The sequence below is a fragment of the Eucyclogobius newberryi genome, unplaced genomic scaffold, assembly GCF_026437365.1.
Source record: "Eucyclogobius newberryi isolate DKJ021-1_F unplaced genomic scaffold, fEucNew1.0.hap1 SCAF_5, whole genome shotgun sequence".
Classification (NCBI taxonomy): Eukaryota; Metazoa; Chordata; class Actinopteri; order Gobiiformes; family Gobiidae; genus Eucyclogobius; species Eucyclogobius newberryi.
Window position 1 is genome coordinate 27,472,221 of NW_027316167.1, and position 288,358 is coordinate 27,760,578.

The following is a 288,358-nucleotide window of genomic DNA, read 5'->3' on the forward strand; positions in this document are numbered from 1 at the left end:
TGTACTGAGCTACAACAACAACGATGTGAACTTCACAGATTTATTTAGTATGAAATGTATGAAGAGCTTTGTGGAGGATATTGAAAAAGCACATGTACACTCTATATTTTATTGTTCTATACTTACATAGAACAATAAAATACAGAAGTCATACATTATAAAAGTCACACACTACAGTAGTGCAAGCAGATATGTAATGGTTGTTGAATCATTCTGATGTATAATTTACATAATTTAAATTTATTCCAATTTAAAAAAAAAAATATTTGTAGAATCACACATTCCCATGAAGATCAATGTCAAAAATTAACTTTGAATCTATGATCTTGTACAAGCAATGTCCCACCAAACATCGCCTTGTTCGCAGCTCGAGGCTTCTTTGGAGCATGGCATTGCGTGTGAAAGCATCAGCCCGGCCCAAGCCACTCAGCACTCTGGCCCCATGTAATTTGGGCATAGGTTCCCTGACCACCAGTCTGCAAGCTCAAGATTAAAATAAAATCACAAAAGATAAACATTGCTTCCACAATTGATATGGCTTTGGCCTTCCGAGCACACTGGGACAACAGGGCTTCCTGTGGAGAGGGGGGTGGTTTCCTGTGTGGAGCAGGGTCGAGGGACGGCCAGCATACAGGAGAGAGAGAACAAGAAGGCAGCGAGGCACGAACCCTCTCTTTAGAGCCTCAGCGCGGGAGGGGGAATGTTTATTGATTTTAGTCACACACATATTGTAAAGAGAAACTTTGTCACAAGCATTTAGCACGCTATGGGAATGTTAGTGGAGCAAATGAGTGATTAGTTCAGTCGAAACGGTTCGATAATTAATAACAGAAGTAACGCAATCCATACTTAGCAGGAAACACGATGAAGTGTGAATGTTTTTTATTACTTAGTTGCAGAAAATTTCAGAGGCAATTAGCTTCCCTGACCTATGACATGTCCATTGTTAGAAATTATGACTTTGAAAGTGAACTGACTTCAACTGCTTAAGATTGGCCACCTGGCAGCGCATGCAGACTTCCTGTGAAGTGGATGTTGACTAATGACAATGCTTTGTTGAACGCATTCTCATTTTTACAACTGGGATAGAGTAACATTTTCATTCAGCACTGGGCCTACCCAAAAGTGACTTTGATTATATGACATTTCTGCAATTATTTGATGCACAACAATTCTAATGGTAAATCATATTTTGAGTTTGAGTACTTTGGCAAATGTACAAGAAATAAACAGTAATAACATGTTTAGACTTGACTGGTCTCATACATATGTAAGAAACACACATGGATAGACCTAAAAGCTGCTGGCTTTTAAAAAGAAAGCATATTGTGAATGATAGGTGACACATTTGGGTTCATTTTATGAAAGCTAAAGGGGAGTTGGGTAATATGTCTAACCGCTGTGTCACATTTCCTTTTCTAGCGGCTGCACCATATTTTGACATTGTCACGAGACTCTCATGAGTAGACAGATTGTAGTTTGAATGTTTGTTTTTGTATAGATGTGCTGAGCGGGTGTTATTGTTTTGTCTACTGCGTGTATAGCATATTACTATAATAATTCTGGACTATTTGTTAGAACATTCTGAAAAGATGAACATAATGCACGCCATTTTGATTTATGACTAATGTATAATTGAATGGGGATGCTGCATCAATGGTGTGAAGAGTCTTTTAACTAATAATATTGTAACAAGCATATCATGTAAAATTTCTTATCTCTTTTTTTTGTTTTTACAACGTAAAACTACTATTGCTTCTGAATGTCCCTTGCTTGTTGTCCAGCAGTGCCTTTACTGACATCACTTTCCTTTTTCTCCCACATGCTTTTGTTTTGCTTTTTGGATTTTATTTGTCAATGAGATGAATGTGTTTTTCACATTGAATACACATATTAGGGCTACCTGAAGACAAATCTCTTGCATACTCAAATATCTTGTCTAGAATGTTTGAAAAGTATAAGCTGCTTATTTTATTGGCACTTAAGGTAGCATGTTTTCCTCAGTAACATATTATATTTAATAATGCCACAAAATAATTGCATTGTCAAGCAATGTATCAGGTCTACATTTATTTGGGTCTTTTCATACACACATCTCACACAATATACCAACTAGCTTAAGCAAACTTAACATAATTACTTAAAAATACAAAAGAAAATCATGGCAAAATCACATTCTGGGATACAAATATAGCTTTAGTGTATATTTATCTTGTGTATGCATTGTATATATAAAACAAAATGACTTAATCCTTCCATAACCAATGAAAATACAAGTAGCAATCAAAAAGCTTTGCCTGGCCAGTAATAAACTCTTTTTCAGGGAAGATAGAGACCTCGATAAGAGAACTGCTCTCGCTCGCACAGACGTGTGAGAGGGTTTCAGCATCCACATGTAGCTAGATACAGTAGGTTTACACAAACCAATCCTTCAAATCTATAGCCTACATTACATGTAGTGCCTAGTTCTTACTATAGTCTGAATTTGGCTATTGCTCAACTGCTGTTAGGTATAACCTACATTCCAACACATATAAAATGCATGGTCCAAAAAGATTGATGCTATTCTTCTGCTCGCAATGTGGCTCGGAGGTGGCAGCGTTTATGTTTCATTGTCAGCCCATATTCTGGGGTCATGTCCAGTATCTGACCCGGAACCTTGTGGAAGTGAAATCTCTGAATGAGGATTGCCAAGAAAAGGTATACTTCATTTCTTGCTATGACCTCGCCAATGCAGCGCCTTTTCCCCAGACCAAAAGCCACCACTTTTTCCCCATCCACCTTGTTGATTTCTGTGCCTTCACTGTTCAGGAAACGCTCTGGGGTAAATGTAGAGGGCTCTTTCCAGAGGTTCCTGAAAACAGGTATGACAGAATAATAATATAATATTATTATCATATGAAATTAATCGTACAAGTATGTAAATCAAAATGATTGGACTTACGGATCATGGTTAATCTGCCACTGGTTGATAAACACACACGTGTCTTTGGGAATAAAGTATCCATTAAGAGATGTGTTCTTAGAGGTGCTGAAACAAAAGGAATAATGTCTTAATATCTTATTGGGTTAGTTAACAAACAGTGATACATCATTTGTTCTGCACAGTCTTGTCATCATGAGCTGTGTAACTTCCAGTACATTCGAGAGATAAACTTACCAGTGTGGGATAGTGAAGGGAAGGAATGACGAGTGCCGAAACACCTCCAGAATGAAAGCTTCGAGATAAGGTAAGTTGGGTTTATCTGACAAGCGTGGAAGTCTGTCCTGTGCCACTTTATCCTCTGAAATAGTTTCAAATATACATTCAATTACAATTACAATGTTTTGTCTACAAAATAGATGTGACGTTTACACTACACGGTGTCATCTAGTACATTTTGTACTACCACACATTACCCATAGTATTTCAATGAAGTAGTTTTAATTAAAGTAATTAATCATAAAATATGACCCTCTGATACTTACGCATTTCTCTATGAAGTTTGTCTTGTATTTCTGGATAAGCAACCATATACATCACAGACCAAGACAAACAAGTCGAGACTGTATCAAAACCTACAGTGTAGAACAGTGATTTAGCCATGTATACTGGATACATATATATATATATATATATATATATATATATATATATATATATATATATATATATATATATATATATATATATATATACACACAGTATATCTCAGTATATAACTTACCAGCTCCAAACAGGTCATTGACGATGCTTACAATCTTGTCATCAGACATCTGAATGTTTGAGTTCTCATCTAACTTCCGGTCCTCACAGTGATCGATGAGGGAGTCTGTGATGTCTCGAATGTTGTCCTGAAAGAATCAGTACCGGTTATTTCAGAACGGAAAAATTACAAAAGTTGTACATATCTTTGTACTTAAGCACACTAAATCGGTGTGTCTTATGAAATGTGCTGTATAACTTATTGTTATGTGTATAAAAGGAGATTACCTTATCATAGGTTGCATAGTGTTCGTTGACAATCTTTTTAATAAAATGTGTGAATCTGTCATTGATGGTCACAAATTTCTTCATTGTTGCACTTGGAATATACTGAAGGATCGGGATGAAGTCTGCAGGATTCCCACTGCCAACAACCTGGCCAAACTCATCACTGAGATTCACTAAGCTGAGCAGCTCCTGGTCGTTGTGATCATAGCGCCGACCGAAGCACATTCCACAGATGACGTTGGCTACTGACACCACAATGTGGCGAAAAGGATCAAAACTTCCATCCGTCTTCATGACAGATTGGAGCTGCTTGATTAGGTACCGTCCTTCTTTGCAGACATGCTCCTCCAACATGCAGGAGTACTCTGGAGTTGTGCCCTCTAGGGTGGAGAAGGAGCGCAGGGCACTGTAGGCCAACTTTCTGCGAGCTCGCCACACACCAGTTTGGTCCGTGCTGAAGGCCAGACTCTTGCCCTCACTGATGAAGCGAAAACTATACAGATCGGGTCTTCCAGCAAAAGTATCACCTTGTTTGATAAGTGCCTGTCGAACTGTCTCAATACCACTCAGCACAACCACAGGGCGCATCCCAATCTGGATCTGAAAGACATCTCCAAAGCGCTTGCTCATTTCAGTGAGGCTAAGGTCAGGTCTGCTGCCCAGTTCCAGCAGATTACCAATTATTGGTAGCGGTTTGGGACCAGGCAAACGCTGGAGCCCCTCAGGAATTTCATTTTGAAAATACTGTAGGATCAGAAAGACCACGCAGACAGTTGCTATGCCCACAAGACCCTGAGAGACAGACACAGCTCCAATGAGTGGCAGTATCATTAGTGACATGATGACAGCCGGCTGCTCTTCAACCTGAGAAATAAAGCGGAGAAGCATGAGAGTAAGGAAGACTAAGAAGTGAATGTTAAGAAAGAAATTGACAAGGTAGAAACATTCGAGCTGTGGAAGTTACTTTTTGTTCATTATTTATCACTTTACAATCACAAAAAAACATTGAACAAGAAAACTGCAACTGTTGGTATTATTGCACAGTGCATGAAAATATCCTCAATAACTCTGAAGGAACTTCCATAACTTGCAACTTTACATTATTTGCTGACTTTTAAAAAAATATATAATTCATGACTGCACATATCAATGCCATGCATGCTGAATAACCATTTACTCTTACCTTAGGATTAGGCAATAGGAATAGTGCGTTTTCTCTTCAAGTAGTTCGTTCAAAACAATATTGATTATGAGGGCAATAGGCAGACTTTACTCTCTTCATATCCCTGAAACAGACAATGGACTCAGGCTTTATAGTGCGCTTCACAGCTTCATTGGCTGCGGTTGATGACGTAACCCTGTACTCCGTCTCTCTCACTCCCTCTCTCTCATGAATGAAGTTCGGTGTGGACACCGGAGGGCGTGTGCGTGCCTCCGTGTACGTGCCTCCGTGTGTGTGATGTTGCGTGCAGGTCAGAGATTTGTGATTGCAGATTGAATACAAAGGAGCAAAGGTGTTCAGTTGCCATTGTTTCAGTAAACACTTATGGTGTTTACAATTATATGCGATTTTAAGATTTACCACCTAAAAACTTGATCAACTTTATCATTGTGCAACATTTAAAGATAGAGTGCAAGCAATCTGTGCGTGTAACTTTATTCACACTTGTGTTCATATGCAGCCTAATTTGTAGGCTTCATTGGCTCCATTGAATTAAGGGGTTTACTGTCGAAACTTAGGGAAAACGGTCGTTGAAACGTGGCTCAATTAATTATTTGAGTTATCAGCCTAATTGGACTGCGTGGGAAGCTGAAGGCAGTGGCGTGCTTGAGCTGATGCTCACAGACTCGGGAAATACTGACTAACCAATGTATCAGTGAAAGTTCACATTTGTGACAATTTCTGGTGAAAAATGCCATTGCGTGCTTGTACCTGTGAGCTCTGCGCTGCAGTTAAACATTGACCAGTTGCGTGAGAGCGAAGTGATCGGACTCACACCTCCCCTTGAAGAGGATGCTGGGGAGAAGGCGGAGGCTCGAGGAGGGGGGAATGGGCAGGGCTGGGGGGCAGATGAGTTCAGTATCGGCTGCCACTTGTTATGAGCCACTTATGAGCCATTAGCGCGCGCGGTTGACTCCATAGTTATTTATGGCTTGCATTTTCCATTGTTTAGCCTATAACCACGGGTGAAATACAGCGCCAAAAGCCCCATTAAGTAGGCCGATTATTTTACATTGCTGTTGCCTACTCATTTGTTAATTAGGCTACTTTAGCCTGTATAAATTAACGGTGTTACAGCTTGATGAACAATGGCAGAAACTGCTACTCATTCACCTTATATAAGCTGGAGGCTAAATTGGGCAGTATTTGGCTTTTTTTAGACCACTTCATCAGAGCAAAACGTGTAATCTAAAGCGGATCATATGGATAATGTTTGGCCCTCTTGGCTTTGTCCTGCATTTGTCGGTGAATGTGCGTCCTATACCACCTCTCGGTGCCGCTCTCGGTGCGCTCCCCGGGGTTGTGCCGTGCGCTGCTCTGCTACAGGTTGCGTGAGAAGCGGAGCTCCCTTTCAGAGGGGAGGGCCCTGGTCTTCTGGACAATCCTAAATCTGCTTGGTCAAGTCACGCGAAGGCAACTGCTTCTGGAAAAGACATAAGGGTCTTAAACTTTTAGAACAAAAGCGCAAGACGCGCGACTGTTTTTCTAGCTTGGGCACGAAGGAGCACACTTTTGCGCTCTATAGTTAAATGCGCGGATCTTGGGGCTTTGGAGTCATGCAATCTGCCACTCAGGTTCTATTCAGTCATGCAACACGGCGGCTCCAGGACACACGCATGTGAGAGCACACCAAACCACACGTTTTCACTCAAGTTGATTATTATTAGCCTAAAATTGCCTATTTTAAGTAGCAGTAATAATATATTTTAGAGAAGAAAAAAAAAGATTTTATTCCAATCTGATTTTGTTTTTTTTATCTTCTAGACATTAGCTCATATGACTGAGCCATGTCACAGTCAAAGATGATTAATTTTGCCTGGGATATTGCAGATTTTAGATTTTCCTATTTTGCTTTGTCTTTATGGCCTCTCGCATTCAGTTTTGATGATCCCTTTTGTCCATGTCCTTTTTCTGGATGTCCTATTGCTTCATTCACATATGTTGCATTTCATTTATTTTCTCGGAGATTTTGTCTTTAGAGTGAACTAGAAGTGGCCTGAGTTTTATGTGTGGCTTTTCTACTATGTTTATGTTGTGTTTTTTCCTCGCTTTAAACAACAACAACAACAATAATAATATTATTGTAAAAACAACATATTTTGATCATACTTTTAATGAGACAATAATATGAAAAATGTAATAATGTATTGTACGATGAATTTTTGCAACAAACCTAGAAATTTTATACCCGCTTGCTGGGTTTCAGATGACATCACAACATTATATAGGCCAGTGATATTTAATACAGATGAGGTGCAGCTAAAATTAATAATACTGTTAAAATGTTTGATATAATAAGTTAGTGAGTCTAGAAATCTTCTGAAAAGACTTTTCCCCTCAGATATTTCATGGCAATTTACAACGTGATCAATAGGGGATTCTGGTTCTTGCCTCATGACGTCACCACATTTTAGAATCTGAAAACAACTATTTTAATTATATTATATGCAACTTACATAGTGATATCGCTGTTAGACCCATTTTAAGTTCACAGATAACAATTTATTTGCACATTTAGAGGTTACGGGTGGGTTTGTCGACCGCATCACCAACTGGTCGAATCAGTCAGGCAAATCTGACAAATCTGAGTTGATATTTTTTTTTTTTTTTTTTTTTTTTATAAAACATGCTAAATTACTTTTTTCCAATCTGTTATGGCTTAACGACCTCACTAAAGACATAGAGTCACTCCAGTATTGTTTGAATAAAAATATACTGTAATAGACATTGAGCTGATATTTTCCAGAAATTTTGACATTGTTTGTCTTATATATCAAAAACTATAAAAAGTTATTTAAGTGTGTGGTAGTTAGGCATTCACCTCAGTGAATCTTTACAAATAGTATGAATAATATTACTACTAATTTGATTAAGCTTTTTTATATAATAATATAATATTAAACTCCTTTAAGTTCAGTCTAATGCAAGTTTAGAGTTTTAAATGTTTTTTAGCAGAGCCCAAGCCAAGGATCCCAAAAAATGACATTGACTTTACAATTTACAGTTTACAACAGTCCAAAATATTTTGAAATAAATTGCTCACGTATATAGAGTTCCCGTTGATTTAACTTCAAAAGTATATCAACTATGACGAATATAAAATATGTGTTTTAGAAAGGACCTGTTTAGTCCGGACTCTCAATATATGAGTACACAGTGGCTTGCAGAAGTATTCATACCTTTGGAACTTTTCCAGATTTGTCACATCATGACCACAAAACTATTTTTTGTGTGTGAAAGAGCAACACAGAAAGACAGACAATTCAAACTCTTTCCCCCGAGTGCAACCAGTTGCTGTCAGAAGTTGCCTGATGATTGCTGAAAGAGTGAATGTTGACCTAATGATTAAACAGTCCACTATGTGTAATCTAATCTCAGTATAAATGCAGCTCTTCTGTGAAGACCACAAAAGTTTGTTACGAGAATGTTGGGGAGCAAACAACATCATGAAGTCCATAAATACATCAGACAAGTCAGGAAGAAAGTTGTGGAGATGTTTAGACCAGGGTTAGGTTTCCCCAGATTTCCCAAGCTTTGAACATATCACAGAGCACTGTTTAATCCATCATCCGGAAATGAAAAGAGAGATCCACAGCTCAGGTCCACAGGACAATTATCATGCACTACACAAATCTGTCTCTTATGGAAGAGTGGCAAGAAGAAGCCATTGTCTAGTTTGCAAGAAGCCACGTGGGGGACACAGCAAACATTTGTAAGATGTTCTGGTCTGATCAGACGCCTCAACTCATAAAAGCAAAATGCTGTGTGTGGTGGAAAACTAACAGGAGTCTGAACACACCATCCCCACTGTCAAACATGGAGGTGCAGAATCATGCTGTGAGGCTGCTTTTCTTCAGTAGGGACAGGGAAACTGCTCAGTGTGGATGGGAAGACGACTGGAGCCAAATACGGGGCAATCTTGAAAGAAAACCTGTTGGCGTCGTAAAAGTTGAGACTGAGGCGGAGGTACACCTTTAGCAGTACAACAACCCTAAAAATAAAGTTAGAGCTTCAAAAGAATGGTTTAAAACCAAACATATTCATGTGTTGGAATGGCCCAGTCGAAGTCCAGATCAAAATCCAACAGAGAATTTGTAGTAAATTCTGAAAACTGCGGTTCACAAATGCTCTCCATCAAATCTGACTGAGCTTGAGTTGTTTTGCAAAGAAGAATAGGCAAACATGTCGGTCTGTAGGTGAGCAAAGCTGGTAGAGACAAACCAGTCTCAGTTTTACTTTTTCTTTTTTTAAATCTGGAAATCATGTATAATTATCCTTTAGCGCCACAATTGTCTGTCATTTTGTGTTGCTCCTTCCCAAAATATTTGAATGAAATGTATTTAAATGTGTGATTATGGCGTGACAAAATGTGGAAAAAGGTATGAATACTTCTGCAATCCACTGTGTACTTATATATTGAGTGTCAGGACTAAACAGGTCCTTTCTATAACACATATTTTATATGTGTCTTAGTTGATATACTTTTGAAGTTAAATCAAAGGGAACTCTATATACATGAGAAATGTATTTGAAAATATTTTGAACTATGAATACTTTTTGCAAGCTGCTGTATATTTAGATGTTTGGATGTGTTGATTATAGAATCCTTTAAACATTTTCTGTGCTTTTAAATGTAAACTCTTTTTGATTTGTTCTTAAATGTTTCTCATTTGTGTTCTTATTTGTCTAAATGTTTCTATTATTTGTTCGCTGTTAGGTCTTTCCCTTTGCCCCAGGTCACCCTTGTAAAAGAAAATGGGTTCTTACCTGGGTAAATAAAGGTTAATACAATAAAAATGTACCAAGGATGTACTTGTGGGTACTTGGTCACCTCGGAGAGCTTCAAATTTCCCTCAATGCCCTGCAACTTAAATTTTTCCATGAACCTAAAACAGTGAATTGCATTTTGTTTAAAAAAACATAAAAACTAAATTGTTCACTGATTTAGAAAACCCTAATGCAGGTAACAGATGAATGCATTTTCTATTTGGGACACTGCAGTCGCTCACTCATGAGCTTGTTCCCTTCCACCTGACGTTAGGACACTTGGCTTCTCTGCTTTGAAGGAGTCCACTCCAAAGAAGTGCTGCAAAGTGGTCTTTGGACGAAAGGTTCTGGGAATTGAGAAACACCCAATGACTTGTCCATTAACTTAAAACATATGTTTTTGATCATTGGCTGTGGAGCAACAAATTAATTTACCTTAATTAAGAATAAATAAAGTTTTCTGATTCTTTTTAAAATTGGAAACAATATATTTCAGTGAAACTAGGTAAAATAACACATTAAGCCTGAGTTTTATTTTAAAATGATCTTAAACGCACTTTCAATTAGCAGCAATGGTCCCTGATCAGTTGTACATTTATTTTGGGGGTCCCGGCCTGAAAAGTTTTAGAAACCCTGTGTTAACATATGTTTACATGATTAGGAAGTATAGGGCAAGGTCATGTAGAGCAGATGTAAGAAGTAAAATTGGCTGTAAGTGTGCGTCAGTACGTCTTCATCACGCCACCTGAATGAGCGCACGCACTGCTGAGGGTTTGGCCTATAGATGTCGTGTGGTGGTGCATTTGCGGTGCATGTGAAGAGGCTTGGGTGGGTGGTTGGGTTGGTCGAGGGGCATTTGGATCACCTTCCCTTCCTGACCAGGCGTGAACACCAGATTAGTAACTGAGCTTATAGTTTTCCCTCCCAGGTCCACATAAGTCTCCTTGTCCTTTTGCAGTATTATGTGCTTGGCGACAATAACCATATTTGCATGCAGAAATATCTTGGCCATCCATCTTTATGTCACCTCTCCTCCTTTAGTGGGACACAAAGGTGCACAAAGGCAAGGACCACCTCATAAACCTGTGCTTGGCAGAAGATTGTGACCCCTGGAAACAAATTTTCACAGTTTTATAACTCAATTAAGAGTGCCAGCCTACATATCAATTTTGGTGTAAGCCAGGTTAAACTAAATGATAAGAAGGGCCCAAATATTTGCAAAGCTAAAAACTGCTTTGCTTCCTTGTCTCTCTGCACATTGCCAGCCTATTTTTTTATTATACTATATTTAAAAAAAACAGTAGTAAAATTAATTTGACTGGTTATTTTAAGGGACCATAAAGATAATTAAATGAAAAAAATAATAATTAGCCAGCTGTATTGACCTGTTTCTACAGGCTAATGCAACTGAGGAGAGGCACAATGGACCACCTATGGTCTCTCACTTGAGTGAATGAGTAAAGTGGGGTCATGACCCTAATTAAATGTCTGGCCACAAATGCATGCTGGCGCCATGGTGAAATGCTTTTTCGCTCATCTCATGCAAGATGCAGTGATCATATTAGGCTAACTGTCATATGAAATGGCCATATGTAATGATGACACTATACAAGTGCTTGTCTTGTCCCCCTTGCCTGCCATTATATCAATAGCAATTCAGCCACAGCAGACCGCCGTGCAATTAGTGAACACTGGATGTAGGCTAAATGAATAGCTATGCATAGCATGTAGCCTAGTAGCTGCGTGTTAGTTGGATCCATGCTCCACTTGCCACTGTGCTTACTCACTGTGAGGAAACTGACCCCAGTTGCTACTTTTTTGCTTTAGTAAAACATTTTAAAATACATTTTGGAAGACATTAATACTACACATATTTGGATGGAAAAAGCTAAGTTCATAATTTAGTTTATGGTAGGCAAATTATATATCCTCACCATGCATGGAGGGTTCCAGCACCCTGAGACTGTACACTAGCCGTAAAGAAGGAGGCTGGGGACTAGTGAGCGTAAGAGCCACTATCCAGGACGAAACGCTCAAGATCAATAAGTACATCAAGGACAAGGCTCCTACAGATGACGTGCTCAGTGTCTCAGACACTGGGGAACAGAGGATGATGAGGTGCTGGAGGGACCATCATGGGAGGATAAGCCCCTACACGGGATGTACCATCGGAACATAACTGAAGTGGCTGATATCATGAAATCCTACCAATGGTTAGAAAGAGCCGGTCTGAAGGACAGCACAGAGGCCCTGATCATGGCAGCACAGGAACAGGCCCTGAACACCAGATCAATAGAGGCCCAGATCTACCACACCAGATTAGACCCAAGGTGTAGGCTGTGCAAAGGGGGCCCGGAGACAATCCCACACATTACTGCAGGGTGCAAGATGCTGGCAGGGACAGCATACATGGAGCGCCATAACCAGGTGGCATAGTGCACAGAAACATCTGTGCAGAGTAGGTGCAGAGAGGTGGAGAACGGCCGAGCCAAGGTCCTCTGGGACTTCTGGATACAGACAGACCAAATAGTAATAGCGAACCAACCGGACATAGTGGTGGTGGACAAGGTGCAGAGGAAATATATATATATATTATATATATATATATATATATATATATATATATATATATATATATATATATATATATATATATATATATATATATATATATATATATATATATATATATATATATATATATATATATATATATTATATACTATATATATATACTATGGCTTATAGGCCAATTGAAAAATTCATTTTAAGTGTTTCTAGTTTAACTGAATAAACATGGCCCATACCAAGTCATGCATTATACAATGTCACCTCTGTCCTTTACACAAGAAGAATATGCACAACAGGCACACACACACACACACACACACACACACGCACGCACGCACGCACGCACGCACACACACACACACGCACGCACGCACGCACGCACACACACACACACACACACACACACACACACACATACACACACACACACACACACACACACACACACACACACACACACACATACACACACACACACACACACACACACACATGGGCCAGCGCAGTTCTATTCTTTTTGCAGTACAAACCAACCGCGGTGTGCCAGCCAATCATACACCGACAGAGCTTACCAGATTTGCTGCAAAGTGAGATCTTACTCTGCTACGATATAAGGTCATCTTTTATTTATTTATTTTTGTACTCTTTTTTTTTTTTTGTCTAACTTTTGTTTTGTTGTTGCAAACGTCTTCAAACGTGCAATAATTGTGCAAATCATTACCCTGCATTGTCAAATTTTCTAAAAAGCTTTTCCGTTTTAGAGGTCCATTGCTTTATTCCACGGAGAGGAGCAGCTGTGACATAGACAATCTACGGGTTAATCATTGTGCGTTGCGTGCAGACTGTGTTTGCTCGGACAGAGCCGAGGGTCGGAAGGTTATGTACAGCAAGAGCTCAGGAAGGTATAGAGCACCATCAAAACACATGTAGGAAGATTTTGTAGTTGATGTGATTATCCTTATTCTTGTCGATTAAAGGCATATTTTAATGTAACAATGTAATTAACAATATATGGAATGAAAATTCATTATGTGGGCTAAACGCAGCCTACCAGTCAAAACAGTAACCTGCAGGTAGAATTAAAATTATGGCAGAAAATAATGTGGGCAAAATGTTTTTTTTATGTGATTTCTTGCTTAATTGAGCCCATCGTTATAATGTATAGTGCAAAATTGAAGTAAAGTAAAGTAAAGTAAAGTAAATATATATATATATATATATATATATATATATATATATATATATATATATATATATATATATATATATATACTTTACCACTCAAATTGTTCTACACATAACTATAGTAGAAAAAGCTTCAGTTGTAGTCATCTGGACTCAGTTTGAAAAATTAGACGTTTCCACTCGTTTGAAGACGGTGAGGTGAAGGTTTTAAGCAGGGAGAAAAGATGGTTTGAAAGAGGAGTCAAGGAAGCTATTTTTGTTAAAAAAGAAAGACCTTCTTTAAACAGAAATGGAGGGCTAAGGTTTAATCTTCCTGTTATTTATAATGGTATACTGAACCCCTGGAAAGGTAGAGGACCAGGACAAGGACATTTAGATGCTAATCAGGTACTCAGGGTGGTTGAGCCAGGGTCTCACAAAGACAAAGATGATTCTAATAGCCCATTAAGATTCTGAATAGGCTAGCTCGGTAGATACAAGGGGGGAGTTTCTGTTGAAACAAACAACTCTTTCTACTTCAGGAAGGCTCCGCCCAATGGGTGGGTCTTACCACAGAACAGTATTAATATCGGAGTTCTCGATCTAAATTCTGTTATTGACAATGACTCTTGGATGAGAGTCGAAACGTCTATTTTTTCAAACTGAGTCCAGATGACTACAACTGAAGCTTTTTCTACTATGGAACACGCCTGGACGAATGAGGGATTACACCGACATACACATAACTATAATTATGGGGGGGAAAAGTTTTTCTTTTAAAGGATTTTTTGGTCCGCAGGCCTTTATTAGTTTGAAATGGGGATGAGACTGATGAAGAACATTGCAGCAAACTGTCGAGATTTGAACTTGCAACGATGATGGTTGCTCACATGTGCTATCCATGTGCTATCCATGTGCTATCCACTTTCTATCAGTTACCTTTACCAAAACCTATCAATGGCACCTCAATTATTTAACATGGCCTACTTTTCAAAATGTTCCTCTTTATAAAGGATATTTCCAATCCATGTGGCTAAGATAAATTCCTTTGCATGAGGCAGCTGTTGCAGGTACACGTGTAGCATTGAGGCTATGCCAAGCTTTATCTCCTTAATCAGTTCTCTTTGCTACTAGTTAATCATTTGTGCATGCCAGCACACAGACACATTGGATTATGCATAGGGAGAAGAAATGTAAAGATGATGACACGTTGCCTGATAGTGCTGACTATCTGCTCATGGACACTGGTGTACATCACACAATACTTTATACCTTAGGGAGTCGACTAACATTTAGAGAAAAGAGTGTGAACAGGAGTGGGCCATGCAGCAAAGGTTGATCAGAAAAAGTCGTAATCCAACAGCGTGTTAGACTGCAAATCCAAAAGAAGGAGATTAGAGTTGGTGACATGATATTGTAGAGAGAGAGAGACAGTGAGCTTCTGCACCTGCCACACTTACGCAGACGTTTCTGTGGATGCATGTAAAGGGCTCTTGCATTTGTGAGAATAACAGAGCCAAACCCAGTTGTCTGCTGCCAACAGGTGTAACCTGGCTTAAATAAATTTCAGTCCCTGCAGGGCAGCATGACTCTGCACCCACCTACAATATAGTCAGTGGTGCATAAACAGCACAGCAACTATTTGGATCTCTGTTTATAGAATCAACTTTTCTTGTGTGCCAGGCTCTGGAGACAGTTACAATTACCAATTAAGCTTTGATGATTGATATATAAATGAGCTGGGATGATTTGATATAGTTTGGAATGGAGAAAAACCCTGTTCACCCTGTATGGCCTTTAGTGCTGCACTCTGCAATTATCTCTGCCCTAAGTCATTTGATATATCAGCTGAGAAAATATTCAGATTTGATCTCAAGCCAGTTCCCTGCCTTCAAATGTAATTTATGACTAATCATAATTGTAGCAGTTGTACAATGAACCTACCCATCATACACAGGTGCGTGCAGCTACATTTTATGGCTTTACTGAATGTCTTTGATCTTTATATGCCTACTATTTGTCTGAGGGTCTGTAAATCAGATCAGGCGACGCCGGGCTGCTATGTGTTTGCAGAGAGAATGGAGCAGATGCTCATTGGGACGATTGGGCTCTGTACTCAGTTCAAAGTGTTTTTAATTTTGGTGAAGTACAATTACTTCACACAATTACAAGTGCACATTTAAAATTCTACTCAAAAAATTTCAATTACCCCAAAGATCCAGTATTTCTAATGACATACTTTCCATTAATGCAAGTATGCCTGGGGACATATCCACTTGAGTTTGAAACATGTAATTTACCGTAATTGAATGTAATGCAAACAATTACCAGAAGAGCCACAACACAGTTTTATTTTGTATATTTCAGCCCTTGGCGATGTTACAGAATGAACTAGTTGACACTCCCAGAAAGAGCTGAATGAAAGGGTTTTGTGAATGACATTACCTGCGTGACGATTCTTCCTCTCTGTCATTCACAAGCTTCATGCAGCATGACAAGACGAGCAGCTGAACTCAGCCGTCACATGTATATAAAGTCTGTGTACTTTTGTTTGTTCATTTATAAAGGCCTTTATATAAGTGTCTTTATAAACAAACAAACAAAAGCATATTTAAAAGAATATATTCAATCAAATGGAAGTGTGTGTACTATTCTGACACAAACTTAGATACAAAACTAGTTATGAACAAGGTAAATCTTAATACTATAAATTATTTATCAAGAATTGACAGAGAATCAAATGACTGAAATGGTAGTTCGGTTACTGTTGCTAAGATTCATTTTATCTTCTGTTTCTTGTTTTTTCTTCAAATATTTTCTAGAAATTTTGCTGCATGGGAGTTATAAACTGTTTGTAATATCCACTTAAAGTTATTTCATTTGTCTGCTTTAGTTTGTTTTAGTTGCAAGTGTAACTTTTCAATAGAGTTCTGATAGTGACTTATTCAGGTTGTGTTTGTAAGATGTTTATGATCACAGGGGAATTGAAAGGTTTTTGCTGAATAATGTATGCGGTCGAGATTAGCACTTTCAGCTCAATGCCAGGCCTAATGACAGCTTTAGTTTTATTAACATCCGCTCCTGACATCCATAATCCGTGTTGTTTTCATAACCTCAATAAACAGGACATTCTTGCTTCTGATCTGTTCAGAATGAACAAAACATATGTGAGTACCTGGAACTCTCTTGTATTCATCACGACAAAAACATGTAACCCATGTTTTTTTCTATCTATCTTAGATATAATATATTATTGATGAATAATGTTTTGAGATTGTCAAACTCTTCATTCTGTACTCTTTTCTTCCAAAGAGCATCTCCAAAGAGGATATTGTTCTAATGCAGCCAAAGCAATTCTTTCTATTATTATTTTGTATTATTTGACAAATATAATGTGTCAATTTTCTAGCAGGACTATGACTCCAACCCACAGGGAAATTGTGCGCTTACCTGATGATTAAACAGTTTGTAACATCAAAAAGTCAAGGTAAACTTATTTGTAGAGCACAATTCTCACACAAAGTAATAATAATATTAATAAATACAACTTATATAGTGCTTTTCTGAACACTCAAAGACGCTGCACATTGCATTGTTCATTCACGCCACACTTGGTGCTATAAGCTACTATTGTAGCCACAGCTACCCTGGGGTGCAAAAGCCTTCAACCACCACCAACCATTCACTCACACACTTGACTCTTACTGGGCAATGTGGGTGACATGTTTAAGAACACAATGACATTTCCTCTAGCCACCCCACTGTGTCACCTGGTGTTCCAGCCGACTCCCATTCAAGCACTAACCCGGCCCTGACCTGCTTTGGCATTGGCAAGCAGGTATGGCCACAATTCAAAGTGCTTTACAAAACAAGAAACGATGCATTAAAATCATAATACAAATTTAAATGTACTTTAAAAGAGAAAAGTGATGAAATAGTCCTTTCAGTCATATATCCAGCTAAACAGAACTTAGCCTAGATTTGAACATTGTCATCGTCTTACATCTTCAGGAAGAAATAGAAGTTAGCGGTCAATCACTCACGCAAACACCCTATTCATACAAGGTGGGCAAAGTGTCTTGCCTAATGACAGTTTCCACCAGAGTCATTGCTGCCCCTGTGGCGCCTGGTAGTAACAGCGGATCTCCCATCTAACTCTAACCAGGCCCGCTCTTAGCTTTAGAGGTCTGACAAGAGCAAGTACGGCCACAAAAACATCATCAAACTGAAATGCTGATCCCCATTTTTAGTCCTGACTCTGGGCAACAGCAGGAAGCCGGCTGCCCCGACAGGCCGACATATTATGCCAGAGATGTACGTGTGTTTGTGTACCCGCTGACTTTTGTGTAAACTTCTAGCTCATCCAATTTCTGTTCTTTTGCATCCTTTTTCTGGAGAAAGTTGCTCCCCCTTGTGTTTGCTTTGACATTCCACAAATCTTAAAATGTTGACTTTATTTTTGGTAAAAAATATTAAAACACATTTATAAATAAGATAAGATATAAGATAAGATATGCCTTTATTTGTCCACACATGGGGAAATGTCTGTGTTGCAACACAAGTAGATACAGAAGAAAGGAACAGATAACACTCTTAATAGAAAAAATAACTCCATTATAAACAAAACTCCGATGTACAGAACCTCTCATATTCTTAATAGGGAATAGAGAGAAGAAAAAAATAATAATAATTGAAAAATAAAAAGGAATAAAATAGAAATAGAAATAAAAATAAAAAGATAAAAAATAAGCTAACGCAGGACAAAATAATACTAATCATAGTGGTAAAGTAAACACTCTTATTTACAGCAGTTCTATGCGCATGAATATGACATTATTGCATCTGAGTATTGCACATGAGTGTGACATTATTGCGTAAAGTATGACAGTAATCATACATAAATGTTACAGTATTGCACATGGTTAAAGTCAGTATTGCACATGGTTAAAGTCAGTATTGCACATGGGTATGACAGTTGACAGCACATGTTCAGGGCTAACAGTGTTTGTTGTAGATAAATATTGAGATACATACAACCCTAATCATACAATGTATCGGACTTTCCAGAAAGGATAGGTGAGATATGTGTGCATCCAGATGTGTGTATAGTATGTATCAATTATGTGTGTAAAAAGACATCTTCTGGTGATCTTTGTGCTAGGTTTTGTCAGGACTACCGTAGCTGGAGGATTTCTTTAACCATTGTGCATGTTTTTTGTTGATGAAAACCCAAACAGAACTGAGAGGAAATGGAAACTCTGGACAGAAAGACCTGGTCTGACCCGGGAGTCAAACCTGCAACCTTCTTGCTGTGAGGCAAGAATGCTAGCCACTCTGACACCGTGCAGCATAACATTATCCTCTTGAGTAATAATAGATGTGTGTCTAACTTCAGCCGTTCTTATCTTTAGCAATAGTACATCAAGATATGTAATAGTAATGTGTATTGCTAAATGCATATTCTTTATTTTATCAAATTATTTTTCATTGTGGTCATTAAGTATCACTTGTTGATTAGACTGTTGATTAAACTTTAAACATTTCACACACATTTCTATATAAATTAACTTCTGGGAATTCATTGTGGGCAGTCACTAATACAGTAATAACAGATATATAATAATAATAATTTTACCTGCCCTTTTCTCCCTTCAAACAGAGGGTTGTGATCTGGAAACCAGGAAGCTGCTGATTTGCGTGCCATTGGTTGATTTAGTGGGTTGTTTGGAATGCTGTCACAGTTATCTTGCGGTGGTTAGGCATTACATTCTTTTTTTCTTATTTACTGAACTGTAGACACTAGAGAATAACTGACACCACAACTTTAGATGGTAATGAGTGAAGTTACAACACACTCTTACTTTGAACAGTAGATGCTGTCAAAAAGTAATTAAATGTTTGCACGTTGTGGTTATGATGAGGAAAGGCCTACTGTGAGAAAATCATTGGCAAATGTTAATTATTTTTGTTGTGTCATAGTTTAATTATTTGCTCAGTCATCATCATCACAGCAGGAATGGAGATATGGTGGAATACTGCATATTACAAAGTTACATAATACAGAGCTCAAAATATGCTCAGTTTAGCAACCCCTTTACTCGGTTATTTTATAGCTACAACAGCTATGCCTAAATTCTAAGACATTAGCACAAGATGGTGCTAGACAATTGAATAAGATATTAGCCATCATTATATAATTGTTCAAAGGTTGACTGCAGGTAAAACCACCTTTTCATTGGAGTTAGTAATGGCATTAGCATGAGTCACACAAACTCATTGTCCTATTCAGCTCAGCTCTGCCACAGTTTACTGGGATTTTCACTCATAATAATGCTAAAGTTCTGCTGCTAATCCACATGCCTATTTGTGTTACAGACAATATGTGTGCCTGTAAGCGTGAAAAAGGAGTTGTAAAAGCACTGCTGTCAGGGGCCGGGTCAGAAGGTCACTACAGGTCTGGAAGATAAAGCTTTTGTCCTCACGCAAGGCAACTCTGCGACCAGAGGCAAGAGTCCTGAGGCAGTCAAGAGATGAGGACCTGCTTGTCCGGTTTTTCACACCTAAGTCTCTGCTGTGTGCATGCGAGCTGCTCATGAAATGACAGAGGAAGCCAATGTGTACTAAGACTGAGTGCCTTAGGCCAAGGGAGTTTACACAGTGTGTTGATATTAATCTGTACTCTTACATTTCCATCCCAGTCTCACTCTCTGCGCCAATCAAATGAGACTGTTCTCAGACAAAAGCCAAAAACTAATCCGTGAAGTAGAATTGCATACATGCATGTAAACATAGTTTGTGATTGTCAGCAATAATAGAGGAAGGCTGCAGCTAACTGTAATTTACATAATCATTTTATCATATGTATATATGTAGTATATTGATAAGGTTTACAGACAGGTGTAGAGAGAGACATAATCAGACTGAGGATCATTACAGTGAGAGGGCCCCACAGGACACTGGATAACACACAAGCGCAACAGCCTGATCAAGGCATTGGCGACATATTTTGAAAGCACTTTTAGATTTATTACTCATCAGACAAAACTCCAATTCTCAGGCCTCTGAGCAGCTCCATTATGAGCCCAATGACAGAAGTCACACTACAATCGGAAAAGGGTGTGCCACAGACGAAGACTAGAAGAGGAACAGGCTTCAGGGAGTGAACCAGAAGGCTCCTAGAAGGCCGCCTCAGGCATGTAGTTTGAATTTAAGAATGAGTTAGCGTGTCAAGATAGCGTGTCTGCAGCAGACCACGCCTGCACCTGTCAGGTGCTCTGTGGCATGCTTGTGTTTCGTGCAGCCTCACATATATCTGTGCTGGAGCGGATCTATGTGTTGCACGCAGCTACATACCCCAACAATGAGGGACACCTGCAATTTACCTATGGATACATGGAAACAGCTAAATATTTATCATGTAGTGCAGCAGTGGGCCAGTCACATCCTGGAGGGGCAGTTTTACTGTGAAATATACTTTTACAGATCACACATTACAGTTACAGTAGAATTATAGTAGACATACTGTACGTTGCTAAATTCTTCCTTTTTAGTCTTCCTTATTTGTATCACAGAAATGTTCTACTCGAGTAAATTTGTACATAGGTCAAATTTAATACATAAATGTTAAATATAGTGGCAGTAAATGGTCAGATTTATATATCAAATGGTCACATTTATATAGCGTTTTCAGGTACTTGACGCTTTACGTGCAGTCAAGAGACAAATGCATTGAGAACCGCTTGTATGGTTGGATTGGCGCTGACAGTCTGGTTTGAAGTGGCAGCACTCTCGTGCAGGAGGATATTTATGGAGAGCAGCGTTGTGCCAGCACAGATTCCACTCATACTCGGAAACATCTGGCCAAATGTATCTCTTCTAGCTTTATTTTCATCTATAGATGACAGAGTACTGACTGACACTAGGTGAATGAATGGAAAACATTATCATATCAAATCAAATGCATGAAAAGAAAATTGTTTTCATTGTAAAATATTGACATTTGTTCATGTAATTTATACAAACAACAACAACAACGGGCTTTGGGTGCCCATACCATGTATTATGGTGACAGGCCCGGGGCTGGTAGTCATGCTGGTGCATTGGGTAAATATTTGTACAATTGGCTCAAAAAACCCGATTGAAAACAAAATACTGCAGTTATGTGAGGAGATTCTGTTTGCAACATAAAATGTTTTTTTGGTTTATAAGTGAATTTCTGGACTGGTATACTGGTGCCCACAGTATTGTTTTAACTTGTAACTGATTATTCTTATAGTAATGTTAAAGAGGGATTTGGCTCTGATGTCTGAGTACATGCTTATTCTAGGATGCACTTATAAAATGTGAAATTATAGTGACCATCATAAGAAGGCCTAATTACATGGCAGTTGATGGACTTTTTCATGTATGTTGCGCTTGCATTGTTTTCTCTGATCAGTTACCATGACGATATAGCAAGCAGAAATGTCACGCTAAGGGGTGGAGTTGTGAGAGACTGGTGAAGACAGCTGTCACGCGCACATAATTAGCCTATGTTGGCTGATTTATACAGCCCGACATGTGTGTCTTATACACGCAATCTCAGATATTAATTTTGTGGAAGGGTATACATTTTGACACATTTGGAAAATAGGTGTTATCTTTTGCAAAGCGAGACTCTTCCCACTGGATGGTACTGCAAGATCTGACAAGCCCCGCAAATGGCTTGCAGTTTATAATTATCATTCTGCCAGGCATTTGACCCATGACCCCTGATACTTACACTCTTGATAATGACACCTAGCCACGCTATAGTTCAACAGTCAAACACCAGGGTGAACATTTATTTCTCACATAAATGTTAGCATGGTTTACTCTAACTCACTTCCAGACTCAACATGTATGGACAGTCATGATTTACCAAGGTTACAACAATGGAGCTGGAACTTTGTCTTATTATTTATTATTTATTTTATTATTAATAAAAAACAAACAAATCTGAGGTGAAAATAACTGTGATTTAGTGCTACCTGCTGGTGAGAATACAGAAATGGCAGACTGTTGTAGTAAACATGTTTTTAACCATGTTGTAACAGTGTTTCTTCATCATTCTTCATCCAAAGCTATATTTTGATTGATTCTTGTATTTTTTGAGTAATCTTTATTATGCTTTTTGTTATGCATTTGAGGTACAAGTGCTCAGAAACTACCCCCTATCTCTGCCACCCCCCCAAAAAACTGCTTGTTACGTTGAAATGTTGCCTCTCAGAGAGCAATGGAAAAATGTCTATTGACCCGTTTTAAATCAATATTGCAGTTTACATTAAGCATTATAATGATTATATTAATAATAATAATGAATCCCATGTTTTCATTTAATCGTAAATACCTGTAAAAAAAACAAATACTTGCATAGTATAACGGAAATCACATATAATTTAATATCTGACACCTTCAAGTTAACTTCTCTGAACTATATTCAAAATACAAAAGAGGCTTCTGTCTTTGAGGAACAGTCCCGCTCATATAAACCTCAGAGAGAGATGATCTGCTGCAGGTCTGCTCACAGGTGCAGTGGGGCTCCCAGGCCTGGCCCACAGACCCTACTCTCTCTCACACACTCACACTCACACTCACACACACACACACACACACACACACACACACACTCTCACACACACACACACACACACACACACACACACACACACACACACAGGAAGAGATGTAGACGATAATGTGTGCCGTTTGAAGTGGTTCAGCTCACAGGCACAGCACAGAGACACAAAGGCAGAGGCAGCATCTTCCTCATCCATGGGCCCGCACGCACATTCCACCTCTCTATCCATGAAATATGAAAGAGGCCAGGGAAGTGCCTGCAGTCAGACAGTCTGTGGTCCACTTTGTAACAGGTAATCCTCTGTCCACTGCTCACAGTTATGGCATGGATGTGGCCAGGGCCTCTTCTAGTGTCCTTTTGTGAATGCAGTGGTTGAGAAAGCTGTAGGTCAGGAGTTTAGCGTTTCGTCGCCCTGTCCAGATCCCCACTCTAAAACGTCCTCTTCTCCGCTGGAGTGAGGGGGAGAGTCTAGCGTGAGACCTCGCCGCTCACCAAACACCTTCTCTTGCAGCTCGATGATGTCGTTACGGATGTCGGCCATCATGAGCAGGAGGAAGTCAAAGGAGCCTGGTGGACCCTGGGAAGCAAAGAAGCAAAGAAGTTATTATATATATATATATATATATATATATATATATATATATATATATATATTGTTGATATTGAAACAATTTGATCAATAAGGCATTTGGACTTACAGAGGGACCACTGGGACCTGGTGCTCCTCTTTCACCCTGCGGTCACAAAGAAGATAAAGCCGTCTATTTAAAAAAAATAAGACTACAGTAAAAGAGTACAGTCCCAGGATGACAGTGGCATAAGTAATTGGCTATAAATCAGTAACAACAATGTCAAACTCTGACCTTTATTCCATCTTTTCCTGGTGCTCCTGGGGGACCCTGCATTAAAAGATAACCGGGGAAAGAATTGGTGGATTATTCCAGAAATCATTACCTCACTCTTTTCAGAACTGATTGTTTAATAAATCTATGCAGTTGAGATAGTGACGTTAAGGAAATATGTCTTTACCACAGCTCCCCTTCGACCTCTCTTGATGTGCCTCAGGTCAGGTTCTGGACCCATGGGTCCTATGTCACCACGAGGGCCTTGTGGGCCCCTCTGTCCTGGCTCACCTATCCTCCCTGGTTCACCTGGGTGTCCTGGTCAGAACACAAGTACACAAGTTTACTAGATAAAAGCACACATTTTAACGCTATTATACTACCTGGCACTCCAGGGCCCCCTGGAGGTCCTGGAAGACCTGAAAGACATAAACCAGCAGAGGCTTTGCCTGATCTCCCTTGAGATCGCTTATCACTGCTGTTGGCTTGGCCAGACACCTAAACACAACAGTCAGCATCATTTAAATTGTCTTTGGCCAAAGTAAATATCACCATTTTGTATTAGAACTGTGTCTTATGTGAGACTATTCTATTAACATTTTTTTATTTGACAGAATACAAAAAAAATCTCTCAATAGAAGCCACAATACCTGGTTTGAGGCCTGTGTGCTGCCCAGTTTTGATTTGAGCTGCTGTAGACTGTTCTTCATGTTGACAAAGTCCTGGCAGGTGAAGGCACAGGCCCCAGCACTCATCAAAGTCTCTGACTTCCCCGAAGAACTCACTGTGAGACAAAGCACTCAGCTGGAAACTCACCTCTCAAAATAAAACGTGATAATGGCTCCACAGTGTTGATGTTGTCAGTCAGATAATGTGCTGAGTATGAGGGAGACTCACTGTGGTGTTCAGGGATGCAGGACTGTTGGTCTGGGGCCAGGATGAACCCTGTGTGACAGTGACAGGTGAAACTGCCAACTGTGTTCACACACTCATGCTCACACATGTTGCTGTCAAGATCCTCACACTCATTAACATCTGTATCAAAATGGACCAAAAAGTGGACAGTATTTCAGATTCATATGATCAAAACCAATATCCAAGAGCATCTAGTTCCTTCTAATTTGGTGGTGTCTTATGGTTTTCTGTCTTTGGGGGGAGGGGGTCAACATGAAACAAAGGATGGCACAGGCGAATGAAGGAGGAATGAGGATTTGTGGCCTCCGTCCCTATTTGAATAAATCCTTCAACAATAGTGAAGGAGAAACCCAATTCTCAAAGGGGCTGAGTAAGGTTTTTAAGCTAACCAATGCAGTATGGAGACTTGTGGTTGCGGTGTCTCTCTCGGTCAAATCGGTATCCAGGGTAACAGGTGCAAACAACTCTTCCAAAGTTATCTGTGCACTGCTGCTCACATGGAGAAGCAGCGCACACATCCACACCTGCAGACCAAAACACAGACACACAGACACACATTAGAGAGACGAGCATTGCCCTCTAGTGGCTCAAGTCTGTAATGGTCAAATGATCATAGCAATTAATGTCAGAAAATTGAGTTTCATTTAAAAAATAAACGAAATAATTCAAAGTTGTCTTACTTTCTGGTACACAGTGACCCATCACGAACCTGAATCCATCACAGCATTTTCTCCTATAAAAAGAAAATGTATTGATTTATGGCATTTATTACTCCATAAGTAATGGGTTTAACCTAAGCTTCATGTTTCTTATATCTAGAAAATTGGACAAAGCATTCAAATAGAACATTCTACCCGACAAGTGCAGCAAATTCCTCTTGATGTTAACTTGTAAAAGAAACACATTCTTGGACAGTGTCTTTTTGGCTACAACATTTTCAGAAATTGATCAATGATGTTTGGCAATGACACCGGTTCAACACATGTTACCAACTTGGAATAGCTAAAAAGAAAGTAACAGAAACGCGGCCGATTTCTCACACTCAGACGAATGCGAACACACTTGCTGAGAGCCAAAAGTGCTACTCATGGACGTGCTGTTACCGTGGGGACCAACAAGCTACCACAGTTAAGGCGCTTTTATTCTCCTCCAGCCCCTATTCTGTGTAACTCTAAATCCCTTTCCGTCTACTGGATGAAAAATAACTTATAAAACAGTGAGGCTGATGAGATCCAGATGAGAGGGGCTTTAATCTGCAGTGGAGAGTTTGAAGTGTTGAGAGGTGCTCAGAGATGTGACAAGTGCAATAGCCAGATCCATCAGCAATTCATCCGTCATTCAATTAACTGATCAATAATCTCTAGTCGACTAAAAATATACAGCGTGATTCAGTATATTGACCAAAAGGGCACTCTGAAAATTATGAGGATGCAAAAGCTATAGGTAAACAGCAAAAATCTGTATAATCCTAATATCTTGCAGAGTAGGAGGGTCTAAAGACAGGGGAGGGTCTGGGACACGCCTTAATTTGTTTAAATCCTGGAGCATTTGTTAATCTGTTTGACCAATGACTGCTTTTTGTTTGATTTTCTAACTTTTTGCAGAAAAAAAAATTAACAATTTTGGAAAGCCCTATGAGGCAATTGCTTTTGTGATTCTGGGCTGTACAAAAATAAAACATTCGATTGATGACATTGCTGATTAAAGGACTAAACTGACCAGTCAATCCATGGGTTTCAGAATAATGAAAAGTGAGAACTCCAATTAACAATGTAAGACTCCAAATATTATAGCTTTTGATTGGCCATAACAACAGAGAGCTAAAACCCACGAATATACAAAACCACAACATTGCTAAAGAGTTGTTGTTTCCAGTCATCATGAAACAGTGGAACACTAAAGGGACGGTCTTTAAGTCTTTAGCAAGCCACAAAGTTGTCTCAAAGAGTTTTATCTATTGACAAAGGAAAGGAAAACATTTATAGGCATTTGCATTCGTGATGTGGCTCACCATGTTGAACGCTGCTGCTGAAGGATGAAGCGCTTGAGTTGGGTCAAGTAAATTACTCAATTTTAGTGTATGTATGGACAAATAGGCTTTATTTTAGTCGAAAAATATATGAACTGTACATGTATTGGATATGCTGTAAACTCTGTAAATGTACTTACAATCAATGTACTTAATTCAAATCAATCAATATAATGTGTCTGTTTATATTTGTTTTTTTGGTTCTTCTCAAAGATGAATGAGCTTCCTGCTTTGAGTGGCATGATTTTATGGCTGAAACCGACTTGTTTGTGTCCTCACTTGATGGCACAGAATGGAATCTCAGTTTGAATTGTGATCATAGTACAACATATACTTAAAGGTACATTCACAGTTGTACCGTTTGGTCCTGGTCCAAATCGAGTCCAAGTTTAGAGCCTGTTTTAGTCTAGTTTAGAACACATTTTGACTTTGTCTTACTTGGAAGAGTTGTACCACTGTGCTGCCCGGTACACAGTGAGGGCTGAGTCTGTGGGTCAGACATGCAGCTGCAGACCCCCGGGGAGTATGTGATGGACAGAGCGATGGAGGCCGGACGTCTGAAGCGGCGCAGGGGGCAGTGCAGCGTTGACCCATGTGTTTGTGTTTGGTGAAAGTATTTCAGTCGACAAGCTACAGACTCTTCACGAGGTCCTCTGACAGTCGCTCTGCTGTCTCAAATGGTTCTTTCATCTTTATATTTTACATTTTGGAGTCTTAAGTTGCATATTGCACACAAAATACATTTCTATAGCTGTCAGTAAAATCGGTTCTGACATTGATTGTTAAAGAAGTCAAAGCATTCACTTTTAAACTATAACAAAAGTTATTGCTTGTTTATTGTAAACAGTTGTGGTATTGACTCCAAAAATACTTTGAGCACTCAAGCCTCAAATGCAAGACAACACAGGATTATTCAAAGAGGCACGAATCAACCAAAATACAAATCTGAGTATGATCAAAATGAGCAATAGATAATCTAACCAGCCTATGCCAAAACTGTCAAACTTTGTGTGGTTTGACCTTTCACAACCATTTTTAAGCTCTGTGTTTATATCAAACACATTAAATTGCTTACAATACTTTTCATATAGAGAGTGCAATCTTTGGGTAAAGTCTCAAGTCTGGTTTACATCCAGACCCTTGTCATTGTAATTCACTTACAACCTGTTGAAAGAAAACCTGCTTCTCCTCAAATGTATCAGTCCAATACAAAAGTAGACAATCAGGAGTGATCTCTGTGACGACAAGGGCATTAAGAGGCAGTACAGTCCACTTTTAAGCTAATATACTGGCATGACAATTTCCCATGTCAAAATAACAGTTTAAAGCTTCCTGCACACCGCTCTACTGCCCACTGGTGGTGCAGGCACAGTAAACCTAGATAAGGGTGCAGTAGTCAGACAATGATGCACTTTGTATTTTACTGATGGTCCCTCCTTGGACATGTGCAAGTTTAATTTGTTTAAATAATGTGTGCAGGTTTGTGATGCGTCTTGAGGACTCACTAAATTAAATTACAGTTTTTTTGGTGGTGCCTGGACAGAGCATCTCTGACCTTAGGAGGTACTGATTGAACTGCTTATATAAACTGTAAAATGTTATTATATTGTGTTTGCTTGCCTTATGTGGGTTTCTTGATAGTTTGATATGGAACTGGAATGGAACAAGGGAAATCATTGCAAATCAGAACATATTTATTTTTTATTACACTTATTCTAACCCCTCTCAAAGGATGTGCACCAGTTATGGATGTGACCTTTGTTTTGAGCACTGACCTGGACAGTATTCAAAACCATGTTGCAGTTTTACAGTTTTCATGAGTGAAACGTTTTACATTGCCAATTGCCTCTTAAAAAACGTTGTATTTGTATACGTATTTAGCTTTTTTATTTCATCACTATCACTGCCACACTTCACAATATTAAGAGCCATTGATCTCAGGTATTCAATTAAACATGCCAAAAAAATCATGTTGCATTCAATGCATATTGTTGTATAAAAAAATAGAATGTATTTAGTCCCACCACAGCTGCAGCACAAAGCCCTGGAGTCACTTACGATTGGGCTTTAGCAGGTGCTATTGGAGAATTCTTACTACCAACTACTGCTCTTTTAGATTAAGAAATTGTTTTTATTGTCTGAGCAGCCAAAAGTGGATGATCCTTACTAGGCTGGCTCTGGCAAAATGTTGTAAATTTACGGATTTCATAGGAATTAATGTGAATAAGCAAGGCATCCAGGCCCACAATTATAGTATTTAAGGAGACAGATGTGTTATTTTTGTGTCTCGGGTGTTGTCTCAAACATCCTCAAACTGATGAGTTCAAAGTCTTTGGGATCACAAACAAACCAATGATAGTTTAGTGACGCAATAAACATCGCATAGAATTTCAACAGAACCAAGTTAAACTGTGACTCTAAAGAGGAGGAGGAGGATGATTAGGACTGAAGTCACTGAGCGCTGACAACAATCATACACACTGCAAAACTGAGCAATGTTCTGAAAATGTCAAGAAGTTTCCCATGAATATTCAACCCCTTTTGCATCCCTAATCCAGACAGTCTCATTCATAACGTGATTGTTTCTTGTGCTTTAGGGTGCGTGATGACACAGTAAACATCCTGCCCAAGTAATTCCATAAACGTCCTTAAAACCTTTTAACTCTGATTACCTAGACCAATGGAACCTTGCAGTTATCATACTCTAATTCTAAATCATGTCTTGAAACAAAGTACACTGGCCTACAAGAGTGCTTTTATCCATTTTTTTTACACATAATTTCTTCACATAACATAATTTGTCAGCTAATTCACCTCCGACCTCACGTGCAGCGCCGCCGTCCGGATGGAAGCGTGTTGTGTGCCGCTCTGTTTGTGAGAAATGAGATCCCACTCTGACGGCGCAAGAAGGAGAGGCTAAAAGACGGGTCTGAAGTGTGCTGTCATCCACAAACCTTCCCTCTTGAGAACGGCACAGGAAGTAGAACTCAGTGGAGGTCAATGGCCCCTCGACACGCCGGGACCGCCGACCGCACCGAGTTGCCATTTTGACGGATCTGTCTCGCAATGTGGCTCGAAACAATGCTCAAATCATAACATGTTGCATTCATCAAGCTGGCTGCATTTAATCTATTTCCCTCAAGTTGTAAGCGGTTTTAAAAGTTGGCTTGTCAGGTTGCGTATGATGTGTTGAAGGATTACGCTGAAACTGATTAGCATGATGAGGCAGATACGATTACAGTGTATGTAACATAGTTTTGGATGCAGGCCATGTGCATTCAATTTGCTTTGGGGATCGGCGTTCATTTTCAATTTTGAGCATTCGCTTCCTAATTGTCGGTCGATGCGGGCTCTGGCGGGAAGTGTTTTTACAAGGTCCTCAGAAATGCATTTTTACTACTTTAGAAGCTCTTTTTACGCCCATTTGTCTCACAACCCTGGAATGAGCTTAACTTCAAAAACAATAGCACAAATCCCGGCTTTACAGTGCGCGGCGGACCACACTGTTTTTATGGCGTCGATGAAAGTGCGGCCTGCTAGTAAAAAGGTGTCACATGCATGTGGTGTTAGCATGTTGTTGGTTACACATATGTGGAGGTGCTAGCGTGCCAAGAGTAAGCACTGTCCATGTGTTTATTTGCTCTGCAGCCCACTTCCAGGACAGAGGCACCCGAGGGACACATCACACTGGTCCAAACACAGAAGCTTTGACTCGGAGACAGCTCGAGGTCTGGTCTACTATTATAAGCTGAGTTATACTATTATACTTCAGTGCTTCCACTCTTCAGATTCATCCAGACTACCAGACACACAGCTCCATTACAAAAGCATGTATTATACTTTATACTATCCTGATAGGTTCGGTTCTAATGTTGTTCCGAGGAGGCATTGCATTGGCACAGAATGACAGCCATGTTAATGTCGGTGAGTGAGAAGAGTACAGAAGCTTGTCTAATGTGTGTGTGTGTGTGTATATATGTATATTTTAAACTTACCCAAGAGACTGAATTATCAGAAGATAATGGTGATCTTAAAGGAGACATATACTGCTTGAGGTTGTGTTGAACTATAACATACCGCAGATCATTATTATACTTTTTTTTATTGTCAATTGCTCTAAAACGGCTTAGTAATAGTAATAGTAAATTACTTCCTGTTTAAAACTGCAGAACTGATCAGCTCCGCCTCACATATTTGCATTTTTGAAACGTAACAACATGAAATTTTAGAACCCTGCACGTGTCACTCAATTTTTTAATTGTTCTAATAACCATAGCTAATTACAGGGTTGTGGGAAGGAATAGGGGGAAGGTGAAAACAGGAATTTTCTGAGCACTTGAGCCTCAGTTTCAGGACAATACATGATTACTCAAACATGCACGAATCAATTAATATACATATTTGAGTACATTAATGCCAGGTAATAAATATGTATGCATAATATGTCCCCTTTAATAAATTAAATTAGACCAAACTTACTAGTTTAAGTGCAGGCTTTTTTTTAAAATGACATTATGACGAGATAATTGTACGTCTGTTATCTGACATATTTTATTTATATCGGGTTGCATTCATAAATAGATCAAATTGATTAAATATATTATATATATTACATAAAATAAATGAAAATGATTTAAAGCTGACGTACTTAACTTTTTTCTCATACATGAGTGAATTCCGTTTTGTCCCAGAAGGTTTTGTTAAAGCTGAACTTTGTGCCAAAAATCAGACCACCAACTTGGAGGAAATAGACTTGTACAATGCTTTGAATGCACATTGCCGCACTAGTACGCCTCAAATGCTGTTCCAAAAGTCATTCCGATTTAAATGCCTACTTCCTTCTTTGATGGTTTTAAAATCAGGTACTCCATCTTTAAAAAGTGCACATTTTTGTCCAGAAATAGTCAAAAAGTCAGACAAACAGAGTTAATAAACAATGTTTAAGACGACAAATATATCACTAGTATTTAAGTTCAGCCAAACTTTATTTAATGTAGCCTAATGTCTTCACGTCATATAATGGTGAATTGGTCCACGATGTGTACGTCTGCGATATCAGCCTTGATGTTAGTAATTACTCTTCTGGTAAATACATGTGGTCCATAAAGACCAAATCAAAATCAATTTAAAGAGCATTACCAAAAGCCCAAATATTCCTGTGGGTTGGCATGAGTGCATTATTCATTTTCACGCTCCGTGCCAGATATCTAAATGCAGTCCAGATGCTCTATCAGCAACGGCCGGTGCACATTTGCTTTTAGTCAAATGAACGCCACATTCTTTTAATAATAATGCCACACGTGCGTTTACAGTACAACCTACAGATCTGTTGTGTCCTCTTTAAACAACGTGTGGGAAATAGAATGTCATTTGATGCCACAAAATCAAGTGCTCCAAACAAACCAACTGCCAACACATCCAATCACCATTAAATGGCAATCAAACTGAATATCTTGTCACATAAACATCATCTTCTGATAGTGGTTTATTGTCTTTACAGCGCACCAGATGTTGATGCCTCTTCTTGGGCCACTTTGTTCAGCTTTTCAAACTGTGTCTTGAAGCTGGGACTTGTTCTGGTTCTGGTTTGGTTCACACACAGTTTAGTCAGGATTTTGTCCAGGTTCTGTTGGAGATTTAGTGGTCACTTCAGTCCTGTTTATTCTTGGATGGAACATCAGGGGTTATTTGTTACACATTTTAAAATGATTTGATGAGGTTGTGGTGTGAAAGGTTTGAGAGCCACAATTGCAAAAATATATCTTCACATCAATTATCTAATACATAGGTGACGAGTGGTTATGATGATAGATTAACAGACAATAGAAGAGCAGAGATAATCCCAAATCATAGGGATTAATAGTAAAGATATCAACAAGGGTTCTTTTTGATACACCATAGTGGGTCACTGTTGTGCCAGTAGCTGATAGAAACCATGACAGATTGGACTACCATTTGTTTTGTATTTATAGTTTGGAAACAACGTTAATATCTGTGTCCAAGTTTGACATTTTTTTAGGTTTATCATTTTACCAGATTTACCTGATCGTAAATCATGACATCGCGCTGGGGAATTCCATGACTGCAACAACTGGGCCCAAACTCCTTTTTATTTGACCAATAAACTTCCTGCCATTTTCAGCAAAGTTCTCTCAACAAACTGCTACCTGATTTGTATTTCATTTATATTTACTACAAGTATTTCCCAGTCAAATTAACAACATCAGTGAAAACCTGTCGCACGCACTTTAAGTCTCAATGAAAATAGCGGCGGTAAAAGGCTCAACAATAAACTCGAGCCTTTCTGTTTGTTATTTATAGCATTGTTCAGTGCATCGAGAAGACACAGGAGCCAGCGACATTGTCATCAGTCTGTCATCGATGCCTTCGTGATTTGTTTTCTCACTGACTATATAAAGCAGCTAATGCAGAGCAGACTCAGCTCACACACTACAAAACACAAACAGCACTGGGCCAGTCCAGAGGGGCCGCTCAGGTGCACACTAATCAGTAAAAGATGCTTCACAATGAGCACTTTTGAGGGAGATCCACTGCAATGCAACAAAGACGATTATTCCCTCATTAAACGCAGGAAACTTAACTCTTTAAACTCAGGAAGTGTGAGAAAACAAGTAGAAGCTCCCACAACATGAGCTCTGCATTCAAAATAATCAGAGAAAATGAAGAAGAGCCAAAGGGGGAAAGGAGAATGATCATTATGGGATGCCCCTGTGGACTCCAGCGCGCAGTGCAAACAACCTGATGCTGTTTGGCACTGATTTGGTGCCAAAGACGTCATGCATTTTGAACACGTGAGATCATAAACTGCTAGAGAAGGTGTGACCGGCGTGTCTGTGTATTACTGCTGATGCTGTAGTCGTTTAAATAAGTGTTGCACATAAATCAAAATGGGAAAGCATATAATGTTATCACAAGAATACAGTAGATGAAGCTTGTGTGCCTGACATACGGACACGAGGAATCGTAGCACCAAGTGAATGTGTCAAGATTTGTAACGATGGATGTAACACAGAGGTTTATTCACCATCAGCACTGGACACAGAGATATGAACAATTATCACATTGTGCTATTATTATCCATTACAGTCTGGGTAAGAATAAGCTCTGAAGACGGATGGTCGGATGTAGATAATCGATAACAAAATGTCAACAAGGTCAGAGGTGGAGTCGTTGGTACAGTAGTACAGTTTCCATCATTGACCGTGCTCTAACATTTAGAGTAAGTAACAAAAAACTGTTTATCCAGACTTTTTATGTTGGCCTATCTCTTATCATTGGTTATGTTCACATGCACACCAAAAGATGATTATACTTATACTATAGCCTTTGAGCCATTATTTCAATTACATGCAAATCACAAAATATGATGTACATATGCAGAGGGACCATGGTCAGACAAAAATCAGATGATTTAGCTGATTACATATAATTTAATCATATAACTAAAGAAATCTGAGAATAATCAGATTTTGAGTGCACATGTAACTGCTGCCAAACTCTAAATGTGCTTTTGTGATATGGTGCAAGATAAAACAATGAATAATAATGACTATGAAAACATAAAAAGCATGCATAACATATGGAGTTAGAATGAAACTAGACACAGGCTGAATGTAAACACAAAGAATGGACAAAATAGTGCAAAACTGTATGCTATTATTACACACCTACAGCACTAATTAAGATAAGATATGCCTTTATTGTCCACACATCGGGAAATGTCATTGTTGCAACACAGGTAGATACAGAAGAAAAAGACAGACAACTTATAGGAAGTTATGTGAACAAATAAAAAGCACTCTTAATAGAAGAACTCTTATAAACAAAACTATTTTAAACAAAAACTCCTAGAGTGTATAATTGCACACATTTGGAGGAATAAATGAAACAAGATATTCTTTCAGATTGGAATACTTGTAAATTATATCACAATAGGCAATATGGACAATGGACTTGTTTGGGGCTGAGTGAAAGTTATTTCTAAATTATCTGTTTTTTGTTATTCCACTTCTGTTCCTAATCTGTGTTTCTGTGCCTAATCTGTGTTGCAACACTGGAATTTCTCCATTGTGGGACAAATAAAGCTTATCATATCTTATCTGATCTGATCTTATTTTTACCATCACTCTTGGGCTGTATTCAACTGAGAGCCTGCTTCAAACGCAGCACTAACAGCCAGTGGAACTTCTCACCAGGATTACACATGATCTCACCCATGTCCACCTGCACCATCAATAAAGCCTAAAAGAATAAAACCCAGGTCCAGACAAAGCATAGCAACATGCTCCCATGCACAAATCCATCTGTGCGTTACTCATAAACACATGTGGTATCTGTTATGTGCTCCTGCTCAGTATCAAATCACCTCTTTAACCTCTATAGTTAAGCCCTCCCGCTGTTTGACATGAAGCGGTTTAGCACCTAGTGTCACTGTCTATTGTTGATCACTTTGACCGGGAAAACCCCAAGGACAAGCCTACCGGGCCTGCATATTGTATGAATGTAACAAGAAGCATATTTGCTCCAGGCACATGTAATAGAATGTACAAATATAGGATCGCATTATTTGCAGTGACAGCATGTTAAAATAGCTTGTATAATGAGTTGTTAAAAGATGACAGGCATTCAGAACACATGTATCGACTCAAGTGTAAGTGGTGTTGTTCATTTCACTTAGATGACTTATTGCATAGGGAAAAGGGGCGGGGTTTCAATGTAAATAAAGGTATTTTCACTGGATCTGTGATGCCTTTTCTATACAGGGTGTTGAGAACATATATTTAATAACTTCAATTTTACAGTTAGTTTACATACATGCTTTTTAAGGCATCAAGAATGGACAACATTTTAGTAATATATAATTAAGTAATAATAAAGTATATGGATTAACATAATTTGATATGAATTGTTGATATATATATTGAGACATTTTTTTTAATTTTATTTTCTGTTAGTTAGATGTTTGGCACGGTCCATATCATTTGCAATATCAATTAACTGAACATTTTGCATTGGTTTTGACTGCAAAAATATTCCTTTGTGAGTATGATTTTCACCAAATAAGATTATCAGATAAACAATATTAGAGTCTTTGTCTTTTTGTAGTGTTTTGTAGTGCATTTTTTTAAATAATTGTTGCTGTTTGTAATGTTTGAGGTAGAGAATATCCAACATCTGGCCATAGTTGTGTGCTTTTCTGACACGTGAAGAATACGTGGATGATATTTTGAGTGCTGATCTGGCACAAAGTGAATTTAAATCTGTATCAGAGATTTTAGAGGGATGTTCGTTTATTTATGGTTCATGAAGCCTTGTACTTTACATCCACTTGGTCTGACACAAATAAATAGCCAAATCTGTTACACTAACTCCAGCTACAGAGTCAGCAAAGCAATACATTCGTGTGATTGTTGTTGATTAGTTCAGTGTTGTGCTGTCATTATAACATGGTCTGGTAGAAAATCCAATCATCTAAAACTGTGGCATAGAAAGAAGCTTTTTTTTTTTTTTTTAATCCCCATTACAACATGATCAATCTTTAGCCCAATATATTTTGGCTCTATTTATCCGTGAGTCAGCTTGACTAAAACAAAAACCATGAATTGTTTTCCATGGACAGAATAAGTTTGGAGCAGGACACAAAAAATAAAAAACCTTGAAGAATATGGATGCTGCTCTGCCGCGCCAGGACGCACTGCAGCTCTATTGAACTTGGACCAAATCTGGACTACAACTTCCAGAGTCATCCCTCACTCGATTTTTCCTCAACTACCAGCGTTAGGAAGCTATTTCTGATTTTCCAGTCTATGGAAATACAATATTGAACTGAAGCCTAAAAGCTAGCGTTCAGAGTTCTGGGACAGTTTGATAACTTACTCCGTGCACTTCTCGTTAATACTTGAAGAATGTTGTGGCACATTCACTTTGCATATTGTTTGAATAGCCTATGACTTTTATTATTTGTGTAAAACTGTCAAATGTTTTATTTTTTTACTTATTTTTTACTTTTTTTTTTATCTGTTGTGGCAGGACATATCGAGCTGTTACTTTTTATATTTTAAATCAAACAACCAGCATGAAATATACATATTTCCTTCCATGGCTGAAGTTTTTTTTATGCTGCAAAAATAAACAAACTGTCAAACTTGAGATGTTTGAATATAAGCTAAATGTGTGCAATAATCATGAGTTTAGGCCAGAGAGATCTGTCCACTAAAACCACTGATCCAGTTCTGTCTTGCAGAAGGAGACTAGGAGGATTTTGGACTTATCTGGAGTCCTGCTGAGGAGGTTTCAAGAGGCAAAGTTCACACACATGACCCTGAGCTAATGAGCGTGTTATCCCCTCCGAGGCTCCTCCACCAGTTCATCAGTCATCCTGTCAATCAGTCAGTCAACACCAGGTCAGTTAAAACAGACAAACTCCAGCCACGCTCTTCTTTTCATTGATGTTTTTTGTCTAATGATCTATGATTGCTTTGGATCAGCGTTTTATGATGCAAACCATACCTACCAACTATTACTACTATTACCAAATATTAATCATCATTATTATTTTGTATCTGACACGTAATCAAAAAATTGTTGTGGTGCGTCATTAATCACAACTGTAGTATGAGTAATGCAACAAACTCAACTGACTCTATTCAAAACATGTACTTTGAGTAGCAGTGCAAAGGCAGCACATTTGTCTTTTTCTTAGCAATGTAATAGTTTTTTATCTCAGAATTCCTGGCCATTTTAAGTTTACACTTTATTGGCCCAGAGGGAAATCTGCCCACATTAAATCAGGACCCATCTTGAACCAGTGACCCTCTTGCTGCTCGCCACTCAGCCTATATACTTTTACTTTACTGTAATGTTCTTGCAATCCTTTTCAAGCCTCAGTTGACAACAAAACTCCCAAGTTGTACCTTTGCCTCAGCTGTCAAAGTATTCACACAGCACTGACAACATACAGAATATGTAACATTACACAGTAGCTGTGACCTGACCTCTGCCCCTGCTCACGCACTCTGTAGTGGTTCCACTGGACCCTGGTCTGGCTTGTGTCTGTTCTGAACAGTATACAACATGAAGAGAGGAGAAGGAAGTGGTGCCTTGAAGATAGAGTCCAGGCCTGTATCAGTCTCTGTAATGAGCACTTCAAATGTCTCTCGGTAACACACCAGGCAAAGTGGGTGGGGGAATGAGGCTAGTATGGAATCTAAAGCTCTTTGCATGTTTCCACTTTAGTTACAGTGGTCTGCAGCATCTACAAATGTTGTTCCCTGCAAAACAAAGATGTCAACCCAACATTGATGCAACACTGATGCTGGTCTGACCTTCAGAACCACAGGTATGCAGTTCTCCTGGCAGTTTGTCCAAGACCTTTGTGCTAATGGCACATGATGAGGTTTGATGGCAATAGTAAAGGCCAAAGTATAAAAAAAACTCAAGGCTGTTGAAATCCATTCAGATCACATAAACTACAACATCAGGCCAACAAACACCCACACTGTGGTTTTCTCAAGCAACATGCAAATCCCCAGAGCGCAAACTAACCTAGAAAGATTTACCTCAATGAGTCAAAGTGGCATCAGTACACACAGACATGTGGGAGTGTGTGGTTTAATTCACTAAGTACTGAGTCAATGGCATATGAATGCAGATTTCACAGAACTATTGTTATAGTAGTCATTAAAATACATATCCAAAGAAAAACATGTTTTAGATGATCCAGAGTTTAAAAAACAAAAGTTCAATAGAAAAATGTGTATCAGCCTTAAGACGTTTTGAGACAGTATGAGGTACAAATGGCAACCAGATGACTATGTGTGATGTCAGGCTTCACTTTCTTACACATGATAATGAACACCCACAATCATGAAAAACTGTACATTAGTATACGTCACTTTGAGATGAAACCGTCTCATGTGAATCCAACACAACAAGGTAGAGTACAGACCCAGGTTGTGCCCACGGTCATCACGACTCCACGTTTGAAGTGAAAAAACATGTCCTCGGTGAGTCAGGAAGGATGTGGTTCTGGTCCAGTCCACAACAATATGACTGCAGCATTAAACAGAATTTATCATCCCGAACAATATTCCCTGGGAAGATACGGCACCAGAAGGTTTGGCAGCGAAAGGAAAGAAGATATATTTATGTCATGAGTAAATAATGACAACAATAATGGTCCAGATACTGATTAAATGCGGAGATCATGTTGTACAGTGCTCACAAAGTGCACCAAAGCAAAAGTGAAAGACCCCCGCAAAGACACCAGAGAGACGGAAAAGGTGTCCAAGACAGACTCAACATTCTTTCTACCTCTAAGTGCTGACTGAGCATTTGTAGACACTGACTAAACCTTTTTTTACTCAATTCAAATGCACTAGATTTTCTTAAACTGCTTGTGAATTGTGTTCCTCAACAGAAATTCTGAGGAAATATGTATTTTCCTTCCATTTGTTACGTCAGTCTTTCATAGTCTGGTTCATTACGGATTCAATTCAATGGTCAAAGATCTCTAAAACTGTGTGATAGTGAGAGAGAGGACATAATCGAAAGGCTTCAGTAAATTAACAACTGATTATTATTATTTGTATAACAAATTGTAGTGAAACAAAGGACTTTGTGGTTTTTCATACGGATAGTGTTTTCAGCTCTGAATTACCGGTAATACAATTTGACTTTGAATATCGGCCTTGTTCTTGTATTTCACCTGGCATCGGCTCTAATCTGCTGTCTAACTGTGACGAAATTGTTCTTTTCATTGCACTTTTAACACTAGAATATTTATTTATTCACTGACAAAATTGAGTAATGACTTGAACTGTGGATCAGGACAGAACAACACATATTTCTAACTCTTTCAGGACCGTGTTTAAAGCGTCATTTCCCAACATCGTATCCAAAATACTCTCAATTCAAGGCTGTCAACTTTATCTAGTCATATGGTAAAAGTCAAATATCAATTGACTTCCAAAACACTTATAGACAATTCAGAAAACACGTCCCAAACCCATGCAAAACAAACAGAGATGTCTCACACATGGTTTCGGTAAGCAATCTCCGCAACAAAGATGGATGTTCGGTTTGATTTGAGATGAAACGCGACCTCTTGTGAAGACAGAAAGGGAACACAAGACTGAAAGAACAATGGGAGATTTAGTGACGCTGACCACGGTGGAAGCTATCAGACCTGCAGGCCTCCGTGCTTTGTTTGGACGGAGGTGGGCAACACCACAAAAACACTCCGAGCCAGCATTGCAGCCCAAACTATATTTTGGAAAGACATCGAGAGCAAGAGTGATTGGAATATAGAAGAACGTAGAGTAAGAAATGTGACGAGCTAATGATTATTGCACGACCCATCTGTGGTCTCTTCAAGCCACCATGTAAAATTACCCTAACCCAGTCAAGAAAGCACTAAAACTAACAGCTACCATTATTTAAACTGAGTAATTTGCGTGAATGTTTTTACAGCAACTAAGCCTGCGTTCTACGGGAAGGTGTGAAACTTTCCAAATGCTTAAACTGTCGTCTTCAATAAGAGCTGTATAAATGCAGTCTTTCCCTGATGATTTAAACACGGGGAGATGTGCCAAGTGCAGAAATCAGAGAGGAAAACGTGAAAATGATCGGAAAATTGCCACAGTCTGTCTGAATGCTGAGAAACTTTGTGATATTAAATCATTCGACAGTATCACTCTGGGTCGAAAAACAGTGGAGTTCAGCAAGATGTATGAGGTGCGTGTTATGTGTATAAAGGTGATTTATGTATAGTCAGAATAAAGAAAGTAGGTAGCGTAAGCTCTTGTCCTGAAATGGCATAAACCTCATCTCGGATCAGAGACAGAAAAGCCTGACTTGACACTGAACAGAACATCGACTGGACCAGACCTGAGTTTGACTCAAACCGCCAAGCAAAACCTTCAAGAGCAGTTTATACACATCGACATGATTGACTTTGGACTATTAGCAGCGTAGTACTGTAGTACTGTAGTACTGTACTCTAGGCCAGGCAAGTTTATTTTTAGAGCACAATTTGTACACAAGGCACAAATCTTATATCTTATAGTCCATTTGGAGAAAAAAGCATTGAGAGTCCAGCGACTGACAACACTAAGTATATGGTTTTGTTGTTTTTGGACTGTATGCTTTTACTCCTACTTGAGCAACATTTATTTTGAAGTAACTCTTACATTCTGTTATAATTTGAACGTTTGTGTTTCTTGCACTTGTAAGATATGATTTAATTTATCCAAATTTTCCTTTAAATCAAATCTAATATTACGTCCAGACAGTTACTCTTATTGAGAAAATACCTTTCTCTTACGGGAGTCATTACTTGGAGCACTGCAACTACAACTGTTCCTTGAGAACCGGTAATATTGTTTAGAAGTAACGTTACTCACAAAAAAAGGGCTTCACTTCCCGCCTCTCAATAACATGCTCAACAACAACCAAGCTGGGTAAAGATCTAGAATGAATAAACATAATTAGATTTTGAAATATCCTGTTCACCTTCCAAGCATAACCAAAAATAAATTATTATTATTCAACATAATTCTAAACGTGTCATGGATATACAACATAATTCAGTAGATACAACAAACATAATTATATACTTAAACGCTTTCAAATACTACAAATGCAGCTGTAATCCTGTAATTGATAGAGTGGTAAACCTCACGTTACTCCTTGCATTACTGTCACTTTCTAAATGTAAAAAAATATATAACTTCCTGTGCTTTGACCACTTCGGTTGGAATGCAGCTGCTTGAATCCACTTAAACAATTAAAAATATCCTCAGTCATTCGAACATCTTCTGCGGCTCCTCCCACTCGACACATAATGATATATCCACAGTTACGGAAATGAATACCCGGATGAGGTTTGGTGGTTACCCCCCCCCCCTCCTTTGGGCATCACAGACACTTGTCCACAATCCTTAGCAAAGCACCGTTCCAGGAAAGTGGGCAAGCTCAATAGAAAATGACTCCAAGAACAAGCGGAGGGTCCCCACAGATTTATGAGGGCTTAAAAATGCTTAGGAAATAGGTTTGGACAGAACGAGACAAAATGGCTCTCACCTAAAACAAGTGCTGTTCTTGCCTCCAGGTCCCACGCAGGGATATTCCACAGTCAGAATGTTATTTTCAGGACACTCCGTTCTGAGAATAAAACATAAAATAGGTTTAGCACAGCTTGTTGTACACCACCCACTGCTAATGTCGGCCTATTGAGAAAGATTCACTGGAAATGACTGGGGAAGATACAGGGTGCTATTGAATGAATAAGCATGAGGTGGTACTGCTGAGTTCAGTTCAGGAGAAAAGACTTGCGGTTAAAGAGTGCTTATTTAGTTATTAGTACATAATTAATGCAAATACTTTTAGAAAACCTTCATGTATTAAGAAAGTATCATCCTGAATGGCACTCACATGGGCTACAGGTTGTTTTCACTTAATTGCACAATTTGAAGTACTATTTTGGACTTTTTAAAGTAAAAATGACTTATTATAAGCATGCCTTGAACCTTAATAAAAGAGTATATAGACAAGTATTTTATGTACTTGCTCTACTCTAATTCTGAAGTAAATTGGCCCATTGCGGTCACGACTTTCCTCACCTCTTGAACTCGTCTCTCAGGGCACCTTAATAACATGTGTCATGTTTTGTCTGAGCACAAGTTAAAGTTTGGCTCCTTCCACCGCGACCAATTCCTACCATTTGGAACTGGCTCTTCCTTTTGCATTTCCTTGGAATCACATTAGATTAGACGCGCTGCTGCGGTTCATGTGGAGGTCCGCGCTCACACGCGTCACAGGGGATGCGCACCTTTAATGCGGTTAAAGCTTTTGGCAAACTGTGCTAATGTTAAGCGAGGGGCTTCATTACAGACTAAATTGCATTACAGAAAAACGCTTGCTATGCTTAAGACTATAGGGATTTGTGATCAGTAGTTTGTGAAAGCTTTTGGCCAAGTTTAAAAAGTGTTTACAAAGAGACCAAAACTTTATCGATATGACAAAAGTAGGTTCATTTGACTGGTATAAACACGCCACTGACAATGAACGGGCATCTGGACTAGCATTGAGAACTTACCTTGAGGTGTCCACTCCCAGAGTGGTCCTGATAGAACTGGCCTCTGATTCCCACAGAAACACCACGCACATAGCGCCGATAGGTAACAGAGTGGCCCCTGAGAGCTGAGCCATGTCCCCTCTGCTCCGGGACAAAAACGTGTCTGAGGTAAAAACGCCCTCACATTAGCACCAGGGAGCAGGGTCCATGTGTGACCCGCGGGTGAGAGATGCCGCGCTGTGGAAGCTTCCAGAGGTGACGCGTCCTGGAGCCGTGAGTGCGCGGCTCCTTGTGCGCGTTTACGCACCGAGAGGAGGAGAACTGCCCCGCGCGCACTGATCCCCCTGGGCTTTTATTCCCGCCTTTGAACACCAGGGAACGGCACAAGTCATGATGTCAGAACACTAAATATTGGCTACAGGCCAAACTTGTCATTTTGCGCAATTTAACCCATAAAGCTCTAAAAACCTGCATTTACTAAGCTGTTTGCTGGATATTAGAAGAAGTAAATCGTTTTAGACTGAAATATTTCACCTTTGTTATACTATTTATGTGTCATTTCCATTTGTTTGATAAAATAAACAGGCACACAAATGTATTTCTTGCCCTATAAATTATGCCATAATCAGCAATTGTGCAAAAATAACGTGTATGCCACAATGACTATGCCCTCAGCCTTATTGTGGCTGAAATGATGAGTTTTGCTTTAGTTTGTTGTTGCAGTGGTCAGCGGGGTCTGAGCAGCTTCAGGCTTTTTGTAGATTATCAAAACATTAAGAAGTGGAACCAAAATAAAGCCACTTTCGAGCAAATCTGTAGATCAGCATTATTCATCTTATCGCACCATGTTCCAGAGAGAAGAAGGGGTTTATATGCACTTCATCACAATGTACTTTATTAATTATTATCACAGTTTGTTTACCAGAGCTGTTGGCCACAGGCTTTGGATATATTCTCCAAACAACACTGTAAATGAAATGAGTGACGTCAGTACATAGAACATAGAAGGATCATTTAATTAAATCATGTATTATGACAAATACAAATAGTCTTTTCTGGTTGTAGTGAAAAACTCTTAGAATATAGAGTGTTGCATGATAATGAATTGCATAATGTAGTGTTCCTGATCTGTTTATCAAACACTATCCAAATCCAAAAGGACTGTGGAGTAAAGTACAATTTGAATCACATTACTCAATCTGACATTCCCTTCATCCAGAAAACTAAACTGTCTACAACGAATAAAAGAATAATTTGTCACACAACTTTCCATCCAATCTAACGTGACACCGTAATGAATTAATATTCTTACAATGCACTTTTTAAAGAGTCCAATATATTTCAGTGGAATTACTTATTTTTTGTTTCTTGGCCAATTCCTGTGGAGAAGAAAACCAAATTACTGTCTGTGACGGATATAAAGTCTCATCCATCTCCTCAAGTCTGCGCAATCAAATTTAAAAATGCAATTAATTACATTGTTTGACATATAGCATTTACGTGAAGGAGTTCAAGTTTTTTGTGTGTGTGTGTGATTTCTGGCGTTGCATGTTATTTCACATGACCGAGCCAATGATACGCACGCGGGTCGTTTCTGATGACTCTCAGACACGAGGGGCCACAACCGCCGGTCGCCTCCGTGGAAACCCAGACGCAGTGGTCAGCGACTGGTCAGACAATGTTAGGTTAAGCCCATACACTCTCTGAGGTCCTCGTCTACTCCGTTCCCCTTGGTACATGTGCTTCTTGGCCACGATTCAAAAGAAACAGCTGGTTTTATTCACCACAAATGAATCATGGATGAAATACACATTGCACTTACACAGGGCAACCGTGTCGAGCGCCTCAAATTAAACGGTACGGCCCCTCTTGGCTCTAGTCCCTGTAGAATCAAATAAATTTAGGAACAAATATAAAGCAACATTATTAAAGAACCACAGTAAAAAACGCAGCTGTTGAAATGGCTGTGTCTGCTTCATTACTGAGACCGCACATGCGATTGTTCCAACATCAAAAAATGTTTCCTTTCACCGTTTCCTTGGCTTGTTTTTGGGGTGTTTGTTGATGCCCGTACAAGCAGAAATGTGTTTTTCATTGAGTACCGGGGTTGACTGACCTATTGTGAAACTATAAAAGTGAAAACATTTGTGTGTGCAATTTCCCATGGGACAAGAAATGATTTTAACATTAATTTAGACATGGGTGTTCATCATCACAGGCAGAGCGTTTAACCCAGTGCTTTGCTTTATAGATTATTTATTTATGTACCATGTCGAGTCATCTGTGCATGTAATTGGTCGGTTAAATTAAACCGTACAGCAGTCAAGCTCGCCAAGCCAACAAAATCAGACTAATCAACATTAGAGCCAGAAATAACATGGTTTTTGTATTCGGCAAGTCCAGACGTCGCTGCTGAGATATTTTGGTAAATGAGTTAAACGTGCAACGGATTAGAACGATATAAGGACTTTACACCATTATGCTATTAGACCATTATCTTTACCACAGATTAAACGCAACTACATGCCAACGTCCAAGAAAACTAGCACATTTTCCTCACAGTAAAAGTGTACTTGTGCCTGGCTGGGTGGGTTTCCAGGGTGCTCCGCTTTCCCCAACCCTAAACCATGTACGCTTGGGCAATCCTCCAGTTGGTCATCCCAAGGGTCCCGAGGGTCCCGAGGCCATTGGCCACCATAGATGGATCGAATTGGACACGTTTCCTCGCGGGACAATTCAAATTTGTGGTTGATACTGATTTTTGCAGCACTCCCAAATACTGTATAAGGTTCTTGTAAATGAATACTTACCATCGCTAACACTAGCCAACATTCCACTTAATAATTAATTAAATATATTATGTATAAAACAGTAAAGGCAGCTGAGAAGCATACATTAAATTCAATTACTCAATTGAAAGACATTTTATGGATGTGTAATCCTATAACAGCACCAAAACAACTTCCATTTTAAAAGTGACTTAAGAATGTAAATAGTGCATGTAGAGTATGAAGTATGACCTCCTAGGAGTAGTGCACAAACATGATTTAATCTAGAGTGCAGCCACTGGGCCCAGCTTGATAATGTAATGACACTGAGACATATGAGGTGAACCCTGTTTCCATGTCTGCATTTGGATGTGCATAGCTGCACTTGTGTTTTTATTGTAGTGGAGTTGCTTGGAAACCTAACTTTGTGAAAAGCAACTGCTTTATGATCTTTTATTGTAATAAACACTTGCCGACTCAAGCCAAATCATACAAAGTCGATACATCAATGTCAAAACAGTTCTTTTGGAAGGGAAACTCCACTTGCACAACTCCAATAGTTTTGGTGTTGGTTTATGTTTAGCAGCCACTAGAGTTAATAAATTTACATTTTTCTGAACTTTGGACAATTGTTTTGACCATTTTCTTCCTTGCATCATTCCTAACATTGGTGTTTCTAATTCAAACGGCACTTGATTTTGGCAGAACCCATCTGCTTAAGCATCACATTATGTACATGCAGTCTTTGTTCCTTTAGTCAAATTGAAATGGAAGCTGAGGTCAAGTGTGTAGTACCTGTGTAGCACATGTGTAGTACCTGTGTAATACATGTGTAGTACCTGTGTAGTACATGTGTAGTACCTGTGTAGTACCTGTGTAGTACCTGTGTAGTACATGTGTAGTACATGTGTATCACCTGTGTAGCACCTGTGTAGTATCTGTGTAGTACCTGTGTAGTACATGTGTAGTACCTGTGTAGTACATGTGTAGTGACTGTGTAGTACATGTGTAGTACCTGTGTAGTACATGTGTAGTACATGTGTAGTACCTGTGTAGTGACTGTGTATAAATGTGTAGTACATGTGTAGTACCTGTGTAGTACTTGTGTAGTACCTGTGTAGTACCTGTGTAGTACCTGTGTAGTACATGTGTAGTGACTGTGTAGTACATGTGTAGTACATGTGTAGTACCTGTGTAGTACATGTGTAGTACATGTGTAGTACCTGTGTAGTACATGTGTAGTACCTGTGTAGTACATGTGTAGTACATGTGTAGTACCTGTGTAGTACATGTGTAGTACCTGTGTAGTACATGTGTAGTACATGTGTAGTACCTGTGTAGTGACTGTGTATAAATGTGTAGTACATGTGTAGTACCTGTGTAGTACTTGTGTAGTACCTGTGTAGTACCTGTGTAGTACCTGTGTAGTACATGTGTAGTACATGTGTAGTACCTGTGTAGTACATGTGTAGTACATGTGTAGTACCTGTGTAGTACATGTGTAGTACCTGTGTAGTACATGTGTAGTACATGTGTAGTACCTGTGTAGTACATGTGTAGTACATGTGTAGTACCTGTGTAGTACATGTGTAGTACCTGTACATGTGTAGTACCTGTGTAGTACATGTGTAGTACCTGTGTAGTACATGTGTAGTACCTGTGTAGTACATGTGTAGTACATGTGTAGTACATGTGTAGTACCTGTGTAGTACATGTGTAGTACCTGTGTAGTACATGTGTAGTACATGTGTAGTACCTGTGTAGTACATGTGTAGTACCTGTGTAGTACATGTGTAGTACATGTGTAGCACCTGTGTAGTATCTGTGTAGTATCTGTGTAGTACCTGTGTAGTACATGTGTAGTACCTGTGTAGTACCTGTGTAGTACATGTGTAGTGACTGTGTAGTACATGTGTAGTACCTGTGTAGTGACTGTGTAGTACTGTGTAGTACATGTGTAGTACATGTGTAGTACCTGTGTAGTACATGTGTAGTACCTGTGTAGTACCTGTGTAGTACATGTGTAGTACCTGTGTAGTACATGTGTAGTACATGTGTAGTACCTGTGTAGTGACTGTGTAGTACATGTGTAGTACATGTGTAGTACCTGTGTAGTAGATGTGTAGTGACTGTGTAGTACTGTGTAGTACCTGTGTAGTACATGTGTAGTACCTGTGTAGTACCTGTGTAGTACATGTGTAGTACATGTGTAGTACCTGTGTAGTACATGTGTAGTACCTGTGTAGTGACTGTGTAGTACATGTGTAGTACCTGTGTAATACATGTGTAGTACCTGTGTAGTACATGTGTAGTACATGTGTAGTACCTGTGTAGTACCTGTGTAGTACATGTGTAGTACATGTGTAGTACCTGTGTAGTACATGTGTAGTCCATCCATCCATCCATCTTCTGCCGCTTTATCCGGGGCCGGGTCGCGGGGGCAGCAGTCTGAGCAGGGACTCCCAGACCTCCTTCTCCCCAGACACTTCCTCTAACTCCTCCGGGGGGATCCATAGGCGTTCCCAGGCCAGCCGAGAGACATAGTCTCTCTAGCGTGTCCTGGGTCTTCCCCGGGGCCTCTTCCCGGTGGGACATGCCTGAAACACCTCCCGAGGGAGGCGCCCAGGAGGCATCCGGAACAGATGCCCGAGCCACCTCAGCTGGCTCCTCGCGACGTGGAGGAGCAGCGGCTCTACTCAGAGCTCCCCCCGTGTGGCCGAGCTCCTCACCCTATCTCTAAGGGAGCGCCCAGCCACACGGCGGAGGAAACTCATTTCGACCGCTTGTATCCGCGATCTTGTTCTTTCGGTCACTACCCAAAGCTCATGACCATAGGTGAGGGTAGGAACGTAGACCGACCGGTAAATAGAGAGCTTTGCCTTTCGGCTCAGCTCCCTCTTCACCACAACAGTCCGATGCAGCGACTGCATCACTGCAGCCGCTGCACCAATCCGCCTGTCGATCTCACGCTCCATCCTTCCCTCACTCGTGAACAAGACCCCGAGATACTTGAACTCCTCCACTTGGGGCAAGGACACCCCACCCACCTGGAGAGGGCAAGCCACCTTTTTCCGGTCGAGAACCATGGCCTCAGATTTGGAGGTGCTGATTCTCATCCCAGCCGCTTCACACTCGGCTGCAAACCGTCCCAGTGCATGTTGCAGGTCCGGGCTTGATGGAGCCATCAGGACAACATCGTCTGCAAACAGCAGAGATGAGATCCTGTGGTCCCCAAACCGGACACCCTCCGACCCCTGACTGCGCCTAGAAATTCTGTCCATAAAAATTATGAACAGAACCGGTGACAAAGGGCAGCCCTGGCGGAGTCCAACATGCACTGGGAACAGGTCTGACTTTCTGCCGGCAATGCGAACACAGCTCCTGCTCCGGTCATACAGGGACCGGACAGCCCTGAGCAAAGGGCCCCGGACCCCGTACTCCCGGAGCACCCCCCAAAGGACACCCCGAGGGACACGGTCGAAAGCCTTCTCCAGATCACAAAGCACATGTGGACTGGTTGGGCAAACTCCCATGAACCCTCGAGCACCCGATGGAGGGTATAGAGCTGGTCCAGTGTTCCACAATGTGTAGTACCTGTATAGTACATGTGTAGTACATGTGTAGTACCTGTGTAGTACATGTGTAGTACCTGTGTAGTATCTGTGTAGTACATGTGTAGTACCTGTGTAGTACATGTGTAGTACCTGTGTAGTACATGTGTAGTACATATGTAGTACCTGTGTAGTACATGTGTAGTACATGAGTAGTACCTGTGTAGTATCTGTGTAGTACATGTGTAGTACATGAGTAGTATCTGTGTAGTACATGTGTAGTACATGAGTAGTACCTGTGTAGTACATGAGTAGTACCTGTGTAGTACATGTGTAGTACATGAGTAGTACCTGTGTAGTATCTGTGTAGTATCTGTGTAGTATCTGTGTAGTACATGTGTAGTACCTGTGTAGTATCTGTGTAGTATCTGTGTCTTAAACTAATTCTATGCCTGTTGTAAAATTCAACATTTGCAGCCATGTTGGTATATGCTTAGTTTGTTTCTGATACTTGTTACACGTAGATAAACCAAAATGGACCTATTACGTTTGACCCTTTGTACATCTCAAAAACAAACACTTGGGTTAAAAAGTGACCACGCTGGATGCATGTGCCAACTAGATCTCTGTTGAGCTCTTTATGATGTTTGCGTTTGTCTCAATCTGCTGACAATTTGTCGCCGTCTTGCATTATTGTGGTGTTTCTCAACTCAAAGACAAGACATATTGATTACTAATACTATGAAATCTTATAAAGGAACTTAGCTCAACAGCAAAAGTAAACATTTCTGGAGAAATACCTTTTGGTTTTTAAATTGATGTGCACGGCAAGCTTGATCTGATGCCGATTTAGTTTTAATGTTATACAAATCAACTTTACCTTCGCAAAATCTTTGTTAATCTGAGTTATATTTTGCACAATAATGCTCCATAATCCAAAATGTTGACCAAGATCCTGACTCCAGCTCTGGGAAGGGTCCTGCTAAATTTGACTCACCCAAATCTGTGAAGTTTGAATCAAAGGCTAAAATTGACTATTCTTTTGTTCTAGTTTCTATGTTTGGTGCATGAACTTGCCATGACTGTTTTAATGTCTTGTCTAGTATCATTAAGGAGAAGCTATTTCACATCCCAGAAACACAGGCGCCCTCAAACATCAGCTGCTTCAAAACGTTTGCTTGCATGTCTCTGTGAAGCTGCCGTTGCTGCACCGTCCACTCAAGCAGTAATGTTGAGGCGTTAACAGTGTTCCAACAAGCAAAGGTGACTTGAAGGTCAAACCAGGTAAACAGAGCTTTTACAAGTTAGCCTTCACTGGCTCCTCTCACCTTGTAAGGTCTTCCCCGGGCCTAACGTAAGGTGTTGTGAGGACAGCACCTGAGCAAACAGATGCTGGTGGTCAGTGTATGACTATGACGGGGGCGCACGCTGCAGTAGCTCTGTGGAGCAGCCGGCCGCGGAGCCACCCACTGTGTGTGTGAGCTCGCGGATCGGTTTAATGGTGTGGAAATGTGGATACGTCTGGAATGCCACTTGACACGTCCCTGACCCCCTTAGACCAGGATTACAGCTCTGGGAGAAATAAGTCGCTTTATGCATCTGGTCAAAGCGCCTCATCTTCGGCTCTTCTGTGGTAGAAGATTCAAGTTTGTGAAGCAATTTAGATGGATGTGTTGGTGCAGTGAAATGAAAGGAATGGCCCGGTACAGAGGATAAAGTTTGACACTGATAACATAATAAATGCCTCTTTAAAATACCTGATGTTGTAGCTAGCATTGATTAAGGAGAAGATGACACAGTGGTATCTTTATTCATCTTTGGTCAAAACCACAAAATTGAATTAAACACACATCTATTGCATGGACCAAAACTGATGTCACCATAAAGTATCGGCCTGCGTTCACTGTACACTCAGGCTTCTCTCTTAATTACCACATTCTGATTGAGTGGAAGTCTTTTTCTTCTTGGAATGAACACACATCACATGAACCTGGTGATTTATGGTGACACACTGATCTAATTAGAGCTGTGCACTAAATCTCATACTGTAAGCTCTGGCTACTGTACGTGTGCGGTGAAGCTAATTTAATTTATTTAACAAGAGAAGTGTGTTTTCCTCTATTAACTAAAAGCAGAAGATTTTTTTGTTAAAATAATAATAATTTCATGGGAAATACTTTAGCTTTTGGGCACTGTGTTGCCTCCAAAATGGTTAAACGTTTAGCCTTAATAACAGAACAGAGGGCAATAAAAACAGTGGAGAAGGTGAGGAAAGTCATTAGCCAATTGTCAGTCCAGACCCAGCTTTTGTCACTTACTTTAGTTGCAAGCAGCTGTCTGAATGTACAAACCCCACAACATGACATAAGACCTAAAACAATTAAGAGATTTAGAAAATATTTGAAGACATAAAGTTAATTGAGAGGCCCCTTTTATCTCAGCATGCTGACTGTTCTGGAGAGGTATTTACGATTGGCGTTCAAATACAAAGCCATTTCCAGGTTACTGCTTTGCTTCATAAAAAGGGACATTTAACAAAACAAGCCACAGCAGGTGATGATGATGATGAAGAAGAAGAAGAAGAAGAAGAAGAAGAAGAAGAAGAAGAAGAAGAAGAAGAAGAAGAAGAAGAAGAAGAAGAAGAAGAAGAAGAAGAAGAAGAAGAAGAAGAAGAAGAAGAAGAAGAAGAAGAAGAAGAAGAAGAAGAAGAAGAAGAAGAAGATTATTCTAGATGTAATAGGTGCAATTCTAGATGTAATAGGTGCAATCTAAACCTAGAACAACTGCAAATATGTTTATAACAAGCCCAGTTTGCATGTCCTGCCCAGGCCTTATGCGTAATAGACTTGTTTAGGTGTAATGGCTAAGCAGGAGCAGATGGGGACAGTGTGGTAAAATACCTAAAATTATTCCCTGTAAATGATGCTTTTTGTATTTGCCATTTTAACTGTTTCTCGTAAAACGTGAGCGGTTCAACAGGTCATAGTTGCTGGATATACACAAGCCCCGTAACCAAGAAAATAGTGTCAATAACTAAATTTACTGGAACAAAGTCGCACTAGTTCAATCCAAACCATGTGAGGAGAGTCTGTCTAGAGCATGGTGGGCCTGAGGGCAAACACATTCAAATATGTATCTGGGGTTTAACTGTGTAATATAAACACAATTGTCTTTACGTTTTAGTTTCATATAATACATAAAGAACATATTGTGTGGCTCAGACATGCTATAAATTAATCTTTATTTTTATTGACCGTTTTAAGTTACTATTTGCGGTAGACGTCTATAAAACTGTGCAGTCGGTACAAAATGTCCAAATAAGAATTTTACCAAATTACACAGGGCAGAAGAAGTTGTGTTGGCCAAAATGTCTTTGTAAATTGCGTAAACGCTGGTTGTTAATTTTATTTTACTAATCATCTGGCAGTGAGGACTATGCAGTTGTGTGTGAGGAACATGTGTGGTCCGTGTCTTCAGCTTATGTTCTTAAAAGAGGCGAGAGACAGCTTCATCAGAGATAGAGGGGTTAATAGGATCTAGTTTGTGGTTACTTTGGAAATGCGCTCTGCTTGAGTTCTCCGGAACAATAAGTATCCAGCTTTGACTCACTGGGGCTTAAAACACTTGGGTAGAGCAGTTCTTGGGAATAGTAAAGGCATTACTGTGGTGTGGTAATGAATTTATAATGACTTTATTTTCCATGAAATAGCACGTGTGATAAATAAAACCTTGACTTTTTCTTCAGAAACTGTTAGTTGTGGAATGAGAATGTTAAATCTGTATCACCAATATCTTAGAAACATTTGACTTCACCCAGTGTTTCCCATCAATAGTGTAAAATTCTGCACCATAGTCTATAAAGAACCTGGACTATACAATGAGATCACAAAATCACACTTTGTTGGCCTTTGTATCATTATAAACATTGTATAGTTGCTATACTGGGACAAGAGAACTGCTTAAAATTACCTGTAAATATAGGAAATATTATTATCGTATTGATCCAATATAATAATAATATTTTATGAACGTCTTCACTGCTTCTTCTCTCTGTGTCCACTGCATGTGAGACACTCACTTTTGGAGCACTCCTGAACTTCAGAGGATTCAGTAAAGTTCAAGAGATATTTAAGAAGACCTTTAGAGCCTATAGACAGACACAACAATAGAAAACGCCTCATGTGTTTTTGCTCAATGCTGCTGAGCCCGTGTTTACACAGAGAGGGAAGCGACACACTGAGTCCAGCTGGTGTGGGACATGAGCCTGCAGACTATCACATAGCACCACTGCAGCTGCATCACCACTGCATCACACTGTGAGACACTCCAGTCCCTGTCTCACACATGTCTCCACCACTGCCTCTGAAGACACACAAGCTCTAATATGTGTAAACCTCCTCTAATCCTGTCAACATGGATTCACCAAGGGTTTGATCCAGACTAGACCTCTGACCGCTGTGAGGACTCAGGGCCCACAAAAGCCTGAACCTGTGAGCGTAACACTGTGCTGGACACGGAGGGCGAGACAGTCTGTCCACGTGTGATGGAGTGTTCATTAATCATGCTCAAAGCTAACGCTTAATAAAAGGAAAAAGATTACAGCCCCATTTCTCTGATCCTCCACTAGATCTGAGCGTGATCCAGATGTGAAGAACTGCACAATGTGCACGCTTTTACATTTGCACACATCTTATGTGCATTATAGATATGACTATAGCCTATATGGCCCGTCTATATTACTCTTTATTTGAAAGTTTAAAAAAGTATATTTGGGATTCACCAATTTGATTTTAAAATTATGCAGGACTTTTCTGTTTTTCTGAAAGTATGTGCCAGCTGATGTTTACTGTTAAGCCCATGTGCATAACCTCAGGGAGCCACTAGAGGGCGACAGTTGAGCAGACTTCATAGGAAAACGAGGGGCACATCCGGAAGTGAGTCAGAGGTGGATATCAAAGGTTTGACCAAGAAAGTTCAACACTGAAAAAACATTTTTTTTTTTAAAAATGCATATACCATAATCTAACTTTAGGCCTATGGTAGACTCCTACACAAGGCTTTCAGTTTCCCTTATTTATTTGATTTAAAAACTACATAATGGTGTGAATATCCCAGATTGGATTTACACAAATTACACAGTTTACAAAGTTAAAAATTACAAAGTTTACACACAGCTTGGTTTTCTACTCCGTAAACACAAGTAAACTTACTTTTGATATTAATTTTACAATCTTGTTACCAAACAAGTTGTATAGTTTAGTTTAGTTTTACTGCATTCTTATTTTCACCTTCCTTTATTGGTGATATTTGGGGACTTTTGTTAATTCAGAAGAATTTTGTTTGCGATGTTTTCATCACTCTGAAACCCACTGATAGATCCAGCCGTCCAGAGTGGAACTCCAGTAGCCACTGACAGGCAGTAAATGTCATGACGACTGAAGTAAACTAAATGGATAAGTGACAGTTCTTGCTCCCTGTGTGTGTGTGACATTGATGACTTCATGAGTGCATTTTTACTGCTTGAAAAGTGAAGGATGAGGTGGACATAGAGACCACGCAGCATTGCCTCTGCTGTTCTTTCTTCTCGTGGATAATACTCGTTGGTTGTTAGTCAGAAAGACAGACAGACAGACTGTGGATCGATAGCTCAGGATCCCAGAGGAGCACAAAACTAGGTCACTCGTGGACTCTGGATCTTTGCTGCTGACTGAATGCGACAGCAGAAATACATGATTTGTTTTATGAAGTCACTGCCAATCTTTTAATATGTTATTTTGAACACGTCCAAGCTCCAAAGTTCTATCAACATTTGTTCACCTTGATATTCTTCACTAAAAAGATTTGTATTAGCAAGAAATCATTTATCCGTTTTATCATGTGTATTATTAATAGTGTTAAGACTACTGGTATTGTTAATTTTATTTTGATGATGGCTTTGATTTTTGCTTTTCCCCCTAAGGAACAGACAAAAAAGAATTGTATTGAATTTAAAGGTGGTAAGAAGGTAACTTCTTAGCTTGTCCACAAGGAGATGTTATTGCATTGCCTGAAACAGTGGTTCTCAAACTTGTCTCACCACCTACAAATCTAAAACAGGACTATTCCAGGTCTAAACTATGGCTAAACCAGGTCTAAAATCGCACTACACAATTGCCACACTGGTTCAAAACAATGACCAATCGGAAAAGGGTCAAAAATGTGGATTAAACAGACTTTAAATTCAGTAAATATTTGACTTACAGAGGAATTGGCGCACCAGCTTGTGTGGTACAAGATGGTGCGCCAATTCCTCTGTGTGATACCGTGCCACTGCTGGAGAACAACTGGCCTAAAATGTTCCTCAGCATGGCATTTAACTTATCTATCTTGCATGTATTCAGTTATGTTTTAAATTGCTAAAAATACCTTGAAAAATACACATTGCTGTAGATAGATTCAGTTAATGTCATTACAGATCGTTCAGTCATTTTGCAGTAGCTTATAGTTGAGCCGACACATTTATCAGAGGCTTATCCAACGCTTTAAATACTTAGTGTCTGATGTGATTTTTAACCAAACTGTGCCAGTGCGTCAGTCATTTCTAGAGTTCTTTGGGGAAATGACTCTACATTTTCATGCGATATCGTAACATCCAAAACTTAATGGTGGTTTAGCTCTTTTCAATTAGAAGAGACTAAAATGAAATTATTTACTGTTCCTGTTCCTATCTACATACAACATTACCTGTCACAAAGTTTGATGTCTTCTATGTCAGCATTAATAAACTAAAGTGAAATATAGGGCTGCAACAATTAATCGATTCATTTTTTTTACAACAATAACAGGAATAAATAATGTCTGATTTCCATCAATAATGCACATTTTTTGTAATTCACTAGCAAGGACCACGACCCCAGATACGATGCAAGGTGTTTATTGGCAGGGGAGAAACATGAACAACACAAATGTACGAAGTTGATGCCGTTTTGGGTCTTCTTGCGATGAGGGCTGAAGGCTCCCGGGCCTCGATACCCCCAAAAGAAGCTTAACGAGGCAGTGCGGATTGGCAAAATGGAGGACGAGGAGGTAATGGTGTGTGTAGACCTGGAAAGTCATGGAGAACCAGTGCTCCACAATATAATGAGGCGGTCAACGACGCCTTAACTGGAGGCAGATGTGGCAGCGCCAATGTGGGAAAAGTTTGGTAGGAAATGTGGGGACCAGGCGTGGAACGACTAAGTAAAGGATGAACCAGATCCTGAGTCCTGCTGGGAAGTGCCACTTGACGACCAGTGCACAAGGTCTGGACGGATTGCAAAGGGGCTCGGAATAGATCGTGTTACCACAGTAGTCCTGCTGTTTTAGGGGAAGACTTAAGCGTTGGTTGGCGGTCCTTGATGCCGGGGTGAGGAGAACTATTGTGGACAAGACGGCCTCTGAGCAGGGGATCGCGCCTGAAGAGATGTCGATGCCACTCGGGTAGGCTTGAGTACTTGCAATGTGACTGGTAGTCGAAGGTGAATGGGAAGTAATTAGTTAATGTTAAAACGTGGTGAGGGTAGCACGAAGCCATGATGGAAGGAACGTTAACGGAGCTGGATGGTCTAGGAGGACTGAAGCACCTGAAGCGGAGCTTATGTGTGAAACGTGGTAGCTGAGGTTGGAGGAACTGGGGTCGATGTTCCACCTCGGTAGTAGATGTTCTGAATGTATTTGTTGATGATACAGGGTCATCGGACTGGACGGCCATGAACATGAATGGCCCGACAGGAAGGCAGCAATCCTTATAGCATTGGTCTTAAAGAACCCCCACACCGGCTGATAGAACGGTGTATCAAAGTGCAGCAGCAACTTGATGGACTGGATGAGAATGACGACACTTTGGAGTGATGAACCGAAGACGTTAGGGTCGGGAGGTGGGAGATACAGGGCTTGTCCCAAGGGAATGATCTGCGTGGTAAAGTTGGTATAACCAGCTGCTGTTTGGAGGACTCCAAAACATGGCGGACCAGCCTCCCGGTGCCCGAAGGGGGAAGAGGCGGCATCCCGGTGCCCGAAGGGGGAAGCGGCGGCATCCCGGTGCCCGATGGGGGACGAGGCGGCATGAGGGACGAGGCGGCATGAGGGAAGAGGCGGCATGAGGGACGAGGTGCCGAGGGGGGAAATAAAGTAGACCTGGCATCCCGGTGCCGAGGGGAGAAAGACAGTCGACCTGGCATCCTGGTGCCGAGGGGAGAAAGAAAGTAGACCTGGCATCCCGGTGCCGAGGGGGGAAAGAAAGTAGACCTGGCATCCCGGTGCCGAGGGGGGAAAGAAAGTAGACCTGGCATCCCGGTGCCGAGGAGAGAAGGGGGAAAAGAAAGTAGACCTGGCATCCCGGTGCCGAAGGGGGAAAGAAAGTAGACCTGGCATCCCGGTGCCGAAGGGGGAAAGAAAGTAGATCTGGCATCCCGGTGCCGAGGGGGAGGGGTTTGGAAATGGAGGGAATAGAAAGACCTGGCATCCCGGTGTCAGGGGGAGCATAAGAGAGGGCATGAGGTAGAGATGTTTAGTAAAAGGTATTGTTCATTGTTAGGGGGAAGGGCAAAAAGGAGATCTGGCATCCCGGTGCCTGAGGGGGAGATATTTAGTAAAGGTAGAGTTCATGGTTAGGGGGAGGACGAGGAGGAGATCTGGCATCCCGGTGCCTGGGGGAGAGAGCATGAAGGGGTAGAGAGCGAGCATGAAAGAGGGGGCATGAAGAAGAGACATACTTGTTCGGATTTGGTTTAATTTAGAAATAAATGAGAAAAAGTGAGGCCTAGTGATCCAGGAAGAGAAAATTGCAACCTTTGGCTGGATAAGAGCGGGGCCTGGCATGAACCCGGCGAGAGGGAGGGAGAAGGAGGAAGGGGGAGAAAGAGAGCGCGGGTGAGCAAGAGCGAGGGTACAGGACGGGAGGAAAAGGAATGAGGCTGGAACCTGGCGACGTAAAGCCAGAGGATAAAACGCTAGAACCTGGATACGTAAAGCCAGAGATGAAACGCTGGAATCTGGCGACGTAAAGCCAGAGGATAAAAACGCCGGAACCTGGCGACGCGGTGCCCGAGGATGAAATGCCGGAACATGGCAACGCGGTGCCCGAGGATGAAATGCCGGAACATGGCAACGCGGTGCCCGAGGATGAAATGCCGGAACGTTGCAACGCGGTGCCAGAGGATGAAATGCCGGAACGCCCGAGGATAAAGTGCCGGAACGTGGCAATGCGGTGCCCGAGGATAAAATGCCGGAACGTGGCAACGCAGTGCCCGAGGATTTAATGCCGTAACGTGGCAACGTGGTGCCTGAGGATACGCGGTGCCCGAGGATAAAATGCCGGAACGCCCGAGGATAAAATGACGGAACGCCCGAGGATAAAATGACGGAACGCCCAAGGATAAAATGCGGGAACGCCCAAGGATAAAATGCGGGAACGTGGCAATGCGGTGCCCGAGGATAAAATGCGGGAACGTGGCAACGCGGTGCCCGAGGATGGAAACGTTAGAACCTGGTAAAGACTGTAACCGAAACTATAAGCTGGCAACCTTGAGTCAGACCGAAACGCGGTAACGGGATGAAATGCTGGAACCTGGCAACGCAGAGCTTGAGGATAAAAACACTAGAACTTGGCAACGCAATGCTCGAGGATAAAATGCTGGAACCTGGCACGCCAAGCCAGAGGATAAAACGCAGGAACCTGGCGACGCAGTGCCAGAGGATAAAACGCAGGAACCTGGCGACGCAGTGCCAGAGGATAAAACGCAGGAACCTGGCGACGCAGTGCCAGAGGATAAAACGCAGGAACCTGGCGACGCAGTGCCAGAGGATAAAACGCAGGAACCTGGCGACGCAGTGCCAGAGGATAAAACGCAGGAACCTGGCGACGCAGTGCCAGAGGATAAAACGCAGGAACCTGGCAACGCAGTGCCAGAGGATAAAACGCAGGAACCTGGCGACGCAGTGCCAGAGGATAAAACGCAGGAACCTGGCGACGCAGTGCCAGAGGATAAAACGCTAGTGCCAGAGGATACAACGCAGGAACCTGGCGACGCACTGTTAGAGGATAAAACGCAGGAACCTGGCGACGCAGTGCCAGAGGATAAAACGCAGGAACCTGGCGACGCAGTGCCAGAGGATAAAACGCTAGTGCCAGAGGATACAACGCAGGAACCTGGCGACGCACTGCCAGAGGATACAACGCAGGAACCTGGCGACGCAGTGCCAGAGGATAAAACGCAGGAACCTGGCGACGCAGTGCCAGAGGATAAAACGCAGGAACCTGGCGACGCAGTGCCAGAGGATAAAACGCAGGAACCTGGCGACGCAGAGCCAGAGGATAAACCGCTAGTGCCGGAGGATACAACGCAGGAACCTGGCGACGCACTGCCAGAGGATACAACGCAGGAACCTGGCGACGCACTGCCAGAGGATAAAACGCAGGAACCTGGCGACGCAGTGTCAGAGGATAAACCGCAGGAACCTGGCGACGCAGTGTCAGAGGATAAACCGCAGGAACCTGGCGACGCAGTGTCAGAGGATAAACCGCAGGAACCTGGCGACGCAGTGCCAGAGGATAGAACGCAGGAACCTGGCGACGCAGTGCTAGAGGATAAACCGCTAGTGCCAGAGGATACAACGCAGGAACCTGGCGACGCACTGCCAGAGGATACAACGCAGGAACCTGGCGACGCAGTGTGGTGGCAAAAATCTCTAGATAAGACAAAGAAGCAAGTTGTCTCGTTTCAAAAGTAAACTGTTTAATCTTGTGGCTGAATCAGAAAGAAACTCGTGTGGACTCGGCCATTCTCATGGAAGGCCGAGTCCACGCGTCTGTCTCTTGCCTGCTCCCCAAAATGTGTATCTCCCAAGTCCTCCCGTCCCACCTCTGTCCCCTTCCTTAAATCACCGATGGTCACATGACCACACACACACAGAAGTTCCCGGTCACTGGTCTCTCAGGTACAAAGGAACCAAGGAGCAAATGGGACATCAAAGACAGTGGTTTCAGGAAGGAGACAGTACATAACATTTGCATTAATTCAATTCACATGTCTTGCCTAGTGTGAAACATAACGTGGGACTTCCTAGCCACTCCAGGGAGTCCGGACATGTAAATTCCCAGGCCAAAAGGGGTTGTCAGGCTGTTAGAACTAAATCTGATTAGAAATAGAATTGAAAGTTAAAAAGTAAAGGGCCAGATTATATTTTTTCCACAACAGCAGTGCTAGAGGATAAAAACGCAGAACCTGGCAACGCAGTGCTAGAGGATAAAACGCAGAACCTGGCAACGCAGTGCTAGAGGATAAAACGCAGAACCTGGCAACGCAGTGCTAGAGGATAAAACGCAGAACCTGGCGACGCAGTGCCGGAGGATAAACCGCAGGAACCTGGCAACGCAGTGCTAGAGGATAAAACGCAGAACCTGGCAACGCAGTGCTAGAGGATAAAAACGCAGAACCTGGCAACGCAGTGCCAGAGGATAAAACGCAGAACCTGGCAACGCAGTGCTAGAGGATAAAACGCAGAACCTGGCAACGCAGTGCCAGAGGATAAAACGCAGAACCTGCCGGAACGTGGTAACGCAATAAAACTATGCAACTTGGCGACACGGTGCCAGAAGATTAACGATGGGGAAGGAGAGGAGGGGGGAGAGATGGCAGGTAAGTTTTTTTTTTTTTTTTTAAATATACGTTTTCATTATTATTTTATAATAAACATACATACGTTGTATGTATTTATTTATTTATTGTTATTTTGAGCGATGCGGGAGGGGTGAATTAATTTCTTTAAAGAGGTGAGAGTCTGGCTCCAAGGCTTGAGTGATGGGCAGCTCGGTGTGGAAGGAAGGAGACAACGGAGGAGGAAGGAAACGACGGAGGAGGAAGGAGACGAGGGTGAGGATACTTTACCTGGAGGAGCCGCTCCTGCCCGCGAAAGTGGGCGGGGCAAAGCGCGCTCCGCAGTGGAACGAGAGTTAACGGGAATTGTGAGCGCAAAAGAAGTTTAAAACATCATGACTTGATGACGGTGCCGTGGTCTGGAGACCTGCCGCCGTCCACGCGGATGGTCAATGTAGAGAGAAATGACGAGCGCGTGCAGTGGGCGTTTAACGAGCGAGGCCGCGGGATGAGCGCTGGGATGACGCGGGCGCTGGAAAGACCGGAGCGCTGGGAGGAGGGCGCAGGACGCACGGTGATCTCAATACCGGACTAGCAGAAGTGATGCGAGGTGGGACGCCGGTCTGCTGACGGGAGCCTGGCCGTGAGCGAGAGCTGAGCCTGTGAGAACAGCTGATGGGACCGGACCGGTCCTAGTGGGACACCAGTGGAGGATGGCCCGGTGTGGCTCGCCTGTGCTGGGCCGATGCATTGAAAGGAACGATGTCGAGTTGATCCATAGAAAGGTCGGGAACGAGTGTGTTTTCGAGCGAGGCTCCCGCCTCCCGCCGTGTGATCTGGATGATTAAGTAGTGTATCCGCAGGAAGGGGCGTGGTCCTGCTCCCGAACTTAAGATAACAAACTTATCTCCATATATTCTCTATCATCCTGTTGATATTTCTTTTCTGTGTACAACTGAAATTATCATGAATTGACTAATTGACTACTAAAATAACCATTAGTGACAGCCTTAGCGACATCATGTATTCACAGTCGTTTATATCGCCGCCACAACACTCGATCACGTGGTGTCAGTTGAAAAATACTCCAAGCCACAGCATTAATATTGCAAAGCTGTAGACTGAAGATCTGGCAAACATTTCCGTTTGCTTATTTCATTCAGAAAGGCTAAATGGAGAAGCACTGCCCTCCATCTGAAATCAGACTCTGGGATGTTCTGAATGCACCTTTAAAGCCTGTGCTCATCCGGATGGGGTAATTTCCGCTTAAGCACTCCCATTGGCTGCTCCGGAGAGGCTCAGTAAGTTCTCAACAGCCGCACAAATGAACCGCTTCATAGACGAGCGGGGGCAAAAGCCTTGTGTACGAAGGAAACCGAGTTTGATAATAATTACGCTCGAACGGGGACTTCTTATAATAGGTGTAATTCACTGACTAGATCCGGAATCGTTCAAGTTCCAATGTGCACATTTCATATTCAGACATGTGCACGAATGTGTGCCCAGTCGATGACGTAAGAACACTACTACAGTTCTATTATGTAATTGTCTCGTCACCCACTGTGAACAGGAAGTCACTATGAAATGCTCAGTTAGGCTTGAACGTCTCAAAATCACAATATTCAAATGTGCGCTCTGACTCTCTCACGTGCTTTACTTTATTGTTAAGTTTCACGTTGAATAAAAACAAGATTGCGCTGTGTTTGGGACAGTGGTGTTTGGACAGGCCGTGCAGAACAGACAGAGATGGATTTGAATGAGACTTTTTGCCTCTAGCTGTGAGTTTTTGCATAGAAACATGACTGACAGCTGCCATGACGCCTCAGTGACATCCGAAGTGACGCTTTTCCATAACACATACTTTATTGGCCTCTTGCAGATTACAACCATTACGGCTTGATGTTCTTCTTCTTCAACCCATTGTATATTTTGAATAAAACTGAACTTTTCCATTCATAGCTTGTGCACAGATTTTCAACCAATGTTTACAACGTAGACATTTATGATAGCCTATAATTTAAAAACAAAAAGTCAGTGCTACCATACCCACTGATTATACAATTGAGATGACTTAAAAGTAGCATGCAACACAAAACCTCTTAAATTACAGTGGGAGAAAATATGAATAACCAGCTGATCCCAAAATAGACTAAAATGATAAACATTTACTCGACTGGGAACACAGTAACCCACGACGACTAGACATATAATAACACATCTCAATTTTACAAAGTATGTTGAACACTATTCGTACAAAATCAGAATTCTGATGCTATTGAATGTCTTTATAATGAATGCAGTAACTGGAGCTGTGTGCTGGTCCGATCTACCACACATCAGGCTGAATGATGTGCCAGCGAGCTGTCTCGATCTGCCCTCGGTTCAGCATCTCCCCCCAGTGAGCCTGCCCCTCCTCTGGACCACTGTTGCCGATGACGACGTGGCCCAGCACGCTGCTTTTGGTGTACAAACGACCCTGACAGAGAACAGAGACGAACATCTGTGTGATGGTAGTATGTTGAGATATGTCAGCTCACACTGAGCTTACCTGCATGATGATGAATTCAAACAGCACTGGCAGCTGAGTGACGTCTCCGGGAGGCAGGTCGAACAGAAATGGAGCGTTCCAGATCGGGTTGAGGCCTCCGGCTACTTTGGTTTCCTTTGTAGCAATCACTTTTCCATCCTGCCTCATGTTGATCACGACATAGTGGTCTGAGAGCAAACAAGCAAATGAAAACATGATTTATTCTCCATAACAAGCACTTTTCTCATTTTCAAAACCATTATCAACAAACTATCAATTACAGAGAGTGATATGGATATGAAAGAATCAGAGGAAATGACTGCGTCCTGATCAGTTACTAATACAATTATCTCAAATCCAATTAAAGACTGACAAATACAGGCTGATGTGTGGAGAGCTCTGACTTTCAACACTAAACAAGCTCATTGCAGTAATGTAACTGTTTACCTGGAGTCCCAGGGATACGTGTGAGCCTGGCCAGGTGTTCCGCTTTCCTCACCATCAATTTAATGCGTTGGGCCAGAGACTGGTACTGCAGCAAGATAAACACTTGGCCCAAGACTTTAGGCACACACACAGATGTCTTCCTGTGGACCAGCGTCTCCTGAGAGCTCACACTCTACAAGGCAACAAGAACAGACAAAGTGGTCAGTATCTTTGGATTCTTTACAGATTGGTCATTCCTAACTATCTATGGTAGTATAATACTGTATATCGTACATAATCCTTGTTCTGGTTTATTTTTACCACTGATTTAATCCGTAATCTTAATATATTTTATAAGTAATTTTTTACACAATTCTATCATGCGCAGAAGTAACCATGAAAGTTTACATTTCATGATTTAGCCATCACATTTGCGTGGCGCTCCTGTCACACATGATTAGTCTGTGCTGTTTATGGTGGTGAGTCACATCTGACAAAAGGCTGATGTGGACCCCCCAGTCAAGTACATGTGCCATGCACTGAAGTGTAAAGCTCACTCCCTCCAACAAGTGACTTCCGGCTCAATGCCTCTGCCTGGTCGGCTTTTACCCATTGTAGTATGACTAACATTATACCGTAGTATACCATGTTTATCATGAACTTAGGATCAATAAATGTATCCAGAGATTACACAGACTATGAGATCTGATGTATTACTCATGCAGTGAATACTGTATTAACACCAAATGCTTCCAAAAACACACTTATATATTTTCTTATTGTGATAAACATTGAGCATTATTTCTGTACTTCTTATGGGTTGAATGTGAATGTATGAAAAAAGACAGTTACATTATTTAACCACATTTTAAGGAGATATATTACTGTATGTGTTCTATGATAACTAAATATATTGTATCAGACATAAACCAGACTATAGACGGGACATCAGACATTTAAGTACTGCAAAACAAAAGGATAATGGTATGATAAAACACGACAGATAATGAAATATGTCAACATAGTTCTTGTGTTGCTTAAAGCCTGGTATAGATGCGGTCAGAGGGCACTGCGTGGGCTCGTGGCCACTTTACTACAGTAACTACGCTTGATTGCTCTGCACTTGCGAACAACAATGTCACCGTGACTAACCACATAAGAAAGTGGCTGACGGATAACTAATGAATGCTCGTTTCTTCAAGGACACAGCACAAGACAGCCTGTATCGTCATTTCAGCTTTTCTGTTTAATTAATTGGAAATATAAAGTCGTTAAAAGGATCACTAAGCAGGACATCATTTTATATTTGACAAGAGATTTGCAGAGAAATGACAGCCCAATCCGCCCACAAGGATTTGCACAAACAGAAATGCCACGTTCAAATGTGTGCTTTATAACTACGGGACCGTTACGCAAAAGTTGGATTGTACTAAGTGTTAGAGTGTTACAGTAAGTGGAACCTCAAAACTTGTGCTATGGATACAATTAACGGATATCTTTGGAATGTACGTTTGGCAGCAGGACAAAAGGCCAGTGGCGAACACAAACTTCTCCAACGATCAAGGACTGAACTGCCATAGTAACAAACACATGGAAACACATTCAGACTTAATTTGGAAATGGGACTTTTATTTGAATTCATCTTTTGTTGGTAGATGTCTATTTGTAATTTACTTTTGTATTCCTAATGTTGCGCTCTGGTCCTGTTCTATATCTGTTGTGTGTTTTATGTTTTAAACTTTTAAAAACTGAAAAAATAAAATAAAAGATGAAACTATGCCACAGCGAATGTGGGCTCATAGATAAAGGTGGTCCTACAAAATATTAGACCGTGTGCCCCTTTTTCCCTGTAGCAACTTTTTTCTTTTAGGATAGACAGTTTCGTTCCAAGCATAAGTTTGTTGAGAGCGAACAGAATGAAAAAAAGACTAAGAAATAGCTCTTGGTGGAGTAATACAGCAGAGTTTCAGTATATGTTATAAGATCTAAGCCATGGAGTGGTTACAGTCTCCTTAGTGCAGGCGCCATTGCAGTCCCTGAAATTAGAGCTGAATTCAGACAAACCAGACAATATCCCTCCAATCCTACATTTTCAGAGTAACACTATAGCGTTTGCATCTAATTTGAAGTACTTTGGCTTTGTACTACACTAAGAGCGCTCGTTTAAAGATCACTTGGTTTGAAAATTGAAGATAAAGCTTGTATTTTATTATCGTAACAATTTTGCTTGTGTTTGTTTTGTCCTCTGTGCAGCACTTTAAAGACTTTGTGTTGGTAAAATGTGCTATACAAATAAAGTTGGATTGGATTTATCATTTGTGTCCTACTACATTTTCACTTTGTCCCGTTTGAAAAAGGTCTCGATACCAAAGGCTTTTTAACTGGTGAAATTAAGATGAATTGCTCATTCTGTGAGGAATAATTTGATTAGAACAATTAACCAGTCTATTACTAGTGAGTTGTACCTTTTTAAGTTTGTTCTTAGTGGGGGTGATCTCCCTCGTAAAGGTGCAAGTCGTGTCAGATGTTAAGTCCATTTGCTCACAAGGCATCTCCACCAGGCCCAGCATGGCCTCCCGGAGCCCAGAGAAGTCTTTGCTGTACACCGCCAGCCTGAGGGTGCAGACGTGCAGCTCCTCCACGGGGCCCACGCGCAGCAGCACGCTCTGACTATGGACCTCTGGACTGAGGCTGCGACGACGCGTCGATGACAGTGGCTGTGGGGAGGGACACAGAGGAGGGAGACTGGCCCGCACAAAAACACTACTTCTCTTTTTACTGGTGCCAGACACACTCAAGATATTGACCACCAGAGTGCCATGGGCTGAAGAGAAGAGCAGGGAGAAATGTAGGAGTGGAGAGTGCTTGGAGCCAGTGGGCACTGCCCCATACTGAGATCCATCCCTCAGCTGTGGTTCAGAGGTCAGACTGCTGCCTTCACTGCTCAGAAAGCTCTCTCCGCTCACCGTACTGCGCCTGCCCTTGGCCCGTTTTGACCTGGACATGAGACTGAGTTTGGTGAGAGAGGGCAGAGAGGATCTTCCATGGACCGGGGACAATTCAGGTGGACAGGGAATAACCGGAGAGCTAAGACGTCTCAGTGGAACGGACACACCAGGGGACAACAGCAGACCAGGGGAATGGGAAGGGCTGTGGTCTGAAGGCAGAGCAGACAAGTCATCCTCAGAGGGAGAAGAGCTGCTTTTGGACAAAGGAAAGTCCAAAACGTCTCCATCCAGCTCCTCATACTGTTGTTTGATTGGTTGTGTGCACTGAGAAAGAGTCAAAGTCACAGCGGGCGGGTATGGAGACAAGAAAATAGCCTCCTTGTCCTCAGATGAAATCACTTTTTTCTTCTTGCGACAGCAAAGGATGCACAGCAGAACCACAGAGTAGCAGAGCACAGCCAGGCCCACCGCCAGCACGATCTGCAGATGCACTGAAAGAAGTCAAAGGAGAACAGGAAAGACAAACATGTTAAATCAGAAAACAGGAAAACAGGAATAAGACAGGATGCAAAGGAGAAACAATACGTACAAAGACACACTTGCAATTATCCTGATGCATGATTCAGAGAGATTGTTGTGTCTGCCTCCTGTGTCCTCAAGCGGAAATGTCTCAAGTTTTAATGATTATTGTATAAATGGCACATTACAAATGTATGATTCGTTTATTTGGGACAGTGCAGGGCTGGGAATCAGGGCCTCTAATTCGATACATGATGCATGACTCACAATATGACATGATCAATATGATGAAAATAAACAGATTTGTACAATAAGTCATAGTATGCTAATACTTTATCTAATACAGAAATACTGGTGATTTATGGCAGCCTGTGATATTATTCCCAAATTAAATATCACAATATATCAATCATTTTATATTTTGACACTCCCAGAGAATGTTAATGATCAGTGTCTTGCCCAAGGACACAATGACAGCATGCTCTGGATTCAAATGAGGTGTTAACTGCAAACCTTCAGGTTGATGGGCGAGTGCCCTAACACAGATGGTGGATGCCAGTTATGACCTGTACTCAGGGGGAGGCTCTGTTGTGATGATTCACGCTTTAGTGCTGGATAATGATGCAAAACACAGAGAGCTTAAAATAGACCTATAATAGTGTTTCAAACATGTAAAAAAAACCTAAAGACAGCAGAGAAGACAAATAACACTGATATTAAAGTTTAAGTATTCACAAGAACCAAACATAACTGTTCTAATAGAAACTGTTTCCATATTGCTCTGTCCTTGGGCAAGACACTTAACCAGTCTCTCTCTGTTTACACTGGCATTCGAATTTACAGGTATAACAACGGGATTTAGGATTTACTTATCAGTGTTTATTCCACAAAATAAAGACTGCAGCAGTGATGTGGGAAGTCCGGATGGCAGGGTTTGAAATATACTCAACACTGGCCAAACACATATCGCTGCAGTATTCAGCCAAAGCACAGTGATAAAGAGTAACATGAGGCATCCAGCAGATACTGTGAACCTCACTGCAGCAGGAGCAGTGGGACCTCCACTTTGTAACAAGTAGCATTCATTAATTCCCTTTTGAGCTGAAAATGCCCATCTGACTCACTTGAGCGCAGCAGAAAAGGACAGAAAAGCATGACATGTATGAAGAAAATGCTCTTACCTCCGATCGGGTAGTGCGACATGATCCTTGATCATTGAACTTGTGAGGAGTCAGTGCGCATGGACCGTGCGCTCTCACGACCTGGGCACTGGGCAGAGGCACAGCATATGCACTGCTGACAACTGCAAGAATTACTCAGCAAAATGTGATGCCATAAGACTCCAATTGGGATTCTAATCAGCCAAATTAGACACGGATTGGAATTGAGATCAAAAGCTATGAGCACTTTCAGTCATTTTCAAGGAAGCTTTGGTTTGAAACAAAGTGCTTTTGTTTTTACTTGGACTGACTGACTATAAAGGTGTTTGTAGTTTGTCTGTGTATATTAGTAATTCTGTGTATACTCATCTACATTGTGTGGTTCTGCTGCTCCCCTTTGGCCAGTAAACATAACACAACAGATACATATATCACGAAAACAAATTGAAATGTTTTTATGCAATTATCAGTTACTACCACCAATTTCCATAACATTTCATAATCACAACACGACTGAAGCTTTAAAATAAAATGGATACATTAGGGCTACAGCACTAAGTCAATTTTAAAGCACATTTACTCGCAGGTAAAAGAGCATTATACCGCTGAGCGCCTGAAGACGCGTCAAGTCACTTCAAGGGTAGATTTGTATTCTTTTGCACTGTTGAACTGAACTAAGGCTAAAAGTACATCGACCTGACTTATTCATAAATGCGTCCAACTCTGTCAGAATAATTAAAGAAGCTTCAGTTAAATTATGTGACAGGGTTGACGTGTTCCGCCCCCTTCACGTGAGAGGAAACTGGCCCCAGGGGACTGGCTTCAGACCCGACACCAATATTACACATTCATGCTTCATAGCCACTATTACTACCAAGTTTGGACCGTCAAAATGGGAAGATTAGCTCCACACAAACAAAGATTATTGTTACTCTGTGTCATTGCTACAGTATTTGGGGAACGACCTCGGATGAGTTTCACAGACAGAGGTAAGTTCACCACAGAAGATTCTTGTGAAGTCTTTTTGTGTGAAACCGTCATCATTTTGTGCAGATACTACAATGGTACGCCGGAGGTTACCTCAAACCCCCGTGAGGGTCCTGACTGAGGGAGAGGATGCTGTGACAGCTGTTGGACCAACACACATAAGCCGAATACACTTCAGATGTTTACAAGAGGTGTGGAGTGTTGCATACTCTTTGTGTTGGGATTTAAGCTTAATTGTGAGTTTAATTTACTTTTTTTTTGTCAAAAGCTGTCTAATTGTGTGGAGCATCCTGTGGAGCTGCCAGTGGAGTGGGGTGAATGTGCAGAACAGACCAGAGTATGCAGCTTTTAACTAAATGATTTATTTCTTGTTTGTATCATGCCAGAAACATTTATACATGTCTGTTTTTCAGGCTTGTATTTACAACATAACTATCATCCATAAAAGAACGGAAGCCAACCAAATATTTGCATGTGGGATTAATGGGAGAGATATTGCCTGCTGCAACATGGTACGAAAGTTAATCAAATTCAATTACAGCTCACATGTTCATTTAATTGTCTGAGTTTGACATTGGCCTAATCACTGGGGTGTTTTCCACGCAGGATATTTCAGAACATTCAGTCAAATGCACTCCGTCTGAAACAGTAAACAACATAAACAAACGTATGAGAGACTTCATCATCAAAGAAGGTGAAGCTTCAATTTTTGTTGGTAAGTGTTTTGTTACACGCTGCATCTTAATGTTATCCTTAAGTGTTGCACTGTCTTATCTGCTCTTCTCTCTGATCTTCTCAGCTCGACAGTTTAGAAGGACACTGTCTTTCATTCATGTTCCTCTTATGTCAAAAGTCAAAGTTTCTAGAGCTTAGTGTAACTTTAGACACACTTGAATGTAGAAGTTGTAATTTTGCATTTGCTGTCCAGAAAGTCCAGACGGTGCTGGCCTGTACATCACATACTCAGGCCCTCAAGGCTCCGTTGGCATTCATAAGTTTGGGAAACACATCGTTAGGCCAGCATACAGCGACAAAGGTAACAATATTGCATGGCGGTCTCATGACATTTCACAGTCACACTAAACATGCATTTTTTCCTTTTAGAGCAGCACTATATTAAATTAATAGTTAGCAAACAGGGGAACATAAATGATGTTCCTCAAGACAAAATCTACGGCTTCTACAACGAGAAGAACCAGGACGCTGGCATGGACAGTGACATGTGGAAGGTGTTTGTGACACAGATTTGCTTGGTAGGTGTGTACTAAACATAACTTTACACATGTATTCATTTGATTCTAATAAAAAATAATCTTCTGCTATCCTCCAGAATGACACTGGTGGTCCCAAGATGTACCTGCAGTTTACCTGGACGTCTCAGTTCAATGCGCGCCTTTTCTGTGGCGACAAGAGGCAAAAACAGCACTTCTCAGAGCTGCTGGACGTGGTTACAGTCGAAGCTGAGCAATGGCAGGACACAAGGGTCTATGGACTGTTCAAAAACAAATGGTAATCTTCTAATTGTACTATTTCATGGACTAGGAGTGTCGCAGTTTGAGTAAAGGGGGCTCTGGGAAAAAATATAGTTTAAATATATACATTTTTTCAGACCCGAGACCACAATTTCTATATTGTTATTTTTAAATTATTATTATTATTAGCCTTTTTTTAAATTATTATGTTTATTTTATTATTATTATGTTATTTTTTTCTATTTCCCATTAAGTGATAATAATAGCCATGTGCTTCTTCTGAGAGTGCACACTTCTCTATGAGTTTTAACAGAGGATGAGCAATAGACTGGGTGGGTGGGGAAAGGTTTCTGAGCATTAAACAGAGAAACATTGACTCACTAAAAAGCATAATCAATGATGAGGATTGCAGAGGGGAAAAGTACAGTTTGCATGAACGCAGCAAACCACAGACCATTCAACCCACATGACACTTCAGTCAGTAAAACATGTCAGCAGGATCCTGTTTCGGAGCTGCTTACAGTATATACTGCCATTTATCTCTGCAGTTTTAACAACATTGTCTTGTTGATGGTCATTTCTAACTCTTTTCCTGCACAGGGGAATGCGTGCGGTGTGCGTCTACACAATACAAGACATTGACCGTGTATTTAAAACTTCCCCTTTCAAAGACTCAGACCCAGACAGCCAATTGGACAGACCCAGAATGGTACAAGCAAATCAGGAAGTTAAGGAAATGTCGCAAGTTGTTAAAAATGTACTCTCGATTTCCCCAGTGTGTCGCTGACAGCACCAAACTCCACATCGAAACTCTGAAGCAAATAGAGGCCGATTCTGAAATGGAGGAGTGCATCGAGCCAGTGAATGGTTCCGGGCCACTTCTTATCAGTCACCACCATTATACTCACATCACTGCTCACAACTTCACGGACAACCACACAGTCCTGTTCATTGCCCTGAGTGAGTAGTGCGTCAGCTGAAAAGGCAACAAAATAGCATCCATTGTTCTTCGGAAATTTTTCAGGAAGAGAAATATCTATGTGTGGGATACAACATTTCTACTAAACACCAAACACTTTGACAAAGGTTTCAGACAGATGGTTCAACACTTTATTTCCTGAGCTGAAAACCGGTTCATTCTGTTCAGTATAGACAATCTCAACAATTATATTGTCTTCTCATATTCCAAACCAATATTAGATCATCCACCCATGAAAACAAAGGTGCACTGTGTAATGTTTTTGGTGGTGTCTACCTGTGTGTCTTTGTGGCGATAGAAAGGTTTAATGCCATACTGTGGAGCATTTCAGGCAAAGCAATTACAGCGTATCCCAAACAATCAGAGGACGGACCCCCCACCAGAAAAGTAACGAAGTGCATCTTTAAATTCTGTTTTCTGAAGGAGTTTAGTTCTTTAGATGACAGGACAGTGCAGCGTCAAATGGGGGTGAAATGGCAGGAAACATATTTAGCTATGTTTAACAGGGGCAAGTCAGGAGTCAGCAGGAGTAAGTATTACAAAGGCACTATTAAGATATATTATGTGTCACCTCAGTAACATAAATCGTGTGAGAAAGGGTGTGGGTGGATGTGTACTGCACGTATACAGTTTTTTAAAATGAGCTTTCTTCCTTGTGAACAGATAATGGCACGGTGCACAAGGTCATGCACAAGCAGACTGGTGGAGGTGAGATTTCCTTTGTCGTAGCTGAATACAGACCCTTCAACCACAGGGCTCACGTAGATAGCCTGGACCTCCATCCTTCCACGGTGAGAAATCGCATCACAAATCCAAGCACTCTCACCCCGGTACTTACTTTATTTGTCGTGTGTCGTTGCAGAGGAGGCTCTACGTCTCCTCCGGGACTGAATTGGTCCAGCTGGACGTGGCAAACTGTCAGGGTTATGGAGACTCTTGTGAGGAGTGCGTCCTGGCCAGAGATCCATTCTGTGGCTGGAGCGAAGACCGGTGTGCGAAAGAGTAAGACATCAGTTCATCCGTGTGTGCATCATCTGTGTGTACTCGGGTTTAACAGGGCAGGTTAATGAAATACCACCGATAAATATTGCATCAAATGTTTTAGGCAGGAATCTAAACAACTGAGTCAAGCATGAGCGTCCCCCAAAAGTGCTGCTCCCATTCTAAAGTCGTTATTATTGATCGACGGGCAAAGGTTTACGTCACTGATTTGTTTTCAGAATGCAAGATCAGTCACGGTGAAATGTCATTGAATACGTCGGCCGAGGCACATAATGATATACAATAGCGTTCAGATGGTCATTTCTACTCCATGTTCACATTAAGCATATGTTTTGTGGTAGATTTGCAATGATTACAACATCTAGGATAAACTAGTTCACTCGAAAAACTGTGACACTAGAACCTTGTGTCATTTGTGTTGGGCATAAATAATACTAACCTTTGATTGTCTGTTTCATCCTGCCTTTCACAGCATTTTTACAAGCTCAGCACAGTGTATAATTCTACTCTGTCAGCTGTTTAGAGCTAAACAAAGAAAAAAAAACAACATTTGGCATGGCATTCCACCCAGTTCGTTTAAACAAGGCTCTGACTTACAAAACTATTTCCAGAAAAGAGACACTATGAGATGTAGAAAATGTTCTTAATGTGGGCCTACAGCCATACATTTGAGCAACTCCTTTTGATGGGGAAATGTTTCTGTTTTTTTGCCAATGCTGTGAGAAAACCCAAGTCAAAAAGCCACAGATGATGAAAAAAAAAAAGTCTTTGGTAAGATCAATCGTGTGACAGCTCATGACAAGAGATCTGCTGATGCAACGTCAAGTTTCAGAAATGTGATCACAACCACACACGCCTTGTATTTCACACTTTTCTATTTCACCTTTACATACAGTAAATGTATTAATCAATTGTGGCTAGTTTAATCTTGTTTCACAGAAGTGTGTTTAAGCAGAGAGGAAGTTTGGGTTCTTGTTTTTAGTAGGCTTCACTGTGTATGTGCCAGAAAGCAGTAGTTGTAGATTTACCTTTGACTTAAATGACATGGGGAAGTGCAACGCAATCCACCCAATCCATCTGAAAATAAGCTGCACAATGTTAAGCTGTTAAGTTTGAAACAATGTCAAATGAACCTTCTGTTTTAACAGTGGGTCACTGCAGGACACTGAACATGGAAACCTTGCCATTTGCCCTACATCAGCTTTGAAAGCCTATCAACATCAAGGTATGGCCAGATAAATAGCCTTTAGAAAGATTTTTTATTTGATGTTCATTTAGTAAAGGAAGCCTTGTCAAAAAATGATCCCTTCCAACGACGACTGTATTCTAGTGCCAGGATTTACAGCCGAGGTGTCGGACGACGCTGTGGAACAGATCCTCATTCCTCTGGGGTCTCGGTACTTCTTCGAGTGCCCGGTGACGTACCTTCACGCCCACTACACCTGGTACCATGACAACAGCCCCGTGCCATGTGGTGGGGCAGAGCGTCGGTGCTTGCTGCTCATCCCCTGTATGGAGCCGGAACAGGCGGGCACGTACACCTGTGTGTCTGAGGAGGAGGGCTACAGCCGGGTACGGGCTCAGTACCGGCTGGACGTGGAAGACGGTGCTGAAAGCTTCTCCCCAGGCTCACTGCTCTGGCTTACAATCATTACAGCGCTTTTAGTCCAGAGCTGAAACGCCATTAAATAGTGTAAGTGCAGTATATACTCAACATCTGTCCTCTTAAGTTGTATTTGAAAGGATATATGTGTCCCAAACCTTCACTGTATTACATTGTCTGTACACTGGCTTTCAGGGTTTCCTATACAGTACACTACCTCATGATTGGCTGATGGCTTGTGGTGGCATGCCGGGTATACTGTGAACATTAATATCTAGAGTTACTAATGTCACATTGCAGTCATGTTGCCTGTCTGGTGAAAATAGACCAGCAAATAGTCATTTTTTATTTCATCTATACTTTTTTTTTTTTTTAATCTATACTTTTATCTATCCTACCACATTTGTGAAACAGGATGTGAATCACCAAGTCGTGAGAACATTTGAGTCAACACAAAGAACACACTGACACAAAGATAAGCTATAAAGTAAAACTTTATCATGACATACAAGTTTAAAGCCCTGAGAACCATATATTTATATTACTAATAAGAACAAAACTGAATGTGTGTGAAAACCATTTTGGAAAAGTGCTCCTTAAATACAATCAGCACAAACCAGTTTTAACAAGCATTCACATGTTTTGCCCTACTTCTGTCTGTTTTAATCCAAGAGAAAAACTATATAATATCAGTATATCATCATTATTATCATGTCATAATAATAACAGTACAAAAATATGCACAAACCCCACAGTGAATTAATATACGGAGCATTGTACAAGCCAAAAACAACATAAAATTGATAAATGAGGTATTCAATAACCACTTGCATATGCACCTGCTTTACACAGATCAGGTTAGTTTTTAGACATTAAAACTGAATCAATTCCATCTGAGACAAAGGTTCTGCGTATTTCACAGCTTCCTGAGTGACGAGACCTTGCTTGCAGTTACTGACGAAAAAACAAAAACGAAAAAAAAAACAACAATATAACAAAACCCAAGTCAGACGCAGTCATTCGGCAAAATAACTGCGACTTCTGTCAGTACTCGTCCCTCAAAGCATCAAATGCAACAGTTGCAACGCAGCCCACTGCCCTGAGGTATTGTGGTATGACGAGGTAGGGGGGGGAGGTGTTCCAAAGACACACAAACAGTACAGCGCCAAGTGCCCTGAGCCAACTGAAGGATTGTTTTAGAAGAAGGAAACACTTCTTAGACTTGTAAAAGCTAATGCTGTCGTCACTGGACTGGCTGTGGCACTAGCTGCAATGTTTTGATTGGTTTCCTAGGTATAATTCCTGATTATAAGTTATTTCTGTCCCATTCACAACTCATTCATATTCACACTCACACGAAGTTAAGTACACATTCAAAAGGCAGTGAAGCTAGACTATCAGCCATCTGCTGTTTGCAGATCAAATTAGAAGCCAGGATATAGAGATCTTAGTAACATGGCTTTAGTGATTAAGCTCAACTGTTACTAAAACCAAGATTTACATGAAACATTGAACAAATAAATAGTATTTCTATGCAACAGAACAAAGATCAACTGGTGTTAATAGTTTGATTGGATTGCCTCGTGTATTGACTCTCCAAAGGATTAAGCTTGAAGAGAAAAAACAACCCAGGCAGTTGAGTGGTGAAATCTACAATGTCCCGATCTCACCCACAACTACTTTAAGGCAGCGACTACTATATTCTCATTTATACAATACAGTCATGTGTCATAAATGGTGCTGAGGTGTACATACATCGATCTGCACTGCAAAATTCTGAACATTCTGATGCTAAATGGTATAAATAATCTAATAAAAGCAACAAGGCCGCCGACTTCAGCTCACACTAGGCCAGATCATTTTTAACAGTTAAATGCCTCACATTCAACACAGATGTAGCCAGCTCAATTTTATAATCTTAATATTAAAAACTTTTGAAGTAATATGCTTTATTAACTAGATTACAATCTAGTTTTCAATTGGGTAAAACTTGAGGAATGAATTTTTTTGTAAAATAAAGTAAAAAATGACACACCAAGTATGTCAACTCAATGAAACTTTGAAAATATAGATATTTTAAATCACCAAATCATCTTTTCTGCCTTGTCGTGACTGCCCTGTTGTGGATGGCTGCAGTCCATGATGAGCCCGTGACTGGTCTGAGTAGACATGATTGTTTGGGCATTGATTTAAAACAACTGGCTAGTCTTTGGTATCTAGCTGTGCAATAAACAGAGGCAAAGATAAAGAGTGACCAGAGCAAATTGGTGGCCTACCACTGATCAAATGATTGTACACATGCATATCAATACATAGTTGTTGTGAAAGGAAGTGTGTTCACAGTCAGATTGGTGAGAAGATTGGCGTTTTCACCCATGTGACCTCGGATCTTACAAAACAAAATCCTATACTTCTAGATTTGTCAGTGAGGAATTAAAAAGATTGTTTCCCCTTCCCTGATACAAATCCAGGTTCATCACTCGGACATTTTCAAATTTAGACAAAACTGGTGAAAAAGGGAGCAGGCATAAAAACAAGTCATACAATGAATGTGGAAAGGGAGAACAAGCGCTCCTCCACCTTTAGTTTGGTATACAAAATGTCTCCAAAACCAGCAGCAGTCGCTTGTATGTTCACGATCGATCAGGAGAGACCTCCTTCACAAGCTGGGCGTCAAGTCTCAGTGAGGTATGTAGTGCGGCTCTCCTTTTCAGAGAGTCTGATGAGGTATTCTTGGATTGTGTGCGTTCTTCAGGTATGACCCCTTTTTAACATAAAGACGCCTCGTCATTATCTCACTGCTTCCTGAGAAAGCTGCCCTTTGTGACAGGCCAGTAGATGTTCTAGGAATATACAGGTTAAATATGCAGCTGAGTGACATCCAGTCTCTGGACAGAGAAGAGAGCAAAACATAGCGGCAACTAACCCCAAAGTGATTGAAGTCATTGGCCATTTAACTACATTACAGACAGCTATATGGACCTGCAAGAGAATACAACTTTTGTGGCTCTACATATAAAATTACATGCACAGCTAACAAGAATTACATATTTGGAAGCTGTGTGCAATGCATTTTACGTTTCCTGATCAGAGCGGAGGTATGAATGTTGGGGGTATGTAATCTGCCAGTCACACAGCATCTGATCATTTCTCAGTTAAGCTAAAGGCAACAGCATGTTAAAAAAACTAAACCAGTTCAAAAGTTACTGTAAGTAGGTTCTACTGGACCCAACTTCCCCTGATTGCATCTAGGTCAAAAAGAATAGAAAAATAAAGTTGATTGGGGTTAAATATACTACAGCTCCAGAGGTAAAGACACCACTGCAGGTTACTTGATTTGAGGTATGTAAAAAGAGAGAACAAAATCATTCTAAAACACAAAATCAAAAAGATGATACAATGGCAACAAACAAACAGACAGTCCTAATAAAAGTTTTCAAGTTCAGTTGTGAAACCTGTCAAGAGGATTTTGGCTGAGTTGATTGTGTCTAGCTTGTATGTTTACTTCTGTGTGTGGTACGTGCTGCGTGTAACATGTGACGTGTGCATCAGTGTGTGTAGTAGAATATTGTGTGTGTGTGTGTGTGTGTGTGTGTGTGTTTGTATGTTGTGTGGATGAGTGCATAGGTGTGCTGTGTTTGGGCACATGTCATAATATTCTCAGGCTTTGTGATCAAGGTTAAACAGCCAAGACTTTGACAGGATTGATGAGGTAATTGTTGTGCAACAGTTAGTTTTCTTTACGATCACTCGTGGTACTGAATATTCATGCTGGACCTCGAGGTGGAAGAGAGGCCGTTCCAATCAGGGAGATCCCCCAGAAAGCTCAGCCGAGCCGGGACCCTTGGATGAAGAAGAGGACGAAGGGCTGAGGGTGTGACCAGCTGGAACAGAGAAGCCAAAGCTTGTACCAGCGGCAGCAGGAGAGCCAGAGGCTGCAGCAGCAGAGACCACAGGGGCCACGCCAGTCTTCTGGGCAAACAGAGTTCCTGGTGGACAGAGACACAACAGAGTTTAATCATACAAGCATTCAAATCGGCAACACTTTATATTGTATATACATATTTTAACAAACCTGAGTAAGTCGTGCCATTAACCTCCACTGACACAGTGATGCTGGCATTCCCGTTGGTGGAGATACTCAGAGACATGTCCTGCGGCTTCTCTTCTAAGGAAACAATGAGAAGTTTAACTACACAATTTATTACAGCAGTAGTTAGTAATTGTTTAGCACAGCAATGTATCGCAGATTTATGTTGTTTGAAAGGATCATTATAATTTTTTTTGTATTGATGCGTGTACTGCCACAAAGTCTATCAGGGTATATCATGTCAGTATGTCGAGTACAGCCCTATTTGCATCACAGGCGCCATTGCGATTCTAGTTCCTTTCTTAAACCTGTAGCAGGCTACACACTTTTCCTTTAGGTTTTTAACAAGGAGAACGCTCCAAGTTGTACTGACCTCTGGTGGTAATAGGAGGAGCAGCAAGCCGCAAGTTCATGGGCATTTGTGAAGCCATAGCCAGAAGATTGTGCTGGAAAGCTTGTTGCATGAGGCGCTGCTGCTCCTCTGCCATGCGAGCCATCTTTCTCTCTGGTCCCTCCACTCCACCGCTGGTCTCCAGCTTCTCCCTCAGCTGCTCAAGAGTGGCTGCTCGTGCCAAGCCAGCAACTTGGTGCTGCCCCAGGGCCAGAGCCATGGAGGGTCTGGCAGCCATGATGGAAGAGGTCAGATCTTCTGACAAAAGTGAAACAAAAAGTGTTCACTGTATAACAATGACATCTAAAACAAAGTTCAGAATGTGACCAAACAAGTAAAATGTTCTGTCTTGAATCATTAAAAAAACTACACAGCGTAATAAAAACAAATTAAAAAGGCGTCTATCAGCATAAAAAGGAAAAAAGCATATGTTTGAGTGCCTAATTGATTAGAAATGGTCTTTCGCGTGCTACTGTGTTTAGTTTGTGGCTTCTCTTCAGGTGCATGTACTTCAACTCTGCAATAGGGGGCAGTACAACACTACAAAAAGTCTGAACTTCAGTTTCAGTCAGTCTTGCTGTGCTCACCAGTCTACAGGTCAAAGTTGAAGTTAAAAATAAATAGGAGTTATGAAAATATTTTACATTTGGAAGAACACCTACCTTTTTTCAGGGAGGGCCCCGGTGAAGGCTGCAAGCCATTAAGGGCTGCCCCGGCTCCCAGAGAGAGGTGCATCTTGGGAGGCGAGAGGATATGGGGAGCAGTGCTGGGTGAAGGAGAGAAGCGGAAGAGGCTGTTGCTGTAGCTGGGACGACGGCCTTCGCGCCGGTTACTGTCGATGGCTGCCTGAAGCTCACCTGGAGAGCTCAGGCCTTTCCTCTCACATTCATAAGGGTAGAGGTATTTCATGTACCTGGAAAACAAACCGCAATTATAAGCCCTGGAACACATGCACAATGTAACATGTCCTAAAACTGTTTATTCAAGGCAATAATATCTTTGTGGTGAAAGTTGTAAACATTTGAGTGGATGTACATTCTTCCTCATTTCTGGGTAAATAGTGATAAGCAGAGAGTAACGCCAATAATTGTACTAAATGACAAAGCCTAAATGTTTAAAACTATACTTAACTTTTTTTTAACAGGACGTGTCACAACAAAGAGGACTAATAAAGCCTCTTCATAAAAAAACAAGTATTTTGTGAATCAGAAACAGCAGTAGTTAAGTGCACCTGGTATGTAAATGGGGTGAAACATGTTTTGCATGCGTGGGGTCTCTTGGTCTGCAAGTCTGAAGAGTCACAGCAGAGGAATGTTTCCTCATACTTCCGAAACAGAAACTATTAAGTATGCTGACTGCATAATGGTGGAACAACAACGTCGCCGGATCGATACAAAGTTAAGAGCGGTATCCATTAGAATGATGCTCAGGGACATTAAAAATACATAAAGGTTCATTAGGGAATCCCGCTGGCAGACGGATGGAGGTGTTACATCTGCTAACCCTTTCTTTCATGAGCCTGATACTTTTAGCTGGGCCTTGGACTAAGCCCCGTCATTCAGACCCACCTTAGTCATGGTGAACTCTGACCCAAATCACGTCAATAAATCCATACAGATCAATAGCCCTATGTGTGATGTAATGGGCACAGAGATTGAATGTGAAAAGGGAAGGCGACGACCAGGCCAGGAAACAAACTTGTTTAGATAAACACAGTATTGACTTTAACGCTGAGAACCATGCACCACATAAATCCTCATACAGTCGACTTTATGGGAAATGCACACGGCCATGAAGAGGCTCTTTGTTTCTGGCATTCCCACTTGTAATGCCTGTTATTTAAATTAAAGTTTGCCTAAGATTAGCGCTCAACTGACACGCAACTCAAGTGAATTTGGCTGAATGCTTTGTGTACAAGGCGTCGCCACTCACTGTGTGCGCAGGGTGAAGGCTGCACTGGTGATGGAGGTAGGCAGGTTGAGTCCTTTTGTGATTTCTCGCCAGATCTTCTTGTTGATGACTTCCACAAGCCCCCCCTTCTCCGTCACCAGTTTATAGAGCATGTAGAGATCCAGGACCTGCTTGGCCATGATGGGGATACGATTGACCGGGGTCCCTGCCGAGGAGAGCACACACAGACGCACAAATCATTAGCAGGCATCACATACTGAATAGCTTGCACATGCATAATTAAAGCCAACATGGACTAGTACTGCTCTGGTGATAATGGAAACCATAACCCAAATTTTGTCAGGTATGCACACTGCGGAGACACAGTGGCACCGAACAGGAAGTACATAACAGGCTGTAACTGTGTGCGCAAACATAAATGACACTAGCCATAAAGGCAGTCGCAAACAATGATTGTAGCAGTTGAATGGTCAGCAATTATTCATGCAATTAGTCGACTAGTCAAACTATTTTTTCCTCTTGCACATTGAAATTTTTGAAAATATACTTTCAACCAAAATGTTTTGTTGATTGGAAAGCTTCTATAGGGAATAGTAACAAATAATGCCACGGTCTTTTCTTTTTGTATGTGTTTGAGAGTCTGTATAATCCACATGACAATTCTAATAATTTATAGTCAACAAGTCACCATTAATTGATTCATCGTTGCAGCCTGATTATCCACTACAATGCTGTTAAATGCTCATACAATTTCCGTGGCTGTGAAGTTGAGACTGATGTGGAAACGACATGGCGAGCCCAAAGGTGCGCTGCCCGTTCAATTTGTCTTCAAACATTTAAACCTGGTTAAGAAATCTGGCGTGACCTGGAAAAGGGGATTCACGACGACACAAAGCCAAGCAGCTCTAGACTTTTGATACAGCTGCATTAATCTTGTCAACAGCTTATCTGCACTGAAGCATGCCGAAAGCGTGCGGGTCGGGCGGGGGGTGACGAGGAAGGAGGGAGGAGAATCAAAAAGTGCAATGTGCAACAGTGTGAGCGTGGCGCAGGAGGTATAGAGACTGGGGATTGTGACGAGCTGCTAATCCACGGGCAGCGGTGGGTGGAGAGGGAGGGGGGCTCCGGGATAGGCCAGTATAATGAAGCTCATTTAGAGGATTGCACTAAGTAAATCCACACCCCTCTTGTGTTAGTACGATCGGGCCCAGAGCAGGGGACTCGCGCAGATTTGCCCTCACTGTTAATGCTGGCCAATCCCTCCGTTACACCACAGGCTGCGCTTAACCTGGAACTGGACTCATTAATGACTTTGAATATAGCAGTGTGATTAGCAGATTAGCCCTGATTCATTTTCTTAAGTTAGCAACAGTTCTTTAATCCCAGCGTATAGGGGCCTGCTGGAACACATGGACATGCATATGAGCGGGATCAGGGACGTGTTGCTATAGTCCTGGGGGATTAAAAGGCTACAAACAGGCAGCGATATTATTTTACTATTTCATTATAAATTAAAGTAACAAACTAGCAAACAAATGACATTATATATAGCCAGTGATTTTCCATAAACGGTTGGAACAATGTTTAGCTAATATTTTAATTCATTCTGGATACATTTTGGTAACTTAATGTTATAACTAAACCTCATTTACAGTAACTATTTTCCTAGAAGAGATGCAACAATAGTTTCATCACGATTCGATGTATGTCTCCATAAATGATTTATGATAAGGTTTAACAATTAAACCCTTAATCGTGACTAGTCAACTAGAAGAACAGAATTAAAAAAAACCTTCTATAACAAAAAGCAGAGGCATTATTGTATCAAAATGTCAAAAAAATAATGAACCATTTCTGAATTTCATAAAAAAAATATGCTTGAGTTGTAAATATTCTCCATCTAGAAACCTTTGGAAACCATATATATATTTATATATATATATATTTTTTTTAAAGTTATTTAGTAGTCGACTAAAAATACTCATTAGTTGGAGCCCTAATCATTATGTCAATATGAATTTGATAAGTTTTAGGACAAATAAGGAAAAATATAATATGATTAATAATAACTGTGTAATGAACTGTTAGAATGTTTAAAAGTTCAAGTTTAAAGCATTATTATTACAAGTGGCAATATTAATAATAAGAAAATAAATCACATAAAATAGCTTTTGAAGTGGTATACACCAAGGACACAACATACTCATACCTTTGGAAACCTGTGGTAATGATTTGTATACAATTCCAGGCTGACAGAAAGTAACATCATCATTAACTTTAGCTCATCTAAAGAAAACATTGAGCGTTTTTTTTTTCACACCTTTTGTCTTCAGCCATGTTGGCGTACACGCGGGCACCTAGAACCGTGTCCGTTATTTAATGCAGCATGAGACATCAATCCTGCATCAAACATTTAGTATAACTGCAGGGGTCAGAGATCAGCCAGGGGTTATTGATGTGTGAATTAAACTGCAGGTCAGCAGGAAGCCATGTTTTCATACTGGCCTGACCATGAACAATGAAGGTACAACAAATGAAACACAACAGCACTGACCCCAGAGTGACAGGCCAGCAGTTAGTTAGACCTTAATTCATACCAAACACGTTCATATCATCCTGCTTTTGCAACCCACCGGTTCAACCTGTTTTAATCTGATGCATCAACACACAGCAAACACCTATAGCTCTGAAACCAAATAGCTATCTATACCTTAAGCACTCGAGAGGCTTTGAAACTTAAAACGGCATTAATTAGTGAACACGTGACTACTGCTTCACATTCCTACACCTTCTGACCACATGTGAAAGCCAGAGGAAAGCACCTTTGATAATGCCGTAATTGTCCAAAAATCACATTAGAAACATTTGGGGAGTTAGCCGGAGAGTCGTCTAATTTGGGAGAATCAACACGGGACCTTTGGCGTCCCACATCTGCACAGTTTCCCACCCCAACAGGCTTTATTAGATGGGTCGAAAACATCCCTATTGAACAAAGTAGCACCCTTCCCTGATCGTTCTGTCACAGCGCAGCACCAGGCCGCAGAATAAACAATGCTTTACATACACTAGCAAGCACAAGGAATTTATTGTGTATGCCATCTTCTCTTAGTACGGCTGTGATTTGTCCATTGGGCTGCATAGAGCCAATCTGTAATTGGCTGCAGGCTTCACCTCCCATCATCCTTTGCCCCGGACTGATTTTCCCCCAGAGACATGGCCATCAGGATCGTAGTGATTAATGGCACCAGGGGTCAGAGGTGGCTTTGGTGGGAAGTGGCACGGCTGAGGGCCCCAGAACCACTCCCTTAAGTCTTTCCTCAGACTTCCACTGTGAACACAAGAGCCACACGGCCGGGCTTCAGGTGGCTAGACTCGAGCTGATAAGAGAGGCTGATAGCATGGCAGACAGAAAAGCGAGAACAAAATTAAGTTTGCTTCTTTTAATTCATGTCCAACAGCCGTAACATGATGTAGATGTAAAACCTGTTCAACTGTTGTTTTTCCAACTAAAAAGGCTGCGTCATCCGATTTTTAATTAACATTTGTCCCCTGCAATTACATACCCTTCAATTCCAATGTGCGTAAAAAGGGAACAAGGTCATTTTATGTGACCCCTGACCTATTTTTAGCAGGAAACAGCTGTTCACATTAAAGGCCTTCTATAATAAATCAATTGATGCCCCTGACATAGTTGTAAATTAAATATCAGATGTTGTATGAGGGGCATTTCTTAAATTATTAAGTGATACAGCGACAGCTTTGCAGTGGACAAAACCGGAAATTAATTTTTTAACCAGATGCAAGCAGTGTGAGGTTTCACTGCCAGAAAAATAAATGAAGAGAATAGGTTTTGTTTAGAAGGAGAAACAAATTAGACCAACAGAAAGATCAAACCTCCTGAACGGGCATGCAAAAATCTTTAGTCAAATGTTATTTATTTTAAAGCAAGAGAGGTGGGCTTTTGAGTCAAGGGCGTAGGGAAACAGAAAAGAGCATAAAGAAGGGAGGGGGGCGGGGGGACAAAGGGCCAGGGGGAGGTGTAGTAGCCAGCTGGAGAAAGACTGGATTACTGCTGTAAGAAAGGTGTCAGCCAACACAAACAGTCAGTGGCCTCATGACAGTGTCTGAGTCACTTCAGGGGCCCTCACCTTCAGCACTTCCACTACAACTGTATCGCACACTTACAGTAAAGTAAGACAAATAACAAGCAATTACAGCATTTTATTTATTTATTCATTAATATGTCACAAATTTTCTAAAGATTGGAGCGTTTTCCTTCGGACAGAGAAACCCTGATGGGGCTGACGAGTGTCTGCAAGCCACATGCGGCTGTAAGTTTACTTTATGTCAAGCGCGCCCCAGCCTGTTCAGTTTATGTTCCTACTCAGGGCCAGGCATATTGTCAGGACCCTTGCTCTACACTGCGACATGTTTGTTTTATTTTTAATGCATGGCAAAGGACATAAATGGTCAAAAAGCCCTCGGTGCATGGAATTTTCTATCTTTAGTCCAGGCAGAGCCACCACTCGCATAACGGACCAATTCATATCAAGTGTTAAGATATGTCCTGCCTCATACGGAAAGTTAAATGTAACATTACACTATAGATACTATTCTATTCTGAGCCTCTAAAGTCACAGCAAGTAGTGAGATGATGGACAGGCACAGTCTATATGATGCAGGTAAAGTTCTGCAATCCCTCAGTCAGTCCCCATTAATTGCATGTTATTGACATTGCATGACCCGTGTCCCCAAAACACATAATTAAGGGACAAAATGTTTCTTTTTTCCCCTTTGCAGTTCTTATATTCCATTTATTATTATAAACGTTACTACTAATCATTGTAAGATTGAATGCGTTTGTGTATTTTGTGTAGTTTTGCAGACCCCTGTGTGCCATTTCCTCACAAAGTTTATTGAAGCAGAAGAATGCAGTTTCGATTCTTCCTGTTTCCTTGACGATCCCCTCCGTCTTAATAAAACAGGAGAATTACAAACGGGGGGAGAGCAAACACCGAAGTGATGAATAAGTCGCTCGAAACCTTTAGTATTTACACAGGAAAGACAGTGAGAGTGGGTCAGGAGTAAGAATTATTACAGCAATAGGCAGCCAGCGTAAAGAAGGAGCCGTGCGTAGTGGGCAGTGTTTGTTGCTCGAGCCTCTAGTGTAAAACATTAGGAAAAACTGGCAGGGCTCCAAAACAGAAGCTATAAATCTCTCTGGGTGGTGTTCACACTCTTGGAAGGCCAGCCTCTGCAAATAATGACACAACTTGAATGACTTGATTTGTCAGTTGCGTAATATTAACCTCAATGCCATTTGGGATTAACGGTTAGAGGAAGAAGAAAAAGGGGGGGGAACGATCTCGATATGCATCTCGAAACTGGGCGAATAGCAGAACATACGTGACGTGAAAGGATACAGAGAAACAAAAAGAGGGAGAAATTTGACACCTCGTGCGTGGGTCATGCTGATGGGTCACCTGGTGAAATAGACGGGGGAGGGGATTGAAAAGGTTGGATGGCGAGAAAAGTGAGATGGCCTCTCCAACTGTAACCCAAGTCCCATCCCTCCACACAGAGCTACCGGATCAACTGTCTGGACCCCAATCAACACCGGCAGATTTGGAACCAATAGAGATAGATTGATGGAGGCTATACAAGGGGGCGGGGTCTGTCTTGTGCTACGTGGCCCTTATGTTTGAACGAATGAAATCGGAGAGAGACGCTCAAAACACTTCAGCTAATTACCCAATACTATAACCGTAACAGCATTTCGGGCTGTGCAGTGCAGTAGAGAGAACTAAACAGCATTTTTTGTTTCATCAATGTGTCAACTCTTAAACTCTTGGAAGCCAGAAGTGGATTTCTGAATCTGTACATATGACCTATGCTCTAAATTTACAACCGACTGGAAAATCAAGTATGTAATGGAACACTATGGGCCTTGTAAACAGCCATTTCTGATCACAGTAAAAAAATGTCAAGAATGTATATGTGACAGAAACGCCACAATGGCGTGGTGCGTGCACAATAGAGGGAGGTATATAAGATGCATGATTAGGCTTAGTAGTAACAGGTTTTCCCAGCGTATTGAAAGAAGAAAATGTACAAATAAAACATGTCAGGGAGAGGAATTCATCTCGTGTCATTTTAGCATTGACATGGAAGATTCCATTTTCTCAGCGCAATATAAACCACAACTAACCTCTTTCAATCAATAGAAACGAGGATTGACAGATAAAGCCATCAGCTGACGAGTCCCATTTGTGGCCCAGTAACAGTGATCAATAAAGAAGACATCAGCTGATATAAGCAGAGAAAAGAATAATGTTTAAACAGAGAAAGCGAATGGGGGTTGTCCAATAAGCCCAACTCCCATCAATGCTAATTACTTTGTGCTTCTAAATTACACATGTGTTACTAGGAGATGTCGCTAAAATGGAATGTCGAGTTGGAAATGAGGTCAACAGCTATTTCTGTACAGTGGGTAAATCAAGTATGTGGCCAATTCAAATATTGAATTCAAATGTTTTCTGTATAAAGTGCATAATTCTAGTACAACTAATTGAACATAAGCAGACAAAGTGCATCCAGGTGCTCTGCGGAGTTGTGTAGCAGCACTGTTTGAAATAGTTCTACCAATCAAGCTGGTTGTTTTATTAGGCCTCTTTGCACGCAGGTCTCTCGCTGTGTGGCTTATGCAACTGTTGTGGGGATGCACTGGAAGTGAGCTCAGGGCTATTGTATTGGTGTACGGCTCCTCTGGGGGCTGTAATGCATTTCATACCATCTATCACAGGGGTGTGGAGGCCAGGAAACATTGCTTCAAGAGCACACACAGGACACAGATGGAGAAGTAAGGCACCAAAACTCTGGGGGACACCACCACTTAAGAGGAGTTTATGTGCAGACAAATATATTGTTGGTAGACATTTCAGAGAACCGTTTAGATGTGCAATGCATGTTGTAATGAGATGGAAATGAGATTACTACCTTTGCGTATGCATCAAGCTGAAGGTGAAACAAGATTGTTATTTTTACTTTAACCATTGACCTCGCTGAGAAGCATGAATCTGCTTGAAGCCAATGCCTGTCCTCCTTACTCAGTTACGTACAAGCATGTGATTAAGAATCTTTCAGCTCGGCAGCTTAGAGGCTCAAATCCCCATACAGTCAGGTCATAATTAAACATGGACAACACAGGGGCTGTACTCGGTAGTGCAACAATCTGGCTGAGGGCCACAGGAAGTAACAAGAAGGTGGCAAGGGGGTGGGAGGGACCAGAGCTAAGTTTAGTTAAAGCAGAAAATAATAGGCTGGAGATTTTAATCTGATGGGCGACTCACAAACACACAGAAACAACACAGCAGGAAGAGTGCCATTTCCTTTTGTTTTCAAAGACGACTTGGGCAAAGCCACCATAGACGTGGACATTTTTAAACTATAATTTACCAGTCAAAGGGTGGAGTTCACCACAGCCCAAGATAATTTCAGGTCTCAGATAAATCATTATTGCAACCACTAAATCTTTGATCACATATGCAGGGGAGGATGCCCAATAAGCATAGTTTTGGCTCTTCTTCAGGGGAATGATTAGTAACCACTGCTTAGTGGTTGAATTCACATATCATTTAGGCTCCCACCCTTTCCTGAGACGTAGACCCAGCACTCCTAGTGCCTTATGGTATGTTGTGTTGACCATTTTACGGTCTGGGTTATGGGGCCAGTCAGCTCTGCTCCTCACAAAATGCCTTCACCAGCAGAGGCCTTGTTTGTCTTTACAAGCTGGCTGAGGCCTTCGTACCTCCCCTGTGTAACCCTGGCACCCCGCCTGCCCTCATCTCCTACAGTGGTTTTCCATGTCTGAGCTCCTGATGCTTCCACTTTTTTCGCACGTGCATACACGCGGCGCTCTTTCACTTGCTGGCTGTCCCTCAGTACGGGGCTGGTCTATCAAAAAAGTTAGCCTCCACTTTTGGAGATCATTAATCATTCGGTGTAGGACAGGAGGCCCCTTAATCCAGTCCCCTCCTCCACCAAGCCTTACCCAAGCAGGCTACAGCGTGGCCCACAGCCCCTATCCCCCATGGCGTTATCAAGTTTCAGCGGTTGTAACTGTAGCACAATAAACAGAGGGGGAAGGCAAATGAGTGGAGCAAGAGGAAGAGGATGGAGACAGGCAGATACAAAGACTTGAGACGACAGAATGCAATTTCCTGATGACATTTCATTGGGGCATTCATTTTATGACAAACCGACTCGGGCTTGAAAACAGATGAACTAAGAAATTCTGAAAATATCCAATAATTGTTTTTGTTGCAAACCAATGCTTCTGCCAATTTCCAGAAGTTGTGCATTATAACTGCTAAAGAAAATGAGGCCATATCAAAGAACCAGAGAATGTTCCTATTGTAGTGTGGTGTTTGTACAGAGGGCCCGCCTGTTAGGATGGCTAGTGTTAGACCGACTGGGGGAGTGATATAATGCATGCATGGATCCCCCAGAGTCCATTCACGCTGTAATTGGTGTGGACAGAGCTTTTGGTGTCAGCGTTACAGCCAGAAGACTTCCCCTCTTGTCCTGCTTAGATCAAGTGCTTTTCACATCACAAAATCTCACAAAACGTATTCATTGTGACCTTTATATTACATCTTACCAGAAATTCAATTGTTACATAAAACTGCACATTAATTGCATCGTGTTAGTTTCAAAATACATAACATATAGCCACATAAAGTAAGAATTGGCAGTGCAATCCACCATTTTGTCCAACAGATTTGGGTTAATCTACAAACTGTTGAGTATGACAACTGCAGCCATGTGGGACTTTCTCAGGCTCGCAGAGGGGCTAAACGCTTGTCTTTTCCCTCCATTTACCCCTCCCTCTTGACTTGACCGAACAGGAGCCCTTGTCTCTTTGCCTCTGTCCATCACAGGCTGTGGCCATTAATCATCTCGAGTGGACAGCGCTGACAGGCAGTTGGCTGCATCACTCTTTTATTTTCCCTTCTCAGCTATCATGCGCCTGCAGCTCCCGCAGCCGCAGTCACTGGCCCAAAACCCCCCTATGCCAGAGCAGCCTGTGGCCCGGTGTCAAACCAAAACAAACAATCACACATCTGCTTAATCGAAATCTTTGAGGTGGTTAATGGTGTTGGGCCAGTGCCGAAGCAGCTCCCAGTGGGTCAGCTCTGTAATGGATATGAGGATGTGGGCTTTCTATCACATACAGTCTGCAGGCGGCTGTTTGCAACCTTACACATGCATTTCAATAAAACATATGTCTCAATTTAGACTCAGCATTTACAGCTAAACTTTGTGAGTCAGAAGAAATGTGTGTATGGAAATGTAAGCCGAATGGACGCAGCGGCGAGTATAACCTGACCTTACACTCTGGTCTGGTGTGACAGGAGAGTTGTAAGCTATGAAATAAGACACAAGATGCAGAGTGCATCAATGGCCTCCTTTACCACTGGACAGGATTTAGGACAGCTGCTAAAATTCCTCCACCACTCATGCACGCACGCGCACGCACACGCACACGCACACACACACACACACCTGTTTTTAAGTGCAAAGGCAGGAAATGGGAATCCCTCGTAAGTTTTCCTTCCGCTGTTCCTCTCAAGGCCTGGAGGCCCCACAGTGAGGTGGGAAAAGCACTTCACCATTTGTCCTCTTCAGAGCAGAGATTTCACTCAGGCATGTGTCCAATTTTTATTCATTTAATTTCAACAATAAACACATAACAATTAAGATAAAATACAGCTAAACTGCTGACTTAATTGGTTAACTTTGTATTAGTCTCAGTGGGTAGTGTTGTTAGGGAACATTTCAAACACTATTTCAATTCCAATTAAATGGCTCAATAGTCAATACCATTTTTGACACCACAATGAAAAGACCTTTCTAGACTATAGAGTTTGAGATGGAACGTCAAAAAACATCTATTTGCACTGTTTGCTCCTGGTGTGCTAAATGTACATACATTAGTCAAAACGATCCAAAAAGTAAACAACAAACCAGTGGAACAACCTGATAAATGTCTGAGCCACTACCAGTAAATACATTTATCAATCTATAACATAAGAATACTTTTGAATATTTAGCATCTTAAATCTCCATTGGTTTAACTTAGGCTAACTGAAAAGTCTATGATGTGCGATGTCACAATCCTGAGCTCTATTGAAAATTATTTTATTTAATTTTTTTTCCCCAAAGCATTGTTTGGCCCGAAGGCTTTATTAGAGAGGAACAGTGTGAAATTGGGATGAGAGCGAAGGGAGGACAAACACAACTACATGTTATATTCAATTGTGAATGATATTACTTTCTCAAGGATCATGTTGTCTTATCCATGGAATTCAGAATTATGAGAAATTAGGACCATTGTCATAGCGATTAACAATTTAAAACAAATAATATTGGGGAAATCTGGGGGGGAACTGACAAAATGCTGCATATAACAGGAAGGTAAAACCCATACATATAAAACTGTCCAGGATAGTTCAAATGTAATGTTTTTTGTTCAGTATTGATAGTAATGAGTAGAACTTTTGACAAGACAAGTGGGTAGTTTTGATTTAATAATGCACTACTACACACAGCGCTGCAGTTGGCTTACATCTAGTAAATCCTGAACTAGGACTGCAACAATTCCTCAAGTAAATAGAGTAATTTGATTACAAAAAAGCTTTCATTATTATCTTATTGCCAAAACGATTAGTTTATTTAAATGTTTAATTAAAAACATGAGCATCTGAGGTGCGTGGAGCGCATGGAACGACTTGTGGCCCTTTTTGTATTTTGAGATGTTGCTCTGCAGTTATTTTGCAGCATTAGCTCCGTGTGCCGTTCACTTTAGCCTCAGTGTCTTTGCAGACTTTCGGTTTCATACTTTGTGCTCTTTCACACAACAAAACTATGTTTCCCAGTCACACTTGTGAGTTTAAAATCCGCCACTCTCTCCTCTGTTGTGCTTTGAAACAGCCAATATATCCATGGAAACAGCAAGGGCGACCGGAAGTATGAAACAGAAAGTCCGCAATGACGGGGTGAAGACACGGAGGCTAAAGTAAACAGCACACAGAGCTAATGCTGAAAAATGCAGAGTTGCAGCCTAAAACACGAGGGATCACTCAACATTAAGTTTTACAAACAAGTTTTATCAGTCTTATTTTAAGTTATGTGACAGAAAAGCAAATTAATTCATAGCTACTATAACTGCCTACAAACGTAGTCCTTTATATATATTCTTTATATAGAAGCAGAACAGTTTGGACTGTACTCATGTCAAATTAATAAAATGTGTCATTTTAAGCAGAAACTCCTTATTTTTTATTTGTTTATTACTATGAACTTTTAACGTTTATCTGAAAAAAAAAAAAAAAAAAAGAATATGCTTTTAAATGGTTAACGGACTGTTAAATTTTTTTACAGATTAATCGAAGACAAGAATCAATAGATTACTCGATTACTAAAATAATTGTTAGCTGCAGCCCTATCCCGAACAACCACATACTGTATCAGCACTCCACGAAAAACTCTTAAAAGCCGCTTTTAACCTGCCTTCAAACGAATGCCACAAACAAATTACATTAAATTATAAAGGCATTGCATTGTAAGTGCTCTTTCATTAGGAAGTGTAATAATCTGGAACTTAAAAAAGAAGGCGGGATAAATGCACTGTAATCAGGCCGCCATAAATAACAGCTTGGCAGAATTTGCTCTTTATCTCTGATACTCCTGGCACTGGCTGCAAAAAGGAAGGCAGCCAAGCAAATTACTGCGAGACAGCGGAGGTCAGCCAAGTGTCTCTTGTTCTAGAGGAGGGTGAAGATTTTGCACTAGAGTAGCTCAAATGATACCCTTCAAACCAGTGCAGTAGATGTACCTCCATGTCGCCTCTGTTATTTTATTTCACCTTTCAAGTGTAATGCATGTATTTAATGCTCTTTCTCCAATCATGTTTATTACTTCAGCCAGGGCGGTCAGTGTTCTGTCACAAAGTTGTACCGACAATTTATTCTTAGCTACAGGGACTTTTTCCTTTCACATTTGATTCTGTTGTGGATTTGACTGTTGTATCTTGAGGGCATCGAATCTTGTGTGTACCTTTGACAGGCAATTATCTGCCGTCATGTGGCATTTTAGTGAGCTTGATGGATCTCTTTGTGTGACCAGCCTGAGCCCGGGGTCAGCCAGCCTCTTCTGGTGTCTGCCACTGGACAGAGATGCTAACAGGGTCCTGACAGATCGGGCCCCTCCCTCACGCTGACCCTCTTTAATTCATCATCCTCCAAACAAGACCTGTGGAGAGTGGTCTTCTCCTACAGAACATGTGCTTACAAGAATAAATAAATACATAAAATAGCTCAAATGACATGCACATACTCTTCTACATAGCAGTGCTTATCACCAGGCTGGTGAAAACCGTAAGAAGCACACAGCTCTCAAACAGGCGCACAAGCCACAGTCACCCATCAAAGCTTGCCAAAACATGTAGTGTTTAAGTATGCAGTACTGTAAAAACACTGAGACTCACTGTGGGAGGTAAAGCCCGGCCCATCTGACATACATGGATACAGATTTGCCTGATTGACTGCGAAGTGCATTTGTTGGTTTGGCTTGAAAGGTCTTAGCAGTGTCAAGGAAGCATCTTCACTGATGACTGCTGACCAACTAAATTAGGAATCTGCCAGATCCTTTAGTCTGTGATAAACCACAGCAGAATCTAAAAGGCCATAAACTAAACAACTGAAACAGCGAGCAATAAAGCAAGTCAAAGGGAGACTACTCGTACCTCTTTTCTGCATGAATGTGAAAAGGTCATCCAAAAACTCCTTTCTTTTGGGGTCGTTGTCAAGCTCGTACAACTGAAAGTAAAGAGAAGCAAGGTGGTATTGTGTGAGATGATCATTGTGATGATGTGTGTGTTACTATGGGGCTGTTAAGTGATACTTTCACACTTAACAATGTCATTATGAATTCAATGAGAATGTAAAATTGACATTTTGAGAGTGGCATTACATTGGATAATGTACATGTTACATGTTATTGTAATACCTCTTTTCTGACACGTGAATATCAACATGTTTAGCTTGTGGAGAACACTGTTGCACTCTCACCTTTGCAAAGTCCCTGGAGGCTTCTCCTCTTCCTCTGTTACTGTCTGCATCATCTGCCCAGCCAGCGCTTCCATTCTGCAAACAATAAATACATTTAAAAAACTAAAACAGAATACACATGCATAAAAATGATAAGAAACGGAATTTAAATTCACATAGAATCAATGAGTTGACATGAGATATTTCAAAACTGTATGTTTAACTGAATGACCATGATGAGTCACCAATGTGCAACACAGAAGTTCTAGTATGTCCATAGGATGAAAGAATGCAGTTTTCCAGAGGTTAGAGGAGTAACCTCTGGAGTTATTGTGCCCCTGAGCTTCCATGCCCCCCTCCCCCTTCATCCTCAAACATCTCCATTTGACCTAAACCATCTGCATCTGGGCCTGCCCTGCCCCCACCAATGTCTCCCAACCCAGCTGGATACAAGGGCCCCCCCATCCCTCAATCTTAACGCAGCTGTGACGGGTGGCCAAGTTCATGCAGCGGAGCTGGTTATCAGGGGCCAGGAGAGGGGTCTGGTCAGTAGCCTTTTGGCACACACACATGTGCAGAGGCTGATCATGGCTCTGTGTATGTTTGTAAGTACAAGGAGGGGGGGCATGGCCCCACAAGACGGGAAGGAAAATAGGGGCAAGAAAGGGGTGCACGGTATGTGCAGAGCAGGAATGTCTCCTAAAGACAAAACCTATAAAAGCATCAGGAATCAAAACAAGATCCATTTGGAGGGGGACGTTAATAGCTTCTGCCGAGGCTCTAGTTTCATCCAGGAGCCATTGGTCAGTGGCAATTACAGGGTCTGAAACAAGAGCCAGCAGGCCAAAGGTTGTCAGGGCCCCTGAGAGCAAATCATTTTCACCCTCTCACTCCGAACGTGTAACGCTTGTCAACATTCATGCTTCCTAAACAACTACTCATCAGTCTGCATCTCACAAGACTCTTTGATAATTACACAAAGAAGAGCCACACACAACTTTTTGTAAATATGATTTGGGAAGGGCAAAATGATGAAATACAGTAATTAAAACTAATAAAATCATAACTTGTCAAAGTAATCAAAAATATGTTATCAATGTATTACTTAATTATCTACAGTTGTATATGTTTATAGTCTTGTAAAGTTCAATAAAGTATATCATACACCTGAGGACCTTTGCACACTAGGCCACTTCTGTCGACCTTTAACCACTATAAGGGCTATAACACAAGATAAATCCAATCGTGTGTATACAGTGTAATCCAACATGATGTACACTGAAACCCTGGGAACACTGCAAATGGTTGATAAAGAATCTGCTGGCTATATTATTCTGGTTTATATTTAACTGCAGGGAAAAAAGTTAATGTCCATGCTCCAAACATCAGCATGTTGATAATAGAAATGTTCAGATGGCTTATCCTACTATGTCACGTGCATGTTAGATACAGTTTGAGCAGGACAAAGCTGCAGGTTAACTAAATTGTTGGGGGAACAAAAAACGAAAGTTACGACTGTAACTACGGTTCTATGAATCCCGGATGACCGCCAGAGGCGGTGCATAAAGCACTGGATGATCATCCTTGCGCATACACAGGTCGAGAATTAATAACAAAAAAAGTCACCTTTGACCCCCCGGTGGCTCACGTGAGTCTATATAGTCACGTGACACCGGGAGCTCAGTCCCTGGAAACCTTCTCGCAAAGCACGAGAATTCCGAGGGACCGGATGCTCTGGCGGTCATCCGGGATTCATAGAACCGTAGTTACAGTCGTAACTTTCGTTCTATTTCATCCCTACTGACCGCCAGAGGGGGTGCATAAAGCACTGGATGACGAATACCAGCAGGGTCCAGAGGAATAGACAAAACCATACCTCGATGGGACACAGAAGAGTGTTGCCGGAGAACCTACTCCAGCGGTTGTGGAGAAACCACATTCACTCTGTACAATCTTGCAAATGTATTCGGGGATGTCCAAGACGCCGCCGCACAGATCACGTCCAAGGACACCCCGTTCATAGCGGCCCACGAAGTTGAGAGCCCCCTTGTGGAGTGGCACCTCACCCCGGACGGCAATGGTCGCCCTTGTCGAGTATAGGCTTCCGTGATTACATCAACAATCCAGCGCGCGAGACGCTGTTTGGACAGAGCCTGGCCCTTGCGCGGGCCGGCAAAACAAACAGGCTCTCAGATTTGCGTATCAACGCTGTAGCACGCACATATGCCTCAAGCGCACGGACAGGACACAGCTGTTCGGCGGCAGATCCCGCACCAAAACATGCAAGTTGTAGCGGCCGGTTGTGCCCCTCCGACAAAATCACCTTTGGAACAAAATCTATATTCGGCCAAAGGGAAACCCCAGAGTTGTCGGGGTGCCAACGAAAACAGGAGTCTGCCATGGACAAAGCCTGGAGCTCACTCACCCGCTTTGCAGAGGCCATCGCCAGAAGGAATGCCGTCTTCATTGACAGCCATTTAAGGTCAACCTGCGACAGAGGCTCAAATGGAGAGGATCGCAACGCCTCCAGCACCAGGGACAGGTCCCACGCCGGGGCCACAGACCGGGCCGGCGGATGCAAACGCTGAGCACCCTTTAGAAAAAGGGAAATATCTTGGTTACGGCCAACCGAGAAACCATTCCACCCCACATGCCCACAAGAAATTGCGGCAATGTATACCTTCAGGGTAGATGGAGAGCGCCCCTGGCCAAGTAGCTCCTGCAGGAATGCGAGCACTGTTGACACAGCACAATGCACTGGATCTTCCCCGCTTTTGCGACACCAGGCGTCAAACAGTTTCCACTTGCAGGAATATAGAAGACGGGTAGACCGGGCACGAGCATTGCTTATTGTGTTCCCAATCGCCCTGCAGCGGCCATACCCAGAGCTTCAGGCGCTCGGGATTGGGGTGCAGAATCTGACCCCCTAGTTGAGAGAGGAGATCCCGCCTGGGGGGGGGGGAGACGTCTCGCTGTGCCGCAGCAGAGCCTGCGCAGCAAAGGAAACCATGTCCTCCCTGGCCAAAACGGGGCCACAAGCAGGAGACTGTGGCCCTCCTGAAAGACCCTGAGAAGCGTCTGATGAATCAGGGGGAATGGGGGAAATGCATAAAGCATCGTCCTCGGCCAGTCGTGAGCCAGTGCGTCCTGACCCAATGGGCTGGCCCTGTCCGCCAGCGAGAACCACTGAGGGCAGTGTGTCGCGTCGCGGGAGGCAAAAAGATCCACCTGTGCCCTGCCGAAGGTCTCCCAAATGTCCCTCACCACCTCCGGGTGAAGCTGCCAGTCCCCCGGCAGCGGCCGATGGCGAGACAGGAAGTCCGCGGACACATTCCAAACTCCCGGAATGTGAACAGCGCTCAGACTGGCAAGGCGCGGGGTAGCCCAAGTCAGGACCCGTTGTGCAATCCTGAACAGGGTCACCGACCCAGTGCCGCCCTGGTGATTTATGTGAAAAACCACACTGGTGTTGTCGGACCGTACCATGACATGACGGCTGCGCAGGTGTGGCAAGAAATGGCGCAGCGCTAGCTCGACAGCCAAGAACTCCAGCACATTGATGTGCAGCCTGCTCTGCCTCTGGGACCATGACCCTTGCACCATCCGTGCCTGCCATGTCGCACCCCAGCCTAGGAGGGATGCGTCGGTGTACACAACCTCCCGTCTGGAAGGAAGAGGCCCCAGCGGAACACTCTGTGTCATAAAGGCATTGTTCCGCCACCTGCATAGAGACACCCGGCATTGGGGAGATACGGGTAGCCGCTGCCGCCTGTGATCCTGACGTGTGGGGTCCAGGTGTAGGCTGTTGAGCCACATCTGAAGGGGGCGCAAAGACAGCAGCCCCAGAGGAACCACCGTTGCGGCCGCAGTCAGCTTGCCCAAGAGGCTTAGGAACAAGACGTAGGGAAGAGAACTCCCCTGTCGAAAGTCCCGCAACATTCCCAAAATATCGTCCACCCGCTTGGGCGAAGGGCGTGCAGTCGCTGTATGGGAGTCGAGGACCATGCCGAGGAAAGTTGCTACCTGTGACGGCACAAGGCAGCTCTTTGCCAAGTTCACCCGCAGCCCCAAGTTGGCCACGTGCCTGAGCACAGTCTCTGTATCTTGAAGCGCCTGCTCGTGGCTGGGCGCACAAATGAGCCAGTCGTCCAGATAGGGCAGAATCCGCAACCCCTGGGCCTGCAAGGGGGACAAGGCTGCAGCGACGCACCTTGTAAACACTCGAGGGGACAGAGATAACCCGAATGGCAGGACCCTGAACTGGAAGTGTTCTCCCCGGAAAGCAAAGCGGAAAACTTCCAATGTGGCGGTGCAATGGGGACATGAAAATATGCATCCTTCAGGTCTACTGTTGTGAACCAGTCGCCTGGGGAGATCGCCTGGAGCACTTGTCTGACCGCCAACAGTCTGAAAGGGAGTACCTTTAAAAACATATTTAGACCCCTGAGGTCCAGAACTGGGCGTAAATCGCCCGTCTTCTTGGGTACTAAAAAATAACGGGAATAAAAGCCCCCTGGATCCAGCAGGGGGTCCCCACAGGAACTATCGCCCCCTTGTCCAGCAAGGTGCGAATCTCCTGAGAGAGCGCCTGCGCCTTGGCCGAATCCTGAATAACTGTCATTCGGATCCGACCAGGAACAGGAGGCCGGCGGCGGAACTGCAGACGATACCCTTCGGACAGCGTGGCCAGCACCCAAATATCTGGGGAGTGAGCCGTCCAGTACTCCAGCTGTCCTGGGGAAAAATGTCCTACCGCCGGCCCTGTGGCCTCATCTGGAGGCCACTCGACCCCGCCCGGGTTTGTGGGGGCCACGGCCGGGCTGTGAGGAACGGGACGCACGGGACGGACGAAATCCAAATCTTGGGGCCTGTTGCAAGTCTGAGTCATGATGGGGCGGTGGTGTGTATCTCCGTGAAGAAACGGGAGGGGCGGCCTGAGCCGGTTGATGAGACCCCCGCCTATGAAGCCCCGCCAACTGTTGCCGTGTACGGCAAGCCTGGGCCGTGCGCTCTAGAGCCTCCAGGGCGGCCGGGCCAAATAGTTCTCCGGGAAGAACTGGAACACCCCTCAAGGTCTTCCTACTGGTCTCAGAGAGCGGAGACTGTGCCAGCCATACTTGGCGGCGAGCTTGCACTAATGTAGAGAGCAGTCGCCCTAGTTCCCTTGACATGAGGGCAAAAGCCTGCAAGGAGGCATCAACCAGCCCATGTGTTGGTTGGTCCACTGGCACCGTCTCAAGGGAAACCGACAGGCCAAGCATTAAATGAGACAATGAGTTCCCAATGCGACCCATACGAGCTCCCATGTCGTACGCCTTACACAGAAGGTCGTCTGTAACCCGGCACTGTGGTCGTGGACACCGGGCATTAGTCCGTAAAGTCTCCTCTGGGCGGACGATGAGGGAGGCAATAGCCGGCTCCACTGCCGGCATATGTCCCAGGCCAAGCTTCTGAGGATCCTGCATCAGTGCCAAAACCCTGCCATCTGAAGTAGGCCTCGAAAATGCCTTTGGGTCTATCCAACAGGCATGCAGTTCCTTAATGTACTCCTCCGAGGGAGGAACTGCAAAGTGGGACGCTGCAGCCTGGCGCCGAAAGAAGGCGCTCGAGGGTGCCGCCTCATCCCGCGGAACATCCAGCTTTAAGCGGGAAAGTGCCGTCCGCAAAGCCGCTGTGACAGTGTCATCACTGTCGGCCTGAGAGCCGGCAGAGGCCAGTGAGCCAGATTCTGAAACTCTGGAGCTCAGAAGGTCAGACTCCAGCTGAAACTGCGTGTCTGAAGCAGCCACAGATATGACGTCATCATATACTGAGGCTGTGCCATGCCCCTCATGCCGTTGTGCCACCACACGACTGGCAGTAGTCTGGAGAGTCTGGATAACTGCCCGCATTTGGGCCAGTTCAGATGTCAGCATGCTCACTTGAGCCGCTAACTTCCCGGGGCCCTTCTTTTTCTTAAATGGGGGGGCCGCCTTGAGTAGCCGTGGACGGCCGCTTGAGGCCCCCAGTCTGGCCAGCTGGTAACTGACTCGGAGGCGCCACAGACAACCAGTCTGAAGCGTCCTCGAAAGCCGCCAAGCGCGCCACGCGCACAGACCGGGGCATAACCGAACAGTTGGAGCAAGCATCATCGGAGAGTGCCTCCCGAAGACAGAGATCATGCCCATCGTCAGGCTGCAGCGGCGCCAGGCAGGACCGGCAGCACAGGGACTCCAGCATGATAAGACCGGAGCCAATAGAGTCGGGTCGAGCGGAACGCCACTAGCGACTCCAAGATGTAAAACCTCTTACCTACCCCGGTAAGAGGGGCGCAGCGGGGTCAGGTCGAGCAGTGAACGCCACTAATGACCCGCTATATGAGGGGACACCGCGGGGTCAGGTCGAGCAGGGAACGCCAGTAATGACCCGCTATGTGAATGAGACGCGCGGGATCAGACTGAGCTGAGCACGCCACTAATGACCCAATGTAAACACAAAACCAGCTACATGTAACCACCAGGTCGAGCCGAAAACGCCACCGCTGGTGTGTAACTGGCTGAAAACAAAGCAGTTCAGAACTAATGACCCGAACACGGCTATAGTTAGAACTTAGAGCCGCGCGGCTGTATCAGTAAACCAAACAACTGGCTTTAGCACGGATAAACACAGAACCGGGTACAATTGTACGGTTAAAATTCAACAAAAAACTACCGAGCGCACGGTTACGGCGAAATGCATTAAAGGGGTACTTAGCAGTCAGTTAGTGAGTCAGTTAGTCAGTGAGTGGTCTGACTTACCGTCAGACCACTCACAAAGTACTTCTAAGTTATTTTTATGTTTCAACTGTTTCGTTTAACTACAAGAAAAGCAAGAAATGATATATAAAAAAAAATCATTTAAGGAGTCTTGTTATGCTTTCTTCTGGTACATAAACCATGATATAAGTAGATCATCATCTAATAATTTGTTCATTGAAAAAACAGTATTTATATAAAATGGCTTAGTAATCAAAACCACTTCAAAACTGTAGAACTGATAAACCCTGCCTCAAGCAGGGTTTACAAGCAGCAGATGTTTTATTTACTTTTTTCCCTTTTGTGGTTACATGACATCTTAATTATTCAAATAATAACAAAGTACAGGGATGTGGGCGGGGACAGGAGGAAGGTGAGCCTCTGTTGTAGGACAATACAGGATTATGCAAATATGCAGGAATCAATCAAGATACAAGTTTGAGGAAACTAATGAGGAAACACTGTTCTAACAGTTTACAGGTTAAAAGTGCAGTAAAGTTAATTTTGCATGCATAATATTTCCCTTTAAAAACACACTGACACAGAGTTTCAGAGGATAAATATGTTCTTTAGAAAAACACAAATCCTTTAGCATGTCTTTGAAAGACAATAATCAGAGCATTGAGCAGTTAACCATGAATAGACATGTTGGCTCTTGAATTGGGCCCTTGGTCAGCAGAGGAATGTTAACACTATGGTGCTTTTTCACTACTTTGAGTGGATACTGCTGTTTTGGGGACAACTCCTTATGATCAGTCTCCTCAGCCCCTTCATCAACAAGAACTCCACCTAGAAATAACCTCTCACCACATCAATGTGAAGGCAGCCTGCCACAGACTTATTCATGTCACATCCACATAGTGTTTGTACACACTACTACAGGATTAAGTGCAGCCTTCAGCCACTGTTGTGCTCTTATGTCGTTAGCAGGTTTACCGGCCAGGCGGTGGGCTTCCTAATCACATTAGTGTGTATAAGTAGTGCAAGAACCAAATCAGGGATAAGAAATTGTGCGATGAGCAGCAATGATGGGAGCTGCCAATTAACCACAGCGGAGACAGAAAAACTAAATATTTTATCCATGAACCTATTTCCAATACACAATATATACTAAAAAGGACAGTGCCTTTAGATCCTCCGTGTCCCCCCATCTACAATGGACATTACCACACACTACCTGAATGTTGATATGTGGCCTGGGGGTAATTCTACACAGCTATTATGGAGCGATGTGCGCATTAAAGCCACCATTTTAGCAGGCCTGGACATGTAGGAAGAAGAAGGGTTAATGGCTGCAGCTTAGGGAGTGGGGGTTGATCGCATTGATTGCTCAGGATGTTGACAGCACTTTTTCCAATTTAATAGTTGGCTTGTTATTAGATAAAGAGGTTTGGTTCGAATAAAGCCCTCAAGTGATTTGTACTTCCAACAGGATATTAGAGGAACGCCACTAAAAACGGAAACTCAATTGTATTCAAAATCAACCTGAGGCGGAGATGGGGGGAAACAGTTTGGAGGAATTGTTGGAATTGTCGCAAAATGCAGTGTGTAATATCAGAAAAGTGTTTTATAGGCAAGCCACAATAATTACTAGAGATGCAACAAATAACTACATAGTAGTCAACTAGTCAGGCATTATTTTTTTGATAAGTCGACCATCTTATCTTATTTGTCAAACTATTATTTCTATTATACATTGAGATTTTTTAAATACCTTTTTATATACCGTACACCTTTTAACCAAATAAAGGTTGGATTATGGTGACTGAGGCTTCTGGATAATGAATACTTTATTTGAAAATATTCTCTAAGAAGTCATCAAAAATAGTTTATTATTTTTGTCATTTTGATTTACTAATGCTAATGTCTTTTCGTATGCGTTTTAGAGTCTGTAAAGTCGAGAAGACGATGATCAAAACACAGCTATGATTATTTCTTTAATGATCAGGTATTTATTTATGTATTGACCTTAATTTAACCTGGAAAGTCCCAATGAGATCTCCCACTGTGCCACCGCCCACAACTATTCATGATGAGTTCATTAATTGTTGCAGCTACACTCACTTTCATCATTCAATATATGCAAGGTGAATAATAGCCAGTTATCTAAGTGTATCTAAAGGTTAAAAAATGTAAAATGTTTCAATGTAATTCATTTTATTTAAAAGAAATGGTTTGGGTACATCTTGTATTTTTTCTACAGTATCATAAACTGGTCTTCAATATTACAGTTTATCGCCAATTTCTTCAACAATAATATGTCATACGTGTACATAATAAATCTCAAATATTGTTCTTCAGACGCAGAGTCAGCCGTCCCTGTAGAAGACGCGAGTTCTGTATTAGCAGATCTGCCCGAGCACAGATTGTTTTGCCACCTCACCGCCTGATCCTATATGGACTAAACACGACCTAATGAAGAGAGGCACGTGTCAGCCATATTAAAGCCCAGTTAGCTCCGAGCTACGCCTCTAAGCCCTGTTGTCCCACTCTGGGCTACTGTCATAGCGGCGTGTGTGTGACCCGGCCCACACAACCCCGTGCTGCAGATCAAGTCCCTGGGGCCGCAGCCATTGAACACAAGTCCAAAATCAATAGACCTGGATGTGCAAACACAGGGAAGTCCCCCACCAGCCCCCTCCGGACGCAATTTCACAGCCCACGTCAATAGTCATCATCCTCAGTCATCTCACTCCATGCCAGGGAAACTGAGAAGAGGGCAGCGTGGTGGCTCCAGGGGCGACACCGTGGATCTATTGGGCGACACACACGGCGCCATCTTGGATCCCACTCCGCAGTCGCCAAGAGTTTGTAAACAGCGACACATATTTTTACATCAATTACAAAATATGCACATTAAAGCAATATCTCTACAGCAACAGTAAAGCAGTGAATCAGAGCTAAAACTGCAGCGTTGTGCTCTCTGAAGGAGCCCGGTGGCCACTTTAGAGGAGACGTAAGACATTCCAGTTACAGGACATCACAATAATAGGGGAGCCTCACTCATCCCACAGCTACTCTTAAAATCTCATTCCAGCTCCATCTTTTTTTTGCCAAATTGCTGCCTGTCAAAACAGTTCAGTGGACGAAATCTATTGAACAGACATAACAGCAGTAATTTAATCACAATCAAGCCCGCCAGCAAAAATGTAGAGCGGAGCCAAGTAGAGCAGTAAAACTGGAAGTGCTTCAAGTATTTTAGCTATGCCTTTTGCTAATGTGTTTTTTATTTAAACATTCAAATCCAGCGTCATTGTGTTTTTCTTTACAGGATAATCCCCCCAAAAGCTGCCCAGGAAAGCGAATCTGCTTCCTCTCCGCAGGACTGTAGAAACGAACATTGCAGGGGGTCGCCATTTTGTAAGCCAAATCAAATAATTGAGGCCTTGATCTCTCTGCGGGAATCTCAAGGAACATTTACTGCGGGGGAGGAGCTGATGGGGGAGTGGGGCGTGAGTGGTGGGAGTTCAGCTGAGCGTATGGCGTCCTTTATCTGTTCTGTTAACTACTGTAAAGGATCTCATGATGAGCTGGGCTATACGCTGCATCCGACAAAACTGGCTAATCATGATTCCATGTGCAACCAGTAAATCTTGCAGCCACTTTGGAGCATATGGTACGGTTACTACACACAGGCTGATCCCATGTCGATTCCCCTGTCTTTTATTAAGACTTACTGTCCGAGGGTATAAAAGAAAAGTGCCTGGAGGATACTAGAATCATAGTGTTTGAATGTCCGGTCTTGTCTGCAGCAGAAAGAGATAGGTCTCCTTTTGGGGGGGGGGGGATATAATGGGCGAGACAAAGGGGGATAAACGTCTAGAGGTGAGACGTGTTGCTACCTGCCCTGGCTTTGGTTGTGCATTTCTTAACAGGCCACTGAAAAACAGGCCCCTGGGCCAAAAGACCACCCCTCCCTCCATTAATCACTCCAATTACAAAGCAGCAAAAATATCCTAATAACAATGGGTCACAAGTGTAGAGACTTGAAAACAGACACTACTTCTTGTTTACTGGCGTGTTCTATTCCCTATGGCTGGAGGAGGGACGAGAGATTGGGCCCTTATTGTAAAGCTGCAGCGAGGCCCAGCTCTGAAAGAAAAAAGGGTGGATATGAATAGTTATAGTTTCTGGGTAAACATGTCTGCCGGTGACTAGTAAGTCTGGTTTGCCAAATAAACTGACTACATTTGTTCAGCTCTGGCCCCTTCACCAAGACACCACATTCCACAGGCAGAGGCCCATCCCCCATTATACTAGCTGGCCCCTTTCGCTGCCTCACACAAATGCAACGTTTATAGGCTGCTGTGGCCAGAAGTTCACACTCATTGGTTCAAAGACCCTTTCACAGGGAGAGCAAACATTTTAGTGGATCACATCTGTGCCACTGCATACAGTACTGCATACGTTAACCCTTTCCTTCACTGTTGAGAAGTAGTTTTACATGTTAAACTATAGATCTGAAAACTATAGACCCCTCAAATATAATTGTATTGTATATCAAACAATTGGATTTGTTTTGTGAAATGCAGATGGAAACCTGCTTGAGCTCCAAGTTACACAATTCAAGAACAATCAAACGCACATGCAATACAAAAGCCTACATACAAAAACCTACATGCAAAATCCAGGCACATCCAAGTTGACATTTCTCAAAGGGTTAAAAGCGTTAGCTAAAAATACCTTGCATATCTCACATCTCTCAAAGAGCTAGAATCCACTTCACCTCCATGTTAATGGCAGCTGGAGAAATCGCACGGACCTGATAGGCCTCTGCTCACACTCGCATTACACTGACAGAACCAGGAACTTGATATGCTCACAATCAACAAAAGCCTGTGTAACTATTAGAACATATCCCATCTAATTACAGTGGGGGGAGGGGCAGATGAAACAATGCCCACATTCAGATGGATAAATGACTACGTCGGGCATATGGCAGTTGAGCACTCCCAGGCTAGAAAAGTCTTCCTGTAACCGTGGGTATGCTGCCGGAGAGAAGTTTGTGTTTGGACTGCCCGTCGAAATCAGCAGTATCAAATGTTCAAACCATAAGCGCAATTCACAGCTTTCTGAACGGTCTAATCGATAGGGAGCAATTTGACTGTTCAGTGCAATAGGTATCTGTTTCCTCTCAGCTAGCGTTAAGTGTGCAGGGGCATTCCACCTCTGACAGGCCAGTGCCCCCCAGGGACACGGGCCGGGATGGTCCAACCAGTCACGCATCTGGAGATTATCTGTAGAGTCCACCAAGTCACCGCCATGTCTCTACAGGAGTGACAGAAGACAGTAGAAACGTCCCCTAAAAACAAGAAGGAAAGCTATTCTGCATTCAGCTTCTTCTTATTATATTACTGAACTCAAATACAGGCACTTTGCTCCACTCACGCTAGGGCTACACAATTACCGGTAATCGCAATAGAATCAAAATCACAATTTTTAATGGACGCAATTAGCAAATCGCAAAGTCTAAAAATGTTTAAGTACCAGGATTTCCTCCACAAACAAATACAAATATTGTTTTATTCTGCATAAAACATCAAAACCTGTAGTTTGGATTTGTTCAAACATATTAGTTATTAGTTTGACAGTTCACAGGCTTATTTCCGTCAATTCTTTTGGATCAGTTGTGAACTTTAAACTCTATTTGAATAACTCTATTCTTAAACATAAATTACAAATCTACTTGCAATAATAGATTTTTCCCACATCGTGCAGCCCTTACCCACTACATACTAGCCGTATGATTTGTGATGAAAGTGTTATCTGGCTCCAAGAAAGTCAGGATATATTCACTTTTTGGCCCACGCCTCTGCATGAGGCAACAACACAGACTTAAATATTGTATTCATGTACTTTGTGTGCTTTACTAAAACAACTTAATCTTCTTGTTCCAAAGAAAATGTTTTGCTTAGCTAGAAGAGAATAACACACAATAATGAAGGTCTCATATTTATAATTTAATTTCTTGCCATCTCCAAATTCCACCACAAGTGCCTTTCTGCTCTGCAATGTGAAATGTGGTAATTTGTACTGTTCTTACATTGCCATTCATTCAGCTGAAATTGTGAAAGACATGTTCAGGGAGCATGAGACATCATTTTCACATTTGAGGCATTGTTGAGGCAAGTGTCTATATGATCACAACATTCATATTATTATTATTATATTATTATTATCACACTCAGATATTGAAGGACTACTTTTAGAGAGAATTCATGATGTGAGGATAGCCTGGTCACAGCACGAAGAGGTGCAGAACTGACAAATCCAAATGTGAAAATAGTGTCTCATGCTCCACGACCCAGATCCCTCCTGAGCTGGATGAATCCTGTCATTGTCATCCTGAAAGATGCTCGTGCCATCAGGGAAAAGAAAATCTGCTGATGAAGAACCTGGTCATCCAGCATTTTCTTTAAATGAACTGCCCTGTTTCTTCGGGCACATAATGTTGTTGAATACAAGTATTGAGGTGGTACTTCTCCAACATAAAGCATCCTGTAAATCACCTTCAATAAATAAAGTGAAAAGGCATTTGGTAGACCCTAGAATTTAGTCAAAGTGGATAAGAAACTTAAATGAGGCTAAATGCTAATTACTGCTAACAGGCAGATCTAAGAGATGGTATAACTGTGATGTTTAAAGTATAGACACGTCGGACTAGTATCAGGGCATTCATCATCAGGACTGACTCCTGATTTAATTAGAGCTTGAATAAGAGCCTGGATCATGAGTGCATGTTGTGCAGAGTTTTATTGCAGCAGCCACACATTCCTCACACAAATGCTCTGAGCACACATCCTGTGTGTGCTGAAGTGGAGCGTCCTCAGGTTTTCTAATCACATTTATTTAGGGCAGGAAAACCTGAGATCTCTTTGTTTGACCAGATGGCTGGCTAATCAAGGCTGGCTGAACTGGGGGTTGGGACATACTAAATCGGCCACTAGCATTATCAAACCATGCTACAAGTTAACATATAGATGAAGGAACAGAAAACATGAAGTATGATTCAACACTCTTTGGTGTTAATGCTTCTGTTCCAATCTTTTCCAATGTTCCAATGTTCCATTGACCAGGGCTGCTTTTGTAATAATTGTCTGTAGTTGACATGGTCCATAGTACTATTCACAATTTGATTGTCTATTAACCAGATCTGCTACAGATTAGCAAAAATGTGACCTTATTAATTCAGTTTTATTTTTTTAGTTTAGATTTTATTTCATCTTGGTTATTCATCAATATTACACATCATTCCTTACAATACAATAGAAAGATATGCAAACTGAGCCCAGTAAATGTGAACAGATACCCATAAGAAAAAGTATGACCCCTGGAGCAGATGTAAATGAGTGACTCTACTACTAAATGGACTTTGTGCAGGACAACGGGAATAAGTTGTTCTACTCATCATTCACTTGGATAAAAGGTTTCATCTGTGTTCTGTAGTATTGAGAGATGGAAGTTTAAAGTTCTGACCACTCTTATAGAGCAATGGAACAGGGAAGTTTTTGCACATGTAAACCAAAAATAAGCACCAAAACCAATAACTCTTGATAAAGTGTAAAGGTCTTATATATATAATATATGAATAACTTAATTATGTTTAATAAAAAGTCAGATAGAACTGTGTAAGGGGCTTTACATGAGTCCCACTGTGTTGATTTGGTTGACACCAACATATGTCAAGATCATCAGCAAGCGAGCACTGCAGGAAGTCATGAAGGATTATCTGGCCCTCAAATGTGTAATGGAATAGAACCTGAAAAGCAGCCAACTACATCTAATTTGCTTAAGACATTGTTACACAAATGTAATCTGCGCAAGCACTGTGGTCAAACACTCCTCCAGCAGGAGCAGCAGCCAGGACTCTGGAGGAAGTACAAGCATTTCTTTGGCCAAAAATGAAAGGGAAGCCTTCTCCACTGCTTTCATCTTGTACTCTCATGGCTTTGTGCCATGTCAACTGCAGTGTTTATCCAAGAGCCTTGACACAGTGGCCCAGTTAGCACCTACAGCTCTGACACGGGCCTGGAACTCAGCCAAGCTGTGGCAGCAGACAGCCAAGAAAAGCCACTGACAATGGACAACCCTTACTACTCACCCCTAAACCTCCCCAACGTAGGCCCGGCCATTCTTAAAAAACACTGCAAATATACAATACTGAAGACGCCGTACATCTTACAACAAAATAAATAAGCAGACACAGGCATGACTCAGCCTGCATGTCTAGCAGAAATGTTACATGCCAAACACAAGTGTGTTGTAATCAACTAGGACAGGAACAGATTTAGCTTCCGCCACTGTATTTATATGCAAAGTACTGCGAGTACACTCTTCTAAATTTTATCAGATTTTTTTTCGAGAACCAGTCAGATCACTCTTGTCCCAGTAAACATGTCGGGTCAGAAAGTCAAATGGCTGCAAACGAGTATGCAATTGCTAAAAACATACGCATCATCCCACTTTTGTGAGAACTTGTTTAGTTTAGCAATGGGAAGTTGAGAAATACATTGCTCACATTATTTGCCTTTCTCGCAGCAGTTCATGTCATACAGGTGGCGTGGGGCCTTTGAGTGGAGTTTGCATGATCGGCAGCATGTCTGCATAGGTTTCCTGTGGGTACTCCGTTTACTCTACCCATAATATCATAAAGGCCTACAATAGACACCCACCAGGGGTCAGAACTAAATATAATAAAAATAATGCGTTAATAATAATGTCTGTGTTGAAGAGACAATTGACTTAAGCCCCTTTTTCATGGACGATATGGCTACAATGAGCCAAAATGCTTAGCAAAACAATGCTAGGGCACATTAGCAACTGCACTTGCTTCAAGAGCATAATGAGTGTCCAACATCATCCAAAGTCAATGTGAAAAGACTTTAACACATGGCATAGAGGTGTCAGGAGATGAACTAAAGGCAGAAAAAAATGCTTAACTCTAGTTTTAGCCACGCGTCACCGCGCCACACACACACACACACACACACACGACAGGTTTTTGTAAATTGGTGCACTTGGCCGTATGATTCAAGTACAATTCAGGTATGATTTGGAACATACTGAAGATAAACATTTGTAATATTTGGGAGACATCAGTTGCCTAGCATACACATTAATCCTAACCGTGCCAAACAGCTTCATAGAGAAATAATATGGGTACCTAGGCCAGTCAAAAAGTGCCTATCCTGACTTTTGTCTAGTTTGGAATAAGGAAGTCCTCTATGCTAAATATTCACTGTGTATATATGGGCATTATTCAGAGTCACTCTTGCTCAAGTATGTCACATTAGCCACACACAGACCCAGCTAACTGCTGCAGCACTAGCTCGACCTTACATACTGTGCAAGGTCACACTGGCATTGTTGCCTTGTCCACAGTGGCCTATATAGTGGTTATTGTATTGTATAAAGCTAATCTAGTCAACCTATAGAAAACTTAAGGACTTGGCTCTGAAGTGTCAAATGACCTTGGCTCCATTTTCAGCAGCTGCCAAAGGCGTTGGTGAATGTCTTTGTTGCATTTGGCCATTCCGCGTTCTGTGTTTGCCTTCATTAAAGAGCAGGTGTTGAGATATGCTGAGTGGGAGTGGCTCAGGAGGACGAATAGAAGTGGTGGGGACGGGGGCTTGTGGTTTCACTACCAACTGATCAAATTACAGCAGGCTTCAGTAGCTCAGTTTCCATTAGAAGCACAGAAGCCAACCCTCCAGGGATGAATTGGGAAAAAGTGTGGCAACTCTAATGGACAGTCATAATTTGCATTTAAATGGGTGAACAACAAAATAGAAAATAGCCTACAGTGACATTGTACATACAAGGGAATGTAAACAGACAATATTTGTGAATGTCCTTGTTGGCAGTAGACACTTCATACAAGTGACATATTTTAGAGTCCTAGAAACTGATTAAACGGTCAAACGGTGAGTGAGGGTGGATGAAGAACATTCTCAGAGGGAGAATCTGAAACCAAATCAGCGGAGCATTCAGATAATGCACAGGAAGGAAGCGTCGCCTTTGCTTTAATATTTCATCAAACTGAAGATGACTCACTTTACACATGTGACAGTAGTTTCATTTAAACGTTTTAACTGAATGAGTGCATGGTGCTAACGTGCCGAGTGCAGCAGACCTCGATTAGTGAGTCAGTAAGTGGTTTGCTCGCTCAGGCCGCGATGGCTGGACATGAAGGGGCTCACCCTGAGAACCGTCCTCCTGTCAGCCTACAACAGATGTGGCCTTTGCAGTGCAGACAAATAAAAAAAAAGTGTCTCTGCCTGCACCATAGGCCACATCATCCTGCTCCTCCCTCTCAGGCCCTTTGGCTTTTTACAGCCCTGGCCACAATCAAATGAAGTAAAAGATCACCAATCAGACGGTCCAACAGCATGGACACGCACCCAAGCCCCCCCCCCCCCTGCTCTTGTCTCTTGTTGGGAGCCCCCGGTGGGAATGTTCACTGTTTGAAGAGTTAACTCTTTAATTCCGTCTGGAATGTTTCCTCTGGGTGGGGCACTGTAGTGCACTGAGCCAGACCACTCGCCCGTCTTCTTCACCACATCTCCTCCCCCTCTCATTCCCACTTCATCTCCCTACTAAATTCAATACCTCTATTTTGGGGCCAGGGGAATCTTCCACACTCTGGTGTTAGGTGTAGGTCAGCACAAATAGATATTTGTCAAAGCACACATGATTACAGCTAACCCATGTCTCAAATCAATCTGAGGCTGCCATTTGGTTCTGAAGGTTCTATAAATACACAAGTCAGTCACATGCACTTGACACACCATTTAAAAACTGTACCTTTCCAATAATAACAGAATGCCAACGTTACATAAAATTAAATGCAGTGTTGGTAAGCATACCGAATTGTAAATATTATTATAGTACTGAGTGGGCGATATTAGCAAAAACGAATATCTCTTATTTTTTGCTTTGTTTATCTTGATTAATATATTCAGATGATAATTTGGCAATCCATTAAAAACATATCTCACTATATATGAATGGACAGTAACATATGCAGAGATACAAAATTATACCCTTGGAGGATTACGCTGCAATTCTTTAATTATTATTTTTCTTTATGAATAGTCAGCCCTTTACGCAGTCTTTAAAACATGTTTTAAATAATAATTTTGCATAGCTCCAAAACAATGGGACATTATACAGTTTTGATACGTCTACCGCCTCAAACAGTATTAAAATAAGGGTAAAAGGTACTGATGCTTTTCTCTAGCCAAATACATTAATTAATTAATGCGGATAGCAAATAACAGAAATTTGGCAATAAGATTAACCATTTAGTGTCTGGGACATTCATCACCAATGTCATTAGTAATATAATTTTGGAGGCATTAGGCCAACAGAATGACAAAGGTCCACACTAAATTAATTAGACAAACCTAAATAAATAGCTTAGAATAAAAAAATAAAAGCATATTACCGGTAGTTTTAAAGTTTAGTTTCTCATCTTCTCACCTAATCATAACACCGTCTACAACAGTAAACGTGAATTGTTTAGAACATCAATTTATAATAATTGTCAAGCTTATTGTCATGAGCAGCCTTTTGAATTATTGTTCATCTAATTGATCTCTATTTGCCGGGTCAGAATGTAATTGCAATCTTATTACATCAGCATAACAGGAAGTCCAGTAAACGGAACAAGTAGACCATTTAAAACACACTGACAGTTATTGCATAGGAAGCACCTACATTATATTTCAAAGAGCACAAACTAGGTCAGGGTTTATATATATATATATATATATATATATATATATATATATATATATATATATATATATATATATATATATATATATATATATATATATATATATATATATATATATATATATATATATATATATATATATATATATATATATATATATATATATATATATATATATATATATATATATATATATATATAGGTGAAAAATGCAGAAAAAACCCACAACATAAGGATAGGTTAGGAGGTATAAATGGACTCTTTTACACTATACACCATTTTATCCATATTACTCAGCTGTTTGAGTTGTATTTTTCATAAAAACATTGAGGAGAAAAAATAATTGCTCGTGATAAAAGCTCCCGTACAATACTTATTGATCGATGCGCTGCAGCTGTGTATCTGCCCACTTCCTGGCTGATGTGTTGCTGGGACGACAGTTAAATTATGCAACAGCGCTTTCTGAACAGACGGGCTTCAGAGCCTCAGCAGTCAAAGAGGTTCAAGGATGCACACTGATGGTAGACTCCACAGACGACTTGAGGTCACAATAGCCACGTTTCAACCAAGGTCCGGGCTCAAAGGGGTCCGCTACTGAGCAACCGACATCGCCCAAACATAACATAACACATAACAAAGGTTTTCTTAATAAATAAAATCTAAGTCATACAGGAATTTTACTTTTTTCCCCCGTAAGATTGAGCTCAGCAATTCACTAAAAGACGTTTAGTAACCCAAGTCTGTGGCGCTGAGATAAGATAAAACTAGAGGGAAAAAGACAATTTACAGTTTGTCAGCTTTTTCTGCATTTATTTCACTTCTCTGCGGCACGTTTTGGCTCTTTCTAAATGAGTTTGGATTGGTTTGGATAGGAATGATAATTTTCCGTTTACATCTGCTTAATGCCATTTGGTTCTGTCTTGTCCATTCATCTTGCACTAAAGTGTTCTGGGGGCCGAAAGCGAATCAGCACTCTCTGGGAGCTAGTACCTATTCCTAGCCCCCTTGAGTCCCCTAAAATGGAGCGATATTGTTCACTTTGCGCAGTGGAAACACTACACAGGTCCACACTATACCGCTCCGCGCTGTACCGCTCCTAAGGAAACGTGGCTAACGGTTTGTGCTTGTCCTTGTTGAACTAAGAAGGGAAGTACATGTGTGAAGGAAAGTGGGAGCACTGTTTGAAAGAGAAATGATGTGCCAGAATCAGCATTCACTGGAATCTCAAGATCAAAAAAAGACAAACTGGACTAACCATGTACTATTTACAATCAAATTACATTAGCATATGCTTAGAAAGAGATAATGTTTCTAAACTTTATTTTACTTTGAAACTTACAAATCAAAAGCTAGTAAAGCAAGGTTGAAAAACTAACCACATATTTTTTCTGTTGGGTATTGCCTTTGATAGGATTATGCATTGAAATAATTAATTGATGCCATTTAAGTGCCATTTTGACACACTGCCATCAGCCAATCCTGTTGCAAAAGCAGGGTTTGGTGAGGCTTTTCGATTTTAAAGAAATATTTTAATGTGTTCAAATTAACTCAGTCTGAGTTGTCCATATTTACAAAAAAGCCACAATTTAAAGCTACAATAACAACTTTAGAGCGATCTCACCAGATTTGATGCCGATTTGGGTGTTCATGGGGAACATACGGCAGTTGAATTGTCTCGACACAAGGATCTGCCCAACGTGCCCAACCCAACACACGATTACACACCTGACAGAGATTCAATAACTTCCTATTCAAACTTACATTGTGATGACAGGTGTCCATCGATCTTGTGATGGCTTGTCATCTCTACCATTGCAAACAAATACTGCCATGCAAATGCAGACTTGTTCTGCCTTTGTCTCCATGCTGTGTCACAGAAACAAAAAGCTTAGGATGCTTTTTTCTTACTAAAATTGACTGTACTTAGAGACCACCTGTGGTACAAACTCGCTCTTGATTCACGACATTGTTGATTCTATGCAGCAGAGTAAGAACAGACAATCTGTGTAGCGCTGCCATGATTAAACGTCAATTAATCACAGAGGGATTTCTATAAGTGGAGAGGTCTTGGACATGTGTGTGGGGGAGTGGAGGGTGCAGGGGGCGGATTACAGGGGTCATGCAGCCTCTGTCTCACTGCGGCAGAGAAAAGAGAGCAGGGACCGGCCTGCTGTCGGCTCCAGCACCCTCCACGCGACGTCTTTGTCCATCCTCTTGTTTGAGAATTATTTACTTGGCCGTTTAGAGCAGGGCCGAGGTCACTTCACATACATCACTGACACAAAACCAGCGGCTCGCCAAGTCAATCCTCCCCGGACATCCCATCACTGTCATACGTGCACATCACTCTGGGGGGCGAAGGCTTGTGAGGGTTTGTTTTGTTTCTTTATATACATCTGTGAGATAATTTTTTGTCAATTTGAATGACCAACAAAGAGTTCATGATGTCGATGTAAATTAGGGCTGGAAAAATACTGTACATGGCTCACCACATGATAATATCATGATTATGATGAAACAAGCTATAATTTTATATTACTCTTGGCGTTTGAAGATATGTCAACTGCATTACACTGCCAAGTTATGTAAAATTTACAAACAAAAAATGCTTATGAGATCTATCAATACAGCGTCAACTAATATTAGTACTGTATCTATCAAGTATCATAATGTATATATATATTTTTGCACCTACTGTAAATATTAAGGACAATTATTTAATGTTTCTGAAATCCCAGCTCACCTCTGTTAGAGTATTTAAAACTTAATAAACATTCTTCCTCCCTCCATTATTACAGGGGAGCGGTATTAGTGGCATCTGTCAGACTTGTTTCAGTCAAGACAATGACATGAAAAAACAAAAACAGAAAAAAAAAAACAGTTCCCCTGCCTGAACTGTCCCCCTCCCTCTACAACGGTGCAACCTGAAACTGCCTGAAGAGATGAGCCGTCATTAAATACTGCAGAGCTGACATAATGACAGGAAAGATAAAAGAGAGGAAACAAAAAGGCCAGACCAATTCTGGTCCTATAATGCCTCCCCCAACCCCCAGGCACAGTCCCCCTCTCCTGATAAAAGACACCAGACCATAGATAGGCACCAGTCAGCAACAACTTATGCTCTGATATTGTTTGTCGAAAACTGGACAACGCCATTATTCACAACCTTTCAACTGGGAACATGACTGTGATGTGAAGTTTTCATTATTTGCCATTCAGTTATGTTAAAGGAATTGTGTAATTAATAGATTTGCAAACTACACAATAAAATGTCAGAGTTACGCACTTTCCACCTATTTCTTCTGCAGTATTACATTGTATATCTGACGTCTCTATCATTACGGTGTAAACTGCCCACAGCAACATTTGGAAATGTGGCCTAGAGAAGTGCCATTCAAAGACATCTGCCTTTAAATAGACTGTAATAAAATCTAGACACATGATAGTCCAGCACCCTCTGCTCACTGATCAAGCTCAGATATGTTCCCTGACATAGCCCACTCTTGTGCAACCCAGGCTTTTTATATCGCTCAAGGTGCTGAGCTCTCCTTTAACACTTTATGTCCTGGACTGCAGCGCTGCTTTGAATACAGCTCAGCCTGGTTCCAAGTTGGCACACCGTTCTCTGTAACACTCTCGAAGGCCAATATTTACCTTCGAAGAAAAGTGCACTTGGCACAGTACCAAAGCGTTCATGGTGGGGGGTGAATGAGGCGGCTACTGTGTACTACATCTAACCTAGCCACCCACCCCAAATCCTCGTGCTGACCCGGCCAAACCACCCACATCCTTGCAGCGGCTGCTGCCAGACTCTACTACCTGGACCACAGCCAAACCAGAGCATGAGCAGAGTGCCAAGAGCGACTGGGAACAAGAGACACACATACAATCTGTGCACAGAAGGGGGAGAGGTAGTGAACGCGAGTCTGGCTCTATGCCAGGGCTCACTTAGGATTTTTTGTCTCAGAAGCCAATTGGCGGTCAACTCTCCGCAGAGAGTTGAGAAGTCTCACAATGATATCACAGGGAAGTTTAGTGCCGCGGATTAAGTGAAACACATGCTCAGTGCAGCAGGTGGCTGCAATGCAATCAAACTACTGGTGCATATTTAACACATGTAAGCGGAGATTGGGTGCGGTAAAAGTGATAAGACAGGACTACATGCACGACGAGGGGCCCAAAAGTATTAGGACAAACAACAAACCTGTCTGAAGTGATCGTCAAAGCCCCAGTCGGCCTGGCCATTAGGAGAGGTGGCAGAATGGGCTCCAGCAGGAGACAGGCCTTCATCAGGTTCTTGCTTAACTCTGACAGGTGGTGATGCCACCCTCTGTGGTGCCGATGCCGAGTAGCTACCAAAGGGGCGTGCTGGGATGCGGGAGGCGCTCTGCTGTAGAGCCATGGTCTGCTTCCGAAGGAACTCCAGTCCACTGGCACTGCCCTCATCATCGCTGCCCTCGTCCCCTTCCATCATCTCAGTGTCGTCATCGTCTTCCCCCGAATCTCTGCCCCTGTCCTCGTCGTCCTCGCGCTCTGAATCCACGCTGCTCTGATTGGACATCCGTGGAGGTAACCCACCACCCGGAACACCTCCGGCCATGCCTTTGCCCATGAAGCTGGCCCCAGACGCCCGGGCCGCAGCCAGGATGGCCTGTTGGGCAGCGACCTGCTGTGCATACATAATGTGGGCCTCTCGCAACTTCCTTTCCTTGCGCTCCATTTCCAGACGGGCCTGCTGCTGGCGCTGAAGCTGCTCCATCACTGCCTCTAACTTCATCCCTCCTGTGGAAGTGCTCTGAGGAAAAGCCACACCAGACTCCTGAGACATACTGGGCTGTGGGCACAAAACAATCAGTCATATGGCCTGCCACACATACAAATTACATGAAGAATGATTGAATGAGACCCCATAAATTAAACTGAGAACTACACAATCTAACTCCCACATCCCACATTGTGTATCAAAATACACAATCTTCTGATAGTATTTTACACAAACAAATGTAAAGAGAATACAATAAATAAACTACATTCCATTTACATAAAACTGATTTTTTTCCTCCCATAAGCTATCAACATTTCACAACTCGTTCATGCAAAATGGACACTAAACCAGAACATATTATGAAGCATTAATAAAGCCATCTAACAGAGCAGTCCAAGAGTAGAAATGTCCTACATTCAAATCCATTAAATACTCAAGTACTTATCATGACATATTGTTGGCTCTTACGCAAGAACACAAATGTCACTTGTAAAATATGAAATAAAACATGACAGCAATGACAGCAGGGGAGTAATAAGACCACGACACAATAAAAATAAACTACGATGTAAATATTCACTTGCGTCAACACTGCAGCCTCGGGCAGACCGTAAGAAATAACGACCATAACCCGCAGTAACAAAAAAAAAGTACATTATTGATAAGTTATGCAGTTTAAAAACTAGGTCAACTTTTTTTCTTTTTTTTTTTTAAAGTCAAACAGACAGTGTCTACAGCATAAACGCTCAAAAAAGTCAAAGAAATTACCGTGCCACGATGTCAAAACAGGTCTTGCGAAGTGATCGGGACTGAAATACGGGCTAATTACGAGCTAACAATGTTCAGAAAATACCCCCGATAAAAAGTCCCCGTCTTCTGGAGGTTAGCAACGCTTCCCGTGGACAGTGTGCAAAGTGTTCCGAAGCCAACGCGCCAGCAGCACTCACCATTTGTGCCTTACTGCTGCCGGAATTGTCCACCATCCCTCCTTCCTTGGCTTTATCCTGCTTCTTCCCTCGTTTCTGGCACTAGTTCAAACACTTGTAAACACACGGACGAGGCGGCGGCGCGCGCGGGGGGAAGAAGCGGCAGCGGCAGCGGCGGGCGCGGGCGCGGGCGCGAGGCGGTGTGCGCGGAGGGCGACTGCGCACGGGGGCCACGGGTACACGCAACACGCAACGCGCAACTGACGCGGGGGTTCGATCCAACGCTGCGCAACACACTCCCCCGCGCGTGGCAGCAGGCGATCGATCCCGAGTTTGTGTCTTTGTTTGATTAGAACACGGGATGCGATAATAAATGCCCGGTGCTCATTTCTCGAAAGGCGCCGCGCGGTAACTCCCTTCACTCGTGTTTTTCTTTTTTACTCTCCTTCTTCTGGCTCCCTCCGCTTCAATGACACCCCCCACATGGCGCACGCAGGGCCCGCCCAGCCGCAGCAACAAATCTCACCAGCTTGTTATTTCAATTTCAGCGTCATCTCGGGGGGGGTTGTTTTTTACGTGTTCCGGTTGCAAAGCGAGTTCGTAGAGATGGTTTTTGAAATGAAATAAATCGCGAGCTTACCTTTAGTTTGCATATCAAATCAGTAACGTGTGCCCGCGCCGTTCTGTCTGTCATTCATTTGGCTGGTGGAATAGTGAACATTTTTAGACGTTTTGCAATGCTTGTAATATTAAAAGTTGCTGGTAAAATACTGAGCATAGTGGATTTAATTGCTGCAAAAGCTGTTAATCGGGTTTAAGATAAGACTTGTATGTACTCGCAATTTGATAGTACACTGCCCTCTGGTGGAAATCTGGTGAAAACTCTACAACGTGTGGAAATGTTTTTATATGCATGGGTTTGAGAATTATGAAACAATTAGGACAGTTGCCATAGTAATTAACAATTCAAAACAATTTGTTTTTAATGAAAAATAGTCCTCAAAATATATACGAATTTACAGCAACAGGAAATATTCTCTCCATCTAAACTGGGCTTACTGGGGTATGTTTTCTACAACATAGATAATAAAAAAGAAAGTCCCAAGCAGATTGAAATATTGTATTTCACACTTATATCACAATATGTTTTATCATACAGTTAAACACAGATTGTCCCAGTAGTTGCATAGTACAGCTGTGTAAAGGAGTTGAGAGTAACACACTACGCAATGTCTGAACTTGGGTTAGCGTTTTTCTTCCAATTAATATCAGAGCACAACTTTTGACTTGTTTTTACTCAACACATTATCATTTATTCTGACAGAGCTTTAAGGCGTTCTTTAGATACAATTATTTCCATTCATACAGTAATTATTTACTTATCAAATGAAACCGCTCCTTTCATTGTCAGTTTGGAGTAACAAGAAAAGTTTTGAACAATGCTGGCAAAACGTAACGAAAAAGTCCTGTAAAAGTGGGCTTAACATACTGTAATCTCAAACATATTATAAAAAAAATAAATAAAGACTTATAATATAAAGACTTAAGTGTTTTTAGAATAAAATGCTTGAAAATAGTTTGAATGGTCTTTCATGCATTATTGTTAAAACAAAACATGACCATATATCTGTCTGAGTTGAACTTCAGTAAATTCTTCAACAATAAATAAATTTGCTCTCATTTACATACTTAGGTACATTTAGTAGCTAAATGTAGTGAACCACTTAACATGTGTTATCCTCAGGTTAACCTAATGCATACAAAATTAAAAGTATGGTTGGCTAATGTATAAATCATAAAGTACTGTAAGGTATTGCAACAATAATTGAAAGTTTGTTGTTAATGAGCTGAATACTTACATTGGCAGTTGCTATATAACACTTTGGTAAGTCAGTACAAAACTAAAAGTGTAACCTCAATAAAACATGATCATTTGTCCCTTTCACACATAGTGCGTTGTGTTAAAATAGTAATGGACAGGGACAAACAGTAACCAGTCTTCAGGTGGACAATGCGGCCCAAAAGCAAACCCACTGAGAAGACAGTTGTTTTTGCAGCTGTATAAAAATAGGGGTCACAGTGGATAAGGCTTGCTCTTATAGTTGTCCATGTCCATTGTGTGCTGTGCAATTATACTAGGTTATACAAAGTCCTATTATCATCAACATTTTGGCTTCAGAGATTGAGGTCCATTTCTAAACGTGGGCCTCACAGAGAAGAATGAAGACTGGAGTAAGGCCGGGCACCAGCTTCACTGCATGGAGCAGGACGGCCCTTCAGAGCAACAACACAATGAAGAACCCATGGCTTTGGGGGGGATAAGGTCCAAGTCCTCATCATCTGGAATCTCATCGAGATTATAACCATCCTTAAGCAGCTGTTTACTTAAATCAGGATGAACCTGAAGAGCAGAAATGTCACAACAGCTTAATTATAAACAGTCTAGTCATTTCAGAACATGTATTGTAACTCAAAAGGAATCTTTTTAACTATATACAAAATTACTCATCTGTTCAGTCTTTATCAGAACAAAGTACCTGACCTTGGAGGACAGGCAGACCCCACTCCCTCAGCAACTCGGTCTCATTACAAAACTTCAACTCACAACTTAAAACTCACATGTGCAATCTTGCGTTTTAAAAATTCTGTTTGTCTTTTCTTTGCATGTTAAGTGTCTTTGAGTTATATAATCTGATGAATTATAATCTTTCAGTTGTATGCTTGAAACATTTGGATTTATTCATACAACAATTTGAATTGGATTCTCAGACCATTCGCCATAGCCATTAGTTGAGGCACCACAAAACATTCCAGATCTCTTACCTCAGCTGAAGAATATCCTGAGGAATAATGCTCAAAATCAATCTCTTCATCACTATCAACAGAAATAGTGGGTTATTCCAAGATGAATAGTGTAACAATCCAAAGTTGTAAACTAAATTGAGTGCTATAGGGATGGGCAACATGTATGTACAAATATTGGTATCAGAGATATTGGGGAGCAGTTCAAGGGCTGTAGTTGACGGACAAACAAATACATACACTGGCCAGTGCATCAAATGATTGATTAAAAGGGGGCGTGGCTTTACACTGGTAAAAGCCTTCAAACATATATAAATAAGTGAAAACAAAAGGCTGAAAACAGGATGAAAACCATCCAGTCACTACCAAACCTCCTACAAATTGATTAAGCTCAACATACCTATCAGACTCCAGTGCAACCAAGGTCTCTTCTGCATGCTGACTCAAAGCAGTGTAGCCTTTGTTATACTTCATCTTCCTGCACAAAGAAATGCATACATCGCCTTCAACAAACACACTCCCTTGTTGCATCTACTTCATTAACTTACCTTTTACTACTCTGTCTCGGTTGATGCAACACTGGAAGTCCTGGCGAGAGAGCTTTCTTTTTGAGTGCTTTTCTTGCCATCTCCCTGTGCTTCTCTAAAGAAACAAAAACAGACACAGTAAAATGTGTCCAAACAAGTTCTATCACTTTTGCAACAGATGTCTTTTAGATATTTTCAACAGTGATCTGAACCAAGAAATGTGCCTGGGCCTAAAACAATTTTTGATTGGATTGATCGAACATAAAATAAAATAATCTCCACAAATTAATGATGTAAATAACAAAATCTGACTGAGGCGGTTTTGTTTGTATTATCTGTAATAGTTTGACAGTATATTTGTAGTTGCCAAGATAGTGTCCAGCAACAACGTCTCTTCACTGTAATCTCCACAAATAAGAGCTTACGGAGTTTGTGGTGTATTGCTGGAGCTCTTGACATAATATATGGTCCTCTTTTTTCCATTGGCCGCACACTTCCTTCTGCAGTCTTGGGTCTAGTGCCGCTACTGGGGCCCTTTGAGAGAGAAAAAACATATACATCATAGTTGTCAACACGATTTTATGTACGTCTTTCTCTGTACTGTTTTAGTGTCTAATGAATGAGCTGTGCCTACATGTCCAACTGTGTACACCAATGCATTTTACGTGAACAGTGTAGAATAAAATAAACAGATTAAGTAATAACTACACGTGCACAGCTTTGGAGCAAGTATATCAATAACGTCAGACATAAGAAAGTCATAAACAAGTATTCACGGAGGAGCAAGGTTAGCCTCCTAGCTAAGTGCTAATGTTTACAGTTAGCCGCCGACACTTACCGTCAAAACCGGAGCCTTCGGTAACGCCTCCGGGAGCGCGTCTTTCTCGGGCTCCTCCAAAATGTCGTTCATCATCTTTGCGGTAGTTGTCAACATTGAAACCACAACATAGCCATTATAAAAGGTATCTAGTCTGCTTTAGTCAGCTATCAGTCGCCTCCTGCATCACTAGGGAGGAAACGCACAGCTAAAAGTAAAAGAGCACGCTTCCGGCCCAGATCTTCCAAAATAAAGAGTAATACGCCGAATACACCGAACAAAAATGATGTACATAAGTGTAATGGAGAGTAAAATCTAATATTAGCCTCTGTTCAACATAACACTGTTCTATAGCAGTTTTATAAATAAATTGTATTAATTTCTTAAACTTTCCAGAACATACAAATAACATAGCCACAGATGTGGGATGTACTAATGTGACATTAGCTTCACAAAACAAACTTGACAAGAACCTCAGACATGTTAAATACCAGTAATTTTATTAGGTCCACAATTTGTACAACATAAGTGCATGGATGTAATAATATAGACAGCAGAACAGAACAATCTTGGATATCTTCATCCATTTTACACATGTTTTCCCTAAGAAAAAGACAAACATGACACAAATTACATTTCATGATGACATTTTGCCTGAAGCTTTTTAGTTCAAGTCTTGGCAAGTCTAGAACATTAGATAAATTGATCAGGACCATTCTTTATCAAGATATATTTCACTCTTTAATAGTTATCAAAAATGAGCACAATGCTAGTTTACGTTTTACGCTAAAAGTTCAACACTAAACATGTACTTACATTTACTTTTTATGTGTGATACTTTTATTGAGTGAACAGTTTGCTCTTGTAACTGTACTTTTACTTAACACAATTGAGTACTTCTTCCACCATTGTGTCTTACCATGATGGTTTAAAGTTTGTCCATTTCCAACTCTTCTGGTGTTGAAATGCCAAGTTCTGAAAGAGTAGGTTTCAATTCTTGGATCAGGTAAGGGTAGATATCTTTGTGGGGTCCTGCTTTGTCCTAAAAATACATTAAAAAAAAAATCAATAAGCAATGTATCAATCAATCAATGTATCAATGTATCAATCAATCAAACAATCAGAAAACATGATGTACTTTGAAATTATGTGTATTATGTGTTGGGAACAGCTGTATATAGAACCCTACATTATTTGCAGGATTCTCATTCAAACCCCTACTTTACCTTAATGGCTTCCAAGATTCGAATAGCACTGGCCATGTCATTGAGCCGTCGACAAGCTCTTAGTGCAGAGTCCAGGATCTTGGCCTCAGGTACCAGGTCATATCCAATCAGTGTGTTCATCCCTCACAAACAAAATGATCCATATTAAAAGGATGGAAACAAAGAATAGAACATCCGTTATAATTTCTGAGTTAACAAACAAATCACCCTTCTTCAGCTCCCATGCATCGATGTCTGGTTTACTGAAGTATGTTACCCAGCGGGCATCAAACTCTTCATCACTCTCGACCTTAGCATGGGAGTAACATCTGGCAGCAACAGGAGCTGTAAAAACAAGACTTTAGACTACATTATGTATATGTTAATAGCACACATACATTTAAACAAGTAGCCTTATTAAAGAAGCCATTTATAGGTGATATTAATTTATAGGCAATAATAATATGAGGAGGTATGTCAGCTGCAGGATTCCATGGAATAGAGAAAAACATTCTAATGAATTGTCTCCATAGAGATAAAAAAGGTTTTATGACATACTGTAGAAAATGATTAGTCGAAAGAAGCACATTCCATTGAAAACGAGCAGGAGGCACCACCAGGCCAAATACAAGTCAGGTTTGTGGAGATGCTCACTGCGATAAGTTTTTTAGAAGTTAAATAAAACCATCAGTTTTTTATCTTTTTTTTTTTTGGGGGGGGGGGGGGGGGGGGGGGGGGGGGGTTCATTGGTAATTTCAAGTGACTGATCCCTGTGCTCCCAAATGGCACTCAATGCTGGCTATATAAAATAGTATTGTGCACGAAAATAAAAAGCACAGTTTATTTTTGATAACCGCAATGTCAATTCTTGAATATCAAACCATGAGTCATTGATAAAACGTAAACACAAACCATCAGAGCTCATGGTGCGGCTATTCTTATAAAAGGGTCACGCACAAGGTCGCGACGTTTTACTAAATCAATGTCTCCAATTCAGATATGAGATGATGATTGAGACCCCACTATACCTTCAACTGAAACTTAAGACAGACACTTAAACAAAAGTCAATGTCACCTCAGTTCACCCTAGGTTCCTTGAAACACGTACGCCACTACTTTGCTACTGAGCTAGCATCAAGCCTCGCATATAAGGACACATTTGGCACATTTGCCTTCAGACGGCGCTTTTACCTAAACGACACTGTTGTAGCCGAGCCAAACTCCTTGCCCCGGTGGCCGACAATCGGAACACGGCTCGGAACATTTCCCCACAAAGGTGCAAATCAAAGGCGTCCGGACCGGCGGCTGCTAACTCTGGAAGACTGAAGACCAAAGACCGAACTAAGCGGACAAACGAGGCGGATGTGACGTCAGACTACGTGAAGGATTTCAAAGTGCGGAAACAAAACACAAACCTACAAAGATAAAACTGACTAATGACTAAAGTTGCTTGCTTTTTTAATTGTTGGATGAAGTTTAAACTATTATTGGGCTAAAAGTAAGACGTTGTATACATTTTTTTTATTTTGAACAATTGTAGTGTTTTAGCAATAAATCCATGTTGAATTTAGATTAATTCTATAGAGGTCGCTGTTGCATTATGATAAAAAACATATACAGCCCAAGGTTTGTTTGACTATAATCACAGCTGAAATTTGAGTTTCAAGATGCATCTATTATCACAATATATAATAATGTGCATAACGACTATCTCAGCACAGTAGCTTTTTCCTCTGGGATCTGTTTAAATATATTTGGTCAACCCAACGTTTTTCTGTTCTCGTGCAATTTCGACAAAATAGTCATGAGTAAGTTATGTTACAAAAGTACATGGGGATTACTCAGTATATCAGCTGATTCAAGTAAGTGTGTGTCTGAGTGTGTGCTTGTGTTCTTAGTGACGTGAAGGACTCTAATCCGTCCTAAGCCTGGGGCTCCACAGTAAATGTCCATTAGTATAATATGTTCCTGCACATATTTCCCTGTTACCGTCTTGTTTTTTGTTTGTCTGTGCAGTGTTTTATAAACTCGTATCCTACAATTTCCTTGTACATTTATGTGAACAGCTTTTGAAACTGGATTTTGAAACAAACTCTTCACCCCTTGACCAAATGTTCATCTATTGTCTTTTTCATACAAACCACAGTTACAAAGGAGTCATTTCTACAGCTAGTTTTATTGGCAATTATGTATCTTACAATAGCTGGAAAGTCAATGACAGATCAGTGGCACTATTTATTATTGTAGTCGTTATAGGCCTCCATTGTTTGGCCTAAATATTTAGCATGCAATTGCAATGTATAGTTTTGCCTATAGACAAATTAGACAAATGTGTTATTTAACATACTCAGGCAATGTGGGACATGCATTAAACACAGAAAAAAGCTTCTTGCTTTACAAAAAGGTATTATTATTGTTTTTGGCTCTACTGCTGTATGGCAGTTTTCAGTCCCTACAAACATAACATTGCATGGGTAATAGCCAAAATAGTTGAATCATGACCAAACAATGCCATACATACCACGCCAAATGCTGTATTGATATTTCAACCGTCATAATTGAGTAGTCTTTTGTCTCCCTGAGGAAAAGCTAAATATATTAGCAGTGTTCACCAAGTGTTGAACAGATTTCATTTAAATGAGAGCTAATAAGACAACATAGTTGTATCAACTAGCTCCAAAATCAATGAGTGGCCTTAGATAAAAGTTGCGATGACAGCATGTTTATTATATTCATGGTAAATCACTTAATCATTTTTCATCATAACATCTCTTTGAAAAATAAATAAATCATAATAATAATAATACGGTGTGTCTTACAGAGACCACACCAGAATACTGACAGTTGGATAAGGGCTTTTTGGAGCAAGGTTTCGATACAATGTATATTACACACATAAAAAAAAAAGATAAATCAAAAAGGTGAAGCAATCTAAATTAGTTAAGCCATTTAGATAAGCTCTATTTACAATTAGGAGTGAATATATCTCAACTAGTACTTTTAAACAAAAGTCAAAAAAGGACAATACAGAACAACATTGACAAAAGATGGAAGAGACAGAGAGTAGAAATACACATGAACAAGGGACAGAGAGAGATAGTACTTTGATATGTGCATGTGAGCAAAACTCTAAATATCACAATAAAAGCATGATTTGCCACGTGTACTGTTGGGCAAAGTGGGCACTAGCCTTTTGTGTGTGGGACAAGATTTGGATTGGATGGATAGGTGTTGAGTTTGAGGGTATAAAGGCATAAAAGCATTTTTACAACAGTTTAGCCACTGCCCAACATCTTTGTTGCACGCTGGTTGGCCTCATCAATCCTGGTCTTGTTGGAATCAGCCTGAAGACATAAAAAAGGTATTGATTAATTAACAAAGAGTTAACTAACTAAATTAACTAACTGTTCAATTAAATTGTAATGAAAAAAAGCCACATCTGCGTAATTAGCTCTCAGACAAATTTAGTTTGTTTCAGATGATTATACGAGGACTCTACCTTCTCCATGATCCTATCAACCTGGCGGTTCTGGGTGTCAATTTCCTGACCCATGTCCAGGGCCATGTGGCGCAGGTTACCAATTATTCCTCCCACCTGCTCCAGATTTTCATCCATCTCATTCTCCCTGGCATCATCTGTTACCCTGAAACACAAAGAGACAAACCCTGGCTTTGTCATGGCCAAAAAATACTATATAATATTTTGAAGTACACATGGAATATGTTTATATGATTTGCAACAACATGCAACACATTTCTCCCAATTTACAGGCCTGTTCAGCACCATGGACAGAACTTTATGTGAAACTTTGAAGATTTTTTTTTTTTTTTTTTAAGAATGTGGCAACTACAACATATCAAGACAATTGTTTCACATTCAGTTTTGCTTCAAACCACAATAGTGATCTAAAACGGCTTAATAGTACAAATGGGACAGGCCAGCCTCTTCATGCTGGTATTTCAAGCAAGAAGCACATTTGTCTTTATGTTTGAAAATTTGCTATGTGACATTTTTAACCCTATATGTATGACCCGGGGTAAGTAGAGAGCTGGGTAGGTGAAAACAAATCCTTTGAACTACATTTCAGTGCAATGATAATGAAAGATTATTCAAATGCGCGTTGACCAGTAATAAGCAATAATTACATTTATGATGAGTGTGAGTCATTACAACCTATAAGACTTAAGTAAACTGTAAAGGTTGACTAATTATCTGTTGAATTGAATGACTATACCCATTCTGTGCTGCATTGTGAGAAATGTACCTGCGTATGAAGCCCCCGCTGATGGCCATCTGCTCACGCTCGTCCATCACTCGAGCTCCGGGCTGACTGTTCACGACTCCATCCTGGTTAGCTCCCCAGGCCTGACCTCCTCCCTTAATCCTACCACATATAAATCACTTAGAAAAAGTGCAACTGCCTCATGTCTGCATTGCTGTTGTGTGCGTGTGAATATCATATGATGATGATCTGTCCATCTACATAAATGGTTGCATGTACATTGAATGTACCTGTATATAGTATGTGTATGTAGTATATGTGTAAATTACCAGATAAAAGCTTTTCCGTAATATCTAACAAAACCAATTGAACTAGACAAAAGCAGCATGCCATGTGAAAATGTCATGCATAAGTCATGCATTTGTGAGAATTGATCCCATACAGATCAATTTAAGCATAATGCAGGTTACATGTTGCTTGTGTTAGAAAATCAAACCTTAACCACAAGCATACGTGTATAAAGACATAAATAACATATTGACACCAAACAAAAACACATGCACACAATGCACAAACACAAATATTACCATACAGATGGAGAAAACATGCCAGGTAAACATGCAAATGTGTAACATTGAACATGGGATGAGGGACAACAGAGACAGGGACGGAAACATGAGCAAAGATTTTAAAACAAAGTTTGTTTTGTGAAGGAATACTGTTGAAAACACTGCAAAGCCCTTCATTTTAGAAAGAAAGGTTTAAATAAAATAGGCACGTGTCTTGATGTTTTTGTTTATTGAGAGCAGAATGAACAAACTGCACAAGTCTGTTATTCACAACAACAAAACAGATGTTAGAATCAAAACTCTTTCGCTATTTGAACCAAGGCTGCAATGTGGATAGTCTAGATCAGATGGCATGACATAATGGCAGGATTATATACCAAGTGCTTCATGAAAAGAGCTATAGAACAGAGAAGATGTGATTCATTTAGCAAAATGTCTTATGCATAATTTCTATAGCTCATAAACAAAAATGGTGCGTGTCTCTGTGTGTGTGTTTGTGTGTGTGTGTGTGTGTTTGTGTGTGTGTGTGTGTGTGAGTGTGTGTGTGTGGGTGTGTGCGTGGGTGTTTGTGTGTGTGTGTGTGTGCGTGTGTGTGGGTGCGTTGTATGTGAGTGTGCGTGGGTGGGTGTGTGCGTGGGTGGGTGTTTGTGTGTGCGTGTGTGGGTGTTTGTGTGTGTGCATGGGTGGGTGTTTGTGTGTGTGTGTGTGTGTGTGTGTGGGCGGGTGTGTTTGTGTGTGTGTGTGTGTGTGTGTGTGTGAGTGTGTATGTGTGTGTGTGTTTGTGTGTGTCCAGAATGTCGCTTGCTCAGGCATGACTCAGTGGCCATAGTTTGGCTGGTAAAAGATCCATTTAATTAAAATGTTCCATTGCAAATATCACGCATATGCAAGGCAAAAGTAAATAATTTAGCACAAATCGTTGGGATATGTTTGTTTGGGCTCAACTGAGACATTTGCCTCACTCATGCATGATAGATTTGTTTATGTAGGGCAGTCCTGAGGGGGGAGAAATGGGTAATTATTTGTTCCTAAAACTAGTCTGGTTCTCAACAAACCCCATATAAGTGTCACACAGAATTATCTTCTTAGTCCAACTGTTTTCCAATATTTTTGAGACTTTTTGAAGTTAAAATGAATGATTAAATAAGCTGTAGTGTTGGTTGGTTAGAATGTAAGGATGTCATACTCCAAGATGGGGGCCAAGAGCCATTTTTCCCAATGACTACATGATATTTCAATAACAAATATCCATTAATGTTGAACCTGATCCTTTCTAATACCATTGGACTTGTTATACTAAATCAAAGTTTTGCATACTAACAATGTGATGCCATCTGAAACCAGCAGGCTACAGAAAGTAAATCAATGGATTATAAAAGGCAACTATTTGCTGTGTTTTGCACCCACAGCACATGCCATGCTGCAGGGTGTGGAATAGGGGCCTGGATCAGGGTCAGTGGTGAGTGAGTGCTTTGCTTCAGACGGCTGCTGTACTGATGCTGCTATACCTGTGGGAAAAAGAGTGTCTCACGCGATGAATAATGAAGGGCTTTAGGGAGCACATCCCCAAAGATAAAGCATTTGGCATGTTTGCGTTGATGCATGCATCAAACCTCACCTGGTCTTAGTCTGGGGCACAAAGATAGAAATGTGCTTGTATTAAAAGTATTAAAGGTATACTATGAAACCTTTCCCCCTGCCACCTGCTTGTCTACAGATGATATTACTTTGCCATGAATATTCCGGAGGATGGCATTAAGCATATCCATCATATCTCCATGGAGACCAGCAGGTGGCAGACCCTCTAATCAAAAGTATTTGCAAAAATCATGAAAAGTCGCTTAAATTAGTTATGTATTTTATGCTTTGAATGTCTTCACAATGCAAACATGACTTCTGTCTGCGTGCCCCAAACTGCCACATGTGCATGCTGTGTGCCACCTTATGCAGAAAGACGGATATAGAGACATGCAGTCAGGCCACACAGGCTGCACCTACTTGTTACAGGGACATGAACATAGACCACAGAACTGTCCTAGATTGTTCAAATTTTTTTCTGCATCCTTCATGTCCTTATTGATCTGGTCCATCCCCTCCTCGATGCGTTCCAGTTGTTCTGATTACCAACACATTGTCATTTTCCCATCAAAAGAACGAAAGCACGTGAGAAAAAAGAAAGGAGGGGGTTTCGGGGTGATGGAGAAAACGGGGTTTGAGGGGACAAAGAAGGAGAGACAAAAAGAGACATTGACTGTGACAAAATAGACATGTGACATCACTATCACCACCAGCACTGGACGGGCAAGAACGTGGGGCTCCTGGCTGGTACCTACTTTTTAATACATGGACATATCAGACCACAGCATAGTCCTACATCTTTTAAATCTTTCTCGGCCTCCTTCATGTCTGCGTTGACCTTGTTCATGCCCTCCTCCACACGATCAAGTTGTTCTGGTGAGGACAAAGCCATGAGAGCAAATGAAATTAATCGGACTAGCTTTCTCTGGAGGGATGCTGCGCTAAAGTACACTACTGTGTGGAAGGCTGAGTGCAGAAGGCGAAGCAAGGCAATGGGTGTAGAAAGCTCAACATGAAGCCCTTGTGTTGCATTCTGGGTTTCTAGTTTGGGGAGATTTTTGGTCTGGTTTTGTCTCTACAATTTTCTTGATGATTGCTGATGAAATGCAACTACTAGTCTATTTAGAAACGATAACACACCATTTGGGATTTGGTCAAATATCCTTAAAATGTCATAGGGTGTAGTTATAGATAGACAGTTGAGATCTAAATCAAAGTTGGGATGTTCTAATGGAGCATAGATGCACAAAGTCACCCTGGGTACCCGGCACATGTGGTCTATAAAAAGCTCTCGTTCAAGGTCAAAGGCTCCTTCTCGCAGGTTAATGGTTATAGTGTGGGAGAGCGCAGCCAATAATCTCCATCATGTGAGGAAAGTATGTCTCAAGGTGGAACAGAGGTTGAAGACATCATTACGTCACGTCCTTACCAAAGTTGAAATGGAAAACTGTCCAATGATTCTTTGTACATTTGTTGAGTTGGTCCAAAGTAACATTCATTCAAGACTTTTTGTCACATATAGGACCGTGGGGCAGAGTATGAGGTAAGAAGATAAATGAAACTAGGAGTTGTTTTATGCCATGCTTCTTGTGAAGTACCTGAGAAACCGTAGCAACACAGACTCCACCCTCTGCCTGGAGATGATAGAATAAGAGCTTCTCCCCTGATGGTTACCCAGGTACAGCGAAGGCAAACAATGAGCTCATCACTACACTTTTATTCACTCACACAAGTGAATATGGGCCATTTCAAGAGAATGTGGTACTGGACAGCTTTTCCATTTAGAAATGCATTTTAAGACATGAAATAAATCCATTTTCAAACACGCTGTCCCCAAAGCTTCTTGGCTGCGATGGATAACATGGAACAGACTGATATTGGCACAGTCCTCAAAGCTATTACCAAAGCTAATGGTGCTTATTTGAATTGTTTTACTATAACAATCTTACATTTATGTGTATAGCTCACTAGTTATATAGAGATATTAGCTATAGTTTAAACAAAACTCAAATTATGTCGGTGTAATCCCTCATTCGTCCAGGCGTGTTCCATAGTAGAAAAAGCTTCAGTTGTAGTCATCTGGACTCAGTTAGAAAAATAATAGACGTTTCGACTCTCATCCAAGAGTCATGTCAATAACAGAATTTAGGTCGGGAACTCCGATATTTATACTCTTCTGTGGTAAGACCCGCCCATTGGGCGGAGCCTTCCTGAAGTAGAAAGAGTTGTTTGTTTCAACAGAAATTCCCCCCTTGTATCTACCGAGCTAGCCTATTCCGAATTTTAATGGCCTATTAGAATCCTCTTTGTCTTTGTGAGACCCTGGCTCAACCACCCTGAGTACCTGATTAGCATCTAAATGTCCTGGTCCTGGTCCTCTACCTTTCCAGGGGTTCAGTATACCATTATAGATACCAGGAAGATCGAATCTTAGCCCTCCATTCCTGTTTAAAGAAGGTCTTTCTTTTTTAACAAAAATAGCTTCCTTAACTCCTCTTTCAAACCATCTTTTCTCCCTGCTTAAAACCTTCACCTCACCGTCTTCAAACGAGTGATTAGAGGCTTCAAGATGGAGATGCACGGCGCTCTGTGGTCCTGAACTTGTATTTCTTCTGTGCTGATAAAGCCTCTTGTGTAGAGGCTGTTTAGTCTCACCTATGTAACGTTCTTTACAGCTTTCTTCACTGCATTGGATCGAATAAACTACATTGCTCTGTTTTTGAGTCGGCAACTTGTCCTTAGGGTGAACCAGTTTTTGTCTTAAAGTGTTTCCTGGTTTAAAATAAACAGGGACTTCGTGTTGTCTAAATATTCTCTGCAGTTTTTCCGACAGGCCAGACACATAAGGGATAGAAACACCCTTCCTTCTCTGTTCAGTTTCCCTTTTGTCCTGTTTCTTGGTTCTCTTCACTCTGTTGAGGGCCCAAGCGGGGTAACCACAGGCTGAGAGGGCATTTCGGACATGTTTTTCCTCTTTCTTCTTGCCCTCTGAGCTGGTGGGCACACCTTGAGCTCTGTGTTGTAAGGTTCTGATCACACCCAGCTTGTGCTGTAGTGGGTGGTTGGAACCAAAGAGCAGATACTGGTCCGTGTGTGTAGGTTTCCTATATACTTCTATTTGGAGTTTCCCGTCCTCTCCTCTGATCGTGGAACAATCAAGAAAGGCCAAGCGATTCTCCTTAGCGTCTTCTCTTGTAAACCTGATATGTGGGTCCACAGCATTGATGTGATCAGAGAAGGTTTCCAGCTCTTGTTTCTTGATTGTTACAAAAGTATCATCGACATAGCGGAGCCACAGTTTTGGGGCTATGCCTGAGAATGAGGACAGTGCCTTCTTCTCAAAGTGCTCCATGTACAGGTTGGCCACTATGGGAGAGACGGGCGAGCCCATGGCACAGCCATGAATCTGTCTGTAAAATTGTCCCCGGAATTGAAAGTAAGTGGTGTTCAGACAGATGTCCAACAGTTTACATATGTGTTCAGGTGTCAGTTTGGTCCTTTCCTGTAGGGTGGTGTCTTCCTGCAGTCTGATCCTCACTGCTGCTACTGCATCAGAGGTTGGGATGCAGGTGAACAGGGACACAACATCATATGAAACCATGAGGTCATCTGGGTCCAGTTGGAGATGTTTCACTTTATCCACAAAGTTGTGCGTGTTTTCCACATGATGTTCCGAATTCCCCACAAGCGGAGCCAATATAGTTGTTAAATGCTTGGCCACATTGTAAGTGATGGAATCTGTGCTGCACACTATGGGTCTGAGTGGAACATCCTTTTTGTGTATTTTTGGAAGGCCATAAATGCAAGGCATGGCTTCACCAGGATACAGTCTGTAATACAGAGGCCGGTCTATCGCTTCCTCTTTTTCCAGCCTTTGTAAACAGTCTATCACTTTCTTCTTGTAACCACTGGTCGGATCTCTTTTCAAGCGCTCGTATGTGGTCGTGTCCTCGAGGAGGGTGTGGACTTTGGCTTCGTAATCAGCTGCGTTGAGAATCACAGTGCAACGTCCCTTGTCTGCTGGGAGGATGTTGATGCTATGATCTTTTTCTAGTGCTGAAAGTGCTTTTCTCTCTTCAGATGTGATATTTGAAGGAGGTGGTTTGGCACTCTTCAGAGTCGCTGTGACCCGTAACCTCAGGTCTGCGGCCTCCGATTCAGTCATTTTGTTGTTCCTAATTGCCGTTTCAGTGGCTGTGATGTAGTCCTCTGTAGGGATGTGTTTAGAGGTGACAGAAAAGTTGAGCCCTTTAGAGAGCACCTCCTTTTCTGCCTGTGTCAGGACACGATCTGTGGATAAAGTGAAACATCTCCAACTGGACCCGAATGACCTCATGGTTTCATATGATGTTGTGTCCCTGTTCACCTGCATCCCGACCTCTGATGCAGTAGCAGCAGTGAGGATCAGACTGCAGGAAGACACCACCCTACAGGAAAGGACCAAACTGACACCTGAACACATATGTAAACTGTTGGACATCTGTCTGAACACCACTTACTTTCAATTCCGGGGACAATTTTACAGACAGATTCATGGCTGTGCCATGGGCTCGCCCGTCTCTCCCATAGTGGCCAACCTGTACATGGAGCACTTTGAGAAGAAGGCACTGGACTCTTTCTTAGGCATAGCCCCAAAACTGTGGCTCCGCTATGTCGATGATACTTTTGTAACAATCAAGAAACAAGAGGTGGAAACCTTCTCTGATCACATCAATGCTGTGGACCCACATATCAGGTTTACAAGAGAAGACGCTAAGGAGAATCGCTTGGCCTTTCTTGATTGTTCCACGATCAGAGGAGAGGACGGGAAACTCCAAATAGAAGTATATAGGAAACCTACACACACGGACCAGTATCTGCTCTTTGGTTCCAACCACCCACTACAGCACAAGCTGGGGGTGATCAGAACCTTACAACACAGAGCTCAAGGTGTGCCCACCAGCTCAGAGGGCAAGAAGAAAGAGGAAAAACATGTCCGAAATGCCCTCTCAGCCTGTGGTTACCCCGCTTGGGCCCTCAACAGAGTGAAGAGAACCAAGAAACAGGACAAAAGGGAAACTGAACAGAGAAGGAAGGGTGTTTCTATCCCTTATGTGTCTGGCCTGTCGGAAAAACTGCAGAGAATTTTTAGACAACACAAAGTCCCTGTTTATTTTAAACCAGGAAACACTTTAAGACAAAAACTGGTTCACCCTAAGGACAAGTTGCCGACTCAAAAACAGAGCAATGTAGTTTATTCGATCCAATGCAGTGAAGAAAGCTGTAAAGAACGTTACATAGGTGAGACGAAACAGCCTCTACACAAGAGGCTCTATCAGCACAGAAGAAATACAAGTTCAGGACCTCAGAGCGCCGTGCATCTCCATCTTGAAGCCTCTAATCACTCGTTTGAAGACGGTGAGGTGAAGGTTTTAAGCAGGGAGAAAAGATGGTTTGAAAGAGGAGTTAAGGAAGCTATTTTTGTTAAAAAAGAAAGACCTTCTTTAAACAGGAATGGAGGGCTAAGATTCGATCTTCCTGTTATCTATAATGGTATACTGAACCCCTGGAAAGGTAGAGGACCAGGACCAGGACATTTAGATGCTAATCAGGTACTCAGGGTGGTTGAGCCAGGGTCTCACAAAGACAAAGAGGATTCTAATAGGCCATTAAAATTATGAATAGGCTAGCTCGGTAGATACAAGGGGGGAGTTTCTGTTGAAACAAACAACTCTTTCTACTTCAGGAAGGCTCCGCCCAATGGGTGGGTCTTACCACAGAACAGTATTAATATCGGAGTTCCCGACCTAAATTCTGTTATTGACATGACTCTTGGATGAGAGTCGAAACGTCTATTTTTTTCTAACTGAGTCCAGATGACTACAACTGAAGCTTTTTCTACTATAAAACTCAATTTACACATCCTGTCATCTGCTGAATATTGTTCAATGTTATGTTATCTGGTGATAATTAAAAAGTGTGCCAAAACAACACAAAGCACACACAAAATGAGAGAAAAAGAGCTGAGCGAGACAGATGGATTGATTGCAGTCTTATGAGAGAAGCAAGAGCTCAGGGCGATGGCAGCCATTTCTCTGGAGGGCAGAGGGCGGAGAGGGACGGAGAGGACATGTTCCACTGACAATTAGCTCTACTGCAACTGAGCACCAAGCTTACATACACAAAGCAGTGTAAAACATATATATATATATATATATATATATATATATATATATATATATATATATATATATATCTGAGGTCTGATATTACACAACTAATTAAACAGTGTATTAAAAGGAACTGAAGTGTGGGCTCTCCCCTGAACAAGCTAAAGCATTTATACAAATGCGATCTATATATATATATATATATCTTTGATTTGATTCATTTAAAAAATGTTTTAACTGTGTAGCGTAAAACACATAGTTTGAAGACGAACAACTACAGTAGGTGGCGGTAAATGCACCTTTTCAGTCGGCTGCTAACCACCAGTAAAAGCAACACAACAACATTAATCATTGGCAAAAAATGTAATCATTTAATAATCATTACAAGGTTCAGGTGTTAGGGTTTGGATTAGGGTTGGGGTAAGTTAATGTTTTTCTCAATTAATTAGCTATTTATTACTTAACATTTATAAATGCTTTGTAGATATGCCCTATAGTTAATGATCAGTTCATTTTTGTTTATGATTAGTAAATAATGTTAAACATTTGTAAATTATTATTTTATTTTTGTCAATGATTACTTAATGATTTACAGACTTTTATAAATGCTTTGTATCTATGCTTTATTCTAAAGTGTTACCATATCATCTACCTACAGTATGCACTATTGTACACCTTCTTAATCAAGAAAGTAGACAATAATATTGTACGAATTAACTGTAAATAAGCTTAAACCTTTTAGAGTACTATGATTTATGTGTACATTTGGTTTTGTCATTAGCAACCATTTTTTTAAAATTAAATCAAAGACACCAGGACATAGATAAATACTAACTACTTTCACAGGTTTACAAATTTATTTTTTAAAACAAAGAATAAACATAAATTATTGAAAAGTTGTCAGGTTCATATTTTTTTCATACTAATATCCAGGTTTATTTAGCCCATGTGCAACAAAACAAGTTGGGCTACTAGTGTAAAAAGCAACCAATTATGTCCTGAAGATTTGTTTCTCTAAAAGATTAACTCAAATATCGATGTTTCTTGTCATTATAAAAAGTTTCATTGCTCACAACACTTGCTCGGAGAGCTTGTGATGAGCAATCGCTATGACGACTTACCTCCCTGCTCATCCAACATGACCAGAGTCCTGATGCCGGCATCTTTGCTCTAACGGACAGAGAAAGGGAAAGAAGACAAAAGCTCCACATAAGTCAAGGTCATCAGCATCAACAACAGCATCAGTTTCCACAGAGAAAAATGCTTTGGTGCACAACAATCAGACCGTCAATATCTTGTTTTGTTACATGTGTTTATTGATAGGCCTTTTAAAAAATAGTATTACATTGTTTTTTATCATGTTTTACAAGGAGATTGCTGATTTAAATCCACTTTACCAAATTTTTACTCACAATTTTTTGACACAATGCACGGAGAAACTCTATACTTTGAGTGTTTTGTTCAACATGTTTCGAAGTACATCCCAGACACACTGACACATTGACCGTGTTATCAAATGGCATTAATAAATAAACTTGTCCACCATATTTGGCGTGTTCTGGCACCAGACGTGCGCTGTCAAATTTCTTGTAATGTAACCCTGCAAAGTGGCACGCAAACTATATAAAGTATAGACCGGCACAGACTGTATTACAGCGATGTTAACAGATACAGTATGCTCTGGTCACGCTCTGAAAACTATTACAGTCCATATGCCCTTTAGTTCACGCATCAAGAGTTTATGAACAAAATGTGCGCTGACCTTCTTGTAGGGGTGATAGATAGAGGCCAGAACCAGGGGATGAGCGCATGACTGATACTGATATTTGTATCAATCAAACAGACTGTGAAACAATCTGCGGCCAATAAATAAGTTATCATGTTTGGGGAATATTGACCGCCTTGAAATATAAGTAAAATTTAAACCACGGAGAGAAAGCAGACCTCCACCAAAGCATTACAGAGTGTGGTGATACTAAAATGTACTACTTTGTCCATTAAACAGACACAAATTTGACTTCATTTTAGATTACAAAGCTATCAAAATTGGGAAACCTAAAGATTTATTTAAACATTTTTAAAAGTATGTTATAATGTAGCTTTTAATTTCTGTTGACTTTCTATTTCACATTTCATACTTTTCAGACGCTCAAAACAAATAAAATAAAAAGGTGTCTCCTATAGCATATGGTGTTTATACATAATAATGTAAAATCACTAGGATCTCTCCACAGCAGCACTGCATGATGTGACATTTAGACAAAGGTTCCAGGTATCTTGGTATTGATCCTTCTATTGAGATATCCACTGCCATAGCTCCTGGAATCTATACTAATTGGGTCACACAAATGGATGCACTGTTGTGACTCACGTTTTACCTGCTAAGCTGCCGGTGCCTCGGCTGCATGGAAACGTAGGATGTGTTCACGTTCTAGAAATTGATTATGTCATGTTTTCAAACGGAGGCTTTTAAAGGGTCAAACATGGATGTGACTCTATAGGAGATCCATACAGTCACATCCATGTTTGGAATTGACTCCACAAAGTCTTTTCACCTGACAACAATCACTTCTTGGGGTTGAATAAAGGTCTAAAGCAATTTTAAGAAGAGAAAAAAGCATTTTTCACTTTTGTTTATTTCTGCTGAAGGACATAGAACTTTGTGCCAGTTTTTGTTTCATGTGGATCAGACCTGTAATTACAGATATTATTGGTGGGCATCTCGATAACGATAGTCAGACGTCATTTCAACAGAAATGTGTTGAAACATGTCTTTAAACATATTTGTTCAAGTTTAAGTATCCAACAAATTACAAAAATATCAACTTAACTAAAAGATAACAACAATCTTTCTTTCATTTTTTTATGAGCTCTTATTGGTGCATTTTCTTTTGCTATAAACGATAAACTTGACATTAAAATTCTATTTATACTCAAAATAACATTCACAATATTATCAACATTTGGATATATTGCCCACCTCTAACATATATTAACAATAAACTCTACAATCTGCATTTTGACAGTTAAACAGTTCATTTTAGCCACAGAATTCTGACCCGTCTCAGTTTTAAACCAGAACGTTGCGTTAACTCATGAGTTTATAATGTTCGAAATATTATGTTAGAAACATTATAAACTCATTATAAACTCATAAGTTCATGAGGAAAGTCTGATTATTTGTTTTAATTTGTGAAAAGGATATCTGCTAGTCATCAATTCAAATTGTAAAGTTATGGCAGTGATTGTCACTATTGAATTAAGGAAGTGCTGGAAACCATGCATAAAAGTGAAATCTGAAATAGGCATTTATGTTTTTATAAACATACAAATTTCAATAGAATAAAAGTAGCCAAATCGGCTGGGGGTCAATGACTGCATTATTTGGTCACTGCAGCTTGGGCTCTGAGAGGTCATCTTTTTTACTCCAGATGTCCTTCCACAGAAGTATTTGTGCTGGGACCAGAGACTTCAGCTTACGGCTGCAAGATATATACATAGATTAATGCTTATATTGCAATCCAATTGAAAAAGCAATCTGAGTTGTCACAATGGTCTTATCATGTAACAAATTTGATTACCCTGCAGTTTAGACCTCTTTGTACCTCTTGTATTAGCAGTTCTTATGTCAGTCTTCTCTAAAACTTTAATGCTCCTCAACGTGTTTGAAATGTTCAAAACTTCAATTCGAAATCGCAATGCTCTTTAAATTAGGTTTTATTCGCGAGCAGCACTAACCATCTTCTCATATTACAAAGATAACCATTCTCTTAAAAATCTGACTCTCTTCATTGCTGCGTCACTGAACAGGTTTCCATAATCACGCAGCAGCGCCGCATCAGATGAACCCCACCAGCTTCGGTCACCACCTTTTTTACAAGCTCATTTCCAACCAGCCCTCGCTCTCCTTCATCCAATCACAGGACATGATGTAGCAAAAAGACTCCACGGACACGGGTCAGAGTTAGTGGCAGAAGCACTCAAGCATTTCCCACTCTCAAAAGGTCAGGGCCGCCATGGCACTAAAAGAATTATGGGCCCCATTTGCATGAGACAAGGGCACGTTACATCACTCAGCACAAGTGCCGGTACAGTTTGGCCACTTACCCACTCGCAAGAGGACAATAAGGCCGTAAAAACTGCTAGTCTTTCCAGTGCAAACAGTAAATCCTAAAGACGATGCCCTCTATGCATTTGTGATGAGACTCCATCCATGTATCCATCTTAAGGTAATCGTGTACATGGTGAGCGAAGGGTGACAGTGTGGGTGTGCTATTTATGGGATTATGTCTGGTATACAAGAGGGAAGGGTTTTGCATATTAGTCACAAATCAGCTTTAAGTGTTATTTTAGGGGGTGTAATTATTTCTGAGCTAAACACATTTGTATATCACAGAAATGCATAAACATACAGTAATACACGTAAACCAAAGAAGCAATTTCAAATCATTGATTCTGCTAAGGGAACATTTATACCTAAACTAAAAAACTGTATATTTAAAAAAAAAATCTAGATTTTGTATGGATCACATTTCTGAATATATCAAATCATTCTTAGATAACATCAGAGCCAGAATGTGAATAATGCAGAAGAAATATCACACCACTGCACACCACAGCAAAAACTCACACGGCACCTCAAATATTTGAAGTACACGTATCGTTATGCCTGTCACGATAAATACTATATCGACTCATTGTTCTATAAATAAAACTAGAACGATACCTTTGGGGCTCAGTATTCATTGTGTGTGCATTTTCTTTGCAATAGTAGGATTGTTGTTGTTATTTTTGTGAAGTAAAGTACAGTAAAATTAGTAACTTTTAGGACATATTATAAATGATTAAAGTGTTTCATTCCGCTTTGTAGACATTGTACATTTAGAAAAGAGTTTACTGGCATTCTGTGGCTTTAGGTTAAGGGAGTGTCTGCAGCATAAAGTGTTTCATTGTTATATAGTCATATTTTAATATAGCAACATATCAGAATTCATCACTGATTCTCATGCTCTATATGTGGTGGTCCGACATATTATCAGGGCGATCTCAAGACCACAGTCGCTCCTGCCTGCCAAGCACTCCACTTATTCAATTAGTGCACAGTAATCTTCACTATAAGCCTTTTTACAGGAGCAGGGGCCTTCCGGAAAAGGCTTGTGCGTTTTCCTACTTAAAGTGCAGCGAGGGGTCACATTCCTAGTCACGTTCGGCCTCGGAGCTTCACTGATAACGTTGACGGTAACTTGTACTCGTGTCAATCGTTTCTAGTGGTTTCAACTCTGAAGCAAAATGCAATGAATTAAGTAACATGTAGCGCAGTGGCATTTTCAAACGGCGTTGTAACTGTCGGAGGGAACAAAAGGCTCTTCCTTGGCATTATGCTTAAAGGTCGCCTCGCCGGCCCCTGCAGGTGTAAGGTCAGGCCTGATGAGTAAGACAGTGTGGAGGCCAGCGTCGAGGTTAGAGTGAGGACAGTTCAAAAGAGATGACGCAGCTCCACTCCACACACACACAAGCCAAACAACCCACCATCTTTGTCTGTAGATGTCTTGGCCTTTGCTGCGATGCTATAGGTGGACATAAAGTACATATTCACTGACTGAATGCAAGTAAAAGGTGCAACGTTACACAACTACAGAATGAGACGACAGTGACGTGACAGGTTTTGTTTGGATTGTGTTTAAAAAGCGGTCAAGTCTTTAAGCATTATCGGCGCAATCCGGTCTTCGTTGTGTTTTTCAGGAAATGTCTCTTGGTGACTAACTTGGAAGGCGATGGACACAATTCGAAGAAAAGTGTGTGACATTTTCCACATTTTCAGCACTATACGGCTCTGCTCGGCGCACAACTACCCGTCTTTCAGGTACTTCGATTTTATTTTATTTTTTTCCCTTTTTATCAGAGAGACCAGAGAGTGATAAGGCAAAAATAAAACGGAAATAGAGCAAACCAAAGGATAAACAAGAAGATAAAAAGGCCTCAGTGTTTGGTACATTTGTCCATATTTATATTTAAAATGAGTAAATCGCCGAAGTTTTTTCATTCCAGTTGTCCATTGTCGGCTCCGTCCCTGTCATCCATTTTCTTATTATTGCTTTTTTTGCTGTAGTCAAAAGTAAATTCCACAAGTATCCATCAATCATTTCTACTGTTGGAGTTTTGCATCTGAGATAAAGTCAAATGGAATATCAGTGCTGAAGACAGTCTGCGGTGCCTCACTAATCTCAGGCCAGTATTTATGAATAACAGGGCAATCCCAAAACACATAATAGTGATGAGCTATTTGACAGCCACTCTTTTAGTTATTTCACATTGACAAATCTTTTAGAAGCTCCTCTCATTGATTACATTTTGGAATAACATCTCAAATCCCCTCAATTAGTGACATTTTAAGGCTGATAAAACACCATTTATAGCCACTCCATCCACTGATATTGTTCTTGTATGACCATGTGTAGCGCTGGTATGGTCCTTATTGAAATTGTCCTTTTATTCAGTAATCAGCCATCATTTTGCTTGCTCCTTTAGCCTTGCTATCATTATAGTGGCTGCAACTTGTATGTGCTTTGCCATGGTAACAAGGTACTCACCTCTTCCACCAATGACAGCATACGCCGAGTGCTTTCCAGAGACTGTATGAAGAGAAAGAGATGGGAAAGTGGTGAATTTATGAATCATGTAAAACACATTCAAACTAATATAACTTGAATAGATCCGTAATCCTTGCTTTTATATTCTCGGATCATTTTGCTGCTATAGACCTCAGACCTCCTCTTGCTTCCATCACACTCACTCAACTCTTTGGCCCTGCCTTATCTGCTCATGAATGTTTAATAATGCCATTTGAGCTGTTCTATTATTTCTCTGTTCAGAATTATCTCCTCCTCGTGAATTCCTGTCTGCTCATTAACACAGGCCAAGTTTGTACTGCACAAAAAAGACCTCAAATGATGAAGAGGACAAAAATAGTACCACATATTCTACATGGAGGGTGAGTGGATCGCTTTGTTTCTGTATCTGAGTAACAGCAAATCATCATTTAGTTGATGTAGGATATAAAATTAGGGATAGGGAACACTTTTTCCTGGCTATATTTTGTCTGAACTGTTATCAAAGGAAGTGACAGCTAGTGCACTTTATTTCCAGTACAAAATCACGACTGTTCTATTTAAAACCTCTCTATGTGTTTTTTTTTCTTCATACCTCATCGGCTATTTGGTCTGCACGTGTCTGCAGGTCGGCCAGCTCATTGCGCATGTCCGCTTCGTCCGCCATGGCAACTGTTGAGTTTGGACCTCAAGCACAAAACACTGCAAAAGAGAAACAGGAATTACTATTGGCAAGTTTGGCACATATTACGGGTTTAAGCTATCAAAGAAAGAACTCTCTGCAGGAGTGGTTCCGTCCTCACTAACTAAAGACAAGTCCATGTTTATATAAGTTGCTGCAAAACCCTCAGAGTCTTTTCTTTTACACCAAGAATGCAGCTCACGAGAATGATACAAGATGTTATTGGACATAGATGTCTTGTTTACATGTTAAACTCCTTCTTGTTACTCACGGGGTTCAGTACTTGGTTTCTTCCTGCTATCAACACCATTTTGTGGACTTAATTTGTTAGTTAATGAACACTTTTGGACTGATGTAACTGAGTGTAACTGTTTTGGAGGAACAGGGCAAAACAGTTACACTCCCACAAAACACAATTATACATTCTCAGATTGTTGCCGTCTAACAAAATCTTTCCCGTATCTTTTACTCTCAACAGAGGCTTGGGTGCTCAGAGAATCCTTGTTTTCACCCACCCCCTATGCCCGCCCACATCCCTGTACTCACTTGCAATTATCGAACAAAATTAAGAGTGGGACACGTTGGGTTTTAAATACATCACGGTCACTTCTCAAAAGGTAAAAACTGTCAATGAAAATCCACGTCCTGTCATGTAAAATTCCACAATAAAGAGACAGGGTTTATCTGTTCTACATATTTGTACAGAGTCATGTTCAGCAGCTTTCACAGCACATTTCCACACTGTAGACAGCCTCATGAAAAAAACATGTGGATTTGAGTCTGCGAGGGCTTTACGCTGCTGCTGCTGCTGCTGCCGACCGGAACAAAGGTGACACCTCACTCTGTCTAGTCCCAATACACTTTACCTCTTGCTTCTCTGACCCTTGTCTGCTCCTGCCGACAGAAAACACAAGCCTCTAATGAGCTGTAATGAGCAATTTTTACTCTAATGGGTCATTGATATAAATTGAACCAGATGGCGGCTTTCATTAAAGCTTGATCTAATCGAATCTATGGCAACATCCAGAGCAGCGATGGAGAATGATAGGCTGTTGACTTAATCCACTACTGCGTCCAACGGGCGGAAACTGTCACTTTTATTACAGCAAATCATGTTTACTCTGTGGTTTACGTGGGAAAATAAATCCATTGCATCACTAGGATTATAAAATTAAAGGCTCTACATTAAAGTGTGAGCAGAATTCATGTGACGAGACAAAACAACAGTCTTTACTTAGGTGCTTAAGCGCCATCAATCATTGTGTCAGATGAGCTGAGAGCACAAGGTCGGTCACACGCAGCTGGAGGTTTTTTTTTTGTTTTTTTTTAATAAAATGTCCGGCCCCGCCCTCCAGTCTCACTCCACCCACATCCTGCCACAGCCGACATCACTGTTAATAATTGAATGTACAAAGAGGGAAAGGAAGGGGAAAATACAGCCATGTTCTGTACAGTATTCTGGATTTCAGCCAACTTTCGCTTTACGGCTGTCTAAACCTTTAAAGGCTATTTTAGAACTTAAGTGTGTTCTAAATAATAATTTACCTAAAGGAGGACAAAACATTTTGATAAACTTGGCTAAATAAAACAAATTACTCTAAGACCTACCACAGTTTGAGAAACACTGGCCGAATTTAAAATTCTATGGCAGAATTTCACAGAATCAAATTGTCGGATTAGATTTTTATTCTATTTTTTGTCCTGGTTTATGGTTCATCACTGTGTAAATACTGTAACTAAAAGTGAAATCATTTTTCCACAATTGCTTTAGAAAGTGGTGACATTATTCAACCCCCAAGAGATGTGAATATTGTCAATTTTAAGAATAAACAATAAGATTAATACGGCACGTTTGTTGAGCCAATCCCTAACAAATAATGTAAAGGTTTCTGGCATTTCTAGAACGTGAACACAATTAGTCGAGGCTAAACCAAAGCTGTGTAAATCAACCAGTTTTTATTGTTTTTAATCGAAAAGGATTGTAAAAAACAGAAGAAACAATTATTAACCTTGAAGCATCTCTGTATGATACCATGTAATAAAGTGCATGTTCAGAACAGCACGGCCACAATAACAAGATAGTCACATATGTTCTATAGGGTTTACATCATCTGTCATGAGCATCGCCTGACGCATCTCATGAAAACTGTGTCATCTCTCCACACGCCTGTTATTTGTATGTTTTCATAAAGAGGAATCATCGAGGTCATATAAGTGCATTGGAAACAGAACGGATCCCTGGACGTGTACACTTCATCGTGTTAAAGATTTTATTGAGGAAAAGTTTCAAACAACAAACATTTATTTATAAGTTGCTGTTAATATTGTATTTTTTTTCTTTTAAAATACTTACGGGTCTCACAAAAATGACACCAATGTTATTAACATCATTCATCACTCAACATCTTTTTGTAACATTTAATAAAAACACTACAATATTTGTCTAAAAGTGTAATCCATCCACATACAGTACATCTTTTGGCATTAAAAGGTTCACTATGGGACTTTTCTGCCACCTGTTTGTCTCATGAAGATGTTATTTATTTGCCTGGAATGTATTGATATTGCAAAACTGGCTGACACAATAATCAATAAAGCTATAAATGAAATACATTGTAAAAACACAAAGGTTCTCTGTCCGACAGAATTTTATTGATAATGAAAAAAAGGCAAATTGGACTTATCATTTTCCTCAAGTCCTAAATTAGCCTGGATTTAATGTTGGTTTTGTCAATGTTTTGACAGAGTTTGACAGGTAAATTAAGGTCTGATCATTTCAGTTTCAATATAAGATACATTAAGAGAACATTTATTCGTCCCACAATAATAAAATTACAATGCACAGTTTAAGAACGACAGGAGAATAGAAACTCACAATAAAAAACAAGATAAATAACTTAATAGAAATAGACTAGACAAGATAGACTTTAAATAGACTTAAAATAGACTTAAATCTAACACAATGTGCAAGTAGAGCAGCAACAACAAGAAACTCTTTAGTACAATACAAGAATTGGCTAAAACGTACAGTACAAATAGCAGTAAAAGTATATTATAATATTATCTGCAATAAGTGGCTATGGTTATGATTATGAACAGTTCAACATACGTGTCAAAAATAGTACAATAATATCAACATTGCAGTAATTACCGGCCATACTGCATTACACACTATTTTCTAATATCGTGCAGTCCTACAGTAGTCTCCTCTCCACAGATCTGACCTGTAACTAGGCCTTGTTTGATTTAATAGAGACCAATACGTTTAATGCGATACTGTGACACATCCCAGGCTTCGCGGTAACAACTCCGTGGAAACGAGCAGATAAAAGTTGAACAAATGTAACCGCTTCAACCTATTGACAGCAGGTTCCTAAACTGGTGCGTCGTCAATAGCAACAGCCTAATATTCTTTTGAGTCACGTCCCAATCTGAAAGCTGTCATCACACGTTTTTGAAGGCTCCAGCAGCAGAACACAGAGCACAGTCGCACGCGTCAATAACACCAACATGTTTCTCTCTCGGCTCCTTTGCTTCTCGTTTGTGCTGCATTAGTATTGATCAGGCGCCGATTGCTCATCTCTGTGCATCATGTGGCAACTTGCACACGAAGAACAGCCTGTGCTCTTCTCCCCGCTCCGAGATGTTTGTCACACTATTCATCTTGTTCTGCCAGCGTTTCAAATAACAGCAGTTACATTTGTACTGATAATATGATATACTTTTGCTTACTAGCACGAGAATTACAAGTGTTCGAGCAATAATATAAGTCTTTGGCCCTCAGGTGCGCCATCATGAAGAAAGCACCGCTCTGTCGGACCACGCTGACAGCCTTGACTATCAAATCTCCATTTATTCCATTTATTAAGAGAATAAGAGGTTTTTTGATTATATTACTTCTGTGCCTGATCTGTTTCTGTACTTAATCTGTGTTGCAACACCCCATTGTGAGACAAATAAAGGTTTATCTTATCTTATCATAATAGGAAGCCGCAGAGGATTTTTTTCATTTGAGCCACAATGGTTGAATGTTTCATGAGTACAAAGCAAGTACAGAGTCAGGTGTGATGCATGTTTGCGATGCCTTGTAACAATGTTTAGCTACAGCGTGTGTCACTGAACTCGACACTAGTACTCTACTGTGTGATGCTGTACTACATTCTCTGAATAATACGCTAAGTGTTTTCTTAGAATGCTTCCAGGGAGTGAAGATTGCCCAGGCCTGGCCCTCTCCCGGCCGAGGGCGGCTGCAGTGTGCGGGGTCGAGAGCAGCGGGATGAAACCACAGAGAGATTAAAGTCGGCCACGAAAGAGGATTTACTACTCTGTCACTCTCTCTCCACTCCTTCTCCTTCACTTTGTTTCTCTTCATTCTGCCAGATCCCTCGTGCTAAACAGCTCCCGGAAACACTTTCTGATAGTATATAATCAAAAGAACAATTACAGATATATAGTTAGGTATTGCTATTCCTAGGTATTACTTAGTTTCAATTCCACTTTAACAGAAATGTGATAATCCTAATAAATAATTGTGACTTCAGGCTAGCGCTGCACTTTACTAGATGACCAACGCACATGTTAAATCAGGACACAGAGGTTGCCACATTGCATCTTCTCCTATTGACTTGTGGAAGTCTTAAAAGGGCAGCGATAAATTATTAATAAGAATAATTATGCAGCACCACCACGAATGCAACTTAGCAACCAAAAGACATTTGAGTGATGACGCTGAGCAACGGCGCAGTGCCAATGCGAGAAGTTTGTTGCTAGTGTGCAAAGTGAGCACAGCAGCGTTCAAGCGGCGTTCAGTTTTGCCCCGGGACTCCAGGGGGAAGGGCTGGATTAGCCCTGTCATAGACTGACACGATTAACATGCAACTACACCGCCCTGATCGGAAAAGGGGGAAGACGGGCTATTTCAGGCAAGGAAAATAAATCTTGTCAGAGCACAAACGGTGACTTCCACGGAGACAAGCTCTGAATGAAGAGCAATATATTTGAGGGGCGAGAAGTTGAGTGAATTCAGTATGAAATTGTGGTGAAATGCGGTCTCACAGACTGAGAATGGCATGTCTGGAGATATGGGATTAGAAAGTAAAAGGGTTTTGGCGTGTGAGAGAGCTGTGCACAGACGCAGCATGACGCTTATCATTCACGCTCCCGTTTATGTGACGAGCTGATGAGCAGTGTTTGGAGCGGGTGAGGCGGGGACAGCGATGCTCCACTGAACCAAACACAAAACCAGGTCAGGCTCATCAGTTGCTCACTTGACAGATTTTCGCACTTTAACCTCATTCGTGGGGGGAAAATGTGAAGCTATGATGTCGTACTCTTCACTCTGTCTGTGTGCTCAGAAATGTTGGCAAATGAGAGCGTGAGCGCCGTTGTGTTTCTATTCTGATGCCATTGTGCGGCTGCCAGGGCTCTGAAGGACAGCTCAGTAGTGAACCATGGGAGCTCCGCACGTTTCTGGGGCCTATGAAAGAGTTTTGTGGTTCTTATGCCAGGATGTGGGCTGTAATGGTCACCACATGGGGCGCGCAGTGTATTTCTAACATTTAAGGGACAGATTATGCTAAATCCACTTTGATAAGCATTTAACCTTGCTACAACAGGGTTTCCTCATCATTAGTTTACTGAAAGTTGTATTTTGATTGATTCGTGCATGTTTGTGTGATCCTGTGTTGTCCTGCAATTAAGGCTTGAGTGCTAAGAAAATGTCTGTTTTCACCTGCCCCCTATCTCCGCCCACTGCTCTGCACTTGTTGATGTGATCGTGTGAAAGACTCTAAAATGTCATGTAGCCACTTTTCAAAAATACAAACATGCATCTTGAATGAAAGTCTGCTGTCACTGTCATTTCAGCAGTTTTGAAGGCGAAATGAATGGACCTGTTTCTATTACTGAGCCGTTTCATATCAATATTATGGTTTATAATGAACAAAATGTAAAACGGTGAACTGTTTAAGTTCAATTCTGACAATTCTTCTGACAAACAACATCTTGGGCTCAAAAAGATGATTTTATAATGATCATATTGCAAAAACAAACTATTACTTAATTAGTTAATGATAATACTAAAACATAGAGCTAGTTCAGGGGTAAATGCTCTAAGTAACCATTATACCATATGAACTGAAAACAAATCCTGGGATGCTGCCAAATGAATTCTTCCCTGGCAAGAGTATTTCTCCAAATGTAACAAGAATAATCAAACCAAACTTAATAAAACAAACAAAAACTATCACAGTGTAGTGTTTATTTACCTATATTGTCTTTATGTGCCCTTGTGGATGAAACACTTTGCTTTGCAGGGAATGTGGCAGCTGAACTATCACAGAAGAGGAAGTGGGTGATGGACACTGAGGGTGTAAGAGCCGGGCTGTTTGTGAGACCAACAACATTTCTCCACATCAAAGTGCAGTTGGTCCAGTATTACTCACCATGAAGACGAGGCTGCATCATTATTTAATTACCTACTAGCTGAGAGTGTGTGAACAAGTGAATGACTGTTTAATAGGACACTAACATCTGCTGGCTCCCATAAAGAGACCACAGTTTGATGCTGTCGAGAGATACATGTATTTGAAATGTGTAATTTGAGTTGAAATGATGTAATACATAGGCATTTATTTGATCACTATGAGATTATCAGGTTAGAGAACATGAACGGGACAGAATTCCCACAAGACAAAATGAGACTGTGTACAGTGAGTATAAGAGATTTTGACATAATTTAATACATAAATTGTGAAGTTAAGGTCTGTGTAATTATCACAACACTATAATGTCAAACTGATATTTTCTACACAAGCTCATTCTAAAACTGTTCAAAAAAGGTCAAATTGTGTCCTCTTAATGTGCTTTTTCAAATTAAATCAATACTTACAAGGTTTAGGATTGATAAGTATCTGGTTTGCAAACATTTTGACAACCCTAGCTCACAATTTTGGCCTCAGAATGGTGTATTTATTCAATTTAATTCGTGCTGTCACTGTAGAACTGTTTCTTTCTTAGAACTACAACTTCTCACTGGATGTAACTGAACAGTGCTTAAACATTTTTTTTGAATCATTTCCCACATGTGCACAATCTTGTGGGAATTTTATCTTGTCCCATTTCTAATAATAAAAGGGAATCAAATCATATGCTTAGGTTAGGTAGGAAACCCAATGATTTTTGTTAGGATTCTATTATAAAAGTATGCCAACTAAGCGTAAGAAAAGAGCTAGGTATCACTCCATATATTGCATTCAAACAACACATTTCTTGTCCTTGAAATAATATTTTAGGAGAACAAGTACAATAGTTTGAATGGGTACATCGTTATTCTTTCGGTGTGGGTGCAGATATGTGGTCGGCACTGGTGTAATTATACAGCGTTACAAGGACAACATAGGCCTATAATTATTGCTGGGTCACATTGATGCAGAGGAGGGGGGCAATGCATAGTGCCTGTCATATATAATAAGGACTCCCAGGAACATGCTGATGCGTCATGTGTCACTGCAAACAGATATCGGGTATTAGGGTCATGTGCTTTGGGAGACCTTTTGCACTCTTTTTCTTTCTGTTATGAGGCTGTTATTTGGTGGTTTAACATATCACGTTTACTGGAAAGACACAGATGCACAAACTGTCAGCAAATTCTGAAACATGCAAGAGGAAACTTTCAGGCTGTTTTGGATTAAAGGGAATCACTATTGCTGTCAATCTTGCTCTCGTGAGGTCAAACTGTATTTATTCATTGGACTTTGGGGACAAAACCCATTTTCCAGCGTGAAACAGTGACATAAATGATGGGAAATTGAACAGACATCGCGGGACTTGAAGGCACTGACCTTTGAACGATAGGAGCTGCTATTGTACAAACTGCAGGACCAATTAATCAGTTCCAAAAAACACACATCCCCGTCATTCCGGAGAGTTGTGCTATTTAATTTTGTGCCACAAAATGTTCATTATAAGTGGTAGTTTCACACTGCTATGCACAGGTACATGCAGTGCAGTGGCGCCATGCTGACCTACATGCAGTAAATAAGACGAGATGTGGATAACCTACAAAGCCTGATGGGAGCTGGAGGGCTAAAGCATTCAGACAGCACTGCCTTTCGCCTGGCTGCCTGTGCAATTCACAACACAGCTGTCTGCACTGGTCCTACTGTAATAATATTACCACTAGAGTCACATTACTGCAATGAACGCAATAATAAAGCTGCTGTTGTAAGCCTGATTAAGTCACATTTGTTTTGCCCAAACACAACAACAACAAAAAAACTGTTCTGTGCACTGTTTGGATTTAATTGTAGAGCGTTTTAAGAGAGTACCTTAATTTAGAAAAGCAAGTGACAGCACAAGGCTAAGTTTAATGCCAAACTGTAAAAAAAATAATCAGCAAATCAATAACATCTACATGGACAAAAGCATGTGGCCCGAATAGCTACATAGTGCAACTCCAAAGAAATTTGGTAGTCAATAATTTCCTAAATTATTTGGCTATGTATTTAACTTATTTTCATGGCCACGTTTTTAATAAAAATAATAAAAATCCTTCTACCTTAAAGGTGCACTTTAAGGTATCTTTCCATGTAGAAGTTTGTCTGGGATGTTCCACAGTGTATGGCATTATATTTTGCCTTTATTCATTTATAGGATTTTTATTGTTCAAAACTACCTTGAAAATGCATTATTACTGTGATCGGGGTCACCTCTCCACAGATCTGATCAGTAACTTGGCTTGGTGGCGTCACCTCCTTGTTTCAATTCAGTTCAGTTCAGGGCAGAAAACGTTTTATCCTGAAGGATAATAATATAAATTAATGTCATAATGTCATACAATATTCCAGGCAGAGCAATAACATGTCCATGGAGACAAGCAGGTGGCAGACCCCCCCCCGAACATGAACATATTTAACTGTCTATACCAGGGCTATTCAACATATGGCCCGGGGGCCAAATCAGGCCCTCCAAGCAATTTAATCCAGCCCACAAAACATCTTCAAATTTTGTTTTAATTTTTGTCCTAGATAGTCCTGGTTCAGATCTGGTTGATACTAGTCTAGTCCTAGTTTAATTCTAGTTCAGTTCTGGATGGGAAATTTTCAAAGCAATTTTGATAAAGCATTATGTTATTTCACAAAATCTAATGCATCAGCAGTTATTGTATGTTATAACTCAATTTATTGAATCAGTGGTGGGAATATTTTGTGCATAAAAAATGTTACAGTTGCATGTTGTGCACCTCCGGCCCAGAGGCCTTGGCCCTCCGAAAAATCATGCCCTCTGGAAAATTAAGTTGAATAGGCCTGGTCTATACTATGCTGCCGTTAACTTATATCCATGTATCAACATGTCACTTATTTACTACTGCATTTGATTTATATGTCACTGGTAGATTTTTGATCCTATCAAATGTATCAAATGTAATCATATAAATTCTCACTTGGCTTCTATGTCATTGTCATTGTTTATCCAGCTCTGCTCTCATTACAGGAATACGAAAGGAACAAGGAGGCTCACACTGTGCTGCTTTTGGCCCACAATACTGCCCGCTGTGACAATATGGCCTCACTGAATTAAAACATTCCCTATGGAGAGACAGGACGGACACACAGGGAGATATCTGCTTTGGAAAATAACAAGAAAAACATTCAAAAACAAGTAAAAATAATATAGAAAACAATATCATGTTGTTTAACTTGACCTAACACTTTTAATCCCTAAGTCACTTTCACACCTCTAACCACCTGGCGGGCGCCAATCAGGATGCTCAAGCCAAAACAAATAGTTCCCAGTAGTCTGCCATTTTTGTTTTCGCATCCCATCTGAGAAGAGATGATGAAGCAGATTGTTATTCTGACATTTCTGTGTTATATAATCCAAAAGACAGGACAGAACAGGAAATGAGATGTCGGACGCTTAACAAGGCACAATGAATGAATTATGAATTGCAAACAGCAGTCAAATTGGACCATAATTTTGACGATAACAATATGATAAATATGAGGTGGACAAGCTTGTGATTCAAAGCAATCATCTGAAGCCTGCAGGATAATCACTGCAAAGCTCCACTGTCCCATTCACTGAGGATAAAGCCAGGATTAATCTGTATGGCGAACGCACAACACACACACTCACGGTTATGCCTCACAACACTTACATAATGCACTTTGGCCTGCTTTTTACTTGGCCTGCCTCTTACATGCGCCTTTCTTCCTTTCTTTTCCCAATCTTTCAGCAACACACACACAGTAGCACACAACACTCCCACGTTTGCTGCATGTGTTCGCTCGCTCCTCTCGTCCTTTCGCGCACATTCAAATGGACACCTGTCATCCTCAAGCAGTGTACATGCTGTTCACTTTACAGTGCTCGGCACACTTAGGCATGTATGGGGAGGGAGTACTGAAACAGAGGGAGTAAAGGTAAAAAACAGATGTACATGTTTCCTTAAGTTGACATTTTGCTCACAGTTTGTACCTTTCTGCTTGTAGACTTTCTATTTCTGTGAAATATGTCACCTACTTTCATTTAATCGGTTCATTCTCTTCATTTTAGGTGCGTTGATGTGTTGACCTTTTCTCTAAGTGAGTAGTTGTCTGGAAAATTATGTGATTTCAACTTGACTTTGGGCCTTATGCGGGGTACTCGCTGGGCAGGGGCCAGCTCGTCGCGGGGTTAAATCATTGTGATATTTCCCCCCCATAATTGAGCAGTCCCACTGTCTGATCAAGTTCTCTCATTTTAGACTTTGGAATGAAAAACTAAAATCTAGTACCAAAGACTCATTATTTCCCATAACCCCAACCAATTAAAAAGTTACTTCAGAAAGAAAATCTGGTAATCTGTAAAAATGATTGGGCAAGGAGGAAGATTATTTGGTAGAACATGATATGAGGATTTAAACCTGGTTGTCTCACAGGAAGTGTTATTGCTCTGCCTGGAATGTGGCAGAATTAAAATTATCCACCTTGATATTACTCAGTTACCATAAAGGCAAAGCAAAACCATCTCCATGGAAACGAGCAGATGACAAAAAAGGGGTAGGGCACATTAAACTCACCCATATAAGCACACAAAGAACAATCTTGAATGCCTTGAGATTGTGAATTTATCTTATCTTACCTATTTTTATCTGTTTTTGTTGGCTATAAACCATTGGCTATAAACCATTGGCTATAAACCATTGGCTATAAACCATTGTACGTGAATGTCGTCTTTAAATCTTCTTGTGACCTCTAATGTTGTCTAAAAGATATTTTTTTGTGGACAGAACACATTTATGGAACAGAGCTAGTATATCAGCCTCCGATTACAGCCTATCCGCCCCTTCACTCTGATCGATGAGTGCAGGCCAGTTCTCCATTTCCGAAGAGTTCTCAGATTCAGATATGATGTGCCTTGCCCAATGAGAGCATTGGAATTAGTGTGTGTGTGTGTGTGTGTGTGTGTGTGTGTGTGTGTGTGTGCGTGCGTGCGTGTGTGTGTGCGTGTGCGTGTGTGCCTATGCTGGGGGGAGGGCTTAGTCAGAGGAGCAGAAATGTCGCTTTGGTTTCAAGGCTGGAGGAAGATGTAGAGTTATTCCAAGTCCAAAGGCGATGAGAAGTCACTGTGCATCCTTGTAACATGACTGCAATTGTGGGCAAAAAACGCACGTGTAACTCTTGAAGTGAACAACTCACAATGTGCCAATGACTAACACACTTCTCTGGCATATGTATTTTGATCCCTTCACAAAGCAACTAAAAATAAGCAGCGACAAGCCGGTTTCCAAAAAACGAATCTGCGCACAAAGTTCCCCCATAGTTGCAAAACTGCTGTGTGATTTTTAGGCACGCAATCTGGAGATGATGCCAAGCAACCATCTGGCACTTTGAGAGTTCAAGATGATATGAAATGAGGGTGGGTTAATAGGGATTGAAGGAAAACGTATGCCACAAGAAGATCCAAATTAATCACATACCTTTGAGGGGCAAAAAACATATATATATATATATATATATATATATATATATATATATATATATATATATATATATATATATATATATATATATATATATATATAATGAACAACCATTCAAACCAGCATAGACATGGTGGCAAACAGAGATAGGGCAGCAGCGACACGTGTTGATCTGCTTAAGTGTCTCCTGAGCTCTTTGTCCTGACTGACATTTAGACAGGGTCAAACAGAACCAAATTTACTTGAATAAACATTACAACGTGCACATTTAATATCAGAATTAGAAAAGAAGAAAGTGAATAAAAGGGACTTTGAAATGATATCTTTCTATATGGGGAGCTATGCGTACTTCCTGTATGCAGTGGGACAATAGGCACGCGTGCTTTTAGTGTTTGACAAACACTGCAGCTAATTGACAGCCATTCAAAGCCACTACCACAAAGTCAAACATGTGTAATAACAACCAACTGAGCTGAGCATCCAGGAAATGAAACAAGCAGCAAACTATACAAGTAGATTCAGCTTGGATTATTTCGCCCCACTATCACTTTCACAAGTAACATGTTAACAGCTAAACTAAGCCAAATGAAACGCCCATCACTTGTACCTTTTGTCCCTAGTTTTCCCTTGAGAAGTCCAAAGCGCGGCGGAGCTGTCCGTGGTGCTGATCTGATCAATGTATCGTATTAGCTCATTCTGAATCAATTAAAGACTAATCTCCCTTTTACACCAGAGAAGATCAACTATAAGACAACAATTTACGGATGATACATGCTTTCCCCCCTTTATTGTAGTTAAGTTTTGTGATTTGTGAAGTCTGTAAGGCGGACGCGCGCTACTACTGTGAGAAAATTTATTTTATTACAAATACTTACTTGGCAAAACTTATTAACATGAGCTGCGTTGAAATGAATAGGCTTATTAAGAATTTCAGATATAAGGATTGGAATCGTTTAAAGTTACTTGTCTAAGACAAGTAGAGGAAAAAACAAGGGTTTAAAAAAGACTCACCAGGAAGGGATATTTTGTTGTAAACTTGTCTCTTCTTTTCAGGTATTTTCTGGTGTTTAACGGTAGAGTGAGGACCTGTCTGTCCCTGGCTCGCTTCAGCAGCACTGATCGCGCTGAAAACACTCCTCCCCGTCGCCCTTCATGCATAAAGAAAACAGTGTTGCACACGCTCCTTGTTTCCTTTACAAAAATAAGAGCAGAATCTCCATTTTGCGCTCTCTTACTGGATAAAACTTCAAGCTATAAAATATTGCCACAAATTATTGCATTTGATTACAGTCAGTGTATTACTACTGAACAACATGGTGGTCGTATTAAAGTCCGAACTGTTTGCTCCAGTGTTTTGGCCCTTTTAATTTGACGTTTTGGTCACAAAGCTTCCGACTCACTGCAAGTCCCTTGAAAACACAAAATGGCCGCGCCCTCTGACGTGACGTCGGAGGATTAACGGAGAGAAACACTCGGCACCTGCTTTCCACTCCCATTTTGTTTTAGTTAGTTTGAAATAAATCCAACAAGACTACAATACTACATCTGCAACGCAAACAACCTTTAAATATTAACTTAAGAAATGTAAGTGTCAGCAGCATTTAAGGATGTTGAAACACCGCATGTGGTTTAAATGATGCAGGGACCACTTTTTGGTGATAATTAACCTGTTCTCATCAGCGGTTCCTTGCTAAACACTGTCAAACTTATTGTTATTAATGTGACTTCATACATAACACCAACTGTGACACATTGTATGTATTCACAAGCTAAAAGGGATGGATTATCCCATTATAATGATTATAATTGCAAAAACTGAAATTTCAGACATAAATAATATTCATAGGCTTCAAGTAAATGGTTTGTTTTACTAAAGGTAAGTACTTTTCCTCATTTAAAGTATTTTGATGATTGCTATGGTAACGGAGGACCATTGCCATAACTTGAAAACATGGATAGGCCAGACCAGAGCATGATCCATAAATTAGATTCTACTTTGGGGCAGGTCTACCCTTTTTGTCGGATCTTCCTTCATGTGTGTGCACTTTGCCTTTGTTTCCATGAGCGCGTGCAGAACATGCACCTCATGTGTGCTCAGCAGAGATGTGATATCCCCACTGTGCTGACAGACAGCTGAATCACTGGTGCAAGTGCAAGAGCAGAGTAATGGTTTGAGCATTGATTCTGGTAATGGAGATGCTTGATAATTCAACCCTTAGTGTAGAGCCAATAATTATCCCCGTCATCTCTCTGATCTCTAACTCTTTGTGCATTGCTACAGCAGATCTCTCACTCAGGGATCAACCCCTATATCTTCTAATTTATAAAATTCAATTAATAAATAGCGCGCAGAGAAATTACTTCAGAAGTGACAATATGGTACGGTCTAACAGACCGGGTCCAAAGGTCCAAATTATTCATAAACTCTATAGGGGGAACAAAAAGACAATATATAATTGACTTACAGACATCACCATGCGACCTTCATTCAGGGCATTTGGTTATTGAAAGAGTTGTCATGCTTTGTTTGAAGGAGGATTATAGTAAAGATGCACCACACAGCTTTTTCGGGCGAAGGTATACCACTAGTTTGTCTCCATGGAGATGTTATTGCTTTGCTTAGAATATAGCCAAGTTGACACACAGGTGGCGCCATCAGTCTGAGTTACATGTCAGATCTGTGGAGAGGCGACCTTGCTTACAGTAGGAATACATGTTTTTCAAGGTATTTGGGGGCATTTCAAACATCTGTAGTGTATATAAATGCTAGATGTTGGATAACTTTAATGCTATACTGTGAACATCTCAATGGAGACAAGCAGGTGGCAGTTATGATGTTTCTATAGCTTCAAATAGAATAACAAACACAGTACGGTGTAATCCCTCTTTCGTCAAGGCGTTTCCCATTGTAGAAAAAGACTCATTTTCTCATCTATTAAAAATATTTTAGTCTATAAAATAGCAATTATCCAAATCATGTTGTGATACAGTGCAAATACAACAAGTGTCATATCATACATTCTCAAAAGTAAAGATGTAAATATCTATATGTAGAAGTTTAGTCTACAATATCAAATGTGATGTTAGTACATACTTATGGAAAACACAATATTGAAGAAATGTATATTAAGCATTAAGCAATAGCATTGATCCATTCAGTCAATAAAATATTAGTCCATAGTTAATTGGTTAACTTGTGTAGAAATGTTAGTGTCCAAAGCCAGGATGAGACAAATATCTTCATTTGTCATGTTCCAGTGGATGTCACTTTTCAAGGCAAAATCTCTCTGAAAATAAACTATGATGTCATCCCTGAAGGTCAAAGGTCCCAAGGCAGCGACTAGAGCAGCAATAGGCAACAAAGCTCACAGTTGTCCTGGAAAAGACAAAGAACATAACAAAGATGGTTAGCAAGTTACCTTTGCAGCTTTACAACAAATGTTAGAATGCAGTTTAAATGTGCACCGTGTAACTTTTCTTGTGGCAAGTTTGTCACACTTCTCCAAGGAAATGTTATTGCCTAGAATGTTCCACACACTATGACCTTATGACTGCCTGACCAAAAAAAAGTGGCCACTTGGATTCAACTAAGCAAATACAGTAGGTGGAGCCTCCTGCTGGAGAACTACTGCAGGGGATGAACTTTCAGCTGCAACACGGTATTTAAACCTGAATATGTTTGAGACTGGTCAAATCATTGTCATCGAGCAGAGAAAACATAAGGAGAAGCAGAAACTAATGTACTACAGATATGAACCCCAGTGAGAGTGGAGCTGGGGAAAGCTTTGTGCAGTGGTCACTCTCTCACATCATCAATACATCAATACAAAATAATGTAACACTGGATGGAAATAATATCTTTTAATATTGCAGGAGATTCTTGAAACTATGCCACAGCAAATGTGTGCTGTAATCAAAGCTAAAGGCGGTCTTCTGAACTATTAGAGCATGTGACTCTTTTTTTTGGACAGGCAGTGGATTGATCTGCATTGAAACAACCAGGTGACAGTCGATGTGACAGGTCAGGGGCCACATTTATGAAAGAATGCATCAAATTCTACTTGAGAAAGTACGTACTAACAAAACGCAAATTTCATGTACGTGAAAACATATTAAAATTGATAAAAACCCTCAGTTTGCCCTTCCTGACACACTGTCCTCTTGAATGTTGCTTGGAGCAGCAGAATTCTGTGCACATGATCCCACCTCATGCCTCACCCCCTTTACGCCACAGCAGTGAGTATGAAAACATGAGCCAATAATGAATGATTTTGACTGACAAACGGAGAGCAAGAAGGAAAGGCTCAGGAGAGACGCTGCAGAAGACAAACTCTCAGGGAACTTTAGGGGAAAGGGAACTCTGATTCTCTGACAAATTATAAAGAAGTGCTTTATTGAAACAACATACACACACTCGCACAGGCCACAGGGGGGAAGAGCCCATGTAAAGGTTTTTAGAGGTAGTGAATCGATCCCAGGACCTTACTATGGAGCGAGGGCTTATCCATTCTCATATCAGAGCTTTTTTATAAATACCACTTTTGATGAAGAGAGCGAGGCTTTATAAATGAGGCCCAAGACCGGCTCAGCAATAGTTGCGTCTTGCTTTTCTTTGAATCATTAATCATCAAATCTTTCTGATGAAATATATACAAAATCCTAATATTTCTGTGTTACGTTCTTTTTCTTTTTAAAATAAGAGTCTCCAAACCTGCGGTGCACCCCTGCCAGAGCTGTGTCCTTGAGGGGGAATAGTTTGGGGTAGATGATGGTAAACATGGCTTGGCTGCAACGGTGACAGTGGCCCAGAGGAAACTGCAGGAGGTCCATTAGGCTCTTGGGCAACGTGTTGTTAGGCAGAAGGTGCAAATCTACACAGTCATGGGAGAGAACATCAGATCTGATGTACTTGTAAAATCAATATTAAACAGACTCACCTGATAACCTTTGGTGGCAGACCTGGTGTAAGGTCCTCAAGGCAAGCTCCTCCAAGGGAACCACAGCGCCAGTCTTTGAGCCGACTACCTTTACCTCAGCTGGTAGTGCACCCAGTGGCTCATTTGCACATTCTTCCTGTACTGGAGAAGAAACTCCACACCTGAAACACACAGCTGAAAAGTTATTTCATTTCATACATCAAACAATACATGATTTTAAAAAAAAGTAAAGTACAGTATATTACCCGCTGCAGCCAATGACCTTGTTGTAAAGGTAGGAGGGAAGGCCTTTCAGATCCGAATTGTGGTCAACAAACACAAACTGTAGTTCCCGGGACCGGCCTAAATCTGAAATAAACAAACGACCGGTGTTTATGAAGGATTCCTGTTGCGGCACAGAAGGAACACGAGGGCAGTATGCACCCTGTTGAAGTTCACTGATTGGTGGACAAATGCCAAGCTTCTTTGTCCCACCAATCAGAAACATAAGTGTGTGTACTCAATACAAACCCAGTGGAAGAAAGTCGAGTCTGTTAGCGGCCATTGACAGCTGGTTGAGGCGATGGAGCCAGCAGAGCTGCCGGGGAACATGCCGTAAGCGGTTGTGGTCTGCGGTGAGATTTTGAAGTGATAGGCAGTGGTGCAGTCTGTCAGGCAAAGAGGTGAGCTGGTTCATGGAAACATCCAGAATCTCAAGTTCCTGCAGGTCACCAATATCTAAAATATGTCATGTAGAGTAAATGATACTAATACAGATCACAAAAACATCCTTTATATGAATGAAAAGTCAGAAATCAATTTACATGTGGTACAATAGTGCTGCAGGGTTACATCATAACTTACTGATTAATAATCAAAGAGGATTTACCTGAGGGAAGGCATTTCAGCTGGTTATTGGATAGTCGCAAGTGCCTTAAAGATCGCAATCGACCAATTTCTGGACAAAGCATCTGAAGAGCATTGTTGCTCAAATCCAGTGACTGCAGTCTTGCCAAGTCTCCAATCGCTTCAAATCAAAACCACATTATATTATGGATAACAAATACAAAGTAATAAATGCATGAACTTTTTTGGAACGTTTTGAATGTATTAGAAAAAGTCCCCCGCTTACCTTCAGGGATGATTACTATGTTGTTTGAGTGTAAATACCTTAGAAAGACAAAGTATTGAGCACGTTAGAACTGCATTGTAATGACAATATTACATACAGTACTTCTACTTACAGTTCAATTAGATTTGGGAGTTTCTGTGCAAGATCATCAGGCTGAATCAGGACAATACATGGTGGTTAGTGGTGGTAAACATGAAGTTTAGAGAATGAAGTGTAGTGATGCTTTACTCACCAGAGTCGTAAGTAAATTCCTCTTCATATACAGTCTCTCAAGAAACTGAAGGCCTTCATCTTTAAGCAGTTCAACCGGAAAATTACTCAAGTTCTTGTAGTTAAGAAAAAGGTTTTTGTGTCTTCCTTGCTTTGCCATAAATATGGTTTCATGGAGGTTAGTTGCCATCTTCTAAAATCGCCTAAAATGATCCTCTGCTCTAAGTTAGGCGGTCTGGTCCTTTTATCAGGGCATCTAGACTATTTGTGAAATGATTGTTAGCACAGTGTCAAACTGCCAAATCAAATAGAATCCCCACGTTGGGCTCCTATAATAAGACGAATGAATGAGACTGTGTTTTGTTTGACTAGCTCGACTCAAATAGCTTACGTTTTCTACATGTCTGTTTTGTGTCCAGAGAGTTCATTAATTACAGGGAAAGCAACAGCAAAAACAACCTGCACGAAACAACAGAAAAGCAGCAGCAGCAGCAGCAGCAGCAGCAGCACCAGACGTATCGTCAACAACACGACGTCACGATTACGTCCCGGTGAAAGGGCATTGGCCGAGATGCGCATGCGCATTGTCTGTACTCAGCAAAGTACTGCCACCGTGTGGTGTGTCTGCAAGTCTGCAAGCGGCTCAATGTAAAATATTTATTATTATTTATGACTTACTGTTTAATATTTTAGTATATTTTAACCCTCTTCGGCAAAAAAAAAAATAAAAAATGTTATTCAATCATTCACAACAGCTTGCATATATTTTTTATTCATTGTAATTTTGTGTAGAAAAAAGAACAGGAAAACATTCTCTTTCCTTTCTGCCAATATTTCCCCCAGTATTTATACGATTTTCATAATAAGAAAAATGTACAACTGCATATACAAAAGAGAAGAAAAGAAATCAGTCCAACAGTTAATTTAAAAAATGCCAAGTGTTGGAAGGCTATGAATAATTTACAGACATCAAAACTTGGTAACAAATTGTCAATGACAACAAATAATAGAAACATCAGTTTGTTCGATAGTTGTCCACTAAGTATGGCATTCCAGTGGTATGATGTGGGGCAAAAATCAGACCACAAACACCCTTTACTCCATCCAGAGCACAGCCAATCAGTATCTGCAGGAGGCCACAGCTAAATCACTAATAGTCCTTTACAGGAAGCTATAACCGGCCTTCATAGGGGAGGAAGGAGACTCATAAAATAGCAGAGTTTGGAATGCCTTGTCTTTGGAAAGCTATGGCCACGAGTATAGGCACTAGCACTGAACTGCCATTAACTAACAAAACGAAGTAGCAATAAATATGTGTAAAACACAACACATCATAAAACAGTTCCTGTGTTACCAGAAATGTTTTTGCAGTGTTTGAACAACATAATTAGTAAGCTTACAGGCCACATGTCCCTGGAAATCAAAGAGCTCAACTGGAACCAGATGTTGTCTACTCATGAAAGACTCTTTTCTACCTGAACCTTTGCATGGCTTTGCTCATTACAGATGAGAAACAAACACATTTTTAAAAGGCCACAGAAGAGTGTGGAAATAAAGAGTGTCTGCGAGAGGGGTTGTTAAAAACGCATAGTTCCAATGGAGCTGGTTGAGAGAATACACACAATGTCCTGTTTAATACAAAAAGTAAGTTGTACACAAAGCGATTATGTAACAGATTGCCTCAAACCAAACTTTGTCCTCCTCAGCTTCAGGATGGCTTGGTTTGTGGTTTGACTTTGAACCAATATATCAGCATTTGGTAGTTTTTGTAGTGTGATTGCAGCCAGAGTTGAGGTGACCAAATTTGTATACATATAATCTGGGGGAGAGTGAGGTAGATGAATGGTTGAAAATCAAAAAGTTCTCCACAACATGTGTTGAAATTACAAACAAACCAAAAAAGATGGTAAAATGGTGGAGTTGTCGACAGTGACTTACATTTACAAACTTAAACTATTTAAAATGTCCGATACTGTATGAGCCCTGATGATCAAAATAGTATTCTGCGATATTGCAGTTTTTGTTTGGATGAAGTAGCAACAAATTGGTTAAGGGAAAATAATTTAGTGATAGGGCCAAATAATACATTTAATTAATAAGCTTAATTAAGGGCCCATGTTAAATATTTTCACAAAATAACATTTTTAAAAACAAATGACAGCAGCAAACAAAAAATGCTGCAATGTATAACTTAAACTTAAATTCTGTTGGTATCAAATGTCATGTCCTTTTGCGCTCACTCTTTAAGTCTATAGCGACCCCTTGTGGTTACTAACAGGGATAACTTGAATTTTCCCTTCCTCTGAACATGAGCGGCACAACACATGAAAAGTAACTAGAAAAGGATTTGTCTCATCTTCTTGACCTGAGATTTAGTTGGAACTCAGCAGCAACGTCTGACCTCTGACCTCCGTTGATTAGAGTGAACCCCAGACCTGATTGGTGGAGAGTTGCAGAGGACAGAGGGAGAGGCTTTCTGTGAGAAGACGCGACACTGATCACATTGTGGTCATCAGTCTCCACCAGCCAGATTTGAAACAAAAGGCAAACTGCTATACCTTACAAACAAAAACAGAACAAACTCAGATACACTTCACACAATTACAAGCAAAATGGACTGTAGTGGAAAGACAAAATCTGAAAGATTGTGTTTATATTCCGATATCAACTAAAACCACAAGAGAAAATGAGAAATAGCAGCTTTTTGTACACAATGAACGACTTCAACTGTAGCAAAGTGAAAACCATTGGTATTGGTAAAAATGTGCAGCCTACATAAGACTTGTAGAAATTTTCGATGCGTAAAGAAGAGTCTACAGGTTTTTGTTTCTACATAAATGCCACAAACGAGTACAAGTTAAGTTTTGACTGTATGACCTTCTCTCTGCAGTCCATGCACATTTTGTATTTGTATTGGCTATACTGACGTTAAGCCTCAAGTTTCAGCACTTTGTGATAAGATTGATATCAATAATTGAAAAGGTCGTTTTACTAGTTGAAAAAGCAGTGGTTTGGGGGCGTAACAGGTTTTAGAAAGACAATTTCTCTCAGCAGCTCTAAGTACTTTCAGTCTGGAGTGTTGAAGAATCAGAGCAAGAATATTGAAAATAAAAAATATACACATCTGACAGAAGATTTGGCAGGTGTCCCTCCCTAGATACGAATTCCAGCCAATGAGTTGCTGAGCTGGCTTTAGGCAGAGCAATGAGATGACAAACTAACAAAAATGCTGACCTTTTAAGTGCGTCTCTATTAGATATGCTAAAAAGTCACCATAATGCCCTTCTAAAGGCCAGTCACTGACAAAGGCTTACATGTTTTCCCCATTGAAAATACATATAAAAGTTACAACCATCAACTTATAAAATATGTTCAGTCATCTTTCCCAAAATTATTTTCTTGCTTTTTTTAAATTATGATATATAGTGTACAGAAAAGCAAGAGAGTCATATATTTAACAACCAGCTGGTAGAAACCAAAGGATTTCAAACAAGTATGTGAATGTTCAGTAGTGCGTGGCCTAATTTGATGGTTATCGCTGTCGCGTAGGTCAGCGCTGCTCACTGAGAGCTTGTACTCAGACATTGTTCCACTCCTGTGAGACATAACGTTCTGCACAACAGACCATGGCGGGGTTTGTTGTGAGTACGGCGGGGGTCCCATCAGCAGGCAGAGGACTGGGGGAGGGGCATGGCACGTTCATTTTTGCGCCCTCCATTCATGTGGGCGTAAGGCGGGAGTTCATCCAGGGACGGCATCATCGGCTGAACGCCCGAGCCTGTGCCGAGTCCCGTGCTTGCCCCCGACAGTCCGTTGGCCGCCTGCTGACTGGGGTTCTGCTTGTCCGTGGCAGAGGTGGATGTGCAAGGGGACGAGGGGGAGCTGTTGGCTAATGACGGGCCTGGCGGGGCCTGTGTGCTGGGGGAAGGAGGGGTCTGCGGGCTGGCCAGAGTCTGCTGGGACTTTGTCGAAGACACAGGTTCCAAAGGTACCTCGTCTATGTGGTCCATAGCGTCCAAGGTTTCCAGATGATGCTGTGGCGTCTCCGCGGGCTTGTTGTCGGCACTATAAAAGAAGCTGGCGTCCTTGAACGACGGCTCCAGCTCGTCCTTCACGCTGTTGATAATTTCCACAAACGACGGGCGCATTTTGGGGTTGTACTGCCAACACATCCGCATCAGCTCAAACCTACACAAACGAATTAAGGATTATGCATCAAGAACAACAACTGCCTTAATGCGTTTCATTAAATATCATTCTTTTTTTTCTTACAGCATATCGGGGCAGTTCTGTGGCTTCTCCAGCAGCCCTCCCTCCATGGCAAAGCGGAGGACCTGTTCATTGGACAGACCTTGGTATGGTTGTTCAGCTAAAGTAGCAATCTCCCACAAGACGACTCCGAATGACCTGGAACACACGCACAAGCACATATTGAATGGCTCTTATTTATTGAAGAGTCGTGGCGGTTTGTTCGAATAAACACGCGCGCTCTTACCAGACATCGGAGTAAGTGGTAAACACTCCGTCCTTCAGGGACTCTGGGGACATCCAGCGGACAGGGAGCAAACCTTTGCCGCCTTTGCGATAGTAGTCGGTCTCGTAAATGTCTCTGGTCATGCCGAAGTCTTGTCAGGAAAAAAAGGAAGATAAAACGTCAATTTAGTCTTCACTACAAGACACAAGTAGTTTAAAATGTTATTTTAGATATATGCAAGATATTCAAAATAAATATCTCTTCTGCCCCAAAACCTAAGCTTAAGAGTTTACCGTATTTTCCGCACTATAAAGCGCACTCAATGAATGGTCCATTTTTGATCATTTTTCATATAAGGCATATAAAGGTGCACCGGACTATAAGGCGCATTAAGCAAAACAAAACGTGTACCACACAAAATCACTTCTAGGTCAGTAAGCACAACCAGAATTCATCCATATATAAGGCGCACTGGGTAATAAGTTGCCTGACCAGCCATTCCCAACACGTTTACACTACTTTACAAAACCGTGAGTGTCTGGGATCCAACCCAGTCGCTCCAATTTACAAAGGGAATGATTGACAGGCGGATTAACCGATCAGACAAACGCATTGTCTGATCGTGTCTGAACATGGTGGATTACGAGGAAAGAATAAAAATAACACAGACAGAGAAACGTTGCCAACTTCTGTCAGTCAACAAGCGACGCACCAAACTCTGTAAATCTGAGGTAAATTAAGTTATATATTTTGTTCTGAATGTTCCGAAAATATTTGAGAGATGTCTCCGGCATTTGAGAAGCGCGTGACACAAAGTCTTCCGCATTTAATTGACACGTGACACAAATTAGCGGCGCTAGTTGGACCGGTTAATGCTGGAGTTTTTTTGACGCTCCTTCCGCATTTGAACATAATGTGGGAGGGACTGGCTGGTCAGGTAAGGTTGTATGGCTTACTGTCGTTTTTTGAGAAAATAATAGGCTTTTAAGTGCGGAAAATACGGTAGATTATTCTAGAATGGCTTCATTACATGGCATGAATAAGATCTCAGTACCGTAGGCTTTATTCTCATGACTTTACCTCCAATCTTAACCGTGAAGTCCTCCGCCACCATGCAGTTCCTTGCAGCTAGGTCTCTGTGGACAAACTTGTTGGCATTAAGGTACGCCATGCCATCCGCAATTTGCCCCGCCATCTGAAGCATCTTCTTCAGCGGGGGAAGTGACAGGCTTGACCACTGCTGCTGAAATGCCAACACAAGTCGAGCACTTGAGTCCTCGCGAATCTTGTTAACACAATATGTGTGACAATCCTGGGCAAAACATTCAACAATACCTCTTTGGGTCGAAGGGAACGCAAGTAGCTCTTCAGGTCGCCTCTTGTCATGAGTTCCATGATGACCAATGTGGGTTGACCTTGAGAAACCACACCAAGCAGTCGGACCTATACCAGAGGAGCAAACCGTTTAGTATGCAAACGGGTAGAAGAGTAAGATAAACGTGATTGAAATATGTTGATCCAAAATTCTTACCACATGATGACAGTTGAACTCCTTCATGACGGACGCCTCATTGAGAAACTCTATTCTCTCCCTCATACTTGCCGATTCGTTCACAGTTTTAATCGCAACGCGCGTCTCTGGATCATCCTTGACCACTCCTTTGGCTAGGCCTTCATACACCATGCCGAATGAGCCTTGACCGAGCTCCCGGTTTAAGTTGATCTTCTCCCGGGGCACCTCCCATTCATCTGGTACATACACTGGGGGGGAAACGGGATAAGTCTACATTTCCAATACAACAGTAATACACATTTCTCATCAAAACTCACTCTCTGCTGCACTGAAGTATTCGGGATTGACTGATGCATACAGAACTCCATTACCAAGTCGGTCACTATTTCTGAATAAAAGAACAATATATTTGTATTGGATGTTGATGAGGTCGGTACTAAAAATCATTTTAACCCATCTCAAATGTAATAATGAAAAGCCATAGCTAAAGCACACATACCTCTTCTTGTATTGTAAAACCAGCAAAGCAGCCAGAAGGCCGATGAAGAGTAGAACAGTGATGGGAACAAATATCATAGTGTAGATAACATTTTCATATCCTGTTAAATAAAACATTAACTGTAAACAAAAATCTTAAAAGCAATAATAATGGAAGATGGGAACAGTAACTTACGTTCAGGGACATAAAAATCACTCATCGGTGTCCAGGATCCATTGCCGGCTAAAGATGTGGCTCTTACTCGGACAGAATAGTTGCCCGGGCTGAGATTGGTCAGCTTTAACCCACGTTGTATTTGAAACATCCGCCCAGAGACGCAATCAAGTTTCTCAAGCTAAAAAATAAGAAATATTTTTTTTTTACTAAATGTATCTTCAGTAGGTTCTTCTTACTGAAGACTAGATACACAGGATACATAAAACAAGTGTCTTGCCTCAGACGGCGGCTTAAACTTGATCTCATACATAAGGATAAGACCATTTGGGTGAGTTGGTTCTGGCCATCGGAAGAACACTGAATCCTCATGACCTTCCCAAGTAACGAGCCCCGGGATGTCATCTGCCTTTTCTGAAAGAAGGGGAACAAATGTGATATTTAAGATGAATGAATGGAAAACAATGGTGTCAGTCCAATACACTTACAAATTTATGGTTTGATTTATGTCAGAAAGTATATTCAATTATCTAAACCTTGCAGCTAAGATAATATTGTATGAAATGATGCAAACATTAAAAAGAGATGACAGGGATGAGGAAGTCTCTGTGCAAAAGATGCAGAACAGATCATTTGTTTACTTTGGCTAAACTCCGCGAGTGCTCTGCTCTCTCAATGCATCTGAATGATCATCAATATGGCACAGAAGTTTAATTTTAAACAGTTTTTGCCAATACTATTGCTCAAATTTGACCTTTTTTTTCCTTCCTTTTTTTCAAAACCATGCAAAATGCTGCTCAAACCTGCAGGCTTGGTCCTGGAGAAGACAAACTCGGCAGCACTACAGCGCTTGACTTGGCGGTTGCAGGCATGAATGTCGATGCGATAAACAGTAAAAGGCCTCAGGCCGGAGATCTGGAGCTCACGATCCTTCACTGATTGTTCCATGAACTCAAACTCCGGCTCAGCTGGTTCTGGGTCCACTGAAGTGCTGTTACTACCACTCTGGAGAGGGGTTGTTGTGCTGCTATTGGTGGTCACTCGGTTCTCACGTGAGTAAGTAGCGTTAGCAACACCAAAAAGGTCTCTGCGACGGCGATCTGGTGGTCTGGAGAAGAAAGGTTCAGAGTATTATAAAAGAGCAAGTGAAGACACTATATACAAAAACAACAATAAAATCTCCCAAAAAGTGTTTGCGTAGAAAAATTTAAGTTGCCTGTCATAAATAAAATGACACTCACCTTGGTGTAAAAATGGAATTATGCAGAAAGTTCTCAAAGACTTTTCGGTATGAGGCATCAGCAGCTTCTGCCTCCAGAGCCTCTGCTGACTTGGGACAGGGGCAACATGGTCCTTTTTCAGGCCCGTCTGTGTCTGGCTTAGTAGGCTTGGTCTCCTCTTCCTGGTCTCCTAAGCCTTTGGCAGCAATCCTGATGGGAATTTTTAGCTCTAGAAAAAATAATGAATTTTGTAAAGGCGAGGGAGAGTAATGCACAAGATCAGGTGTTACGGATGGTTCCGTAGTTTGTTCTCATAAAAATGGGTATGGGTTATGCTTCTCTTTTTATTTTACTCAACACAACAGAACCAGCAAAAAATACTTCAAACTGCTTTATAAAAGACAGATTTTATTATTTTTCAGTTTTAATGGTTATTAAGTATGACTTTAACATTCTCAATTAGGAGTGTGCTCAAGAAAAGTTCATATGTTTGTGAATTTTGTTCATTGACGATGGCAATAAACCATTTCTGATTCTGATTCTGGTAAATCTAGAGCTTTAGAGCACTCATGTATGTATGTGTACCTTTGGAGCAGTAGTTATGCTGTGACAGTTCACGGTCCTCAGCTTGTTGCTGCCATCTGACAAGGTAGTAGGTTTGATTTCCATTCGGTGAAAGAGGTGGGGACCATCTCACAACCAACTGTGTGGAGGAGTTTGAGTAGGCTCGAACGTCTTGTGGCATCGAGGGCACTGATGGACACAAAAGTCAATGAACACCAAGTCTTGTATTTACACGTTGACCATTATCTCTAGGACCAGGCAGACTATAGTGAACAGTGTGCAGGGTAGAACCCTTATATCCCTAGTTGTATTTACCTGAAGGGCTTGTTCGAATGTAGACCACTTTGCTTTTCGCGCTCGGTGCAGTTTGGCCCTGCTTGTCCTCCACCATAAGCATGATGGCTTTGACGAAGATTGCATACTGCGTCCAAGGCTTCAGGTTACTGAGCAGAACTCCAGGATCAGAGTTCATGTCCTGTCTCAGCTCCACATCCACCATATTCCAGCTGTTTGAACCACATCCATCCTGTCCTTCAAACTCTGTGATATTCTGATAGGGCCTGGAATATATATACGTGAACAGTACATTTGTTTAGTTTATCGTTTTCACGCGCACGGACATTACATAAAAAAAAAAATGAAGATTTGAACAGAAAGACTCACGCTTCTTTGTAGTAAACGATGAAACTAATCAGATCTCTGTAGTCCGTGGGAGGGCGGTAGCGTTGCCATGTCAGTTTGATTTTTGTGCTTCTGGTGCTGTTGGACTTGAATCTCAGAGTGTAACTTTCACCTAAAAACACAAGCTCACGGTGAATGGCAGTGAAGGTAATGTACTTGTGTGTGAAGAATGCCGTGTTCGGATTCTTACAACTTGCTCTGTAACCGTTGTTCCTGAAGCTGCCCTCGTCAAACCGGTCCGGAATGCCCGTCTTGTTCCACATCTTACGGATCTCGGACATGCAGAGTTTGGGATTTCTTCTGAAGTTGAGCTGTCCCTTCAGGATGGTAAGGTTGTGTTTCTTCCAGTCCCACAGATATTGAAGTTGTTGGTTTTCAAAGGCCGAGAATGCGTACAGGCTAGTTCATGGAAGATATAGACCAATTAATGGACAGAAAAAGACCAGTAAATCAAAATTTCATATTCCTCCTATGTTAATTATGATATATTTCTATGAGATGTATTGTAGTGGTGAAGGCGACAGCATAGAACAAAGTGAAATGGGCTTTAAAGACATCATTTCTCCAAACACAGTAGAAGGAGTCAAGGGGAAGTGAAGGTCTTGTTATGGCCGTGAAAACCCGTTAGCTTGTATACAAATCATGGCCATATGGAAAGATGCGGCTATTGACGTCTTATTGACCTAAATCTGTATATTCAGCGTACTGTGATTTGTCCTTGTGGGTGATTATATGGTTTATTATACAAAACAAACAAGCTGGCCTACTCTAATGTAGTCAAAACAAGGGCTGTAACAAGAATGTATGAGGTGGTTCTGTGTGGTCCTACTCGTCAATAAGCATTTCTCCTTCGATGATTTTCAGGCTGCGAAGGAAGGCCAGGGAACTCAGAGTGTTGGAAAATCGGATTTGTACATAACCGGTCACTTTCTGGATGGAACCCGTAAAACTCTCCAACTCCGCCACCATATTATCTAAAATAGAGACATAGTAATTGGTTACCAAAATAGCATGCATGTTATCATTTTGATAATGTGCATGTGTAATCAGCATCCTTGTACAGGAGGAGTCTAGTAAGGCACCACTCACGTCCTCGACGGATGTTGATTTCCAGGTTTCCTTTGATAACCGTGCAGCCTTTGAGAGACTGAGCCGCATGCAAAGAGTCGATGACATTCCCGTCGCAAATCTTATCACACAGGCCATCACAGGCAATGCAGGACATACTAGACACAGGGACAGATACAGAGCAGACAGAACATGTGTTAGGGCACTGCCTCTTTGACCTTTCACAGATTTCCAATTCTAGTCCCATGCAAGGATTTAATCAAGCTACAGTTGTTGTGATGTTTTACAATGGAGTCAGTGTAACTTTAGAGTTTACGGTTTGTTTTTGCTATGACGTTAATAAGAGGAAGATAGCAGTGTGTGTAACTGTTCACATAATAAGGCCCCTCCACCCAATGGCTTCATTACAGTCCACTCCAGGGCAGAATCACCACTCACCTGTCGGCGGGGCAGCGAGTGTATCCAGAAGGGCATTCATGCATGCACTCTCCTGCATGGATAACGAGACTGTCGAAGCTGGGTTGATGGACCTTGGAGCAGAGATCGGCACTAATGCAGCGCCAGCCTTCAAACTTGTAGGTGCCTAGGGGGCAGTCTGGGACACAGTGCCCTTCATGATAGTAATGCACACATGCGGCACATGCTCGGTCACTGCCAGGCACTGTGCAGCTACCCAGACACTGAGGGTGGCAGCACTGGCCGTCCGCTGTGCACGCTTGTCTCCCGCACTTCTCAGGGCACTCTACAAAAGAAAACAACAACTATCAGTAAACAAGTCTAAACTACATATTGTAACACAGTCAGCACAATGATGATAGCATCAACCCCATATAAACATAAACTGGGAGAACAGCAGTTTAGCTTAACTTTACTGCCATGTTTTTAAAATGGCGTAATTCTGTAAACAACATCACACGTCCCCTTTGTGAACATCTACAAACAAAACTAATTATAACTGTCATTTTGTTGCCGTCATCTACGTGGAAGGTAAACAGTAACACACAAACCAAACACGTTTAAGGAGAATCATCTGTTGTTTATAGGATAGGGAGTGGTGAGGTTTCAATGTGCCGCTTTTGCCCTCTATTTCACCCCATCTTCAAACAAACGTTGGGATCAATGTTTTCCATTTAAAAGGATAAATATTGATGACAGTCATAAAGAATTATTTAAAATCTGGGGTGCAATTCTGTATGAATGAACAATTTCCCACACATCTGCACAGGAAGTCATAATTGCTGTTAGATATCGTCTTGATCTGAAACGTTTGTCCTTTTATTCCACATTCACAAAAAGCTCATCGTTAGACTGGGACCACATTACATCTGTTTCTCTTCCGTAAAAGAGCCAGGAGAAGCATCTAATTGCTTGCTCCTTCTAATCCAGTGGGTCGTTTGTTCGCAGCAGGAGAGCAGCAGCAAAGTATTTCTTGGGCACAGAATGTTCCCTGCTGTCATCCCTGACCTCGGTTACAGGACCAAAGGGAGATATGCAGCAAAGGTGTGAGTTTACACTATGATATGTACAGATTTGCCGAGGGTTGGGAATGAGGAGAAACAGCCTAACTATGACTTTTGTTTTCAATTGGAACTACTGGTAGATGTTCCAAGTCCTCCACAGATGGCTGCAGCTATTTGATAGCAGATATTTTAAGTTAAGAGTTAAATTGTAAAAAAGCTGAAATGAGGCACTGCATCTAGGTGTTCTCATTATGTCACCACTGTAAACCAGCACAATAACAGCCTTGGATCAACAGGCTTCTAAAGAAGATTGGAGAATTCAGTCAACAGCGAAAGGAATTTAGTCCTGAAAATCTCTTCTTTCATAAAGCACATAAAAACAAATACTGTACAAAAGCGGTTTAGTCCCATATTGATTACCGTTTACACATGATCAATAACCGACATGAGAGCTTTTCAAAATGCAAATCCCTCGTTTCAGAGCCATTGAAACATGTTTTCCAGGACGGACGGTGGCTGCGGTGACAGTGGCTTTAGCGAACACTGACCGGCAGCACAGGACAACAATAACAGGGAAAGCCAGGTGTCTAGACCAGTGACAGCTGGACACACAGACCACTCCATTGACTTTGACAGGCAACAACATGTGAGACGTTCAAGTGCCACCGCAGTGCATTCACCTGCTGCGTGTAAAACATATTCGATTCCCTTTTTAATTAGTTTGGCATCGACGGTTATTTGGCGCTCGAGGAAAAAAAAAAAAATACAGTTGGGTGTTTTGTAATGTACGAGTTACAGTAGCGGCAGCAACAACTTACAGCAACATACTTAATCTTTTAGTACTCAGTATTATAAACAATGAGCGAAAACCCCGGCATTATGCAAAAACCCGCAGGACAAGCCAGGGCGGATGCATGGTTCCGCTGAATATAATATCAAAGCTGATGCTGACGGATCTTGCATTGTGCACCTCCCACTGACTGAACCCTCCAGAGATGAGCCACTAATCCATCTGCTGATAATTATAGAGAAAAGGGGAATGCAAAGGTATTATTTTCTTCTTGTGAGGGAGTGACCACGAGAAGAGTAGAATGCCCCGTGTCAAGTCCCAACAGCACAAACTATTCTGTTTAATGACGTCAGGGCAGAAAAACTACAACAGCCATCATTAACTGGACATGTCAACCTAACCAGCTCAAAACGGTTAAGCAAATGCCATTTTAAAAAGACACAACCTACAGATTTTGTTGGATTCTAGGACGTATTTTTATCACGGCATCATGTCAACACAATGTTAAAGATGCACTATGTAACCTTTCTGGTGGGGGGTGTACTTGTCTCCATGGGGATGTAATTGCCGTGCCTGGAATGTTCCCCACAATGGTATTAAACTAATCCATCTAGTATTTATTCAATTACAGGTTATTTTATACCTCAAAAACAAGCAACTCTTACTGTGAGCTATGTGGCCTCCAAACAGATCTGATCTGTAATTTGCCCTGTTGACGTTACCTGCTCGTCTCCATGGAGATAGGAATGTTTAATACATACTCTGGAACATTCTGGACAAAGACACAACATCTCGACTGAGACAAAAACGGAGTGAACCTTACACCACCACGTGACTTTATAAGCAAAAACTTTCCACTACAACGCCCCACCCCTCTATACAAATGCCACAAATGACCTCAAATCATAGGAAAATAATACAGACTAGTCTAAACAGAGCCAACTTTTAACCTTGCATATCCCGTAAAAGAAAAACAGTGTTGGTCGGATCAGCTGACACTACAGAATAAGTGGAGACAAAAAGAATTCCTGGCATTCCCCTGCCGAGTGACCTGGAAAAGACAAGACAAATCAAATTCCATGATCCCAAGAGGCTTCAGACAATAAAAGGCTGGGCTGATGATGTTTACCACTAGTTATCGCATTAACCTTCCTGACACCTGCGGCAGCATGCCCACAAACAATTGAACTGATATCATGGAGATTGTATTACAGAAGAGAATAAAAGGAACGCAAGTTAATAAGGGGCACTAAAACTGACAAAACACACAAAAAACGGATGATTTATTACTCACCAAAAAAAATTCCAAGCGATATATGTAATAAATGTGTAGTCCTTTTATTTCATGCATTGTAAAAACAGTTTACAGTTTTATTCAGTTATTTGCTTTCTGCTCCGGCGCTGATAAGATTTCTAAAGGGTGTTGACTTGTGCGCTCACACAAAGACATCAGAAGGAACTGCCTGCATTCCAAAGTGTTTGTGTTACTGTTTAGAGTATTTACTTGGAGTGGGAAGGCAGAAAAATCTCTGGAATTTGATGAAAAGGCCACAATGAGAGAGATTCAAATTCACCTTGAAGGTATTCTCTACTCCTGTGGAACTTGTATCAAAATAGTGGTGGGAAGAAGAATAATACTGTATGCACTAGAAAGAGGCATTGGTTCAGGGGTAAATGCTCGATCCAAAACAGACAGATTGATACTGCCACTAAAACAAAAAACACTTTAACCACGTTTGCTTGTACAAATTAGTGTGTGGTGGTTGGAAAGATTGTGACAGTGCCTAATGGGGTTGTCAAAAGTATAGAAAATAATAGTAGTATAATATACTGATTTTAAAACTCGTATCGAAACTAGATGCTCATTTGAGTTAGCAACCCGTCACATAAACAGGACGAAATGAGCCTTGTCAGATCTAGAATAAAAAGGACCACATGGTGACATTAAGAAAGTATTTTGTGTTGAAAATTACTCCTGTATTTTCCGGACTATAAGTCGGGTATATATACAAGAAAATGCATAATAGAGAAGAAAAGAGCATATATAAGTTGCACTGGAGTATGAAATGCGGTTGTAAGTGTGAAAATAACAAATAATATCACATATAAGTCGCTCCGGAGTATATAAGTATAAATATAAGTATAAGTCGCACCCCGGCCAAAACTATGAAAAAAGGTGTGACTTTTAGTCCGGAAAATACGGTAGTTTAATAGACTATTGTGTGGTATTCAACCTGGTATCAAGTATCAAGCCTTTTCTTTTATAGAGTTTGAGATTTTAGTATTGCAACAACACTAGTGGGGTAATGATAAATAAATAAAAAATATATTATTCAACTTGGGAAAACCATCCATCTTAGGTAAAGCCACCAATAAACAATGCTTCGTCTGATGTCACATGGCTGCCCACTTGTTTTCTACTAAACCTGGACTCCACTCCGGCCAAATCAAAGAAGTGAGTGGGTCCTGACGGAGTACCATCCCAATCTAACAGTGTTAACAGAGTCCAATTAAAGGCCACATAATTACAGTAGGAACTTAAATAGAGCCAAACCCATAATGTACCCTTCCAGGAATTCCCGGGATGGGTGTAGCAGCTCACCAAAAGTAGTCATGGATGTGCCTAGTTTTCAAAGCATCCCTGTAATTATTCGTCCTGACAACCTCAGGGCCGTTGGTAAGCGCGAGGGGGTTATGACTAGTAGTGTCTCATAGTATTGACCAATTTACAGTAAACAACCTGCAAGGTTTCACTCAGAGGGATTCCGTTACTGAAACAGGAGCACACATTTACCGTTCCTTCACCTTTTAAAAAAAAATGCCTGAACAAACAGGCACAGAAGCCATATTTATACACGACAGAGTGACATTATTCATTTCTCTCATGGCCCATGTCACCGTTGCCATGGAGAGTCCCCTTTTCCTGGCTCCTCAGATAATGGCTTTCTACATTCAGATCAACGGAGCCTGAAACGGAGTTGCTCTAACCAACTTCTAACCTGCTTTCTCAAATAGTGTCGGACAGCGTTGTGTTCAAGGACAAAGTACATTTGCTATTGTCCGCCTTGTAAATGTTTATATGGTTTTCAAAAAGTCCAAACGGCTAATGATTGTTTGAGGATTGGAAACGAATACCGAGTGGGTCATTGTTCGTGACTGATCGTCAGATAACAGCTATGGCATTAATCTCTTGTATTCTTTATTAACTAATACGTCTGCGGAAAAAGAAAGAGCATCCTTTAATCTCATTTTTGCTGGTCACCTGCCGAGTGCACCTCATTAATCTCCTGATTGTCCACCTAGCATGTACTCCTGGCACGACTGTCCCGTACATAGTGGTATGCAGCTAATTATAGTTGAGATTAGACAGACATGGGCAGGAGAAGGGAGTCCTGCGATCCTAAGCCACACTGTCTGTCATACTTGTCAGACAGTGTGGATTAGACTTTGATTTGTTCTGATCAAACACGTCTCTGTTAAATGTGTTTATGCCCAGCCATCTTAACAAAACTTTAGGACTTGGACCCCCAAGCACAGCATACGGTTCTGTTTCAATTTAATTACTGCTCTGGGTTTAATAAAACCTCTTTGTAATATATTCAAACAGTCCGGTATAAGACTGACACACATTACACTTTTTGCTTCAACACTGTTTATATGCTTATGTTTACGTTTTATTAAATATATTTCTTTAATTCAAATATGAAATTAAATGAAAGGGCTTTTATATGCCTTAAGAAATCCTTATAGTTCTGAAACAACAGTGCTTCCTGAAATGTTAAATAGTAAACATCACACACAAAGTCTACCTACTAGTACAGTTTGGTGGGTGGTTTCTTTCCAGAAACACCTATCGAGTGACTAAATATGTTGTGCGGAGAACAACACACAAGACAAAATACCCTTCTTGTAAATCCCAGATAAGACCTCCTTTGTACTTAATGACAAGCTTTCATCTTCTCAGACCATACAAAACAGTGGAAAAAAACGTGCCCCATGCTGCCGAGTGTGAGCGTATGTGGGTTTGAGAGTGGGAGAGTGAACCGGGGTGAGACGGTTTGTTTGCTTCCCAGCATGCACAAGCATGGCTCTTCAGTAAGAGTCGAGGAGCTATGAACGAAACAAACACTTACAGCTGATTCCAAAGAAAAACAAGGGAAGTAAACAGAAAGTACCTGCAATGTAAAAATACATGTTCCCTGAAAACAGATATTTTATGAATGGAGTCACAGAGGAAGTATTTTCCAGTAAAAACAAGCGCATTTCCATTTGTAACGTTGGTGAATGACCAGAAGACTTGTACATTTAACAGATCGCCTCTTATGGGAACACAACATGAAGCCTGTGAGCAAGGCTCACATGTAAACAAAAGATTCCAGATAAGATTACTGAAGCTTGATACAGGGCAGTCACAGTCAGCCAATAGAGTTAACATTATGATATTGGAGTCCACTACCACCATTTTAAAACAAAAACACAACATCAAATTACCATCTTCAATCCACTCGTAATAAATAGTCTCATGGATCTGCAGGCAACGTCATGGCCTGATATTGTACACCACAAACAGAAGATACACATTGGGAGGTCTTCCCACAAGTTCTGTTTTTGCAAACATGCCATACTTATTTATTCTATTTTATTTTTAATAACCGTCTTTTGGTTGCAGGGAAAAAAATATTGTTTGGTTTTTCTTGGTGTACAAGCAGGCAATAGGTCTTAGCAGAACTCGGCTTAAAGCTGTAGTGGCACCTGTCGGACCAGCCGTAAAATAGTACATGCAAAAAGCTTTTAAAGTTGCTCATTTAAAAATAACTTTGATATCTATTCCTAGTTTTAAAGAACCTCTGTGCCTAAAAAAAATATACCATTGCCAAGTCGAGAGTGGAACTGGCAGGCAGAGAGGTAGTTATGCATGTCATTTGATACTGTGAGAGGCCAAACATTTATGAAAGGCTTGGGATGGTTGTAGCAGCTTCTAACGTCTGACCTGTAGAAGTCTCATGTGAACTTGTGCTGACTGAAGACACCAGTTTAAATTTTCACTCACCTTAAAATAAACACGTTAATTAAAAGTGGCTACTTGATAGTGGTATAGTTAGCCTAAAGAAGGGAATAGGATAGTGAAGCCAATGGCACAGGCTGCGTTTTGAAATCTAGTGATTATTGCTTTTGATCTGCTCTATTTTTTTGTTTTTCCACTTGTTTTGAAAGTAGTAGTAGTTACACATCATGTGCAAGATAATATCACAACACTTCATGATATTGTGGAAGTCAAGTGCTGTTTTTTTTCTTTTCTTCGAAAAATAAGAAAACGAACCGAGCAGATTACAAATTAAATTAGCTGAGTGAAATCTTTCAAACAAGAGTATAAACTAGCATTTATTTTGGGGTTAAAGTTACAGTATTTTCACATTTTCTGTACTACATTTCACTGGCACATTTTAGATGGGATGCAAAATGATCTCTGTTGTGATCGGTTTCATGTAAATATGTAGACAAGAATCTCTCAAAGATCTTCTGGGGCCAAGTGTCATTAAGTACATGGCCAGAAGAGAAGATTACGTCAATGGGGAACACGCATGGCAACGTTCCACGCGGCTTAAATGTCAAGACTTTATTGGCGACTTTATTTTGAACGTTCCATTACTGGCAACATTGGTACTTGCACCCTGTCCATCTGCGTCCGCGCGGATTACTCACCCCATTATTTTTACTACAAGCGCCCATGAACCATCTAACTGGAAGGAGGAGGACACTGTACACGGGCGCTAGACATTTTTACGTCTTTGTTGTGCCTTGTTTACCGTCACTGCGAAGCTCCGCGGCTGTCTATGATTAGCCCAGGTTCCAGCGCGCGGATGTGTAAACAGCTTTCATGCAGTGCAGGGCTTTTGCGTGCGAGGCGACTGCTCCGTGTCACAAGACTAAAAACATCAACATGCTGAATCTGCAGCAAGGCGCCGGTCACCAGGGAATCCATTCAGCCAGACGCAGCCAGCCAAAAGACGTGGTCCAAAATTCAACATCGCAACTCGAGACAGTTCAAACGGCGCGGAGTAGTTAGCGGGTCAGCGTCTCATCTGCTCGGCTTTCATGAAGTGACAGAAAAGAGTAAGGCCTATTAAGCAGGTGAAAACAATACAACGCAAGCTGCCCCATTACAAAGTCTGGCATCTTGAGTTACAGCGATAAGATTTATTAATTATCGTGTGTTTATTTTATGTTTTATGATTGACCATTTTCAGTTTGGAGATTTTATTCAAATAGTTTGTCACCATCTTCTTTTTTATTTACCTGTTGAATACCAAACTTCACATGTGGTACATTAAATATCTTTCAAATATGTATGCCATGTTTTGTTATTGACTTCAGTCTGGCTTTTTAGTTTGTATACAACTCATTAGTTGATGGGATACAGATAAGGCGGCGCCCCTGGGAACTTCCTGAGGTGAATAAGGGCGTACATTTCTATATCTAACCTTTCTACGTCCCAAAGGGACAGAACAACAAGCAGCCACATCCAGACAACACTCCAGACGATCTGTTGTGCAATTTGCAATTCAAATCTCCGATGAGCCTCACATTTGGGTGCACTTACCTTTCTGGCAATGATTTGAATTCCAGCAGCGGTAGTTGTAGTTGTCGTTGAAGTTGGTCTTTTTGCACTGGGGTTGGTTCTCCATGATGCCGGGACAAATATCACCGCACTCCTTTGTCTGTTTGTTTCCCGCTATGTAATTGTTGAACTCTGCATGCATAATGAGGGACCAGTCGATAGAGTCCAGGTAGCAGAGCTCAGGGTTCTTCTCAATCCGGATGGCGCCGCGGGTGATGTTTCTCAAGTTGTAGAGGCCGATATCCTTCAGACTGGTCATTTCAAAGATGACCAGGGCATAGTTGTAGAAGAGGGTGCGGCCGCGGATCACAGAGAGGTTAGGGAAGAGCGTGCTGAGACTGTCCAGGCCGGACACACGGAACAGGAGCAGGTAGTCGGTGATCATGGTGAGCTTGGGGAAGCTCAGAGTCCGGAAGACTTCCTGGTTTGTGCTGTTACTTTTGTCTCCGATTAGAAGAATCTGTAGGTATCCCTCCACAACTGTGCAATTTTCAAGACGGCTGAACTCACTGATATCATTTCCAATGTCAATGCTTGGGGCGCATACTGCAAAAGACACAAAAAAACATTTACTTTAACATTTTTGTGAATAATTTGCTGCAAAAGAATATTACAGAGTTCATATTAAATCAAAAAGCCCAAGAAGGTCTCATTCCAAAACATTTTGAACCATGACATAGTTGATTTAATACAGCATATCATGTTTGCCATTTCATTCTTGTTTTCAATGCCGACATAAAAGAATGTGATAAAGTACACACTAGAGTCCAAATCTATTCAAGGTCAAGTAAGTAAAGCGAGTAAATACCCATATCATAGTTTCGTGCTGGGTTATTGTGACTTTTGTGTTCAGTTTGTATCCACATAGTGTGCGTCTTTGTCGTCGGCTTTTATTGGCTTTTCACAAAATCAAAGTATTACACGAAACAAAACCATTTATTAAACATGTCCATGCAGAGCCATTCTCAAAACAGGGGCCGTACGAAGAAAAATACGACTGGGTTTCAAGTGTCACTTTGAATACAGTCATCCGACACTCGACCAATCAGAGCCCTCATCAAATTGTGTTGAGAAAAGCATGATGGCAGCTAAGATAGGTGGAATGTTTGCATTTCTACATTTCCTCCCACCTGTGTCTGGCTCCAAACAATACTTAGCCAAAAGCCCCAAGAGCGCCCACAGAAACATGGAGGCCATTATCACACATGACTGTGAGGAGGATTTAGACTTCAAAAGCTGCAGGCTAGTGACTCATGGAAAACTCACACCAGCCGGCTAGCAGGTTGTCCCACCACTATAGCTCTAATCCTGCCCTATAAACTTTTACATGGACACAGATGCGTTCTCTTCAGACTTAAACGCAGGGGATGGTATAAAAGGTCATCTTCTAAGGTGTTTTGTTGTACGACAAGAAGGCTGAGCTAGACTCATGCGCTGTAATTTAATTCTCCATAAAAGGAGAGGCAGCGAGGCCATTCTTCCAAAATAGTCCAAAACATTTACATCTCATCCAATGCAGATAGGCACTAACATGCTATTGCTTTGTAGACAAAAGTATATAAGAAATCATCCGGATAAACAAAAGAAACGTTTTCTTGTGATATCTGTAAAAAACGTATTACAATAGGAGGTAATCCGAAATAAATTTCAGGTTTTGTTGTTATGCAGAATCCGTTTAGATGAGGAATATAAAAACAACTGAAACTGTAGTGCTCCTTAGGTAGAGCAGTAAAGTACTTGAGTGTGTTTAATGCAGAAGGCGCCGGTGCGATGGTTATGTCTTTCTCTGTAATCTACTTGTCAGTGCACACGGCCAGCAGCTCTTGTGCGCTGAATACCTGTTAATACAATTTTAACTGTATGGCTTGTAAAGAGACACACTGCCCTGTAGTGTTACATCACCACTGAGTGAACGCTTCACCCTCATTGGCCTCACAGAAAAGCCAGCATGGCCATATCTCACGGGAGCTGCTCCCAACCAGATTCATAAAAATAAGATTATTAAAAAGACTTGCTAATTATTTACTTCTTGTGCAGATTCAAAGTGAAAACAAGAGCAGGAGCAGGTGGGACAGCCCAATAAAACCCCTCCGTTTCCACCACATTGACACATTGAAACAGCTGAATACACAAGCATATCTCTGCGGCCTAGATGAAGCTCCAGACCACATTTACTTATGATAACCTTTTGTCATCTGGCGGCAGTAACCACACTGTCCGCAGCTGATCAGCGGAAATACTTGAGTTTGAGATTCATCTTATAACACTTGACTGCACAGTCTCACTAGGAATGTCAACATTACTCTTGGTTGATTGATTATTATGATTATACAGGCCGCAATATCATTGCAAGTGAAAAAGTATATATATATATATATATATATATATATATATATATATATATATATATATATATATATATATATATATATATATATATATATATATATATATATATATATATATATATATTATTATATTACAAAATAGCGAGAATAGGTTTTCTATGTCGCTTTACTTTTTAGATTAATTAGGTGCTTTTTCATAAAGCTGGTCACATAATAGAGGAATGATAATTTATTGGAATTAAAATAAATTAAGCATTTCACAGTTGTAAATAATTGTGAATAATAAAACTGTGATGTCCCTCCTACCAAAAAATAAATCATATTGTGACTTACCCTGCATTCACTTTGTCCTGAGGGAAAGAACATGTTTAATACTTAACCACATGAGAGAAAAGGTGGGAAAGCGACTAAACCTCAACTAAAAAAAATGTTGGTGGCTAAACTTTGGTACATGTTTCTAGAGCAGCCGGGCTGAATCCATACTTACTGCTGCCTTCTAGTCCCAAATGACAGAGTAAACCAGCAGGAATGCGCCGGGCTGAGCCACACAAGGAAGCTTTAGACAGCTCTACACCCGAGTTAGAATAAATGCAGGGCTTCCCAGGGTGAACCTCTCTGCTGCTGTGCGCAAGTTTTACGTGTAACCACTAGGGCGAACAGTAAACCCCATAACATTCAGTTCACAAGCTCCTCACTCTTTCCAATCAACAGGACTTGGTCTGTTTTGCTTGCAAATGTACTTCTGGCTGTTCTATTTTAATATCCAGACCCTGGTCCGACCTCCCCCTACAACACACTCGCTCTCCAACATGCCTTAATGAATGGCGACAATCGAGACAATTTGTATTTTAAATTGGAATAGAAATACGGCTTGCTCTGTTATACATTTATACTGCTGGTATAAATTTAAATGCATTTGATTAAACCACAAACAAAATAAATTTAGGCCTTGAGCTATTCCACTCGTGAAAAAAAGAAAATGCAGAAAAATAAAAAAAAATATAGATACGTGAAAAATACACAAATGACTGCGATCATAGCCCGGATTATGACGTACGGTTATTGGCAATTTTCTATTAAACGAATACGTGGAAATCTCACATTGTAACAGTTCAATAACACATTTTAAACAGAATAATAACTGGGCTTTCAAACCAAGTCGCGATACACATTTCCCCGGTGTAAATGAGCGTGTAGCGGCGTGCGTACGATCGTTTCTCCGTTGTTTCCCCGTGTGTTTCTCCGTTGTTTCCCCGTGTGTTTCTCCGTTGTTTCCCCGTGTGTTTCTCCGTTGTTTCCCCATGTGTTTCCGTGAGGAGGAGCAGTGTGTGGAGCAGCAGGACTGACTTACTTTCTGCGGTGGCGGGCCAGAAGCAGGACAGACCCAGCATCAGACCCCAAAACAAGGTCAAGCGGCTCCTTTCCACCCCAGGCTTCATTCCTAAAGAAATAAAGCCTCCAAAACGTATAAAAACACACGCACTGAGCGGATCAAATGTAGATGGAGCCCGCCCTCGCTCGCTCGCAAGCTTTTTAATCTCCAACCTGGACCATATAGTAGTTAGCCAGCTAATAGAGCTAATAGCTACACAAACAGGCTAGCAAGGATAGCTCGTTCACGTTGTGTGATGGGAGTCCCAGTTGCGCTCCAAAAAAAACACCGTTTTACTCCGCTTTCTCGGTTAAAGGCGGTCACAGTTCGTTAATTCCAATTAAAAACAAAAAAGGAAGGAACCACGCCGGTGCCTGTGGTCAAAACAACGCGACTAAATTAGCGGCGGAGACTCCTCGGCAATCCGCATCTTCAGAGTCCATTTCTGCAGGAGGAAAAAAAAAGCCTTCACCGAGTCGATCCTGGAGGAAAACTGTCCAGGCCCGTGAAATTACGACCAAAAACGCGATTGGTGGCGTGCGCCACCATGTTAACGACGCAAAGTCAGTCTTTTTTTCGGTCAGATAGAGGCGATGTTTGGTGGAAATATTCGGGATGAACCGTTTGAAACCGCTGCCTCCTTGTCCTCCTCCTCAGCCGCTCATCATGCACACGCACACCGCCGCCGCCGCGCTGTTGTAGACGCTGCTGCTGCTGCTGCTGTAATTCACCTTCAGAACCGCGATGGGAGATACGCCTGAAAGTATCACTCCGTCCCGGGCCACCTCTGCAGGATATCGAGCGAACTTGGTCGATGGCTGGCGGCGTGGAGAGCGCGGTGAGACAGATTATTTGCACAGGTACAAGCACAGTCCCCTCGGTCAGTCTGCAGTCTGTCGTGTTCGCTGTAAACACGGCGTCGTACGCGAAGATCGTCTCGGCGCCACACAGTGTAAGAAAAGGGCGGCGATTGTCACGCAGCTGTGTCGCGCGCGGAACGTCGAAATGACCCACCGTTGATTCGCGTGTAAAATAATATTAAGAATGTTGACGGATAACACGATTAATACGGGCGAATTGCGTATAACCAAGACGTACCCCGACGGTGCTGACGTGGGCAGAGTGAGAGGTCGTGCTTGTACGCTTGGCGTCCCTCCGGTGGCCACTCCGTTTACGACGTGGTGTTAGGGAAATCCAGGATGCTGGTGGAGGATCGGGGTTGTTTTGCTGTTTTGAACGCGTTATTAATCTGATTCGTTGATTGGTGTAAATGCAGAGCAAGTCCTAGATTCTTCACAGCACTTTTCTATGATAAGATACACTGCCCTAAATGCGATCATTCCGATGTTCTGTTTGTTTTCGGAATTAATACAGCCAATAGAATTAGGTCATTGATTATCATTGCATTCCAGTTGTAAACACAATTGTATAAACCTGATTGTATTCATTTAATAGAAGACCAGAAAAAGAAGAAAAAAAAAACTGCGTCTGAAAAGAAAAACACTAGTCACATCTCCGGAGGTCTGTGGAGTCGGCCCCACATTCCAAAAGACACTTGTTGCTGCCATCTTGAGGGGAAAAAGAATGTAGGCTAGATATAGAAAACGGAAATAGGTCCGCAATTCATTGTTATTTTCTGACTGATGACTGTCTGTTCGCTTATAACAAATAGTGGTTTGTTTGCAGCTACATTGTAAAAACAAAAACAAAACAATCATGTGACGCTCTTCTGCGCCAGCAATCCAAGCAAGACTTTCCCTGTTGCTAAATTGTTACAATAAATGGCAAAGATCAGTCTACAATAGAAGGCTAAAGATGTGCTCAGGTCTCAGTGCCAGACAGTGGATGGTGTGGGCCAGTTACTGGTGATGCAGTAACGGAAGCAGACAGTAAACAAAACCTCAACAGAATAGCCCCCTGACAGTTTTGATTATGGCTGTAATTACAGACCGCTTTCATCACTTCACAGAGCTGAGCACAGAAGCATGTTCTGAACTCCACACATTACCTCAGCTCTGGCAGGCAGCTTCCACATTTGTCACAATCTACCAATTAGCAGTAAAAGGAAAATGCATATTAAAAATGAATATCTGTGGCCACCCAAGAGACTTGGTACAGTGAGTCACCCACTAACAAGAGCTCGCTGTATCAACATGACCTGCCCATGCCAGGAAATGTTGTGCATGTCCACTTGCATTTTGTTAAGTCCCTATTAAAGTCCCCATGAAGGCAGCCGCAAGGCCCACCTACATCGACTGTCCCTGTGCAATCCATTCTTGCATTGCACTCATGTGGAAATAAGCCTGTTCACCAACGGGTCACACATGCTAATGAGCGCCTGTTTGTTTTCCAGTATGCTCATGCAGGAGGAAGGGAATGTGATGGGGAAATAATAGATGATATGCAAACAGCATCCTTGGTGGCTTTTATGTGATGAAAAATGCTCACCACTGATATGAAACATGTCAGAGCTGAACACTGAGATTACAGATATTACAGATGTAATAAAGTCAAGTTCGTTAATTGTCATTTATTTTATTAACCATTATAACATGATAACAACTGTACACAGCTTCTGTCGTCCCTCTACATATAGTCTACCGCTGATAAGGAACTGTAAGTAAAACCAAAGGCAAGACAAGGCTATGATTGTTTTTCCGCTGTTGGTGTCTTTGAAAGTTGGTGTTTTTTGTTAATTAAAAAACGAAAATAAATAGAAAAATATTATTCTCTTGATTCAGTTCAAGACTGTCAAGTGCATTTGACAATCTACAATTTTTTGAAATTGCTATATAATGTTTCAGTTCTCTGTCTCTGTCTCTGTCTCTCTCTCTCTCTCTCTCTCTCTCTCTCTCTCTCTCTCTCTCTCTCTCTCTCTCTCTCTCTCTCTCTCTCTCATCAAACTGACACTTTTCCACTGTCTCTGTCCACTATTTTGACTCATGTCATTCTCTGGCTGAGTGACAGGCTGATTTATTACCAGATGCCAAAACGTTTTCACTGAGGGAGGCATATTGCATATTGTATTCTATTTTATATTGCATATTGTATTCTACGAGGAGAGTCACAGACAACACTGTGAGTCATTCAGATGGGTGCAGTGCATGTTTTTCTGGTGAGACATCATGGCAATTCACGGTGGTCTGAAGGGGTACAGACATGGGGTCCAATTGTTTCCGTTGCTGCTGAATTAGGCACCAACATTGCAAATTATGTAATAACCCTGATAATCTCATAATTGAGATCAAAACAACAAAACAATTTCTGAAATAATTAAAAACAATATAAGGTTAAACACAGGAGAGAGAGAGAGAGAGAGAGAGAGAGAGAGAGAGAGAGAGAGAGAGAGAGAGAGAGAGAGAGAGAGAGAGAGAGAGAGAGAGAGAGAGAGAGAGAGAGAGAGAGAGAGAGAGAGAGAGAGAGAGAGAGAGAGAGAGAGAGAGAGAGAGAGAGAGAGAGAGAGAGAGAGAGAAGATCTAGGATGAATTATTGTCAAAATTGTCAAAATGATTTTCCTTATGTTTGGCCTATTCAGATACCTGCATCTTATAACGTTGGCTTGGCTCTATCTCTGTCCTACAAACCTACTGGTCTATGAAAATGCAAAATTCTGAGTGTGCTTAATACAACAAAACAAATAATGGTCAAATCAGAAAATTTGATGTAGGTTTAACTGTGTGACAAGCTGGTCCCCTGTCTAAGGCCCAAAGTCACTGGGATAGACTCAAGACACCCGCGACCCCTAATGAGCAAGTGGTAGAAAATTAATTAATGAAAATTGTATGTTGCATAAGGCCATGTTTTGAAAATCTATTAGACATTGAATAACACCGATAAGGCTAATTAATGTAATCTTACAATAGCCCCATAAGTTAGTGCTGACCTCATATACGCACATTTAGGTGTCACTGCACTCCACCTCAAGTAAGACCATGTCTGAAATTACTTGTTTATGTTTAGAAAAGAGTGAAAGGTGTCTTTTCACTATTAATGCTTTGCTCAAAACACTTCCAATGAGAACTTTGGCCTAATAGACAAACAATAATCTTGAGACTAATCATGGCAATCATTTTTAATTAAATAGTTAACTGCTATTTAATTTAATTGCAGTTTTAGCTGGCCAAAATGTTCATCACTCTTAAATCCTTGGATAGATGTAGGAGTGTGTTCAACTATTTGGATATAAAACAGCCACACGTTTTTGTTTGTTAGTTTTTCTCCACAATTATGATTTAGTCACATAAACATTACCCAGACCGGAATCAAACATTTAATTCCACGTTTCAGATCGAACAAAGAATGTGGACACAAAACCGGAAGTAGTTAACATCCGGGTTCTTTGGCTCTTCCAAGCAACTTGTTTAGCTAACTGGCTAATGTCATTATTTTAAAATATCTTTTGGTTTTCTTCAATATTTATTTATTTATTTTACAAAATGATCAAAGCAATCTTAATATTCAACAACCATGGCAAGCCTCGGCTCATCCGCTTTTATCAATATTTTGTAAGTACGCAAAGCTCAGTGTTATTTTTCATCTTAAAAATAAGTGTCGTTTGGATTTGTCATTTTCATACTAATTGTGCCTTTATGTACACAAAGTTGACTGTATTGTAATAAATAAAAAACTGTTAACACAATATCTTAGCTTCATCGTGTTCTGATGTAAAATGGACGCTTTAGTATTTAACGCTACCATCTTCTGTATCTCACAGTTAAGCTATTCATTATTTACAACTGATAATGTTTTGAGTTGTGAACTCTTGGACCTTGAACAGAGACTATTAAATACACTAAAATTAATTTCCTTGTACATTATCGTGCGATTGCAGGCAGAGGACATGCAACAGCAGATTATTCGTGAGACATTTCATTTAGTGTCGAAGAGGGATGACAATGTCTGCAACTTCCTGGAGGGAGGCAGGTGAGATGATCCACGCAGTGACAAAGTTGTATAGACCTTTATTCTCTCATTAAAACTACCAATGCAAAGATGTCATTATGCTCCAGACATAGCCAATACACCACAGCAGTTGGGCTGTAGTACCAGGATTAACCCTTAGATGGGGCCATTGACCATGCTACTGTCACATTATTTTCTGTAAACGTGTGTTATCTGTAACATTTCATTGTTTTATTCTTTCTATTTTTCAGTCTCATCGGCGGCTCGGACTACAAACTGATTTACCGTCATTATGCCACACTTTACTTTGTTTTTTGTGTGGACTCATCTGAGAGTGAACTTGGCATTTTGGACCTTATCCAGGTTTATTCCCTTTATACAGTTTAATTACTCACTAGTGGAAATCACTCCACACGAATGTTTGTTAATTAATTCATTTCTATCGAGGCTTCATTCAAACACTATAGTTTTTGATGTAAACATGTCACGGTTGTTATGTGTTTTGTTTACTTGGACCACCTTGATGTAACATCTTGTTTGCGAGTTTGTCAGTGGGTTAGTCAAGTTCTTATACATGGAGTAATTACATGATGTCGGAAATAGCAAACCTATACACATAAGTAACACAAATTGAAGGGATGTAATGGATCTTTAATTTCCTGTCAATTTAGGCTAGGGCTAGGCAATATGAAAAAAATAAATACAAATCACAATATTTTTTCTTAATATTGCTCAATCTCGATTTACAATTTGATTTGATCTGTTTTTTCCACAAAGTAAAAATGGCTTTTTAGTAATGATTTTTGTACATAAACTATACAGACTTTTAATCTGTGCCATATAACACAAATAATTTTCAAATGTCTTCCAAAATCTGACCACATGATTTTACTGACTGGTTTAACTGCAACTCTCGATTCAAAAACCCTTCCAAATAATTGACGCTTTCACATGACTCGATCTGTCGATCTTTCTTTATAATTGCCCAGCCCTAGTTTGGGTTTTACTATTAAATTGAATATGCATTCAAAAACTATATACCGGTACATGCACTTTAGCTAAAACAGTTTTATTCATTCATTCTTGTTTCAGGTCTTTGTGGAGACACTGGATAAGTGTTTTGAAAATGTGTGTGAACTGGACCTCATATTTCACATGGACAAGGTGAGCTTGATGTCCACGTCGTCATATTCAAGCAGTAATGAATCTTATCCCTTCTCAGCTTTTCATTTTTATAGCTCTATGTTATCACAATTTACTATTAACAATAATACATATGGGAAATGAATACCAGACTAATTAGTAATTAATAATTACTACTACTAATAATAATGAATGTATTTTTTAAGATTTGTACTTGCTCCTCCCTCCTTTCGACTAATCAGTCACATCTTCAGCCATTTTTATTGAATTTTCCCAGCAGGAAATTGATGTCATGTGGTGCAGTGGGGTTTGGCCTCAGGAATGTTCCAAAGATTGGAATATTTTCACCAGAAAGCTTTTACAAAGTATTGGTTAACCACACATGTAGAATTGTTGGTGGTCTGTTTGGATAGCATTTCAGTAGATTTTTTTTCCAGTTGTGTGTTTTCTTTTTTGTATGTCATTTTGTTTTTAATAGAAGCTATTTCAATCAGAATCTGGTGCAAGCAGTTAAGAAAATTGCAGTTCAGGGGAGGGGATCGAGGCTTTCTGCCTTCAGATGTAAATTAAAACTGTCCCTAATGAACTGCATTCCACAGACCTGACATTAGACACTGTAACTCTTCCCAATCTACTACAAAGGGGCACATTCTTCTAAAAACTCCACCGCCAATATGTTTAAAAATGTTGCGGCTGGTCATCTTTTAGGTTGTTTTGTTTGGACATTAACTTGTCATTATCTTCTGATGTTGTCATTCATTTCATATTTTCTGTTTGTAGGTCCATTACATCTTACAGGAAGTGGTGATGGGAGGTATGGTGCTGGAAACCAACATGAATGAGATTGTTACTCAAGTGGAGGTGCAGAATCGAATGGAGAAGTCAGAGGTTGGTATTAAAAGCCATTTATTTACTACCGACTGGTTGGGAGTCTATCTTTTCCTATAAATAAATTAAATACAAGTATTAAATGTAAAAAACAGCTTTACGTGTTCGTTTTCATATAGATTAGACTGAAGGGCATTCCAAACATGGCACACACATTAATGTTCCATGTGTTGTTTTTCAGGGCGGTCTATCTGCAGCACCGGCTCGGGCTGTGTCAGCTGTGAAAAATATGAACCTGCCTGAGATGCCCCGCAACATTAACATTGGAGACATTAATATCAAGGTTCCCAATCTCTCCCCTTTCTGAGTGTGGAGCTGTTGGATATGTTTCCCAATAACTGGAATATGGACTAAGGAGACACAGAACATAGTTCTTCCATTTATATATTGAGGTGTACAAAAGAAAACTTTGAATTAGTTTTTATCATGTACAATTGACTGAATACTTGATTTGACAGTGTTGCACAATAATGGAATATCTAATTCCTGAGACTGGTTGTAATATAATTTGTATATTTTTTCATTTTTCTGTTGCTGTCATTTAATAAAACATTTCCGTTTATTAGAGTAGATGGGGAGTTTTTGACTTGGTATGTGTTAATTTTTAAGAAGTTGCTACTTGAGTTTTCCATAATGGTCTTTAACCTTTGTGCTAAACTGTGTCTTAAATGATTTCAATACTTATTTGTTGCAAGTCGATTATTTGTGAAAATTATTTTGCAAATGTCCCTTGTATGTAGCCAAATGTATATGTGAAAATAATGTAATAGAAATATTCCTTTTTTATGTTTTCAATGTAAATTCTATTAAGTGTATCAAGGCAAAACAGCATTCAACCCTGTTGGATAAAATTTGAATTCTTACATTCTCTGTAGCTTATTTCTCCTTAGACAGTAGTCCAGGCACAACTGAATTGTGCATCCAAGTTTCAAAGTGGTGCAAATATACTCCTACAAAAGTGACCATTATTCAACCAGCCTCAAATTAATAAATAAATATATAAGATGTAAATGAGATTGCATTGCATCATTTTTGCACCACTGTAGTTCTGGGCTGTTGGACAGGAAGTTAGAATCCATTGTTTCTCAGTCATCAAGTCCTCTGAGGTATGAAAGTGATAATACTCCATCACTTTATTTACCATATATAATACCAAAAAACTCAGCCTCTCTTCCCCCCATAAATGTAACAAAGACTTTGGGAAATTGAGTTCCCACCCTTGAGTTCCAAGAAAAACCTGGGGTAGCTCTCCCTGCCGCCCTCCTCCTCCCTCCTCACTGATGCAGACTGTGTTTTACATCAGCTTGACTTCATTCCCAGGCAGACTTGCTCCACAGCCTGCCGCTGGTTGTCTGGCTTCAGTTGCGTTGGTATGTACTGCTTCCTCTGTTACATTTTATGACTCAACAAGCTAAAAAACACTCTTTTATTTGTGTGCTCCTTCTTACATTTTCATACAGTTTTTCTCAGATAGAAATAGTCTGCTAGTATGCGAAAGGTTGTAATTATGTGATGGTTGAAAAAAGAATTCCTTTTGAAAATAATTTATAACAATTCCCTTCTGTTTAGTTGTACTTGTAAACTTCAATTGTGCTTTTAGTGGGTTTATTGTGGACTGAAAAAGGGGTGAGCTAACGGCTAGTGGAAGAACTGATTCAAGATTGATCTACTCTGGATATTATGTAGGTCATTGGTTCTGATGCTCACAGTGCAAACAATATCTACCCTTGAATAAAGTTTGATTTATCACTCCCCATAGGGTATCTGCTAAAACAATCTTTTTTTCAAGAAAGATTTCGCACTAAGTGTCAGTTTTCCAGTTGTAGTTATTTCCAGATGTGCAAATAGATCTCCAACTGTTTTAGTCCTTATATAGTAGTATGCAAACATGTGGCCAGGCAAGTTTGGCATAAGACACATGCCAAACATGGAGGTTACTTTAAAGAACCGCACTAACAAGTAAGCGTCACAGGACTCTATTGTTGTCATTATTTAGTCCATGAAAATATGTGGGTTTGGGCCCCCAAGATAAACATTCACTCACAAGATAATCTCTTCCTCCGGTGGCACAATGAAAGTGTGGCGTGTTCCAGTGGATTTTACCTTGACAAAAGCACCACGTGTATGTTTTGTGCACAAACACGTGGTGGTATGACAGAGGATGCATTATCTCCTGGTAGAAGGGAGGCATTTAACAGAGTTGACTTTAAATATGTTTATAATGGTTTTTTTTCCCCAGCTCTTGCAAGATCATTTATTCCTTTCATTTGGGCAACTCGATCAGACCATTGATAATTAACATATATTCATAGAAACAATGTTGGCATCCAAAAAATAGGTAGAAAGAAAAACCCCACTTGCAGAATAATTGTGATTTTGTTAAAGGGTTAGTTTACAATAGAACTGTTATTGATACTGCAAGGTCAGAACTCATGCCAAGGAAGATATTTTTTGTGGTGTATTTTTTACTGTCAGCATGCTCAACTTAGCCCAACTCGTAAATCATTATTAACAGAGCAAAACATCTGGTAATTTACAGCAGGATTGTTCCTAGAAAACTGCAAATGTTATGGTGTAAACTCAGAAAGCTTATTTAATAAATGACTGATTTGTAGCCACAAAATATCACATTGATTTTGCTTACTACAGCACGAACTTTTGACTCATAAAGGAAAATATAGAGACGCTCTCCTCCCGCAGCAACAGTTTGAAGGAAACACCTGCATTTGTCATATGCCACTGCGGTCAACAAAGTGCAGTGCCATTGGGTTGTTTATCTTTGCATCAGGATTTGTGTTATCCTTTTGCTCTTAATGCACATACTGAAAGGATAAGGATGTTATATGTACAAAATTATACTGTTTATTTGCAGTTCAAAATTCATTAAAGATTCTTGCCTTGTTTTCCCTAGTTTGACACATTTGTTGAGGTTTATAATTGTCCTTTGTGATTGGACATGGGCTACAAATGGGAAATATGTAAAGATAATTCTATAATTGTTACCCTGACAAGGGCCAAAGCTTGTCTAATTGTTTGATTTGACAGGTAGAATATGTAGTACACATCTAGTATATCAATGACTGTTTAAACTGACAAAAAAGATCTGTTTGTGAGTAAAAAAAAAGGAAGTAGCGCCAAATGCAGGGACAAGCATATGGCGCTACTTCCTTTTTTCTATTATTTACCGCAGGTTCCATCCCACCAAACTGTAATAATTATGAGAAATGAAAACTTGTCACGTGCCCTTGACTGTATTATTATTATTATTATTATTATAACACATCATTTCCATTGAGGGTTAGTTAAATCCTTACTGTGCCAATGTCTACTTTATTCATAGCAGCATCTTTTCATGGCTATTACGGTTTATGAAGATGCTGATTACAGTAAATTTTTTTGTGCTTGGACGGGTCAGAAGGAGCCTCTCTCTGTGGGGTGAGATGATCCGTGTGGAGCCCTCCTCTTTCCTCCACTGGCACTCTGCAATGTGCCTAAGACCTTAATTAGACCCTGTACCAAGACTTCACCTCAAGCATATTTGGGGGGTTGATGACAGCCGTTTGCCTGGTATGCTTTTCTACTGCATGTTATGCCATCTTATTCCTCAGAACGAGCTGGACCAGGGAGAACATAAATAAAATGATTTAAAGTACAAAATAAGGGCGTGGCATCAGAAAAAAAACAAAAAAGATGAATAATTAGAACATATGAAGTTCTAAGTTGAATACCTGTCCCATTTTGTCCATTGTTTTTTAATTTGTCAAAATGTACATCTAGATTAGCATAAATGAGCATGCCAAATAAAATGTAAAGTGCTTGTGTTGTACCTGCAGCTAAAACATTGACTTTTACTGCCCTGTAGGTCATTTAATGAATAAAAGCCTGCTTGTTTGTCCTTAGGTGATGTTTTTCTGCCATGTTAATCCTTCAACTATTAACTGAGGAGGGAAGACACCTGCGGAACAAGAGGACTACGCTCTGAGGTTACTTCAGTCCTGCTCTGAACCAGCCATGGGAAAAGTTTTCTACATCAGTAAAAACGTGGCCCTGGGGCTGCTGCTTACGGCCGTATGTGCTCTCATCACAATCATCGCTTTATCCATTGCATATGACAAGGAAAGAGCAAAGAACCGGGCTGACTCTTCAGGAGATGGGCAGACGGACGGTACCAGTGCGCCCACGATACCGACAACCCTCTCCACCCCAGAGCATCCATGGAATTCCTACAGACTTCCAGACTCTCTGTTCCCTCTATCTTACAATCTAACTTTATGGCCCCGGCTGGAGCCTAATTCTGATGGACTCTACATTTTCACCGGGGAATCCTATGTGGTTTTCAAGTGTGTGAAACAAACAAACTTTGTTATAATTCACTCCAACAAACTTAATCTTACCAGTCCGAATGGGCATTTGGCTCTGTTAACTGCTGAATACGCCTCTGCACCAGATATAATGATGACATGGCTTGAACCAAAAACACACTATTTGGTTGTGCTGCTCAGTAACCCCCTAACAGTGGGGAGGACATATGTTCTTCACACTAAATTTCAGGGGGAGCTGGCTGATGACTTGGAAGGCTTTTACAGGAGTGAATACACTGAGAATGGTGTGAAGAAGTAAGCATTTGTGAACTATGTGTTGCTAAAATTCCTTTACTTTATTCCCTAATTTAAATACCTAATTATGTTTTATATGGTTCTGTGTGCATTAATGTTCATTAATGTTGCAGGATTGTTGCCACATCACAAATGCAAGCCACTTATGCCAGGAAAGCGTTCCCATGTTTTGATGAGCCAGCCATGAAAGCTGTTTTTAATGTCACCATCATTCACGCTCATGACACCGTCGCTCTGTCCAATGGCAGAGAACTTGGTTAGTGCAAACATCATGTCATTACTTAAAGGCCTTAAAGTTGTTTAGAGATATTATTCATTTTACAGGCACAATGGACACTGATTCTGGCAGAATAACTACATTTGAGCCAACAGCCAGAATGTCTACTTATCTTTTGGCCTTCATCGTCTGTGACTTTGCTTATATTCAGTCAACACAGAAAAATGTTTTGGTGAGAATGAATTGTTCCTTAAAGTCATGGTTTATATAGTTGTGGATGTTGTTGAATGAAACATGGTATCGTTTTAGATCCGTATCTGGGCCCGGAGAAAAGCCATTGACGACAGGCAAGGAGAGTACGCGCTTACTGTTACAGGACCTATTCTTGAATTCTATGAGCGCTATTACAATGTTGCATATCCACTTTCAAAGTCAGGTATGACACAACATCTGTCCTTTTCATGGTAGTTTATTGCGACCAAAATACATTACAGAGTAGTAATAAAGAAGATAATAACATTTATTTTAAGAAAAGTATTTGGAAGTTATTTAATTTAATTTGAGTTCAAGAGGCGTCTTGGAAACGTTGAAATGGCCCAGGCCATTTTAATGTTTCCAACATTGAAATGTGGCCCTCTGACCAATTTTAACTGCTGCATTGGCAAGTGATTATAGACAGTACTTTATACTGCAAATTTAAAGAATTATGGTTCTGCTCATTTAATTGGCAAACTCCAAAGTTTGCCAATTGGCAAAGGGATATCACGCTGATGAGGGAATGGACAGTGCATAGTGTTATGTTTAGACAGGCGTCCAGAGTGTTTATTCTGGTTCTTATTGGATTTTAAGGTCTGATACTTGTGTGGATGATTAGATCTGGTCTGATGGTCAGCTGGGGTGAGGTGGGTGCAACTGCAACAAGTTGATTGGTGATCTTATACTTTGCAGCAAGTTGTTGGTGTTTTAGTCGTTCCTTAAGACATTCCCCTCCAAGACTTAGGAACATAGATGTTACACTTTTAGTACTAAAACCTCAGTAATACTACATTGGATTGTGACACAGATGTAAAAGTAATGATCTAAGCCCGTGGTTCTCAAACTTTCCACACCAAATACCGCCAAAGATAATATTTGGCTTTCTGAGGACCACTGGATCTAAACTCGGACTATATCAGGCCCAGAGTAGGGACATGGTTTAAAACCTAAAGCAGGCCTAAAATTTGACTACCACTAAGAGTCAAAAAACACAAATAGAAAAAAAAAAACTTAAACTGCAGAGGACCCCTTAACAAACATGTACCACCAGAAGTACAAGTACCAGAGAGACACTGTTCAAAGCCTTATTAACGGAACGTCAAAGTCATGTCAAATATATCCATCTGTATTCACAGTATTAACCACTGGTCTGTGGCCCTCTGCTTCAATTATGTTTCATTATGCGGCCCTCAGTGAAAAAAGCTTGGACATCCCTGGGTTGGAGTGAGAATTCTGCACAAATTCTGTGCTTCTTTTTGTGACTGTTCTTTTTTGCAGATCAAATAGCTTTGCCCGACTTCAACGCTGGTGCAATGGAAAATTGGGGTTTAGTGACCTACCGAGAGACGGCCTTACTCTATGACCCCATCATATCCTCAACCGGGAACAAGGAGAGAATCATATCTGTCATCGCACATGAACTCGCACACATGGTGAGCAACATTTAACCTCATTCTAAGTCATTTGCCCATTTTTGTATTTCATTGCAAGAGAAGTGTAGGAGTGAGTCACATTTCTTTGGAGTTTTGAGAAACACATCTTTCACAGACATATGAATCATGTCAACCCTTGCTTCAACAGAGATGATAAATAGCGGCTTGGGAACTCTTCAGGCATTGAACTTTACATAGAAATCACAGTCATGCAACGTTTACCAAAATGTTTGAAAATTAAACACATCTTTTGAATGGTTTTAGTGGTTCGGCAATCTTGTGACCGTGCGCTGGTGGAATGACTTATGGCTGAACGAGGGCTTTGCGTCGTATGTCCAGTACTTGGGCGCTGACTACGCTGAACCCACCTGGAATATTGTAAGACACTTCAAAATACCTTTTCACAGATTGAAAAATGTGTTTCGTTTACAAATGCAACGCTTGTTTTTGTTTGCAGAAAGAGCACATAATCCTATATGACATGCATAGGGTATTTGGAGTAGATGCCCTGGCCTCTTCGCACCCACTGTCCCGTGCAGAAGATGAAGTCAGTACGCCTGCCCAAATCAGCCAGATGTTTAGCGCCATCTCCTACAGCAAGGTATGGTTTTATTTCGATCGTCTGCTCATTGTTATCTTATTAACAAGCAAATCATGGGCGTCCAGATGTGCTTTTCTTTATGTTTATTCATTTATCTTTGTCAGGACATGTTTTTGCTAAGATGGCTGGGGAGCACTGTTGAACTTGAATTTTGTTTGTGGTAAACGGGGTATACCGTATTTTTCGGACTAAAAGTCGCACCCTTTTTCATAGTTTTGCGTGACTTATACTTGGGTGACTTATACTCCAGAGCAACTTATACGTGATATTATTTGTTATTTTCACACTTGCAACTCCAGTGCAACTTATATATGTTTTTTTCTTCTCTATTATGCATTTTTTGGCTGGTGCGACTTATAATCCGGAAAATACGGTAAAACAAAAGTTATGAAAAAGACTAAACTACTAAAAGAATAGATTTTATTTCCGAGAAGCAGCAGATGATATCTTCTGCATTCTGACCATGTGTTGGGTAATACACTACAGGCTAACTTAATCGACAAATTTACAAATATGCACAATATTCCCAACCCTCACGGCACCGCTAGGACAGTTTGTTTACATCACTTTTTTTGACTGTGATGATCCACCCAAACTCTTGTGGTTTTGTTTTCAGGGAGCAGCCGTGCTCAGAATGTTGTCTGAATTTCTCACTGAGGCTGTGTTTGCCAAAGGACTAAGCGTGAGTCTACCATACCATATTCAGTGTTCTGTAGATCTATGGCTCTGCTGATGTGTGTATGTCAGAGCGTGTCAAAGAGTTCATGAAATAAAGAAGTTGTTGGTTTGTTACAGTGAATATGATTCATCTTTCCCCCCTTTGCAGTAGTCATAGGCACTAAAACTACAAATGTTTAAGGCAAGGCAAGGCAAGGCAAGTTTATTTGTAGAGCACATTTCATACACAAGGCAATTCAAAGTGCTTCACAGCAGGAAAAATGCATTCAAATCACAAAGAAATTACAGAAACAGAAATACAATAAAATTAACTAAATTCCAACTGATTTTCTAAACTAATAAAATCACAAACAAAAGAGAAGAGTGCAAAGAAAAAATCCTTTCAGTCATATGCGCAGCTAAACAAAACTGTTTTTAGCTTAGATTTGAACATTGTTAGAGTTGAAGCCTGTCTCACATCTTCAGGAAGACTGTTCCAGATTTTAGCTGCATAAAACTGAAACGCAGATTCCCCATGTTTTGTCCTGACTCTGGGCACCAGCAGGAGGCCGGTCCCTGAGGTCCTCAGAGTCCGAGATGGTTCATATGGCACTAACATATCCAAGATGTACTTTGGTGCTAGGCCATGGAGAGACTTGTACACAAGCAGAGCTGCTTTAAAGTCTATTCTCTGAGCCACAGGGAGCCAGTGCAGAGACCTGAGAACAGGACTAATGTGATCATACTTCCTGGTTCTAGTCAGGACCCGAGCAGCAGCGTTCTGGATGTACTGCAGCTGTTTTACAGCTCGTTTGGAGAGGCCAGTGAGCAGGCCGTTACAGTAGTCTAATCTACTGGAGACAAACACATGGATAAGTCTCTCTAAATCTGGTTTTGACACTATATTTTTGATTTTGGCAATGTTTTTTAGATGGTAAAAAGCTGCTGATGTTATTGATTTGACGTGGCTATTAAAGTTCAAGTCTGAGTCCATTATTACCCCCAGATTTCTAATTTGGTTTGTAGGTTTTAGAGCGAGACTCTGGAGGTGACCGCTAACACTTTCTCTTTGTTTCTGTGGGCCAAAAACGATTATTTCAGTCTTGTCTGAGTTCAGCTGGAGAAAGTTGTTTTGCATCCACAAACTGATCTGTTGGATGCAGTGACAGAGTGAATCTACTGGTCCATAGTCACCTGCCGATAGTGAAACATAGATCTGAGTGTCGTCTGCATAATTGTGATAGGACACATTTTCACTGCGTATCAACTGACCTAACGGCAGCATGTAGAGGTTGAACAGAAGGGGACCCAGGACTGACCCTTGGGGCACTCCACAGGTCAGGGTCATGTGGTCTGAGACACAGCTACCAATTTCAACAAAGTACTTCCTGTCTTCCAGATAGGACCTTAACCAGTTTAGGGCAGTGCCAGTGATGCCCACCCAGTCCTCTAGTCTCTGTAAGAGGATCCCATGATCGACAGTGTCAAAAGCAGCACTCAGATCTAACAGAATTAAGACTGAGGCTTTGCCCGTGTCAGTGTTCAGGCGGATGTCATTTGTCACCTTGACAAGAGCAGTCTCAGTGCTGTGATGAGGTCTAAAACCTGACTGAAAAACATCAAATGAGTTGTTTATTAAGAGGAAATCTGTGAGCTGTTGGTAAACAACCTTTTCAAGGACTTTGCCCAAAAATGGCAGATTAGAGATGGGCCGGTAATGACTCAGTACTGCGGCATCAATACTGCTCTTCTTTAGGAGAGGCTTTATGACCGCAGTTTTCAAAGACATTTGGAATGTTCCAGATTGAAGCGACATGTTAACTATGTGAGTGAATGGTGCTAACAAACTGTTCAGCACAGACTTTAGAAATCTGGTGGGTAACACATCAAGGCAGCATGTAGATGAACTCAGACTGGTGATGATCTCATGGACAGTTTTGTCAGTTACTGGTGCAAAGTGAGTTAGCTCTAAGTGTCTTGGTGGTTTTAGGGTAATTTTTTGCATTGTGGGATTTATAGCATTTTTAATGCCCTGAACTTTGTTATTAAAGAATAATGCAAACTCATTACACTTGGATGTGGAAATGAGTTCTAACGGCAGCTGAGCTGGAGGATGTGTTAATCTGTTTACTGTGGCAAACAGGACACGCGAGTTGTTACTGCAGCTTCCAATTATTTCAGAAAAATATCTTTCCCTAGTTTTACATAAGATTAGGTTGTACATGTTCAGCTTCTCTTTGTAAATCTCTTTTTGAACCTGGAGCTTTGACTTGCGCCATTTCCGTTCGGCCCTGCGGCACTCCCTTTTCTGTGCCCTGACCGAATCATCATTTCTCCACGGCGCCTTCTGCTTATTTTTAACCATTTTAGCCTTTATAGGGGCGATGGTGTCCAGAACATTCAAAACACTAACAAATATTTAACAAAAAACATTTTGTCTTCACAGTCCTACCTCAATACATTTGCTTTTGGAAACACAGTCTACAAAGACCTCTGGGACCACCTCCAACAGGTCTGATTTGTTCATGAACAAAATTCTGAATGAAGTTGTAAGATGAATTATCAACTTTCTTTGTTTATAATCTGTCAGTGGTTCTACATCCTTCCTCAGAGAATGTTAGGCTGAAGTACCAAGTGTGTGCACTGAAAAGAACTTAAAGTCTGCTGAAGTCTGTGAACAAACGTTGTCTATTCTTTCTTGTCTTTTTCATGACCACACACGGCCACATGTGGACCACAACACAGCAGTGTTTCTCATTAAGTAATTATTCCCTGATTAGCCTTATTTAAACAAACATAATTCAGTGCCAGTGTTCACAATTGGCTAAGGTTGTTCACATAATGTAGTTCACGTAATGTCGTATGAAGGTTCTGTCACACTGTTCTATCACCTTAATTAGCATGAACAAATTCGTGGGCCGAAGATAACGTAAAAAATAAAACTATGAAAACTATAAGAAATAACTGGCGTGGACAGTGCTGCACAAATCTGCAGCAGGTGAAAGTCCATATTCATGCATCAGCAGCAGGAAACGGAATATGGACTTATGACTTTTTATTTGAGAGTTCAGTCAGTACAAACTGACCCTGGTGCTTCCCAGAATGATTGGTTTGACTGGAAATAAGAAGGTTATAGCTTTATTTTTTATGTACATTAGGGGTTAAACGTAATGGGTTAATATGTTCAGTGGGCCGGATTAAAACGTCTAGGGGGCCGGATGCGTCCCGCGGGCCGCATGTTTGACACCCTTGCTTTAAAACATTGCCATAATATACTGTTGTTTGTTATGTTTCAGGCTGTTGACAACACTCCTGGTTTGGACATTCCACACACCGTTCATGACATCATGAACCGCTGGACTTTACAAATGGGCTTTCCTGTGGTCACTATTGACACTCGGACTGGAAGCATTAGCCAAAAACACTTCCTCCTGGACCCAGAGTCAGTCGTAGACAGACCATCACAGTTTAAGTAGGAATATTTTTCACTTTTATTGTAAGTTTCATGTAAATTAAATAATTAATTTAATGATTAATTAATAATAATAATAATTAACATCTATTAACATTTATTTTTACTACCATATTTTTTTAATGATACTCAAAACTCAAAAACATCTCAGATATAGTAAAATTACCATTTAAAAAAGGGAGTGTCTGGAAAAAACATGTTATTTTTGGCCATGGCTGCAGTGCCGCGGCCCGCGGTCAAATGGTCGCGCAGTTTTAGGAACCGCGGGACTTCTCTTATAGCGTCATGGCTAACCCTAACTCTAACCTCAACCCTAACCCCAACCCTAACCTTAACCCTAACCCGGCGCGGTCTAAAACGGCGCTAAAGCGCGGTCAAACAGCGGCGCAATTTCAGGAGCCGCGGGTTAGGGTTAGGGTTAATGTTAAAGTAAAGGTTAAGGTTAGAGTTAGGGTTAGCCATGAGGCTATAACGGGCTATAAGGGAAATGCCGCGGTCCCTGAAACTGCGCGGCCATTTGACCGCGCCGCGGCTCTCCAGCCGCGGTCTTAAAAAAATGAACTCAATGCCATTGATTACTTATTTTTGTCATTCAGTTACACATGGTTTGTCCCTATTAAATGGATGAAGTCTGGTGTAGATCAACAGCAGTTCTGGCTACTTCATAAGACAGGTTCAGTATTGCACACATTAAAAAAAGTAGTCTATTTGATAATTACATATTTTTTTTTATGTTTTTCCTTGGTAATGTGCACTTGTGTCTAACAGATATGAACAGCCACATGAGGGTTTCAGGAAACAACTGGGTGCTGGCAAACACTAATGTATCAGGTTACTTCAGAGTGAACTATGATCCAGAGAATTGGGATCGTCTCCTCTCCTTGCTCAATTCCAACCATCAGGTATTTTCTTTTCTTATATTTAGAGGAATTTGTGTTATGAACCTGTCTCTTTCCTCACAGGCACTGTCAGTATTGAACAGAGCCCAAATCATAGACGATGCTTTCAACCTTGCAAGGTATGGAGAAAAGAATAAAACTACTAAAATGTATTATTATTACATCTGGCAAAATTATCACCATGTTTTCACAGGGCAAAGATAGTTAATACCACACTGGCCTTGAAAACTACCAAATATTTGTCAATGGAGACGTCCTACATCCCCTGGGAGTCAGCACTGAGAAGCTTAAACTACTACATCCTCATGTTCGATCGCACTGAGGTCTATGGATCCTTAAAGGTAAGTACTCCGTAGCATTATGCTAGTCTCATTTAAATGATAAATGGTCACTATGAAATCACTTCTAATGAATATTTTATGCTAGAGTTATTTGAAGAAACAAATCCAGCCGCTATATGAGCACTTTAAAGTTATAACTGAAAACTGGACCAAAGTACCAGCAGGCCACAATGACCAGTAAGGAGTTCGTAGCCGTTTACATAAAATGGGGTTGAAAACAAATACTGTACATAGTTAATAGTAATTTTATTAAAATGATGAATCCACTTTCTTTGTCAGGTATAATCAGATCAATGCCATTGGAATGGGCTGCAAGATGGGCATAGAAGGCTGCAGAGAACTCACCAAAAACTGGTTCAGACAGTGGATGGAAAACCCTGCTCATAATCCGTGAGTATTATGACCACCATCAGGGGTCAGAAGGTGTAATCTCTTATCACATAGAAATAGAACCGCTTTGGTCTGTGTGCCCGTTTATGTTTATCATGTGACTTTATCTTTTAGGATCCACCCCAACCTGAAAGGCACAGTTTATTGCTATGCTATAGCCTTTGGTGGACATGAAGAATGGGACTTTGCCTGGAGGATGTTTAAAAATGCCACATTGGCCTCTGAGGCGTCCAGACTCAGACAGGCCATGGCTTGTACCAAGGCACCTTGGCTTCTGAACAGGTAAATCCTGACACTTGTAGCGAATGAATCACTGGTCATGTTTATGATACCCAATGCACTTATTACAGATATCTGGAGTACACACTCGACCCATCCAAAATCCGAAAGCAGGATGCTACTGCTACTATTCAGGACATTGCCAGAAACATTGTGGGAATGCCTCTTGCATGGGATTTTGTCAGAGTCCAATGGCAATATATTTTTGAGCAGTGAGTTGTGAAGTGAATACAGTGCACTAAATGAAAATTAATTTGATGAATAAACCTGTATCTTTGTGCATTAGGTATGGAAGAGGATCATTTTCCTTTGCTGGACTCATTAATGGAATCACAAAGAGATTCTCCACAGAATTTGAGTTGAAGGAGGTACAAAGCAAAAAGGGCTTTGCTTAGCAACATTTTCCGAATCTCATTTTCCTTTTTTGTTTTGCTTTCCAGCTCAAGAAGTTCAAAGCGGACAACCAAGATATTGGATTTGGCTCTGCCACACTGGCCATGGAGCAGGCCATAGAGAGGACCACAGCCAACATAAAATGGGTGGCAGAGAACAAAGCCCAAGTGCTCCAGTGGTTCACTGACGAATCAGCGTGAAGAACAAAGACATTTTAGACGTTACAATGCTGTTGCAACTGGACAGTGTAATCCTAATATTACAGGTTTTTCGTTTCACCTTGACCTGTGTTTGTATGGAAGTTACCTTAAGGCAGTCATATTTTTAAGATGGCTTCATTGTGCGCTCATGTTTTGCTGACGTAACTATGTAAAACAAGCCACAATGTCAACATGGAACATTTAGTTGTACTTTGGAGCCACGGACCTTCTTTATAGACCAAGATGTTTTAATTTAACTTGGCAAGCAACCAAATGCACAAAAAGTTCCATTGACAATTCAGTAAGTGACCTTATGTTGTACAATAAAGTTGTATATATCATGTATAATATTTGTCATATATAAGGCCTTTAAGTGTAGAGCGTAATACATAGATCTGCTTTTTTAAAAGATATGTTATGATATGTTCAATTTTATTCTGAATAAATGTTTTAACTGTAATTGTAATTAAATGTAAATGTTAACTTCAACATTCGGTTTGTTTGTAAAGTTTATCAAAGTGTCCACACTCCCTTGGCCACAAATGGGACAAAGGGCAAACTAATCCTTTTTGTCAGATTGCGAGCAGTTCGGGATGACCTGTGTACATCGTTTCCTTTGAGTACCCAGTGCTATATAAGACACGCGCACGTTTAACTAATCTCCATTGCAAATTATCTTGTAGTTTACTCACAAGGTGGCTTAATGATATAGATAACCTTTATCTATGTATCTTTTTCAGTATTTCCCAAACTAAATATACTGTACATGTGACATAGCATACAGTTTCAGTAAAACAATTATAGTACTCAATTCCAGTTTCCTGCCTTTTTTGTATTAATGTGCACTTACAGCTTTTATTTTACTTACCTTACGCATAAGACAGTATAACACTTGCTTGTCTTATTCTCTTTACGATGTTCTTGTGCGACTTTGATAACGCACACAGAGATAGAGAGGGCCACAAACAGCTATCCATGTGTATCTTGACCTCTGCTGATCTGCAGAAAGTTTACACATCTCAAACCATTGCGCGAGTGTAAAACTGAATTGGATTTGTATATATCTTCTGGCGCGGGATGTTCAGCTTATTGTTTTATTTCCATATGCTCTGCTTCACTTTGAGATCGCCAAGTGCTGCAATGTTGAGAGTATGAAGGCAGAGAGGAGCTCAACTGCCACACAATATTTACAGTAGAGAAAAAACAGATCACATGAGCAGGCCTCTCAGGGGAACGTTATTAAGTGGCATTAAAAGGATGAAGTTTACAGGTTAGACACTGGTCTTATCACCACCATACAATTTCCTCCCTCTTGGACTTTCAGCGATCTCCTTTTCTCCACCAGAAGATTAACCATTAACAAAACTATAAAAGTGTTTCCATAATTAGGTGTTGAGTTTGTCTGACTGCCATCTTTGTCCGTGAGACATGGCGAAAGGATTCTTCATCAGTAAAGCAGTGGCGGGGGCCTGTGCCTTCGTGGCCATTGCCGGCGCGGCCACAATCATCGCCCTGTCCGTCGTGTACTCTCAGGAGAAGTCCAGGAGCGATGTCCTGCCCACCGTCGATCCGACCGGCACGACAGCACCGACCACAACCCTATCCACCACCCCCTCGGGCCCAAAGCAGCCGTGGCAGCTCTACAGACTCCCGGGCGCCCTGATGCCCATCACCTACCACGTGACTCTCTGGCCCAGGCTGGAACCGGTCGCGGTTGACTTCTACATCTTCTCGGGGAACTCGTCAGTCGTGTTCAAATGTGTGAAGGCTACGGATCTGATCTTGATTCACTCCAACAAGCTCAATCTCACCGCGTTCGACGGCTTCCACGCCAAGTTGACAGGCCTCAATGGAGCGGTGGCACCAAAGATAAAGGCGACGTGGCTGGAGGTGCCCACTCAGTATCTGGTGGTGCAGCTGCATGAAAGTCTTAAGCTTGACAACACTTACGAGCTGTTCACTGAGTTTGTGGGAGAACTGGCTGATGACCTGGGGGGATTCTACAGGAGTGTGTATTATGAGGATGGTGTCGAAAAGTAAGGAGTATTACTCACTCAATGCAGTTTTGTCAAATTCATTCCATTTAAATGCAATTCTATAGAAAGGTATTGACATAATTCTGTCTTTATTTATTGATTCAGTTGCTGGTACTTGCTTACTGTTTCATCATAAAAGTGACACAATTAAGTTAACTATAGTTTATGCGAAATTCTGTTAAGATAAAGGTGCATGATGTGACTTTTCAGGTGGAGGGTTTGTTTGTCACCTGCTTGTCTCCATGGAGATGCTTTGCCAGGAATGTTGAGTATGGCATTGAGCATTTATATCCTGCGTGTCAAGAGATAAGATAAGATCAGTGGTGGAAGAAGCTTGTAACTTGTGTAAAATCGCAGATACACGAGCAAAAAGTCAAAGTACCTGCTCACAAATGTAGTAAAGTAAAGTAAAAAGTATTTGAAGTACAGATACATATAAACTTTACTTACATACAGTACTGTCACTGGATAAGATAAGCCTCCATTGTCTCCGAATGGAAATGTGTATTGTTGTTTGTCATTCCCAACAAATACCAGGCATTCTTACAGTGAGCAGGATCGCCTCGCCACAGATCTGACCTGTACCTTGGCAGTTGCATGATTCGCTTGGCCCCATGGAGATAGAGACGTTTAATGCCATACTGTGGAATATTCCAAGCAAAGCAATAGCCATCGGGACAGGCTCCACCCGACAACGTACAAATACTGTCTTGTGTTTTCAGAGTCTTGGCCACGACACAAATGCAGCCGACCGATGCCAGGAAGGCTTTCCCCTGCTTCGATGAGCCGGCAATGAAGGCCGTCTTCCACATGACTCTCCTGCATCGTCCTGGGACTGTGGCTCTTTCCAACTCCATGAACTATGGCAAGCCCTCACTTTCATACAATTAGATAAAAGCTTTATTGATCTCATAATCGAATCATTCATCTGAAATTCACTTTGGTACTGTATATGTGCAGTGATCATCTGTTTTGTCACACAGACCTGGTCAATGTCACGTTGGAGGGACACGCTCTTACTAGAACCAGCTTCATGCCCACTGAGATTATGTCATCTTATCTACTGGCATTTGTGGTGTGCGAATTTACTTACATTGGAAACATGGATACTGGTGTTTTGGTAATTGTTCAAAACTATTTTATTGCATTGACAACATCACATAATTTACTCACATGACAATTTCACATATGTGTAAAAGCTGACCTCAAAGGTGCACAACATAACTCTTACTTGTCACCATGGAGATGTTACTTAAAGTGCCTATGACAAGTTCTCATGTTTTTCTATTTATAACTCTGTTTAATGGCATAGAACGTGTTGTAAATAATAGTCATAGTTTTAACATCAGCCAAGTTGCATTTTGTAAAGAAAGTTTTAAAAATAAAACTTGAAAATTACAGGAAGTGCTGACTTCTAAAATGGAATCCCTCCACCTACAACCCCAATAAGTGACAATATGCTGAACAAATATATTTTTCTTGCCTTGTTCCCAGTATTGCTCCTAGATAACAGTAGTGGAATCTAAAGTTTACGACATGGTGACAGGCCAGACCTGTTTGAGAGGCGAGCATGATCACTCTCCACGGGCAACTCTGTAGAAAAGTTACATAGATAGGGCCTCTTTAACCTCTCCTCCAAAAGGTAAAATAAATATGGATTTAAAAAGCATTTAATTGCACTGCATACTATGAACTTTACTGTCGGTGTAATCCCTCATTCGTCCAGGCGTGTTCCATAGTAGAAAAAGCTTCAGTTGTAGTCATCTGGACTCAGTTAGAAAAAATAGACGTTTCGACTCTCATCCAAGAGTCATTGTCAATAACAGAATTTAGGTCGGGAACTCCGATATTTATACTCTTCCGTGGTAAGTCCGGCCCATTGGGCGGAGCCTTCCTGAAGTAGAAAGAGTTGTTTGTTTCAACAGAAACTCCCCCCTTGTATCTACCGAGCTAACCTATTCATAATTTTAATGGCCTATTAGAATCCTCTTTGTCTTTGTGAGACCCTGGCTCAACCACCCTGAGTACCTGATTAGCATCTAAATGTCCTGGTCCTGGTCCTCTACCTTTCCAGGGGTTCAGTATACCATTATAGAGACCAGGAAGATTGAATCTTAGCCCTCCATTCCTGTTTAAAGAAGGTATTTCTTTTTTTTTAACAAAAATAGCTTCCTTAACTCCTCTTTCAAACCATCTTTTTTCCCTGCTTAAAACCTTCACCTCACCGTCTTCAAACGAGTGATTAGAGGCTTCAAGATGGAGATGCACGGCACTCTGAGGTCCTGAACTAGTATTTCTTCTGTGCTGATAGAGCCTCTTGTGTAGAGGCTGTTTCGTCTCACCTATGTAACGTTCTTTACAGCTTTCTTCACTGCATTGGATCAAATAAACTACATTGCTCTGTTTTTGAGTCGGCAACTTGCCCTTAGGGTGAACCAGTTTTTGTCTTAAACTTTCACTCAGCAGCGTACGTTCAGTGAAACATTTATGGTAACAGAACAGTACTCACTTAACTTAAAATCCTTGCATCAATTCTAGCACAAATTGATTAAACGTTTCCACAATTCCTCCCGTTGGTCACTATAGCAAGTATCCAAATTACATCCAGCTTTACTTTCAACGTTGCTCATGAAACGCCATGCAAAACGTGACAACGCTGCACAATGGCGCCCTCTGCTGGACTTTGTATGCATTTTAAGATGACCTGTGCTCATTGTTTTGTGCAGATCAGAATCTGGGCTCGTCAGAAGGCCATCGACGAGGGCCAAGGAGAGTATGCCCTTGAGAAAACTGGCCCTATTCTGTCCTTTTTTGAGGATTACTACAACATCTCTTATCCTTTGAATAAATCAGGTAAATACAGTTTACAGTCACAGATCTATTGACAATTGGTGAATATCTGAGTATGTGATTAGATTAAAATAGTACACAGACAAAAGAGACTGTATGAGCATCACATTACAGTCCCATGAACACATTTTTTTTTTAAATTCTACAAAATATACTCCCATCTTATTATCACATTTTGTTCATAAAGAGGCCCCGTGGATTATGTTCAGTCGTTTTTGCAGTTCTTATTGTCATAATTGTAACTTGCTTCCTTCTAGTGATTACTTGGGATGCAACAATAAACAAAATGAAGACAACATGAAGAAATAACTTATTGAGCACTCTTTGGCAGATACAGCAGTAATGATTTACATAGTTTAATAGTTGAATTTCCACAGTTGTTCTGTTCCACACTATCGCCAGAAATATTGTACCATGAAATGAATATTATGATGAAGATCGTACTATGAGATTTGCATATTGTTACATTCCTAGTGACTACACCTATAAAGTGGTTTACCTTTAGTGACTGGTTGCAGATCAGATTGCTCTGCCAGATTTCGGGGCCGGCGCTATGGAAAACTGGGGCCTCATCACTTACAGAGAGACTGCCCTTCTGTACAACCCCGATGTCTCCTCTAATGGAGACAAAGAGTGGGTGGCCACGGTCATAGCTCATGAACTAGCTCACATGGTACAGTAACAGAGTTGGCAATTCACCTTGGACACAGCCATGTGATTTCTAATTGATGACGAATGGTCTGTATGTAGTGGTTTGGAAACCTGGTGACTACAAGATGGTGGAATGACCTTTGGCTGAACGAGGGCTTTGCTACCTTTGTCTCTTATCTGGGCGCCGATTTCGCTGAACCAACGTGGAACATGGTGAGTGAGCTCTGTCTTGAACTAAATGCTTTTATATGATACTTAAAATGCTGTATTGTTTTGCAGAAAGACTTGATAGTTCTGAATGAGATTGTAGGTGTGATGGGAGTCGATGCCCTGGCCTCCTCCCACCCCCTTTCATCCGGGGAAGATGAAATCCTGAGGCCAGAGCAGATCAGTGAACTTTTTGATTCCATCACATACAGCAAGGTAAAGTACAAGTTCAAAGTATTTATTTAATGATATCCAGCTCCTTCTCTTAACATATAAACTTCATGTTCTGGTCTTCCTTTTCCTAGGGTGCTGCAGTCCTCCGAATGCTTTCTAACTTCATCACAGAGGATGTTTTCTCAAAAGGACTCCACGTAAGTAAATAAGTTGGCCGTATAGATTTTATCAGTTCGTTTCTGACCAATTTATTTCTTGCAGACATACCTGGACACGTTTCAATACCAAAACACCGTCTACCAAGATCTCTGGATGCACCTTCAAATGGTAAGTTACATCATTAAGCATCAAAACAGGGCATTTGTTTGAAAAAAATCTTCACTATTCTTTTTAAAATTTAATTATTTTATATTTTTTGGGATTCGAGAAAAACACAATAAAAATACAAATAAAGATAAAAATAAAGACAAGACAAGACAGGGCTAGACAAGAGACAGATTGGATAAAATTGAAACTGCAAATTTAGGAAAAGTGAGGCATCCAAGATTTTTTTTTTAAATAAAGTAAAGTAAAGTAAAGGCACACTAGATCCATGATACAAGTCCCATTTTGTCCAATTTATGTGAAATCTTTCCATTTCCATGTTCAGTCAGTTTGTGATTTGGCTGTTCTTTTATTCTGAGGCTGTAGATTCATCAAGCATCAAATTGCCCGGGTCTATTGAGGAAATCATGAACCGGTGGATTCTCCAGATGGGTTTCCCAGTGGTCACTATAAACACTCAAACTGGAGAAATGACGCAGAAGCACTTCCTGCTGGACCCAGACACTCCAGTGGACAAGCCCTCTCCGTTTAAGTAAGATCAATGATCTTCTTTTACCACGGAAAGTTCTTTTTTATCTCTAAGTTAACCTCATATTTTCTCTGTATTGTTGGATGGAAACTCTAGCTATGAATGGATTGTTCCTGTTACGTGGACTAAAAATGGTGCAGCAGAGAATCAGTTCTGGCTCATTGTAAAAAGTGGTGAGTTATGCTAATACTAGTCAGCTTTTAATTAATTAGTTTAATTAAATAAATACACATGAGGTGGGTAGAAATGATTAAAGTATTTTAAGAAACCACTTCTCAAGAAAGATTTCAATGTTTCTTTAATTTTCCAAGGATAATTATTAATTATTATTCAGATACTATGTATTGTCAAATAATAACTAATGTGTAATTTATATGAACCCTTTTCAGCCTTTTTAACCTGTTTATAATGTGGTTGCTAGGTAACAGTCGTGGAACTACCTCTATTTGCCCAAGTCATTATAAACTTTACAAAAATTGGCAAATTTTGGACAACTAGGCAAACGATTTATAAAAATCTTAAATATGTTTGTGAAATGTGTAGTCTAACTTGTCATTTGCACTTTAAATTTAGTCACAGTAAGAGGAGTTATCAAAGCTTTTACTCAAGCAAGAGTACCGTTACTTCAAACTACATATTACTCAAAGCGACGTAGAAGTATGTTGTCTCAGAAAATAAGAAATATATTAAAAAGTGACTTTGTTAATTCTGCTGGAGTAAGTTACTTGATCTGTCACATCACCATAAACATAAATTCTTATTTATAACAGTAAGTTGAATGAAATAAGGTTGATTACAGCCTCACTGTCATTTGCACAGCTATAAACAATGAAATCAAAACTGCTCCTGGCGAGTGGTTGGTGGCCAATATCGACATGAAGGGCTTCTACAGAGTCAACTATGACAATGAAAACTGGGAGCGCCTTCTCACCAAACTGTCCACCAAACATGAGGTAAAACAGCCAACCAAAAACTTAACTGACTTAAATAATTGTTTTTAAGACACGGAATAATTGTTCATGTTCTCTTTCAGGACATCCCAGTGATAAACAGGGCACAGATTATAGACGATGCTTTTAATCTCGCAAGGTAATGCCTAAATGATGAGTAAGTAATACAATAAAATAAAATAATGAATTGACCATTATAGGGCAAAGATTGTGGACACAACACTTGCTCTGAGGACAACCGCATACCTGGATAAAGAGTTGCAGTACATGCCCTGGGAAACTGCTCGACGCAATCTCAACTACTTCTATCTAATGTTTGACCGCAGTGAGGTCTATGGCCCAATGGAGGTGAGAGTTATGATGAAATCTCACTATAGCAATCAATGATAATAGTAATATCACACTGGTATCACAGAGTAAGTCACACTGGAGTATAAGTCGCATTTTAAGGGAAATTGCCAGTGTGAAAATAATGAATAATATCACATATAAGTCGCTCCGGAGTACAAGTCGCACCCCGGCCGAAATGATGAAAAAGGAGCAATGGAAAATACGGTAATAATAATAATGATATTTGTATGTTTAAATTCAGGCTTATATAAAGAAGAAGTCAACTCCTTTATTCAACCACTTCAAGGAAATTACTTCAAATTGGACAAAGATTCCCGACAGCCACACTGATCAGTAGGTTTTTTTTTTTTGTAATTGTAGATAATTTGTCGACTTTCTCACAAAACTCACCATCTTTCTTTGCAGATACAACCAGGTAAATGCCATCTCCATGGCCTGTGGCACCGGGGTGGAGGGCTGCCAGGAGCTGGTCACAAACTGGTTTAAACAATGGATGCAGAATTCTACTTACAACCCGTATGTTTTCACGAGCTCCGTCCCTGTTTAATTTTGTGCTCGGCAGCTTTATGATAATGCTATTTTACACCTTTTAGAATCAGTGCAAACCTGCGATCCACCGTGTACTGCAGCGCCATCCAAGCCGGAGGAGTGGCTGAATGGGACTTTGCGTGGAAAATGTATAAAAATGCTACGATTGCCTCAGAAGCTGATAAACTCATGTCTGCTTTGGCGTGCACTGAACAGCCCTGGCTGCTCAACAGGTACTGTACGTGCTCTCGGATAAAAGGTATTCATTTTACAGTTCATGAGAAAGGGCAAAAGTCTTTTCTTTAGCCACTTGGGGGAGTTGAAATGTATTCAATCCAAAAACGTTCTCTAGTTGAGATCATTTGCTATGGAACTGATCTGAAAGAGTGATTTAAAATATGTTGTGTGTTTTTAGATATCTGGAGTACAGTCTGATGCCAGAGATGATTCGGAAGCAGGACGCTACCTACACTATAGTTTATATTGCAAATAATCCTATTGGTCAGCCTCTGGCCTGGGACTTCATCAGAGCAAAGTGGAATTACATATATAACAAGTGAGTTTCCGTCATTTATTGTGACGTTATTGTTGTGTGTTTATTCCAATATAGGCTGCAGAGCTCATTCAAAATAACCCTTAAAATAAATGTCATTGTGGTTTTAGTTATGGAGGTGCCATTTCATTTGGGAGACTAATCAGCGGTGTAAGCAAGCGGTTTTCTTCAGAGTTTGAGTACAAACAGGTAAAGTCTCTGATGTTTTGAATAATGTTAGATGCCCTTGTATTGTCCCTTTCAGTAATGTGTGATTATGTGACATGTGTCTGCAGCTGCTTCAGTTCAAAGAGGATAATGCTGGACAGCTTGGTTCTGCCACAGCAGCTCTGGAGCAGGCGCTGGAGGCGACTAAGGCCAACATAAACTGGGTGAATTTAAACAAAAAGCAAGTGTACGACTGGTTCAGTGGCCAAACCGCAGCGCTGTAACTGACTTGCATTAAAAAAACATAGTAGGCTGTTATATTGTATTATTTTCTGCGATGTATTGGTGATATACATATTTTTTATTTGTATTATTCTGAATAAAAAATATTTTATATCAAATTTGTTAAAAGATTGTTTACAAACATTTTTACTGATTCACTGATTTGATATAAATGTAGATCTGTATAAGTCACACACTGTTTTGTTAATCCTTTTTAAAATGAGTTGAGCATATCACAATAAGCCCAGAGATCTCAGAGATTGTTTCTGTTGATACTACAATAGTGTAACAGAATGACAGAGCTGTTTGACAATTTTATGGGCAATCTGGATGAGCAGAATGAACAAGGCTTATGCTGTTAGATAATAATGTATTTAGCCTTATTTTTATAACCCAAGAGCAATGCCTTGATTACTCATTACATAAAACTTAATCCTGTAGTGGCTCATCATGGCGGTCCTCTGGGGTCTTAAGCAGAATCTCTGTTTACTCAGGATAGAAGAGGTGCCAGGTCCTAGTTCAGCTGACAGGTCTCCACAGGGGTCTTTCCCTAAATACTTTAGAGGGGATGTGCTCGCTGTTTAGCACCTCACTACTACTGCTGCTGCTATCAGCCGCTCTGTTTGTCTAAGGAAGTGCAATTGGGAATCTGAACTTCATAAATCACATTTTTAACCTTTTTCAAATGATTGACTGTATGTGTCATAAACAATCCTGTTCTTGTTTTTGTATTACAATGAATAGAGATTTGTTTTTCAAATTTAAACATCTTTAATTATTTTTTTAAAAAACGTATTAAATAACATTTGTATAAAACACAGAGATTACATATATTGTATACATATAAACAGATTTGTCATAGAACAACTTGGGCTCATTGATACAATGAAAAGAGTCATTGTTTGCTGAAAGGTTAGCATTGTCCTTTGAAGCCCATATGCAGATACTGCTCCTGAGGCCCCCAGTACTGCTGAGTGCTGTGACAGAGTCCAGTCTGGACCACCACAGAGGCCATGTAGGCGCTGGGTCCGGCCGGCTGCAGGCTGCTGCTGCTGCTGCTGCTGCTGCTGCTCAGGGTTTCCTGCTGTGGGCTGTAGGTGAACAGGGGCTCCTCCACACAACCTGAAGTCCTCTGCTCTAGCACCTCCTCGGTAAGGCCCAGCTGAGTGGACAAGTGGGAGATATAGCGGATGGTGAGGCACAGGGTCTCGATCTTGGTCAAGGACTGTCCCGCTGGAGCCACAGACGCTGGAAGATAAGACCTGAGGTGGTGCAGAGCTTTGGTCAGATCCCTCATCCTCAGCTTCTCCCTCTCACTGGCCGTCTGCCTCTTCTTCCCTGGATACCTGGACCTGGACTTCTTAGTGGTGGAAGCGGTGGAAGCAGGCGGCAGGGTATTGGTGGTAGTGGCCGTCTGCTGGGGGGCACTGCCGAAGAAGAAACTTTCCAATGGCTCTTGCTCTGATTTGATTTGAAGCGAGTTTGGAGAGAAGCTGAAGGAGTCCACAGACGACGCGGGAGACAGGCTGCTGCAGGCACTGAAATAGCCGGCGTCGGAGGAAGGATCGAAGGCCAGCTGATCACAAGACTTATCCAGCAGGGCATCGCAGTCGAAGAGGAAGGAGCTGGCGTCCCCTTGAAGTTGCAGTGGAGAGCAGAAGGACATGTCCATTGTCTCTGTGGTCTGGTTCTTCTGTGGTCTGAGATGCTTGTAAGGAAGGCAAATGAAAGTGTGGAGGAACTGGCTGTCCGGGGCTTACATGTGGTGGGAGGTGCGAAGTGTCACCTCCAGGCGGCCGCCCCTGCGCCTGAGAGAGTCTGGGAGCAGGGCTGACACCTCGGACAGGGGGTCCCATGGGAAACTGGACAAGGTGTGATCTGTTCACTCCACAAGACTGCGACACGAGGACACGGCACTCGCATGGCACACGCTGGACTTGATTTCTATTTAAATTCAAGATAGGGTTGAATATTAATTGGATTTCCGATGATAAGGGATTTGCTGTGACTCCATGATAAATAAAATAAACTCAAATGGCCTTACCAACGTCATATTGCATGTTATTCCTGGCCTATTTAACCTACTGCGTGGAGGTGTGGTGTAACACTTACAATAGAAATATTCAGCCTGTAACTATTTTGCAGATTCAATCATCAGAATATTAAATAAGAAAGGTCACATCCTTCTTTTCCTACAGATGTGGGTGATAACATTTAGGAATGTTGTCAATTTGAATTTCCCATGAGATGTTCAAGAAAAGGCATGTTTTTGTGGTGTATAACTGTTGAACTATGGTGGTGAGCCTGTGTTTACTCATATGATTGGTAAATGTGGGGTATAGTAGGGCTGGATAAGCTTGAGCTTTTCCCTACTCCTGTTTGAATTGTGACATGCATAATTTGCTATGAAGAAACTGGATCAAGTTGAATTCACATATTAACTGACAATGGTCACATATTTCAAAGTAAATGAAATTGAATTAAAATGTTGCTCACTATGTAACAAGGGAATCAAGTCATATGCAAAATATGAAGCAAAGTATTGGTGTTTTTTTGAATGCTGCTCTAATCTGTCATTAGTGCCGACCTGGGGCACTTGAAGTCAGGCCACAGAAGTGTGCCAGGCAGCTGGGGGGTGTCAGCACTTCTCACCTCGTCCTGTTTGGACAGCAGCACAACGCTCAGGCTTCAGCACAGTGATAACGATGGATATAAAGGAAAATAACATATTATTTAACATTTTTTTTAAACCTTCCACAAGCATTCTTACTTTATATAGAAGACGGTTAGCCAAGCTTTAGTTTACTATTTTAGGTTCATACTTTTATTCACCACATGCTTTGTTAAGTCGAGACACTACAAGGCTTTATCAACATATAAACCTTAACGTGGAAACAACTTATCTTATATTTAATATGGAAACAAAATGGAACTATTTAAACCTACCGACATAATCCATTTTTCAGATTTATATGTGGGAAATATATGTATGTATTTTGTTAAATTTTACATAAAATGCCTTTGTTTTATATGAAAACTTAACATGATGATGCATTTATCTCGGTCAAATACAGAAGTTTCAAATTGCTTTATCACATTTTAAGATTTGTTTCTATTCAACAGGAATGTCTCGCCTGAAGATGATTAAACTTGAGCCTTTTTTACCAAATGTAAATGTAAAATAATCCTTGTAATCTTGTTTGACGTTGGGATACTAGTAAAAGTTCATGTGAAGTTCATGGAGGTGAGTTCAGAGCAGTATTCCCACAAACCGCGGCGTCACATTTGACTCCTGTGCTGAGGCGGAGGTGCCGGTGATGGACCGGGACGTGTCGACCGTCCCGCGCAGACACCAGCCATCTCCATTATGCAACAATAACATGCTCTAGCATTACGAAACCCCAGAAAAACAAACTGGGAACACTATTTTCCAAATTTAAAACTCTCCAACTGAATCTGAATGATTAATTCCTTCCCTGAAAGGTGTTTACAGAAATAGATGGTCTCGGCATGAATAATAAGGTTAATAGAAACGTGATGATTTTTTTTTTATAGTTCTCCTGACCTATTGAATACAACCCCAAAACTGATCAGAAAATATTAGATCACGACCAAGGAAAGAGTTTAATTGGAACAGAATTTAACTCAATGAATTATTGTGCAACATGTAATAATAATAATAATATGTAAAAATTATGTCTCTTTAGTTTTGTTTATCACCAATTTTTGCAAGACGGTCCCACTGAGAATTCAACTCTTCTTCGATTGGAACCCAGTCCGAGTGCCAAGATGGCAAAATGTTGAAAAAGCAAAGCCACATAAAATGTTACTGGAGTAATTTAATGTTTTTCAAAAGAAATGTCACAAATTTGAACAAATAATGTGTCCCTAACGCTGCCTTTATGTAGACAGTGCACTCTATTGTTTACAGTATGTGTGTTTATTGTGATTTTGTACAGACTTTAAGGGACTTTTGCGAAAGAGAATCTAATTTTTCGAAATTGAATCCACAATCTTGAATCTTGAATTATGATGTTTGTATTATATTCGAGAAGTAATTTCACAGAGCGCAAACTGAAATCTCTGTGACTGATGTAATGTTCTGCAAGATCATGTTAGCACCATATGCTCTCGGTACACAGTCTGCAGTGAGTACTTCTACAACGCAGAAAATAATCCCAGAGCAAGAAATGTTGGTATAGCAAAATGTACAGAAGACACCACATCCTTGATAGAGCTGGAAATCTATCTAGCAAATCTACATCACTCTACACTTTAAACACACGTCCAGGAGCAATCACATTTGACAGAAGACTGAAATATGAACTATAAACTAATAGGCTGGATGTTCAGTTGTTTGCAGAGAATATATGTTACTTATACACGTTTGCACGCTTTAGAATATATGATGAATGATGATGGACATAAAGGAAAGCCAATGTTAGAAATGCCTTTATTATGGAGCCTGCAACATTATGCCATACACAAAAAGCTAAGAACGGACTAAAACCTTATGTTAGCTGTTAATTGTTTTTCTTTGCGCTCCTCTCACAGCCCATGCAGCTGACACTTTTTGCATTTCCCTTCCCTTAATCCACATTAGGCCTGACGGTGTTTACTCACATGTAATGAGTAAATCATCAGCACAGCAGTGTCACCTTTTCATCCTCCAGCCTTTAGTGTATTAGTCTGGCTTTGATGAAAAGCCTAAGTGACTATATTAGGCTTTCCGCTTGCATTTCAAATAAACCGCATACATGTGGTAAACCAAACACTCATGGGGCTAATTCCTCAGGTTGATATGCAAATCGCCATTTCCCTATAAATATTAAAAGGCTCTTGGCTGACTGTGGCAGGCAATTAGGGATCAAGGTGAGCGAAAGAGGGGGAAAGTGAGCGGGATCAGGATCTGAGTCTAGACTTAGCGGTGCCAAGGACTTCTCTGTGTTTGCTGAGGCTCATTGTCAAAGGTTTACTAAATAATGTAGGTAAACTGTGGAGGGGCTTAAACCTGGAAGCAATGTCAAGACTTTATCAGATACAGGCATTTGTAGGGGACAAACTGCTTTTATATATCAAGTCTTATCTCCTAAATGTGGGTGGGGTTGGACCTCCTTAGTTACATTGGTGTTTGTGTGTTAGTCATATTTGGACACTGAATAATTGGTAGATATTCAATAAAAAATAATAGATTGTAATCCAGGTTTTTCTATTAAAAAAGGCTTTAGTTTGCAACCAGAGACGCAAAAGTAAAAATACTGCAGCCTACAACTAACAGGTATTAGGTAGGCTTTACTTTCACTTCATTTAATTTGAGTGCAGGTATCTGTACTTTCAACAATTATTTTTTTTCCTACTGGATAAATAATATTAAGAAATTAGTAGTAGCCAACTTCATCCTGACCAACACCAGTTACTGTTAGCAACAGTACAGAACAATCTATTATGTTATTGGGAGATTAACTGTGGATAAATTATTTTTACTTATAAATAGGATTTTTTTTTTGTATTTTCGCAGAGTAGGCCTAATCAACATGTTTCCATCCCGTACAAATAGGATCATTGTTAAAAACAGAACCAAAACATTAACAAAATGAATCCTTTTAGCCCTATACTGTAACTAAATAATGGATATAGTGCCGTGACACTGACAAGGTTCACTGAATGAATATAGAAATGCACTTCCCGTGCTTCCCGGTGGTCGAGGGGTTATGGCCCAGCACAAGTATGCCAGGCTCCAAGTGTCGTGAGTTAGAATCCTGACGCCGACAGTTTACTTCTCTTTCCTGTCTAATAAACCCTATGGCCAAAAAAAAAAGCTTTAAAAAGAAAATGCACTTCCCAAATACCCATTTGTCAAGGCCCAATCTCATCAGAACTCTGCAGTTTAGCAGTCGTGCTACTGGGATGGGAGAGCACTGAATACCAGGTGCCACAAGGAGGCAGCAGTGGCTCTATTACAAACTGTCATTTTGTTATTGAGCAAGACACTTCATGTTTCCAGTCCCAGTGCCTTCAGTGGTCCCCTCCTGGATGTATTGAGTCCCTTTCCCAGCTTTCCCATGGATGTATTAATGGCTCGCTCTTCTTGGCTCCTCCATAGTAAGTCACACTTGAAACAGTCACTTATGAGTGAGTGTCTTATTAAACCCTCAGTGAGGCCCTCATCCAGCTGTGAGGCCTCGCGCCAAATCAAGAGGCACGTGCATAGGGCGAGGGGAACATGGATTGTGCAGCTCTGGCTACAGCAGTAGAGGCTTTTACCACCACAGAGTGTCGAGTGAATCATGTAAAGTGTTAGTGTGTGTCCATAAAGCGCTATATAAATAATATGTATTATTTGTCGTATTATTTGAGCAAACAAATATTGTTTATTCTGAAACAATTTTGGGTTGTTTTTGTCATGTATTCAGCTTTCAAATGATTAAAATTACAATTATTTGATCAAAATACCATTGTTATATTTGCATCACGTTATGTGTTCTTCAGGACAAAATAACCTGTTTCATTGCTTTGAGTGAAAACATCTTCTTCTGTGGTGTTTTATGGTGGTTGGTATCCAACCACTGTTACATTACCGCTACAGCTACCAACTTGTACGTCATTCTTGACACATTTCTTATCTTTGGTAACCAAGGCTTTATGTAATGTAGTCCTATTTAAACAGCACAAGAAGTTTGTGATGCAGCTAACTATTGGAGATAGTTACTGGCTGATCACAGGTGAGGAGCTCATGAGCAATTCTAGACAATTCTGTAGAGGGAAAAAATGTGATGTAAAGCGAGCTTTTCTGCATTAATCAGGCTATAATATTTAAATGAACATATGTCCTCCTCATCGTAAAAAACAATCCACCTACTGGTCAATTTTTCACTTGCTAGTTTTGTAGTGCCACTCATAACCAGCAGAGGGCACTAGATTTCATGTCACGTCTGAAGAACACAAAGTATGGCATAAACTTAAAATAACACATTGGTATATTTCCAATTGGGTTGCCAAGAATTATTGCCAATTTTCCTGATTCCAGATCAAAAGCTCACTGCCCAAAACATAGCAAGTCATTTTTTATGTATTTTTATTATAAATAGTGGTATAAAGACATATAAAAATAGTTGTTACATATTTAACTATTTACAACAAAATATGAATAAGAATAAATATAAAGTCAAATAGCATATATTAAACAAATAAATTAGTCCATTCACAGTGAGGCAGTTTGAGTTGGAAAGAAGGCTGTTGTTGGATGACAATTCTGATGTGTTCAGCTGTAGTAATTTCTGGGAACCAATGGGAAATGAAATCCACTTTCACACATCTGTAAAAAATAAGGAAAATAAGATTCATATTCAAGATGACATTGTATCCAATAAAATAGTGCTAGTCTAAGTGAATATTTGTAGCAGAAAATCATCATACCTGATAGGACGGCTGTGACGCTGGAGGTGACTGAAGAACACAGTCCATTCTGACATCCCTTTGTGGAACTTCACTGTACTCTCTGCTGTACTGATCCATCCCAAAACCACAATTCCCAGGATGCACCATCACAGGCTGTGGTGAGTAGAAGTTCTGGCTGATGTTTTGGTTCAGGTTAAGACCCTGAACGTTTTGCGTTTTCATCGGTTTGGGCTGGAAGTAGCTGAAGAGATCCGGCGATGTTGCGTCGTCGTGGGCTGACAGGTCTCCTTGCTCCTCCCGCCTCTGGAACAGCACCTCTTCACTCAGGCCCAGCTGAGACGACAGGTAGGAGATGTAGCGGATAGTGAGGCGGAGGGTCTCGATCTTGGTCAGGGTCTGTCCGGCGGGGGCCACCGACGGCGGTAAGAACGATCGGAGATGGTGGAGCGCTTTGGTCAAGTCCCTCATTCTCAGCTTCTCCTTCTCACTGGCGCTCTCCCGTTGCTTGGAGCGGATCTTGGTCGTCCTGGCTCTGCCCAGTTTGCGTCCGCTCTTGGCTTTCTGCGAGTAGCCGGCGTTGGATGTTTTGCCGGATGGTTGTGGCAGCTGCCTGTAGGACGGCGAGAGGCTGGAGTCCATGGATGAAACAGGGGAGAGAGACGGTGAAGAAAGGCTGGACATATCCGAGTCAGAACACCACTGGTACTGCAGGCTGTAGTCCAGAACAGGGGAGGAATCCATGTTAAGCTGCAGGAGTAGAGAGTGGAGTAATGTGTGCCGTTCTGAGCTGCACTGCCGGTATATAAGTCCAGGCCAGGCCGCAGAGGTGTGAAGTGACACCTCTGCAGATTCTCCCAAACCATCAGTGTCCCAGGCCCTCACACACACTGTGCACCACTCTGTCAGAGCCCCCTGCCCCCTGCCCGCTCTCTGCTCCTCCTGTCTGGGAAAGTTCAGCGGCAGCAGCCAAAGTGTGAATTTTGACCCCCTGCTCCAAATAATAAACAGATTTTGCTTTTTGGGATTCTGTCCATTCAGCGATGTAGATGCGTTTTGCACATGGAGTGCACAAAAGTAGCTTATGTCTGACAGGAGGCATGTTTTGCTATCACTTTTGAGGGTAAAGTAAAACAGAAACACTTTCCCGTGTTGGAAATCAAGACATGGCAAAGTAATGAAACAAGAATGTAATAGATACTGAGGTGTAATCATGTTATAGTTCTGTGACAAATGAATGACTTTTACTTTACCGTGTTTTCTTTTATGTCTTGATGTTTTCTTGTGTTGTCATGGTTTATCCAATTACGGTCAGTATATTGTTTTATTGTGTTGTCCTTAAAGTTGTAACTTTTCTTGTGGATTACTTTGCCTAGTATGTTCCGCAGTGTGACATTAAACTTGTATATCATGCATTTATTTAATTACAGGTATTTATTGCTCAAAAATACCTTGAAAAATGGCCTAGTCCTTGGAGATAGAAACTTAAAAACATATTTTGGAATATTCTCCATGGACACAGACAGGATTTATAGCATACTGCAAAAAATCTTTGGCCACGCAAAAAGGTGGCAGACAATCCACCAACAAAGTTTGTGTATTCATTTTATACCTTGACATTATACTTTATACCTAAGTATGAGGTCATAAAACTGCATTTTTGAGAAAGATATTTGTACTACTAGAACATATCTGCCATACAATCAAAACGTTTTCTCTCTTTTTGAAATTAAATGAAATAAAATATTTTTACCCACACATAAATACTGTAGATGTAGTGATGTGATTAGGAAATACTGGCAATATATGTGTTATTTAAATGTTATTACAAGTTTTAGTTCATTATTATTATTATTAATTATTATATATTATAATTAGTATGTTAACACATTCTCGCTTGCTAAGCCACACCTGAGTACAACCTTGAACCTGCACGTCACCCGTGTCTTCTGCTATTCTCTTGATTGGCCCACTCAGAGGTTTTATGATCAGATAAAGACGGGGCAGCGTTAAAAAGATGTCTCGCCTGTCTGAGCTTTGCTACTGTTGGATAGATCGGTTCATATCCTTAACCAGTCAGATGTAGATGAAATGTTCTGGGGCCTAATGAGCCATGGAGCTGTGTTATGACTTTAAGGCCGAGGTGAGATGATTTCACACTGATGAGAACTGATGAGTCTGAAGGCGTCACTTCACACGTCAGCTGTGTGAACCAGGGACCAGGAGATACTCTGCCCAGTGCTCGCTTTTTGATATTTCTAATTTGTAATAATATAGAAATTGAATGTATGTAAAATCATTATTTATTATTTCTATGTATGTGTGTAAGTGCTAAGCATTTTATGGTGTTAAAAAAAATTAGCCATGCAATTAAATATTTAGAGTGATATAAGAGGCTCACTTAGGGTTCATGCTTGCATATTCACTGACTTAATATTAGGACTAAACCAGGACTAAACCAAAACTAAACCTGTTCTAGATCAGGACTAAACAAGGACAAGAACAAGACGAAACCAGGTCAGGGTCAGGACTAGAATGGGTTAAATGTTGGACCAAATAACGAGAATAACTTGTAAACACTCCTTAATTACCTATAAATGCCCCCAAAGATTTTAGTTCAATCATCATTGTCTTTTTACTATATCTAGTTATAATATTCAGATGTTATAAAGGCTACAGCATGTTTATTGGCATGTATTTGTTTATTTATTTCTGTATGTTGATTGCATCAAAGCAGAACACTATACTACTGCTGCAAAAAGAGGGGAAATGTTCACACCATGTAAAATCACAATACTACAAGTATTGTAACATTCCAATAGTTTTCCAAAGTATTCTATTTATACTTATTCATATCATTCATTTTCTGGTCAAATTCAATTTATTGTATTTGCCAAACTAAAACTAACTTATTCTAATGTTTTCCATCGGAGGATCAGTGAAACATCACCTTATTTTTTATTCCATTACATTTTTGGCTTACTTTAATTAATTATTCATTATTTCGGTCTGAGATATTGAGACAATTCCTAATGATATCGAAAATGTCATATTCCTTTTAAATATTTTTTTTTTAATCTTTCTGACATTTAAAAGCTCCTGATTGCTTTTAAAATGTCCTGTGGAACACAGATGAGCAGTAGGTGGACAGTGTGTCTGCCTGGGCACAGTGAACTGGGACTGAACTCTGTGCAGGACACTCACCCTGACTGAGGTGAGGCTGTGGGAGCCCGGGCTGGAGTTTGGCACCTCGGGGTGGACGCCCACCCACAGTAGGCTGTAGCCGGGCTTCTTGCCAGCTGTCTGTGCTCCAGAGTGCACCCACTGTACCACGACCCCTCCACAAGGTGCTCTTAGTTCAAGATGTGGCCAAAGGCAGTTCATGTTTGCAGGAAATCTCTGCCTCTGCCACAGTAACTCTAAGAGTTGCACTAGAGAAATACTCAGGTTGTTTAACTGTGTAGGCTGTAACAATTTAAAATGCTGTACACAGTAAAGGATGGCATGTTATTTTACATACTAGCAGCTGAATTTCAACATACATAAAGCCTGATGGCACAGCAGACTGGGGGTGTGTTTGTGAGAGTGGTCAGGGCAGGGGGGTCGGGAGGTGTCAGCAGAGGGAATACATTCTGCACCTCTGGTGTGAAGTAGCTGAGTGCAGGGGTCAGCCAAGGGTGGACTGTAAATTGTATCTAATTGTTGGAGAATGACTGTATGAGAAATTACAGAGAACATAGTAGCATTAAGAAAATGATGAACTTGTTTTTATCAGTGCCAGTTAACTAATTCAATTATAATTTAGTTTGAACAGTAAATGATAGGCCATCGGTCATCCGTTCCTAATTGAGGTCATCCATGTTATGTATAAAAGTTCAATTATAATATTTGCTAACTGAAGCTGACATAACTGAAGCTGAATACTTCTAGGAGCAGTTTAAGAAAACCAGAGGACTTTCATCAGAAGAAATTCCCCTAAGCTCCAACATGATAAGTTTTTGTTTCTATTCCAGCCTGAAAACAGGCTTTCTGGATGAGCAACAAACAACAATATTATTCAAGGAATCAGTGTAGTGCCCTCTAGTGGTGCCAGTGTGCCAAAGGTGCTGCAGTCAGCAGTGCTCTCACACCTCTGCTCAGAGTAAACACATCCTCCTCATACCAGCAGCTCACTTGCTCACACTTGTGTGCTGCCATGTTTTTACAAGCTCCCCAGCTCCTCTAGATCAACCTCTGTTCTTGTGGATGGATACAGTCATGTTCACTCAGCTCTAGTAATAAGCTCTAGTAATATACTTTTCTAGAGAATAGCAGCATGGAATAAAAACTGCTCTGGTGAAACACAGTTACATTTATTCATAATGACAACACAAAAACAAAACATAAATATCACTTTTTTATCTTTATCTTTATACACATTTGTTGCACCTGCACAGCCCAATACTATTCCCTCTAATTCAATATTCTACGTATGACAAAATTCATTTTTCTTTGTAAACATTTGTTACTTGAGGGGAATTTTCTTTTCCAAACACAGTGAAAATGTGTACTCTGTTGTGTTTATTTTTCAATAATAGGAAGACTTCACCTTAGTTCAAATTCAAAATTGAGCTACAATGTAACAGCTATTTGACTGTACGAGCACATTTCTATCATGAAGATACAGTACTGATAACAGCCACACAACCATACACTCTTTACACAATCATGTCCAAATGAACTTCCTCAGTACAATTGAAGCAGATTTAACAAAACAACACAAAGAGCATCATAGAAAAATATAAGTTTGTCTCATTATGTCATGGAAAGATGAGACCATGTGATTGTCAAAGACGTTGTGTGAAGTTCATGGCAGGATTACATGCCCATCCTGGTTCAACAAGAACTACATCACATTTATGCACAGACACAGTTCCAACTTCTCATTCAAATAGCTACAAAAACTAATCAACTGTTTGGGATAGACTAACACCATGTTACATTATGTACAGTAAGTTTTGACAGCAAAAGAAAGTCAGCCTGAGGAGCTCATAGCGGAAACAAAAAGCATCCACAGGTCCGTGTAGGCAACCAAACAGGCTTGACAATTCCAAAATATATCTTTCTTCTGAATAACCCCTTTAACACACTGTAAATGACTGAGTGTTTTGGGCCTAGACGCTGCACCGTTGGCTTTTCATGATTATTCTAAGAGAGGATTTTCTCCCGGGTTTCAGGCAGCTTCAGAGCCAGCAGACCACCACAGACGAGAGCAGAGAAGGCCAAGAAGATGGGAATGATCTTAGTGACACCGATGAACGCTGCAAAGATGAAGCTTGCTATAATGGCTGCAAACTTACAGACGCCATTCAGGATGCCAAAAGCTGTCCCTCTAGAAACACAAAGATCAGTTTAATGTACACACCCAGTCACCCTTATTGTAATAGTTTTAAAGCAAACTGAGTGAGTAGAATGGCACCTTTTTGCAGAGGGATATAGTTCTACAGAAATGACCTCTAGTCCGTTCCACGCTGCTACGCTGGCTCCATAGAACAGACACTGCCAACATATTACAGCCCCCTGACTGAAGCTGAGCAGCAGGAGGAAGGTGCAGGCTGATGATGCCAGCATCGAACCACCTACACAAACACACGGAGTCTGAGCTGATAACGTTGTACATATGTTATTGTTAACCTTCCCCAAAGCTCCTCTCACCTATTATTCGAATCCTTCCTATCTTGTCCATGAACAAGGCTGATATGATGTTGCCAGGCAACACCGCTAAGCTTCCCAGGAAGCTGACCAAATAGATGACGATGTCATTCTCCTCCTGAAAGTTGAGATGACATCCTTTCTTTGGATGGAGAAAAGTAGCATTCTCCATTCGACAGTCTTTGAATTTCTCTTTCCATAAGTCTGAAAACAAGGCAAATGATTTGTTGAAATGCTAAATGCCATTTCATTAAACTGGACTGAAATCAATTGGTCTGAAGAACATTTAAAGCCTCATTAAATGTCTACATTATAATACCTGTGTTGTAGAACACTGTGTTTTTAATGGTGCAGTTTTCAAAGAAAGTGTTTGTTGATTTGATGTCCTCAAAGTAGCAGTTCTCAAACAAGGAGTCCTCAAACTTCACAGATTTAATTTCTATGTTTGCAAACCTGAATGAAAATATTTAAAAGTTGTTCCTCATATTAAAAAACAAACAGAATATGATCTATCTTCAAACATACTTGTCATGAATGTACTCTCCCTCCCGGTGCAGTTGGTTCACTAAAGAGAAGTTGAAGTGGAAACGCTCCACTCGTTCTCTGTGGAAGACCTTCACTTTGGACTCGTACTCCTCATACTGCATGTACTTGATCATATCAGGGAACCACACACCAAGGCCATGGTAGCTTTACACAGAACACAATTTTAAGTACTCTCGATTCTAAAAGTCGAATTGAGTTAAACAGAGTGATGCTACCTGAAAGCCAAACAGAACCACACAATGACCAAGAAGAGCCCCTGCAGTCTGAGCTCAGGGGCCGACAGGGACATGATGTTAGCCATCACCTACAACACACACATGGTCAGTATGTTCATATTTATACTGTATGTATATTCCTCCAGTAATGTGCCTGTGTGTGGTCCTCACCTGCTGCAGCATGGTCATGTGCCGGACAGACCAGCGCTGGAAGGCTGTTCCTGTGTCACTTTGAATCTCGATGAACTCATCCTCCTGAGTCTGAGGAGTCTTGATGTTGGTCACCTTTAAGTGGAAAAGTAAGATATTTCTTTTTCTTATTCTGTGACTTGCACATCACATTTTCCTCGTGGGTAAGTACTTGTTTCTGTGATTCATTCCTTGAGAAAGGAAAGTCAAATGAATGGAACGATTTCATTAACTTTTCTATGAAACTGATTAGTTTGTAGTTTTACTATTTTGTCCCGTTCATTTTCCATAACTTTATTCTAAGTGATATAAACAATGCTCCACTGTAGCAAGGACATCACCAGCTCAGTCCTTTCATGACATTCATGTGCCGACTGCTGACCTACTGTACGCCATCAGAGGTTATAACGCTCCCTACAATGGAAGCATGGCTGCCCTTGAATGGTCTTCATTCCATACTGATGGTAAAAAAAACATCTCCTGTGTTAGACATCCCATTCTACAACTCTCGAGCTTGAATTATTTCTACAACACTAATTTTTCTAAGATTTATTGTAATGCTTTTAGTCCTTTAAACTTGTAAACTTTGAAAATGTGTTTATAAAGAAAGCATCAGAAATCATTAGAATCTGAAAGGCTTTATTGGGAGCTTGTGGGTGTAATAGTATCAGAGCAGACATGAATAGAACGCAGTAATTCATATGATTAATTTTGCCGACTGCAACATGTCAAAAGGCCCGCTGTGAAAAATACCTGTTGTGCGTGTCGTGGCACCGCTGAATGACCAGTGCAATCATTAGTGCTAATAGTGGCACATGGACCTCTCTGATTTGATAGGTCAAAGTGTCCACTATGGGCCGCGCAGCAGCCATCAAAAATCAACACAATACACTCATATTTAGACTGCTATGTTTCCTTTTTAAAATGGGCTTTTTACTTATCATCACTATTGTTATTACACGACACATTGTAGTAAATATGAGTTTAAAGTGGGTACAATGACTTACAGTGAAGACTCTCTCAGGCTCTCCCTTTGCTTTCCAGTTGGTGTCGTGAACTCTGCGCAGAATCATCCAGGCCTCATCATGCCGGGCATTCTGCACGAATGTAGAGGATTATTATTATTATTATTATTACCTATTTCTATGGTGAACAGGAACAAATAATACATAAATACATAATCTCAAAATAAACATGAATCATTTATTTCAGTTATGAGTATGAAATGTATTGCGTAAGTGATATGGATGTGGTGTAACGCTCTGCTATAACAGACAAACACAATACCACGTGTGGTTATGGGCTTGACTATGTGAAACATGGGTGGGTGGTGTTTCTGGTAGAGCCTTAGCAGCTCCATGCTACTTTACACAGCAGTGGGGTGACACTGGGGAGACTGATGACTCTACAGGTTTAACCAAAGCTACTGGATATTATTATTAGAAGATGTTTTCATGCGCTGTTGTAGTGATATTCTGTGTTTCTGACCTCCAGGAGGAAGCGGGGGCTCTCTGGCATGAAGACCACTCCAACCAGTGCAGCAAGAGCAGGGAACAGACACACCAGGATGAACAAGCGCCAACTGTGCATCTGGAACTCTGAACCGATGGCAAATCCCCAACCTGTTTTCAAGTAAACACAATTTAGATTTTTGTTTTGTTTTGTTGTTTTCTCTATAACTCAAGCATTCATAAAACAAACAGATGTCAAGATAAGATAAGATAATCCTTTAATATCCACACAAGGGGAAATTTTGTTATTACAACGCAGTAGAAACAGGAGGAAAGGACAGATTATAGGAAGTTAAAAACACACTCTTAATAGAACTCTTATGAACAAAACAAAAAACTCTTATTAACAAAACTCCTCTCCTATCTTAATAGGGAATGGAGGGGGGGAATAAAATAAAATAGGTAAATAAAAATAAAAAGATAAAAATAAAAATAAGGTAATAATAAAATAATGATAGAATAAAAAAAATAAAAAATAAAAAAAGTAAAAATAGCTAGCACAAGACTAGGTAATACTATTAGCAGGTAAGTAAACCGAATAAAAACAAAATAGAACACTCTTATTTACAGGTACACGGACCACTAATATTACAGAATATTGCACATGCTCTTAGGAGAAGTCATGAACCCTTGGGCGGGGCTTACAGTCTGTGCATTACCATAGTGAGGGATGATGCCCCAGGCAGTGAATGAAGCATACAAGCCGCCCAGCATCCAGAACATGCAGAGCCAGCTCAGATGTTCTCCACGCTTGTCCATCTGAAGGAACTCAGTGAAGTAGGTGTACACAATGGGAATAGAGCCTCCAATGCTGCAGAAGAAACAGTATTTTATTGTTGCCAATAATATTGAAGTTATAACATTTTCATTAAAGCTACATTAGATGTGTGTAATCTGTGTATAATTATAATTAAATAGTTAGTTTAAACGTTGACTTTATAGCAAGAATATGCTGAAATTCTTTTTCTTTCTATTCTAATGGGCCTTTTGGACCTAGAATAGGCTATGTACATAGATGCTGGTATCTCACCCAAAGCCTGAGCAGAACCTGAAGAAGAGGAAGAAACCATAGCTCTGAGCAAAACATGAGAGGAAGGAGAAGACCAGGTCGATGGACAGAACATAGATCAGACACTTCCTCCTGCCCATCTTGTCACACAGACCACCCCACACCAGTGCTCCGACCATCATGGCCACGTACACCAGGAGACCTGCAGGGAGAGAGCAATTTTACAACTCTTTAGCACTCATATGGTAAACGAATTGAGTGCATTTGAAATTGGGTTGACTTCTCTTTGATCTCCACAAGGTGGCTCCCTCTACCCTCATAATGAATGTTGTGCTTGTGAGACACTTTTACACAAAAGCAAGACTAGATTGCAATGACCCAGGAAAACTATTACGATATTAGTCATTTAACCCTTATGTTTTCCATTTGATTGTTTTTTCTGTACAGCCCTTTTTCATACCCTCATAATGTTCCAGTTCCATGTGCAACTAGTTAATATTATAAAATAGATTTGAGTTTGTGCCTTTTATGCAGGGACTCTATCCAGTCCAGCATGTTTTCCATCCCTGACCACCCATACCTCCAGCCTCCGGCCTGTTTTTACTACACACGGCCCTAATTACGGTGAGGCTAAGAGGCTTAACGGCACGTGGAGCCATAGTGTGCAGTGCACCTTCCCCGTGGATTACCAGGCGGTCCGAGGGCTGTGCCGAGGGCGAAACACACGGCAAGCTGTACCTCCCTGACCCATTCAACAGCCGCACAGAGACGTGCAGCACGATGTGACACTTGACAGAGGTTGCTCAGGGCTGTACGTGTATGCCTTAGATATTGTATTGTACGTATTGCAATGACAGGTTGACAGAGTGGCCTTGCAATTGGAAACACGGTGGAGGCTTAGAATCGAGCCCTGCAGCAAAATGCAGTTGTGATTGCAGAAGTGTCCTTGGGCACAGCAAAGACAGAAGGAGGGATGGTTTTTATATTTTCTTCTTTCAAGCAACATCAAAGGCATAAAAGCGCAAAACATGCTTTAAAAATGCATTAGACATTCTGTCAGTCATCACCACAAATCAGTCTGATTTTGAGTTTATTCAACTCTTCAAAAGTTGCTATAGTGTTCGGTTATTTTGAAAATCCACAAAGAGATGTATATGTATCTTTGTTCGAAATTACATAGATTATTCAAAAATATTCAGAAACTTTTGACATAGACTTCCACAATGCAATGCTACGGTTTTTCATTAACATTGTCATTATAGTTTAGTCTTGATTTAGTCCTGTACACCTTAGTACAGTAACAATTTCTTTAACACTTTCTCTCATATGATAGAGGTCGATCAGTTGCGCCCCAACATTGTGAAAAACATCCAGCCTCGCATGTCTTCTTTTCCAGGCCCGTGTGTTGCATGACTGCGAGTGGAGAAAGAACCATCCTCCACAACTACTTCATATTCTCTCCCACTGATCAGAGGCGCTGCACAAACAGACGCTGATTTCATTTTCACCGGGGTCTTCCTCCCCTCGCCTCCCACAACCTGTCAGAGGCCTCGAGCGTATCTGACAGCCCTGCACCGAGCGCTGCGGGCCGCCGGAGCTCTCTGACGGCTGCAACATGCTCCACATTAGCCCCGGTAGCACACGCTGAATGTAATCACCGCTGGCTTCTTCATCAATCCCCGGCAACGCCCTTGTCCCATGGGCCTGTTGTTAAGATGAAATGATGATGCGCAGTCCGCCTCATCGCCTGCTGCTGCACACATGAGGCTACACATGCGGCAGATAGTGAATAGTAATGCACACTCTCATTGTCACTCTCCGGGCGTAAAGTGAGAACCAGGAATTTCAAGGTACATTTCCCTGTAAGTGAAATATATGCGGCATTTTTTAGTGCTTTGGTTCTGGAGTGAAATTTAGGAAGTAGTAGATATGTCAGATTGATATAGGCCTAGTCCTGCTGTTGAAAATGTACACTACTTGGACAAATCATATTCATCATCAATCGTTTGGCCATATGAAGAGACTGCTAAATGTCCCTCTGTGTTCAGACACAAACATATGCCTCCATCAAACTCTGATGAATGAAAGGATAAGAATAAGAATAAGCTGTATTTGACTCTTATGCACTATGTAACTTTTCTGATGGAGTTGTTATTGTATCACTTGGAATTTTCCATAGTACGGCATTCAATCTCATACAGAGGAGAGAGAAATGTGTTGTTTTTCAAGGTACGTTGGATGCCTGTAAGTGAATAAATAAAAGTCTAATTTCTAAGTTTAATGCCATACTGTGAAATATTCCCAGGAAGTCAATAACATCAATATCAACCCACCTGAAAAGTTACATAGTGTACCTTTAAAGGAAATATAAAGCTACTAAATGTACATGAATTGTATTGAAATAGAAATTTAGACGTAGGCAGTGTTATTGATAATATATGGTATGCCATGTAGTCATTCATTTTAGTTAATGGCCTACTAAAGCTAAAATCTTAAGTAAAAGCATGCAAACACAGCTTGTATTGGCCCAGACTTAGTAACACTTTGTTGCTAATTGATCCCATTGGCTAAAGGCAGTGGTCTGAAGCCATGTGCCATCAAGAGCCAATTCTGTTGCAGCCAAGCACAGTGGCAAATCATTTCACTGATGAGTTCCTCCTCGCCGTAAAGATTTCAGCTCTTCGACAGATGACTGCCATTTGCAAGCCTTGTAAGTTTTCGGTTGGTAATATTGGATGTGAGCATGTTTTGACTGCAATGTGTGATTTTATGACTACGGAGCTGTTTCATAAAGACGGACTCCACATCAACTAGAGGACGTCCCAAATTAAACATTTTGCCTCATCTGAAAAGACATTTAGTTTCTTTACAGATGTTTGCTTTATTTTTTCAAGATAAGTACCATATCTTCATCTTCTTCTGCTTGTCTGGGCCGGGTGGTAGGGGCAGCAGTCTGAGCAGGGACTTCCAGATTTCCACCACCCCAGACACTTCCTCCAGCTCTTCTGGGGGGATCCCGAGGCGTGCCCAGGCCAGCCGAGAGACATGGTCCCTCCAGCGTGTCCTGGGTCTTCCCCGGGGCCTCTGAGACATGCCCAGAACACCTCCCCAGGAGCCTTCCGGAACAGATGCCTCCTCTCGACATGGAGGAGCAGCAGCTCTACTCCGAGCTCCTCCTGTGTGACTTAGCTCCTCACCCTATCTCTTAAGGGATTGCCCAACCACCTTGCGGAGGAAACTCATTTCGACCCCTTGTATCCTCAAAGCTCATGACCATAGATGAGGGAAGGAACGTAGAATGACCGGTAAATCGAGAGCTTTGCCTTTCAACTCTTTAATAAATTTACTTGATAAATTGACCTATAAATGTGTCTTTTAGCTCCTGTTGATATATATATACGGTGTATACATATATGCGCTTCTAAATAGTCATAGGCCCACACAAAAATAGACCTGCCTTCCTGACATTGAAATATATTTAATGGAACCAAAATGGTCTGTGGCTGTCAAGTCTGGGCTCTACAAGGTGAACCAAAACATGTACTTATTTTTTTGTATATATTATTTTTGTCCGTAGGCTTCATAAGAGAGGAAAGGACAGTGTGAAATGGGGATGAGAGAGAAGGGAGGACATGCACTAAACTGTCAGAGTCTCACAACACTGCGGCCGGCTGCACTTGGAACCTAACGTACGTGTTCTGTGCCATAACCACTCGACAACCGGGCAGCACAATATGTACTTATTTCTACAGCTCTTGTATGTGTGTGTTGTGTGTGTGTTTTGCCATTAGAGGCTATAATCATAGTCTCAATGCTTCAAAACTGTAAACAAAACAGCAAAGTATGTATTGTTTTAATATCTCTACTTACCTAGCAACCCTTTGTCTGCGTTGGATATACACATGTCCTTCTCGGCACTGGGCATGACAAAGCTCACCACATAGCCGTCCACCCCATCTGCCATCAGCGCTAGTCCCAGGACGACAAACAGCATCCACTGGAAGCGTCCGTGTCCACAGTCCTCCATGATGCTTTCGTACTGTTCTGGCAGGTTCTCCTCTTCCACCTCCTCCTGCTGGGCTGCCTGACGGGCTTTCCTACGGGCCTCTATCCTCGCTGCCCTCCTCGCCTCCTTGATCTCGTCAGGGTGCGGGATGCCCTGGTACTCTCCATCGTACATCTGCTCATCGTCGTCCGCGCCCTCTGTGGCATCACTCCTCGCATCCTCCTCCTGAGGTGGGTAGTCCGACTGGTAGGGGTAGCCATCTGGGCCGACGCCACCACCCTCTTGTTGCGTGTAGGTGTAGTCTCCCCCACCACCCTCTGTGTATTGCTGGTTGACGTTGTTTTGATACGGGTCTTCCATGGTTCAAGGCAGTTCTCAGGAGAACAGTGACTTGCAGTTTACTGAAGAAAGTTGTCAGCTACAATGGCATAATCGTCCCTGAGAAGTTTGAATTTTGTGAAGGGCAGTATTTAAAAGCCTATGGGTTGTCCTACCTTCTTTGATAGGCAGCGAGATGCATGCTGTGCCTGCAATACAATAAAGATGAGTTTATTCATCAGCACAACAGCAGAGTGGAATGTACAGATTGCTATGCAACACATCCCAGTGGAACATGTTGTGACCTGACAAATGGTGTCACACTCTACATTCCCCTGAGGGTTCTTGCACATTTATATTAGCTAAACACAGATGGAGCTCTCCTGACCCTTAACTATACGGCGAGGCCTAAATTAATACATTTTTAACGATCTTTTTAGTAGCTCCAATATTTTGTTAGCCTATTACCATAATTGTTGCTCTCCTTTTTTGTTTCTTTTGTCAGGAGGTTATGGACCCTTCCAAAATGTTCATGTTAATTACATACCTGACTGTATATGCACTGCTTTTTTTTAGGACATCATAACTTTGCCAGAAAGTAAATCCGATATTTGTATGCTTTAGTATATCTTTTCTTTCTGCTCATTGTGGATAACCTTCCTTTGACACAGTTCTGAAACATGATTTGGCCAGGTTTTATACAGGCTATTTATTTGTTTTTTGCAAAACTTCAAATCTGAATATGTCATTTGAAGAGAAGAACAGACAGTACTTCCTAGTCTCCCTCTCAGGCTGTGTCCTTCCACGCAGATAATCTTGTTGCCTCCACACTCACATGCACTGGCGCCATTTTGATCTGTTGCATAGTGAATAGCTTCCTCCTTCAAAATCTTCAGTGATTCTTGAATTTAATCTGCACAGCTTTTTAAATAACACGACAGGGCTATAGTTTGCAATTCATCTAGGTAGTTTATGAAACCCACCAAAATATATGCCTTTTTTTCATTTTAAGTCAACTCTTATAACAACTAAAGCTTCCAGATTTACTGACAGACACTGGTTGCATTTGATATGATAGAAAAAAGAGAGAATCTGAAGAGCGCTTCTTTCTTGGCTGTGGCTCTGCTTTATTCTAGTTTGAAGCCTTGAATGTCCAATAATTTAATCCAGATTAGATTTTTTTTCATTTTGTCCTTGTCCACTATTGTTGGATGATGAAAGTCATGGAGGGGGCTCTGGGGATTATGGTCGAAAATGACATCTCTGCTGCACATTGTAGCCTTTTTGGAAACTTTTCTGAAGTATTTTCTTGCATATTTCCTATGCTGATATGTCTTTATTTCTTGTTATGTGATTGTAGCTGTTATTTTGTTCAGATATTAAGCAGGTATGTGTTTAGTGGACAGAGGTTGTGTTAAGGTCACTCTCTGATCCAGCAGTTGTGCTAATGCAGCTGCTGCTTACATAATAGAAGACACATCACACCCTCCTGTGTGCCCCAGCACTTCTTTATGCGGATAAACGCATCCATTAGGAAAGTTCAAATATCAAATCAGCTTTAGCCTTTAAAATGTGAATTATAATTTTAGGTGTTAAAAAGTCAAACTGCTAGTTTCAAATCTGAAAAATTGATACATGTCAGAGGTCTCACTGGAAGAGGAAAAGTAATTTAATACACAAAAAAAGCAATTTCAGTTTCATCAAGTGACCTTTTAGCATCAAGGCCGTTCATTAGTTTGACTGTTGTCTTTGCCAGATATCTCCATTCGGCACAAACTATGGAGGCTGTGTGTTGAGCTATTGTTATGTTAATGCTGCACAGGAAAGAGCTGCTAAATATGCAAACACAGTCTACAGCCTGGAGTCAATGACCTTTTAGAAAGATACTTTATTTTGATTCGATGAGTTTTTTAAATTTTCATTCTTTGGACATAAACAGCGGTGTTATTACAGCCTGTATTTTTAAAAATGCTTTTCAAATTACAAAGTGAGACGAAATCCAAACATTCATTTGTAATGGATCGAGTAAAAGTACTACATTATTAAGATAATAGAAAAAGCTTCAGTTGTAGTCATCTGGACTCAGTTTGAAAAAATAGACGTTTCGACTCTCATCCAAGAGTCATTGTCAATAAAAGAATTTAGATCGAGAACTCCGATATTAATACTGTTCTGTGGTAAGACAGGTTAATATCGGAGTTCTCGATCTAAATTCTTTTATTGACAATGACTCTTGGATGAGAGTCGAAACGTCTATTTTTTCAAACTGAGTCCAGATGACTACAACTGAAGCTTTTTCTACTATGGAACACGCCTGGACGAATGAGGGATTACACCGACACATTATTAAGATGTCATTTCAGGGTTTGAAAAAAAAAAAAAAAAAGCCTTTGTAAATATGTGTATTAGTTCCATAAAACACTGCACAGTTATTTATGTATATTATATCACGACTGTCAAAGCAATAAGGTCATTTTAACTTGAGCTCCTTTTTGACCGAAGGAGGTCAAAGGGCAATCCTGTGTGTTTTCTGGAATAGTGTCCTGTTTAATACACCTTACAAATGCTTATTAGAAAGTTAAAACTCCAATAAGTCATTGTGTTGGAATTTTTAGATTTCTTGGGGGAAATAGACAAGACAAATCAATAACTAAAACTCCACCAACAGGAGACTGTGAGAACCGTTGAAAGAAATTGAAAAACCGAAGAATTTCACAAATGCGGTTTGCACGGCACTTAACAATGAATGGAAGCAAACAATTTTTACAGGATATGTTACATGGAAACCTGTTGGCTGAATGGAAGCTTCAGTTGGCTGAATTAGACAAACAGCTACTGTAAAATGCAGGGTTGATGTTAGACGTATGGGCAGTTACTTGGCTAAACACTGAACTATCTATGTAATTGTTGACATAGCAAAGATTAGACATTTGGAGATAGTTTGTCACTTTGTTCTCTCTGCAAAATATCAAATCAAATCCACAATCTTGTATGCATTTCAAATTAACAAGGTTCCTTACCAGACTTGGCATTCCCTTTGCACAAATGATGGTTGTGGATTAAATAAAAGTACTATGTGAAGTCCGAGTAGGTGTAGTCTACATGTCAGTTTACCCTAAGGCCGGGCAGTAGCCGAGGCTGGGGGATTAGAATCCAACCTCACGATCCCCCCCACACACCATCGCCCCTCCCTCACAGGCTCATCCCAACAGGAAACTCCTAGGACTCACCCCCCCTCCCCCTGCCCGTCTGATGGTACGGCCCGCTCTACTACAGACTTTAATACCTCTAATAGGGAAAGGGAAATAAAACTTCACTTCCCTCAGTGTAAGGTCAAAGGTCACAGAAGAAAACCTATCATGGAAGCTTGTTGCCATGGAGACTCCTACTGTAGCTTGGCCCAAGAGTTTGGTCGGCCGATACTGCGATAAAATGTCTAACCGTGATCTGATTCTATGTCTGTTATTGTACTGTATTTGTCATATTTCGATTCAATTTCAGTTTGATGCAGATTTACGCTCGAACATGGACACTTTTCCCCGCCCACTCTTGTTGGTTGTGTTCACGTTCTAGTCTTTGATCGTGTCATAACCTCAGATGGTGGGCAAGGGACACTTTTCCGTGTTGATTGCATTGGACATGAAATATCTAAAAGGAAAATTCACAAAAGTTGAACCAATCTCATAGTGACTATAGACCCCAGAACCCATTCCAAAAACAAAATCTGCACTCTAAGAATATTCATGTTAGTTGCCCGTCATCTGTATTAAATTTGGAGAATGGAGGCGAAAGTGAAGCGGAACATGATGTGAGTTCAATGGCAAAATTTGGATTAATCAAAGAAAATCACCAAATATGAAAAATCAAGGCGGGTTTGGCAAATGATGACCACTGCGCTGGACGTGAGGGATATCAGAACTGCCAGTGCATGTACATTTCTTTTTACAGATTTATTACATACCTAACCACAAATCATACTCTTTGTGAAAACCAAAACAATTCTGTGAAATGGAAAAAGCAAACTAACTGACATTTCTACTCCAAAACCGAAACCCCAAATTGTTGTATATGAGTATGTGTATGAGAGTGTGTGTGAATGAGTGAGAAGTTCCTTGAAGCACGTTGAATGACCATTGAATAATTGAGTGATTATGAATGTGTCTGAGTGGCACCTTGAGCTGAAGATGGTAATCATATAGCTCACATCATGTCTGCGCTTTTTTTTTTAATTACGGCATGCATTAGTAAATAAGTAAATAAGCCTGAAGATGGTAGATAGATAGTAGTAGTAAAAGTAGTAGTAGTAGTAAAAAAGTAATTGGGCATTGTAAAATTTAAAATATTTAACTCTCTTTAACTCTATATAAATTCAATATTTAATGTATTTATTGCAGGGATTAGGACTTGGAGGTAACAACATTTCCCATTAATTCATTAATTCATTCACTGTCATGTCAGTCTGTGGAGTTCTCCACCCGCCTCACCCCAGGACATGGTACATCCCGCTATGGGACATCATTATTGAGAGTAGATGTCTTGCATAGAGGCAAAGCTCTCTAATCCGAATGCCAGATAATTCGAGTGCAAAGAGGATTAGCTCCACCCCAGCAGAGCCATTGGCTAAATTTAGCCCCCATGCTCTGTGCCTTCACCAGTCTGCATTTAACCTCTCCTCAAGCCCCGCCCAGCAGTTTCTTCCCCTATGCTTCCAGGCACAGCGTCCAACACTGTCCACCAATCACAACTCTGCCTCATCATGATGTCAACATGACGTTCATGATGCCTTAGAGTAAAATAATCCAGAAATGATGTCCAAGCAATGAGCCCCTTTAAAAAGATGTCATTGTCAGCGAGACTTGGTGGCTTTGATCAGAAGCTGTCCTCAGAGGGAGATGAAATGTTTGAGTGCTAATGGCACGCCTCAGAGCTTCAGTCTTTGGTACACATAGCAGGATTAAGACTAATGGTGTGTGGAGGCCTGTCCCAGGAGGACCAGCACAGACGGCTGCACATGCACACATATCATGCAACAAATGAACGGCTTCCAGGGGAATATTTAAGAATAAGTGATAAACTCACTGTTTCTTCTGTGATTTAACTTCAAACAATAGCCTTAAGATACTTTTATAAGAATATAGTTTTCAATCTAACAGTAAGTCGTTATCCCTCTGTATAGGAGTATGCGGTATGTTTACTCACTTTTTTCAAACTTTTTATCCCACACTCTTTAATGTTTCCAAATAGGAGCCTGTGGGTTTGTGTTTTACCTGAAATTGACTTGCCTGATCGTCTATGTGGGTGATGTGAGTTAACAAGGTAAAGATAGAGCACAACAAAGCCCAGCTGCAGCAATTACTGCAAAACTGTAAGTTTTGTTGACTGGATATGTGTTGTGGCTCAGAAGCTATTGCCAGATTTCTAAGTAGGTTTTCAGGGGGAACTTTTCTCTTTGTAAGTGTTCAAATTTTTACAAGTTTACAGTTTACACAGCTGAAGATGGTGAATACAGACAGTTATCTCTATTATAAATACTCGTAAAAGTGATACAATCCGATATAATGTTAACTTATAATTAGATTACAAGTTAGAGCCACTCTTGTAATGTCTTTACATTGGCCTCCTCAGTGAGATGAAATCAGAGATGCTGAGCCGGCAACAACAATTGCAGCTCTTTGTTTATTTCCCAGTAGAACATCTTCTCTTATACGGCCTCTGTGGCTGCGCTGCTCCTGTTTGCTCGTAATTACAGAGAGGAGATCTGTGGGAGTTAATCCACAAAGCTTTACTGAATGGAGGTGGAGTGAGAAGGTATGTAGGGGGCAACAGAGAGCCATGGTCCAACCTTCCCAAATGGTTGTCTTCTGATTGGACAGAACAACGGTGCAGCTTAAGTTACCTGGTGCATGTTTGAGTGAATTCTGACTCAAAATAAAGGCTTTTTAAATTATTATTTTTGTTAGCAATTGTTTCTTTATTATTGAACATTTGACATTAAGTGAATATCAACAAGTGGCAAAAACACATATTTCTGTGAGAATGATTTGAATTGTACACAGACAGTAATCCTAACTGATGGGATCACCAGGATTTACTGAGACGCAGGACCACATTTGAGGACACCTAGTGGACACACAGGGTACTTGACTGACTTCAAATCCACTGTAACTGTACATAAACACTTATGTCTGCATTCTTTATGTTATGGCCAGCCGCTTATTATGTTGCATGATTGCTATAGTGGTTTGAATATAGGCTTACTGCATGAAAACTATGATCCACGATGCAGATGGTGTCTCCACACTGTAATCAAAGGGATGTGTAGCTGCCAAGAGAAATCTATATAAGGATGAAGTAGTGCAGAAAACATTTTACACATGACAGAAAATCTGTTCTGAATATGTCTCAGAGTCAATGTCTAGGCCAGAACGTTTGAAATCGTTGAAGAAAATAGCATCACAATACTGCAAGTAACAGGTGCTACAGTGAAAATACATATTTTTCAGGAAGGTTGGTAGACAAGGAGACAGATTTGCGGTGGGAAGTGAACCCTGGAAAGCACAATGGATTGAAAAGTTTTATGGTTAACACTTAAAATGTTCCTTGTCCTTGATGATTATTCATGCTAAATAATGCTGAAATCCAGCCATAAATCTAGTTTATTCTTTATGGTGGTCCTAACCCTGGAGACATGGAAAACCTTCGCTAAAGGGTAAAAATCGTTAAAAAATGAATCAGTATATGCCCTAATTTGATTCTTGACTTTTTATACTCTTTATTTCATCCTGAAAGACTCCCCAGCTCTTAGTGTATAAGAAAGAGAGCCCCACAGAATGTCCAAAACCCAGATGAACTGTTGACAGTCGGACTAAGGTTCCTCTCTGTGAATCATGAGGCAAATTGTATGGACTACTCCGACCCAATTCAGCTCAATGATATGCCTCCTGCTCCCTTCTCTCCGACCTTGTGTGTTTTTGTCTCGCTGTCCAAGTGTTTACTCTGGCTGGACCTCCTTTTTCTTCTCTAGCGCTATCTCTTCCATCCACTTCCATCCTGCAAGTCCTCCAGCTTACAAAACCTCCTTTTAGGGTGGCACAAAGGCAGCAATGTCCTTCTTTGTGTCATGCTTGTTTCCCTGTCTCGCCTATGTTCTGGCAGTCAGCAACTCGCACCCGCTTGCACATTCTCCACACGCCACCCCTCTCCTCCTCCTTCTTGTCCAGACTGCAATAATAATGTGTCTAAGTGCAGCTCAGCATGGCTCTCAATGGGGACTCTTTTCTATACCACCTGCCATGAGGGATTACACTGACTTGCACCTGCCATTTATCTAACCCAGGGCTGGTTTACAGGTAGCTAGATAGACAAAGCTCATGGTTCTGATGTTGGAAGAGGTGGAGGAAAGGCTGCGCTGCCTGCTGAGCCCCCTGAGCAACCCTTCTCTGCTACAATTTCACATACTGCAATAGTAACCCAATACCTGGTGTTGTTGGTAGCAGTCTGTGCATAAGGGAGCCGTAAAAACACTTCCTACAGTGTGCTGTTTAGCCTATGTTTATCCCACCTACAGCTTTCCAGATTGGATTCTGACTAAAAAAAAAACAGCCAAGACTGATTTGTTTTCTTTTCAAATTTAAAAAGACAACAGCACTTTGTTCGTGCTTTTTATTTTTTCCCAAATCTCCAGCATCTGTTTGCACTGAAGATCATTTGGAAGATGAACGATGCATGTGGAGAAAGTTTACTTACAATTACATTTTTCTTTGCATCATAGTCGTATTTATCAGGCTCAATGCAAAACTTGATAGTGTGCTGGCTGTGTAGATAAAGACATTTCAATTGGAGAATTTATTGTGTTTTTTCCCATTTGAGCAAGAGGTATTTATTTGGGGAAAAGCTATAGACGGTTTTGTATTTCATCTGTAATGCTTTTGTCACAGCCAAAACCATAACAGGGAATGTGTTGTGCTCAGAAAGAGTGAGACAAACCCAAGCTACAATGGAGACTTTAAATGTAACTCTAAGAAATATTACCTATGATAGAACTGCTTGTACATGCTGTCAGTTTGTAGGGCAAACGGGCAAAGAAAGAGGGTTTTGTGTTGCGGACATTTATTGTTTTATTCTGTGTTTTGTGAAGCACTTTGTGACCTCTGTCTGTGAAAGGTGCTATATAAATAAAATTTACTTACTTACTTACTTACTTACATGAACAGTTATTACTACCTTTTCTGTCCTGTCCACAGCCTCAAACCCCCAGGGCCATCTGCCTGTTGGTTGCACTGATTTTATCTGTAAATGTGGACTCAAAAGCTCACAAGGTTCAACTAAACCACACTTTTCAAACATCTTCAAAAGGCACAGGTCACAGGGTACGAAGAAACAAACGTTGTAAACAAAATGTTTTGGAAGTCCACAAGTTTCTTTAGTAGGTTAAATTGGCACATAATGCATTTTATTTTTATGTTTATATATAATCCCTGTGTATCAATGGGTCAAAGCTTAATCAATCATCAAATAAGAATATAGATACAGAAGCCTACTAAAAGAATAAGAATAGCACACATCAATTAAAAAAATAGAAAAGACAAAAACACAAAACAAAAGGGAAGTAAATACACTGACATGTCCAGGCATAAGAGCATTGAAAATAAATAATGTCAAAACAAAATGCTAATTTCCTCCGTCGTTGACACCCACATAAATAGCCATTAATGCATACATTTATGTATGCTCATTATAACAATAAAAGCGTGATACATATAGCTATGTTGCAACCATTAGGTATTTACAAGTTTGTGCATTGAGTTAATGTTTCAGTCTGATGGTGGATTCCACATAACAACTATAACCAAGAAGAAATAATAGTTTTTTACCCCATGAAGCCGGGCTACTGAGTGCTCTAACTGCTATTTCTTTGAATGATGAGAACCACTGTCCCACTTTCAGAGGCTGTTTCACTTTCCAACGTCTTTCTACAAGCTGTGAGGCCAGCTAGAAATTCATTGATAGTTTCATGTTTGTTGTGTCATTCAATAGGCGTAGCCTCTGTGTGTGGGAAATGTCACTCTCCATTACGTTTGACAGAGCATCGTCCACATTTCCCAGAAGCAGTTGACCTCTGGGCTTTGCCACAGCAATAAGAAGGAGAGTACCAATGGTATTGTCGAAACAAAAAATGCAGTATGGGTTAAGTTTCATTATGTGCCACATGTCTGGAAGAATGTCATCCATTTCTTCGTAACACCCTGTCAAAGTGTTCAATATTCACAAGGAAATGCTAATTGTTGGAAAAAATGTGGTTGCCAGGAGGCTCACCATTATCATGTGTTTTGGGACTGTCCTGTTGCTCCAAAATATTGGACTGATATTAACAAAGCATTGTAGAACATTTTTGACATCATCATACCTCTCAATTTTAGAACTATGTATTTAGGCCTCAAAACACCTGCCATGGACACAATAAATGTATATCTTTGGAGTAAACTCAGCAGGGAAGAGGGCATTATCATTGACATACGGAAAATGAAAACATGAATTCAAATAATAATAATAATATCATCACATTTGCACTTGAAAAAGGGGACATTTGTTTTGTACTTCGCATGCCTTCATTTTCTTTTCTTTGGATGTCATCTTTATTTATTTTTTCATATTTACTCTCTTTGATCATGTTCCTTTGCTTGTTCTTGACTGTTAATGTTTTTAAGTTTTGAAAATACTTTTATTACAACGAGACATATTTTAATTTCAAACGGTAATTTCAATGGTGTGATCTCACTAGTCAAAGATGCAACGTGCATTTGAACCACCAGAGGGCAGTTGTACCCAGAAGAGCCACCTCCCCATCAAATATACAAAACAAAACAATAAACCATGGCCTACACAGTGCCCACCTGTAACTTTTGTCAACTCAATGAGAAGTCGAAAAGAAGTAAAAAAACAAACAAAAACAAAACAAAACAAAAAGCTCTTAAAACATATAATAAGTGGCATAACAGTAGGATCTGCCCCCCGCCCACTATATTGATCCTCTTTATTGATCCTCTTCATAAGAAATTACTTATTCCAATATAATAACACGATTAAAGTAGTAACAAAACCCACACAAAACATTGCACGTGGTTAATCAGACGGATAAAGTTAAAGTGCATGAATAAAAGGAGTAATAGGGATCTATTGTCACCTGCTGCCACTTTATTCTTTCTCATTTATGCATATTTTCTGAGCCCGTGGCGGAAGTGTGAAACTGCACTCTTTTTTTACAGGAGCCCAAATGTAAATGGGGCCCATAATAGCCCTCTCGCAGGCCCCGCCCACCGCCGAGTTGTCCTGGGAAACACTAACAACTGTAAGAAAGTGCAGCCTCTCTCTCTGCTGCGCCTCCGCGGCCACTTTGGGACGGAACGGGAACGCGCGCGGGCGGACACCCACTTTACGCGCAAGCAACACTGCGCAACTTTGTCCAAGAGCTGGAAAGATTACCACACACACAACAAAAAACAAAAAAAAAAACGCACTCATTGCACGGATTATTTCAATCATCACTATTATTATTATGTGTCCAAAAGCCGCTACTTCATGCTGAGCGTCATCTGTTGCCGCTTGAGGTAAGGACAGGCTCTTTCACCCTAGAGTGGCCTACACTATCAGCATTTAATCAACTTTTATTGCGTTTACGTGACACTATTAAAGCAATCTCCAAGAAGGAAAAAAAAGAAAAGTTGTGTAATAGCGCGCTGAGGCTGCTTGTGCGCGCAGCGTCGGTAGCCATGACATCCCCATTGAACGCATTGGCCGTGTGGGAGCTTCTCATGTTTCTGTGAACGCGGCGAGAGCGAGGGAGGACAATGTGGTGTGATAGAAATGTAACAAGAGACAAGAGAGACTCGACTCTGAGCCTGATCCGCCGCGTCTCGGTCAGAGGGAGGAGGATATCCACAGCCAGACGCGTTATCATGAGATTTGCAGTGGTTGGGAAGTGATATACTGAAGGGAAGTGACGTACTAAAGGCCTAGAGTAGTTGTGTTTCATTGTAGTTTACTTGTCAATTCCGGGTTTGCAGCAGAAGTGGTTAAAATGTCATTAAAACACATGTATTTTGAGTGATGTTTATACCTTTTTGGTTTAATATTGGTCATTTTTCTATGGGACACATGAGGATCTAGTGTTCGATAGCATCAGCTGATCTCACCACATGCTTCCCTTTATACAAGTGGGAGGGTCTGCTCACGTGTAGGCCTTAAAACAGTAGCCCACTAATTCATTTACCCTCGCTTGACCTCACCCATTTCATCTTTTTTTAATGGGCAGACACTTGCAGTAAACAGTGCTACTTTACCGCTTTACTGCTTTAACACACCCTGAGTCCTCTGGGACACGAGTATCTTAGATTTCAGTCTATTGCAATTCAATGAAGTTGTAGGATCTTGTTGCGTTTAATTTATTGGTGCACCTTACCTGTTGTTGTTTTTTTTTTTTTAACTCAGGCAGCTTAATATTTGTGAATAAGTGAATGCAAAATAGGGATGTCACGATTTCAAATTTCAGTGCAACGATTATCTGCCCACATTTTCTTTGACCCACTGCTCTTCAATACACAACCTGCTTTATGAAATCAAACTCTATGAATCATCAATTTTGACATAAACGGCAAGATAAATGAAACGCTTTACTTTTATGTTTACTTTTTTGAGGAAAGGATGAGCTGAAAGGACTTAATTTGGCTTCTAAAATTGTCCCATTTCTTATAATTAACTAAATAGACCAAATTTAGTTTGAAAATTATCACTTTTGTACAAATTTAATAAAAAAAAACCCACACAATTATAATGTTTTAGTCTTTTGGATTATACTATAACCTACTAATCTTGACATCCCTATTGGTGACAGAGCCCACCTTTGACCTATTGAGTTTCAGTCTTGCATAAACATTTCGTTACACATTTTATTGCACAATTTGGTCGACAAACTCCTTCTTCACGAGTTAAATCACACTGAGTGCATTTGCGTCCAACTCTTCCCACTTGGGTCTAAAATGTTTTGGGGCTTTCCTGGCCAGTACCTCGTGATAACCTCGACAAAATCTCGAGTACCACTGTGGCGGAAGAGCTGAAAGGATTTACGGATTTGAACCATGTTTTATTGCTTTTTTCCGTCAAAGAAATGGCCTTTATCTGCTGTCGGGGCAGGTGGATGACAAATACTGGACACGCTTGAAATCACATCCTTCACAATAGCGGCTTGACCCCTGCGATTGTCTGCCCCTCAAACATCCGGGCCGGCCTGACGTCAGGTAACCAATCGCCTCGCAGCATCTCGGGGTAAACATTTTGGCCCCGTTAAACCTGCATATTTTCTTTGTGTGAGAATCAATCATTAGTATTTTGAAGTCGGCAGAGAGTGACGAAGTGGCTTTGACTCAAGTGGTCTTCTACACGAGCTGTAAGAGAGGCGAGGTAAAAGGCAAGATTGTGATTACGCCCACGAGACAACAGAGGTGTGTTTTATTCAGTCTCTCAGTTTGATAATGTTTAACTTTTATATGCAAAAGATAGGATGGATATAACTTGTTTTCAGAGTGATTCATGCATGTTTGAGTTTATAGTCTTCTCTTGCGTTCGAGTTGCCATATCTCAGAAAAGGCCCCTCCCCCTCATACTGGCCATAGTGTTTTTTTACTTAATTTGTCCTCAGATTTGTTTGTTCTTAATTGTTGATTCAATTTAGGCAGTGTTTGGTAGCCATTTTCAGCACCGCAGTTTTCAACCTGGGCGAACTTGTCTCTTTTATTTGACCAATGTTGCAGTTTAAAATGTCTAAAATATAACATAATGATCTGTGGGCGTCGTATCTATTTGTATACCGTAGACAAAAGCATATGTTTTTTAAGGACGTTCACATTTCAAGCGTAAATATTGAAGCTATTGAAGTGTTTTTGATGGGCTGAATTCATTCGTAGATATAATTTTGCGATTATTGAGGACTTTCTTCATTGCTGTAAAATAAACGAAAAGCTCAATATGTTTTTAAATGACAAACATGGCCGAGTAGCGGGCTGACTTCGAGTAGAGTAAATGATGTTTCTCTCGTAGGGAGTCCTGGGTCTGCCAACAGTCTTGCACTAGTAAACATCCTGCCTCAACAGTGTGGCAGCTTTTTATTTCGGAGCCAATCAGTCGGGGCCCCCACTAAACAAAGGCTTATTAGTGCGCTGCTGTGTTTCTTCCAGCTGAGGCTTCCTTGTGTGCCAGTTCGAGCTACTAGCTTGTATTTAGTTCCAGTACAAGAGACAAATGAAAAGAGGATTGGTCCCTCTTTTTGAGTGCCTATAAATTGCCACGAGGATTCCGCTGGCTCCAAGCTCAGCCCGACCAATTTCTCAACTTCACAAACCCCCTAATTTAATGATGATCGAGGATGCACACAGTGTCAGCCTTGTAATTACTCTGTATCTACTGTAGAAAAGCAGCATTAGAGTGTACGTTGCAGGTAGCATTATCCTGGTGTTTTGCTGTAAATGTGGAGTTTTCTGTGCTCCTGAGGAATACCAAATCCCCTGTTGTTATCCTCTGTAAAACCTTGAGTTAGTTTTTGTTAAGTCAGGAATCACTGGAATGCCCACAGCGCGCCTGAGAGAAAATGCACCAGTTGTTCCAAAACAGGCCATTGCTGTTGCATTGTGTGGTTTGTGGTGTCTGATAACTTTGTGCTGTTGAGGACACCTTTTGTTAGCTTTGCCAGTTGTAATGAAAACATTGCTGTCTAAAACTTACTTTTATTTCTGTATTCTATGGTTAAGTGAATAATTCAGTTAGGCAAAGAGCAGGGGGTAGAAACATTGGTCCATTAATACATTTGGATATATTGACATCTGTTGTGTTTTGTCCTGTTGAGCCAAACATGTTTGTTTGATGTAGAAAACAAAAGGCCAGTTTATAATTTCATTACCAGTTTAGAGGCATTTCTGCTTCTGAGTCAGTGTTCAGTGATGTTCAGAGAGATTACACCATATTGTGTTGTATGTATAAATGACAATTCATTTGTTAATATATGTTCAAAACAGCTGCAAAGGCTGCTTCAAAACCCCTGTGACTAGCAATTAGCTGTAATCAAACGATACAAAGATGCTTTTTGCTTTAGGCCTGTATGTTTACTACATACTGTATGTAGAAAAGACTATTACAGTTACATTAGAGTGAGGTGAGGATCGAACTGTTTTGAATCACAATATTGCATTTGCTGATATTGTGACATGTGACATTATTATATTCTAATATGCCCTTAAAGCTAGTTTACAAAGAACATTAGTGTGTTTTGAATAAGAGGCTGTTGTAGGAGCCACCTGATGTGTGGCCCTAGGCCCCGCCCTTCTTCTGACATCAGCCTTTGATCTTCCTACTGTGTGTGTTAGCACAAGGCCATATTTAGCTGAGTGTAATCAGTGCACTGAGCGCTCACATGCCCGCTGCTCAGGATACCTGCCTATGTAAACACACCTGCCTTTTCTGATGCGCTCAAAATGAACTTAATGTGCACCTGAACCAGTCTGCTGCCCGCCGCCGCCTGCCAACTCACTGCGGGTAAGGTTCCTCCTGTCGCCTTCATGTCAGCCTAGCAGAAACTCAAATGAAGGGTTTTTTGGGGGGGGAGAAGCATAAACACTTAAATTAAGATAGACATAGTTTAATATAGATATTGCTGTTTTTTTTATTTTGCTGTCTGTCTTTTGGTTAAATGTCCCCAGGGCAAAGTCTGAGTGTGATGCACCTGCAGTGTGTGGCAACGCCGTCCTCACTGATAAGCCTCATGGCTTTAATAACAACCTGTGTGCCCATGTGAACCGAGAGCTGACTTTGTTTGATTAGCCACATGTTTTAGCAATCATGACCTACATATCATGGTTTGAGTACTGTTTGTTAGTTTCTGTTTTATTTCTTCATTTGTGGATGTTGAAACTATTGTACTTCCCCAAAGTGCTGGCTCCTTTGATAAACTAAAGACAAAGCGCCATAGAAACAGAACTGTGTCATCGTGTGGGTGGCAAAGGTTAAAGACCCCGCAGAGGTCAACAGTGTGTCAGTCATGCATTTTTAGAGCTAATTTAGAGTTTCTTATTGACTAGCCTGACATGCCTTAGCTTCAGTGACTTACATTCTTTCTTTGTGTGGGGTGAATAAGACATTGTTGCTACAGTATATTCTGATGTACGTTGATGTCTGATACGACAAAACAATATTACATTTGTTTTCCTCTTATGGATTCATCACAATTTTAGATTATGGCTTATTTTTGTCTTATTGAAAGCTGGTCGATGTGATCCTGACTTGTCTCATGGAGAGTTAAGTTAAATGACTCAATATTTACATAAACATTAGTTGTAACACACTTAAAAGACCCAAGAATATATTTCATGTCACATCAGTCGCGACTCAGATTTAATTAATCGCCCGTTTATTATTGACCGTTTCTGCTCTTATGACGGTTCGACATGAAAGACATTGCACGAGTAAAAGTTGGAATGCAGTATTTTGTGAATTGAATAACGAACACTGCCGTTGGCGTTGGTATTACCCTCTAAACCTTTCAAATCCATCCTTTCTTCTTTCTTTCTCAAAACCTGTTCTCTTAGGAGCTGTCGAGATTTCTCAGCTTTGTTTTTGTCTTTGTTTGAATGTCAGTTTTTTCCTCTCTCAATCATGTGGCTGAGCGAGTTACTGTGGCAACGTGCTAGTGAAGTTTCATATTGATTTTCTTGTCTTGGCTGCGGCGCTGTCGAAGGTGAGCTCCACTTTTACTGCTGTTTTCTTTCACACTTTTGACTTGAAGTGAATAGTGCCCTGCTGATTTTGCAGTTCTAGTTTTACAGCAAGGACGAAGTCAGACATATAACTTTAGCAGTTTAATACTCTTTAAACGTATATAGTTGTCTTTATCAAAATGCAACTCTCAAGTTTGGTTTTCTGCTTGGCTTTGGGTGAAATTTGGTTAACACTGAAGGAGGGAAAACCATATTAAAAAACACTTGAGGCCTTTAAATAGAGGTGGACAATATATCAAACTGTAGATAATATTGTGAATGTAGTGCAAAGTTTGAATGCTGAGCTGTATATGGTAAAAATAAGAGTAAAGGGTGATATCTCTGCCCTTTTGTGATTCATTTTCCAGACATTTCCCATTTGTCTGATAATTAAACTTCAACAAATAATTTTAAAGACCAGTTTTAACACATTTTGTTGGATTTACATAATATCTTGTAGAAAGTACACTTTCCCCCGAACAATTTTTATCTGTCAGATTGCAAACATATTCTGCTTTGTGGTGGAAAACAGGTCACAACCTTAATATTGGTCAAAATATTCATATAAATGTAAAAGTTTAAGTTTATATTGGCCATTGCGTGATGAAGCTCTAACAATAAAAAAAAAAAAAAACATCCATAAAGAGCCTCCGTGTTCCCTACTTTGGTGCTATGGAAATAGAGCAGCTGGGGCGGAGCAGCGATCAAGGCTTCAGCACTGATTACAGACCGGGCCCCTGTTTGTGTGCCTCGCAATAAGATAATGCTATCTGGGCCCACAGGTATTTGGTTTCAGTGGAGAGGGTAATAACTGTCACCAAACACTGAGGGGAGCTTTCATCCCCCGGCCCGCTGTTGTCAGCCAGCGTTTGTTTTCGGGCCCTCACAGAAGAGGCTTTTGTGTGAGGGGGTGAGCTCGTGTCACCACCAGGGCCTCATATCTGCTCATAGAGACAATAGCAAGGTCTGATTAAATCAAACAGCCGTGACTATCTAAATGGTTGTCAGCATGCTCAGCCCAAGTTACTGTTGCGGCGTTGTTTCTCTGGCGTGACGTAGCTTTTGACACATTTTTTTCGCAGCGGCCCAGAGACGAGGATGATGAACTGCAGAAGGGGAAGAACAGAGCGTGCGTGTACTCGGCTCTCTCTGGGACGTTACGTTGGGGGATGAACTGTGTGTGCTGTAGACTTTGTTTGGTCACTAGTGGTCACTGAGGAATGGGGATGGAGGAGTTTTACGCCGAACGAGGTTAAGCAAACGTCTGGGTTAAACATCAAACCGCACTGGGTCCCATAACTTGATAACAGCAGCAGTAGTTTCTGATTTTATTGAAGGTTTACCAGAAAAAACCTCTTGCCCACTGCACCGCTGCTGATATCAGAATCAGAAAGGGTTTATTGCCATTCACAAACGTAGGAACGGTGCAACACAAAACAACAATGATAAAACAACCTATATAAGTCAAAAAGAGAAACAAAATCTGCTATGGGATTAAAAAAAAAAAAAACAATTGGCTATAAGATAAAAATAGGCTTACTATGTACACAATTTTTTTTTATTATAATTGTATTGTATTGATATAATAATGTGGTAGTGATAGAAGAGGCGGGTCAAGTGAGATTCAAGCATTGTGTGATTGTCGGCTTCAATTTAACACTTAGTAAACAAGCAAACACATAAATGGATAAATAGATGAATAGATGAATAGATGAATAGATGAATAGATGAATAGATGAATAGATGAATAGATAAATAGATAAATAAATACTTTTGTAAAACATTTTTATGAATCGTTATCAGGATACTTAAAAAAAAAAAACATCAATATTTTAATTTTTGTCAATATCGCCCTCCGCTAAAGAACAAGAGAGAATCCCCTGGTTGCCACTTTTGAGACGACGGCGTTACGTAAACTCTGTGCAGAGGTGAGGCGCACACTTCCTGCTCCGCCCCTTTAGACCAGTTTCTTTTGTTGGGGCCACGTTTGGTGTTGGGTGACACCTCTGCAGTCTGCTCTTTATCACTTCTCCTTTCAATCATCTATATATCAGGAAGCAGGTTAGAAAAGTTCTTGCCCCAAATTAGAACCTTTAAGTTAATATGTAACCACTGAAACCATGCACACATTTCTTCTCCTAAAAAGTGAAATATAATGATGAACCATTTTGTTGTAGCTTTCAAGCAGTGATCTAATGTCTTTGTTTTTATGTTCAGATGCCGAATTTGTCTCATCCATGTTAGATTCTAAGGCTGTATATTCCAAGGCTTGGTAAATCACTAGCACAATGCCCTGTTAAATATAGCCAGTCTGAACTTTATTTCCTACGCAGATGCCAGTTTCTTGATAAGATTAGTAGAAAGCTATTTGCCAAAGTGCGCTGTGATAATGGCCTTGTAAATGACTAAAATGGCATTGCTATATATAAATGTGCACGCACATTTTGGTCAAAGACAACAGGTCAGGTGCTACAGGCTTTTATATGTCTCAGTCAGTTTGCTTGCCATTGCACTTCCAGACTTTGACTGGGTAATAGCTGGGACCTTTATGTCTCCGAGCAAAAGCAAAAGCCTGACCTGCATTCATTTTAGTCGTTTGAAGAGATGTGGCCTTTGGATAGGGCTCAGGTGGTGTTACAGGAAATCTAAAGGAGTGGCAATATCAAAGCAGATGGTGCCTTAGACTCACAATCTTCCAGCATTGTATAATATCATGCCACATAAACGAGCAATATCTTTCCTTTAGTTCTTCCATCAGCTTTGCAAACGTACAGTCAAACATGCAGTCTTCAGCTGCAGTCTTCATAATAATAACTTCATAATCCTTGGTTTTGTGCCTTGACATCATTTATTAACATTTTCAGAAGGAGAAAAGAAGTTTATTATCATTGTCAGTGTGCAAAATTTTAAACTATTGGAACTTGCTCCGGGAGCATACGGAACTATTCATAATTTGGAACCACAGTCGCTCTGTGCAAAGCCGGAACTAGGGTTAAGAGACAAAAAAGAAGAAGGGATCCGAGTTACTCTGACTTCCTCATAGTCTTTTATTTAGGTCATGGGGGCAGGGGCATATTGATGAGTTTCTGCGAGTCTTTGTAGATCCATTAATATCCAACTCCAGCTTAAATTTCTACGATTCACTCATTTATAGAAAGTAGTGCAGTGCTTGATTGAATAAAACAAAAATGTCATTGTCAAACAGTAAATTTCAACTTTTCATGTTTTTTAGCCTTTTTTTCCAATGTCGGTGCTGATCATTAGATAAACTAAGCTCTAATGTTTCTAATAGTTTGCAATATTTGGCCTTCCATTACCAGCTAATGTTTTTAATTCCTTCGTTTCTCTTACTGTCTTGAGCACACACACACACACACACACACACACACAGACAGACAGACAGACAGACAGACAGACAGACAGACAGACAGACTAACATGCTGAGCAATACGCCATTGCACTGTCAGGCTATTTTGATAATCTTTACTGGCAGCAGGTCAGCCATAGATGGATTAATTGGTGTTTACATATTCTATAGAAAAGGCTCCCAAGCCCAGGAGACGATTCACAGTGCGTCGTGCAACTGCTAAACGCTCATGTTGGGAAACCCTCAGCCGATGAGTGTGAAGTGAGAAGACAGAAGCCAGATTAATGAGTTATGAAGCTAATCCTGTTCATCCTTCCATTCACGCTGCCGTCACATGGCTGATATAGCCTCTTTTGATAGCCCCGAGACCTGAGCAAAACCATAATAAGTCCATTCACAGGCCTAACTCTGCACATCAGCACCCTATCCCACCACTGAGCAGCTTTTATCTCTTGATTTATTGGCACATTGGTGATGGTCCAGCACTTAAGCGTGGCCCGTGCCCTGCTTCTTTGTATCCTTTCTGCAAAAATCCCTCTTTAAAGTTCAAAGGCAGTTTTTTATCATAATACAGACTCTAAGGAGCTTGGCTGAGGCCCGGCTGTCCCCCAGAGTTTAGATGGAGTTAATGGGTTGTGTAATCTCCATAAGCAGGTGTCGGGAGGCTGTGGTTAGCTCATTTCTTCCACCAGATTTGTCTATTAGGAACTCTAGATTTAAGTAACATCGATTTGTAATAACGATGGTAAATATACTTGCATTCAAGTTGGAGGGTACATTATTTTAGGACTATGCACAATGTACTGTATAGTTTTGCAGAAGGGCAGCGATAGATAGACTGATAGATAGATGGCATTATTTGTTGACATTGGGAAATTGACAATAGAAAAGAAAAGATGCATTGATTTTGAAAGATACAGTTGAGCAGTTGCAGGGAGGTGAAATCCATGAGCTTAGTAGTGAGTGTAGTTACGTATTTTTCATTACATCAAATCCTCTAAACCGCAGAGTCGAGTGAGTCATTTTCTTGAGTAATTTGGGGGAAAACGCTTAGCAATATGTTCTTTTCTGTCCCGCACAGTTTTGCAATCCGTACTGATCATCTTTGACTGTGGAACAACAAATAACTCATTTCATTACAATGTACTTTTCAGTTATTTTATAAAGATAAAAATATCAAGCCAAAGTCTCTAATAAGGTTTTATTAATTAATGAAGTGCCCTTAATGTTCTTTAATACCGGTACTTAGAAACAAAGGCCTGTCACAATATCACAATTTGAAATATTGCAACATATTAAACATAATATTGAAACTACTGACTGTCCCAGTAAACCCTTTTAAAAGAGCCATAAAGAAGACATCAGCTGGAATATATAAATACCAATAAAACACACACATGGTTAGTTAGAATCCATAATGAGTCATCTAAGTCACGTATTTAAGTCTCTTTAGCTCAAATCTTATTGCACTACAAATATAAAGAAAAAGTAAAGAATCAGTACTATTGTTGTCACGATACTACAATTTTAAAGCAACTGACTACCTTAATTTTCAATACTGAAGAATGTACTTGATTCTCAATACCGATTTTTGTACCACGCTAATAATTAAAAATGCTCTTCTTGAGGTCAAGGTTTTAGAAAATTGACTGACATTCTCAACACAAAAAACTGTACTTTCTATATCAAATCTTGTGGTCTTCTTCCAGTTTGAGTCAAGCTCCAAATCATTCTAAAACTGTTCACAAATTGTCACATTTTTTATTATTGAATATGTGCTAGTTTTAGAATCAATTACTTCTAAATTTCAATACTTAATTTTGACAACCCTAATCACTACACATGATTCATATTGAGCCACCAAAATATTGTTTCAGCTTTCATATATTGATTCATAAGTCAATCTTGTAATTATCATGCAGGCCTATAGAAACGTTTTCATGCTTTTGCGTGTGAATTTGAACTCAGTGATGCAAGAAATGGTTGGAGAGTCCACATTTTGAATCATAATAATACGAATTTGTGGCTGTTTTGGACCTTGTGTCGCTTCCATCCGTGCATGGAGTGGCGAGGTCGGTTGTGGCCCACAGCAGTTGAAGCAAGAGGATTAGACTCCAGAGTATTATTAGAGCTGCTGATTATCCCCTTACCTGATCCGCCTAATTCTCGCTCCAGCCTATTTATCTAGTTGAAAAGTGCAGAAATGTTAGGATTGGGCCGCAGAAAGTGAACTGGCCTTCCCTCGCTCCGCCGTCGTTGGGTCCAACGCTGACTCCTCTGGTGTTCTCTGCTCCTCTCATTAGGTCCTGGCCTTTGGTCGCTGCCTCCCCTGCTGTGAGCTTCATGTGATTAATGCACTGCTGACCACAGAGGCCGGCAGCAAGGACTTGTTTTACAGCCGGGGAATGGTAAACAAAAGAAAACTGTCTTGCCAAATAACTGAGGAGAATATGTTCTCTCATAGCCCTGTATTCCCCGGATTCAATGATAAATGTAAGCGGGCCAATGCCTCTTAAGGAAAGTTCAACGCAGAGGTTTCCATCCCATTTGTCTTCGAGTCTTTGGCTGTAATAGGTTTGTTTGGATGTAATTACACACCCGCTGCTTCTGACCTTGTGCCCAGAAAATTTGCTTTGAGGACTGTGTCTCAGACTGCGAGTAAAGGACTCAAACGTGAACATGAGCTGCTAAATCCTTCTAACAGATCTAGCTGGCATAAGCCCATGGAGCAGAGGCTTGTGTAGAAGTTGTGTTTTTTGGTTGAAGATTTTGTCAATTTTTTTTTATGGTTTGTAGCTTGTGCGGTCAACAAAAGGGCCAGCGAGGGCAGATGTATGGACATAATTGGTAGTTTTCTCAGTTTTCCCCATGCGGCCCGTAGTGTTTGCTCTGCCTATAGCTTCCTCGTGCACTGTTAACCTCCCAGAGAGTGCTCGGAAGGCTGCCAGGGCAAAGCTTAACTGTCACCTTGTCTGCAATCGTGTTTTGTTGATGCTATAGCGGATGCACTGCACTGGGCTGGGAATGTAAGCTATTATACTTTTGAAATAAATCTGCACTATATATTTAGCATTATAAAGACCATGGTGGGTAATATACTGATAGAAAATAATGATAATAGATGTGGTAATAGGTAATAGATGTGTTAAGTTTATGGACATTTTGTGTAGAACGTTATCCTTCATCCTTCCTAAGCAGATAATGACAAATTATGCTTCTATTTGCATTGCTCTATTTTGATTCATGTTTTTTTCTTTTTTACAGTTTCCAAGGACATGAAACTCAGTCCACAACAAGCTCCACTTTATGTAAGTAATAGAGAAACTATAGTATGACCATTAATAATACTCATTGATGCTGAAGGTCAAAGCAGACATTTGTATTTAACACTGTGACCAAAACTGTGACTAAAGGATGTTGGTAAATAGTTAGTGTATTTGCAAACCACTTTCACCTGATCCTTAAAGGGGACAGTTCATGCACAATCAACCTTTATGAGTTATAACAGTGTTCCTTCATCATTAGCTTAATCAGAGTTGAATGTTGATGTGTTCATGCATGTTTGAGTAATCCCGTATTGTCCTGCAAATGAGGCTTGAGTGCTCTGAAAAGATCTGTTTTCAACCCACCCCTATCCCCTCCCATTTCCCTATATAATAACTTCTGTTTTGTCAAAAGAAAAATAAGACTCTGTATCAAACACTTAAGGTTTGGGATAGTTGTTTTGCCACGTTTCACCAATAGAACAAAGTCAATGAAAATCCAATGCATGCCATGGTGAAAAGCCACATGAAAAGCTTGTCAATTCTTAATTTTTTAACAGGAAGTCATATGTATTACTTCCGCAGTTTACAAAGGAAAAAAAGGACAAAATAAAATCATATTCTACAAATGTTACAGTTTATTAGTACTAAGTCCTAGAAAAAAAGCAAAAAATGTCTCCTTCCCCTAACATTATGTTTGTATTTTTAATGCATGTTTAAAGTTGATTGGCTTGTTGCAATTGGGATGGGTAAACTGGTTACCAAATCACTATATTTGTGGCAAGAATAAGACATTGATAAACCAAGGTATTAAAAAAATCCCTGGTGTTTTGCGCCATTGTCAAGTGCCCACCAAACACAGATTAGAGCAGCTTTCCTTACCCAGGAGCCGGGCCCCTGGGTGGTCCACTGCAGGAGCCAAGTCAGGTGGTTCAGGTGGAACAGGTACAGCATGTTGCATGGGTCCTATTTGGTTGCTGAACTGCTGACCATTTCATACAGAATTCCAATGAACCACGTTGCAGAGGTTATCTCAGCTGAAATCTCAAGTTCCAGTCATAGTTTGAGTTTTATTTTCGGTGGTATTGGTCAAGTCAAGGGTCAAGAACAGTGATGACTGATAGGGGACTGTGTTTTTTTAATGCAGTAATTTCCTTGCTGAATGATAAATGTTGTCTAGTTTTATAGAAAATAATTAAATAGCAGGACTGTATGTGCTTCTGTACAGTGAAAGAGAAGAAAAGTCAATGAAGCGTCAACAAACTGCGTCCCACACCCGACCTAGACAACTTTATCAGTGATTTACACTCCAATTGCAGCCAGGCACAGTCAAGCCCCATTAGACTTCACATTTTGGCCACTTATCACTGTATTTCAGCTCTAGCTTATTGGGCTTATCTTTATCTTTCACTGCAAAAGAAAACATTAGAGTATCAAATTGTGTCTGATAAAAGTCTGATGTAAGATGCGAGTTACTCTATGTTTACATATCGACTTCAAAACAGCTCTAACCAATTCCTCAGGAGGCTTTTTGGTTCATTGGGCAGAGGATTGTTGTTATTTTCTATAGAGCCACTGATGCAAAGCGAACAAACATGTTATTTACATTCTTTCCATTCAGTACATGTCCTTACATATAATTACATGATCAACTCTGGAATGAGCGCGCATTGACAGCATTGCCCTTCGCACATTGATGCCTTCACAAATGTACATTTCAATGGGGTCTTTAGAAACAGTCTGTCAGATTATGTGTAACGTTATCAGTACTGCATCATATACTTTATATCAGTGATTCTGCAAAGTGAGTCTACAAAGTTTGGGCAATACAGGACAATAAACACTAGTAAAAGACAATTAACTCTATTAAGTATTGAGTATTTCTAATCAGTATAAGGCAATATTTGTTCATGGCAAGGCTGGGAATGACAAGGTTCCTTATGATTCAATACATGGCTCACGATACAATATCAGGATTTTGCAATACATATACGTTAATTGTATTGTACATGATATTCTGTGATACATTATATCACTCTTTTTTTAAAAGATCTAATACATTTTAACAATAGTATTTATTTGTTAAACCACGACCTGCACAAACCGAAATATGAAACCAGTTTCTTTGCTCTCAATAGGCAACAAAAATGCAATACTGTCTCAAAATATTTTTGCAAAATAAAAAAACAATATGAGTAAAGACTTAGTTTATTTATTATTTATTAGTTCAGCAGTTTATTAGTTCAGTATCATACTATATTGTTATTTGTTAGTCCATGGTACGTTTCTGTATAATAAGGATTATCACAGACAAAAATAAGTGCATTATACTACCCGAGAGAAGAAAACCTACTTCTAGATCTTATCTTCTAGATCATTGTTGTTGTCATTCATAACGAAGAACAATTCTAGTTGTTTGAACGCAGAATGAAAATTGGGACACAAAACCTTCTTGGCCTATAGGCATATTATTCTTCATTTACAACATAGGATAAAATGGAATATAATCTGTTTTTATTGCGTAGTATACTAAATAGATGGCAAAAAAGGCTCCACTTTATACATATTTAAAAGAGGGGGAAGGTGGGGCTCCAAACACCCAGCTGTTCTTTTGAAGCCGCTAAAAAGCTGCCTGTTCCCTGTTGAAGCTCCATGATTAGCAGGTCAATGCCTCAGCAAGACACTTGGTTAAGTCATGCCATGAAGCTAAAGACATCCATTTGAGCACATGCCACGCTGCTCTTGAACCCAGGGCAGTCTGCGTCAAGACACCATAATACTTCACTTATTCTTATTTGTACAATCATTAAAATGATATTGTATGTTGTGACATGGGGTTGGTGGGTTAGTTTGAACAAGATAGTCAAGTATATTTGTCACATGTTCAGGAAAAACATAAACAAGGATGTAAGACTAGACGCTGTACCACATGGGGTCACATTAAGCATGCATATCTGTTTTAAGAATGTATTTATTTAATCTAACTAGAACATCATTGACATTTAACATCACTTTTTAATATATGCTGTTTTTTCACTGGCATTGAACATTATATTTTTAATTACATTTTTATCCTAGATTGTTTTAGTTAATTTTCCCATGAACTCGAAGATCTGATTCTGATTAACAACAGGACAAAAACAGGACAAAAATTTAATGTCTGCAGGAGTGTTTTGTTTTGTTTCAAGTTGCAAGACACTTTCTTTCTACATTTGTGAATTCATGGCCAACCCCACAAGAAAACACACACACAGAAACAACTGTTTCTCCTCTCTGATAATGCTCAGGATGTGCACGTTACCTCGCCTTAATACGTTTTCATTTCCACCTGAAGTGCAGCCTCACAAATCCACCGAGGTGGCAATCTGCGCCGTAGCACCAGACCCTAATTTCCAATCTGGGCTGTGGATAAGAGATGAGTTTTTAATGGAGAGAATGTCATGCCTGCTGGCTCGCACCCATCTAGTACAACTCATTTATGCTGGTGCCTGTGCTGTGCCTGTTAATGTTAAGACCCTCTGTGCATAGAAAAACCTGCTGCTTCCTGCACTTTGGATCTAGTCCTGGCTCACAGATGATAACTGCAGGCTATGGCTTCTTCCTGTGGCCTCTGGGCTATGCATGTGGTTGCCTTTGAACCCCTCTCTCCCCCTTTCCTATTACTCAGCAGTCGAGCCTAACAGTGACTAGATGGTCTCAAGGCTGTTGGTTAACTTCGAAGCTGTCAACCCTGCTGAAGCGAGGCCTGGAGGGTAGCACTTTATAGAGAAAGGAGGAAGCACCTTTGACCTCCGTCTGTTAGCGCTCACGCCGCAGTCCTTTCCAGCGCGGACAGGCCTGCTGGAAAGATCGCAGCGCTTCTGATTCCGTGGGATCAAGTGCTCTATTATACGCTTTCATTTCGCCCCCGAAGGAAAGCATCATATTCATTTCATATTATCCATTGTCCATTTGTCCTGAGATGACACTGCTTGATGAAATGTTTTTCTGTAATAACACTGCACACAGATCTATTAAGTATTGGCAAAATTCATTGAGATAAATTATACCATTCAATTGTCATATACAGCTAATTTTTTTTGAATAGATTTTCCAGATACTTCCCTAGCACGGAAAGAAGAAGTCCAATTATTGTGTGATAATGTAGTGAGCAAGCACCCACTAAAAGCCCGACATTTATCAGCTCAGTGGTTGACCTGTAACATCAATACCCACTGATGAATGGTTTTACAGGATGTGTTGCAGAAACAACATTATGGCTGTTAATTGGGTTGTTTTGCAAATTTTCAAGTGACTGAGTATGCTTGAGCTGTAGAAAATGTGTTGCATGCTAGTGTCTCCATTTCAGTTTCATCCCAGTTTGTTGTTAATGTGACATAACACTGTGATTCAACTAAATAATTTGCATAATAACTGGAATTGACATAAACAAGATAAACAGAGATGTTGATGGGTTAAGGTTAATTATTGTCAAATCGAATGGGATGCCAGATATATTTTATGATATGCTTATTGTAATTAATTTATGTTTAAAGGTGTTTTCCTGACGGAGGTCTGTCATCTGCTTGTCTAGCCTTGCCTAGAATGTTGCATAGTATGATTTATACTGAATACATCTTTCATTTATCCATTTTGGGGGTAATAATTGCCAAATATATTCGGTTTGGACTTATCTGTTTGTCTTCATGGACACTTTTTTCTGTTGAACATTACTTGCTAAACAACACTTTTAGAAGGTTTCAGACCCTCCACCAGAATAATATAATAATGCTCCTTTAAAACATACAGCAGTGTGGGTGTCATCCTAAGTGTGTTGAACTTTCTAATCTGGTGTCCTCTGCAGGGCCGCTGTGTTATCACGGTGCAGCTCACTGATGAGGAGCTGGCTGTGGCAGATGAGAGGCACAAGTACTTCCTACTCTTCAGTGGTAGCACAAAGAGGCACCTGACCAGCACCCACAGGAGCGGCCATGACACCCTACAGGCCCTATGTCCTGGTACGTACCCCTTCTGCATCACGTCTTGTCATATTTCCATATCTTCGACTTTGTTATATTTGTTTTTATATCATATCAGTGTCATTTTTTATAAAAAGCAGCATTGAGTAATAGAAAAAATGGATAAACATGCTTCCTTTACTTTCCAAACGGGCTGTGAATAGATGTAACTATACTTACAGATTAGCTTTGATTCACTGATTTTTCCATCAGAACAGAGCTCCTAAGAGCTCAGCTAGTGACCGACAACAAGGTCACAGGATAGAACTTCCTTAACAGTTGAGAAAATAACTGCAAAAACACTACTTTTGCTTGCTTGTCATATGGCTCCTTTACATATTGTAACTAATGTATTCAATGTAATATAACAGTATGTATGCATTTATGTACATTTAATTAGTTCACCTTTTAAAGGATTTATATAGATGCATTTAATTATATAAAGTTGGCTTTTCTATAGGCATGTTTACCATTCGAACCTGATTAAGATGATGAGATATGGTGACCCAGTCTGTGTGATTTGATTTCACTTCTTCAGTATCACATCAGCCGGTTGAATGAAGACTCTTTGATCATTTTGAACAGCTTACCTCGAAGAAGAACCAGCAGTATTGCAGATGCAGACCTCTTGAACACAAAGGATTTAATTTAGATTTTTTGCATTCTGTACTACTCATAAATTCATATTATTCTTCCTCTGTCTCATTTGCTCCCTTTGTCCTGTCTCCAGCCCATGACTGCTGCGAGGCTGTGCTCGTCACACTGTGCTCCGTCAGTCCAGACTCAGAGGACTGTGTTGGTCATGTGACTCCTCTGGCAGAGCACCGCTTCTGTTTTGTTCAGGACTTGGCCTTTGACATGGCCCAGTTTCTGGTAGGTTACACTTTCACAACCAGACTGAAATAAAGTATAATCAGATACATACGTTCAATCCTGTTTTGAGCTATTTTTACTTTCATTTAAATATATAGGACTGTAGTTGGCTTAAGAAATACTTGATTGACTGAAGACTTGTACATCGCGACGCATGGTCCTGCAAAAGCTCTCAATACAAACAAATATCTCTAGGAACACGCCCTGAATCTAATCCAAACTGCACTGACACCATTAAAAGATCACAGGAGTTCACACAACTAGAAATATTCATACAGAAAGCTACTAGTAAACAGCGTTTTTGTCTGTAAACGTGCAGGTTAAACCCACAATTCACTCCCAAATCTCATCCCCAGACTTCTTTTTTGCTGTGATCCAAATAATTAGGCCCGAGCGCCACAAGCTGGCGAGAGGCCTATTAATCTCGTAAGGCCGTGCGAAGCATGGCTGCGAAAGTGCGCACGTAGTGCGCACGAAATCGAGCGCGAAGCGCTCGCCCACTTCCAAACACTCACTAACGCACTCCTTCACTCACGCACGCCCCGTGCATACTAATTAGTAGTAGGAAAATGGAACATTACCGTTGTAAACGGGCGAAGCCCGTGCAAAAGTGCGCACTAAACAAGCACTTTAGATTCGTCATCCCCATATAAAGCACTCATTTGCCCTAAGTAGCTCACGAATACGTTCCCCATCTCTTGCATGTTCCGTGCATATAAGCATCTAATGCAAACATTTAACATTATTACTGTATAGAGGGCCAAAAACACAAAGTGGGCGGAGCCCACTCAAAATTAACAAAAGTACCCGTCAGTGACCAGGAACCCACACCATGAGGTAGGAAAGCGTCGGAATATTATTCTTTCTTCTTTCTTCTTTCTTTCTTCTCGGGACCAACCCCCCTATTTTTCACCCAGTGAACATTGACGAAAAGTCACAAAAATTTGCACACCTCTAAAAATCGTGCCTCTCTACATTTTGGCTATTTCCCTTTTCTAAAATAAAAAAAAATTGGCGCATCAGCGCCCCCAAATGTACCAAAAATGCATTGAGATAGGAAAATGACCCAAAAAAAATCTGATCGTAGAATCATGAAATTTGGCGCAGAGGTAGATGGTGACAAGAGAAGTAAAAATATTATCACGGCAACGCCGTCCACCCAACCAAATGTCGGCCATATTGGTTCAAAAATGGCTAAGCATGACTTGGGAGTTTTTCCAAACGTTGTACTTTTACGAACTCCTCCCAGGGCGTTGGCTCTAAAAAGCTGAAATTTGGTGAAAATGCTACTGAGGAGTGGGACATCAAAAGTTATTCAAATTACATTGATACCTCTCACGGTCTCTGTGTGGCGAAGCCGCAAACTTTAGCTAGAATTTCAGAAATCTCCCAAATTTAACATTTCTGCCGTTTGCGCAGATAAAGTCCGAATTGCGTCAAATTAGAATCAGTTGTTAAACTCTTTGCCCTAAACCTACTTGAAGTGAAATTAATTAATTTGGCGCCACAGCGCCCCCTACAGATTTTATATGGAGGTTAAATGTTTAGTTTTGCGATATTATCTGAAATTTGACACAAAACTCAATTTTGGCATCCCCATCAAAAAAGTCAATGAGACCCATGTCATAATTGTTACGGCTTTGCTGTAGCGATGACCGAAACCTCCCATGTTATTCCAATGGGGAAATCGCCAGAACATGCTTACACTTTATACTTTCACAAACTCCTCCCAGGGCGTCAGCCCTATTAACCTGAAATTTGGTGAGACTCATCTTCAGGTGTGGACCATCAAAAGGTATCCACATTTTTATTCAAAGAGTCACGGTCTCTGTGCGGCAAAGCCTCACATTTTGCCAAGAATTCAAAATAAAATTGCTTTTTGATGGTAAAACAAAGGGGAGAAGATGTGACAGCGTCACAGATTCAGCAGTAGATGTAATAAAAGGACAATTGGGGCGCGTTAGCGCCCCCTCCTCTTGCGGCGTGGCGGCGGTGTGGCGGCGGCGTGGCGAGGGCCGATCATTGCCGCTTGCGGCTATATTTCCTTTTATTCTCAATAAAATCATTAGTCGACCAATAAAAGGTTGATGACAAAATTGACTGAATGACTAAACGTCTACTGCCCTAAAATTCAGGAGTAAGGTTTCTTTAATACTCCACTGGCAGAAAATAAGGAACATTTATTGAACTGAAGTCAAGTCAAACTAAAATATTCTTAATTTAAGCAATTTGAAGAAACTTATACATTTGTTTTTGGCGTTTATAGACTAATTTATTTAATACCTTATTCATCTAGGAGTAGTCTATGATAGAAAAAGGTATTAGCAGTCAATAAACTGATATTATGTAAATCAAACATAAATGAGTTAAAACATATCAGCTGAGGTTTAACAGACAGAAGTGAAATTTCTGCCAAATCAACCACAAAAGTGCAGAAATATCACTTTATGCCCTTATTTTAAAATGTAGTTAAGTTACAACATAACTTTTAGTAGCATTTTACTTGAAACTATATATTCAATATTTACTACCACAATATTATCTAAATGTCAATATATTTCCCACTCTCGCACTTACATTTACATTCGCCCTTCGTCTTCTATCCATAACACATTCCAAACACTACTTGTGACCAGGTGAGCACTGCAGGGCGGACTGACGGCCTGGAGGGGGCGCTGCTCCTGGATGAGTGTCACATTCCTCTGAGGGAGTGTGAACGCCTGGATGACAGCCTGGCACTGGCTCTGCACCACCTCGCACTGCCCGCAGGATGGAGCTTACTGGGCAGCAACCTGTCCAACATCACAGGTGAGACAGGCAGGGAACTTTTTTGTAACATGCGCTTTTCCTGGCAGAAAACGTGTCATCCAAAACACTCTGTAGGCAACATCAAAACAGCAACTATTATATTAATTGTCAACTGTGGAGCGCTGCCTTTACCTGGAGCTATTGTTCTGGCAAACGCTGGGACGACGCTTTACTTTTCTGTCACGGATAATAGCTTGCGGTTACACTTGTCAGAAATCCAAGTTATATTTTGATAAAGCTGCCAAAGCAGTCTCAGGTTGGCTACTGGCAGAAAAGGTGGCACAAAGATGTAATGAAACCCATCAAATCAGATTATCTGTAAACAGCTCGGAGACGATAACATATGACCCTCTTGTTATTGTTGTGAAAAATCGCCCGGCGTAGATGGACACCCGCAGACTCTTTTGCATTGAACTCAGCTGTCATGTCGCTGATGCGGAGGGCTGCTTCCCACTGCGGTGAGTGATGTGTGCTCTAATAGGCAGTGCTTCACAATATGTCACCACTTCAATACAAGACGTTTTGGCTGCTGCGAAACGGCGGGGAAGAAAAAGGAGGGCGGCTCGGCTCGCCATTCATCAAATATGTCAGGAGAGCGATCGCATCAGACTATAGGTGCAGGTGACAGTGGTTTATTTATCTTATTCCTCGTGCTGGGGACATGAGCGGCCATTTTGCAGACTAGCTATGCCACTAGAAAGAGCGAGCGTGGCTTCATATTGGGTAGTTTTACTTTAGTTTAATTGTGATGATTAAAGACACATTCTGAAAATACTAATTTAAATCAAACCCATACTCCAAAAATGGTATACCCATACATTTCTTTAATAAGCACAAATAAATGTTGGATGCCACTGCTAACTGATAAATGATGAAACGTGGTCATCCCATTAACAACTATGAGTTATTTCTCTTTGCTTTCATATTTTACAGCTAGAACTAGCATAATGTTCTATCAATATGTTAGCGTGCATTAAAAGAATACAAAATAAAACTTGATTTTAAATATTAAATCCGTGCACAGTGGTTGTACGTTTCGCAGTGTTTTGTGGTATCATTAGAAGTTTCTCTGATAAACGTGCCAGATAATGGACTTTAATTAAAATGGCCGGTGTTGCTTACATTAGCTAAAATTAAATGGCGCTGATTTTACGACATGCATCATTATGCTGGTGGTCATTAGTTTGATAGTTTTATTATTGCATCTTGCGGTGGATCTTTCTAAAGGGCAATTTGCCATGACAGCCGAGTTTATGAACAAACCACAAGTACCTGAAATATTTAACTTAAATATATTCAACTTGAGGTACTGTGGCGCTAATCTGATTGATCGAGCTAATGGGATTATTTTGGCTTGAATTGGTGTGCTCCTCTTGCAGTTTTTTCCATTATTATCCACATTACTTAAAGGATAGATTGCTTTATTAATCCCCATTTGAGGCAGTAAAAAGCCTTGGACACAATGCAAAAGTCGACAATAATTGACTATCTTCATCTGTGTCTTGTTCAGACTTGGACCCTCAGGAGACCCTGCTGCACTTTTCAGCGCGTAGAGGTCTCTTCCAGGTGACTCAGTTTCTTCTACAACAGCCTGGAGCAAAAGAAGCTTTGCGGCTGACCAACAGACAAGGCTGCACTCCTTCTGCCGTTGCATCCTTGAAAGGACACGACTGCGTTCATGAGCTGCTTATGAGGTGAGAGTGAAAATTTGTATGATACATTCTAATATATTCTAATACAAATAAACAAATAGGAAATGTTGTCACGTTCTCTCATAATGATAAATGAGCATGAACCACAAAGCCGTGCACTTTCAGTAAATGTTGTGAGCTGCTAGTTTGTTTCATTTGTATCCAAAAGACAGAAAAGAGGGAAACAAAACATCTGTTCATTTAAACTTGTTTGATCCCCTTTCTACATATTTGATCAGATCAGCTTGTCAACTTTAAAACCATAATCCATTATCAACTTACAGTACTGTAGACATTATGCAATTGTTGCTCCTTTTGGCTTCTTCTTGAAATGAACAGGCATGGCCTCAAGTGTGCCCTAAAGTCTGTTTTGACTTGATATGCTTTGCTAATTACAATATTTTCTTGAAAAGTGAAGTCATTTGAAGCTGAGCTTGTGACCTCAGCCTCCAGACCTTGACTCTAAACTGAAGCATACACCCAATATTACGCAAACAGATCCGCCTGCCTGGGAGGGGTCTAAAGTGTACCGTGATATATGTAATAACTGCTGAGGGAGTGAACCGCTATCATTTTTTCAAGTTGTGTTTTGTAATTTTGAATGAGCACTTTGGATAAGAATGGTAAACTGCCACATAATATGCTGGAAACACTGCTTTGTGTTTTATGGACATAGTAATGCAAGTACATAAACACAGGATTGTATAGTGTGGGCTGAGGGGAAAGGGGGAGTTCAGATCACGTCACTGTAAAACACACTTTTTATGCAGTACTGTGGAGTGTTGGCCAATCACACCAGAGCTGTTTTGAAGTGATCTAAGTGTTTGTTTCACTACAGGGCTGAGAAGGACATAGAGGCGTGCAACAAGACTGAGACTGTACAGCTGGTCTCTACAGACGCCCAGTTAGTTTGCCACCTCCCTCGGCTGAACACCCACACTCTTACCCTGAACATCGTACCAGGCTGCGACCCTCCAAGCCTTCAGAGGAGCGTGGAACAGCTGCTGCACTTGATATGTCATCTTCATGCCAAGGTGAGTCACGCCACCCTGCCCTCTCTACCCATTTTTGCTTCACCCAGGCGCTCGGGCTGAACATTGTTTGTCTTTTCACTGCCTTCCCTTTTAAACCTTGATAGTTTGTACAACCAGTGGAACACCTTATGTAATCAGTAAGCTAGTAATTGATAAGGTAGGTAATGTTTTTCATCCTCCCTTCCTTTCTCCCGTAGGGAGTTTCTACACTAGAGCTGCAGTTTGACTCTCTGCACACGGCTGCCGAATGTTGTGAGGATATAGAGACGGAGATAACCTCAGCGGAGCGACTACACACAGCCACAGCACCAGAGTGCTTAGATAAAAGAAAACAAGACATTGGGAATGAAAACTGTTCCGCGGGAAGCAGCCAGAGCAGTGCTGACTGTGGACATGATGAGAATGGGAACTCAGAAACAGACTGGAGTTTGTGTGTGGGGACCCCAGAGGTAGTAAACCCTGAGGAACCTGGCCTTAGCCCCTCACAGAACTGGGTGTGCCGTGCTTCAAATGCTGGGAGTGATTACCGGAAAGCAGAGGAAGAGGAAAGGCAGTGGCTGTGTGATAGGAGTAGAGCACATGAGGAGACCTTGTGTGTGGGAACTGTGCCTCCAGCAGCCTGTGGTAAACAGGCAGAAGACACTGATACAAGAGACGCTGGGATCCAGGAAGGACAGGAGGCCACAGAGGGGAAAGAGCGATCTGTGCAGGAAACTGAGGACAGTAGAGACAGAACACATGGTAAGGAGGAGACCAAGCCAGCTGAACTAATAACAACCGCTTCCATCATGGGCCAATCCCCTTCTTCTGAATGTTCTGATATGTCAGACACGTCTGACTGTGAATTAAAGGATGGTTACAAAGAGGAAGAGGACACAGGTGAGCCCAGTGTACGAGAAGGCAAGAAAGAAGATACCAAAGAGTTAACTGACTTAAGTTGTGCCTCGGGGGACCAGAGCCTACTGCTGACAGACTGGGGTGATGTAATCACAGCGTGTGATAGTGCTTTTCCACCTCTCCCAATAGAGGGCCTCCATAAGGGGGAACCTCCACCTCACACAAACAGCCTGGAACAAAACCAGGAAACAGCTGGTAGGGATTATGCTTCGGAGCAGCAGTGGGGCTTGACTCCAGAAACAAGTTGTCATTCTGGGAATTATAGTGACATATCAACTTGTGAGGAATATGTCCAGTGCACAGAGGATACTTCGGCTGAAAGTGTGCAAAAAATTCAAAGCACTGACTCGCCTACCGAGGAACTAAACCACCTGGAAGAAACATCTGTCTCTAATTTTCAGACTGATAACTTTTTGGGACCATGTCAAATTGTGCCTAGCACTGGAGAGACACCACATGCTCATCTTGAGCCGGAGACAACCCATGTTACTTCTAGTGACGATGATGCCAGTTTTCAATCAGTGGGAAGCTCAACAACAGAAATCTTTCAGCCAACGGACCAGGCCTGCACCGAGGGACCCTCTCCTACAGGATTCCTCACTGAAGAGCCACTTGTGTTGAAGTCTTGTGGCATAGATTCACTCTCAGTGGCAATAGAGCTGCCCTCACATTCTGTCATTGTCCATACACGGACAGTGCCCGACTGCAGCCAGACTGGCACTGAGCCTGGACATCAACTGTCACCCAGTTCTCACATAATGGAGCCTTTGATTGTTGAGGCCAAAGGAGGCAAACTGTTCCCCGACCCTTCCACAGAGGAGCTGCTAGAGGATCCACGGTCTGAGAACTGGGTCTCATCTGCAATAAAAGCTAAAGATACTGAAAATGCATTGAACAGCTCAGACAAAAATGTGTTTACAGAGAATTCAACATTAGAGGTTGAACATGTCTCACTTGCTCCAGTATCTGAATGTGACATTACAACTTTGCAAAGCTGTGAAATCTCTGCATATGAAAGCCAAGATTCAAATATGTCACATGAGGAATTAAAACATTCAGGGAATACCACTACATTATTTGCACCTCAGTCCACCACATTTCCTGACGGTCTGGATGACATTTCAACCAGAACATTTCCGGCCCAGTTAAGCAGCATTGTGACCAGTGAAACTCATCGTGAAGAGGGATTATTGAGCCGCTCTCCAGACTGTGCGGACGGTGCCTCAAAAGCCCCGGACAGCCCGACGCAAGGTAGGACAGCGCTGATTTATGTCACCTCTTGTCTATGTTTGTTTTTGTCTCACATGTTTGCATACATCACAGGACCGTGCGTTTATCAAAGTCTAATACATGAACAAATATAGTAAATCAAATTAAGTCTGTCTCGTAAGATTAATGGCAACAACACCACAAAGCTAAACATAATATGACTCATCCAGGCTTTTACGTTTAGCCACAAATATACTACATAATGGGGTTTTTTAAATACATTTTTATATTAGTGCTTTATTAGTTAAAGTTGTAAAGGTAAAAGTACAGTAGTTTAACAAGTCACATTTAAGACCATGTGACAGGAAGGCTCAAAACACAGGTCCGTAGATCTGATCTGTGTTTGTTGAAGGAATTCGGACTTTGGTAACATTCAGGTGCTTGCTGTTTTCACTCTTGAGCAATATACTGTAAACCATCAGTAACTGCAGTAAATACATGCAGGGAAAAGTATGTAATCGTTTATTTTGGGGGTCCCGGGCTGAAATGTTAGTAAACTCTTATAATAGAGAGTAAGCATAAGCACAGAAGAAATCATACCATGGTGAAGTTACAATTTATGTCCACCTATTCAGTGCAACAATGCAAACAGATTTTTCTTTTACCTGCACTGATGATACATTTGTTTACATGACAACATACTGATTAATTTTCATTGCGTGATATCCAGATGTAGAAAGTGCAGCGGATGAAGAAGGGAACGACTCTGCTGTGGGGAACGCTTCTTTGGTAAGTTCTAAATGTTTTATTCGTGCCTTTTCTCACATGTGGTGGGCGAATTGTTGCTCGAATGGGTTTGACTGTCAAACTCTTCTACATGAACATCTCACAGCGTTGAGAATTGCGAGAACCGTGTTATTGTTTTGTCCGTAGCTCAGTGGGTCCACGGTGTGTGCATGCGTTAGCCTGAAATGCTGCTGACTGACAGATTCCTCAGCGGCCAGAGAGTACAGTGGTGATGCTTATTCCTGGGTTGTGGTCGGAGTCAGTGGCTTGTTCAGAATGCCAGATGTTGGACTGCCACAGGGCACGCAAGGCTGCAGAACACCGGGGCGGCCAGCAGAGGGCGATGTGGACTCGGCTGCTTCGTTTAGGCTCTCTCACTAGGCCAGATGGAGAATTTAATGACCAGCAATTTGATCCCTTGAAATTCCCTGTAATTTATACAACGGACTGGCATTTTTAACCCATCGTGATGATAAATGCAGCTATTGTCATGGCCGTGGAGAGCCAATTTAAATTATTAGTAAACTATATTATACAGACGGATGAGCACATTTTAAAACCCGCTCTTGAGTAGAAGGGTCGTATTCATAAGTTCAGTCATTTTAGTGCATTCATTCTTTGTGAATTTAAGTTAAATTGAGCAGAAGTGTCTCATCCTGTTTAGATTTGGTTGTACAAGTATAACAACATGTTGCGTTTACGTTCTGTTTTACCAAGGTATGTACATTACATGTTACCTACGCTCTGATACAGAAGAAACAACACAACTCAATTCGACTTATAACCCTTGCTTGTATCCTGGTATTTTGTGCATTCCGTGCCCTTTGAGAGTTGGTTGTTTTTAATATTTTAAGTAAATATAAAAAGGTGAGACACTGCAGATGAATAAGAAAACATTTAATTTTAATATTTATTTATTTTTAGTTTATTTACATGTATAGAAAACATATTTGGGACATATAAATCTGAAAAGTTGATAGTAGGAATGTTTTGTGTATTCGTTGTTACATACATTAGGTACAAAGAAAAAAAAATACAGACGTGACACATTTTGAGAAAGTCCAAAGTATAGATGAAGTTGATTCAGTGAAATAATAAAATATCTTGTAGATTAGACAGTTCTGTTGTTTCCAGGTTTAATTCTTCTATGCCCACACATTTGTAAGTTGATTTTGTTCTTTAGGTTGAACCGGTTAAATCATTCTACAGTGACAGAAACACACAATAATAACAGTTTTGCTCTATCTCAAACTCAGAGTTATAATGTGTTTGGAAAGAATTGTCATTTCCTTTCACTGGTATTCACATCACTGTGCTATCTGCAATCATCAGCACCTTAGGTCGAACCACCGTCTCTGTGTTTGCTGTCATTTGCATACAGGGTGCAAGGTTTTTATTTATTTGATCTTATTAAATGAGATTCTTCCATTGGCTGATTGAAATGAACTTACGTGATATAATACACTGTTATTGGCAATGGCTTACTCGTGTTGACAGGCTCACTTGGAAAGAGGGAAAAGTGCGAGGTTGAGGAAAAGCTTGAGTCAGAAGTTGAGAGGCGACAAGTGGAAGAGAGGGAGGGCACGGGGGGAGGAGAGGGAGGGCACAGGGCGGAGGGGAAGGAGCGAAGAGGAGGAGAGTGGGAAGGAGTCTGCTTCAAGGCGGCTTCTGTGGCCAGATGTGAAGCCTGTAGCACTCGACCTCGCTCCATCTCACCATTCACCACTCGTTCTACTGGATTTAACACTTTCTTATTAATCTGGGGACAATGTATGAGCGACACAAGCGGAGATACAGTCTGTGTGCCAAAGGGGAGAGAGCTGTAGACGTGGTTTTGATAAAGGTAGGGCTTAAAAGTAACTTCTTCAGTGTGGTTTTGCAACTTGTGTTCCTAGAGTGCCGACTGTAATGACTGCCATAGAGAGGCTAAAAATGAGAGTGTTGGAAAGATGAATTGAGGGTGAAAAGTAATCGAAAACATGCTCCAAAAGAACTTAAACATGAAATAACTCATTTTCTCCCTCCACCATGAAGCATTAGAAAGTATAATCTTGTGTCCTGTGTTATAGTGACAGGTCTTGCAGCAGTGCACTCTGGGAGATAATGTCATGCTTGTGTTTAGAATGCCCCTTAAAACACAGTGCTGATTAGTCTGGTGAGGAGGTGTTGTTTCAGAGTGCACTAATGTTTGTGAAAATAACACGTTTGGCTTCTCTCATGCCTGTACAATGACATTAACACTCATTTCTAGAGTTTTAGTGACAAAAAAGACCTTATAATAAATAAGGATGTAACAATGACCGTCTCACAATAATATTGTGGGCTGTCACAATATACATTGAATAATATGCTTCTTTAAAGTGATTGTTTTGTCTCAGAAACAACTTAAAAACATAAGGAACTACATAGACCATGATCCTTTGCTATAATATGTCAGTGCAATGCATGAAGGAATAACTTTATTCAAGCACTTTTATATCTTAATTCCGTGGAATATGACATTAATGATTTGAGGAAAAACATTTGTTTCTCCAATTCTCTTTGTCTCTCACAATATCGCAATAAATATCTTTCCATGAAATTAAGTATTGTACTGTGAGATTTGAATATTGCTAATAATCCCTAATAATTAATCTAATAACCATTCAAAATGCAAACAAAATAATGCATATGATTTTGACCAGTCAAACTAAGTGAACATTGGACTATTTAAAGCTCAAATGCCACTTTGCTTCACTTTATATAATGTTAAAGACTTTAAACTCTGGTTCTGGGACTTTTTACAGGTAGAAGTGGCAGTAATGAATACCTTGGGATAACTTAAAAGCTTGGGATAACTTAAAAGTGTGAATCTATTACAGAGCCAATTTTATCATCACTGTGTAGGTGCATTTTTAATCATCCACTGTTTCAAGTCAATCTGGGCTGAGACTAGTTCTTTTCAATTCCTTGGGACTTATTTAAAGAGGCCGTGCTCAATTTTGAATGTAGTTTAGCAGAATGAATTTAGCCCAGAGCCAAAATAAGACAGCTGTGAGTTTTCTGCATCTAAATCTCCAAAAAACAGGTAGCGGTTTGTTAGCATGCTAGTTGTTGTTAGCTTTAGTGTGATGGCAAAATTCGGTCGGGCCTTTGAAAGTTGTGAAAACCACATATCACCTCATCATGGCGAATAGTAATAATAATAATCATCATAATAATAAAAATAAGGATTATGTGAGAAAGTGAGAAATACCTTTGGACTCTTGCAAATAGATGAAATTCTAATTTCTTAGACGTTAAAAATCAGATACAGCGCTTTAAAACACCAACTTATATTGTTTTAAATTCAATGCTTGACTTATGAACTACAATCTCTAACTATAATTGTATTAAATAAGAAAAAATGCATAAATAAAAATTTATGCATACCAGTGATTTTAGCAGCTGATGAACGCTGTCATGGAGATAAAGCCTGTTATTGGAGAAAAACAGTGTGCGAGCGACCTTTCCTTGAAACACTGTCACTTACTAAACTTGCCTGATGTCAGCGCCTGGCTCTCTCCCGCGGGTGCAGTAGTGAGGATGAGAGTGTGGGAGACGAGAGCGGATGAGAGAGGGAGAGCGAGAGGGAGAGAGCGGAGTTGGAGTGAATGATCTGATGCCGGCGGATGGTGGGAACCGGCTGAGCTGGGCTAACGGTTTCCTCTGGATTCAGATGGAAACAGGCGCGCTGCCAAATGACTTCTTTTGCAGTCACAATTTCACATCCCAGCGTCTCCTTTGGCCCAATTCACCAAATGCACCATCACAAGGGCACACACTGTGAGCAAGCATGTCAATGTAAATGATACGAGTAAATTGAGGTCCCTGCGATGCCTGAAATAGCCAACCTAACTCCCAAAGCTCACTACTTATAAAGTGGACAGGAGCAATAGCACAGGCTTTGTTATATAGCTGCTAATGGGGGAGCTGAAACACACACTCCTCCAACAAACAGACACAGTGTGAGCTGCAGAGATTCTTTACTATTATGAAACTATATAAGTCATTGTTTATTTGATTGATTTTCAGCTCATGACTCTAAGATAAGTTCCAGTATGAATTCAAATAGTGTGTTTACTGCTAACAATTGTAGCGTTGATATATTTATAATTACAAGAACACCGTACGCGATGGGCAAGTTGTTTATTGTACGTATTATCCAATCAGAAAGCAGAATGAGCCTCACACAAGTCCCTCATTAGGGTTTCCAGTTCCAACACCTTAAACGAGTTAAGAACGTCACTTTTGTTCTTTTTTTCCAACACAGAACACAACACTTTTTACTCAAAAGAAGTGTGAGGGAATTCTGGTTGTTCTGAGCTGGAAATTGGACATGTGCATACTGAAAATGAGGAAATGTTTTATTTTTGTCCTCTGTTTACCGAATAAGACACCGGCAACACAAGCTCAGTTGTAACAGTATCTTTTAAAAACCAGCCGAGTGCAAGCTACATAGCCTCTCTTTAAAACAATATTTCAATTCTGTTGTCTATTGGTTGTTAAACAGTTTCATAGCTAAAGACATATTGCGAAAAGGGAATATACACCAGTAGTTATTCATGTACATACTTGATTCCACAGACGTATGGGGCGCGTCTCGAACCCGTTGCCCTCTGAATGAACATAGGTCTAGACTACAGTGGTGTATTGGCATTTATCACTGTCATTGGGGAAACACCTGGCTGCTACCAATCCTCTCCTCAGCTGCCACATCTTTTTTTTTCACCGAAATAAAAGAAAAACAGATGTGTTTTTACTGGGTACAGTTCAGATTCCCCCGATACTCCAAAAATGCACCGGGCTGGGGCTGCTAAAGTTACGAAGACTTCATGCGTTCCATAATAAGGAAACTTCTCATAACTTATCATCGATCTCACTTAAATATTGCCTATAACTATATGAACTTAAAGCAGCTCTGTCGGTATTTGATTTGTAGATATTAACACACATCCTAACCTACATTCATGCTCATGTTTAATATAACAAATAATACAATTCCAATTACACTTAATCACAAGAACTGTCACAAAATAATAAATTACCCCGCCGCTTTTCTGTGTAGCGTAGGTGTTTTTCAGTCAGCACTATTTTGTCTATTTGGCGTTCCGCTGTCACCGCTCTCCTCCAAGATGGCCCCAAGTTGCGTTTTGTAATTTGTTACAATCACTGGCATCGCCTCAGTTTTGTGCGGCGCTTGAGTCGGAGCGAGCGTGTGTTTGTGTGCGCTGGCGTCCTCCGTGACCGTCTAATCTCCCCTCGTCAGCATGTTTGTACTCCTCAGTGGGCCCCGTTTGATATCCGAACACAGCTGCGGAAAAGCCAGTGTGTGCACTTAGTGTGTGGGGGGATTTCATTTCGCGGCGTGTGAGGCAGAAGAGGTGCAGACGGCAGGGTAACGTGTCCGAAGGCGTGCTGCACGGACTGGTCGCTGCGAGGTGTTGTTTGGCGTCGGGTTTCGGCAGTGGTACTGTTTCATTTGTGGATCGCTTTACAATGGCGTGACGTGGATCCAGAGGAGCTTTCCCGAGTTTGTTTGGTGACAACATGTGATCCGCTCCACTTCAGGGAGTCACAACAGACAATATTAGAACTGTATTGGACACACCGGATGTGTATAGTAGACAAATGTAGCTCTTCTATGTGGACAACATATATTCTTGATTTTCCTCATGACAATGTGAAAAGTGGGGTAGTGGGGTGGTATTTGGGACTCAAGACACCTGCCATGGACACAATAAATGAACATATTCTATACTTTACTTCTGGCAGATGGGAAATAGGCCACCATAAACTGCACCAACTATTAAGGACTGGACCGACATTATAATTGACATACGGAGAAAAAAAACAAAAACAAAAAAACTAAACATTTGAACAAATTTGACCGACACTGGACTACAGGAAAATGGGACCTTTATTTTGGACTTTGTGTGCCTACATTATATTTGACTTACTTTTTTTTGTGCCAGATTTTTACAGTTTGTTTTTAAATCTATTCAACTCTCACAAACCCTAATATCCACTTAGATATTTAGAAGACAGAGGGTGAAACTAGGGTTGACCACCAAATTGCAGCCAATCATTCTGCATTCAACTCCTACTTACAACGAGAATAAAAAAACATTATTATTACATGTAAATATCGTGCTACGGTCTCATTTTTGTCACAGAGAACTGCTTTTACAATATTCTCTTCAGGGGAAAACACAACATTTGCTAATTTATGTTAAAAAATCAGGTTTTCAGATTTCTATTAAGATTAAGGCCAAAAGTTACTGAAATCTCTGTTGATTTGTGCCAAGCAAGCAGAAACACAACGCTATAGCTCAACACGCACACTCAAAAACAACAACGCTCATATAGTTTAATACTTTGAACTTGACCTTTTAATGCAGGATGAATCCAGTGAAGTCAAGCCCACCTTTAACCCGACACTCACCTGTATGCAGCTACTACAACACCACACAAATACATTTAAAAGCCACCATTTATCGAAGCATTTGAAGTCGGATCGCATCATCTTCATCCCCGGTCCTCTGCTGGAGCTCATGAAAACACAATGAGTTTTCTCTGAGGCTGTTATAGCCACATTCAACGCTGCCACTCAGACCTGCACGAGAGAAGCACAACTGCAGCTACTTTGCCTTTGCGTGCTAAGAGGCGCTGCCCGTGGCTTTCGTATCGCTTAAACCCCTCTCTTGTCTCTCCCTTCGACACACACGCCGCTGTATCGTCTCGGCCGACCACAGAGGAAGCAGTGCGCCAGTGTTGTGTGCTTTTTACCACCGACCGCAAATCCTCTGACAGCCCTAGTGTCGATTTGACTGCAGTTTTTTTTTTATATCTCCGGCAGAACACACTAGGAGGGGAAAAAAAGCACATAAAGTGACCTCAGTGCCTGCTGTTAGGAGCTGTGTTATTGTTGCCTCCCATCCTGTGATGCGAGCAGCACTTCCTAACAGCCACGCTCGGTCTGCATCATAATTTCTTTGTGGGTGACGATCACATGTTTGCAAAAGCTGATTCACTGTCTTCCTGTTTCTCACGTAGATCCACCGAGACAGAGAGGCGACTCGCGGGCCATGCAACTCCCCGCAATCAGGTAAGACTAATACTTCTGTTTAATGTTAAAACACTTGAATCATCATCATTGCACATTACTCAGAACAAAAAAGTGTATGTGGGTGGCCTCGTTTCAACTTTGCAGTCACTTCTTTTTGTAACTTATGCTGCTTTTATTTGTGCTAAAACCCAGATAGAGTGAGAGTTTTTTGAGGACACTGAAAGGATATTTTACTTCAGGGGGTTTTGTTGTTTTTAAAGGAGACTGTTGCAAGTCAGTGTGTGTAACCATGGCTGCTAGCTGTTGCAGTTTATAGTTAAATATAGATATTGTTCCTTCTTTTTTAAAGCTACTTAAACAAACCTGTCTGAATTAAAAGTCTCTTGAGAGTTGGACTATTTTGTCCTTCTATGTATCATGTTCTCTCGCTTGAGTACACACTGGGTATAGAAAATGCTACAAAATGTTATGGAAAATGTGTTTTCTGCGCTATTTTATAGTTTTTTTAATTTCATACTTGTGGTAGGGGATACAGGGTTTGCTATTATCTGTTTGTTTCAATTATGGGATGCACTAAAATACATGTAATAAAAGTAATGTACTGTTATATAATGAAAAAATACATGTTAAACCTTAGACATAAGGAAAAATACTTATCTCTACTAATATATCTTTAGGTGATGGAAGAGTTTATTTGCAAACAGGGTAAATAAGTGTACAAAGTATGGATGCTTGGCCTCGAGCAGTCAAATACCTTTCAGTTCAGTTCCAGTTTCACACTTCACTCTTAATTCATGAATGTCTGTTTATGAAGCTGAAGGTGGATCGCTGTAGGAGGTTTGTCAACCCGTCAGGAAGTGTCAGTGTTTCCTTGAAGAGTGTCAGTTTAATTTATGCTTACATTCATGCCTCTGGTTTACTCTGGTGCCTGTAATGTTACATTTGTTATGCCTTGTTTAGCTCAGCTCGTGCAAGTAACCCTTATTTATATAGGAGGAGGCTCTTAGGGTGTGCCGAGGCAAAATGACACAGTTCGAAAACACAGACATGGCAGCGGAGGATTTAGTCACTGGAAAGCGTTCACTTGTAGAATTTTGGTATGAGTGCGGTAATCATTTTGTGGAGCTGCTTCAGTAAAATCATCAAGTCTGAAAGATGCAACTAAATTCACATGTCTATGTTTTGAAGTTGTGCAACGAGCTGTTATTCCCAGTCACTGAATAAAACATCTGTCGTGGTGTGAAAGCCATAACCTCACCTTATGCAAAGGACTTGATATTGTTCTGCCGATGACTAGACAAGAAGCCCGAAGCAGCGACTCAAGTGGCAATAAAGGACCCAAATATGTCTAGTACTTAAGAAAAATATACAAGCTGTTGAGATTGAGTGGTGATAAGATCTGCACTTAAAGGGAACACTAAAGGTGGCCTCGAGTGGCAACTTATCTCCACTGGCAGTGTTCTGGAAGGTGCAGTGTACACCATCGGGGGAACACACAGCCCGACTGACTAATTTATCTCGTGGCTCATTCATTGTTCGCACCTCAGACTTGGTGCGGATTATATCTTCGGTCTGTCCTATTCATCTCACCGGCAGCACATTTTTCCACTATCACTATGCTGCCACGCCGCCATGGTTCTCCCACTAGGCTAACAGGCTCGCGGAATACAGGACACCGCTGCACAGGTTTTGTTTTTTTTGCAGAACCTTTCCTGTAATAACTTCCACTAAACTGCGGTTCCTCTTCTCTCTGAACAGTTCATTTTCAGGAGTATAAGGTTACAGATCAGCCGTAGATCTGTTAGCAATTAAGGGTTTGTTGATCTAATTAAAAGTTAAGGGTTGTACTGCAAAAAGAAAGCACTGAATTTGAGATGCTTTCAAAAATGGTGCTGCAGGCCGTTTGTCGTTCAGTCGATTAATCGGTTGATGGTATTTTAGTGGTGTTTTAGTTGCTCAAAATAGTCATTTGTTTGATGAAATATTGACGTGTAGCATAAAGGAGAAGGCAAGAGCTTCAGTTTCATTTTGACGAATGCACTTCTGTTTACTATTTTATGTGCTAGTTATGACGAGGGCTGTAGATATTCTCACACAACCAAAGACTGTTCTGTGCGTGGGGTCGTGGTGTTGCTATTGGGTAAAATGAGCAGAATCAGAAAGGTTTCATTGGCAAGGCAAGGCAAGTTTATTTGTAGAGTACATTTCATACACAAGGCAATTCAAAGTGCTTCACAACAGGAAAAATGCATTAAAATCACAAAGAAATTACAGACCACATACATAGCATTCCAGACACTCTTTCCCATATTTATTTGACATAACCAGCATGACAAGTGTCTCTGGGATGGACACATCACTTTTAGATTGGTTCTTTCCCATATCAGTGCGCTATCTGCAAATTGCCATTGCTAATGAACAGAACAACTGAAGTTCAAGTGCAAACGACTTATGTATCCAAATAAGTACTACTAATGTATGAATTAGATTAAACACCTTTCAATCTAAATAAAACAATTAGTCTGCTGATCAAAATGTTGGTGGACTAAAACACCATTGACCAATTAATCGATGTAAAGATTACAACCTTACTCACACCATGCCGTCTTTTTCATGTGGTTCATATTTATCCTTTATAAAACCAATGAAATAATGATTTGATTCAGAAACATTTTGGAAATCTGAGACACCATTGGCGTATTAATCAACTAAACGACTAAGATCTACAGCTTTAAAAATTAAATATGTTCAAAGGGCCAGACTCATCAATGCACAGGGCATGTCTTTATTTGCACAATCATAACAAAGGATGTATTTATACGGCTACAGCCCTACCTCTAAGAGAGGTCAAGCTTTTGTACACAGTTTTCTTTCTGGAGTAATCTACACCTTCTGCTTGTAAGTGCGGATTGATGTACCTGGATTTACAGCAGGCAATATTTTAACTCCAGATGTCCTTCTCCAAGCCCAGTTCTCTAGCTTGTTTCTTTTGTGAGTCAGATTCTCATATACGTCTGAACACTAAATCTTTAACATTGTGAGATACCATACAGACCATGACATTGTAAGGTCAAATGTGCATCCCCTAACCACCTTCCCCGACACCCACATCGTCCACTCCAGTCACAAAATGCAGCATGCTGAAAAAAACTCAATATCTGCTCGGCTTGCTGTGGCAACATCTGACTAGTACAGGCAAAAGGAATGAAAATGCCATCATGCATATCAACAAATAGCCCCACGCTGTCGTTCTGACCTAACCTTATACAAATGTGGCACCTATACTTAACAGTGAAGTCAATTTAAATATAAGCTGATTCATATTCAGGCCACAGAGGCAGCCACCCACTGACTCATCAAGACTTTACAGCTGTTGCCGCTCTCTCCCTCTCTGCCAGAGTATCGTATATATATGTGTGTGTGTGTGTGTGTGTGGCTCTGTTTAAAGGAGATACTGGGAGACAGCTGTCAAAGCTCACAGTCTCCTGCTAGTTTTGGGGAACAGGTGTGAGGGGGCGGGGTCTCTCAGATCTGTCACCGATGCTAAGCCACTCTTCCACATCCAATAGGCGACTGCGCTGCGCTCGGAGTGTAGGCATGCGGAATACAGGCGAAAATGCATCATCTTGCGGCTTCCCCAGACACCCTGGTAAAGGATGTTTGTAGTCTTGAGGTCAAAGGTCAGTCTGGTGTTTTCAGTATGTCTAGTTCTCCATGCTACGGATTTAGATGTTGTATTTGTTTTGGCCATAATTGTTGCTTTTTCCTTTAATAAGACTGTCACTTACATTTATTTCAGTATTCATACCATTATTTTGAATGTATATTGAGACTTTTTGAATACACTATCAACCAAATAAAGGTTGGAATAGTGACTGAAGGCTTCTAGATTGAGAATTGATCAAAATCTGAAACAATCTGATAACATTTTGATTCAATAATGCGACTTTCTTTGTTATAAAAGGTCTTCGTATGTATTTTAGAGTCTGTATCGTCTAGATAACGATTACAGTTATCAAAGTATCATTGCAATTATGTTCTAATAGTCGACAAGTCACGATTACTAGACTAAACGTTGTAGCCTTGTAACATTACATTTAAAATCCATTTATTGAATTCTGTGCTAAAACAAAGGAACTTTCGGTTTGTTATCATGTAGAGACCCGTTTTGAAGTGAGCTTGCCATGTCGTTGTAACCGCCGTTGCACTAGTTGCCACTTCCTCTAAACCATGTTCCATTTGACCTCTTGGAGTTAGAAGTGCTCCAAACCACCATCAGTATGCGCTTGTGCATTTGTTAGGCTGGTGCGAGTGCGTGTCAGACACCTCAGTGCAACAGGCCTGTTTGCTCATGTGTTGTGTTGAGAGCAAGCTCCGGCCAATTGACTTGCCACTCCCTGAATCCCCCCGAAGCAGCTGGCGGAAAAGTTAGACTCGCTAACAAGAACATATAGAACACCCTTTCACCTGCATTTCTTCCTACAGCAGAATGTAGGATGGCCAGACATAGACAGCATGCACGCCCACAAAGCATTTCCTCTTGTTCCGCATAATTGCTGAGAACCGTCTTGGGGGAAAAATACTGACTTCCGCTTTTGACTAAAATAGACGGCAGAAAAGATGCATAATAACAAACTTTGTAAATGATGTCACCGAGTTGTTCTTGGCAGAGGAAGTAAGTAAAGCCCACTGTACTTCATCAGAGTCCAGAGCTGCTGTTTAGGCTGGCCCTGGAATGTTCTCAGCACATGTCACCGGAATGTAAAATGTCTTATTAAATAGAACAAGAAGGCAGTGGATGAATAGGCCTGTCACAAAAAACAAAACAAAACTGTTATATATATTGTAACTGAAAATATATCGATAAGCAATAATATTGAAGACCACTTGTGACAAATCCCAGTAAACACTTCTATAAATTAAATATATTGTAAACAGACTGAATCATTTTAGTTAGTTGTAACAAAAAATGAGTCATTATTCAACCCACTTTTTTGTACTACAAAAAAGCTTGATCTTATTTTATTGAACTAAAGTCAAGACAGTAGTTAGTGTCACTGGCCTATGCATACATCTGTTGTTATTGCAATCAATTTTGTTAAACTGACTTTACCACAACTCCAAATCAATGACTATATAACCTATTTGCATTTTCTTTTTGCTTTATTATTTCATGTTTATGTTATACAGCTTAGGCAATAATATGCTCCTGCAGAGAAACAATACACTGGGTATGAATTAAGAATGCTGGGAGTCGCAATTGAGTATCTGAATGTTAAGTTTAGAAATCCAGGTCTTAAGAAACGCTGCAAGAAATGTCACCTCTAATTGGCCCCACAGTGCATAATGGTACGTGCAAAAACACACACGCAGCCATTGTTTACCTTTGCCATCTAGCACAAACAGCTTTGGCTTGGACAGTCCACTATTGATCTGCTTGGCTTTCACACCTTCTCACATGTCTGTTCTCACAAGTGCTTGTTCTCAACAGAAAGCCCTGTGTTCAAGCAGGAAGACTGAAACGTATAAGCAGGCTGGGTGTTTTGCAGCGCATACAAAACTGCAGTGACGTGTACTGTTCTGTCTTTCAGAATCCTCCCTGTCTTTTGTGCTACCGACCAGGTCCAGCAGTGCCACGAGCTGCCCGTCCACGTATCACAGAAGCTCGGGCAGCGATTTAGAGAGCTTCATAACTGCAGGAGATGGCGTTTTCAAAAAGGTCAGATGACTGTGTACATGACAATGTCGATGTGTTTTGCCCCAAGTGAAAGCATGTGAGAGTGCTTATCAATCTGTATTCTTGTGTCAGCCCATCACCCACTTGACACGGCTCCCTGTTCAAAGGGCTGTACATGCTGTTCATAATCATCTTGAAGTGCTAATGGGAATAGATGAAAGAAGGTGATTTTTTGAAAAGAATATAATATAGCAGTTCAGTCAATACAAGACTCAGTCTAAAGATCCATTTTCCAACTTATTCCAATCCTTTTCTGGCTGCCATCCATATATCTAAATTCTGAAGCGAGAAAGTAGTTTTTCAGCCTGTCCTTTTGGGATTATGTACTGTATATGCAATCACAGTTTTGTCAGTCAAACTTGCAGTTTTATTTTTCTGCACCCTAAAGCTGAACTCATTTTTTTTTTTTTTTTAACAAATTGTCATTTAAAGCCACTGGCTGCAGACTGCGGCAGGGAAAGTGTATGATTCTCTCCATGGTCCTGTAAGGTCGCTTTGAGGCAAAGGCCCTCATAGTTCATGTCCAGTATATTATGTGTTCTTCACACTCGGTGTTCAGTCATTGAACTAGAGATAACGTTTGAATCTTTGTGAATCTTCATGGCACATAGACCTGGAGTTTGTGGGTGGGCAGATTATGGGCAACAACACAGAGCATGCCGATCAACAACACTAACCTTTAATGTAGCTACTGTAAACTAATTTAGTATTGTCTTGTTATACCAACTTTTCCTGTTGAAGCTCTCCTCACAGTCATACTCTGTAGTCCTCATATGCTTTGCTCGCACATGAACACAGCTCAGGGTCTCCCACAGGAAGTTCTACTGCAGTATGAAGCCGATCTTTCATTCACATCCTCCAACAGAAGCAGCTTTATCTGCAGCGCTCACTGCAGCTGCTAGCACAATAGAGCCAGTTAAATGTCTCACCTACAAATTGGCTTTAAATGGACTTCGTTCAACACACAAGCCGAAGTGTTTTCCCACATGACAAGGCATTAAATACCACTTACAATTTACCTCTTTATGATAAGCAAATTGTCCCCATGTTGCTTTTATAGTTACTAAATTACTACTGAAATGACAGTTCTCATCTCTATGATCGCATATTTGTAACTGATCGTTTAATGACCACAGAACGATGAACCAGTGACCGGAGGGGACAGTGCCAGTGAGTTGTCAGTCTCCTGCTCCTCCACGGACGACACTGCCAGCATCGATCCGTCCAGCTCCAGCCCTGAGGGGAGCCAGGGCCTGGACTGCCATTGGAGCCCAGAGGAGAGACTCAAAGCTGGGTCCAACACCCCTGATAGCACGGCGGGCGACGCTGAGGAGGAGGCCAAAGACCGGGTGACAGAGGTGCCGCGGCGCTCGTGTCTGTTACGGACCAGCGCCCGCTCAATTTCACCGCTGCGGCGCCACAGCTGGGGCCCAGGCAAGAACTACACTGGAGACGTGGAGATGAACCGCAGGTGAGCGCGCAAACACTTGTTGATCATTCTATTGTGTGGACGCATTAGTACCAGCATGAACATTAGCTTTCTTTGTATGTCTGGGATTATTTGGCAGATGTCAGCTGCCTAAATGTGAATGTGTACAGTCCTGGAGCATGTCGATGTCACTCCCTCTGTGCGTGTTCATATTTAGACTTCAGTAGTGAACAGCTGTTATCATTTGTCTGGTCTCAGAAGGGAACTGTACAACCTCAGATGAGCACATACATGAGTTCAGCACAGATGCCATGTGTTTACAGACAAGTTACATACAACTAGTTCTTAATATAGCCATTTTAATAAATAACAGGAAGAATTTTTGTTTGTTTTTTGCCACGTGCTTTTGTTTTCCCTGAACTTATACCATTCCTTCATGAGAGTGTAAAAAATATAATAATTACCTGATGAAAACATGATTTTTGAGAAATGTATAGCATCACTTTTTGATGCTCTGTTAAATTACTGAACAATAAAGCCTAAATTACACATTTATCAACAATCCATAATAACAAAATGACTCAGCTGCATTAGATGTACCCCCCTGTCAAAACACAACTATATGTATATTTGTTATTTACATTTAGAAAAATAGGAAGAGATGTAGTAACATTTTGTTAAATATTTTTTTACCTATAAACATACTAATATTGCCTATAGAGATGTTTTGTGTATGCCAATAGTGTAAGGGGAAGTGACGTAGTAGCAGAGTATGTGTAGATGAGAGTACAGTTCTACCACTCATTTAGTGTATGTGGATTATCAGTAAACACTGCTAATATATCCTATAGTTACCCAAGCATCACCTCTCTGACAGACATGACAGTGATGTTTGTTCCCCTCTGTCTCACCCCTTGGCTCTTCTCCATCTTCACTTGTCAAACCCCTCCTCCCTCTGTCAGTGTAAGAGGCTGCCCTCCTGATGGCCTCTGCAGTGGCACTGTGAATTTAGTTAGTCCCCTCAGGTACAGTGGATTTGTGTGTGATTGTGTTTTGCCTTGCACCAAGCACATGGCCTACTTTCAAAAGGTAATATTTACATGCTGCTTGATTTGCATGATTATGTGTGTGCAAATCTTCTACATCTCAGTCAGTGGCTCAATTCAGCAAAAGGCTGTGAAAGCCTTGTTCATGTTTCTTTACTTTGGACCCTCAGGCTAGAAAAAAATGTAATAACAGGTAAGTCTCCTCATGACAGATATAGCCATCACATTCTTAGCCCCGAGGATGGGTCAGTGATAATCACCACCTCACGGTTCGCTTATGGGGCCTGGGTTACTGATGCTGGAATGTATTGGACTGATGATTTGCTGGATAATAGAGTGCCATACAAAGCCACGGGCTGGAGATACGAGAGATATACGCCTGCAGCTTTAACTATCTCCCATGCTGTCCGGGAGCCAATGAAGCCGCAGTCACGTAGCATAGCTCATTCTGAAATGTAGCTGTATTTTTCCTCTCCATAATCATTGTATTGGATTTTTTAAGGCCTCTTATTCCCAGTCATAGATCGATATAATTGGGTTTGTAAATCACACATGTAGTGCTCTTTGCTGATGCTGATGTTGGAAGTCATTTGCTTCAGCTCCTGT

The 288,358-nt window shown here is 40.8% G+C and overlaps 16 protein-coding genes across 21 annotated transcripts in view; 5 read left to right on the top strand and 11 right to left on the bottom strand.

The window, feature by feature from the left end:
- Positions 1–2,053: 2,053 nt before the first annotated feature.
- cyp1a (cytochrome P450, family 1, subfamily A) lies at positions 2,054–4,872 on the bottom strand. The gene is made up of 6 exons (XM_072464728.1): positions 3,974–4,872; positions 3,708–3,834; positions 3,469–3,558; positions 3,161–3,284; positions 2,945–3,031; positions 2,054–2,854 (listed from the first exon to the last, which is right to left on the bottom strand). Exons 1-6 carry the CDS (start codon positions 4,859–4,861, stop codon positions 2,563–2,565), a joined length of 1,608 nt encoding a protein of 535 aa, XP_072320829.1. The 5' UTR covers positions 4,862–4,872; the 3' UTR covers positions 2,054–2,562.
- A 17,783-nt stretch (positions 4,873–22,655) lies between these two features.
- Positions 22,656–43,496, bottom strand: LOC140381571 (collagen and calcium-binding EGF domain-containing protein 1-like). The gene is made up of 12 exons (XM_072465634.1): positions 43,199–43,496; positions 42,184–42,264; positions 25,733–25,785; positions 25,442–25,576; positions 25,035–25,172; positions 24,788–24,921; positions 24,521–24,635; positions 24,325–24,455; positions 24,159–24,194; positions 23,994–24,029; positions 23,385–23,872; positions 22,656–23,343 (listed from the first exon to the last, which is right to left on the bottom strand). The coding sequence occupies exons 1-11, from the start codon at positions 43,309–43,311 to the stop codon at positions 23,684–23,686; spliced, it is 1,161 nt and encodes a 386-aa protein (XP_072321735.1). The 5' UTR covers positions 43,312–43,496; the 3' UTR covers positions 22,656–23,343; positions 23,385–23,683.
- Positions 43,497–63,077: 19,581 nt separating this feature from the next.
- LOC140381672 (synaptotagmin-5) lies at positions 63,078–68,757 on the bottom strand. The gene is made up of 5 exons (XM_072465751.1): positions 68,713–68,757; positions 66,530–67,503; positions 64,086–64,257; positions 63,660–63,826; positions 63,078–63,587 (listed from the first exon to the last, which is right to left on the bottom strand). Exons 1-5 carry the CDS (start codon positions 68,732–68,734, stop codon positions 63,438–63,440), a joined length of 1,485 nt encoding a protein of 494 aa, XP_072321852.1. The 5' UTR covers positions 68,735–68,757; the 3' UTR covers positions 63,078–63,437.
- Positions 68,758–69,571: 814 nt separating this feature from the next.
- On the top strand, positions 69,572–74,936 carry LOC140381619 (semaphorin-7A-like). The gene is made up of 14 exons (XM_072465685.1): positions 69,572–69,680; positions 69,745–69,869; positions 69,947–70,015; positions 70,092–70,190; positions 70,285–70,393; positions 70,607–70,714; positions 70,783–70,931; positions 71,009–71,187; positions 71,751–71,859; positions 71,927–72,110; positions 72,793–72,920; positions 72,992–73,131; positions 74,280–74,356; positions 74,462–74,936. The coding sequence occupies exons 1-14, from the start codon at positions 69,584–69,586 to the stop codon at positions 74,806–74,808; spliced, it is 1,920 nt and encodes a 639-aa protein (XP_072321786.1). The 5' UTR covers positions 69,572–69,583; the 3' UTR covers positions 74,809–74,936.
- A 274-nt stretch (positions 74,937–75,210) lies between these two features.
- LOC140380690 (AT-rich interactive domain-containing protein 3B-like) lies at positions 75,211–118,576 on the bottom strand. Of its 2 annotated transcripts, none has more exons than XM_072464603.1 (9): positions 118,461–118,576; positions 116,953–117,582; positions 94,257–94,331; positions 93,932–94,004; positions 81,148–81,331; positions 79,878–80,128; positions 79,198–79,470; positions 78,810–78,902; positions 75,211–78,723 (listed from the first exon to the last, which is right to left on the bottom strand). In XM_072464603.1, exons 1-9 carry the CDS (start codon positions 118,494–118,496, stop codon positions 78,539–78,541), a joined length of 1,800 nt encoding a protein of 599 aa, XP_072320704.1. In that variant the 5' UTR covers positions 118,497–118,576; the 3' UTR covers positions 75,211–78,538. The 2 variants fall into 2 exon arrangements, with proteins under 2 accessions (XP_072320704.1, XP_072320703.1); XM_072464602.1 differs by having other exon boundaries at positions 79,198–79,473.
- A 969-nt stretch (positions 118,577–119,545) lies between these two features.
- Positions 119,546–122,816, bottom strand: fam219b (family with sequence similarity 219 member B). 2 transcript variants are annotated; one of them, XM_072465486.1, is made up of 6 exons: positions 122,622–122,816; positions 122,194–122,302; positions 121,790–121,883; positions 121,642–121,719; positions 121,263–121,314; positions 119,546–120,840 (listed from the first exon to the last, which is right to left on the bottom strand). In XM_072465486.1, exons 1-6 carry the CDS (start codon positions 122,700–122,702, stop codon positions 120,691–120,693), a joined length of 564 nt encoding a protein of 187 aa, XP_072321587.1. In that variant the 5' UTR covers positions 122,703–122,816; the 3' UTR covers positions 119,546–120,690. The 2 variants fall into 2 exon arrangements, with proteins under 2 accessions (XP_072321587.1, XP_072321586.1); XM_072465485.1 differs by having other exon boundaries at positions 122,607–122,816.
- Positions 122,817–123,444: 628 nt separating this feature from the next.
- LOC140381416 (cytochrome c oxidase subunit 5A, mitochondrial-like) lies at positions 123,445–125,154 on the bottom strand. Its single transcript, XM_072465475.1, has 4 exons — positions 124,982–125,154; positions 124,019–124,135; positions 123,812–123,933; positions 123,445–123,627 (listed from the first exon to the last, which is right to left on the bottom strand). Exons 1-4 carry the CDS (start codon positions 125,052–125,054, stop codon positions 123,514–123,516), a joined length of 426 nt encoding a protein of 141 aa, XP_072321576.1. The 5' UTR covers positions 125,055–125,154; the 3' UTR covers positions 123,445–123,513.
- Positions 124,428–238,921, bottom strand: sv2ba (synaptic vesicle glycoprotein 2Ba). 2 transcript variants are annotated; one of them, XR_011931245.1, is made up of 14 exons: positions 238,752–238,921; positions 235,278–235,940; positions 231,429–231,609; positions 231,058–231,209; positions 230,376–230,509; positions 229,895–229,984; positions 228,870–228,983; positions 228,699–228,787; positions 228,463–228,627; positions 228,257–228,390; positions 227,941–228,141; positions 227,705–227,864; positions 226,782–227,617; positions 124,428–124,443 (listed from the first exon to the last, which is right to left on the bottom strand). XR_011931245.1 is itself a non-coding variant. In XM_072465474.1 (13 exons), exons 2-13 carry the CDS (start codon positions 235,771–235,773, stop codon positions 227,434–227,436), a joined length of 2,100 nt encoding a protein of 699 aa, XP_072321575.1. In that variant the 5' UTR covers positions 235,774–235,940; positions 238,752–238,921; the 3' UTR covers positions 226,583–227,433. The 2 variants fall into 2 exon arrangements, 1 of the variants encoding a protein (XP_072321575.1); XM_072465474.1 differs by lacking the exon at positions 124,428–124,443 and having other exon boundaries at positions 226,583–227,617.
- LOC140380661 (synaptosomal-associated protein 25-A-like) lies at positions 125,948–156,728 on the bottom strand. Of its 2 annotated transcripts, none has more exons than XM_072464548.1 (8): positions 156,576–156,728; positions 143,513–143,619; positions 142,900–142,941; positions 137,431–137,479; positions 130,916–131,033; positions 128,056–128,175; positions 127,290–127,434; positions 125,948–127,134 (listed from the first exon to the last, which is right to left on the bottom strand). In XM_072464548.1, exons 2-8 carry the CDS (start codon positions 143,582–143,584, stop codon positions 127,066–127,068), a joined length of 615 nt encoding a protein of 204 aa, XP_072320649.1. In that variant the 5' UTR covers positions 143,585–143,619; positions 156,576–156,728; the 3' UTR covers positions 125,948–127,065. The 2 variants fall into 2 exon arrangements, with proteins under 2 accessions (XP_072320649.1, XP_072320648.1); XM_072464547.1 differs by lacking the exon at positions 130,916–131,033 and adding an exon at positions 130,581–130,698 and having other exon boundaries at positions 156,576–156,727.
- On the bottom strand, positions 158,742–162,120 carry lrrc28 (leucine rich repeat containing 28). The gene is made up of 9 exons (XM_072465537.1): positions 161,845–162,120; positions 161,725–161,765; positions 161,613–161,650; positions 161,370–161,507; positions 161,012–161,218; positions 160,747–160,849; positions 160,502–160,662; positions 160,276–160,435; positions 158,742–158,940 (listed from the first exon to the last, which is right to left on the bottom strand). The coding sequence occupies exons 1-9, from the start codon at positions 162,010–162,012 to the stop codon at positions 158,871–158,873; spliced, it is 1,086 nt and encodes a 361-aa protein (XP_072321638.1). The 5' UTR covers positions 162,013–162,120; the 3' UTR covers positions 158,742–158,870.
- Positions 162,579–184,875, bottom strand: igf1rb (insulin-like growth factor 1b receptor). The gene is made up of 21 exons (XM_072465476.1): positions 184,563–184,875; positions 180,846–181,409; positions 172,433–172,736; positions 172,016–172,152; positions 171,756–171,900; positions 171,117–171,325; positions 170,909–171,038; positions 170,561–170,805; positions 170,267–170,434; positions 169,703–169,910; positions 169,265–169,569; positions 168,742–168,875; positions 168,483–168,642; positions 168,309–168,408; positions 168,127–168,197; positions 167,828–168,057; positions 167,632–167,739; positions 167,377–167,539; positions 166,318–166,447; positions 166,095–166,229; positions 162,579–166,010 (listed from the first exon to the last, which is right to left on the bottom strand). Exons 1-21 carry the CDS (start codon positions 184,648–184,650, stop codon positions 165,485–165,487), a joined length of 4,260 nt encoding a protein of 1,419 aa, XP_072321577.1. The 5' UTR covers positions 184,651–184,875; the 3' UTR covers positions 162,579–165,484.
- Positions 188,871–192,089, top strand: ap3s2 (adaptor related protein complex 3 subunit sigma 2). The gene is made up of 6 exons (XM_072465491.1): positions 188,871–189,088; positions 189,415–189,506; positions 189,737–189,848; positions 190,578–190,649; positions 191,409–191,516; positions 191,698–192,089. The coding sequence occupies exons 1-6, from the start codon at positions 189,020–189,022 to the stop codon at positions 191,821–191,823; spliced, it is 579 nt and encodes a 192-aa protein (XP_072321592.1). The 5' UTR covers positions 188,871–189,019; the 3' UTR covers positions 191,824–192,089.
- Positions 195,378–210,463, top strand: LOC140381413 (aminopeptidase Ey-like). Of its 2 annotated transcripts, XM_072465471.1 has the most exons (21): positions 195,378–196,132; positions 196,246–196,388; positions 196,457–196,581; positions 196,659–196,785; positions 197,883–198,037; positions 198,302–198,415; positions 198,495–198,638; positions 199,255–199,320; positions 201,742–201,807; positions 202,592–202,767; positions 203,364–203,440; positions 203,536–203,669; positions 203,730–203,785; positions 203,860–204,007; positions 204,093–204,184; positions 204,287–204,397; positions 204,512–204,679; positions 204,748–204,888; positions 204,963–205,044; positions 205,117–205,264; positions 210,452–210,463. In XM_072465471.1, exons 1-21 carry the CDS (start codon positions 195,528–195,530, stop codon positions 210,454–210,456), a joined length of 2,883 nt encoding a protein of 960 aa, XP_072321572.1. In that variant the 5' UTR covers positions 195,378–195,527; the 3' UTR covers positions 210,457–210,463. The 2 variants fall into 2 exon arrangements, with proteins under 2 accessions (XP_072321572.1, XP_072321571.1); XM_072465470.1 differs by lacking the exon at positions 210,452–210,463 and having other exon boundaries at positions 205,117–205,616.
- LOC140381419 (aminopeptidase Ey-like) lies at positions 206,664–214,879 on the top strand. The gene is made up of 20 exons (XM_072465477.1): positions 206,664–207,305; positions 208,028–208,170; positions 208,289–208,425; positions 210,032–210,158; positions 210,674–210,828; positions 210,906–211,019; positions 211,086–211,229; positions 211,319–211,384; positions 211,449–211,514; positions 211,871–212,043; positions 212,137–212,213; positions 212,860–212,993; positions 213,074–213,129; positions 213,191–213,338; positions 213,583–213,674; positions 213,747–213,857; positions 213,935–214,102; positions 214,285–214,425; positions 214,533–214,611; positions 214,698–214,879. The coding sequence occupies exons 1-20, from the start codon at positions 206,698–206,700 to the stop codon at positions 214,851–214,853; spliced, it is 2,895 nt and encodes a 964-aa protein (XP_072321578.1). The 5' UTR covers positions 206,664–206,697; the 3' UTR covers positions 214,854–214,879.
- On the bottom strand, positions 222,060–223,155 carry LOC140381399 (mesoderm posterior protein 2-like). The gene has a single exon (XM_072465451.1). The coding sequence runs from the start codon at positions 222,988–222,990 to the stop codon at positions 222,262–222,264; it is 729 nt and encodes a 242-aa protein (XP_072321552.1). The 5' UTR covers positions 222,991–223,155; the 3' UTR covers positions 222,060–222,261.
- Positions 238,922–250,175: 11,254 nt separating the features above from the next.
- LOC140381412 (uncharacterized) overlaps positions 250,176–288,358 on the top strand; it is a 58,748-nt gene continuing 20,565 nt past the window's right edge. Inside the window, exons 1-12 of the mRNA XM_072465469.1 lie at positions 250,176–250,311; positions 258,160–258,203; positions 263,002–263,155; positions 263,886–264,028; positions 266,665–266,836; positions 268,347–268,530; positions 269,366–269,561; positions 269,759–271,709; positions 272,398–272,456; positions 279,528–279,579; positions 285,132–285,259; positions 286,414–286,748. Of these exons, the coding sequence (XP_072321570.1) occupies positions 258,171–258,203; positions 263,002–263,155; positions 263,886–264,028; positions 266,665–266,836; positions 268,347–268,530; positions 269,366–269,561; positions 269,759–271,709; positions 272,398–272,456; positions 279,528–279,579; positions 285,132–285,259; positions 286,414–286,748 (3,407 nt within the window). The 5' untranslated portion in view covers positions 250,176–250,311; positions 258,160–258,170. The remainder of the gene's footprint in view (positions 250,312–258,159; positions 258,204–263,001; positions 263,156–263,885; positions 264,029–266,664; positions 266,837–268,346; positions 268,531–269,365; positions 269,562–269,758; positions 271,710–272,397; positions 272,457–279,527; positions 279,580–285,131; positions 285,260–286,413; positions 286,749–288,358) is intronic.

Coding starts and splice junctions, on each gene's coding strand:
- LOC140381672 (XM_072465751.1), bottom strand. CDS start 68,734: ATGTCGCACTACCCGATCGGAG. Junction 67,504..68,712: donor GTCGCACTACCCGATCGGAG/GTAAGAGCATTT, acceptor GACTTCTTTCAG/TGCATCTGCAGATCGTGCTG. Junction 63,588..63,659: donor TTGAATTCATCATCATGCAG/GTAAGCTCAGTG, acceptor GTTCTCTGTCAG/GGTCGTTTGTACACCAAAAG.
- LOC140380661 (XM_072464548.1), bottom strand. CDS start 143,584: ATGGCGGACGAAGCGGACATGCGCAATGAGCTGGCCGACCTGCAGACA. Junction 142,942..143,512: donor CAGACCAAATAGCCGATGAG/GTATGAAGAAAA, acceptor CTCTTCATACAG/TCTCTGGAAAGCACTCGGCG. Junction 128,176..130,915: donor ATATGTCCATGTATTAAAAA/GTAGGTACCAGC, acceptor TATATGTGGTAG/GATTAAGGGAGGAGGTCAGG.
- LOC140381413 (XM_072465471.1), top strand. CDS start 195,528: ATGGGAAAAGTTTTCTACATCAGTAAAAACGTGGCCCTGGGGCTGCTG. Junction 198,038..198,301: donor CACATGAACTCGCACACATG/GTGAGCAACATT, acceptor GAATGGTTTTAG/TGGTTCGGCAATCTTGTGAC. Junction 203,670..203,729: donor TGCTCAATTCCAACCATCAG/GTATTTTCTTTT, acceptor CTTTCCTCACAG/GCACTGTCAGTATTGAACAG.
- cyp1a (XM_072464728.1), bottom strand. CDS start 4,861: ATGCTTCTCCGCTTTATTTCTCAGGTTGAAGAGCAGCCGGCTGTCATC. Junction 3,032..3,160: donor CCCTTCACTATCCCACACTG/GTAAGTTTATCT, acceptor CTTTTGTTTCAG/CACCTCTAAGAACACATCTC. Junction 2,855..2,944: donor TGGCAGATTAACCATGATCC/GTAAGTCCAATC, acceptor ACCTGTTTTCAG/GAACCTCTGGAAAGAGCCCT.
- igf1rb (XM_072465476.1), bottom strand. CDS start 184,650: ATGAAGCCTGGGGTGGAAAGGAGCCGCTTGACCTTGTTTTGGGGTCTG. Junction 171,326..171,755: donor GGAGAAATGCTTATTGACGA/GTAGGACCACAC, acceptor TCCATGAACTAG/CCTGTACGCATTCTCGGCCT. Junction 166,230..166,317: donor ACCACTTACTCCGATGTCTG/GTAAGAGCGCGC, acceptor CGTGTGTTCCAG/GTCATTCGGAGTCGTCTTGT.
- lrrc28 (XM_072465537.1), bottom strand. CDS start 162,012: ATGGCAACTAACCTCCATGAAACCATATTTATGGCAAAGCAAGGAAGA. Junction 161,766..161,844: donor GGAATTTACTTACGACTCTG/GTGAGTAAAGCA, acceptor GTCCTGATTCAG/CCTGATGATCTTGCACAGAA. Junction 161,219..161,369: donor GCTGAAATGCCTTCCCTCAG/GTAAATCCTCTT, acceptor GACATATTTTAG/ATATTGGTGACCTGCAGGAA.
- LOC140381416 (XM_072465475.1), bottom strand. CDS start 125,054: ATGTTCCGAGCCGTGTTCCGATTGTCGGCCACCGGGGCAAGGAGTTTG. Junction 123,934..124,018: donor TGCATGGGAGCTGAAGAAGG/GTGATTTGTTTG, acceptor TTTGTTTGTGAG/GGATGAACACACTGATTGGA. Junction 123,628..123,811: donor GAATCTTGGAAGCCATTAAG/GTAAAGTAGGGG, acceptor ATGTATTTTTAG/GACAAAGCAGGACCCCACAA.
- LOC140381419 (XM_072465477.1), top strand. CDS start 206,698: ATGGCGAAAGGATTCTTCATCAGTAAAGCAGTGGCGGGGGCCTGTGCC. Junction 211,385..211,448: donor TTTTCTCAAAAGGACTCCAC/GTAAGTAAATAA, acceptor TATTTCTTGCAG/ACATACCTGGACACGTTTCA. Junction 214,426..214,532: donor TGGAATTACATATATAACAA/GTGAGTTTCCGT, acceptor TTGTGGTTTTAG/TTATGGAGGTGCCATTTCAT.
- LOC140381619 (XM_072465685.1), top strand. CDS start 69,584: ATGGGAAGATTAGCTCCACACAAACAAAGATTATTGTTACTCTGTGTC. Junction 70,016..70,091: donor AATGTGCAGAACAGACCAGA/GTATGCAGCTTT, acceptor TCTGTTTTTCAG/GCTTGTATTTACAACATAAC. Junction 70,715..70,782: donor GCCAGCATACAGCGACAAAG/GTAACAATATTG, acceptor TTTTCCTTTTAG/AGCAGCACTATATTAAATTA.
- LOC140381571 (XM_072465634.1), bottom strand. CDS start 43,311: ATGGCTCAGCTCTCAGGGGCCACTCTGTTACCTATCGGCGCTATGTGC. Junction 25,577..25,732: donor GGGTCACTGTGTACCAGAAA/GTAAGACAACTT, acceptor TTTGGTCTGCAG/GTGTGGATGTGTGCGCTGCT. Junction 24,922..25,034: donor CTGCATCCCTGAACACCACA/GTGAGTCTCCCT, acceptor TTTGTCTCACAG/TGAGTTCTTCGGGGAAGTCA.
- ap3s2 (XM_072465491.1), top strand. CDS start 189,020: ATGATCAAAGCAATCTTAATATTCAACAACCATGGCAAGCCTCGGCTC. Junction 189,089..189,414: donor TCCGCTTTTATCAATATTTT/GTAAGTACGCAA, acceptor GTGCGATTGCAG/GCAGAGGACATGCAACAGCA. Junction 190,650..191,408: donor TCATATTTCACATGGACAAG/GTGAGCTTGATG, acceptor TTCTGTTTGTAG/GTCCATTACATCTTACAGGA.
- fam219b (XM_072465485.1), bottom strand. CDS start 122,702: ATGTTGACAACTACCGCAAAGATGATGAACGACATTTTGGAGGAGCCC. Junction 121,884..122,193: donor AGCAATACACCACAAACTCC/GTAAGCTCTTAT, acceptor TTGTTTCTTTAG/AGAAGCACAGGGAGATGGCA. Junction 121,315..121,641: donor GTTGCACTGGAGTCTGATAG/GTATGTTGAGCT, acceptor TTCTGTTGATAG/TGATGAAGAGATTGATTTTG.
- LOC140380690 (XM_072464602.1), bottom strand. CDS start 118,496: ATGGTGGACAATTCCGGCAGCAGTAAGGCACAAATG. Junction 94,005..94,256: donor CCTCCAGGGACTTTGCAAAG/GTGAGAGTGCAA, acceptor CTTTACTTTCAG/TTGTACGAGCTTGACAACGA. Junction 81,332..93,931: donor CACATTCATGCAGAAAAGAG/GTACGAGTAGTC, acceptor TCTCCTCGGCAG/GGACCCCGGTCAATCGTATC.
- sv2ba (XM_072465474.1), bottom strand. CDS start 235,773: ATGGAAGACCCGTATCAAAACAACGTCAACCAGCAATACACAGAGGGT. Junction 228,142..228,256: donor CACAGTGTTCTACAACACAG/GTATTATAATGT, acceptor CCTTGTTTTCAG/ACTTATGGAAAGAGAAATTC. Junction 227,618..227,704: donor CTATATCCCTCTGCAAAAAG/GTGCCATTCTAC, acceptor TTGTGTTTCTAG/AGGGACAGCTTTTGGCATCC.
- LOC140381399 (XM_072465451.1), bottom strand. CDS start 222,990: ATGGATTCCTCCCCTGTTCTGGACTACAGCCTGCAGTACCAGTGGTGT.